This window comes from Rattus norvegicus, chromosome X (assembly GCF_021556685.1).
Source record: "Rattus norvegicus strain SHRSP/BbbUtx chromosome X, alternate assembly SHRSP_T2T, whole genome shotgun sequence".
In the NCBI taxonomy this organism is placed as follows: domain Eukaryota; kingdom Metazoa; phylum Chordata; class Mammalia; order Rodentia; family Muridae; genus Rattus; species Rattus norvegicus.
In genome coordinates this window covers 148,292,811-148,536,603 of record NC_141554.1, presented here as the reverse complement: position 1 = coordinate 148,536,603, position 243,793 = coordinate 148,292,811, and the positions used below count along the sequence as shown (strand labels likewise).

The 243,793-nt window shown below is 38.9% G+C and overlaps 1 protein-coding gene, 1 non-coding gene and 5 pseudogenes across 14 annotated transcripts; 2 read left to right on the top strand and 5 right to left on the bottom strand.

Moving 5' to 3' along the window:
- Positions 1 to 18,107: 18,107 nt before the first annotated feature.
- Positions 18,108 to 191,953, bottom strand: Magec2l1 (MAGE family member C2 like 1). Of its 13 annotated transcripts, none has more exons than XM_087601045.1 (9): positions 191,915 to 191,953; positions 190,118 to 190,151; positions 189,681 to 189,785; positions 188,991 to 189,073; positions 186,265 to 186,411; positions 173,453 to 173,528; positions 109,839 to 109,934; positions 19,906 to 19,979; positions 18,108 to 19,828 (listed from the first exon to the last, which is right to left on the bottom strand). In XM_087601045.1, the coding sequence occupies exon 9, from the start codon at positions 19,765 to 19,767 to the stop codon at positions 18,508 to 18,510; it is 1,260 nt and encodes a 419-aa protein (XP_087457171.1). In that variant the 5' UTR covers positions 19,768 to 19,828; positions 19,906 to 19,979; positions 109,839 to 109,934; positions 173,453 to 173,528; positions 186,265 to 186,411; positions 188,991 to 189,073; positions 189,681 to 189,785; positions 190,118 to 190,151; positions 191,915 to 191,953; the 3' UTR covers positions 18,108 to 18,507. The 13 variants fall into 13 exon arrangements, 3 of the variants coding, with proteins under 3 accessions (XP_087457171.1, XP_087457169.1, XP_087457170.1); XM_087601043.1 differs by having other exon boundaries at positions 186,265 to 186,362; XM_087601044.1 differs by lacking the exon at positions 186,265 to 186,411.
- Dtx2-ps1 (deltex homolog 2 (Drosophila), pseudogene 1) lies at positions 40,942 to 41,995 on the bottom strand (annotated as a pseudogene).
- Vdac1-ps9 (voltage-dependent anion channel 1, pseudogene 9) lies at positions 50,141 to 51,040 on the top strand (annotated as a pseudogene).
- Positions 58,012 to 58,113, bottom strand: LOC120099423 (U6 spliceosomal RNA). Its single transcript, XR_015647141.1, has one exon. It is a non-coding gene; the product is annotated as a U6 spliceosomal RNA (small nuclear RNA).
- Positions 64,514 to 65,408, bottom strand: LOC134484222 (ribosome biogenesis protein NSA2 homolog; annotated as a pseudogene).
- On the top strand, positions 127,438 to 130,276 carry LOC134484221 (uncharacterized; annotated as a pseudogene).
- A 19,271-nt stretch (positions 191,954 to 211,224) lies between the features above and the next one.
- Esrrb-ps1 (estrogen-related receptor beta, pseudogene 1) lies at positions 211,225 to 212,350 on the bottom strand (annotated as a pseudogene).
- Positions 212,351 to 243,793: the final 31,443 nt, after the last annotated feature.

The following is a 243,793-nucleotide window of genomic DNA, read 5'->3' as shown; positions in this document are numbered from 1 at the left end:
AATATTTTTTTTAAAAAAGAACAGGGGCAGAAAAATCTTTTGAGTCAGGTAAATGTGCATTAGTATAAAGTGAAAGTCTGCCATCTGTGGGACAGAGGCAGGAAATGTCTACTTTCCACAGATAAAAGACCATGTCTGGCTACTGGGGCAGAAGTAGAAAAACTGAAGAGTCCATGTGTCTCTAAGAACCAGATACATGTTCTGAATGAAACTAAGGTTAGAACAAAGAAACAAGACTGCTGCCCCAAGATTAGCACTGAGCAGAGAACCATAGAATCCACCACTGCAAAGGGCATGCTTGCTGAGACTATTGAAATGTGCAGGAATCTCCAGGAACATTGCGAATGACCCTCAAGCTGCAGAGGTTATGAACAGCATAGTTTATGAACCTGTGAATGAAAAACTGAATCTGACAGCAACAACATATTTCGAAGATATCTAAAGTACTGCATGAATTGACAACATCCTCCACAGTAGCAGCTCAACCAAAGAAACGGACCAATTTCAAAGTTCTTTTTAACTCAAGTCTTTACACTTCTACAAAAGCTATCTCTCATTCAATTTAAAAACTCAGAAAATGCAATAAACACATAGCCAGGAAGAAAAGCAAAGGAACAAAATTGACTTAGAGAAGACTGATATTCTATTATATTTGAAACTTTTAAACAGTTATGACTGATATATTGAATAGCCAAGAGGAAATGTGAATCATATACACAATAAGATGATTAATCTTAGCGGAGAGATAAACAGTAAGAAGGAAAATATTAGAATTTTAAAAATCTACCATGAGAAGAAAATTCATGTCAATCATTATATCAAAACACTTGAGATTGCAGAATAAAACAGAATGAAGCAGAGATAAATCAATAGAAGTTACTTTAAATGAAATATTAATATAAATAAAATGTACAAAGTAGAGCATCCAAACTGAAAAGGCAAGCTGGGAGATGGATTAGTCAATAAAATGCTTGCCACAGAACCCTAAGGACCTCAGTTTGTCAACATCTGGCTTGTACATGCATGCACACAAAGCATACACACCTATACATATGTGAATGCATATACATGAACATGCACACATATATAACATACACATATCAAAAACAAAAAAACTGGGGAAACATCCAAATATTTCATTTAGTATTATGGAAGCTCAAAACACAGATTATAGAAATATATGTATTGTATATAAATATGGAAATATAAAAGAAGGGACAAGATACAACTGAGGAAATAATGTAAAAAGAATTTTAGAAAAGTAATGGAAGACAAAAAATTTAAAAAATTTTTTAACAATATTGATATAACTAGTTATGAGACACCAAGTTGGATAAACACAAAAGAGGCCCATTAATACATTTACACTGAGATGAATATCTAATTTTTTTTATAAAGAAGCTAGAAATACACACTGGAAAAAAGACAGCATCTTTAAAAGTGGTGCTGGTCAAATTGATAGTCTGTGTGCAGAAGAATGCAAATAGGTTCATATTAATCATCCTGTGCAAAACTCAACTGCAAGTGGATTAAAGACTTCAACTTAAGGCCAGATGCACAGAATCTGATAGAAAAGAAAATGAAGAATAACCTTGAAATCCCTGGCCTAAGAAAAGACTCTAAACAGAACACTGATAGTACAGGCAATAAGAAAAACAATTAAATGAGTCCTCATGAAACTAAAAAGCTTCAGTACATCAAAGAACACCATAAGTTAGATAAAACAGCGGGCTACAGAATGGGAAAACATTTTTATTAACTACATATCCAAAAGAGGGCTGATATCCAAAATATATAAAGAATAAAAAATAACCTGAACATCAAGAAAATTCAGTTTAAAAATGGGGTACTGATCTAAGCAAAGGATTCTGGGGTTATCTCTCTCTCTCTCTCTCTCTCTCTCTCTCTCTCTCTCTCTCTCTCTCTCTCTCTCTCTGTCTGTCTGTCTATTTATGTTACATCCCAATTGCTGCTTCCTCTTGGTCCCCGTCTCACATGGTCCCTCCCCCCATTCATCTTCCCCTTCTTTGAGCAGACTCCCACCTGCTCCTCACCTTGGCACTTTTAAGTCTCTGCAAGACTATGCACATCCTCTCCCATTGAGGTCAGAAAAGACAGCCCAGTTAGGGGAATGTATCCAACATACAGGTAAGAGCTTTAGAGAGCTTCTGCTCCACTTGTTGGGGAACTCACATGAAGGTCAAGCTGCACATCTGCTATATATGTGCGGGGAGGCCTAGGGCCAGCCCATGTATGCTCTTTAGTTAGTGATTTAATCTCTTAGAGCCCCCAGGGGTACAGGTTAGTTGACTCGGTTGGTCTTCCTGTGGAGTATTAACCCCTTTGGGGGCCTGCAATCCTCCCACCAACTCTCAAGTTGGACCAGTTATTGGTTGACCATTCTCTCAGTTTTGTGAGCAGAGGAATGTAGAGGAGACTCAAATTGCTGATAAACACTTAATGTTCAACATCTGTGTCATCAAGGCACTGCAAATTAAAACAACCTTGAGATTTCATCTTATAACAAGCAGAATGGCTAAGGTCAATAACACAAGTGACAGCTCAAACTGGCAAGGATGTGGAACAATGGAGGCACTTTTCCATTGCTGGGGAGAATATCAACTTATACAGAACTAAGTATCCATTAATGGATGAATGGATAAAAAAAATGAGGTGCATTTATACAATGGAATATTGCACAGTCATTAAAAATGAAATTCTCAGGTAAATGGATGAAACGAGGGGGGAAAAGGCATCCCTAGTGAGGTAGGAAAGACAAATATGGTATGTATGCACTTAATCTGTAGATGTTAGCTGTTGAGTTGTTGGTAAGTAATACAATCGCTAGGACCACAGAGGGTAGGTAGAGAGTAAGAAACTAGGGTAAAGGAATGGATCTTCAAGATTGTTGGGAGCGATGCCCTTAAAACCCTCCATTATTGATATTATTATTATGATTAGTGTTAAGTGCGACTGGGTTCATGGAAAATCCCCAGCCAGCTGCAGAAGACTAATACAAATGTGGTGATCAAGATGAATAGTCATATGATAACATCTGATGTTAAGATACCCAATGTGATGAGCTGTAACCTTTCTGAAAAACCAACATACTGCTGGCTAATAGATATGACAAACCTGTGACCTTTCTGACATTCTGTCAACATCAGCCGATTCCCTGACCACACGAATATTGTGTCCTTGGCCTGCATAAATGTTTCTTACTTCCCCCCTCCCTCTGTTATCCATGTTATGGTATAAATTCAGTCTTGGGGAAAAATAAAATTGTTGCCTTGATCAGACTCTTGTCTTGGCATCCTTCTTCGTGTCTCTTGTCCCCCATTCTCTTCCAGGTACCCTCAGCACCCATCGTTGACAAATGGTGCCCAGCATGCGGCTGTTTGGAGGTCTCCTGGAGGAGAACGTCGTCCTCCGTGAATAGACAGGCCTGTCTTCCTTCTTGGTCAGAGCCTTTGCTCCCCCTCGGAGCCTTTGCTCCCCTTCGGAACCTCTGCTCCCCTGCTTCTGCCAACCATGGACTGCCCGACCTTGGTTCAGAGGCTTGGTGTGTGTTTCTCCCCAGAGGACACAGATCTCAGTGGTGAGTGATGGGACAAGCATTCTACAGTCACCTTTTGTGACAGGACTCAGGAAGTCACTCAGGACGTGAAGAATGGGGTTAAGAAAAAAATTTAAATAAATTCTTAGATTTTGTAGGAAATATTTGTCCATATTTCCCCCAGGAGGGAACAATTGACACAAAAGATAGTGCAGAATTGGTGATTGTTTAATGGATCGGCTAACCTTGTTGCTGAAATCTGCCCTCTGTAATGAATAAAAGTTGTGTGCTTTTTGGGTTTGAAGTTGCCTTTCCCTGCATGGATGAGCAACCCCACGTACGTGGATTAAAAACCTTATACCCTCATGCTATTGCAGCAGTCACTTTGTCAATCTGTGCTCTGTGGGTGGCGCTCCTGAGGTAAGGCCACTATGGGGTCTTACAACATTTTGGTTCATCAGCCGGGAACTATGCTCCCCTAGACCACAATTGGCAAGGAGATCGGAGTTAAGCTCTCGAGCAAAACTGTTTTGTGTTCTATGTTACTTTCTGTTTTGTCTCTGTGTCATGTTGTCTCATCTTTGTTTCATGTTGTCTTGTGTTGTCTGTGTCTGCTGTCTGAAGGGTTCAAGTTCCTTCAGAGGGGGTTTCGAGTCCCCCTCAGAGAGGGGTTAGTCCCCTCCATAGTCACTTGTGTCCCATGAGGGGCTTACAGCTGTGACAGGCAGACATGTTAGTTGTCACAGGCCACAGGTCCTAGAGGATGCTCTAGGAGGAGAAAGGAATCTAGAGGACACTATAGAATCCCATTGAGAGGTGGGATCAGATGGTCTGCCTCATCCCAGAAGCAGCTAAGGTTAAGCTGCAGTTTGGGCCAGGTACTGTAGGTATCAGACATCTGTTAGGACGCCTTGTTTGTCTAGTTTGTTTTCTGTGATATTGTCATGTCTTTGTGGCTTTTGTTTCATTTTTGGGCTTGGACTGACGACTGTGTTTGAAATCATGGAACTGTTTGTTTTGTTTCTCAAGGAATTTTACTTGGTCTTCTTGGTGCTTAACTTGGAAATAATTTCCTTGAGAGAAATTGTTTTCTCCCCCAGGAGTTTGTCTTTCTCTCTTGAGCCTCCTCCCCAAGGAGAGATGCCCCTCCTTTTGATCCCCTTGTCCAGTCTGGCAGCTGTTAACAGTTCATCACACATGTATATGAAGGACTCCAGGTTAGTGAGTGACCCTGTCTGAAGCAGGCATTAACAAGAACCTGAAAGCTTTGCCTTGAATCCTGAAGAAAGGATCTCCCTGTTGTTTAGACAGTCACAGCTTCTAAAGAAGAGACAGCACAGAGTAGAAAAGTATGGGGCTGAGGGTGGCAAGCATGCAGGCCTGCTAGGAAGCAAGCTGCAGGCTGTGCGTGGGCAGCAGTACAGTTCAGGCCAAGTCAGCATAAGAGAAGTTACAAGGTGATGAGGCCGTCTGGGGCTGACGCTTTAACAGCAAAAAGATAGTGGAGAGTTAGTGATTATTTTAAAGACTATTATGAGACTTTTGGCTCTGAAAAAATTTCCAGTCACTGCCTTCAGTGGCCAGACCTTCAACACTTGCTCACCAAAGGAGAGCGTTCATTAAGAGAAGTTCTTTAAGGGAGCTTGCCTTATCTGCTGGCCCTATTCCAAGAGAGGAGTTGATCTCCAGCATTAAGTAACCTTACCCATTAGTCATCATTGATAGAGAGTGCCTCTGACCCTATCCCTGCAACAGTCAGTTCCTGCCCCTGTGGTCAAAATGCCCCAGGTTGAGGGGCAGGGAGCCCCTAAAGTAGTTTCAGAAAGAGTCTACAGCAGAAGGTGAGTAACTTTGTTTTGTCAGACAGAATCTGGAACAGGCTTTGGCTATGTAGACGCCAGGATGATGAGAGGAGAAAGTCTTGGCACCGGCTCTTCACCTTACTCCAACTGGAGGCTGTGGCCAAAGTCAGGATCAGTGTTTTCTTCTCCATGGCCCTCTAACCCAGTGAGACAGGTTGGTGAAGGGTTACTACTGCAGTCCTGGGAAGGCTATATTTCTATTAAAGATCAGTACTCCGGTGTTAGCAATCTCTTTATTGGATGTAAGAGGCAAGAAGACCAACTCAATTGTGACTCCTGCCTCAGGAATGGCAGTGGAAAGAGTCCTTATAACCAGTTATCTCTAACTATAACTTACTCTCTGATATCCAAGGCTTCAATCGGATCACATTCCCCCCTGGGCAAGCCTAACTTCAACACTCTAGAGGCTCAAATGCTTTTCTCCCCTGGTCTCTTGGCTCAAGGTCGCCAGGTGTGTCTGACAGCCTGGAAGAAACTCCCCCCCACACACACTTTAAAGCAGACGAGCCATACAATTCTTTGTCAGCCACTTGGCATCTAGCACCCAGGTTCTAACCATCTCTCCATCCTTTTGTTATTAGTTCTTACTGGAAGCCTAGTGTCCTTTGGAGGCTGGGTCTCTTGAGAGGCAGAGCCACCGAGCTGACACTGAAGGGAAGTACTCCTTAAAGGAGAATCTAAGTCCAGAGAGACAGCCAGTAACAGACTCCAGCTGCCCCTCTGCTAACATTTCTGTTTCACAAACACAAAGCTTGCGCTCATGTTTTGCACTGACCTTTTTTGTCCCAGGAAAGCTTCCTTATTTAGCTGTGTGACTGAATGCTACTTGTTCCACCAGCTCTCACCAGGCCACCCCCTAGCTTTCTTGCCTGGCCCCTTTTTCCCTGTTCTTAAGAATTTTATCACCTAATACACTGTGTTCTTTGATTTATAATATCTCCCGTCCTGCTAATATACATGTCCCAGATTCCCATTGTGAAGGTTCTAATTCTAAAACAAGGGGATGGTGCATCCTTTGAAACCAGGATTGGACACATGGATATACTTGGGGTCTTAGAATGTTTCAATCAGGTGCTGATACAAGGATAATATTTACCTTAAAATTTTTAGAAGAGCCTGTACATTCCTACTTCCCGGCTTCTGGGCACTCATCCAAAGAAGGATCCCAGGGAGGTACTGAACACAGCGCAGGGCACATGTGACTTCATCTACAGCCTGCTGTCCACTGAGAGGAGCTGCTTGCTCAAAGAACTGCACCGCTTCAAGTTCATTGCCATCGCACAAAAAGAATTGGAAGCTCTACCACTCACTCCAGGACAGCTGAGATATGTATTCTTCCACAGTGCGATACCTTTAGTAGGATCTGGCATTTTGGATAATGCAATTATGAGTGTTGCAGGAACCCAAATTGAATTGTCTGTTGGGATTATTTTGGGAATTTCAACAATAGCAGTTAACATGTTATCTTTTCCTTCTATGTATCAACATATTATTTAACTTTCAGTCATTAATACTGTACTGAGTTGGCGTTTGCTTATTTCTTACATAACATGCACAGGATACCTATTTATGTCTTTATTCTTTTTTTTTCCTGATGGCTATAATTCAATGCTGAGGTTTCTCCAAATTATTTGAGATGTTTGATATCAGTTAAAATTGTAATTCCCTGCCTGGTGGCATCCCTTCTGTGATATTTCATGGTAAACATTTATAATCATATAAATTCATTCAATTTTTAAACTTCCACATCTATCCAAAATGGAGCAGTGTTTTAAGTATATCTGACTATTTTAATTTTGACCTGCATTGTTTTTAAGAGTCAGAGGTTAATCAGAAAGAACAATAATTGTCTGGCACATCTTTTACATAAACCATACATGCTAACAAGTGTATTTATTTCTTTTTTTTTTTTTTTTTTTTTTTGGAGCTGGGGACCGAACCCAGGGCCTTGCGCTTCCTAGGTAAGCGCTCTACCACTGAGCTAAATCCCCAGCCCCTTAGTGTATTTATTTCTGATTGGCTTTTTACCTTTAATTTCTCAACTTTGAGCAATCACAGTGAATTCTAGCTTGTAAGAGAAAGGCAGTGTTTGGATACTTCCTGTGTCTTAGAATATGGTTAAAGAGAGCATGAAAAAAGTCAGAGAAGGCTTGGAAAAGAGAAAACAAGAAAGAGAAAAAGCTAAGAACTGGTATCAAAACTGGTTCTCCACCTCCCCTTGGTTGTCCACCCTGCTTCCCTCCCTGTTGGACCCCCTAGTATGCCTTCTTTTGCTTATATCTTTTGGTCCTTGGGCATTTAATCATTTAACCTGCTTTATTAAACAACAGGTAGATAATATAGCAGCAAAACCTATTCAGGTATATTATCATAGGCTAGTTATGGAGGATGCTTTGATGATGGCCAAGCTCACCTACACATCTCCTCCCAGCCCAGGCAAGGACAATTTTGTCCTTCAGCCAAATGAGGCCAACATTCTTTTCTGCCTGCTGTCCTGATGCCTTTGCTGAAACATCAACAAATCGTCACCCCTGCGTGCTGAGCTGGACAGTCAATGATGGGTAAGAGAGTGATATATTCATGAATAAAGGGCCTAAGACAGGAGGGCCGCCATTAGCTGCTGCCTTATCCCATGACAGACCCTGGCCACAAGATTCTCTTGGCCATGTGACAAATATCACTCCAACCTAAGACAGACGCAGTTCTCAAGGGGTTCATTCCAGGACAGCATGGCCATTTGGCCACCTTTTCATCTGACTATATGGAAGGGGGAGATGTTGGGAGCGATGCCCTTGAAGCCCTTCATTATTGATATTATTATTATGGTTAGCGTTAAATATGACTGAGTTCATGGAAAATCCCCAGCCAGCTGCAGAAGACTAATACAAATGTGGTGACCAAGATGAATAGTCATATGATAACATCTGATGTCAAGATACCCAGTGTGATGACCTGTAACCTTTCTGAAAAACCAACATACTGCTAACTAATAGGTATGACAAACCTGTGACCTTTCTGACATCCTGTCAACATCCGCCGATTCCCTGACCACACGAATATTGTGTCCTTGGCTTGCATAAATGTTTCTTACTTCCCCCCTCCCTCTGTTACCCATGTTATGGTATAAATTAAACCTTGGGGAAAAATAAAATTGTCGCCTTGATCAGACTCTTGTCTTGGCTTCTTTCTTCGTGTCTCTTGTCCCCCATTCTCTTCCAGGTACCCTCAGCACCCCTCCTTGACACAAGATAGTTAAGAGTGGATATGGGGAGGGGTAGAAATTGAACAGGATGATCAAATGGGGAAGGAAGTGGAATAAGGGAGCAAAAAGAAAATATGGCAAGGGTCAGCAAAAACTAACGGTACATGCTTCCTAACATATATACATATGTAAGAGCAATTTAAATGAAATCACCGAATAAAAGGGAAACAAAAGCCTCAACTGAACATCTCTCATCACCATGAAGTTTCCAAGACTAGGAAAGGGTAACATCTAATTTGAGTTGCACAAAGGTTGTTCCCAAACAACCCAGGATACTGCCAAAGCTATTGGTTGCTCTCCACAAACTTGTGGTACTCAACTTATTGAACACAGCAAAATCAACTTGCTTTCTACCTAAAGCCTTCACCCATATAGACTAGTATTTATGATATTTGAACGTATTCTGCAAGCTACCAAAGGAAAAAGGTAAACACCAACCCAGGTACAAACACTCAATCTAGAAGAGTGACATGCTTGCCAAGATATGCTGGTACTACGGTGGGGAGAGGGAACTTGTAGAGTCCATCCACAATAGAAAGACGGGGTGGGGTACTCAAGTAGAGGGGTGGGGTTGCCATACCACATTCAGAATTCTGACCCATAATTGTTCCTGTCTGAAAGAACTGCAGGGATGGGAATGGAGAAGAACCTGAGGAAAAGGAGGTCCAGGGACAGGACCAAAGTGAGGTACAGCTCAAGGGGAGTCCCCAAGGCCTAACACCATTACTGAGGCTCTGGAGCCATCACAGAAAGGGACCTATCTTGACTGGCCTCCAAAAGACCCAAAAAGCAGCTGAAAGAGACGGATGCAGATATGTGCACCAAACCAATGGACAGAAGCTGCTGATGCCTCTGGTTGAATTAGGGAAAAGCTGGAGGAAATTGAGAAGGAGGACAACCTTGGAGGAGGACCAGCAGTCTCAACCTAGACCCCTGAGATCTCTCACTGAGCCACCAACCAGGCAGCATACACCAGCAGATATGAGGCCTCCAACACATATACAGCAGAGGACTCCTGGGTCTGTGTTCAGTGAGAGAAGATGCACCTAACCCTCAAGAGACTGGAGGTCCCAGGGAGTTTAGAGGTCTGGGGTGTGGGTAGGGTGGGGACATCCTCCTTGTGGAGACAGGGGGAAGAGAGGAGGTGTGGGATGTGGAGTCGTCGGAGGGTGGACCAGAAGAGGAATAAAATCTGGAATGTAAAAATATAAATAAATAAATAAATAAATAAATAAATAAATAAATAAATAAGACTCCTAATGACATTCTGCTCTACTCGGAGATAAGTAGCATGCACGGTCATCATCAGAGAAGCTTGCTGCTGCAGCAGATGGGAATAAATATAGAGCTACACAGCCAGGCAATATGCAGAGAATGAATAAACTTGAAATACCTAGCTCTAAATGGGTTCTCCCTATCAAATTCCTCCCCTGAGGGCTCAGGGAAATCAGTGGAAAGGGATGAAGAAGGACTCAAATGGGTGAAGGACACCAAGGAATCAAGGTCTTCTAAACAACAACAGGGCTGGTACACATATGAACTTACACAGACTGAGGCAGCATGCACAGGGATGCAGGAGACTGCACCAGATGGAGTGCTAGAATTGAAAGAAGTAGACACATGGCCCAATCCCTCACTCAGCAACCTTCTCCAATTCATAGGCACGTTTAAATGAATTTTTTCTTCAAGGGAGTCTCACTGTGAAACCACTCTTTTCACCCTTGCAGTCCTGGCTGTCCTAGAACTCACTCTGTAGATCAGATTACACTTGAACTCAAGAACTCTACTTGCTTCTGCCTTTCAAGTGTTGGGATTAAAGACTTGAACCACCACTACCTGACTGAAACAAACCAATCTTAAGGGCAGTTCCCATGTCCAGAAGTAGATGACCAACACAAATGAACCCAATGAGATCTTTGGAGGCTCTCTATCTTATAGTGTTAAGCCACATGACCTTTGCATATATTTATGGTATTTGGGGAATTTTATTGGATTCCTGTATGAACTGTGTCTCTGAGTCTATATGAATTTCATGTGCTTTTATTTTTTTACTCTTTTTCTTGATTGCTTGTATTGTCATATCTCAATTTGTTTGTGTTTATCTTCTTTTACTAGTATTCCTTAGATGGCTTTTGTTTTCTAATAAGAGATAGAAAGGATATGGACCCAGATGGGAGGCGGGGAGGAAATGGGAAGTAGCGGAAGAGAAAACTGTAATCAGGATATATTAGAAGAAAAAAGACTATTTCCAATTTTAAAAAATAAGAACAAATATACAGAGAATATATACATGGGTAACATTATACAGATTGTTCAGATTTTATTTATGTATTTAGGAATATTATATACAATAAAATTGAAGAAAAGAGTCACGAAGTTGAGAGACAGCAAGGGGTGCATGAGAGAAATTAAAGGCAGGAGTAGGAAATGGTGTCATGATACATTAAGAAACTAGCTTTAAAGGAGGTTGATGGTAACAATAAGAAAACAAAATATTGCATCAATGCCAAAATAAGCAACTCTCATAAAAAACATAAAAGCTAAAAACTTAGAGATACATCTTCAAACTGTTGTGGAGAGGCACAGAAGAACTCCCAGGCTGAGAGAAACTATTGCCGGCAGGCCTGCGAGGAAGCTTAGCATGCAGATGGAATGGAACAGATGGAAATGTGGATCTACATAAAGAAACGAAGAGCAACAGAAATGGCAAAACCGGAGTAAATAGAAAAGGCATTTTGTCTTTGTAAAAGACAACTTCAAAGATGATAGAATATCAAAAGCATAGATTGGCAAACTTGCCTGCAAGCAACATCCAGACTGGGACATGTTTATGCATGCTTGTGAGCAAAGATATTTTTAAAGAATTGGAAAGAATGCAAGAGATACCATAGGTACTGTAAAGCCTGAAATACATATTCTGTGGTCTTCTATGGGGATACCTTCAGTCTACAGCAAAATTGCAAACAATGCACTAAGAAATTTATAACATATGTGGATGTAAAATATGGACAACACTAATAGCTTATCCGTGTGACAATCTCACATTGTCCCTAAAATGACATCTTTTGCAATATAGACTGTAACACATAAGGTACTGTAAAAATTAGAACTGTCAATATAAGACAGATACAGTGTATAACTGATAGTTTGGATAAGATAGAATCATGAAAATCATAGTTTGACAGAAATATGACTGGAAAAGTCTGTACAGTGGGGCAAACCAAAAACAACTAGAGTCCGGTGTGCTTGAAGCCAAGCATACTAATAATTACATTAACGACATAGTCTAGGGTAAGAAGAAGTAAGCCCAATCTACTTTGTCTCTCTCCAAATCACAAGCAATGATGAACCCTAGAAAGAAAACACAGAGCAGCTGAGGACTTGAGAATTTAAATGTGATATTCATACTTACATATACTGCTCAGTAGCTGAGAGGTTCTAGAAGAAATGATATCCCAGTAGCACTGAACAGCACACCCAGCATATCATTCATTTTTCATTAAAAAGAACCAAGAAAACTTTGGCACATGTCTCATTCTAAAAATGGATCAAGAAATACAGGGGAACTTGCTCCAGAAATTACATTCATAAAATCAAAGGACTTGCAGACATGGTGGTACATTCAGAAGTTTCCTTTGTATTTGTGGGAGTGGCCACCCAATATCTAGTCTAAGCAGAAGCTCACACCACAAGAGGGAGCCCATGCACTGCACTGCCTGGATGACAGGGAACCAGAGACTGGATAGCCCAGAGACCTAAAGTAAAACCAAACATGGCTGGTTTAAAATATGGGGGTTGGGGATTTAGCTCAGTGGTAGAGTGCTTGCCTAGCAAGCGCAAGGCCCTGGGTTCAGTCCTTACCTCCAAAAGAAGAAAAAAAGGATTTTAAAATATATACACAGATATATATGTGAAATCATCCCTAATGATATTATACTATATACACAGATCTGTGCCCTGTCCAGTAATCATCACAGAAGTTTCCTCCAGCATCAGATAGGAGCAGACACAGAGCACAGACAATGTGTGAAGAGAACGTCTATAAATTGGAAGTCTCCATTTGGTTCCCTCCCTCAGAGATGAGGTACACCACGGAAGAGAAAGGATGGAATGAATCAGAGGGATTGAGGACTCCAAGAGAACATGGCACATTGAATCTTCTTAGTGGACCTCCTATACGTGCATAGAGACTGAAATGGCATGCAAGCCTGCACCAGGTCCTCTGTGTATATGCTATGGCTGTCAGCTTAGTGTTCTTGTGAGACTCCTAACATTGGGAGTGTGCATATTGCTGACTTTTGTCTGCTCTTGGGACTATTTTCCTCCTATTGGGTTGCCTTGTCCAGGCCTCAATTTGAGGCCTTTTGCCTTGTCCTGCATCTTGTTTTGCTCTGCTTGGCTATTGTCGCTCAGAGGCCTGTAATTTTCTGAAGAGGAAACAGAGTAGTGGATCACAGGGAGGTGATGTTAGTAGTGGAGCGGGGGAAACTGTTGTTGGGATATGTTGTTTGAGGAAAAAAAAACTATTTTCTTTATTTTTTTCTTGTTGCCATAGAAAATAGTATGTTTCATGACAGCATTTTCATTTTTTATTTTTTACTGATTATTTTATTTACATGTCAAATATTATCCCATCCCGGTTTTCCCTCCTCAATCCTCCTTTCTCACCCCTTCCCCCCTGCTTCTATGAGGGTGCCCCCCATCCACACCCACATTTTTAGGAAAAGTGTAAGTGTGTGTGTGTGTGTATGTGTGTGTATGTGTGTGTGTGTGAAATATGTCATACATACAAGGCCTACCTCATTAAAATACCACCATAATTTCACAACATCTTTACCATAAATCAAAGAGAGTGAGATAGGTGAAATGCCAGTAAGAGAAGTCAGAGTATTACATTTAAAAAGGAAGCCATCATATACAGAAATCAATTAAGGACATAAACAATAACGTTAACCAAGTGGATGAACTGAAAGAGAAATTCAAACACATGGAGGAAAAGTTTAATGAAGAAGTAAGGTTGAGAGAAACTTAAATTAAAATGCTAGAAATGAAAGAATAAATCAAATAAATAAAAACAACATGGAGGTGGGGGTGGGCTGGAAAGAAGGAACAATAGTTAAGAGCACTGGCTGCTCTTCCATAGGACCCATGTTCAGTTCCCATCATTCTCATGAGGGTTTACAACCATCTGTAACTCCAGTTCCAGGAGACCCAATACTCTGTAGTAAACCTCCATGTGCATCAGATACGCATATGGCACACATACATACATGCAGGCAAAACACTCATACCCATATAATGAAGTAAATATGTAAAAAATTAAATCCTCGAGGCAAAGGAGAAAGTGATAAAAAGTAGAATTATAGATTTGCACAAAGAATGAAAAACAACAAAAATTTTATCTGCACTGATTATATGAATATATATGATGCTCTTCTCATTATGGAAATTACATTAGAGATAACACAAAGAATGCAGTAAAAAGAAACAAAAATAGAGCCAAGGTAATACCATATACAGAAGTAAAACACATATCTCTGCATTAGAGAGATACTGAGAAAAAGCCAAGTGAAAGTTAAAGCAAGACTTTTCTATATCTATCATAAGAAGAACCAGGTTGTTTTCTTTATAAGATATAAGGCCTTGTTATACTGATGAACAGATGAGCCCATGCACACACACATGCACACTCAGTCACACACACGCATGCATGCACATGCAAAACAAAGAAGAAAGAAAAAAGAAAGAAGGAGAGAGGGAGGGAGGGAGGGAGGGAGGGAGGGAGGGAGGGAGGGAGGGAGGGAGGGAGGGAGGGAGGGAGGGAGGAAGGGATATAGGCCTAGAGCAGACTCACTAGAAAAGCAATTACCTGGGTATTGATGTGTGTGAGCTTCATCTTGGACAACATTGATCTCATGAATAGAGCCTTAAAATTAACCTGCACAGCAGATATGAGAGTGAAAGTGTGTGTGTGTGTGTGTGTGTGTGTGTGTGTGTGTGTGTGTGTGTGTACAAATCTATATACAAAGTTAAGACTATCAAGTAAAGAAAACAAAGATAAATGTGAAAAATACATGTCAGGTAGTGAGTAGGGAGAAAACATGGGGAGAGACACAGATGATATTAGGGAAATTTTACGAAATAATGGGGTGCATACGCATTCCAAATTCTAAATTAAAAAAGGAAGAAGAAAGCCTAAATCATGCTGGCACGCTCTTTGTCTACTTTCTGGTCCTCAAGACTGAGGCCAATTCTTGTTGCCACAGCTCTAAGCCTCACTGCAGCCCAGCCTTCCCTGCCCTGGCGACTCCACCCTAGTCTTAAGCCACCACACATTTATCCTCTCTTAAATTGCTTTTGATCAGGTATTTGGTCACAGAAACAAGGAAAATAGCAATATACCAAGAGGTTCCTATTTTACACTGCTGTTTATAATCTATAACCCCCAATCAGTCACTGTCTCTGCCTCTCCCTCTCTCATACACACACACACACACACACACACACACACACACACACACACACACACAATTAAAGTTCCCAACTTGATTTGAAAAATATTAAAACTTTATTCTTAAGGCTGAAAAAAACTGCAACTAGTATTTGTCTAGTGTCACTTAAAAACTTTTTTTTTTCATTTTGTATTTTTACTAGTATAGCCTCCTTCACTGGAATCAGAGGAAATCCATGTTACAGGAGCCTACTTCTCTGAGTTTTCCCATTTAACTTTTTTTCCCGTTTTTTTTTTCTTTATTAACTTGAGTATTTCTTATTTACATTTCGAATGCTATTCCCTTTCCCGGTTTCCGGGCCAACATCCCCCTAACCCCTCCCCCTCCCCTTCTATATAGGTGTTCCCCTCTCCATCCTCCCCCCATTACCACCCTCCCCCATTATCTTTTTAATTGGTTAGTTTATTTATTTACATTGCAAATATTACCCTCCTTCCCGATTTCTCCTCTGAAAATCCCTACCCTATGCCCCTCCCCCTGCTTCTATAACCTAGCTCCCCTACCCACCTACCCATTCCCTCCCACCTCCCTGCCCTGGCATTCTCCTACACTGGGGCATCAAGCTTTAACAAGACCAAGGGCCTCCCTCCCATTGATATCAGATAGGGCTATCCTCTGCTACATGTGCAGCTGGAGCCATGGGTCCCTCCATGTGTACTCTTTGGTTGGTGGTTTAGTCCCTGGGAGCTCTGGAGGTTCTGCTTGATTGATACTGTTATTCTTCCTATGTGGTTGCAAACCCCCTCAGCTTCTTCAGTCCTTCCCCTAACTCATCCATTGAGTCCCTGGGCTGAGTTCGATAGTTGGCTGCAAGCATCCGCATCTGTGTTGGTCAGGATCTGGTAGAGCCTCTCAGGAGACAGCTATATCAGGCTCCTGTCAGCAAACAGTTAAAATAAATTTCTTGAATTAGCACCTGTTACCCCAGGACTCAGGATACAGAAGCAGAATAGTATAACAGACAAGCTAAGGCTATGTAGAGAGATCCTGCCTCAAAATGCCAAAGCCACATCAATTTGATCAAGAATAACATGGTAAGTATCCTTCGATTAAAAGAAACTTAGGGGAAAGGCAAGAAAAGAAAAAGATAAAAACCCAAGTTATTGAATATGATCCACAATTTGTTATGTAGTATGTTTTACCAAGCTCTTGACTAATTTGACACTACCTCCTTGTCATCTAGGATATTTGGGAATGGAGACGGAAGGGCCAGTAACATAGCTCAGAGAGTAGAGAGCTTTCCTGCAGTGTCCCAGGTCCTGGGTTTAATCCCTCAAAATGCATAAACCACCAAGGTAGCATACACCTGAAATTTCATCTCTTGGGTATTGGAGGCAGGTGGATATGAAACTCAGTCATCCTTAGGTACACAGTAATTTTGAGGACAGCCTTTCTACATCAGACCTTATATTTATAAAAAAAAAAAAATAATAAGAGAGCGCCAGCGTAGAAACATGAGAACAATGTGGACGCAAAATGAACTCCTGTCCAGCACTGCCACTTACCAGCCATGTGATCCCATGATCTTGTATGCAATTTCCAAGCACTGAAGCGTATATTAGCTCTTTGTGGAGCAGGCTTTAACAATCATGCCATATAGGACTGTTGGAATATATAGGCTATGAGTCATCTGGCACAGTGTCTAAAGATAATTGTGTTGATAATGAATGTCAGTTGAGTTTGAATATTAATTTGACCACATACCTATCCACGTAGGGGAAAATGTGCTCTACAGGAGAATCAATATCAAATCAACCCAAAAACACAGCTTTCCAAATAAGTCAAGATACTGTCTCTCTAAAAAGTAAACTATTTGGGATGTGAATAACTCTTACCAAACTGAAGAAACTTGAAGACCTGAGATTTAAAAAAAACAAAAAAAAAAACAAAAAAAAAACAAAAAAAAAACAAAACATTGCCTCCTCTCAGCTACTTACCTTCTGATATACTAATTATATTGCCACCAGATCCTAGAGACTGGTTAAATTTGGCCAAACTAGAATCCCTTGGTTCTGGCTCTCCCAGGCAAAAAGAATGGTGGTAGTCTGGAGATCTTGAAGCAGCACCCAAGGATTCTTACCCTGTTGTCTGGAAAACCCATATAGAAATCTGTTCGGCCTTGTGGGCCAGTGTATAAAGCTCAATATAACAGTGTAAGGCCATAATCTCAGCACTTTGGGAGTGAAAGCAGGAAGATTAGTTCAAAGCCAGCCTAATCTACATGAGATCCTATTTTAAAAATCCAAGACAAATAAACAAAAAATTTCTTAGTGCAGACAATAAGTTTAAGCACACCAGGGAAAAATCTAAGGATGCCTAACTTTCAAACTTCACTCAGGGATTCTTCCCTAGTTCAGCTGGAATTTCAAGGGAACAAATTAATTATTTCGAATCTAGGATTTTCTCTGGGGCATCATTGGCTCGAAGTATGTGCACTTGAGTGATAAATGCCATTTCACTTCTCAGCTTGACCCTTCCTTTTGCTTATATATTGTCTTCTCCGTGTTCCTAATAAAACAGCTGTACCTTTACTCTATCCATCTTTAGAAAGGGGATGTGGTCATTTATCCTCACAGGCCTCCCAATAAACACACATATTCCAAACAAACAAACAAACAAACAAACAAACAAATCCAACTTTGAGCTAGAAATAACTCAGGTCTTAAGAGCATTTGCTGCTCCTGCAAAGGACTTAGGTTATCAGCATCCATACCGTGGTTCACAGACAGCTGAAACTACAGTTCCAAGGCAATTGGTGCCATCTTCTAACTTCTGTGGGCCCCAGGCACACATGTGTTAAACATAAAGTCATTCAGGCAAAAACACTCATACACATAGAAAATGAAATAAACACAACTTGAAAAATATATCCAACTAATGTTTGGCAAATAAATCAGTGAGCAGAGATCATAAGATTTATTACATTTTTCCTATTTTATTAAACAAATCACTTTAGGTACACATTTTAGAGTTGACTAGAAGGATTAAAGGAACCCAAAGATTAACCATTGAATAGTTCCTCTTTATTTCCACAAAACCAGATAAGACAATAAAGAAATTATAAGCACTCACAAACTCACATTGCAAAGATGATGTAACACACATTAACTACAATTGGAGAAAGTACCCATAAAGGAAAAATAAAGAAACAACTATCATTTTGAACCAAAACACGAAGTTGCCCCACACTGTGTTCTACACATACCCACATTAAACATGATCCTCCTTTACTGAAAATTGTGCTTGTCCTCTTTCAAACCAGATATTAGGCTGCCTCATGTTGTTATCAACATGGTACTAAGCTGAGGGGCCGTTTCAAATTCCGGCTCTGCCTTCCTCATCTCTGAATGCCTCACTATATAAGGATGAGAAATGAGTTGGGGCCCTACTTGTAAGCTTGGCCAAAAACTCAAGAACTTTCATCTTGGTGGTTTCAGAGTAGGCTCTTGGACCCCATAAGAACTGATAGCGTGGAGGATAACTCTTGGGCACCTGCTGATACTTCAGGTAATTTTGGTGCACTAAATCTATAGTGAGGAACTCCCTGGGCTCCCCATAAATGAAGTGCTCCTTCCCATCATATATTCCCATCATATTCAGGAATTCCCACATGCTTTCTTCAGAGGCACAGTTTCCCTCTATGAATATCACACCCAGAATAACTATCAGGAAGCCATTTCTGGGCAGTCGCTGGTTGTCAGTCATCGTGTCTTCATATGTGAGGCCAAGTGTGTTGGTCAGAACATAAGAACTGCTTACAGCATCATTTTCCTTTATATCAATGCCAAAAATCATCTCCAAGCACTTAGAAGCTTCCTCAAAGATAATGGGGAATTGATTCTCATAGTCTTCTGTGACAACTGTGAGCATTTCCACCTTTTTGATGGGTTCCTTCTTTCTATATTTGAGGATCAGGAGATTCACCAGTTCAGTCACCTTTTGGTTTTGGCGTTTTCTCCATGAGAAAGTATTTAAACTCTCTTCTTCCTGGCTGCTGTATTCTTCATCCAAGTTGCTACATGACGTGAAGGTGTACAAGCTCTGATGACTTTGGGAAATATTCATCATCCAGGCAACAGACTCTTCCATCCCATTGGGATTGCCCCAGATCAGAGGATGAGATGAGAAGGTGGAAGGTGGGGAAGGACAGGAAGGTAAAGAGATCTTTAAAGTGGCAGATAATGTGAAAGACACCGTGTCACCATCAATGGTCTCCCATTCCTCCTCCTCAATATCTTCTTCATACTCTTCCTGTTCAACTTCTTCTTCCTCTTCCACTTCCTCTACATCTCCTTCTATTTCCTCCTCTTCCAATTCTTCTTCCACTTCCTCCACTTCTATTTCCTCCTCCTCTCCTGTTCCTTCCTCTTCCTCTTCATCATCATAGTCTTCTTCCTCCCCCTCTTCCTCTTCCTCCTCTTCCTCTTCCTCCATTTCTTCCTCCTCCTCTTCTATTTCTTCCCCCTCCTCTTCCATTTCTTCCTCATCATCTTCCTGTTCCTCATCAGGCAATATATATATTTCAAAAGCATCCTGAAAAACCTTCTCAAGGCTGAAGTATGGATAGTATGGCATAATGGATCAAACTTGTTTATGGCAGTATATACAGGAGTGTGGGTGAATGAATCCCACTGACCTGGGGGAGAGAAAGGTAGTGTGAGTGGCTTCAGTTCAGAATTTCCTTCCCGATGGTTCTAACAAAAGCATACTCACAGGACTCCTTTGTACGTTGATGTCCCCGACGTCTGCGAGGCTGTCGCTTTCTTTGTTGATTTTCCTATTGGAACCTAAAGATGGATATGAGAAAGGTCCTCAGTATTTAGGTCACAGGAAGATCCTATATCTAAGGCCTATAGTAAGACATGTCTCTAGGTACCTGGGACCCTTTGGTTCTGGGCTTTGTGTAGCGTACTTGGTGCATATTCAGGATATGCTTCTCACCTTGGCTACTTTACTTCCTGAACTTTTCCTAGTCTGTGATTTGAGGGAATATAACTCACATCAAGGCCTTCACCACCATTTCTCATAGCTCTTTAAAATGAGCTGAGAGGACCTCCCCCACTGCAGGCTTCAAGAACAACCCTAAACTGCCCACTGCAGCTAGGTTGGACATTACTCTGAAATTACCAGAAGTCCAGGTATATGGTCCCCTTTGAGTTTACCTTTACTCTGGCAAATCTTAGATCCTACTCACCTTCTGCCACTGAGAAAACCCCTAAAGATAACAGCTTACACTCCTGAGACAAAGAAAATAAAGCATGGGAATCCCATCCCCAAGCACACCTGTCAAGGAACTCCCTGAGATGACAGTTAAGAAATGACCAAACTCTGGGTTCTATCTCCTAAATGAGAGATATATTCATTTCTCAATCTGAACCTGTCAGAGCCTGGAGCTGTATCATCTACTGACCACGGTTTGCTCCTCTGGGCAATGCTTTGAGATTACCAAGATAGAGAAGACTATGTACCACATCTAATCACGCCCCTCAGGGCATCCAATAAACTGACAGTCAGCATGGGAAAGGTAGGAGCAGATAGACTTTCAGTCCTAGAAAGGGGCACAGTACCCTCAGATCTCAGAATCCTTAACCCCTGGCAGTCGGGAACTTGACTCCTCACTTTACTGACCTGATGGGTCATCTAATTATACTATTGACTCTTCAGACCAACTTCCTTAGGTCTCTGAGAATGCAAGAAGACACAGAAAAGATACTAAACACTCTGCTAAGACCACAGACTTATACAAAGGCTTTCCTTCACCTCCCTGGAAGACTTCATACAAACCTAAAATGGCACTGACACCTGTCCAGGATCTGTTAGGTTAAGGGCAACAGTCCTACTTGTGAGGGAGTTGCCTGTGTCCTTTAGCAGGACCTGCCGTAGTCTCTTTTGACCTGAAGAGTGTCTGTTTACCAAAAGCTCACCGTCTGGAAACACTACAGCCCCCTGGCTCTTTGCAGAGCTTGTAGGAGAAGACAGAGTCCATTCCATTAGATCACCACAAACTATATCCTCTTCCCTAGGCTGGACATTAGGTGAAGAAGTAAAGAAGGGGAAAGGGGAGTAAGGGAGGGAGGAGTAAAACTTCTATCCTCACAGGGGGACCTTTAATTTGATGCCAAGCAAGTCAAGGGCTTGTCTCTACACTCTAACCCTCACAGAATTTTACTTCCTCAGGATCAAAGCCCTTTTCCTTGACACATCACCCAGAAATAAAAAGTGTCACATCTGACAGATCTTGCTTGCAATATCCTAAGGTTTACACCTGTTGAGTGTGGGGCCACCTCACTCTCAGATTATTATCACCATGAACTTTTTCTTCCAATACTGATTTCAAGAGTGGGTTTCAACCCTGAGATTCCACCTAACACCAGTCAGAATGGCTAAGATCAAAAACTCAGGTGACAGCAGATGCTGGTGAGGATGTGGAGAAAGAGGAACACTCCTGCATTGTTGGAGGGATTGCAAATTGGTACAACCATTCTGGAAATCAGTCCGGAGGTTCCTCATTAAATTGGACATTCCACTACCTGAGAACCCAGCTATACCTCTCTTGGGCATATACCCAAAAGATGCCCCAACATATAACAAAGACACATGCTCCACTATGTTCATAGCAGCCTTATTTATAATAGCCAGAAGCTGGAAAGAACCCAGATGCCCTTCAACAGAGGAATGGATACAGAAAATGTGGTACATCTACACAGTGGAGTACTGCTCAGCTATCAAAAAACAATGACTTTATGAAATTCGTAGGCAAATGTATAGAACTAGAAAATATCATCCTGAGTGAGGTAACCAAATCAAAAAACAAAACAAAAACAAAAAATAAAAAAAACATGGTATGCACTCACTGATAAGTGGATATTAGCCCAAAAGCTAGAAATACCAAAGATAAAGTCCACAGACCACATGAAACTCAAGAAGAAAGATGACAAAAGTGTGAATGCTTCAGCTCTCTTTAAAAGGGGGAACAAAATATTCATAGGAGATGATATGGATACAAAGTTTTGAGCAGAGACTGAAGGAATGACCATTCAGAGCCTGTCCCAACTGGGTATACAGCCCATTTATATACAGCCACCAAAACTAGATAATAGTGATGAAGCCAAGAAACGCATGCTGACAGGAGCATGATAATAGCTATCTCCTGAGAGACTCAGCCAGAGCATGTCAAATACAGAGGGGAATGCTAGCAGCAAACCATTGAACTAAGAATGGAGTCCCTGTTGGAGGAATTAGAGAAAGAAGTGAAGGAGCTGAAGGGACTTGAAACCCCATAAGAACTAAAGTACCAACCAACCAGGGACTAAACCCAGGGACTAAACACTACCCAAAGACTACACATGGACAAACCCATGGCTCCAGCTGCATGTGTAGCAGAGGATGACCTTGTTGGGTACCAGTGGAAGGAGAAGCCCTTGGTCCTGCCAAGGCTGGACCCCACCCCAGTGCAGAGGAATGTCAGGGGGGTAAGAAGGGAGGTGGTTGGGGATGGGGAATACCCTCATAGAAGAAAGGGAGGGGGATAGGATAAAGGGCTTATGGCCAGGGAACCAGGAAAGGGAATGACATTTGAAATGTAAATAAAAATATCCAATAAAAAAAGAGGGTTTCTCCACAGCCCCTACCCCCAACTCACAACCAAGCATTGTAGCTAAATTGGCCCTAATAGGATCTTGGAACTTCTTTGAAAAGGTGCCCTGGCCATCTTTGAAAAATCTTTATGTCTCTGAAAAGCTAGTCAAATGTAAAATGTGGCCATATCTCATACCTCTGTCCAGGGTCTCTTAGGGTTGATGGCTGTTAATGTACCCCTTGGTTTTACTAGGAAGAGAGGTAAAATCCTCTGATAACCCTCAGGCTATTTACTTTGCTTTCTCTGCAAGACAAACTTCAATTCCCTGCTGAAGTGACAAAGCACATCTAGAGCTGTTGTCCATATCTTGAATGCATGGTAGAGTTTTTATGAGGCCTCTCTGTCTACAATAGAGCTGTAATTTGTCCTCAAGGGATTTATATTTACTCCTAACAAGCCATGTGCAGCTTCTATTCTGTTCATGTGAGGGTGTCTTTCTCCATTCAAGGGTCCCATCTCTTTCACATACCAGAAAAAGAAAGAGAGAGGGAGGGAGGGAGGGAGGGAGGGAGGGAGGGAGGGAGAGAGAGAAAGGAGAACCCAGTCTCTGAACCTGGGATTTCTCCAGACCAAACATTATAGGTTAGTTTCTCTGAGGCTTGCACTATCTGTTGTTGTGTGTGCACCCCTCAGTCTCGTCTCAAAGTACTCTCCATCATGAAGACTAACTGGCCTCCTGCAGTAAGCCTGGCCTCCTCCAGAACAAACACTGATTCCTTCTACGTTCAAAGTCTAAATACCATAGCCCAGAAGCCAGACTCTGAGCCTGCAGTGTAACAGCAAAGGGAAAACAGGGCTGAGGCTAAGGGCTGAGGCTCTCTATAGCTACAATCAGAAGCCTTCTCACTCCTCAACCAGGTTTTCATTTTAATGCCTGGCAGGGTCAGCCCACCTTCCTCTGCTGAGTGGAGGTAAGGTCCTTGGGGCTCCTCCATATCCAATAACTCTCTACCGTGTAATTCTCAGAACTAACAGTCAGGGCCTTTCAACACCCCTAGGAAGTTCTATTCCTCCTCTACCAGGGTGTGTCCTGATCATATAAGACCCAGTACTTAACCTTCCCTTTCCTGATGCCAGTAGATGAAACCCCTGAAATGGCAAGGCCCACAGGCCTGTCCCTTCCTAAAGCATCCTAGGGGCAAGGCATGAACAGATGATACCACCATCCCAACATCTATAGGGGAGAGGAAGGTTTTCAGTACCCCATGCCCTGCAGTTTCCCCATCAAGTCCAGGACTTCTCTACTTATCTGAGTCTAGCTAACTCAAAATGCCTCACCTCCCTTGGACTCTCAACATAGGATTTGGGAATGATTCTAAGCCATGACCCAACATGGAGCCCCTAATAAAAAGTGGAGCTAAGCTTTCTATATCTCCCACTTCTGGGAGTAAGATGGAATCCTCAGAAACGATACTATCTTAACAGGGCCTGGAACTGCTTGTGGACATCTGTCCGTGATACCTCTGCGCAGATACCTTTGCATGAAACTAGGACTCCTGTAACCTGTGCACAGTCTACTTCCAAAAGCCTCACTTCCCTTAAGACACTCACACATGCAACTTGGAAATGATTATTACATGACCCAGCCTAGAGCCGCTAAGAAAAATAAGATAAAACATCATATTCCTGGTTAGCAGGGAGTGGGGAGGTTTTCTAACCATTCCTTGGAGTCCTCCATATCCTCTGTCCTGTGACATTCATTTCTCAAGACTGACCTAAGTCCAGTCTCCTTCGAAACAGCCTCACTTCCTCTGAAGAGCACAACTCCCATAGAAAGCTGTAAACTATACACACCAAATACAACCAGGCTGGAGCCACCCAACGACTCGATACAAATAGAATTAATTCTCCCTATTTCTCTCAACGACAAGTCTCTCATTCTTACATCAGTCTTCTAGCACAAGAGTGGGCCCCCTCTCCCTGTTGATAGAAATTCCAAAGTCCTCCCAAAAAAGTTTGCCTCTCTTGAATTTCCAACATTGGGGGAGGGGGACAGCTTTAAAGTGAAGAGCTTCTATGCAGCAGAAAGCCTCCTGCAGAATAACTACTGGGAAGGCAATACTAGCACAGGCAACATGTTTGGGAGAGGAAAAGGTTCCAAGCCCACCCCCAGGGGCTACCCTTTAATATGCCCAAGGCTAGGACTCCCTCCTTGCCGACCGGAGTCCAGCTTTCACAACAAAAACTTACCTCTCTCCCCACAAGAAATAAATCAGGAGCTCGAGGCGGTTTTCCCTCAAACTATGGAAGAGCAGCTGACTAGAAGAGCCACCGTGGGCGGGACTTCCAGTCAATTTCCTGTTTTCCCTTAAATGATTGGCCAGGTCTAAGACCCCTCCTTCTGCAGCTGTGAAGTCATGGGCTTCAGAATCTCCAGAGAGAATTCTGGAAACAGTACATCCGGGCACCAGGGAGCCAGAATTGTGTACCCATGGGCATCGGAAATGGATGATTGACAGCCAGGCGGGACAAATGTTTTATCTTAAGGGAGAAGACCCCTATAGATTCCTCACGTGATAACCTAGCAAGGCTCAGAATGCCATCCTCTGCTACCCTAGCAAACCTAAATGACTTTGTTAGATGAAACATACTTTATTCATTCAGATTTCCAACATGGAAGTTACAGTATGAGCACCACACGATAGTATGATTACTGCAGGAGGGAATGGCTAGAAAGTCTGCTATATGTAGACTCTCGAGCTCAGCCCTGGCTTGGGAGACCTGGCTTTGCACTAGTCTACAATGCCATTTTTCTCTCATCCGGACCTGAGGTCTCTGGAATTTAAGCAACCTGTCCATTCGGGAAAGCCAGCAAGGGACAAGTAAGGAAACAATCAGTTTTTAAGCCCCAGGGCTTCCCAGAGCTTATAAATTAGATAGAGTGAGGTTGAGGACAGTGTTCAGCCAGAGAAAGTAGGAATAACTATAGTCTTTCCCACATTGTTTGTAGTTAAACCTGACAAGGCATAAATCCTATTCTTTTTGCTGACTGCATGATCAGTCCTTCAGACCAACGTCCTCATTTTCCTGAAGATTTCCAGGTAGGAAAATAAAAGCGTGGGTACTTCTGGCAGATTTTTCTACCTAGACCTCCTCTGGCCAACATTCCCCAGGGTCTCTCAGAGCTCAAGCTCCCAAAAAGGGCAGATGGGCCGGGCTGACTGTTGGGCAATGGGAAGTCTCCTAAGACCCCCAATTGTAGGATTTAACAACTGCCAAAGCCTGCACTCCTTTCTCTGCTGAAGTATGCTTCTTGTTTCCAAACTATGGCCTTTACCTCCTTGGAAGGTCCTTCCTTACAAAACGAGAACTGAAGAGGCCTGCTCGTCATTAATCTTCCTCTGAAGTGTTCCAGGACTTGTGTCAGCAACAGAGTGACATTCTGAGGGATATTCTCTGCTCAGAGTGAACTAACAGGTTGATCTCTTAGTCCTCGTTCTTGGAGGTCCTTATAATGCATCCCTCCCTACCATCTCTGAACGTTTGCTTATCCCAAAAACTTAACATAGAATTGTTTTGAGTTCTGGGCTAGATCCTAGAAGGTGGAGAAGCCACATACATGACAGCACAGAACACCTCCCCTCGGGCCCCAACAACACACACACATGCACGCACGCACACATGCACACAGTCTCTTCCCCAGTGAAGGCCTTGGACTTTGGAAACATTTTCACCTGAAACCTTTTTAAAAAGGTGATTGAGAATAATTCAGTTTATAGTTTTTAGAGATACTTAGATGTTAGTAATTAAGTCATGGAAGGAAGGAATGAGAAACATGGAAATGAGGGAATAAAGTATGAATGAAAGAGAAAGTACATCGGTTAACTTATGAGAGGCAACATAGCAAATAAAGTAAGCATAGAAAAGGATAATGAAGTCAGAAGAGCCTAGTCAGATGAGACAAGAGCTAAAACAAAACTACCAAGCCAATGAAGTTCAAGAGTGTAAATATAAATAAACAAACAAACAAATAAATAAATGTATTGAAATAGGAACTATAGATTCAGTCAATATTTCTTCCCTTTTTGTTCTGAAGGTATCTTTCTAATACTTTGATTGTTTTCTGTCTAAGGCTGGGCAGGTGTGGAGAGGGCTGATATGCTTAATAATTCAAGTTAAGTCTATATGTTCATCCTGCTAAGAATGTCTTCTGTGGAGTCCTCTATGTTCTGTAGGAATTCCCTGAGACCCCCCACCCACCACCTTGCTTGCAATTACAACCAAACCTAATCTCTGATATGCTGAAGGATCTTATTTTTTTAACCTGGGGTTTTCTGTGACTCCAAGCTCTGTTATGGTATAAAAGGCCCACCCATGTTTGTGTTCACTTTTGAGCCTGGATGCTCTTGTTCTAGACAGTTTTTCTTCCCCTCACTACTGCATGGTTTTTGCCTCAGGCTATTCCTACTCATTGGTGTAAACTGTTCACAACTCAGCGCACTTCTTATGTCCCTCTATTGCCAGATGCCAAGCCAGTGGTAGGGAAATGGCCTTCTCAGCCTGTTCATTCTCAGAATTTCTACTTCATGGTCCCTTCTGCCTCAATTTCTACAGCCAGTGGTGCTGTCCTACTCTCAAGCCATGATATACGCAGCCCCTCTTATGTCTCCACAACCAGGTCAGTCTCTCTCCAGGTTGCCATTTATACAGTACATACATCTAGAAGTGGATCCTACCTCCATGACAGCTACCACTGCCCGAGACCCAATACAAGTAGCACAGGTAATTCAGAGAGAAATATGTAGATCTCAGCTTGAGTTATTTCTTTTATTCTTCACTTCTTTCTCTCATTGAAGTAGAATCTGGTTTTTGTTTTATGTGGTTTGGTTATTTAGTCGTTTGCTTATCCTGTTTTCTACCATACAGAAGCAGTTTCTTATCCACCCTCTTACTTAGAACACATTTTTGATATTTGACCAAACATTTAAAAAATCAAGTAATATTATTTCTCTTAAAACTATGTTATTAACCTACAATGAGTTGGCAATGTGTCTGCTATAAAACAAGCTAACAAATAGAAAAGGCCAGTGTTGGGAATGGCTTATTTCTTTGGGAATAGTTGACCAGTGAGATTCCACAGACCCCAAAACTGTATAGATTGTTGCTAATTCTGTGGGTTATACTTTAAACTTGATGGTAAGAACAGATTGCTGAAGATATCAGAACATGAATGGTAGGAAAGCTAGAATGAGTTGGAAACTACATCCCCACTGGCTAGTTTCATAGTTCTTGGAGGTAGTATGCATGCTAATAGAAGGGAAAGTAATCATCAGTCTTATCCAGCTGCAAACCAGAGCTACAGTAATAATTGGTCTGGAAAGACATGTTCACTGGCATAATAGTGGCACAAACAATATGGGAGTATTCAAGTACTTCCTGATTGGAGATAAGTCCCATTTCAAAAGCTGAAACCCATAGCTGGTACCATTATTAGACTAAGAAGCTGTGGCTACAGTGAACAAAGGCCCTAGATGATTAATATACTGATATTTCTCCGCCAAAGTGACATAATATTAAGCAGACTCCTCCTAATGATTTATTGTTATGCCCGTAGATTAGTGCATCAGTAAGCTTTCATCAGAACAGCTTCCTTTTGTAATAGATGGCAAATAACACACACACCAAATTAATCAAGGTTCAGACAATAGGAAATTAAGGAATACTCAAACGTAGTTGTGGCATTTGTGTCACAAACCCTCCTCCCAAGACAAGAATCATTGCAGAACAGGGGTAGAAAGAGTGTAAAAGTCAGATGTAGTAGATGACTCTACAGAAATGTTTCTGGGTCCACCATAGTAATGTCTAAACACACAGCAATTATGACAGCCTAACAAGACCTATGAAAGCTTAAGCCAGATCAAATCCCAAAATGCAGAGTAGAGCTGAGTACAAAGTCCCACACCTAGCCTAGGAATAATAACTCCTAATCAATAGCTGCTAGGAAAGGAAATTTTCAGTTTTCTTTACAAGGATACCTCCTGGCAAATCAATCATGTTCCAGTAGAGGACTACTGGATTATATGAGAAGCACAAATGGGACTTGAATTAGTTTTTAAAAATGAAGAGAAAGAGAGAGAGAGAGAGAGAGAGAGAGAGAGAGAGAGAGAGAGAGGAGTTCAAAGTTGGGGGGGGTAAGAAAAGTGGGTGGAGTGGAAGGGGAAGCCCTCGGTCCTGCTAAGACTGAACCCCCAGTGAACGTGATTGTTGGGGGGAGGGCGGTAATGGGGGGAGGATGGGGAGGGGAACACCCATAAAGAAGGGGAGGGGGAGAGGTTAGGGGAATGTTGGCCCGGGAACCGGGAAAGGGAATAACATTCGAAATGTAAATAAGAAATACTCAAGTTAATTAAAAAAAAAGTGGGTGGATTTTGGAGAAGTTAGAAGGTACACATGATGAAAGCACCCTGCAAAAAATTCTCAATAGGCTAAGAAAAGCAAAAACAAACAAGTTAACATGTAAATCTAAAAGTACTGAGAATTCAAAGATCTAGATATAACATTAAAAGATTAAACTATATAAAAATATTTTTTAAAAATTAAATAGTGTAAGCTTCCACACTCAGTCTATAAAATAAACATTACCCCAACACAAAAACTGGACAAAAGCACAACTCCTACCAGAAACAAAACAAAAATAAAACTATAAGTCAATATTTCCCATGAATAGAGAGCCCCTGGGCAGCACCCCATGAGCGAACCTGAGCCTCGGGACCACAGGTAAGACCAAATTTTCTGCTGCAAGAAAGCTGCCTGGTGAACTCAAGACACAGGCCCACAGGAACAGCTGAAGACCTGTAGAGAGGAAAAACTACACGCCCGAAAGCAGAACACTCTGTCCCCATAACTGACTGAAAGAGAGGAAAACAGGTCTACAGCACTCCTGACACACAGGCTTATAGAACAGTCTAGCCACTGTCAGAAATAGCAGAACAAAGTAACACTAGAGATAATCTGATGGCGAGAGGCAAGCGCAGCAACCCAAGCAACAGAAACCAAGACTACATGCCATCATCGGAGCCCAATTCTCCCACCAAAACAAACATGGAATATCCAAACACACCAGAAAAGCAAGATCTAGTTTCAAAATCATATTTGATCATGATGCTGGAGGACTTCAAGAAAGACATGAACACACTTAGGGAAACACAGGAAAACATTAATAAACAAGTAGAAGCCTACAGAGAGGAATCGCAAAAATCCCTGAAAGAATTCCAGGAAAACACAATCAAACAGTTGAAGGAATTAAAAATGAAAATAGAAGCAATCAAGAAAGAACACATGGAAACAACCCTGGATATAGAAAACCAAAAGAAGAGACAAGGAGCTGTAGATACAAGCTTCACCAACAGAATACAAGAGATGGAAGAGAGAATCTCAGGAGCAGAAGATTCCATAGAAATCATTGACTCAACTGTCAAAGATAATGTAAAGCGGAAAAAGCTACTGGTCCAAAACATACTGGAAATCCAGGACTCAATGAGAAGATCAAACCTAAGGATAATAGGTATAGAAGAGAGTGAAGACTCCCAGCTCAAAGGACCAGTAAATATCTTCAACAAAATCATAGAAGAAAACTTCCCTAACCTAAAAAAAGAGATACCCATAGACATACAAGAAGCCTACAGAACTCCAAATAGATTGGACCAGAAAAGAAACACCTCCCGTCACATAATTGTCAAAACACCAAAGGCACAAAATAAAGAAAGAATATTAAAAGCAGTAAGGGAAAAAGGTCAAGTAACATATAAAGGGAGACCTATCAGAATCACACCAGACTTCTTGCCAGAAACTATGAAGGCCAGAAGATCCTGGACTGATGTCATACAGACCCTAAGAGAACACAAATGCCAGCCCAGGTTACTGTATCCAGCAAAACTCTCAATTAACATTGATGGAGAAACCAAGATATTCCATGACAAAACCAAATTTACACAATATCTTTCTACAAATCCAGCACTACAAAGGATAATAAATGGTAAAGCCCAACATAAGGAGGCAAGCTATACCCTAGAAGAAGCAAGAAACTAATCGTCTTGGCAACAAAACAAAGAGAATGAAAGCACACAAACATAACCTCACATCCAAATATGAATATAAAGGGAAACAATAATCACTATTCCTTAATATCTCTCAATATCAATGGCCTCAACTCCCCAATAAAAAGACATAGATTAACAAACTGGATACGCAACGAGGACCCTGCATTCTGCTGCCTACAGGAAACACACCTCAGAGACAAAGACAGACACTACCTCAGAGTGAAAGGCTGGAAAACAACTTTCCAAGCATATGGTCAGAAGAAGCAAGCTGGAGTAGCCATTCTAATATCAAATAAAATCAATTTCCAACTAAAAGTCATCAAAAAAGATAAGGAAGGACACTTCATATTCATCAAAGGAAAAATACACCAAGATGAACTCTCAATCCTAAATATCTATGCCCCAAATACAAGGGCACCTACATACGTAAAAGAAACCTTACTAAAGCTCAAAACACACATTGCACCTCACACAATAATAGTGGGAGATTTCAACACACCACTCTCATCAATGGACAGATCATGGAAACAGAAATTAAACAGTGATGTCGACAGACTAAGAGAAGTCATGAGCCAAATGGACTTAACGGATATTTATAGAACATTCTATCCTAAAGCAAAAGGATATACCTTCTTCTCAGCTCCTCATGGTACTTTCTCCAAAATTGACCATATAATTGGTCAAAAAACGGGCCTCAACAGGTACAGAAAGATAGAAATAATCCCATGCGTGCTATCGGACCACCACGGCCTAAAACTGGTCTTCAATAACAATAAGGGAAGAATGCCCACATATACGTGGAAATTGAACAATGCTCTACTCAATGATAACCTGGTCAAGGAAGAAATAAAGAAAGAAATTAAAAACTTTTTAGAATTTAATGAAAATGAAGATACAACATACTCAAACTTATGGGACACAATGAAAGCTGTGCTAAGAGGAAAACTCATAGCGCTGAGTGCCTGCAGAAAGAAACAGGAAAGAGCATGTGTCAGCAGCTTGACAGCACACCTAAAAGCTCTAGAACGAAAAAGAAGCAAATACACCCAGGAGGAGTAGAAGGCAGGAAATAATCAAACTCAGAGCTGAAATCAACCAAGTAGAAACAAAAAGGACCATAGAAAGAATCAACAGAACCAAAAGTTGGTTCTTTGAGAAAATCAACAAGATAGATAAACCCTTAGCCAGACTAACGAGAGGACACAGAGAGTGCGTCCAAATTAACAAAATCAGAAATGAAAAGGGAGACATAACTACAGATTCAGAGGAAATTCAAAAAATCATCAGATCTTACTATAAAAACCTATATTCAACAAAATTTGAAAATCTTCAGGAAATGGACAATTTCCTAGACAGATACCAGGTATCGAAGTTAAATCAGGAACAGATAAACCAGTTAAACAACCCCATAACTCCTAAGGAAATAGAAGCAGTCATTAAAGGTCTCCCAACCAAAAAGAGCCCAGGTCCAGACGGGTTTAGTGCAGAATTCTATCAAACCTTCATAGAAGACCTCATACCAATATTATCCAAACTATTCCACAAAATTGAAACAGATGGAGCCCTACCGAACTCCTTCTACGAAGCCACAATTACTCTTATACCTAAACCACACAAAGACACAACAAAGAAAGAGAACTTCAGACCAATTTCCCGTATGAATATCGACGCAAAAATACTCAATAAAATTCTGGCAAACCGAATTCAAGAGCACATCAAAACAATCATCCACCATGATCAAGTAGGCTTCATCCCAGGCATACAGGGATGGTTTAATATATGGAAAACCATCAACGTGATCCATTATATAAACAAACTGAAAGAACAGAACCACATGATCATTTCATTAGATGCTGAGAAAGCATTTGACAAAATTCAACACCCCTTCATGATAAAAGTCCTGGAAAGAATAGGAATTCAAGGCCCATACCTAAACATAGTAAAAGCCATATACAGCAAACCAGTTGCTAACATTAAACTAAATGGAGAGAAACTTGAAGCAATCCCACTAAAATCAGGGACTAGACAGGGCTGCCCACTCTCTCCCTACTTATTCAATATAGTTCTTGAAGTTCTAGCCAGAGCAATCAGACAACAAAAGGAGATCAAAGGGATACAGATCGGAAAAGAAGAGGTCAAAATATCACTATTTGCAGATGACATGATAGTATATTTAAGTGATCCCAAAAGTTCCACCAGAGAACTACTAAAGCTGATAAACAACTTCAGCAAAGTGGCTGGGTATAAAATTAACTCAAATAAATCAGTTGCCTTCCACTATACAAAAGAGAAACAAGCCGAGAAAGAAATTAGGGAAACGATACCCTTCATAATAGACCCAAATAATATAAAGTACCTCGGTGTGACTTTAACCAAGCAAGTAAAAGATCTGTACAATAAGAACTTCAAGACACTGAGGAAAGAAATTGAAGAAGACCTCAGAAGATGGAAAGATCTCCCATGCTCATGGATTGGCAGAATTAATATAGTAAAAATGGCCATTTTACCAAAAGCAATCTACAGATTCAATGCAATCCCCATCAAAATACCAATCCAATTCTTCAAAGAGTTAGACAGAACAATTTGCAAATTCATCTGGAATAACAAAAAACCCAGGATAGCTAAAGCTATCCTCAACAATAAAAGGACTTCAGGGGGAATCACTATCCCTGAACTCAAGCAGTATTACAGAGCAATAGTGATAAAAACTGCATGGTATTGGTACAGAGACAGACAGATAGACCAATGGAATAGAATTGAAGACCCAGAAATGAACTCACACACCTATGGTCACTTGATTTTTGACAAAGGAGCCAAAACCATCCAATGGAAAAAAGATAGCATTTTCAGCAAATGGTGCTGGTTCAACTGGAGGGCAACATGTAGAAGAATGCAGACAGATCCATGCTTATCACCCTGTACAAAGCTTAAGTCCAAGTGGATCAAGGACCTCCACATCAAACCAGACACACTCAAACTAATAGAAGAAAAACTAGGGAAGCATCTGGAACACATGGGCACTGGAAAAAATTTCCTGAACAAAACACCAATGGCTTATGCTATAAGATCAAGATTCGACAAATGGGATCTCATAAAACTGCAAAGCTTCTGTAAGGCAAAGGACACTGTGGTTAGGACAAAACGGCAACCAACAGATTGGGAAAAGATCTTTACCAATTCTACAACAGATAGAGGCCTTATATCCAAAATATACAAAGAACTCAAGAAGTTAGACCGCAGGGAAACAAATAACCCTATTAAAAATGGGGTTCAGAGCTAAACAAAGAATTCACAGCTGAGGAATGCCGAATGGCTGAGAAACACCTAAAGAAATGTTCAACATCTTTAGTCATAAGGGAAATGCAAATCAAAACAACCCTGAGATTTTACCTCACACCAGTGCGGTTGGCTAAGATCAAAAACTCAGGTGACAGCAGATGCTGGCGAGGATGTGGAGAAAGAGGAACACTCCTCCATTGTTGGTGGGATTGCAGACTGGTAAAACCATTCTGGAAATCAGTCTGGAGGTTCCTCAGAAAATTGGACATTGAACTGCCTGAGGATCCAGCTATACCTCTCTTGGGCATATACCCAAAAGATGCCTCAACATATAAAAGAGACACGTGCTCCACTATGTTCATCGCAGCCTTATTTATAATAGCCAGAAAATGGAAAGAACCCAGATGCCCTTCAACAGAGGAATGGATACAGAAAATGTGGTACATCTACACAATGGAATATTACTCAGCTATCAAAAACAACGAGTTTATGAAATTTGTAGGCAAATGGTTGGGACTGGAAAATATCATCCTGAGTGAGCTAACCCAATCACAGAAAGACATACATGGTATGCACTCATTGATAAGTGGCTATTAGCCCAAATGCTTGAATTACCCTAGATCCCTAGAACAAACGAAACTCAAGACGGATGATCAAAATGTGAATGCTTCACTCCTTCTTTAAATGAGGAAAAAGAATACCCTTGGCAGGGAAGGGAGAGGCAAAGATTAAAACAGAGACTGAAGGAACACCCATTCAGAGCCTGCCCCACATGTGGCCCATGCATATACAGCCATCCAATTAGACAAGATGGATGAAGCAAAGAAGTGCAGACCGACATGAGCCGGATGTAGATCGCTCCTGAGAGACACAGCCAGAATACAGCAAATACAGAGGCGAATGCCAGCAGCAAACCACTGAACTGAGAATAGGTCCCCTATTGAAGGAATCAGAGAAAGAACTGGAAGAGCTTGAAGGGGCTCGAGACCCCAAAAGTACAACAATGCCAAGGAACCAGAGCTTCCAGGGACTAAGCCACTACCTAAAGACTATACATGGACTGACCCTGGACTCTGACCCCATAGGTAGCAATGAATATCCTAGTAAGAGCACCAGTGGAAGGGGAAGCCCTGGGTCCTGCTAAGACTGAACCCCCAGTGAACTAGTCTATGGGGGGAGGGCGGCAATGGGGGGAGGTTTGGGAGGGGAACACCCATAAGGAAGGGGAGGGGGGAGGGGGATGTTTGCCCGGAAACCTGGAAAGGGAATAACACTCGAAATGTATATAAGAAATACTCAAGTTAATAAAAAAAATTAAAAAAAATATTTCCCATGAATATAAATGGGAAAATTTATAAAATTCTAGTATGCTGATACTGAAAGTGTATAAATAAGGTTATTCATCATGATCAGAGATTGTCCACATATAGAAATCAATATCACCACTAGCCAGAATGAGGACAGATATCATATAATTATGTCAATGCATACAGAAAAACATGCAATAGACTTGAACAGCCCTTCATGATTTCAAAAAAAATCCCTGAGTATTTTAATTGCTGAAAGGCCATACTACAGCATAATGAAATATGTATTGAAAAAACTCACATTTGACATACTAAAAGAGGAAAATCCAAAATCACTTCCTTTAAAATTTGGAATGTCTTATCACTCAACTCTTGTACTACTGGAGAAACTGCATATATGGAAGGGAATCAAACATCCCTGTGTGTAGATAAAATGATGCTACATACATACAAATCTAAATTTCACCAAAGGTGACTTAGATATGATAAGGAAACTCAGTGATATTGTAAGATACAAAATCAACAGGCAATACTCAAGATTGTGTTTTCTACAAGAACAGTGAACTTGCTTTTAAATAAATCTGTAAGTTTTATTCTATTCACAAAAGCTAGAAAAGATAAAAGCTTAGCAATAACTTAGAAGGAAATAAAATAATAAATAAATACACATACCATTAATGAAAGAAATTGAAATTATATACATAAAAAAGTTGGACTATTTCTAAAATTTCATATTTGATCATGTTTAATATAGGTTTTAAGGAAATTAATATTTTCCTCTGATTTTAGTTTCAAATATTATTTTCCTTATTGTATTCCTTCTAAATTGTGTGCTGAACTATTTACCTCTGGTGCCTCAAAGTTTGATTCTAATTGGAGTCAAGGTCTTTAAAGATATATGCAAGATAAAATGAGCTCATATGAACAAGTCCTAATCTAATAACATGACTGGTAGAAGAAAAGAATACAATACAGAAAAACAAAGAAGAAAAGCTGTGTGGATACAAAGGGAGGAGGCATCCGTCTAAAGCCAGGGCAGGAGACACAGGAAAAACATATTCCCTTATGACTATAACAAAATAAATGTATATTGTTTCACTTAACTGGTCTGTGGTACTTTGTTATGAAACCCCAGTAAAGTACTTTACTAACAGAGGTGATTGTAGTGAAAACTATTTCCTAAAGTTAAATAACTCCTCAGATTGGTTCACTCATTTGTTTCATTTGCATTTTATATAAAGATTTTCTATATAGTCCAGACTACTTGAATATGCTATGCAGTCAGCCAGGCCTTTAGTACATGCTTCTCCTGCCTCAGCCACAGATCTTTCTGAGCCACTCCTCTTTCCCTAAAAAAAAAAAAATGATTCATTTACCATTCCAAGTGGCATGGCAGTCACAAGTTTTCTTTTATTATTTTTGGAAATTCAGAAATATATACCTCTTTAAAAGATTGGATTGATGATCCAAATAGACCTGGCACTCAGCACTGATGATCATCAATACATGTGGTTAGTGTGCCTCTTGACAAATCCCACTCCCTGCTCTGGAGTAATATGAAGCAAACAGGAACAGCAAGTACCTTCACCTCTTAGTACTATAATGTGCATTCTTAATACCCAGTCTCATGAAATATGAACTTAGAATATTTATTAACCCTACAAGGATTATATCATTGATTGAAATGTTCACTTTTCATATTTACATGATGGGTTTACAATTTTAAAAACATTTTCTTTACATTGCTATTCAAATACATTCTATATACTGTAAGTGTAGAATAAGCTTAAGCATATATAACTGCTGGTGATACAAATGTTTATTCCACAAATATAAAAAAATGTATCATTAGACATGAGTTAGTATGACTGACTACATGAAAAAGTCAAAGGCTGTCTAAAATGTATGAACAATGGTAAATAATTGACAGGATGGAATTTACTGCAGAAAATTAGCCATGCAAGTGATGGAGAAGCACAATGAGGAGACTGGGGAAAGTGGGCACCTGTCTACATAAGGGACTCACTCTCTCCCTCTAAACTGGAAACATAAAGGCACGAAATGGTGTTGCTGGAGCCTAGGTGCTGCATTGCACAAGATGGGAAGCCAATTCATGACAAAATCAATTTTGGGCTTACAAGGCTCTCACGTCAGGTATGTGGCAGCAGAACTTCATAAAGGGTGATTACAAAGGAGAGTAATGAATGCTTACAGGCCTTTCTCTGTGCTCTCCCTCTCGACATACTGCCCATTGCTGAGCTGGGATTAAGACTTTATGTGTTCATCTACTCTACTGAGCTATGATCTCTGTGGATGCAAAGACCATGCTCTTTCTCCCATGGTAGTCACAATGTCTGCATACTACTCGCAACACAGCACACACTGTATACTATCAATATTTGGTCATTAAATCACTTGACTGTTTATTGTCTTTGAACTGTTAAAAAATTATGTAATTATTTTAACTATGCTTTTCTGAAGTTGAAAATCACAATAAAAGGATATGATTCCAGTGATATAAACACAGAAACTGAATATGTATCCAGATCATTTTTTAACCATAAGTAATTAGCCTCAAGCATTATATGACCCAGGAATCCCATTAATTGCCATATTTACATTACAGTATTTGTGGTGGGGAAAGATCATTAGAAAGATTTCAAAGTGAAGGATTTATCAGAGGAATATGGTGGTAATTTTAGTGAAAGAATATTCAACAGTCAATTTTGGCATTTCCCATAAATTATTTAGTAATAGGATTTTCTCAAAACTTATGAGTATGAGACAGACCTATTGGTCACAAAGATTTGTAGAGTATATCTCTTTCAGAATTTAATACAAACATGACCACCTAGCCTAGATGTCAGCATGATTTATGTATTGCATGGCTGTCTAGCTGAAAACCAATTCTTTGATTCTGTACCATTCCCAACATTTGATTGCACAAACTAAGGTCTACAGCATGGGGAAGGACACGGAGAAGCATCTATTCTTGTTACCTCTCCCACCTTATACATGCTACATGTTAGGAAAATTTTCTATGAACTGAAACCCTATGAAACTATTCATTAGTTCCATTTCTACTCTATGAAATCACAGTGATTTTAATGAGACAACCATTTGGCAACCCTTGATGTTTGGGAATATAGAACATATCATCTGCAACGCCTTTGTTCACCTCCATTAAAATTTACAACAGAGCTAATTCAACATACTAACTATAATATTATGCCAGTAATGCTATCAATAGAAAACTTCACACTTTTGTGGATGGTTCATTGGGTAAGAGCACTTCATTGCTCAAGTATAAGAAAGTAATTTCAACACCCATCACCCATGTAAAAAGCCAGAGACAACCACACACATATCTATAATGCCAGAACTGGAGGAGGGGTTGGAAAGCCAATGCAGAAGGAACACTGGGGCTTATTAGTTACTGAACGGTTTGGCTCGAGGAGAGATTCTTATCTCCTATCTCAAGTGATAAGCCAGAGAGTGATAGAACATGAGACCCACTTTGTCACTAGCCGCCTTGCACCATGTATGCACATACACATATATCATATGCAAATACACAAAAAATTAATAAATAAAAACCCCACATTCAGAAAACCCACATATATTTTTGTTTGTAAGACATTTTCTATATAACTCATGACTCTGACATGCTAGGATTACAGATATATGTCAATGTACTCTGCTTTCTAAAAAAATTAAAATAAAATCAACATTATTTACCCAAACCCACAAGATCCAAGTAAGGAAAAATTATATATTATATAATAATCTAGATATCTGTATTTTTGTCTTAGAGGTATTTTTGTATCTGAGAGTCTTCACTTCTAGACTGTTTGCTCTAGAATTAAATGCACAATTTGACAAAGTCAGTATTCAAGGGTGGAAATGAATAAAGATGAGAGTACGCAAACTGCTTTCAGGATAAGAACACTATTTTTCTCCTTAGCATACACATCATTGTGTGAGGAGGCTGCATGGTAGTGACTTAGGGATTGACTGCCTGATGAGAAGTGTGTACTCATGAAAACTGGTTCACAAACACATCCTAGCTTTGTTTGAACATTAATTGGCATTTTTTTGAGAAATACGTATGTTATTAAAAGTTGAACCATTGATTATTACAATTTTTTAAAATTCCCCATTTCTATTTCTCCATCTATACTAAAATGTCACATTTCATATTTCCCTTGGAGCATCTTCTTTTTTCAAAAAATATCTTTTTCTCCTCTGAGCTCCATTTTTCCAATACTTTTAAATAATTATACTTGATGCATTTCACTTGAATTTCTTCCTTCTATTCTTATTTATTTGTGATATTTTATGGAAAACTGCTTAAGTGATGAAACACTATTGCCAAGGATATCTGCAGGCAAAAGAGGAAAGGGTGAATTTACAGTGTGTAAACACCACATTATGAATATATCCCCCCAAGAACTGATGTTTATAACAAGCAGGCAATTTTTGCCATACTCAGAAGGAGTCATAAAATTTTCTATAATCTATAACATATCACATGGACAACAGAATGGAACTCTAGACAGCTATTTCCTTGTGGCAAAGGGACAAAATAACAAACTCAAACCTTGCTGGGATATTAAGTATTTACAGCGAGACAGGATACTAATTTCAGATACAGTTTTAATGTTCTAACTGTCAGAAGACTAGAAAAATTCTTGAGGTAAAGAATTACCCTGTAGACCAAAGTACTTTTCGTCTTCTGTGTTATATCAAATGCTTGTAAATAACCTTTTAAAATGTGTTCGCTATACAAAATATGAAAAAAAATGTGTAAAGAAAACTGCAATAAACCACTGGTGAGAGATACGAGAAAAACCAGAACCAAAGTGCATTTCCGACACTCCCATAGCTCCCTCAGCAATTAATTCTCTCCATCAGAATGGTTGGGGCTCTCTTCCAACTATCCCCACTTCTTTAGGGGACACCAGCTAATTATCCTGCAATTCAACTCAGTTCTAACAAAATAAAATGGGAGAGAGCCTCAAATCTCACAGGTTAAAGGTTCATTCCACTCTCACAAGACAGCCAGACACTTCAAATGCCCATCACCAGCCCCTAGCTATGGTCTGTGCTTCTAACCAACAAACTTTATCTGTCAGATCCCATATGGTTTTATTTTGACCTATGCAGGGAATAGTACAAAGGATAAAGGTAGTGAAAGTGAAGAGCAAAGTATACAAGAACGAGTAGGAATGGGTCAAGAAAGGCAATGCCTCTTAGGTAGCCAGCCTCAATTAAATACGCTGCAGAAAGACCCAAGTGTTTTGATATACAAGCCAGTTTACACCTAGTTTTTTATGTTTAAAAATCATTATATAGAAATGACTGATGATTACTTCAGTCTATTGGTGATTGCTTCAATCTCAGCACCCTCTCTCCTACAAGACAAGGGTGAAGGTGAGAGCTTCAATCTTTTAATCATGCTTTTATCTTTCTGATACCCCCCACCCCCGACTTTTTTTGTTGTTGTTGTTGGCTATAGAGTCTTTATTGCAAATAAAATCTGAGGTACGAGAAGCTGACCAGAAGCTGGGAGTGTGGTAGTCCCTGCTGATCCCTTCCAGGTCACCAGGCCGGGCCCACCTGTGCACTGAGGTAGCTCCAGTCCAAGCTCCCACAAGTACAAACTGAGGGCGCCCCTTTTCCAGGCAGACCCCAGCTCAGACAGGATGGTGGCAAAGAGACAAGAAGAAGCCCAAACTTTAGGGAGGTGCAACCCCAGTGGGCTACACAAACCCAACAAACACTCTTGCCTCTCAACAAAGGCGCACCTTCCTGCCCAGCCGCCAGGGGCTTTGGAGTGGTCCACAGAGGCAGGCCTGAAGTGTCACTGCTGCTCCCGGCAGTCTTCGGTCACTCCCTGGGCAGCAAGCTCAGCCAGCACGTTCTGCAGGTAGTTGGGGTCTGGATAGCCGTGGCCTGTCACGTTTCGGTCTATCTCAGTCTTGTGGTGGATCTCGTTCCACACTACGGTTTCCATCTCACCTGTGGTGCTGGAAGTCCCCACAGTAAAGATGAGCCGTCTCTTCCAGGCCACCTTCAGGAGCTCCAGGACCTTGCGGCCCTGAGGGCTATCTGGCAGGTAGCACTGCCGGGGAAAGCCTCGGGCAGTGAATGGTTTCCCAGGGCTGGGGTGCTCCGGTCCCTGGATGCCATGAGGGATGTTGTAAACAATGAGTATAGTCCCACAGTCTTCGTGGCCTGGCAGGGACATGTGGAACCTGAACACCTCCATCTTCCCCCACGGCTGCGTTCCAGTCTTCTCCCCATAGATGGTTTTGCAGGACGGACACTGCAGACTCCCGTCCTTGTTCCCATTGCAATACATGGCCAGCAGGCACAGCAGGTGGAAGGCATGGCTGCACTTGGTGAAGCGGCCCACGACCATGGGCCCAAGGGCCTTGCTGTCAGTCACGTCACTGTACCCAGAGGCCACAGACAGTTTCTCCATACAGATGATGCAGTCTTCTTCGGGGGCCACTTAAAACTTAAAACTCTATAACCTCACATCCTCAAGTTATCTCATTAGTACATATAAAAGGTACAATCCCGGGGTTGGTGATTTAGCTCAGTGGTAGAGTGCTTGCCTAGGAAGCACAAGGCCCTGGGTTCGGTCCCCAGCTCCGAAAAAAAGAACCAAAAAAAAAAAAAAAAAAAAGGTACAATCCCAGCACAAAGTCAGGCCAATGAATATTTTGTCAAGGAGGAGAGAATGACTCACAACTCCCCACACCTAACTGAGGAGCTGTTGACAGACAGTTGTTAATTTCTAGGTAAGGAAGAGTCCGTTTTCTTTAACAGTTTGGCCCCTGATGGGTGGATCAAGCTCCTATGGATGGCCTCACAGCCATGAGTAAATAGGTAATACGAATTGGATTATGAAAAAACAAGAGATATGATGTTGGGTGTGTGGGAGGTGAAGAGTAGATCTGGGAGGAATTAGGAGGAGGGGTGGGTAATGAATATGACCAAAATGAAATGTTTTTAAAGATTCCCTCTCTCTCTCTCTCTCTCTCTCTCTCTCTCTCTCTCTCTCTCTCTCTCTCTCTCTCTCTCTCTGTGTGTGTGTGTGTGTGTGTGTGTGTGTGTGAGAGAGAGAGAGAGAGAGAGAGAGAGAGAGAGAGAGAGAGAGAGAGAGAGAGAGAGCAATCTTGTTACAAAGGTTTTAAGCACTTTAAGGTTTTATTGCAAGGAAGTGGAATGAGGATCAAACGTATGCTTCACATATTGCCAAAATCTGCAGGTAAGAGTTATTAAAGCATCAGTATATTAGCTTTTAACTTTTTCCTATTGCTGATGCAAAACTCATATCCCTCATCTTAAAGGGAATAAGAGAAAGTTCACACTGAGGCCATTTTAAGTGACCATGGTCCATGAACACAGATTTGTTACTCTAAACTCCATGTTCCAACATGGAAGCAGTTTTATGAAGTTTTTTTTAATTCTACAGAGCAGAGAAAATCAAAAATCATGGCAAGTTTAAAATACATTGGCAGGCACATAAGAAAGGTAGGTACAGTAGATGGAGGAAGCTTTCCTGTAGGCTCAAGATGCTAGGTGATGGCAACCTTAGCATGTGGATTGGTAGAACCTAGTTGCCTGCTAAATCATTAGATTCTTAAACATCTTTATTCTATTGAACAATATGTTAGTAACATATGAGTGACAAGGAGTGTTATTCCGAGTGTCAGAAATTAGCCCAAGATATGGTAATTAGGCTCTGAACCTGCCACATTCACATCCCTCCAATATACTGAAATTCTAATCAGCCAATCCGTCTCTGCAGACACAGATTCCCTTCAGGAGTTTTTTTTGTGTGTGTGCACAGCCAGCAGAAGCTTCTTTTCAGAGGTTCACACCCTGCAAATATAGAATATCACTTACTTAGTGCAATCCAGGCATGCTCAAATACCTTTAATCTCAGCACTCAATAGCAGGATCAGGTGGTTCTCTGTAAATTCAAGGCTAGTGTGATCTACATAGTTCTAGGACAGTCAGTGCTATATTGAGAGACCCTCTTGCAAATGAAAAGAAAGTACAAAAGTGAGTTAATATAGGGATCAAAGATTATATTGCATAATTTATTAGAGCAAAATATTTGGATATTTCTTCCTACTGGCAACCACATTTCCAACAGATATCACTAACTCCCCTGTAATTCAATTTTGATACTATCAGTATGAAGATAGCCAAATACTAGCTCTTCCAACACCTAACTAGCATCTGCCTTTATCATGATGGCATTCCTGAGTAGACCCATTAAAGCACAAAGCATCTGTGATGGTTTTAATTGGAATGACCCCGGTAGACTCCTGTGTTTGAATGCTTGGCCCAGAAGGAGGAGCACTACTAGGAGGTGTGGCCCACGTTGGAGTAGGTCTGGCCAGGTTGGAGGAGGTATATGAGTAAGTGGCGAGCTTTGAGATATCAGAAGGTCAAGCAAGTTCATTGCCTGCTGCCTGTGGATCAAGATGTAAAACTCTCAGTTCCTTCTCCAATGCCATGTACTTCTGCACAATGACATGCTTCCCATCATGACAAGAATGGACTGAACCTCTGAAATTGTAAGCCAGCCTCAATTAAATATGTGCTTTTATAAGAGCTGTCTTGGTCATGGAATCTCCTCACGGTGAATCCAAAACTATTTGAGAAAGTGTTCAAAATCTTGAGATAAAACTGCTTTGAGATTCTATGTCATTCCAATCAGAATAGCTAACATCAAGTAAACAGTGAGCAATAAATACTGGTAAGAATATAATGGAAAGGGCTGGAGAGATGGCTCAGCGGTTAAGAGCACCCGACTGCTCTTCCAGAGGTCATGAGTTCAAATCCCAGCAACCACATGGTGGCTCACAACCATCTGTAAAGAGATCTGATGCCCTCTTCTGGTGTATCTGAAGACAGCTACAGTGTACTTATATATAATAAATGAATAAATCTTTTTAAAAAAAGAATATGATGGAAAAGATGAACCTTTACAAACTGCTGTGGCTATGAAACTTTGTCGCACCTATGACTTTGGAAGTCAGGGTGGAGGTTCTTCAGAAAAAAAGTCAAAGTAGAACTTTACTATAACTAACATATACCTCCCCTTGGTTTACAATCTTCAAGTTAACATACTACAGATTTCTCTGTTCACAGTAGCTACCAACAGCCTAAATGTTGACCGACAGATGAATGGAAGTGTGCAACATATACAAATTGGATTTTATTCAGCCATAAGAAAGAATGAAATCATAAAATTTGAAATGCCAAATTGATGAACCTGAAAAGTATATTAAGCAAGATGACATAAACTGAGGAAGTCCAATATACCAGATATTCTATCATATGTGAACTGTACACTTAAATATATACACGGTTAAATATTTATTGGTTATGAAATAAATAGGGAACCATGTAAGGGAAGAAGTATCAAGAGAGGTGAAAATGTAACAGATACCATATGGCATGTAAACAGAATGGTAGGGCTATTAAGGGAGAGAGGAACTAACAAGAGAGGACAGAGAGAACAAGGGACATCAGAAAGAAAAAATTCGATGAATAAGAAAAAAAGATATTGACATGTATGTATGAAAATGCAACAAAGAAACGCATTTGCTTGTATACAATTGAAAACAATTTATTAAAAGAATCCTTAGTGGGTTGCGGAGATGGCTAAGTGGGTAAAAACCACTTGGGTAGCTTTCCTGTAATTCAATAGCTCAGGCAAAAGAGAAAAAAGAGCCCAGGCTTAAGCAAGCTCTGGGTTCAATTGAGAAAGACCCTGCCTCAGTGTACAAATGGAGTGTGATTGAAGAATATATCCAGTCAGTCTCTGGCCTCAATATTCATGCACACATGCAAACCCATACACATGAAAACATATATGTACATTGCATGCACACACACACACACACACACACACACACACACACACACACTACATAACAGAAATGTGTTTTGTTTAAAGATCCCTTTATGTACTTGAAATAAAATTCATCATTAGGTGTGCATTTTAGAAATATTTTCTCTTGCTTAGTCTGTGGCTTGCCTTTTCACTTTCTTGCTGGTGCCTCTCAGCAAGCAAACAGCTTTCCATTATAATGTAGTTTAGCTAGCTAGTCTCTCAGTTCCTCCAGGAATCATGCCTCTGGTACCATAGCCAAAAGAACAATTACCAAATTCACATTCATCCAGAATTCCTTATTTTCTTGGGCTCTTATATTTTGAATTTTGCACACAAATTTGTGAATTGTTTCAAACCCTGTAGATGCCCCTCTGTTCCATATCATGTTTTTTTTTGAAACAGGAAATTATTTCCATCATATTGTCCTTGCTTCCTTGACAAAGAGAAGTTCACAGTATTTATGTCAGTCTTTTAGTGGGCTTTCTACTTGCTCACAATACTATACTGTCTTAATTATAGTGATTTTACAGTATTATATTAGACAGCATTATTCCTTTGAATATGGTCTTCTTCAATATTTTACCACATATTCTACATCTTTCATGTTCTAATATAACCTATGGGATGAGGTTGTCCGTATCCACAAAATGAAGTGAGGATTTTGATCAAGATCAGATTAAATCTATAGACAGTTTAGGAAGAGCTAAATTTTGACAGTATTAAGCATTCTTTTTTGTTTAATCCATCCATCCACATTGATATATCTATTCATTTCAGTCTATTTTTGTATTTTTCATCAGGGTTTTGAAGTTTCTCTGTAGTTTTAAAAAAATCTATCAAAGGGTACATTCATTTATTCTTTGATAAAAATCTATAATTTTCTCCTCCAAAAATGCCCAATAATAAGAGTTCTGCTGATCTGTCTCGTAAAATACTCTCATAAAAATAAACATAATTTCAGGCAACATCTTATCTGAATTATAGTAACAACAGTAAAATTTAAAATCCCTTTAATTTTCATAATTTCTTGTCCATCCCTTAGATTTTAGCACTTTTTAGAGGTTTTCCTTTATTGGGTCTTTTCAATGCTTTTTATTCTTTTTATTAATTTCTTACATTCATTTATTTATTTGTGGGAGCAAGATGTTGTCACCATGTAGAGGTCAGAGTTCAATTTACAAGGTGAATTCTCTTCTTCCACCATGTGGACCTTGTGACTGAACTCAGGTCAGCAGGCCAGGAGCAAATGCCTTTACATGGTGTGTATCTCACCAGCTCAGACTCTTTCTTTTTATAGTTATGTTTGTCTGATTCCACATTTAATTAAAATGTTTGCTATCAAATTTAAGTGGAATTTTAAAAGAATACCTGTAGATAACAATGGTTTTCTGATAACATTCAGCTCAACAACAGAGGAAATTTATATAGGCACACAGAGATACATACCTAACTGATAGAGTTAAATATAGGTAGTGTCTTATAAAATTCCATGTGTCAAAGACCTGGTACTTATTGTGCTACTCAGTCTTCTTAAAAGCCCACCACATCTTTTGAAGCTGGATCCTTATGTGATACCCTTATATCTTTGATGACATATTCTTGCAGGGATTTGGGATAGCATGATCTCTTCTTCCTTTGCTTATCCTGGTACATAAGTCGTTTTTTTTTCTGGCATGAGCTTCCACCATAATGTGCCATGCACACCATACACCAGTCAATTTTGGACACAAGCTTCAAAAATTATGCATCAAAATTCTGGGCCAAATTTTTCAAGTATTTGGTTGTTATTATCAAAAGATGACTGATACGCTACTAGCCCAGAGCTTTCCATACCCTGAAAATATTACATGCTTCATAGAACACCAAAAGGCATTCGAATGTCAATTATCAGAATTGTTATTGAACATCTTAAGTTTGAAACTGATTAAATTCAGTATGATTTAGTAAGTAAGATAACCAAATGACATTTTACATAGAAAAAATAAGAATACCCTTATGGTTGAATCTTCTGTCATTTTTGTTGCAGCTGTCTTGAGTCTTACTCTGTGCCTCAGGCTGGCTTGAAACTTATGGTGGTCTCCTCTGCCTCAGCTTCCTCAGTGGTGAGATTATAGGTGTGAACCAGCACACCTGATTTGATTCATAGAAATGATTGATGCATAGAAAAACTCACAAAGCTAAATATAATAAAAATCACTTTTAATCACTATACAGCTGCTATTACAGTAAGGTGGTTTTATGTAATTTTAAAGGTTTGTGGAGAAGGATAGACAAAGTGTGTCTTTGCATTTAATCTTTAATTATTAAGTAGATTATGCATGGGGACTTTTAGAGTGGCTTTGTGCAGAGAACCCAGCACATAAAGTAAAGCACTGTAAAGGTAAACAAGATGGCTGGTTATCCATTATCCATCTACCTCCAACCAGAAACAACAGTGACCCACTTAGGACAGAGGTGACAAATGTAGCACAGGACCAGTCTGTTAAAAAAAAAAAAGATTCTTTACAAAGGTGTAGATATCAATGAACACAACAGAGAATGCAGAAGGTACTCACAAATAACTAAGGTGTTAGCTGGTAGACTGCAAGGCCTAGAAAAGAGCTCCTTACAGAGCCTTTGCATATACATTGTGCTTTCTGGTTTTGTTTTATGGGGTTCCTATTTGTGCAAATGTGTGCCTCTGCATCTATATGTGTTTCTTGTGTTTTATTGTTGGCTTTTCCTTCTGTTTATTTGTTTTGTCTTATTTTTTGTAAATGCCTATTTTTATTCTAGTTAAAGAAAGAGTGTAGATTTGGGGTTGTGGGGAAATGAGGAGGATCCAGTAAGAGCATCTGCAATCCAAAGAAGAACCGCCAAGAATAGGTTTAAGATAACTCTATGAAACAGTCAAAAGAACACTCCTCTTGCTCTCTCTCCCTCACTCTGTCTCTCTAACCTTATTCTCTTCATAATTCTTAGTGCTTCCCTATTATCTGAGCCCTGATGGATGTTGAGGAGAAGCTATTGATGGACCATATAACATTGGTAGACTCCCCAAACTAAATCCAGTGTGCGTCAGGGGAGGGAATAAACTGAAGTGGGAGAGGAAGCATCTCTTTAGCATTCCCATTCCATTTAACTCCAAACTCCTTCCCTGCACAAAGAGAGAGTAGATTCTTCCTATCTATATACCCTAGGATACATACATGCCATATTGATTATTCTTTAGTCTGTCAATTTTATTGAGTTAGTTGTTAAATATTTAGGATATCTATACAAATTACATGCAAAAATTAAATTCCTTAGTCATTTTTTTACTTTTAATTCATGTGTACCGGTATTTTTGCCTGCATGTATGTCTAAGCACCAGATATGTGAATTCCTTTGGAGGTCACCAAGTATCCTCTGGAACTGGAGTTAACAAGCAGTCACATAGGTACCAAACTGTAGCAAGTTCTTTGCAAGAACAATAGATGCTCATAACCACTGAGCCATTTCTCCAGGCCCTGCTTAGTCTCCTTAAAGATTATTTTGACTGTATGACTTACTTTGGACAATGAAAATATGATTTTACAATGTATCATTCAAGTCATTGCACTTTTTTTCCATTGGTGAAGAGATCAATGAAACATGGGATAAGATGAAGAATTTTATCTGTTGGGGACAGCAAGTGACCCAGAGAATCTTCCAGATAATCTGAGCCACTAAAATTTAGAAGGTTTTGTGAAGGTATTATAATCTAGTTTGTCTGAATTATACATTCTGTATGGCTTAAAACTTTGAATACATATTATTCTATTTGTCATTCAGCAATGCTTTGGTTGATAATTTAGATATTTTTACAATGGTTATAGATTTAAATGTAATTCATTTAATATATGAATATGCCTAATTTAACTATTGTTTCACTACTAGATCTCTTGGGATACTTTAAAGTGTTTTGCTATTACTAATATGAACATCCCGGTACATATATTCTATGCCAAAGTACAAGATCTTTCCTAGGGAATAGGAGCAATGAGTAAGGTTCTTAGTTTTTTCAAAGAAAGTAGCAGGTCAAGAGGAGACTTTGATCATTGTGAACTATAGTTTCTAATAGAAAGGTTTTCAGAACTCTTTGCTCCTTGGGAGTGCTATTAATCTTTCTCTCAGAATGCTAAGACATGATATTCATAAAAATGTATTTTAAATTGGCCTGACTCTGACCTTGAGTAGTCCAAAAACATCCTTAAAAATTAAAGAAACCCACTTTAGACAGCAAACAAAAATAATGCCAATTATCTTGTTAAAAAATCTGCCAGGAGCCTTGGAGTTGGCTCAGCACTTAAGAGCACTTCTTGCTCTTGCAGAGGATCTGGGTTCAATCCCCAATGCACACCTATTTGCTCACAACCACTCATAACTCCAGTTCCAGAGCATCTGATGCTCTCTTCTGAATGCCAAGGAATACATTCGTAGGTAAAAGCAAAACACACACACACACACACACACACACACACACACACACACACAATTCTATAAAAATCTAAAAAAGAAAATAACATATTACTTCCCCTCAGAAAAAAATATCCCTGGAAAGAGGACAAATGAAATAAAGCAGTTTAATCGGTAGTAGTTTTGTGAAAAATTCCCTTTTCATTATATGATAAACAAGGCTGCATAATCAATAACACTAACAGATTCAAGTATAGAAACAATTTATGAATAAATATTGACTGCCAACCACCCAGTCATGAGACGAAAGCATAAAAATTATTCTATTCCACTAAATTTCCTCCACAAGGCCTCAACCCCTGCTATAGTTGCCGATGCTCCCGCCATCACTGCCTCTGAGAACATGGCTGTGCCTCCCACACATGCTGATCTTGGCAAGTCTGCCAGGGATGTCTTCACCAAGAGCTACAGCTTTGGCTTAATAAAACTTGATTTGAAAACAAAGTCAGAGAATGGATTAGAATTTACCAGCTCAGACTCTGCCAACATGGAGAGCACCAAAGCAAACGGCTGTCTGGAAACCAGGTACAGACGGACTGAGTATGGGCTGACGTTTACAGAGAAGTGGAACACAGACAACACCCTAGGCACTGAGATCACCGTGGAAGACCAGCTTGCTCGTGGACTGAAGCTGACCTTTGATTCATCTTTCTCGCCTAACACTGGGGGAAAATGCTAAAATCAAGACAGGGTACAAGAGGGAGCATATCAACCTGGGCTGTGATGTGGACTTTGACATTGCTAAGCTCTCAATCTGGGGTGATCTGTTGCTTGGCTATGAGGGTTGGCTGGCTGGCTATCAGATTAATTTTGAGAACTCGAAGCCCAGAGCAAACCAGAGCAACTTCGCAGTTGGCTACAAAATAGTATGAATCCCAGCTTCCTACTAATGTGGACAGTTTTGTGGCTCCATTTACCAGAAGGTGACAAGAAGTTAGAGACTGCTGTAAGTCACGCATAAACTGCAGGAAACAGTAACACACCTTTGGGAATTAACAGCAAGTATCAGTTCGACCCTGATGCCTGCTTTTCAGCCAAAGTGAACAATTCCACCTTGACTGGCTTACGGTACACTCAGACTCTAACACCAGGTATCAGACTGATGCTGTCAGCCCTGCTGAATGGCAAGAATGTCAATGCAGGTGGCCAAAAGCTTAGTTTACGACTGGAATGTCAAGCATAAAAGAATATTGTACAATCGTTAATTTTAAACTATTTTGCAGCATAGCTGCGTTCAAAATTTAGCATACCTTTTAATGTTATGTGTTGGGGATTCTAGAGTTGACCTCCAGGGTAAGGATGACTCAGCTTTAAGGTGTTTACAATTTCAGAGATACAGCATAACCCCCATTCCAGGAAGGGTCAATTTTAGCTCTAGGCATGGGTTAGGGAGGAGCCACTTTAGAGATGCCAGGCTGCAAGTGGAAGGTGAGAACTTGTGGACCCTTTGTAAATCTGTATCCAGTTCCCAGATGAAATTGTGACTTCCCGAGCATCGAACCCTGCTGAACTTCCTGATCCTGCTTGAAAGCATGCACTCACCTATGTGAAAGGGACATTTTTAGACAGATCTTCATGCCCTGTTCCCATCATGCCCTGTTCCCATCCTAGCCCATCAGTTACCTGTTTTACACCAAAAGCAGTCTTTAGGGTGTGATTAACTATTTCTTTTGGGCCATTTTAGGGTGGAGAGGGTGGGCATGATGGGATTTAATTTTTCCTTCTGTTGTGTTGTGGTTTTCTTTCTTTCTTCTATTTTTTAATTAATTTTTTCACCATTGCACCATAGTATGAAATAGCTTCTGGGTTCTCCGGCTCAGAGCTGGGTGGGTGATTGTGGTCACACCCTGACAACACCAGGGATCTCAACTGACTCCTCTCGTGGCCTCACCACTATTTTTAGCAGTTTAGTGGGTACATTATAGAGTCTTCCATTTTGTGTGGAATTAGCTCCTCCCCTTCAAATGCTGTAATTAACATCACTTAAAATAACACTTGAATAAAATACTGAAACCTCAGAAAATTTCTCCTCTGAGTTTTCAGTTTACATTGCTAATATAAAATAATCAGCATATAAATGAGAAATAGAATAATGTGGGTGAGTCCCTTCCCCCAAAGGTGCTGAGAAACAGAAAGGTATTTTAGAGATATTCACTAACAAAGGAAAAATCCATGCAAGGTGTGGAAGCACAGGCCTTTAATCTCAGCATGAGGGAGACAGGGGCAGACATATTTCTAGGAGTTTAAGGCCAGCCTGGTCTACATAGTGAGTTCCAAGACAACAAAGACTACATAGTGTAAGAGGAAGAGAGATGGGAGAGAGAGAGAGAAAGAGAGAGAGAGAGAGAGAGAGAGAGAGAGAGAGAGAGAGAGAGAGAGAGAGAGAGAGAATGAAGGAAGGGAGAGAGGGAAGGAAGGAAGGAAAGAAGTAAGGAAGGAAAATGCCACACAATATGTTGCATATATTTCTTTGGGACCTATGATAGGGGCATATCATATAACTATCAATTTTTCCAGATTAAAATATAGGAATGTAGGTAAAGCCCAAATCCTTATAGTACTCAATACACTAAAATACTATAGTAGATAACAATGGCATATTAAAATGAAAGAGGAAGATACTGAGTATAAGTTACTATAAGTACATGGTAAGATATTTTTTCAGGATATTGAAACAATCTGGAAATCATATGCTAAAAATTTGAGTTTTCTTCAAGCAGGTGTGTGTAACTTTTGCCTTTTATAAAATACATTATGTTTTCTTAAATATTAACTATACATTCGAAGACACAGTAAAATTGTTTACAAAGGAAATTTAACAGGCCACCCCCATGCCTTCACCAAACTTTTTTGCCTAGCTTCAGATGCACAGGTCCCTCAGACGTTGCTGGGTCCCTCTGACCCTCACCCACCTTGTCATCTCCACACTGGAAAGACTTGTTCAGGACTCAGACTGTGAATTGATTTTACCTTGTAAGTTCCACTGACCCTAACCCATCACTGCACCATACCCACACTTCCAGTGACTGGTCATGTACCAGCTAGAGTGAGGGGACATTGACTGGGATGGAAGGGAGGAAGGAGAGATAAATAACACTAAGCATATCTGGAAAATCCATAGAAATCATGTTACTATATGTTACTTAAAGTTGCATATATTTACATGCATTTCTATACAGGTACAGCAAAAGGTGAAATACCAGCTCTTATCTTCTAGGGGTAGCTAACAGCCATGTAATTGGACTTAAGGACCACTCAATAGACAGGAATTCATGCCTGGTACTGTAGGCCTAGACAACCTTAGAAGAAAATAGATACTACTTCCTAAACCAGTATAATTTCTAACTGTGTTTTAAATTCAAATTAACTACAACTCTCTTCCCTCATCAAATAAGTTTTTTTTTAACAGATGAAATCTACAACTGGTCACAATATAGAAAACATGTGACCATGGGGCGTTCTGTCCCAGTTGATACATTTATGATACAATCCTTGCAACTAAGACTCAAAGAATGTTCTCAGAGATGAGCAGAAAGACTGTAAGAGCAAAAGGACCAGAACATCTGCTGTTAGATTATATTTTCTAGACATGACAGGAGAGCTATGTCCATTAAATCTCAAAAAAATGTTGCCTAAATAAGACCTGAAGAAATGATATCAGAATGGGTGGAAGGAAGCACTCCATCCCTAGATGAAGACAGGTATTTAACAACTACCGAAAGAAAGATGACTTTGTCTTCTCTAAGGACATACCATCCAATAGGTTTTCCACTCCCAAGTGGCCAGCCCTAAAAACATACACATGATCAGCAACATTCAAAGAACTAAGTTGGTTTAATCATATGTAGAACAGAAGGCCATGAGAAGGACTAGGGTTGGAGATACAACAAAGGGAGAATTAGAGGAAAGGAGGAAATGATATCAACCCAAAATTCATAAATGAAATTCTCAACTAATAAACATTTATGAAAGAAAGTGGGCTAATGATGGGAGAGAAACTACTATTTGATTTGCCTCCACATTAGTGGTAGCCCTGGCTCTCAGCTACACTCTTCTTCCTTATGTTTATGAAGCTACTGGACATGCTTCCCTTCAGCGGCCACTGTGGTCAGGAAAAGCCATGGCAAAGGAGAACTATATGTTTTCGCATTCACATGCCCAGTTGTTGCTTTGTCTGTTACTTTTTAGGACTTTCTGAAGCTGAGAATACCAAAGGGGGCTTAGAAAAAGAGGACAACCTGTAAAAGGAAGTTGGGAAACTCAAATTACAGAATAAGAATGCCTACTATCCAACCTCTAAGTTCCTGCCACACACACACACACACACACACACACACACACACACACACACACACACACACACACACCTCAGCCCTTTATCTCATACAAACAATTCTACATTCCGAATGTTTCCTTCATTTTTGTTTTAAGACACTGTAGCCCATGCTGGTATGAAGTAACTGTATAGTTCAGTCTCTTTCAAACTCACAACTCTCCTGACTTAGCCTAATGAGTACCAGAAATATAGGTGTGGACTACCACACCTAACTTCCATTCTGTCTTTTACAAGCAAGTGCCCACAGTTTGAAGATGGAGAGGTTCCCAAAGATGCAAACTATGCTATCCAAGATTACCTGGCAGGGAATTCAAAAGTTGATTCCAGGCCCATAAAAGGTTTCTAAAATATTAAGAAAACCTGGCTCTGGAATAGATTAGAAACAGGTTCATGTCCTACCATGCCATTCAAAAAACCTTTGCTTGGTTAGCAGTAAATGAAGCAATCTTATATTATTGAGAAGAAAGTAGATGAGATAATAGAACTAAATGCTTTAGTGTACACTGTTAGCCACACATTATGCCTGAAACAAATACAAGTTATTTTAGCATTAGCAAGACCATTGTGACATAATTTCTTTGCTTTTTTACACCAACTTCCTCTAGACTCACATTTTCAGAAGTAAGTTCACGTATTAGAAGTTTTCTGGTCACTCTGACCACATGAAATACCACTCATTAACCTTAAGCACCTTATGCAGGACCTGTTACTTCGCAGTTGACACATGGACACTTATTCTAATATCAGCTGTGTCACATCTACTGCCGCTCTTCCCTTTAAAAGTCTTTCCTGTGTGGCCACTTGAGTACATTGTGACACGCTGTGATTTTTAAAGTCAAATAAATAATTGCTCAATTTCCTCCTGAGCTTTAAGGAAATGTCAAAATCATTGTAGAAATTGCCAAGGATTGTGCTAGGGCCTTGTTACTAGCCCAGTGCATCACCATTACCTTCATCCCTAATCAAGCCTTGGTGATTTCAGGAGCAGATTCAGACCACAATTCAGATTTAATCATAATAGTTAAAGCACATCATTTTGAAGCACTTGTTTCCTTTTCTTCCAGTTAGTTTAGATCATTTTGCCAGTACTAATTAGGGCAACAGGCATATGGAAAGAAAAATAGCAACAGTTAAGGAAAAAAACTATTTTATACACCATTTTCTCTGAAACAACTTTTACAGAATGACTAAAAACATTGCACTTGAAAATTAAAATCAGTCAGGCCCTCTCACTTTTGATTAAGATTCTAACTCATAAGCAGGGTGTGTAGATCAGTGGTAGAAAACATGCTTGGTTTGCAAAAGTCTTATGGGTTCAATTCCCAGCATGGAAAAAAATTGAGTTCTAGTAAAAAGTGAGTGACAGCAAAAAGGAAATGAACAAGCCAAGAGAGACTTTGGACAATCCACAGTCTGACAAATTAAACATTGGCTGAATTGAAGTAAATTCCCAAGTCGTGCATCAGTCTGGGCATGTGCCATATACTAACTACCCTTGCTGTTATAATAAAGGAGAAAATACAGTTTTCAAAGGCACAGGTGCAAGCAGCTGTAGAAAATCAATAATGCCACTTCCAGAGGAATTATGTGGTTTTATAATGTCAGATCCCTTCTGTAATGAGAACTGGATGCACTGCCTAGAACTTACGAATCTTTGGTAGTGCTCATATTTTAAAAAATCAGCCATAACAAAAAGAGCCTTGGGAGGAAGAAATCTGAAGAGTTTTGTGATAAATCTGACTCTATCCACCAAGTCACCTTTGGAAAAATCACTGTGCCTTTAAAAATCTCAGTTTTTGGCATGTAAAAATGGGCATAACATGTATGCAAGTATTCTTTTTGAAATGTATGAAGTTCAATACAAATGTAAGTGATAATGTACACTAATAAATGTTCTAGATGTTATTTTTATATACAATGCACTGGGACAGATGAAGGAAAAGCGCTAAAGTTGATCTCTTCTGTGACGTAGGGATGCATGACTATTAGTAGCTGGAGTCTTAAAAATTAAAGCAAACAATCCCAGAAGTCTTTATGGAGGAGACAATCCTGAAACCTCAGACTTTAGGATGCTGAAATGCTATGAGACAAAAGTCCTCTCTAATTACCTAGTGGTCTGAGCACACACAAGAGACCCACTAGAATTTCATGTGGTCCCATTCTAATTCATTCCTACCCCAACTCACAATCATTGCACCATGGTTCCACCTTAATAAGGGAGAGGTTTCTTGGGTATATCAAGGCAGAAAAACATCAAAGCACCTAATCATAGCCCAACTCCATTTCTCCGTCTCCATCACACATTCACCCTTCCTGTATCAAATAAATTTAGCTCCCTTTTCCTATAAGCCTGCACATTTTCCAAAAGCAAAACAACATTACTTCATTGACAAAAATATAATATAAAAACAAATAAGTACTCATGATAGACACTCCTGAGAAATTATTTATGCAATATTAAGTCAATAAGGACAAGTGATTAATTTTTTTCAAATAGCCTACAATTCTGAAAACTCCACAATATCTCTTTGTGGATTGATAATAAGCTGACTGGACACTGAAAGCCTGTTAGCATCACTGCAAACATCTCAATGACAGCAAATTCTACAGCTACATCATTACACAGAGTGCTTCTCTTTTCAGTGCAACACCAAAGGCTGTTGCTTTGCTTCTAGGGCCAGGAACAGAGATGTTTGACAAGAAAGATGTGCATGCGTTCATTTCTGAAGCCCAATAGATCACAGTCAGCAGCTCTAATACCACCCATCTAAATTTGCAGAGGCTTGGGATAAAGCACCATGTGAGACAGCGTTGATTTCAGAGGTCTGTGGAACCCTTGGGCCCTTTTAAAGGTGTGGACGCTGGGGTGTGGCATTTAATGTTAGAAACGCTTTCTAAACTATGTTAAACTATAGTAAAAAATATGTTCACTCAAATGTGGCACATTTAAGTACAACGGAACTAGAGACCTGTTTTTATATTTCCCTTGTTATGAAGAACAGAGCAGATTTGGGAGAAAACCATAAAATAAAGCTGCTCCTGCAGATCTGCTATGATTTGCGTTCTGGGAACTATGTCCCTGATTAGAGAAATTATAAGCTTTCACTTTCCCTTTTATTTCAAGTCTGTGTAGATCTATTCATCTGATAGTATGCAAATGAAAAGAGGGTCACAGAATGCATGCACAAAGTACACTAAAATACAAGGCTAGACTGTCTTAGTGTATGGATTTGCTACTGCAAAGGAGTGTGTAACACACTGAACTGGGAAAGCACAAGCAAAACAGACAATATTGCAGTGGGATCAGGAACAGATCGTGTGTTAGAGATGCAAACTGAAAATAAATGTGTACTCTCATCTTCTCGAATGCTTCAGCACCAATAGGTAGCAATTTGCAAGTAATTTAATTAAAAACAGGTTACCATTTGTAATTACCCCATTTTTCAGAAGCCATTTGGGTTTTTCTTAGAATTAGGCATTCAAAATAAATTGGATAGTGAGGGGCTGGAGAGGCAGCAGTGAAAACCTAAGAGGGTCCGTAACATCAGTTCCAGGGGATCTGATGCCCTCTTCTGGCTTCTGGTGAGCACTGCATACACATGGTACATAGCCATATATGCAGGCAGAGCACCCATACACATAAAATAAAAACAAATCTCAAAAAAAGTTTGAAAAAGTGGACACTGAGTCTGTTGGATAACTTCCACTTCTATCCAGAAAACTGATGTAGAGGTTCTATGTCCGCTATTTTCATTGTTCTTACTGTCTGAAATTATATCAGATTCTTTGACACTGCAATTATAAAATATTTATATTATTTTTGCATGGAATGTTTCATGGACTTGTGTGTTATCTTTGTTCAGGAGGTATGTTATCTTCTCTGTATCAGTCCAATTTTAATATAGTCACTGTCAAAGTAAGTAGTGCTTATTATAGTTTATGTTTTCTATAACTTGGTGAATAAATTTTTCGTTTGAAAACAAACAGTTCTGTTTTAGAAAGAATAGAAACAAGGGCAAAAGTAGAAACAGAAGGAAGAGAAGAGAGGAGGGAGTGACATGGAAAACGAGTGAAGGGAGAATCGGGAAAGAAGGAGCAGATATTTTAAAAATCTGACCAATTTGTCAAAATATAACATAATATATAATGGTGACCTGACAAACAAAAGGTATGGCTTCTTGTGATTATCTCATGAACAGGCTGTGGAGGTCTGCCCAGTTCCAGGAACATCCAGGCCTGCATGACAGCAGGGATAACCAGGTTAGACTCCAGCCTCCTATCCCCTTCCTGACAGCTCCATGTGCTGCACGACCAGCAGAGGTAAGTTGTGCTTTGTTCTCTAAGCTCCATCATCACGCCCATGGCTCTACCTCCCTCCCCATGGAGGCCTGAGAAAGCCCAGGAACATTTAGTTCCTCCTGGGGCACACCCAGCAGTGGATATGCAGAAAGGGAGAGAGGGAGAAATGGAGAAGAGAGAGGGGGGAGATTAAGACTGACCAACTGCAATAACCAGGTTAAATTACCCTGGTACTAATCCCACCTCTCTTTCAAGAGTATTGTGGTGGTAAAAAGTAAACTAAGGGAATACTAACCAATATATTTTGAGCAGACAGACATATTTCCAACTGTGCATGTTCCTACTGTTAACATTTAATTATTGTATTGCCAGTTATCGGTCTTGTATCCTCAAGATACAAGATGTATCTTGTATGTATCTTGTGTATGATTGGAAACAAGAGATTGTCCAAATTTCATTTCCATTTTGTAATAAATAACCTGACAAAACACAACCTGGGGAGAAAAGGCTTCTTTTTAAGCTCCCGCTTCTGGGTTACAGTCCATCATAGCAGGGAAGTCACAATGGTAGGAGCTTGAAGTAACTAGTCATGTCACATCCACAATGACAGAAAGAGAGAAAGAAAAGCATACACAGCAGTGCTTAGGTGGCCTTATCTACTCTTATATAGTTGGGAGTCCCAAACTAGTGGATGACACTGCTCATTTCAGGATGGGTCTTTCCCCATCATGTAAGAGAATCAAGACAATCCCCTACAGACATGTACACAAAGCAACCTGATCTAGACAATCTCTCCTTGAGATTCTTTTCCCAAGTGATTTTTGGTTGTAGAAAGTTGACGGACCAGGAATCATCTTCCTTAGTTCCCCACCTAAGGTTTTATCTTTATCTCCCCCTAGTTTCCCTTTGTTTCATTTGCAGTACTTAATCACCTTCTCGATTTCTATTTTTTATTTAGTCTCTTTCTTGCTCATTATCTCTCTTCCCTCACTGGACTGTAATGTGCATGGAGGCAGAAACCTATCTGCTTTTATTTTTTCCTGCACCCCCACCATCCACATTAGCATCTGGGAGAGAAGGGATGCTTGATGTGTATTTGACAATGGAATAAGTAGACAAAAGTCAGAAACTATACAGTTAAAAGACACAACCATTGTGTCATTTCAGCTAGACCTCATGAGGTTGTCCTTAGAGATGGAAAAGTATGTTTGACCCTCTGGCAATTCCAACTGTGCTCACTTCATAAATAAATTTGCCTTTTAGACAGAACCAAAGTCTCACAGAAGCAAACATAGATTAGAAGTAAGTTGTATATTATAGATTTAGGTATTAAAAATAAAATATAAAATGCTGTCTAACTCTTTGGCTCATCAATACATGAAGACACAGTGTCCAGGGAGTTCCAAAAATATTATGTGAGTCCACTGTGTGGTTTGAAAGGTGAATGGTTTTTAATGGAATAACTTTCAGTGAAATATTTTGCTTTTTAAAGCACCATCATTTTATATTCATCCTCTGCAACACTGCTGAAAGAGAAGTCTCCCCTGAATTTAGATGAGCTAAGAAAACTCTGCTCTTGATTCTGGCCAGATGTGTGAGGTGTGGATTTCTCCTCAGTGAGTCTTAGAATGTAGAAAGCTATTGACTCCACTGCCAGAAATGGAAACTGGGTCTGAAGAATTTCGATCTTACTAATACTGATGGTTAATGGCAGGCTTGCCATATAGTTCAGGGACAGGAAATAAAGCTTACATGTCTTTAGGGCATCCTTTGATCTCTCTATCTGAGTATGTATCATTTCAAATAGTGGTTTTGTTTATTAAGTTTTATGTTACAATATAATAATGGCACTGAAATACGTTTTTAAGCATGGAGAAGTGTGCAGTGCCTTTGTCTCCATGTGTCTGGGTGATGAGTTGTCGTATACTGTATCTCTTAATGTCTTCATTGGTTTCACTTATCTGATGGAATAGCAACATTGATTTAACACTATAGGTGCCTTACAAGCAGTTATAAAATTTACAAAAGCACTATACTCATATAATTAATGGCTTATTTTTCTCTCTGCCCTACTGGTACTTATATTTTTTTGTCTCCTGGCATTAAAATAGACAGAATTGTCTACCCATCTACCTTTGCTGGCAGTATATTAATAAACAGGCAATCAGGTGATCAAGGATTAATATAGCAGCTGATTGCAATTATTTTTCCTCATTATGTAGAATCATTACATCAGACAATCTTCTACCCAAATCATGAATAGCTACATGAGTCAGAAAATGCTTCCCTACTGCCATAGATCTGGCTACATACGTCTCAGTACACTAATTGACTAGCATGGAATTCGAGATTAGAATACATGTTAATGTTGACTAGGGAAGGGGCATTAAGAAGGGAGAAAAGCCATATATCTTTAACCTGGGTTTCCTTCGTCCATTAACATTTGGATAACTACATTCATTCCCTTCCCAAAGCACTACAGGACTCCCAACACAGTGATAGAAGCTAGACAGCACAAAGGAGACTATGATTGAAGTTTATACTCACTGGGGATAGTCCTTTTCTTCTACTTGGAATTCAAGTATTTTATACTTCTTGGGAAACAAAAGAACCATAGCCCACCCATAACCAAGACAAAAATAGCTTTGGACGTTACTACTGAAATATAGTATATGTAATATGACTAAAATAATATACATAAGCACATTATTTATAAAATTTTATATAAACAACATTCTTTTGGTATTCATCAATACTATTAGTATGCAGCAATCCTTGAGTGTTAATTTTTAATCCTGAGAGGTTTTAATTGTCCTACCTGTGATATGTGCTTCAGTATCTAGCAAGGTGCAACCTTAGCCTATTTTATGTCTCATTTTGTCTCTTTCCCAGTAAGTACTAAGTGGTTAGGTGTGGAAATTCACTTCCAACCACTGAAGACTCCAGTTTGCTGCATGAACAGATTATTATTCCATACATAAAGCATGATTTCCCTCAATTTTTCTCTTAGAACCTCAGAAAATGGCCAGCCGATTAAAGGGAATATTTTTAAAATAATATTTTAATTATTCTTTGAGATTTTCATAAAACCTATCTTGATCATATCCACTCTCACATCAACCTTCTCTTTGTCCTTGTCCCAATGTGTGCGTTTCTGACTTAGGAGAGACTACCTCACAGCATCTGTTGACGCCCTCTGGCTCTTACAATCCTTGGGCCCCATTTTTCTTGATTTCGTACCCTGAGCCTTAGGTTTGAAATTTTTAAGCATAGCTACTAATCATAACACCAATCAGAAGGGTCTGCTACAGTATCCCAAATTTACATGGATGCTCCCTCCCTCCCTGGTACCATTCTGATATTCATTATAGGCCCAATATTTCTTACCTTTTCTAGATATTAGTTTCTGCATTATTGTTCTTCAAAGGTTAATTGATTCATCTCCTACCTCAGCATCTACTTCTCTTTTCTTGTTTTATTCATTGTGTATCATAAAAATCCTATTGTCCTTGGTCTGCTCCAGTCAACCAACATCAAAAGGAAAAGACTCCTTATCCCATCTTGGTTCCCAGGATTGATTAGATGAACTCCTCCATAACACCAGGGTTTACTTTTCACTTTTTGCTCAGCAATAGTCATTTCAGGTGAGGTTTCAGGTTAACAAACACGAAATAGCCATAGTGATCTATTGTCAGTGAGCAGTTTACCCTCAAAACGAACTAGGGAAGGTCAAAAGAATTTGAATATTAAGACCTCTAAAAGCATTCTTGCCCTTCTTCTCAAATATAAAAGTAAGCATTCTTGATATTATGGATATACATTCTAATTAATCAGTCAAAATTGCATCATATTGTATAGGAATAGCAGTACTTTGTACCTTAGAAAAAGTATGGGTGGGTGGTAGTGTACAAATAATAATTATATTCTCATTTTCTGTAATTAGAAAAATAGTTTGAATAGAACAGATGAATGGTTTTCCACAGCTGAATAGAAATCAAAATAATTAGCATAGTATAATAAAAGTTTGCTTTGGAGACAAGCTATTTTAAGGACTCTATCCTTGCAAATATTCTAAAGGATTTGAAAGAAAGAAAGAGAGAGAGAGGGGGGGGGAAGAAAGAAAGAAAGAAAGAAAGAAAGAAAAAAAGAAAGAAAGAAAGAAAGAAAGAAAGAAAGAAAGAAAGAAAGAAGGAAAGAAAGAAGGAAAGAAAGAGAATGCTGCCATAAACAGCTCTAACTGCTTGCTCTGAATAACCATGAAATATGCTTGGACTTGGAAAAACAAGATAAGAAATATAACGACATGTCACTTGAGCTCCTGTCTACACACACACACAAACACACACACACACCACACACACACACACACACACACACACACACACACACACACACTTTAGCAAATACCATAAACTAGCAAGGCCATGTCTTAAAAATCAGGGACTCTGTAAGGTAAGATCATCATTGGGTCCTGGCTAATTGAAAACAATACAGGGATTTCTATACAACAACTTGAAGAGAACTAAGTAAAATCTCCTGTCGCAGAAAGGATAGAGTTCATTAATTTTCCATCCCCTGAAGGCAAAAGTCAATCGACTAGAAACAGGATCGTTAAGTTTAAAGATGTATTATTTACCTATTGCTTCTAAATACCTCAGCATCATTAACCAGAGTAACAAGGCACAAATTCAGAATTAAATTAGTCATGTAAACAGCACTTCTAGTATTGACTACAATGAATATACATCATTCCCCAAACAAGGGCATAATCCTAAATCAGTCAATAATTTTTTAAAGAAAAAAATTAATTAACAGCAGACAACAAGAAATTAGAATGAAAAACATGAATGGAGCAACTCAAATGATGGAAATTATTTTGAACTCATTGCATAGTTCAAATTTCTTTGGTAACTGCATCAGTGGCAAACAGCTTTGTAAATAATAGTTACAGTATTGCTGCTGTGGGTGTTTTGGATTATGCAGACACAGCTAAAATGGATGACCAGAAGTTCTTACTCTAATACCTGACCTTCTGTGCTTTGTATGTATTTTCATTTTCCTCTTACCCCATTTTCTCTTTTCTTTTCTCTTTCCTTTTTCCTTTTGACACAACTGGATATGTAGCCCTGACCAGACTTAAAATAATTTTGCCTATCATTGCGGCCTCAGATTTACAGAGATTTGCCTGCTTCTGCTTCCCAAGTGCTAGGATTAAAGACGTGTGACACCATTCCCAGCTCCTCTATGAACTTTCAACTGAATATGAATAAATTGGATTTACCTGCTTTTCTATCCCTTTCTAAATCCAAAGATATGTGCCACCATGCCTGTTGCTGAAATATTCCTGGATGTGTAACCTTCTACTGGAATATGGTTGGCTTACCAGTTGTTATACTCTTAGAAAAAACTGACTCTCCCTCTCCCAGTAGTAACAATGACCAGTAGCTCCTCAGGCAGGGGTGGAACTTCATACTCCATTCCCCTCTCCATGCTGGAATTTGCTCTCAGCCAAGTCTTTAATTTCTGACTAAGATCCCAAATTGCAGCCATGAAACGGTCATAATTATCATGGTCTATAAGCACAGCTACTAGAGATGGAAATTTTGTTTCCTAGCTGAGTGAGTTCACAAATTTGCTAAGGTTGCACTTAGTAGAGAATATCTAGTCAAATTAAATTTAATTCTCAGTCACTGAAAGTTATTAGTTATTCATTAGAAACTCAAACTTTAACTGCTGACCTTGCATTTTTATTTTGTAGATCTGATAACCCCAAATGCTGGTAAAGAATAAACATTAGTAAAGAATAAAAATTAGTATGTAAACACCAACAAAAACACTTTAATAATGATAATTTGTTTTAAGGATGCATTTTGTTATTGTGATCCTTTTTGTATTTATTTATGATATAATTATTTGGAACACTTCACACAAATTAGAGATTCTGAAATTATAATTTGAATGTGTGTTTAATTATCAGTAAACTATCAAAAGCATTAAAGATATTTTGGGGTTTTTTTTAATTTTTTTAAAAGTGTTTCATTTTCTTTTGCAATTCAATAAATACTTCTTGGTGACTGCACATGGGGTAAGACTGCTTGGTAGTTCAGAAAGATCACAAGCGTTGGTGTTTACACTGTCAAACCAGCAAGACCGCATTTATGCACTCATCGTTTTCAGGATTGTTGGTAACTTGAGCATACTTTCCCCAAATCACCTTGCCTCCTTGTGTCCCAAGGCCCAGCTCTCTCACATTCACTTCAGTGACTATCCCTTTGGTGATCATACCCAGGGTTGTATATAATGGGGATGAGGAATTCTTTTTCACACTGAGCATAGGCAGGCAAAAGGTAGCTTTCAGTTTGGGGTGTGTGATATGGGCTTTTTTGAAACGTAGACCCATTGGCCTAATGAATCTTTCATATTTAGGTGATTTTCTTGTAAAACCATCACCAGCAAAGCAGACTTCTGTAACCATTCTCTTCCATGTCTCTTTTTTCTTTTTCCTGTTCGAATAACTTCCAATACTTCTGTTTCTCCTTGGGCATGAACTTTGCATAGAGGGACCTCCCATTTTCCCGCCTTTTCTTTTCGTTTCTGCTTAATCATGTTGGAAAGTAATTTTGCCTGGACGGTCCCTCTCTGTCCAGCAGATAGGCAAGCATTGCACTCTCTAGAGTCTTCTCGTCATCCTTCTGCTTGGTGTTTCTATTTTCGTGCATTTTAATACTCTTTTTATTTGTATTTTCTCGGCATGGCGCTGTTTATGGTAGAGGTTAGACTTTGGGCCAATCTTTTTTCTCCCCTTCTTTGAATGTTCATGGGCCTCCCAACCTTCTTTCTTTCTCTTTTTCTTATGGTACTCCAAACAATATCCATATCGTTTGCAGTACAATTTAATATATTCATTTTGTGGCAATTATGACAGCCACAGAGCAGCTGTCGGTGACCTGCTGGGTTCCAAAAACCTCTTAATTTCTGGGTGGCACTGGCCCATGAGTCTCCCTTGCTCAGGCCAGAACAGGAAAGCGATATTTTGGTTTTTTTATATACAAGTTTTAAATACATATCAGAATGTGACTTATGACCATTATACTTTTGATTAATTAGATTTACACGAACTATTATAGGTCTTAAAAATATTTTAATTCTCTTGCCAGGTGCAACACTCATGCAGGCAGGCCCTGAACCTTACCTGGGTAGCACAGTTGAGCTAGCAATGATGGTGACGACATGGATGAACCAGCCCAGAAAGTGTGAGAGCAAGAGATCTGGCCCCATCCCTCACTGACTGCAGCACTCGGGAGAGTGGGTCCTATTGTCACTGCTATTGTTCATAGGCTGATGAATCTTCGAATCTTGTGCTGCTTCCATTTATATTAACAAATATTTAGGTCATTCTTTCTTGCTTTGTATGAGAAGCAATCAGAGAAGCTAAAGTGCACCTGCAGCGCTTTCCTAGAAAACAGATTTAGTCAACTTTTCAATTTTACTGGCTGCAAGTTCAACCTTCCACAAAACCCCAGAATATAAACAAGATCAGTCAAAGCCTTTGACTGTCATAAATGAGAATATTCTTTACTCAGGTTCCCAGTATAATTTCTTACTTCTGTTATCTCATCAGAATTAATTTAGCCACATTTCCATAAATATATTGTTCAACTCATAGCTTCCTCCCTACTGGCTAATATTCACAGTTCCAGAAGATTCTATGATACATACTTGGGAGAAAAATTCAACAGTCTTCCACAGCTGTAGAAACTGTGTGCTACAATATTAGTCTATGAAGGAAGATGTGCCTACTGGTGCAATAGAGGTATGACTGGTCGGGACAAACAATTATCTTCTGGTTGGATTTGATGCTGCTCCGTAGGAGGTAATAAATGCATGGTGGTTTAAACCTGTCCAAACGCCTGTGGCTGCAAAAATGAAAGACCATCAGGGATGTGTTAAACCCACTATTGTTTTCTTACTAAGTGAAAATGTAGTAAAACTCTTTTCTGGGTATTTATGTTTATACTCATAGGCTAGTGCTGCTCTCACATATAGTGAAAGAACCTTCTTTTTTATTACCTTTATTTATTGGGGCAGGGCATATGTGTGCCATAGCATGCACACATATGGATGTCAGAAAACAACTTGTAGGAATTGTTAGGTCCTGGGCTTGGTAACAAACAACTTTATCTGCTGAAGTATCTCCAAAGTCCTATAAAATGCCCATCTGAAAGACGGCAGTTGTCAATTCAAAGATTTATAACTGAAAGTACTGTGAATATCTGATTTACAGTACTTACAGTTCGGGCAGAAGACATGGGATCAGTTCCCAGCACACACACATAGGGTCACACCACCAGGTGATCCAGTGTCCTCTTCTGGCCTCCCTCTTCTCTGCATATCAGGCACATATGCAAGGCACAGACATACATGCATGCAAAACATTCATACATAGAAATTATAAATAAATGTATCTAGAATATAAAAATAAAATGTTGATAATAAGTGACTGCTGGATGCTCAGCTTTCAATGAGACATCTATATCACCTCAAAAAAATGGAGAAAACATAACAAAAGATATAGAAATAGTGCATGCGGCACTTCCGGTGTTTACCAGGAATCCCAAACCCGCGGATTCCGGCCCGCAGCAGCCCTCTGCTCCCAAACCCCGTGGGAGAGAGACCTCACCGCCTGGTCTGGTGGGCACTTCTGAGGCTGCAGAGCAGAAGAGACCACCAACACTGCCTACCCCTGCCCACATCCCTGGCCCAAGAGGAAACTGTATACGGCCTCTGGGTTGCCGTAGAGGAGGGCCCAGGAGCAGCAGGTCAGCTGCGTCTGAGACACCACCAGAACCTGAAGGGACCGACCAGATAAATAGTTCTCTGCACCCAAATCCCGTGGGAGGGAGAGCTAAACCTTCAGAGAGGCAGACGCGTTTCCAGAAATAGGCCCGCAGGAACAGCTGAAGACCTGTAGATAGGAAAAACTACATGCCCGAAAGCAGAATACTCTGTCCCCATAACTGGCTGAAAGAAAACAGGAAAACAGGTCTACAGCACTCTGGAAACACAGGCTTATAGGACAGTCTAACCACTGTCAGAAATAGCAGAACAAAGTAACACTAGAGATAATCTGATGGCGAGAGGCAAGCACAGGAACCCAAGCAACAGAAACCAAGACTACATGGCATCATCGGAGCCCAATTCTCCCACCAAAGCAAACACGGAATATCCAAACACACCAGAAAAGCAAGATCTAGTTTCAAAATCATATTGGATCATGATGCTGGAGGACTTCAAGAAAGACGTGAAGAACTCCCTTAGAGAACAAGTAGAAGCCTACAGAGAGTAATCGCAAAAATGTCTGAAAGAATTCCAGGAAAACATAAACAAGTAGAAGCCCATAGAGAGGAGACACAAAAATCCCTGAAAGAATTCCAGGAAAACACAATCAAACAGTTGAAGGAATTAAAAATGGAAATAGAAGCAATCAAGAAAGAACACATGGAAACAACCCTGGATATAGAAAACCAAAAGAAGAGACAAGGAGCTGTAGATACGAGCTTCACCAACAGAATACAAGAGATGGAAGAGAGAATCTCAGGAGCAGAAGATTCCATAGAAATCATTGACTCAACTGTCAAAGATAATGTAAAGCAGAAAAAGGTACTGGTCCAAAACATACAGGAAATCCAGGACTCAATGAGAAGATGAAACTTAGGGATAATAGGTATAGAAGAGACTGAAGACTCCCAGCTCAAAGGACCAGTAAATATCTTCAACAAAATCATAGAAGAAAACTTTCCTAACCTAAAAAAAGAGATACCCATAGGCATACAAGAAGCCTACAGAATTCCAAATAGATTGGACCAGAAAAGAAACACCTCCCGTCACATAACAGTCAAAACACCAAACGCACAAAATAAAGAAAGAATATTAAAAGCAGTAAGGGAAAAAGATCAAGTAGCATATAAAGGCAGACCTATCAGAATCACACCAGACTTTTCGCCAGAAACTATGAAAGCCAGAAGATCCTGGACAGATGTCATACAGACCCTAAGAGAACATAAATGCCATCCCAGGTTACTGTATCCTGCAAAACTCTCAATTAATATAGATGGAGAAACCAAGCTATTCCATGACAAAATCAAATTTACACAATATCTTTCTACAAATCCAGCACTACAAAGGATAATAAATGGTAAAGCCCAACATAAGGAGGCAAGCGATACCCTAGAAGAAGCAAGAAACTAATCGACTTGGCAACAAAACAAAGAGAAGATAAGCACACAAACATAACCTCACATCCAAATATGAATATAACAGGAAGCAATAATCACTATTCCTTAATATCTCTCAACATCAATGGCCTCAACTCCCCAATAAAAAGACATAGATTAACAAACTGGATATGCAACGAGGACCCTGCACTCTGCTGCCTACAGGAAACACACCTCAGAGGAAAGACAGACACTACCTCAGAGTGAAAGCCTGGAAAACAAGTTTCCAAGCAAATGGTTGGAAGAAACAAGCTGGAGTAGCCATTCTAATATCAAATAAAATCAATTTTCAACTAAAAGTCATCAAAAAAGAAAAGGAAGGACACTTCATATTCATCAAAGGAAAAATTCACCAAGATGAACTCTCAATCCTAAATATCTATGCCCCAAATACAAGGCCACCTACATACATAAAAGAAACCTTACTAAAGCTCAAAACACACATTGCACCTCACACAATAATAGTTGGAGATTTCAATACCCCACTCTCATCAATGAACAGATCATGGAAACAGAAATTAAACAGAGACGTAGACAGACTAAGAGAAGTCATGAGCCAAATGGACTTAACAGATATTTATAGAACATTCTATCGTAAAGCAAAAGGATATAACTTCTTCTCAGCTCCTCATGGTACTTTCTCCAAAATTGACCATATAATTGGTCAAAAAAAGGGCCTCAACAGGTACAGAAAGATAGAAATAATACCATGCGTGCTATCAGACCACCACACCCTAAATCTGGTCTTCAATAACAATAAGGGAAGAATGCCCACATATACACATATACGTGGAAATTGAACAATGCTCTACTCAATGATAACCTGGTCAAGGAAGAAATAAAGAAAGAAATTAAAGACTTTTTAGAATTTAATGAAAATGAAGGTACAACATACCCAAACTTATGGGACACAATGAAAGCTGTGCTAAGAGGAAAACTCATAGCGGTGAGTACCTGCAGAAAGAAACAGGAAAGAGCATATGTCAGCAGCTTGACAGCACACCTAAAAGCTCTAGAACAAAAAGAAGCAAATACACCCAGGAGGAGTAGAAGGCAGGGAATAATCAAACTGAGAGCTGAAATCAACCAAGTAGAAACAAAAAAGACCATAGAAAGAATCAACAGAACCAAAAGTTGGTTCTTTGAGAAAATCAACAAGATAGATAAACCCTTAGCCAGACTAACGAGAGGACACAGAGAGTGTGTCCAAATTAACAAAATCAGAAATGAAAAGGGAGACATAACTACAGATTCAGAGGAAATTCAAAAAATCATCAGATCCTACTATAAAAGTCTATATTCCACAAAACTTGAAAATCTGCAGGAAATGGAAAATTTCCTAGACAGATACCAGGTACCGAAGTTAAATCAGGAACAGATAAACCAGTTAAACAACCCCAAAACTCCTAAGGAAATAGAAGCAGTCATTAAAGGTCTCCCAACCAAAAAGAGCCCAGGTCCAGACGGGTTTAGTGCAGAATTCTATCAGACCTTCATAGAAGACCTCATACCAATATTATCCAAACTATTCCACAAAATTGAAACACATGGAGCACTACCGAATTCCTTCTATGAAGCAACAATTACTCTTATACCTAAAACACACAAAGACCCAACAAAGAAAGAGAACTTCAGACCAATTTCCCTTATGAATATCGACGCAAAAATACTCAATAAATTCTGGCAAACCGAATTCAAGAGCACATCAAAACAATCATCCACCATGATCAAGTAGGCTTCATCCCAGTCATGCAGGTATGGTTTAATATACGGAAAACCATCAATGTGATCCATTATATAAACAAACTGAAAGAACAAAACCACATGATCATTTCATTAGATGCTGAGAAAGCATTTGACAAAATTCAACACCCCTTCATGGTAAAAGTCCTGGAAAGAATAGGAATTCAAGGTCCATCCCTAAACATAGTAAAAGCCATATACAGCAAACCAGTTGCTAACATTAAACTAAATGGAGAGAAACTTGAAGCAATCCCACTAAAATCAGGGACTAGACAAGGCTGCCTACTCTCTCAATACTTATTCAATATAGTTCTTGAAGTTCTAGCCAGAGCAATCAGACAACAAAAGGAGGTCACAGGGATACAGATTGGTAAAGAAGAAGTCAAAATATCACTATTTGAAGATGATATGATAGTATATTTAAGTGATCCCAAAAGTTCCACCAGAGAACTACTAAAGCTGATAAACAACTTCAGCAAAGTGGCTGGGTATAAAATTAACTCAAATAAATCAGTAGCCTTCCTCTACACAAAAGAGAAACAGGCCGAGAAAGAAATTAGGGAAACGACACCCTTCATAATAGATCCAAATAATATAAAGTACCTCGGTGTGACTTTAACCAAGCAAGTAAAAGATCTGTACAATAAGAACTTCAAGACTCTGAAGAAAGAAATTGAAGAAGACCTCAGAAGATTGAAAGATCTCCCATGCTCATGGATTGGCAGGATTAATATAGTAAAAATGGCCATTTTACCAAAAGCGATCTACAGATTCAATGCAATCCCCATCAAAATACCAATCCAATTCTTCAAAGAGTTAGACAGAACAATTTGAAAATTCATCTGGAATAACAAAAAACCCAGGATAGCTCAAACTATCCTCAACAATAAAAGGACTTCTGGGGAAATCACTCTCCCTGAACTCAAGCAGTATTACAGAGCAATAGTGATAAAAACTGCATGGTATTGGTACAGGGACAGACAGATAGACCAATGGAACAGAATTGAAGACCCAGAAATGAACCCACACACCTATGGGCACTTGATTTTTGACAAAGGAGCCAAAACCATCAAATGGAAAACAGATAGCACTTTCAGCAAATGGTGCTGGTTCAACTGGAGGTCAGCATGTAGAAGAATGCAGATCGATCCATGCTTATCACCCTGTACAAAGCTTAAGTCCAAGTGGATAAAGGACCTCCACATCAAACCAGATACACTCAAACTAATAGAAGAAAAACTAGGGAAGCATCTGGAACACATGGGCACTGGAGAAAATTTCCTGAACAAAACACCAATGGCTTATGCTCTAAAATCAAGAATCGACAAATGGGATCTCATAAAACCAATGGCTTATGCTCTAAAATCAAGAATCGACAAATGGGATCTCATAAAACTGCAAAGCTTCTGTAAGGCAAAGGACACTGTGGTTAGGACCAAACGGCAACCAACAGATTGGGAAAAGATCTTTACCAATCCTACAACAGATAGAGGCCTTATATCCAAAATATACAAAGAACTCAAGAAGTTAGACCACAGGGAGTCAAATAACCCTATTAAAATAATGGGGTTCAGAGCTAAACAAAGAATTCACAGCTGAGGAATGCCAAATGGCTGAGAAACACCTAAAGAAATGTTCAACATCTTTAGTCATAAGGGAAATGCAAATCAAAACAACCCTGAGATTTCATCTCACACCAGTGAGAATGTCTAAGATCAAAAACTCAGATGACAGCAGATGCTGGCGAGGATACGGAGAAAGAGGAACACTCCTCCATTGTTGGTGGGATTTCGGACTGGTACAACCATTCTGGAAATCAGTCTGGAGGTTCCTCAGAAAATTGGACATTGAACTGCCTGAGGATCCAGCTATACCTCTCTTGGGCATATACCCACAAGATGCCCCAACATATAAAAAAGACACATGCTCCACCATGTTCATCGCAGCCTTATTTATAATAGCCAGAAGCTGGAAAGAACCCAGATGCCCTTCAACAGAGGAATGGATACAGAAAATGTGGTACATCTACACAATGGAATATTACTCAGCTATCAAAAACAACGAGTTTATGAAATTCGTAGGCAAATGGTTGGAACTGGAAAATATCATCCTGACTGAGGTAACCCAATCACAGAAAAACACACATGGTATGCACTCATTGATAAGTGGCTATTAGCCCAAATGCTTGAATTACCTTAGATGCCTAGAACAAATGAAACTCAAAACGGATGATCAAAATGTGAATGCTTCACTCCTTCTTTAAAAGGGGAACAAGAATACCCTTGGCAGGGAAGGGAGAGGCAAAGATTAAAACAGACACAGAAGGAACACCCATTCAGAGCCTGCCCCACATGTGGTCCATACATATACAGTCATCCAATTAGACAAGATGGATGAAGCAAAGAAGTGCAGGCCCACAGGAGCCGGATGTAGATCTCTCCCGAGAGACACAGCCAGAATACAGCAAATACAGAGGCGTATGCCAGCACCAAACCACTGAATTGAGAATAAGACCCCCGTGAAGGAATCAGAGAAAGAACTGGAAGAACTTGCAGGGGCTCGAGACCCCATAGGTACAACAATGCCAAGCAATCAGAGCTTCCAGGGACTAAGCCACTACCTAAAGACTAAACATGGACTGACCCTGGTCTCTGACCTCATAGGTAGCAATGAATATCCTAGTAAGAGCACCAGTGGAAGGGGAAGCCCTGGGTCCTGCTAAGACTGAACCCCCAGTGAGCTAGATTGTTGGGGGGAGGGCAGCAATGGGGGGGAGGATGGGGAGGGGAACACCCATCAAGAAGGGGAGGGGGGAGGGGAGTGTTTGCCCGGAAACCGGGAAAGGGAATAGCACTCGAAATGTATATAAGAAATACTCAATTTAATAATAATAATAAAAGAAAGAAAAAAATAGTAGTGCCAAATTTACAAACAAAAAAAAAGAAAAAAGAAATAGTGCATGCAAGAGCCCGAGGGTAAGAAGTAAACACTGTATTCTCAGTGGGACAGGACTACTGTCATCATAAACTTACTGCAGCGGTATTTACCTGCCCTACAGTGGGCTCTTGTACACATGGTAGAGGTTCAAGAGACCCTAGCAATTCCCGAGGAGTTATTGACAACAAAAGGTTTTAGGGAAAAGGAATGCCATTTTCTTCAATGTTGTAGTCACTGATAACTTTCTCAGAATCTAGAAAAAAAAAAGCAAAACACCTACGCATGCTCATACAAGCGAATTGAATTAAACTCAATCAGTTTCAAAACAACATATAAATATGGGAAAAGGCTAGTTGGGATAAAGGAGATAAGGTAGACTTCAAGGAGAATAAAAGAGGTTAATAGGGGGTAGATTTGATGACGATATAATAGATTCATGAATGAAATTGTGATAAAAACAAAACTGTATGTTTTAAGGCAGAATTTTGTTCATGATTACCTGGGTATTTTTAAGACATTGAGGTATATATGTATGTGTGTATATGTATATGAAGTTTATTTCCTTCCTGATCCCTCAATAGAACTGTTCTTCATAATTCATGGACATGTCAGATTGTCTTACCCGGCTTCTTTAAATTTATTTAGCTTATAATTAACTGTAAATTCTAAACCCACCTTCATCTCATCAAATATACATGCAGTAGTATAATTCATTCCCTATTGCCAATATCAAATCAAACTTCTTTATATAGATTCTCTAGATTCTGTTAATAACATCTTTAATATCTTTCTAGCCTTCCTATGCCTTTTTGGGTCTATAACTCTACTCTAAATACAGTTCTTCATGCACTATCTGCCACTCTCTTCTGATCAGTGTATCTCTACAATAGTAATCAAATATCGTAGCAATTCAGACTCCATATTAACATTATGGAATTAGAAGTTCTGTAGATACATACTTAAATTCTGCATTTTACATCTTTATAGCTGATTATTTGGTTTAATAACATCCCTGAATATTTTCCCTAGGCTGAAACAGCTTCCAAAAGACTGACACTTCATTCTCCTGTGAGTTGTTTCCAGTTCTCCATTCCTGTTGCTTTGTCTGTAATAAACACTCAATAAAAGTGTTAAATTTTAATTTAATGTGGTCACAGGGGGATTGTAGAACAGAAGACACAGCTGCAAATCTCAGGAGTTTTATAACACTTTCTACAACTTAGTTTTCAGTAGGTTTTATTTTAAAGAAATGTACTCAGTGGTTTTAAATATATCAGAATCTGTCACTCTTTCTTCTCTCACACTTATGATCCACTACTGAGATTTTAGAATACACATAATAAAATGTTCGACATTCACTGCACTAGAAAAAATCTTATTTCTTAATCACCATGAGAACCATGTTCTTGCTCTTCACCCCTGTAGCTTTCAATATCGTACACTACATTTAATGATCTGGACCCCCTAATTTTCTGCCATTTAAATGATCTTAAATTATATTCCCTGGAGCACTATTCCAAATAAGGAATTTTTAAAAGATAACAGAGGGTCTTATTAGTTACAAATTATGCCATTGGCTGTCATGTGCAGTTTCTACACGTTCCTGATAAAACTTATCCTACTTAAGGAATTTTATTTTAAGTTTACCAATGCCTGTATAATTTATGTAACTATAAGGATTTTTATATTTCATCAATAAAGTGTTTCATAAAAAATAAGATTCTTTCTCATTTCAATGCTAATAAGTTTCAACATTGGAAACATGTATAGTGGTTTTCAAATTCTACTGTACTTCTACTGTGTTTCACTTTGTTTTATCCTTAACACATTAGATCTACCAGTGAGAATAATAGGGATACTATTGTACAGACTGATAGATAAAACAAGTAACTTGTAAATAAGTCTAAGTCATATAATTTTACCCAAAACATACTACCACTGAGTGCTGTGATGCCATATAGCAATGTCATGCTACTATACTAAAGTCTGCTAAAGTTTTAGCTGGTTACAATTATGACACATATTCTTATGATCTTACTACCCACCTGTCCCCAACATATGATATTGCTGATCATATGCTTACTAACCATATGCTAACAAACTGATCATGCAACTTTTTCTAAGTTCTTTTCTAAGACAATGAATTGCCATTGTCCATATGGGACCTATTTTACACACACAAAGCCAGACCAGCCTAGCCTTCTTACCAGAAAAGAATGGCAGAGTACAGCTTCTATTAGACAAATGCAAAGTCCATATTGGTTTATCCATATTTCTATAAGCCTAAACTTGGTTAGTTATTTAACAAGTTCACTAAAGAAATCTACTTGGGGAAAGGACATGAAAGTAAAGGGGGACTATTAGGCATGTGGAAAAGAAAGAAGTAATGAGAATAAGAAATAATAGATCAAGTTAATATGACCAAAGTATACTGTGTATAGAAATGCCATCATGAGAGCCATCATTTTGTACAGTTATCATATGCTAATAAAATTTACTTCAGTTTACATAGTCCCTTAAAACTCTAGGATTTGAGATCTCATTAAGATTTTTTGTATTGGTTATAAAAAAAAAGCACCCACTATACTCTTTATTATTCTAAGCATACTGAGTTATATCAGAGAAACCCAGTCAGGAAGTTTTATGGAAACTACCTGGAGGTTTTTATCACATAACTTCTATGGAGTTTAGATAACAGAATCAGAAAAATGTCACCCAATACAATACTAACCTTATAAGGTACTACCTGTGCCTCCCCATTCATTACATGGGGAGTATTACAGAAATACAAGAAGCATCATTACCAGGTACAGGTATAGGAAGCCAAGAGCTAACAGAAATGAAGATAAGATAGGATCTGGGGCTTTGGTGGTTGTTTTGGTTTGTTGCCCCACTTCTCATTCAGGAACGGAAACCTTACTGCCTGTCCTCTAAGTGTTGTTAGTGGACAACCTTCAGCTCCCATCTACTACACATCATCATCCATTGCTATACGAATTGCCTATGACAATTAGCTTGTAAACTGAGGTTTCTTTTGGATTCTGGTTCTGAAGATTCCAGTCTATAATTGAGTGGACTTGTAATGAGATAGTATATCCTGGTAGGAATGTGAAGTGGAGCAAAGCCACTAAGAGCATAAGTGGAGGGCAAAGAAAAGGAAAAGGTTATGTTCCCATAATACACATCAAGGACATTATTTCAATGGCTTCACACAAATTTTCAGTCATCTAGCTTTGAGAATCATATGTTTAATACATGGGCCTTATAGCTATACAGGATCCAAGTTCTTATGGCAATTACCTCAGGTGAAAAAAAGAAAGCCAAATGGTCCAACTTTGAATCCCTGTTAAAAATGTGACATTCATCCAATGGCTTATCAGTGCAGGATATAAAGACTTGGCTTCTGAATTCAACTGCGAATCTCTCCAAAGAGCCATCATAAATTCAGAGCTTTCCAAGTATTGGTCAAGACTTGCAACTCACCTTTCCCAGATCAATTCTGTATCTTTACATTTCTTCCTATGCACATATACCATATGCCAACCCTCATCTCAAATTCTACTTCTTGCCATTATAATAGTTTTATCTTCTTTCCTAGATGCCTCTATGTGAGGGGTCAATTCCACAGCTAAAGGGGGTAAGGAAAGCTTTACACTAAAATAAGCATTCGTTTTGATTTTTATATGTCTAAGGGTCTTTTATTAATTTATTTAATTTTCATTGCAATCAAACATTTCCTTCCCTCCACTCCTCCCAGTCCCTCCCTCTCACCTCAACTCCCTCACATACATCACCCTTCTTTTCCTCAGAAAGGGGGAGGCCTCCCAAGGATATCAACCCACTTTGGCATATCACTTTGCAGTGAGACTAGGAACATCTTACCCTATTGGGGCTAGACAAGGCTGCCCAGTTCGGAGAAAAGGCTCCAAAGTCATGCAACAGATTACAGACAACCCCTTCTGCATTTAGGAGTCCCATATGACAACCAAACTACACAATTGTTACATATGTGCTTGCTCTTTGGTTGGTAGTTCTTTCTCTGTGAGCTCCTATTGGTCCAGGCTAGTTGATTTAGTAGGGCTTCTTGCGGTGCCCTTGATCCCTCCAACTCCCTCAATACTACTGCCCACACTTCCACAAGACTCACTGAGCTGCGGGTCTTCGTCAGCTGCTGAGTGAAGCCTCACTGATGATAGTTATGGTAGGCTCCTGTCTGCAAGTATAGTGAACTACTGTTTACAGTCAAGAGTGGACTCGCTCTCATGGCATGGGTCTCAAGCTGGGCCAGTCACTGGTTGGCCATCACTCAATCTCTGCTCCATCTTTACCCCAGTACATCTTGCAAGCGGGGAAAATTGTAAATTGAAGGTTTTGTGACTGGTCTTGCCTGGTTACAGGAGGTTGTTGTTTCAGGTTCCATATTCTCCATTGCCAGGAGTCTTAGCTAAGGTCACCCTCATAGATTCCCTGGGGCTTTCCACTGCCGTAAGTTTCTAGCTCATCACAGAGATTGCCTACACCACCCCACCCCACCCCTGGCCTGATTTCAATTGTTTCTCCTAGTACTTTTGGTTCCTCCTGCTCCCCTCCCCAACTACTCTCCCACCCATCCCCCCTCAATCCACCCCTAAAATCTATTCTATTTATTCTTTTCTACTTCTCTATTTCAATGAGAGTAAAGCATTGCCCTTGGGTTCTCCTTGTTGTTTAACTTCTTTGGGTCTGTGGACTGTAGCATGGTTATGCTGTACTTTATAACTAATATCTACTGATAAGTGAGTACTTACTATGTTTGTCTTTCTGGGTCTGGGTTAGCTCACTCAGCATGACTTAAATACACTGGTCACAGATTTTCATTTGACACCATAAGCAACTGACAAAGCTAAGGAGTCTGCTTGGCATTCTGTCATGAGCAAAAAAGGAGCTCTTATGGAATGAGCTGGAAAGTCACTATTGTGAAAAATTAAAGTGTTTTCCTGATTTTACCCTACTGTGTCCTGCCTGGTCGATAAACTAGTTACAGAGGTCACACTATGGTTTTCCTGGCATCTGAAAGTCACTCTTCTCTGAAATTCAATTTTGAAGATGATTGCTGTTGCCTTCAATTCATCTTTGTAGGAAGTCATGCAGTGATTTCTGTGCTGCTGTCAGAACTGAAGACATGTTTGTCCCTCCTTTGAATGAACCTGCAGAGGGGATCCCTCGTTGGTTCATTGTTTCTCAATGGTGGCAGCACTTTTTCATTTTTGAAATATTTTAAAGTGACTCAACCAAATCTGCTGAATTGACTAATGAGTCTCAGTTGAATATGAATTTGAAAATAAATAATAATGTGCTCAGTTCAACATGCATTTTAAAGTAGAGTTATGAAGAAAACATCATTTGGTTAGATAACTGTCTCTACAAGCAAGAAGGATTTTGAACATATTCTGAGTAACAGCAGGTACTTAGGATGAGATGGATATTCTTATCTGGATATGCAAGTTATATGCATTTGAAAGTAAATAATAATGTATGTCACCTAAGCACTATCTTGAATTGTAAATTACACTAGTATTCAATGATAACTGAAGGATGCTACTATGATGAGAGGTGATCCCCTGGTGCAGCATACTGACAATCAAGCCAGAGAAGAACTGCAAAATACTTTCAGCATGAAAATAGCTGCATGTGAGCTCTTTATCTGCTAGCGTCTGTTCATTATCAAGTTGCAAAAAAATAGACATTTTAAAATTGTCATATTTGTGCTATACGAAACCAGAGAATATTAATCTTATATTCATATCTAGCATATTATAAAATACAAAAAACTTTTGGAAGGCATGACATATGTTTCAGAATGCTACAAGTGGAATTTGGCTATAGAAGCATTTTTACCCATGCAACCTAAAGTAGTGTTCAAGCCCTCGCCGAATGAGAGGCTTGAACACTGTGAACCACAATGAGTTTAAACACAAAATGAGTTGAAACTGATTGCCCTCATTTGTTCCCACAGAGAACCTGAAAGAACTTAGCATCACCACCTTCCTACTGCTCTTCATCTCAGCATGATACACAGAGGAGTTAAAAGATAAGAATATATAAAGAGTATATATAGCCATGACTCTATCCCGTGTACAGAGTTTTCAATGGCATAGAACTGATAGCTGAAGTTAAAGGTATGTACCTAGTAGGAAAATATAAGAATAGGGAAAATGATAAATTCCTCGATCTTAATATGGATCTTGTGATTTAACAAATCTATCATTGAAATCTGAATGTTCTTTGCAAGCTGTCAAGAGAGAGAATCAATCAATAGTCCTGCTCATCTCTAAAGCCTCCAAATCACAACAATGACCAGCACAGCAAGATATTTGCAATGGTGCAATCATGACATTTATATCTTGAGGGTAGTGAACAGCCATTTAATTGACCTTCTCAATAGAGAGAATTTATGCCTTGTACTTGGGTAGTAAGGTCATGGACCCTAGAGGAGAACCTACTATTGCTACTTTCCTAAGTCGGTATAATTTCTAACTGCCTTATAAATCCTCATCTTCATATACACAGAATGACCTGTCATCAAAGATGTTTCTTTTTGCAGCAGATGAAAAACATTACAGAAAAACACAGTTGGTGAAAATGCTGAGAAAAGCTGTTTGTCACATATCTAGCCCAGTTGATGTACTTATAACACGACCCTTACATCTAAGGCTCATGGGACATTGCAGAAGAAGGAGTAGAAATACAAGAGCCAGAGGGCCAGAATATCTGCCTAAAGACTATGTCTTTTATATAGAACATTGAAGCTACACCCATGAAATCTCAATAATATGGCTGCCTAAACAAGACCCAAACAATGACAGTAACAATTGACATGTTCGTGTGGTTAGAGGAAATCTCAGAATATCCCACCTCTACATGAAGCACTACAGACAATGATTGCTGAAAACGAAATAATCAGTCTGCCTAAGGAATAAGCCCCAATAATTAGTTATCCAATACCAATGGTCATCCCTAAATACATATACAGGCAATACTAAATAGATTCAGTAGGAGACAATGGCGGTTACACAGGAGAAGTTGGAGGAGGGAGGGGTAGAGAAGGTGTAAATACAATATTCAAGTATGAAATTCTCTTTACCTAAAAAACAAACGGCTTTAAAAAGCAACTACACTGAGCACAGTACTGAGTTGAGTTTAACCTCGCAGGAAATGAAGAAATGAATGAGACATGCACAGTGTTCTCTGGCTGTGAAGGGATACTGTGACCATGGCAACTCTTATAAAAGAAAGTGTTTAGTTGGAGCTTACATAAAGTTTCAGAGGTTTGATTCATTATCAGTATGGTAGGAAGCAGGGTAGCACACAGGCTGACATGGTACTAGAGAGAAGTAGCTGAGAGTTCTACATTCAGATCTGGGGCTGCATTTGGGCTTTTGAAACTTCAAAGACCATCCGTGGTGACATACTTCCTCCAACAAGTCTACACCTACCTCATCAAGGCCATACCTCCTAATCCTTCTCAAGTAGTGCCACTCCCAGAGTAAGCATCCAAATATATGAGCCTATGGAGGCTAGTCTTATTCAAATCACCACATGGACTGGGCCTTCAAAGCATTTACACTTTAAGGAGAAAGGTAGATATAAGTACCAAAACACTGTGTCATACACTTTGATGCCCCTGCAATAGTAGTTATCACAAGCATAATTAGTAAACAGTAGGTATGGCAGTATTGAAGATGCAATATCGACATCATCACTTAATAGTCACTAATGTTCTATCTTATATCTCACAATCCTTATTTTTTTTTGTTTTTTTTTTATTAACTTGAGTATTTCTTATATACATTTCAAGTGTTATTCCCTTTCCCGGTTTCCGGGCAAATCCCCCTCCCCCCTCCCCTTCCTTATGGGTGTTCCCCTCCCAACCCTCCCCCTATTGCCGCCCTCCCCCCATAGTCTAGTTCACTGGGGGTTCAGTCTTAGCAGGACCCAGGGCTTCCCCTTCCACTGGTGCTCTTACTAGGATATTCATTGCTACCTATGGGGTCAGAGTCCAGGGTCAGTCCATATATAGTCTTTAGGTAGTGGCTTAGTCCCTGGAAGCTCTGGTTGCTTGACATTGTTGTACTTTTGGGGTCTCGAGCCCCTTCAAGCTCTTCCAGTTCTTTCTCTGATTCCTTCAACGGGGGACCTATTCTCAGCTCAGTGGTTTGCTGCTGGCATTCGCCTCTGTATTTGCTGTATTCTGGCTGTGTCTCTCAGGAGCGATCTACATCCGGCTCCTGTCGGTCTGCACTTCTTTGCTTCATCCATCTTGTCCAATTGGGTGGCTGTATATGTATGGGCCACCTGTGGGGCAGGCTCTGAATGGGTGTTCCTTCAGTCTCTGTTTTAAACTTTGCCTCTCCCTTCCCAGCCAAGGGTATTCTTTTTCCTCATTTAAAGAAGGAGTGGGTGTTTACCGGAAGTCCCCCACCCGCGGATCCCGGCCCGCAGCAGCTCTCTGCTCCCAGACCCGGTGAGAGAGAAACCCAACCGCCTGGTCAGGTGGGCACTCCTGAGGCTGCAGAGCGGAAGAGACCACCAACACTGCTCACCCCTGCCCACATCCCTGGCCCAAGAGGAAACTGTATAAGGCCTCTGGGCTCCCGTGGGGGAGGGCCCAGGAGCGGCAGGACCCCGCCGGACCCTGAAGGAAACAGACCGGATAAACAGTTCTCTGCACCCAAATCCCTTGGGAGGGAGAGCTAAACCTTCAGAGAGGCGGACAAGCCTGGGAAACCAGAAGAGACTGCTCCCTGCACACACATCTCGGACGCCAGAGGAAAAAGCCAAAGACCATCTGGAACCCTGGTGCACTGAAGCTCCCGGAAGGGGCGGCACAGGTCTTCCTGGTTGCTGCCCCTGCAGAGAGCCCCTGGGCAGCACCCCACGAGCAAACCTGAGCCTCGGGACCACAGGTAAGACCAAATTTTCTGCTGCAAGAAAGCTGCCTGGTGACCTCAAGACACAGGCCCACAGGAACAGCTGAAGACCTGTAGAGAGGAAAAACTACACGCCCGAAAGCAGAACACTCTGTCCCCATAACTGACTGAAAGAAAGGAAAACAGGTCTACAGCACTCCTGACACACAGGCTTATAGGACAGTCTAGCCACTGTCAGAAACAGCAGAACAAAGTAACACTAGAGATAATCTGATGGCGAGAGGCAAGCGCAGGAACCCAAGCAACAGAAACCAAGACTACATGCCATCATCGGAGCCCAATTCTCCCACCAAAACAAACATGGAATATCCAAACACACCAGAAAAGCAAGATCTAGTTTCAAAATCATATTTGATCATGATGCTGGAGGACTTCAAGAAAGACATGAACACACTTAGGGAAGCACAGGAAAACATTAATAAACAAGTAAAAGCCTACAGAGAGGAATCACAAAAATCCCTGAAAGAATTCCAGGAAAACACAATCAAACAGTTGAAGGAATTAAAAATGGAAATAGAAGCAATCAAGAAAGAACACATGGAAACAACCCTGGATATAGAAAACCAAAAGAAGAGACAAGGAGCTGTAGATACAAGCTTCACCAACAGAATACAAGAGATGGAAGAGAGAATCTCAGGAGCAGAAGATTCCATAGAAATCATTGACTCAACTGTCAAAGATAATGTAAAGCGGAAAAAGCTACTGGTCCAAAACATACAGGAAATCCAGGACTCAATGAGAAGATCAAACCTAAGGATAATAGGTATAGAAGAGAGTGAAGACTCCCAGCTCAAAGGACCAGTAAATATCTTCAACCAAATCATAGAAGAAAACTTCCCTAACCTAAAAAAAGAGATACCCATAGACATACAAGAAGCCTACAGAACTCCAAATAGATTGGACCAGAAAAGAAACACCTCCCGTCACATAATTGTCAAAACACCAAACGCACAAAATAAAGAAAGAATATTAAAAGCAGTAAGGGAAAAAGGTCAAGTAACATATAAAGGGAGACCTATCAGAATCACACCAGACTTCTCGCCAGAAACTATGAAGGCCAGAAGATCCTGGACTGATGTCATACAGACACTAAGAGAACACAAATGCCAGCCCAGGTTACTGTATCCAGCAAAACTCTCAATTAACATTGATGGAGAAACCAAGATATTCCATGACAAAACCAAATTTACACAATATCTTTCTACAAATCCAGCACTACAAAGGATAATAAATGGTAAAGCCCAACATAAGGAGGCAAGCTATACCCTAGAAGAAGCAAGAAACTAATCGTCTTGGCAACAAAACAAAGAGAATGAAAGCACACAAACATAACCTCACATCCAAATATGAATATAACGGGAAGCAATAATCACTATTCCTTAATATCTCTCAATATCAATGGCCTCAACTCCCCAATAAAAAGACATAGATTAACAAACTGGATACGCAACGAGGACCCTGCATTCTGCTGCCTACAGGAAACACACCTCAGAGACAAAGACAGACACTACCTCAGAGTGAAAGGCTGGAAAACAACTTTCCAAGCAAATGGTCAGAAGAAGCAAGCTGGAGTAGCCATTCTAATATCAAATAAAATCAATTTCCAACTAAAAGTCATCAAAAAAGATAAGGAAGGACACTTCATATTCATCAAAGGAAAAATCCACCAAGATGAACTCTCAATCCTAAATATCTATGCCCCAAATACAAGGGCACCTACATACGTAAAAGAAACCTTACTAAAGCTCAAAACACACATTGCACCTCACACAATAATAGTGGGAGATTTCAACACCCCACTCTCATCAATGGACAGATCATGGAAACAGAAATTAAACAGTGATGTAGACAGACTAAGAGAAGTCATGAGCCAAATGGACTTAACGGATATTTATAGAACATTCTATCCTAAAGCAAAAGGATATACCTTCTTCTCAGCTCCTCATGGTACTTTCTCCAAAATTGACCATATAATTGGTCAAAAAACGGGCCTCAACAGGTACAGAAAGATAGAAATAATCCCATGCGTGCTATCGGACCACCACGGCCTAAAACTGGTCTTCAATATTAATAAGGGAAGAATGCCCACATATACGTGGAAATTGAACAATGCTCTACTCAATGATAACCTGGTCAAGGAAGAAATAAAGAAAGAAATTAAAAACTTTTTAGAATTTAATGAAAATGAAGATACAACATACTCAAACTTATGGGACACAATGAAAGCTGTGCTAAGAGGAAAACTCATAGCGCTGAGTGCCTGCAGAAAGAAACAGGAAAGAGCATATGTCAGCAGCTTGACAGCACACCTAAAAGCTCTAGAACAAAAAGAAGCAAATACACCCAGGAGGAGTAGAAGGCAGGAAATAATCAAACTGAGAGCTGAAATCAACCAAGTAGAAACAAAAAGGACCATAGAAAGAATCAACAGAACCAAAAGTTGGTTCTTTGAGAAAATCAACAAGATAGATAAACCCTTAGCCAGACTAACGAGAGGACACAGAGAGTGTGTCCAAATTAACAAAATCAGAAATGAAAAGGGAGACATAACTACAGATTCGGAGGAAATTCAAAAAATCATCAGATCTTACTATAAAAACCTATATTCAACAAAATTTGAAAATCTTCAGGAAATGGACAATTTCCTAGACAGATACCAGGTATCGAAGTTAAATCAGGAACAGATAAACCAGTTAAACAACCCCATAACTCCTAAGGAAATAGAAGCAGTCATTAAAGGTCTCCCAACCAAAAAGAGCCCAGGTCCAGACGGGTTTAGTGCAGAATTCTATCAAACCTTCATAGAAGACCTCATACCAATATTATCCAAACTATTCCACAAAATTGAAACAGATGGAGCCCTACCGAATTCCTTCTACGAAGCCACAATTACTCTTATACCTAAACCACACAAAGACACAACAAAGAAAGAGAACTTCAGACCAATCTCCCTTATGAATATCGACGCAAAAATACTCAATAAAATTCTGGCAAACCGAATTCAAGAGCACATCAAAACAATCATCCATCATGATCAAGTAGGCTTCATCCCAGGCATGCAGGGATGGTTTAATATACGGAAAACCATCAACGTGATCCATTATATAAACAAACTGAAAGAACAGAACCACATGATCATTTCATTAGATGCTGAGAAAGCATTTGACAAAATTCAACACCCCTTCATGATAAAAGTCCTAGAAAGAATAGGAATTCAAGGCCCATACCTAAACATAGTAAAAGCCATATACAGCAAACCAGTTGCTAACATTAAACTAAATGGAGAGAAACTTGAAGCAATCCCACTAAAATCAGGGACTAGACAAGGCTGCCCACTCTCTCCCTACTTATTCAATATAGTTCTTGAAGTTCTAGCCAGAGCAATCAGACAACAAAAGGAGATCAAAGGGATACAGATCGGAAAAGAAGGTCAAAATATCACTATTTGCAGATGACATGATAGTATATTTAAGTGATCCCAAAAGTTCCACCAGAGAACTACTAAAGCTGATAAACAACTTCAGCAAAGTGGCTGGGTATAAAATTAACTCAAATAAATCAGTTGCCTTCCTCTATACAAAAGAGAAACAAGCCGAGAAAGAAATTAGGGAAACGACACCCTTCATAATAGACCCAAATAATATAAAGTACCTCGGTGTGACTTTAACCAAGCAAGTAAAAGATCTGTACAATAAGAACTTCAAGACACTGAGGAAAGAAATTGAAGAAGACCTCAGAAGATGGAAAGATCTCCCATGCTCATGGATTGGCAGGATTAATATAGTAAAAATGGCCATTTTACCAAAAGCAATCTACAGATTCAATGCAATCCCCATCAAAATACCAATCCAATTCTTCAAAGAGTTAGACAGAACAATTTGCAAATTCATCTGGAATAACAAAAAACCCAGGATAGCTAAAGCTATCCTCAACAATAAAAGGACTTCAGGGGGAATCACTATCCCTGAACTCAAGCAGTATTACAGAGCAATAGTGATAAAAACTGCATGGTATTGGTACAGAGACAGACAGATAGACCAATGGAATAGAATTGAAGACCCAGAAATGAACCCACACACCTATGGTCACTTGATTTTTGACAAAGGATCCAAAACCATCAAATGGAAAAAAGATAGCATTTTCAGCAAATGGTGCTGGTTCAACTGGAGGGCAACATGTAGAAGAATGCAGATCGATCCATGCTTATCACCCTGTACAAAGCTTAAGTCCAAGTGGATCAAGGACCTCCACATCAAACCAGACACACTCAAACTAATAGAAGAAAAACTAGGGAAGCATCTGGAACACATGGGCACTGGAAAAAATTTCCTGAACAAAACACCAATGGCTTATGCTCTAAGATCAAGAATCGACAAATGGGATCTCATAAAACTGCAAAGCTTCTGTAAGGCAAAGGACACTGTGGTTAGGACAAAACGGCAACCAACAGATTGGGAAAAGATCTTTACCAATCCTACAACAGATAGAGGCCTTATATCCAAAATATACAAAGAACTCAAGAAGTTAGACCGCAGGGAAACAAATAACCCTATTAAAAAATGGGGTTCAGAGCTAAACAAAGAATTCACAGCTGAGGAATGCCGAATGGCGGAGAAACACCTAAAGAAATGTTCAACATCTTTAGTCATAAGGGAAATGCAAATCAAAACAACCCTGAGATTTCACCTCACACCAGTGAGAATGGCTAAGATCAAAAACTCAGGTGACAGCAGATGCTGGCGAGGATGTGGAGAAAGAGGAACACTCCTCCATTGTTGGTGGGATTGCAGACTGGTAAAACCATTCTGGAAATCAGTCTGGAGGTTCCTCAGAGAATTGGACATTGAACTGCCTGAGGATCCAGCTATACCTCTCTTGGGCATATACCCAAAAGATGCCTCAACATATAAAAGAGACACGTGCTCCACTATGTTCATCGCAGCCTTATTTATAATAGCCAGAAAATGGAAAGAACCCAGATGCCCTTCAACAGAGGAATGGATACAGAAAATGTGGTACATCTACACAATGGAATATTACTCAGCTATCAAAAACAACGAGTTTATGAAATTCGTAGGCAAATGGTTGGAACTGGAAAATATCATCCTGAGTGAGCTAACCCAATCACAGAAAGACATACATGGTATGCACTCATTGATAAGTGGCTATTAGCCCAAATGCTTGAATTACCCTAGATCCCTAGAACAAACGAAACTCAAGACGGATGATCAAAATGTGAATGCTTCACTCCTTCTTTAAATGAGGAAAAAGAATACCCTTGGCAGGGAAGGGAGAGGCAAAGATTAAAACAGAGACTGAACGAACACCCATTCAGAGCCTGCCCCACATGTGGCCCATACATATACAGCCACCCAATTAGACAAGATGGATGAAGCAAAGAAGTGCAGACCGACAGGAGCCGGATGTAGATCGCTCCTGAGAGACACAGCCAGAATACAGCAAATATAGAGGCGAATGCCAGCAGCAAACCACTGAACTGAGAATAGGTCCCCTATTGAAGGAATCAGAGAAAGAACTGGAAGAGCTTGAAGGGACTCGAGACCCCAAAAGTACAACAATGCCAAGCAACCAGAGCTTCCGGGGACTAAGCCACTACCTAAAGACTATACATGGACTGACCCTGGACTCTGACCCCATAGGTAGCAATGAATATCCTAGTAAGAGCACCAGTGGAAGGGGAAGCTCTGGGTCCTGCTAAGACTGAACCCCCAGTGAACTAGACTATGGGGGGAGGGCGGCAATGGGGGGAGGGTTGGGAGGGGAACACCCATAAGGAAGGGGAGGGGGGAGGGGAATGTTTGCCCGGAAACCGGGAAAGGGAATAACACTCGAAATGTATATAAGAAATACTCAAGTTAATAAAAAAAAAAAAAAAAAAACAATGACCTTATGAAATTCGTAGGCAAATGGTTGGAACTGGAAAATATCAACCTGAGTGAGGTAACCCAATCACAGAAAAACACACATGGTATGCACTCATTGATAAGTGGCTATTAGCCCAAATGCTTGAATTACCCTAGATGCCTAGAACAAATGAAACTCAAGACGGATGATCAAAATGTGAATGCTTCACTCCTTCTTTAAAAGAGGAAACAAGAATACCCTTGGCAGAGAATAGAGAGGCAAAGATTAAAACAGAGACTGAAGGAACACCCATTCAGAGCCTTTCCCACATGTGGCCCACACATATGCAGCCATCCAATTAGACAAGATAGATGAAGCAAAGAAGTGCAGGCCGACAGGAGCCGGAAGTAGATCTCTCCTGAGAGACACAGCCAGAATACAGCAAATACAGAGGCGAATGCCAGCAGCAAACCACTGAACTGAGAATAGGACCCCCGTTGAAGGAATCAGAGAAAGAACTGGAAGAGCTTGAAGGGGCTCGAGACCCCATATGTACAACAATGCCAAGCAACCAGAGCTTCCAGGCACTAAGCCACTACCTAAAGACTATACATGGACTGACCCTGGACTCTGACCTCATAGGTAGCAATGAATATTCTAGTAAGATCACCAGTGGAAGGGTAAGCCCTGGGTCCTGCTAAGACTGAACCCCCAGTGAACTAGACTGTTGGGGGGAGGGCGGCAATGGGGGGAGGGTTGGGAGGGGAACACCCATAGGGAAGGGGAGGAGGAGGGGGATGTTTGCCCGGAAACCGCGAAAGGGAATAACACTCGAAATGTATATAAGAAATACTCAAGTTAATAAAAAAAAGAAGAAGAAATACTCAAGTTAATAAAAAAAAAAAAAGATCAGTTCCCATCAGAGGCTACAGAGGCTAGGTCCCAAATAGAAACCAGAGTTGCTAAATTGGATGCCAAAGCTTGAGTTGTATAGGAATGGAGGAATCCATTTTGCCATGATCTGTCAAAGGCTATATCCCCTTTTCAGGGACACAGATGTTACAAGCTTCTAAAGCAGCACCAGGCCCATTGTCTGATGCCAGTATTCTCTACATTGTTGTCTTTCCCCATGGCAGTGTCAGTGGTGAGCTCTGCACTATGATTTGTCCCTGTTTCCTGGTGTTGCTGCCCCCAAAACCTGCTTCTCTGCCCCAAAGAGAAACTTCAATTCATATAATAAAGTTTTTACTTTGAAAAAAAAAAAAAAAGAAGGAGTGAAGCATTCACATTTTGATCATCCGTCTTGAGTTTCGTTTGTTCTAGGGATCTAGGGTAATTCAAGCATTTGGGCTAATAGCCACTTATCAATGAGTGCATACCATGTATGTCTTTCTGTGATTGGGTTAGCTCACTCAGGATGATATTTTCCAGTTCCAACCATTTGCCTACGAATTTCATAGACTCCTTGTTTTTGATAGCTGAGTAATATTCCATTGTGTAGATGTACCACATTTTCTGTATCCATTCCTCTGTTGAAGGGCATCTCGGTTCTTTCCATTTTCTGGCTATTATAAATAAGGCTGCGATGAACATAGTGGAGCACGTGTCTCTTTTATATGTTGAGGCATCTTTTGGGTATATGCCCAAGAGAGGTATAGCTGGATCCTCAGGCAGTTCAATGTCCAATTTTCTGAGGAACCTCCAGACTGATTTCCAGAATGGTTTTACCAGTCTGCAATCCCACCAACAATGGAGGAGTGTTCCTCTTTCTCCACATCCTCGCCAGCATCTGTTGTCACCTGAGTTTTTGATCTTAGCCATTCTCACTGGTGTGAGGTGAAATCTCAGGGTTGTTTTGATTTGCATTTCCCTTATGACTAAAGATGTTGAACATTTCTTTAGGTGTTTCTCAGCCATTCGGCATTCCTCAGCTGTGAATTCTTTGTTTAGCTCTGAACCCCATTTTTTAATAGGGTTATTTGTTTCCCTGCGGTCTAACTTCTTGAGTTCTTTGTATATTTTGGATATAAGGCCTCTATCTGTTGTAGGATTGGTAAAGATCTTTTCCCAATCTGTTGGTTGCCGTTTTGTCCTAACCACCGTGTCCTTTGCCTTACAGAAGCTTTGCAGTTTTATTTTATAACACTCCTATAGATGAACCACTCCTAGCTTTTTAAAGTGTTTCCATTTCATCAGAAGACTATCATTTTTCAAAGCAAAATATAATGTGTTTTAAATCTCCATTCTGTATGTAAAGAGAGCTCAAAGATGATCTCATATTAACTAGATACAGAAACATGAAAAAGAAATCAAAATGGAAAAAAATGGTCTTCAACGAGGAAATAATTGAAGAGACAGACATGTTTGTTCCTAAGAAAAGTGTGACACTTTACTTCGAACCAGCTAGTCTCCTTGGAATTCTAAAAAGCAAGCAAAGTGTCAGAATACACTATTACTTATTACTATTTCTGTCTCAAAGAAACGAATTCAGCATTTCAATTATATTCTTCACTGTAGGGAAGCATGGCTGATACATTACTAATTTAAAAGCAAGTAAAATGAAATGTTACCATTTTCTTAATTTTGTCTTACATTTTATCAATGAATTTATTTAAATTACAGAAAGTGAAGCGCATATAGGTCTCAACCACTTACCCTTTTCGGCACTAACTTTTGAACAAGATGACCCTTTGAAAAGATGCTTTAAATAATTATTTCATTTTATTGCCCCATTCTGAAAGAAATTTTCACTTTTAATCAAAGAGTCATTTCTGACCCTCTGAATAGTAATTCCGACTGAGTAATTCAAGAAGGAATTATGAGAGGATATCCCAAACAATCCTATAAGTAATGTTGTATTAAGCTCAAGTGAATGATTGTGTACATGTGTGTATATGTGCCTGAGTGCATGTGTGTGTGTTTCTGTGCGTGTCTGTGCACTTGCCTTTATTGGTTAATGTAGCAGAAGTAATTGAGAAAATTGTATCATATGCTGTGGGAGGAGAATGACTACTTGTATGTGCTATCCTCCCAGCCAGAGATGGTCTGTAACTTTTTTCCTGGTTGCTGGTCAACAGAGCTTATGACACTTTGGCGCTTTACTCCCAAAGGGAAGAAAGGATGGTAAGATGAAGCCGAAGACCCTTTTCTCTGCCGTGAAAAGTCACCTGTGGTCCGAGCATGCGCCTACCCTTTTCTCATGTTTACACATTTAGACAAGAGACAGAAGTTAAAGACAGCAAAGTTACTGTTTGCTCAGCCACCACTGTCCAACTTCATGAACAAGAAAGGTATCTCAATTTCTTTTTAAGCTGGCTTCTGATTCCCACTGGGACACCTTTCTTTTTCTTCCACCAGTGTCCTCACTTTCCTTAGTGTCTGAACTGAGTCATTATTAAGTAAGAGCACTGTTCCTTGCCAATGAGGAACACAGAAGAATCAGCTGATATGAGTGAGGAATGAGATGGGCTATGAGTTAGTGACATTAACAGAAGCCCTGTAAAGTGTCAATGAAAGCTATTCCTTGAAAACTGAACGTAATGAATCATTTATATAACATGAAATGACAACCAAAGTTACAACTTTAATTTTTGAGCTTTGGCAAGGGTAAGACTATAAAGAAGGACCCTTCTCACACAATTCTAAATCCCAGCCTTGGAAAGATGCCAACTTCCATGCCTCCCTGGCAGTCTAACTGCTTCCAACACTGTCATAAAAACTACATAGAAGCTTTTTTCTAAAAAGTATCATGTTTAAGCAATTCATGTTCTACCCAACTGTAGGGAAGTTTGGCTTAAACAGAAATGATGAAGGTGTACAATTCCTTCAAGAATTTTATAGAACATGTGTTGATTATAGCTGCTATTTAGCCACTATGCATAGCTCCTTTATGAAATCATGTTACTGCGCAATTAGACCATCCTCATCCCACTCATAATATCAGAACACCCTAGCTGTAATTCACAGTCCGGTGTAGCCCTGTATTGGCAATCTATTCTTTTTCATCACAACTTTGGCTATTGTGACTTAGTATGGTATTTAAAATATCACCCCACATAAAACTTGATCTTACTTTGGGTGATTAAGATATAATTATATCACTTCTCCCTTCCCTTTCCTCTATCCAGACCCTCCACATTTTGTTATTGTAAAACTATATTGTACTTAGACTTGAGAATCCCGGAATAACGAACTCCATCTTAGCAAACATTACTCGCTGAGGCTGTACTATAAGCAAGAGACTGGGGCAAGACAAGAAAATCATGCATATCCATGTAACATGAAAACAAAATGTGTGTGTACATCATTCATAGATTCATTTTGTGTTAAAGTATGGCTTTATGTAACAGAGGCTTTTTGAGAAAGAAATTTTTATTCCTTGATATAGCAAGCTAAATCAGGCTGAACAAAAACCAATGTGGTTCACCTACTTTACTGAGTCCTAACATTTAGTGAGAAAGTAACTAAAGGATAATAGAATAAGCTCTGTTGAAAGTGAAGTGAGTTGACTAATTGATCAAGACAAAATGAAGAAGCTCAGATCTGACTTCTTTCTGGCTTCTACTTTCTGCTCTTACAGTGCAGGGAATCCACCCTGGCTTAGTGCTGTGGTTGAGTGGGGGACACTGTCTACTTTAGACATTCTGTATTAGGAATCTCAGTTCATTAACAGAACCAAGGCCACACACATTTTCCAAAGTAGATTCCTAAGGTAATAAAGGTGACTTTTTTTGTTTACTTCATATGCCATATAATTTATTCTCTCCATTTTTCCTGAAGTAAATAGGAGAGTGTCCCTTTCGAAAACTTAGTAAACACCTTTGTATATGGCTACATAACAGCATGGATTTGCTTCACTTTATTGATATATATGTCCAGATAATTAACAGATTTATTGGTCCCTGAGATGTTAGAAAACTATTGAGAAACTTCTGAAAAGGACTTCTTAATCCTTTAAAGTGGCTTAAAGAGAAAATGCTCCCAGGCTTTGTGTGGTGTCTTGGGAATATACTATTTTTACAGCCACAGTGAAGGAATAGCATGAGACTGAAGATGGTCAAACAGATATATGGAAAGTATTAAAATATTAGCCAGTATACTAAATGCTACCATAACCAATTCCTTAGCCACCAATCTCCTGGATTTTCTGAAATATGTAGTAATAAATCACTTTAAGTCAATTGGGATTGGACCTTCTGTTACTAGAATTGTAAATTTCAAAAAAAATATCAGTGAACACAGTTACTGATTATATTTTCATGAGGAGCAATGATAGTAAACATGCATACACATATATTGCATACTTTTGGACATCAATGCACACACACACACACACACACACACACACACACACTGAAGAGGGCAAAGAGACACATTGAAAGGTTGCTTTACTTACAGTGGTTTGGGGAGGATTCACTGAGGGGGAAGTGCTGTTTGACATACATATAGAAGACAACGAATGAATAATTCAGACAGAAATAACATCAAGTAAAAAGACTGCAATGGGAGAATTGTTCAAAAAGAGAAACTAATGTGTCTGGAGCAGAGTGAAGGTGGGGGAGAGTAGGACATAATGTGAGGAAATTAGAGAGCAGAAATTCTTACTTAAGGAGAAGCATAGATGCTACCCTTCCTGATGATGGGAATAGTTTCCAAGGTCTTAAGCATTAGTTTGATTAAAAAAAATTCTAAAGCATTGTGGTGGAATATATATATATATAATCTTGCAAAGAGCTGCTCAAATATTTGCTGACAGGTAATCTCTGCGTGTCCCTTTCAGAGTGGTTCCCAAAGAGAATGGGTTTTGAATTGAAGACAGTAAATCATATGGCTGGTTATCACTGAATTCATTCAGAGCCAGAATGTAACAAGAAGGATGACTTTCCTTTCTTCTCGATCTGCGACATCTGTCCTCCTTCTTCCTTGGACATTAGAGCTCTCACTTCTCAAATCTTATGGACCTGGACTCAAAATTACTGTGAGTTCGTCGGCTTGTTTTTCTTGTGGGCCATTTTAGCTACTGGCTTTCCCAGTTCTTGGATTTGGAAAATGTTAGCTTATGAGACTTGTTGGAAGCCAGTTCTCTTGGAGTGTGTTTATGTGCGTGCGTGCGTGCGTGCGTGCGTGCGTGCGTGCGTGCGTGCGTGCGTGCGTGCATGCTTTGTCTCCTGCTAGATAGATTTGTTCCTCTGGAGAACCCTCATAGATAAATAGTCCAGTGCAGCACTCTCTATAGCGTTAGTCAATAATAAAACTCACTGTCTAGTTCATAAGTTCCATCCTCATCGCTGCCATTTCCAAGTACCTCATCCGTAGCACCTATATAGTCTTCTGAACTCTTCCATCAATCATGAATCAGCATTTATGTTTTTAACTTATAAACATTTTCTATCTACAAAAGGATGATACAACCTTAACATTTAAACATATTGCATACCTCTTATGTACCTATCTAGATGAAGGGCATAAGTATATGTTTCTGATTATGTCAATAGATATACTATTAGGAAAATAATGTATGGATAAGTGTTAACCTAATTTCTTTTGGTTCACTTTATAGTCAAGTAATAGCCACATTTGGTTATATTTAAAAATATTTGCATGAAATACCAGAATTAAAACATACAATATTTTACATAGAAGCAAATACTAGAAGCAAAACAACAGAATGTAGATTCTGTGTGTGAACTGTGAAAATGATTGATTAAAGAAAACTGCACAAGTTGTCATGGAAATTGCTCTAATTCAAGACTTTCTGGGTACACCAATATTTTATTTCTGAACTTATCACGTCTCCTGAAATCCAAGACATACTGCCTCATAGCAACTACCAATTTTGTTACACAAAGTAATAAATTTGGTCTGGATATTTCTAATGAATAGAAAAAGAGAAAGAAAGCATAAACTGTACTGCATCTCTTTTCCTTTACAGTTATAATATAAATGTGCAAATAGATTTCATGTCCAATAAGTGAAAATATAGTAAATGGTAAGAAAACAAAACAACAACAACAACAAAAAAAAACAAAAAGCAAACAAACAAAACCCTTTTATCTTCTGTGTACTGGTCATTCTTAAAATGTCATATAAGTTAACTGGAGGATATTGAAGCTCAGGGATACACATGTACTCCATCCCTTTATCTGCCCATGCTATCTACGTATAAAAAGGAAAGTACTAAATACATAAAAAAATAAAATAAAAACCTTTACAGTATTTGATGACTAAGAGAGAGGTCATGATGAAAAATAGGCCTCTTTTCTACTATTGATGATTCTAAGTTGCAAAGGTCTGAAAGTTGGGAAAAAAGAAAAGCATATTGTCATCAAGATGCATGACATAATTTTAAAATGAAAATGCAAGAAATTAGCCATGCTAAGCCATAAACTTTTGAGAGCAACCTCGAAAGAGGAATGCTGTGAAAATCCACTTCCTGACAGTAGGTGCTGCCAGTGTTTGAACATGGACCATGGGAAGGTTTCAGTCCTGAATTTCAGCCTTTTTTAAACCTAAGGAATGTAACTTTTTTTTATAAATGTCAAATTTCAGAAACCTTTGTTAAGAAAATAGTTTAGGATAACAGATAAAACAAGGTCTCTGGAGCCACACTCCTGCTACTGAATACCGATTCTTTCACTTTTTAGTTATGTGCCTTTGCGCAACTTACCTGGTATTCCTGCACCTAAGTATTGTATCTTGAAAATGAGGATATTGGGGGATGGAGAGATGACTCAGTGGGTAAATTACTTGCCCAAAGTTGTGACTACAGGAATTAAGTTCCCTCAACCCATGTACAAGTCAAACACACATGGTCGTTGCTATAATCCTATCATTCAAGAGGCAGAGAGGTAGGAAATTCTCATAACAAGCTAGTTGGACAAGCCAGGTTCAATCAGTAAGCCTTCTCTCAATAAGTAAAGTGGAGAAGTTTTAAAGAGGATATCTGATATCAATTTTTTGACAGGCCCACATACACATACACACACACACACACACACACACACTCACACTACAATATACAAATATATTGGTGTGTGCATATGTGTATAGAGAGAAACACATACATAATTAACATCTATAAGTTTGCATCAGTGGGACAAAATATATGACATAAAACATTTAAAATAAGAAAAGTATTATTTGACTGACAATTCAAAGATTTCATTCTGTGACCATTAGTTCTGTTGTTTCTGACAATCATAAAATTATCATGGCAGGTAGCCAATGGCAAAAAGAGCTGCTCACATTATGAAAGCCAGGAAGCAGAGGAAGACTGATAAGACAGAGCCAACATAATCCATATTCTTCAAACTCCAAGTGACCTGTTCCCTCCAACCAGGCTCCAATATCTAATGGTCTCTTAAGAATTCATTATTTATCAACTGAATGTTTAATACATGAAATTGTAAGCGCACATTTTAGACTCAAAACAGAATCATAAATTGTATACAAGATATTTTAGGGTGTCTTTCCTACGTGTGTGTGTGTGTGTGTGTGTGTGTGTGTGTGTGTTATTTATGAAATTTTTAAAGTACTGTCAAGCATATAGCATTCTACATGACTACTAAGAAAGAATGTGGGCTTTCCTAGGTGTATAATGGCAGTCTCTGATGTTGTGTGCCTTTAAAAGAGAAAAGAACAAAGACTTTTAAATTCTTTTATAATCTATCCAGTAAAAAAATGTTTTGCCCAGCAGTAGACCTGGGGCCATATGAGAGAAATCCTTTAAAGGGCTGTGGTCTACTCGAAAAATGTCACAAATGAAGAGACTAATGATCATGGCAGATAAACGGTTTCCTCAAGATACAGTTGTTCTTGGGCATATACCCAAAAGATGCCCCAACATATAACAAAGACACATGCTCCACTATGTTCATAGCAGCCTTATTTATAATAGCCAGAAGCTGGAAAGAACCCAGATGCCCTTCAACAGAGGAATGGATACAGAAAATGTGGTACATCTATACAATGGAATATTACTCAGCTATCAAAAACAATGCCTTTATGAAATTCATAGACAAATGGTTTGAACTGGAAAATATCATCCTGACTGAGGTAACCCAATCACAGAAGAACACACATGGTATGCACTCATTGATAAGTGGCTATTAGCCCAAATGCTCGAAATACTCTAGATGCACAGAATAGGTGAAACTCAAGAAGGATGGCCAAAATGCAAATGCTTCACTCCTTCTTTAAAAGGGGAACAAGAATACCCTTGGCAGGGAATAGGGAGGCAAAGATTAAAACAGAGACAGAAGGAACACCCATTCAGAGCCTGCCCCACATGTAACCCATACATATTCAGCTACCAAACTAGATAAGATGGATGAAGCAAAGAAGTGCAAGCTGACTGGAACTGGATGTAGATCTGTCCTGAAAGACAAAACCAGAATATGGCAAACACAGAGGCGAATGCCATCATTAAACCATTGAACTGAGAACAGGACCCCCGTTGAAGGAATCAGAGAAAGGATTGAAAGAGCTTGAAGGGACCTGAGACCCCATATGAACAACAATGCCAACCAACCAGAGCTTCCAGGGACTAAGCCACTAACCAAAGACTATACATGGACTGACCCTGGGCTCCAACCTCATAGGTAGCAATAAATAGCTTAGTAAGAGCACCAGTGGAAGGGGAAGCCCTTGGTCCTGCCAAGACTGAATCCCCAGTGAACATGATTGTTGGGGGGAGGGCAGTAACAGGGAGAAGATGGGGAGGGGAACACCCATGTAGAAGGGGAGGGGGAAGGTTTAGGGGGATGTTGGCCCAGAAACCAGGAAAGGGAATAACAATCGAAATGTAAATAAGAAATACCCAAGTTAACAAAGATGAAAAAAAAAACATTCACTCATTTAATAAGTACACTTAAAAAAAAAGATACAGTTGTTCTTAACTGGAAAACACCCAGATATCCCACAACAAAAGAATGGACACATAAAATGTGGTTCATTTATACAAGGGAATACTACTCAGCTATTAAGAATGAGGACATCCTGAGTTTTGCAGGCAAATGGATGGAATTAGAAAACATCATCTTGAGTGAGGTAAGTCAGACCCAAAAGGACATGTGCAGTATGTACTAAGTGGATATTAGCCAAAAATTTACAGAATACCCAGGATACAATCCACAGAACTCAAAAAGTTTAACAAGATGAAGGGTCCATGTGAGGACCCCTCAGTCCCACTTGGGAGGGATAAGAAAACAATCACAGAAAAGGGGAGGAAGAAAGAAACCTGGGTGGAAAAAGGTGCAGGGAGGGGAAGAGGGGAACATGATCGGGTATTGGGTTGAGGGAACAAGAGAGAAGCCCCAATGGGCAGCAGAATGAATGGAAACAGGCAACCTCAGGGTGTGGGAGGTGGGAGAACCTTCTAGAATGTACCAGAGACCCAGGAGGTGAGGGATTGTCAGGACTCAATGGGAGGGACCTTAGATGAAATGCCCTACAGTGGGGTGAGGGAACTTGTGTAGTCCACCTCCAATAGAAAGACAAGCCTCAAGTGGAGGGATGAGGTTGCCATCCCATTGTCAAAAACTCTGACCCAGAATTGTTCCTGTCTAAAAGAACCGCAGGGACAAAGATAGAAAAGAGGCTGAGGGAAAAGAGGTCCAGTGACCTGCCCAACTTGGGATCCACCTCAAGGAAAGCTCCAAAGCCTGACACTATTACTGATACTATGGTGTGCTTTCATACAGGAACCTAGCATGGCTATCCTCTGAGAGGCCCAACAAGCAGCTGACTAAGTCAGAAACAGATACTTATACCCAACCAATGGACAAAAGCAGGGGATCCCTATGGTTGAATTAGGGAAAAGCTGAGGAAGAGGGCAATCCCCTGGGAAGACCAGCAGTCTCAACTGACCTGGACCCAATATCCCTCAGACACTGATTTAGAAACCAGGCAGCATACGCCAGATGATAGGAGGCCCCCAACACATATACAGCAGAGAACTGCCAGGCCTGGGTTGAGTCAGAGAAGGTGCACCTATCCCTCAAAAGACTGGAGGCAGCAGGGAGTGTGGAGATTTGGTGGGTTTGGGGTGGGGGTGGAGACATCCTCTTGGAGACAAAGCGGTGTGCAGGGTGGGGGAGGTAGGAGGAATTGGATGAGAAACTTTCTGAGGGCAGACCTGGAGTGGGGATAATGACTGAACTGTATAAAAAGATTAAAGAATTTTAAAATGTCTAGAAATCCAATTTGTTCTCTCTCTCTCTCTCTCTCTCTCTCTCTCTCTCTCTCTCTCTCTCTCTCTCACACACACACACACACACACACATTAAGTCATAAGAATAATACCTGTTATACATTAAAATGCCATATCTTTAGTTGTCAAATAAGCTCTAACTATTGAAGAACAACCTTAAGGCAATTTTAGTTTTGCACTAACACTTTAAAAGATCTTTCTCTAATAGCTGACTCAAATGATATAATTGTTATTTCCCATATCGGGAAGTCTGCCTCCTTTTAGCTTTATACTTCAAATATTAAATTATTATGAATTTATCAAGCACACAAATTACACATGGAAACCAGCTTTTAGTCAATGAAGTGTAAAACTAGAAATTGCTTCTTAATTCATTTGTCAATTAAAGAAAAATAAAAATAAGTGAAGAGCATAGCCTTGACATTTTAAAGATATTTCTGAAAATAGGGGTTGCAGATCAATATGCTGAGCTCCGTACATACAGAGAGGACTTAGAACATTCATCTACTCAAATAAAATAGAAATTGTGAATATTTCTTTTAAAACTACCACTAAGATAAAGTGAGTCGATATTTTCACAGATGAAATATTCAAGAGCAAATGCATCAGATCAAGTTGTAAGTCCATCTTATCGTATGACTATCTGCTTGCAATAAAGCAACCATCGGTGCTTCCCAGAAAAACACAATTGAGCAAATAATACATTTCCTCTTATGGTTTTACTTAATCTAAATATTTGACACTACAGTAGTGAATAATTATAATTCAAGAGATAGCAATAAGACAGTACAAATAAATGTTAGCATTCTCAAGAATTAACCAGAAAAACCAGTTAATGTATCACAACACATGATGTAACTCTAAGATTCTATCAGAACTAAAATGCCCTCAGACTATGTAGTTAAAGTCCCATAGCTCAAAAGCAAAGAAAGAGCAGCTTACATCTATGAGCTAAGTGTTACAAAAAATGAGTTTCCTAGATCCTTGGCAGTTGTTCATTTGCCTTTGAGCTTCATCAAAAATATTATCACAAAAATTTGGTTAATTCCAATATTTTTCTTAAGCAAGGCATAATCTAAAGTAGATTTCACTGAGAAAAAGTTCTATTCATGAATATTAACATTTGATTGTGAATTTATACTAGCTATTCATCCATTACACATATATATTTGGAAGAAAAGTAATCTGGGAGAACTGCCATATTACAGGAATTTTCAACTATTTATAAACAGTCTTTTTTATATCTTCTTACATTTAAAGCCACCCCCCGTGTGTGTGTGTGTGTGTGTGTGTGTGTGTGTGTGTGTGTGTGTGTGTGTGTGTTTTGAGATAGGGTTTCTCTGTGTAGCCTTGGCTGTCCTGAAATTCTGTAGACAAGGCTGACCTCAAATTCATAGAAGTCCCCTGCCTTTGCCTTCTGAGTGCTGGGACTAAAGGTGTGTGCCACCACTGCCCAGCTTCCCCTGTCTGCTAAAGGTAATTATACCAACTTAATTTATCCTAGTAAAACTAAGACACTACTTGGTGAAATCAAGAAAATTACTCTTAAAATGTAATTGCCTAGCAATGCCAAGGACACAGAACTTTTCCATGACTTCAGTGATTGCCACTATAAAAGCTTTCTAAATTTTACAGATCAGGTAATACAAGCATACAGTGACAACTCAAGCAGTTTTCTCCTGGATTTAGCAGCAATTCTGGCACAGTGATTTCCTTGAAGTCCACCTCAGCCTTCTTTAATCCTTCATTAAAATGTTTGCATGGCGCTCAGTACACTGAGACCAAACACTTCACATACATCAGCAGGGCCTTATCAAGGAAACCTGCCACTCACTGCTACTTCTCTGCTTCAGTTGCTTGTTTGTTCAAATAAGCAGACTCATTTGCCTGTTCTGTAGATTGTATCTAGGAGGAATGGTGTAGAGGAGGACTGCTCTACATTGGTTCCATTAGGGGTATAAAGCAGCTTAGCCATGATGTTTATCCACACTAATAGAGCCTGTTATCCTGCCCTGCTTGTTTGGATATCCTGAAGGATAAGCAGACTGTGGCTCATACTACATTGATCTTCCTTTTGCTACTCATGCAATACATTGTCATGGCAATGCATTATAATAAAAATATCACCTACAGTCTAAGAGACTGGAACATTTGCCAGACCTCACAGCAAGACAGTGTTAATAATATACCCCAGGTTTCACTTAAAACTTAAGACTGTTATCCTCCGTTGTACTCAACCTATCTTTCAGAGAACAATGTAACAGCCAACCTTCCTTGTTTTGAATTTCCCATGTGATCAATTTTTACAACCTAAGCTAAAATATAGCTGTAATCTTCCACCGCTTCCCGGACCCAAGAGTACCACAAGTGTGATTGCATGTTTGCTATGACCACCATTTGCTAGAAGCTTGAACTAGTCTGAAGGCAGCCTTATAAACACTAGAAGTGTCATTCAGGAGCTGCCAGAGAATGTGTGTTTCTTATGTGGTTCAGCTAGGGTCAAAGGAAGTCAGTATCTTACCCCTTATAAAAGTCTGTTAAAGATTTCTATAAAATACCTATCTAGGTAGGGTTTCCATTGCTGAGAAGAGCCACCATAACCAAGGCTCTTATAGGGGACAACATTTAATTGGGGCTGGCTTACAATTCAGAAGTTCAGTCCATTATCAGCATTGCAGGAAGCATGGCAGCATCCAGGCAGACAAGGTGCTGAAGGAGCCGAGAGTTCTATACCTTGATCCAGTCAGGAGAAGATTGTCTCATCGGAAACTGGGAGGAGGGTCTCTTCCACTATTGGCTGAGCATAGGACCTCAAAGCCCTCCTACATAGTGATGCATTTCCTCCAGTAAGCCCACACTCATATTCAAGGCCACAGCTCCTAATACTGCCATTTCCCATGAGCTAAGCATTTTCAAACCACCACAGCACCCCTCATTCCATCCCTATAGATGCTTTCTTAGCTGCTCAATAAAGAGACAACAAAGCTCTTTGTTATGGACACATACACACATGAACAGATACGCAATGACCCATAGGCTCACTCATAAGATTGCATTCAGGCAGGCACAAATTCAGACTCAAACAAGGACAATGGAAAACAACAAGCAAAGTAGAGAATTCAAATCTGGGCTGGCTCTTGGAAAAATGACACCGATGTATAATGCTGCTATTCCTTTCCTTAATGCAGCATTGCTGCAGTATTGGTGACTTGAGGTTTATTAGTAATCCATGCAAAGTGACAAATAGTGTCTGGACCTCTCTTTGCTTTAGTTTCTTTGGTTTAATTTTACCAAGCTAATCTGTCAGGTTACTTGAGATAAAAAATTACTGGTAAACATGTCAACCTCCAGAACCAAACAACCTGAGTTTATAATCCATTTGCTATGGTTTTAAACTTTGTTCCCTCCAAAACACATGATTGAAGCTAGCAGCACTGTGTCAGCATTGAGGGGAGAGAAGAACACAAGGGTTGTTATCAAAGGGGGAGGTCAGGTTCCTTTCTTGCCCCTTTGCCCTTTGTTATTCATTAGCTATCTGAGCTCTTTTGTCTCTACCAAGACAGAAGTCACAGGTAGTGAACCTCTTCAGAATGCCTGTGCGCTCAGCACTTGGCAGAAGGGAGCAAAGAAAGCAGGCTCTTTCAGAGCAGTAGTAGGTGGGACTCTATAGCATTACAATATTATAGTACTTGTGTGGGCTTCAAAGTGAGACCCCTAGATATATTTGTTTCAGTTATACTTGTCTAGAAGTAAGCCCGCTATTATTATCTAGGCATAGGAAGTAGGAACTCTTTAGTCCTTAGCAGTAAACAATCATGGGTCCTAGGCCTGTGTTTTCAGTGACTCTTATTCCTAAAGAATTGACAGTCCCTTGAAGCTATCCCAGCAGCCATGACCTGTTGTTCTATTTCTCTAGTTCTTTATATTGTCTATCCTTATATGTTAGTAGACCACCAGAGGGCTCTCCCTCTGTCCTAGCTGGAAATGAATACACGGTTATCATATGTCACCAAGACATATGATTAAGACAACATCAACACAAACTGTTTGAAGAACTTATAGCTGAAGCTTCAACTTCAGGAGCTGAAGTGATCAGTTGTATTTATTGGGTAGTTTTTTCAAAGAGCCTGTGGCACCTTCAAAATTGGCAGTGTTGTCATTATGTTAGTTTTGCTGGCTATCTAGCTGACATTCTTTTCACTTCACTATAGCAGCAAAGGAGACTAACAGCTGCCAATTATGAAGACAAACTGCTCTATCCCCTAATGTTTTTCTTACTTATAGGAAAATGAACATCAGAATAAATAAAATACAGTCGTAAAGTACTAGCCACTAACATTGATATCACATTTTATCAATGCTTTAACAATGCACAAATACCTACCCTGTGCCTCAGGTTGAGGTGGGACACCCTCATGTATTTCAATTTCATCTTGTACTTTATAGTGATTCAGCAAGAAGGCCTTTGCCTGATGCCAGCACCTTGATCTAAGACATCTTATTTTCCAGAACTGTGATATAATAAGTTTCTATTGACCATAAACCACTCTTCAAAAATGTAAGATATTCCAGAGTACCACACAAGACAGATTAAGACACTAACTTACAAGCTGTGTGATTTGGATCAAAGTATGTATAAACATTCTAAATATTGATTTCTTCATATTTCTAATATTGACTAAGCTTCCATGAACACTAAGACAGTGCTTGCTTAATCAAAAAGCAATCCAATCAATGTCACGAGATTAACTACACATATTTGTTGGCTATTGTACATCAGAAAATATAGATAATACAAAGATTTTAAACAATGAAAACTTTCCCATTAAATTACCTAGCTGGAAATAGTCTACTGCAGGAGATGTGTTCAAAGAATCATATGCTTTTCAGTGATTAATTTAATGTGTACTCAGAATGTGGATATAACTTACATATCTTCTTCATTTAATCTGCAATGTCACCGCAGAACAATAGCTTTTTTGCTATCTCAGAAACACATCTACTATCCCATATGTAAAAAAAAAAGAAAAAGTTATTTTACTACCCATAATATTGTAATGGCATATAATTCCAGAAGTGAACTAACTCTCCCTTATTTAAAGAAGAAATCAACAACGTCAGATAGCAATAGTATCATGGCAATCATAATTACAAAACATAGTTTGCAAGTCTTGTGGTTTCCACTTAAGGTGGTGCGTGTGAGATATGTGTGAGGTGTGTATGAAGAGTGTGTGCGAGAATGAAAGGGTAATGAACAGAGGTGTACATGAGTGTGGGCGTTCGAGAAAAGAAAAGTGCTAAGGAGAAAAGCAGAGTGCACAGAAGAATGCAGAGTGTGTGCAGCCTCAAGCTGCAGGCAAGCAAGCAAGAGAGAAAGAAAGAAGAGAGGAAGGAGAGAGAGGGGGAGGGAAGGAGGGAGGGAGAGAGGGAGAGAGAGAAGAGAGAGTAACTTTAAGCCTTGAAATTGCCCGTCACTTTATACCCAAAGAGTAGTCTGTGTGTATTTGTTATGCACCTTCCAGATATCCCTGCTTCCAGTTGAGAACTCAGATTCTGTGTCAACGCTGGACCCCAGCAAAGAAATATGCTCTTAGCCCAGATCTGGGGCTGTTCCACAGCCCTAGGACACAAAACTTGCCTGCAGAGAGCTGATATGCCAGGAGCACTCTCACTCCTAAGCCCACAGCCCACAGGTGGGACCTCACTTTCTCTCCATTGACTGTCTAAGAAAAGACATGCCAAGAGAGCACAGGGTGCTTCAGGGAGGCCTAGGTCTCCATCTGTGCTCAGACCTGGGGATGTCCCACAGCTCTCATATTCAAAACATGCCCTGAGAGCGCTGGTCTCCCAGGAGCCCTCTCACAGCTAAGATCACAGGCTCACAGGCCTACAGGAGGGACAAGCTCTAGTCAGAGACAGCAAGATAACTATCATTAGAGATAACCAGATGGTGAGAGACAAGCACAAGAACCTAAGCAACAGAAACCAGGACTACTTGGCATCATCAGAGCTCAGTTCTCCCACCACGGCAAATACTGGATATACCAACATACATGAAAATGAAGATTCAGATTTCAAATCACATCTCATGATGATGAGAAAGGACTTTAATAAGGACATAAATAACTCCCTTAAAGAAATAAAGGAGAGCATAGGTAAAATATGCTCTCTTTAAAAAAATTAAACAATATATAAAAGATTTTCAAAAACTATTCTAGCTTGGGATAAAATACCATGACCAAAAGCAACTTGGAGAAGAAAGTGTTTATTTGGCTTACATAGTTCAACCATAGTCAGTCCTTGAGGGAAGCCAACATGAGAACTCAGGGAAGAACCTGAAGGCAGACACAGAAGCACAGGCCATGAAGAAACACTGTTTAATGGCTTGCTTCCCTTGGCTTTCAGCTTGCTTTTTAATGCAACACAGTACCATGTTACCCGCAGTAGCACCACCCACAGTGGGCTGATCCCTCTCATATTAATCATAAATTTAGAAAATGCCACACAGATAGATTATTTCTTCTTCTTCTTCTTCTTCTTCTTCTTCTTCTTCTTCTTCTTCTTCTTCTTCTTCTTCTTCTTCTTCTTCTTCTTCTTCTTCTTCTTCTTCCTACTTCCTTCTTCTTTCTTCCTTCTACTCCTCCTTCTCCTCTTCTCCTTCTTCTTCCTCCTCTTCTATTCTCCTTCTTCTTCTTCTCCTCCCTCTCCCTCTCCTTCTCCTCCTCCTCCTTCTCCTTCTTCTCCTCCTCCTCTTCTTGTTTGTCTTTTCCTCCTCCTCCTCTTCCTCCTCCTTCTCCTCTTCATCCTTCCTTCTTTCCTTCTCTTCCTCTTCTCCTCTGCCTTCTTTTTCTAAGATGACTCTAGCTTATGTAATCATGCTACATGCCATAGACCCTCCCCCCCAAAAAAAACTGAGAAACAAGGAGAGTCCAAGGAAGGATGCTTGAATCTCATTCAGAAAGGCAAATAAAGCAGCTATCCAAGGTGGGATGGAGGGAAGTGTGTGGGAGAGGGGTAGGGAGGGGAAAAAGAGTAGGTATTAGGTGTGAGGAGGGGAAGAAGGTGGAGAGACAAAATGGAAATCAATGGGGGAATCTCTGGTACAAACTTGAGACCTAGTATTGAGGAGGCTCCCAGGAGTCTATGGGGGTGACCCTATATCAGACTCCTAGAAACTGGGGATATGGAGACTAAAGTGGCCACCTCCTGTAGCCAAGTAGGACTTACAGTGGAAGGAGAGGGACACCAACCCACCCACAAAACTTTCAACCCAAAATTTGTCCTACCGACAAGATGTGCAGTAATAAAGATGGAGCAGAGATTGGGGGAATGACCAAGCAATGGCTGGTCCAAATTATGATTCATCCTCATGAGAGAGCCAACCCTTGACAGTATTAATGATACTCTGCTATGTTTACAGACAGGAGCCTAATATAACTGTTATCTGAGAGGTTTGATCCAGCAGTGGATAGAAACAGATGCAGAGACCACAGGCAAATAATAGGAAGAGCTCAGGGAATCTTGTGGAAGAGTTGGCAGAAGTATTGAGGTAGCCAGAGTGGTCAAGGACACTACCAGAAGACCTATATGCCCAACTAACCTGGACCCATCAGGGTTCACAGAGATGGAACCATAGGCTCCCTACACATCTGTAGATGTGCAACTTGGTCTTCATGTGAGTCCTCTAACAATTAGAAAGGGGACTGTCTCTGAGATCCCTTCACCCTAGCTGTGCTGCTTTGTCTGGCCTCAGTGGGAAAGGATGTGCTTAGATGGGACTTGATGTGGCAGACTGGATTGGTACCCATGTAGAGCTTCCCCTTCTCTAATGAGAGTAATGGGAGGAAGTTGTGAGGCGGGACTTGGAGGATAGGAGGGAGTGGCCTGTGATCAGGATGTAAAGCAAATAAATAAATTAATGGAAAAAAAGCAAAGTAAAAATAGTGCAAAAACTTTAACTATATAACCAAGACTACCTTTAAGATTTGGGCCTCTCAGCTGGAAAAATGGCTCAGTGATTAAGAGCATTGGCTTCCTGAGTTCAATTCCCAGCAACTACATGGTGATTCACAGCCATCTATCCTGGGATCTGATGCCCTCTTCTGGTATGAAGGTATATATGCAGATAAAGCATATGTATATATATATGATTTGGGCCTTTAATCCCAGCATTCATGAGGAAGAAGCAGATGGCATAATATAATTTCAAATAGACTTTAATTTATTCCCAACCATAAGTAATGCTATATTGACATTTATTAATATCAAATAAAAATAGATACACCTTTCATCAAACTTATAAAGCATATTTGAATATAGGTGGCATGGAATGCAGGAGATTTGCCTTGTGGTTAAGATAGGAAACACTTGCAAAGCACACTCCATAGAAGCTGCAGCTGAGATCAAACAGTATGCCTATACAGCTGCTAGTTGGGAAAGCTCAATAATATCCATAAAAAATGCCATGGACGAAAGAAAAACCAAGCAGTACTTCCACAGCGGGCCCCTTTTCAAGCTCACAAGGTCAGACACCACAAATTGCAAAAGCAATGCCTTTCTATTTCATTTCTTTCTGTAATAATGTGGTATTGTGCAATAACAGTATAAATAATATTTAAGTTTAGGTCATTGGCAATTGACTTCAGTGAAGCAAAAGTAGTAACCTGGAAAATATCACCTATCACCTGAAGGCAACAATCAACATGAAAAGCAACACAAAACTCGACAGAAGAACAAACCCCAAAGGATAAATGCATAATCAGAAGACTCAAGAGAATACTTTTTCCATAAAAGAATAAAATGAGTAACCATGAGAAAAGATGTAATTGCCAACATAACAGTTTATAGATAGGATAAGACATAATACAATTATAAATATAGTTGCTATGTTATAAAATGTTTCCTCTGAAGAATATCTAAGTAGCAAAAGAAACACAGTTGGAAAGCAAAATAGAGTGTAGACAATGATATTGAAGCATACCTTTGGAATGATTTGAAGAAAATGAGAAGATTTCTAAAGTATTTTAGTGAAGTATAGCAAATTATTAGTAGTCAATATCTGCTTAATACAAACTGTCCATAATGAAAATCAAAAAGGAGAGCTAAGAAAATGGAATTAAACGAACAAAATCAAATGTGCTCCTCTTCTTATAGACAATTGCTCTGAAGCAAAATGCTGAAAAAACACATTAGCATATGTCGCTTATAAGAAGGCTATAAGTGTTCCCCCAGACTAAGCAGCCCATAGAAAGTAGAATCCATTTCACTACTTTTTGTATCAGAATGTGGGTACAAGTAAAATGGTGCCAGTTCCAAGAGATTCCTCAAGAGACTTTACATGCTTCTATGATTACTTAAAATCCTATGACTTAAAGAAGCATTGGTTAGTCTGGTGGGTTCAAATTCATGGAGAACATCAGAAACCATCACACTGGAGCCCCTCCTATTACCCCACAGATCAACCAGGTGATTATCAACACATGAATGACCTCAGGCTAAACCAAAATAGCTAGCTGAACTCACACATTTGAAGAAGTCATAGGAGCTATCTACATGGATATACAATGAAATGGAATGTTTAATGGGAAAAGATCAGTATTTGTAAATGCCTTGGGGTAAGAGCCTTCAGTTTCTGAGGAACAATAAGAACAGTTTGGATAGAGAGAGAATTCGTGGAAGAAATGTTGAGAAAGTCTGTAGTGAACTGTGAAGATGGCCACTCATCCTTCCTCTTTTTGCATATCTAAATTTATAACGATATTCCAGAGTCTCCCATCAAGGATGCTGTATTTCTGCACTCCATACACATGAGTCGCTGAGAAACATGACATACTTTGGTCAACTGGTACTGGAAAATGTGTTTTCTTAGCTGAACATGACAGTATATATCTTCAATTCCATCATTCACGAAGCAAAACCAAGGAAATTTCTATGAGTTGTAGGCAATTCTGGTATACCTGCAGAGTTCTGGCCAGCCAGGGCTATATATTAAGACTGTCTCAAAAAGATGAGGTACAGGCAGAATCATGAAAAACACTGGTAAACCAAGGTTTACTCTCATGATTATTTATCAGAAGCATGCTATGTCAAAAATATACACAAGTGTTTTTCTTTCCACAATTTCAGAATTTATTAACAATAAATTCACAAGGTTTAGCAGTTTTGATGACATTTCCCCCACCTTGTTACCCTGGCTAAGGCAAATGAAAGTCATTTCTTATAAACTTAATTACTAATAATAATTCTCATATCTATATACATATATTTGTATTAGTTACTTTTCTATTGCTACGATGAGACACCATGACTAAGAAATGTATAGATTCTATAACGAAGAAAGAAGATCTTACTTGAAATTTACAGTTTCAGAGGGCTAGGAGGAGTCCATGATCACTATGGTGAGGATCCTGGCACGAATGGTATTGGAGCAGCTGAGACCTCACATCCTGGTTCACAAACAGAAAGCAGAATAGGCATTAGAAATGACAGGAGGCTTCTGAATCCTCAAAGCCCACATCCATGACGCACTCCCTCCAACAAGGCCAAACTCCCGAATCCTTCCCAAACAGTTCTATAAACTGGGAAAGGAAGCATTCAAACATATGAGCCTCTGGCAGTCCTTCTCATCTAAACGTATGTCTGAAGCAAGACTATAACCCAGCAAATAAACATTAAGTCCTGTAGTTCTATGTCCAGTGTCAAGGGGCTTAGAAGGCTTTGCCCTCCAGCTTTGCATCCTGAAACACATCTTTCTTTTGAGTTGGTTTCACTCTCGGCCTGCAGATCTTCTTGGAAATTGTCTCACGGTTCTAGTATCTCCAACATCTTGTAGTTTCCATTGCAACCAAGGCTTCACCTACATAGCTTTACATAATGGCCTCTCAGGCCTCTTGACCCTTTAGTTTTTTCATTTGGGGATTCCCACGCCACGAGCTTCCTGGTCTCAACAGCTCTCTGCAACTACAAAGGAAAAGCCCACAGCTCCCTAATGTTTGTATTCTTTGTGCCCCTAAAGTCATCACCACAAAGATGATACTGCTAGCTTGTGATAGACTCTTGCCGTCTTGAACCACATCAGAAGCAGCTTTGGTTTGCAATTGCCTAGGAGTAGAAAAGTCTTTATGGCCTTTTTGCACAAGTTGAGAGCTTAGCTATTATGTGAGGATATAGAACATCACCAGTAATTCAGAGATTTTACTCGAAAACATCCTCAAATCAAAATGTATGAATTAATATTATACAGTTGTATTAGTTGTCAGGACTTCTATAACAAAATACTACCAATTATATATCTGAAGCAATAACATTTTACTTTCTCACAATTATAGAGAGTAGATGTCTATGTCTCATGTCAGAAGATTTGGGTTGTTTTAAGATTTCTGTCTTTTGCTCATCTGAATTCTTGCTTCTTTCTTTCTTTTTTTATTCAGGCCCTTGCTGTGCCGAAACTTTCATTCATCTTGCTTCCTGCCTCATCTTCCTAATGTGGATATTGCAGGTGAACATCACTACACTTGAGTTAGGATGCCCCTTTTCCCTGTGTCTTCAGTGGTCTATTTATATGCATGAACACCCTTAGCATCCCTCTGTGCATCCTTATTGCTTCTTTTAAGGATGCTAGTCACATTGGGTATAGACCCATCTAATGGTATCATTTTAACTTAATTACATATTTAAAGTCCTGGTTTCAAAGTAAAGCAACCTTCAGAGATAGTGCAATTAAGGCTTCAGAATATGAATTGGAGGAACACAATTTATTACATAGCAATATTCTCCTTAAGTGATGATACGATGCTCATGTATAAAAGGAAGGTAATTTGGGAATACTTAAGCATCTCATGTCTTACACAATTCTCCCCAGTATGGACAATAGTAATAGTAACTGTATTCCTACAAAAAAAAAAGACTCTAAAGCCAATAGATGAATGTGCTACTCTTCTTAAATTATCTTTAGTTAGTAAGGTTGTCTTCATATATAAATTAATTGTGAGCATAACTGATTGAATATATATAATCGTGACTCAAATGTGTCCCACAAAAGTTCATTTTTCTGGAGGCTTGATGGATTCCCAATGTAGTGTGGTATTGAATGGTGCAGCCTTTATGCAGTAGGGCCTAATGAAGATAATTAAGTCATTGGGACCTCTCTTTTCATGAATGCATTAATGTTAGACTCCCAGAAACAGATGAATATTTCAGAGATGATTTAGTTTCCATGAGAACAGGTTATTATAAAAAGAATTAGGTCATATCCCTACCTGGTTTCTTGTTTCTTGTCCTGCCATGTGATCTCTCCTCATGCATGATGTTGCAAAATGTTCAGAAAACCCTCACTAAAGCCAAGTAAATATTGTCAGTATCCCTTCGGACCTAGGGATTTGTGAGTTAAATCCAGTAGTGTCCAGTTTCAAGCTATTTTGATACAATGACAGAAAATAGACTAAAATATTTAATCTTACTGTGTAGGTGGTGTACATGGGTGCATCATATGTCTTTCCACCAATTCTTACACATGAGATTCTGAATTGATATTAGAACTACTGTTTCTGGACTACTAAAACATACCACAATCCTATTAAATTTGGAAAGAAGTTAGAAAAATTAAAGAACAAATGGTGATCTGAGATATAAACTATGTAGAAATTCAGTAATCCATGGCATGAGATTGTTCCATCATTCTGGAATTTTCTTCAGAAGGAGAAGGTACGTAATCATGGACTTAACCAGCTGCTCCCTTAGAAGGAATCAATTGGTTCCAGATAATAAAGTGTTCATAAGATTTGGTAGATAGAAAAGGTGAGAGTGTAGCAAGGCAAGATTTAAATTGAAAGTGAAAAATCTAATTTTATGTTTTTAGAAGATCTGAGAATATTATTCTTCAGTGTACGAATCAGTTGCTTTGCAGCAGCAATCTGAAGAAGACCTATACACATGGAGTACAGCGATTTGTACAAATAATAAGCGAACACTGTGTTCTGTATGTAAAGAATTCAGAATAAGATGTTTTCTAGGAAATGAAGATGATTTCTATATGGGAAAATAGTTATCTTGAAACAATTCAGATAAAGTATTAAATAGCCAACTACTGTGTCTCAGACATAATTTTTTAACACTAAGGCTCCCAAGGTGGTTAACAGTTGTTTCAAAAAAAAAATCAGTTGAGATGCCCAGAATTTTTTTCAGACTTTCACTTTATGGCTAGAAGTATTTGGGGATTTACCACTTTACCTTTGTGTTCTGTTAAAATGCTGGCTTGATGTTCTGGCATCTATGGGAACTTACATGTGCACAAAGTAACGATGTGGCAGGAACACGCTGAAAAGCACTCTGCCTTTCTCTAAATAAAAATGCTTTTTAAGAAACCTAAATGTTAAAAGCAGTTTCTGATTTGGGAAAATTTCCCAACAGGTACTTTGAATGGGCTTTTATACAAAGGTATTTGTGAGGAAAGGCAATCAAAAATAGATGAGAAGGTCAGCTAATAGCAGGTAAATTACAGCTGAAAGCTTCCTCTCTCCCATATATAATGGTGCATATCGAAAATAGCAGGGAGAGAGACATTCAGGTGAAAATGAGAAACTTCACAGAAAATCAAGGGCTGGAAAGACAGTTGCCAAGTAAAGCAACAGTGGAAGGCACATTGAAATTGGGGCCAAAGCCCGACCTACTCCAGGGGACTGTGGCAGTGGAGAGGAGTCATTCTAAATGGAAAGTTAAGAACAAATTACTGACCTTGTCCATGCCCTAGCACTAAGACCAAATCCTGACAAGCCTGTCTGAATTTTCAGTAAAATCATACACAGTTGTGCTTTGTGAATTTTCGTGACTGCTTTGCTGGCCCCTGTGAATGTACATGTCTTGAAATGTGACTTTCAGTTCCTCCCAACAGAAAGTAACTTTTGATTCTTCAACCTTAAATAAGAATTGGCCCTGTGAATTGTTTTAGTCACTAGTATGTGAACAATGATAGTGTTCCAATCCTATCTGTAGGCATAATGAGAATTTGGCCATTTTTACACCCTCTTTTGGGTATCCTGAGAGTAAGCCTAGGCTAGTAGGGAAAATGTGGAACAAAAATTAGTTTTTCCCAGTGTAAATAGCTGAAGTCAACCTAGAGACAGCTAACCTTTCTCTCTCCCTCTCCCTCTCCTCTCCCTCCCTCCCTATCTTCCTTTCCTCCCTGTGTGTGTGTGTGTGTGTGTGTGTGTGTGTGTGTGTGTGTGTGTGATATAGTTATAGATATATGATATGTATAAGAGGTACTCCTGATCCACAGGGTAGAGGCATCAGTTCAGCCAGCTAAGATCACAAACTTTTCCCTAACAAGCTCCATACCTGCATGCAGCAATAAATGGCAATTTAATGACAGTAAGTTCTGGGATGATTGAATAACAACTGATAACTGAACAGAGTTTGGTAATTTTATTATTGCAGCCAAACAAAAATGTGAATTATGTGACAATGAACTGTTGCATAGAAAAGTTTAATTCTGAAGATTCTTTGTAAAAATATAGTATGGATGTTGGATTTACTTGCTGTAAAGGTGTATTAAGTCACCCACTGCAATTGTTCTAAATTCATGTCACACTTTACATCCAACGTTTATTTCATAAAGTTATATATTCTAATATCAATTATTTATAACTGTCATATTTTCCAGTTGGATTTAGCCATTGAAAATTATGTAACAACGTTGTCTCTTTTTAGAGTTTTTGTCTCTTAATCTGTCTGATTTAAAAAGAGTTACTTCAGCTCAGTTTTGATGTCTGCTTGCATAAGTATCATTTTGTATCCATTTCTCTTTTTCTGTCCACATGTGTCTTTACTACTGATGTAAGGTTTTTTGTTTTGGTTTGGTTTGGTTTGGCTTTGGGTTTTTTTGTTGTTGTTTGTTTGTTTGTTTGTTTTGTTTTGTTTTGCAGGCCATGAAGAATTAGCCATTTCATCCACAGAAAAAAATAATTAAACCAACTGGAGAACATTATACTAAGTGAGCTAATCCACACAAAAATGCAGCTTTCATATTCTTTTCTTGTAGGTGGGACTTAAAGTGATGACTAGAGTTTCAAAATTTATTGGGATGTAAATGAAGACTAGGACTGACTGGTAGACACTGCATGCATGTATTGAAATATACTAAACTCCATTAATATGTACATTTAATCCATACTAATCAATGGTAAAAATACTATAAAGCATTATCTCTGGGGCATGACAGCAGATAGTGACTAGAAAGCTAATACCAAGGTCTAAAATGTGGTGGTAAAAATGCTATTATGGATGTATCAACCCCTAGTTCAGCACACTAAAATGACTAGAGGAGCTGCCGTTTGGGGCAGTTTGGAAGATGGAAACTTTTTCTAATGGAATTCTCACTTTGCTTCAGGAGATCTTCATGCAGCACTTTGCAAATTTGCTTGGATGCTCCTAGCTGTGTAAGATAAAGTACAGCAAGTTGAATATGAGCTGGAAAACAACAGGCCAGTTCACAAGCAAAATTTGGAGATGCTATAAAAGATCTAAAGCATAGTAGGCTAAAAAGTAAGGAGCAAGAGAAATGGCTCATCAGTTAATAGCATTGACTGCTTTTGCAGAATACCCAGGTTTAATCCTCAGAACTCACAGGGTAGCTCACACAATTACAGAAGATCTGACACCCTCTTCCAACTTCCTTGGACACTAGGCATGCATGTGGTACACAGACATATGTGCAGACAAAGCACTATAAGACATTTCAATACCTCAAGAAAATTAAGGTAGTAGCAGATAGACAAAAGAGTTTCCACGAATCTTAATGGTGCTGGCTCAAAGTCAATTGAAATGGCCTACATGGACATAATAACTGCAAAGCTTTAAGATACTTGTGATTAAAGCTTCTGTTGAATGACGATTCATATTCATTAAGGCCATAAAAATTGAGTGACTATATTGGTAAAAACATTACCTAGACACTAGACTTAGACTAAGTCCAAACTACCACTGGGTTCTCAACTTTCCATAAGCTGAATGCAAAGCTAGGAAACACTCAGCATCTGCTTTAGAAATGGGCAAAGACAAGAGACAAGACAATATCTTTGATGTTATCAGAGGGCAGAACCAAGGTTCAAGAAGAGCAATGAGCAGTGGTATCTCTTATAGTCATTAGAACTATGCTGTAATCAAGGGACTTCTCTGTTCCCACTATCTTCATTTTGAATTATTTATGCCAGTGACTGTTATCTGATTTACATTCTTCTTTCTAGATGTTAAATGTTTATTGTGGTTGTTTTATTTTTTTCCATTTCATTCTTGGGAAGGGAACAGGGCACTCTGCATATGGAACAGACAGACAAGGTCAACTGGAAAAGGAAGGAAAACTGTGGTGAATTAATTGGGAAGTCAGCCACCCTTTATGGATTCTCTCTGTTTATTCCTGTTGCAATGTGACCTTGTAGGCCTTCCACTTCTATGCTACTGACCTTAAGAAGTCATATACCTGCCAACTTTCCCTGTTAGAAGTCTGCCAACCCTGGAGAACAAACCTAGGTAAGCATGAGTAAGAAAAAAAAGGAATGATGAGTATCATTCAAGCAAGCTCCTAGACATGCAAAACTTGGGAAAGCCTAGAGCTTATCACCAGAACCCCCTAAAATGGTCTATAGCTAAATTCTGATATATAATGAAGCTAGCCAAGAAGTGTGTCCAGGTAACTCACAGGCTTTTGAAAGATAAAAGGTTTATCGAAACATGAAGTGTTTGCTATAGTACAAGGATAGATAATAAAGGTTCTAGAAATCACATAGTCTAAAATTAAGGGACTGTATTTTCTGGACACCCCGTTAAGTTACTCCTCACCTCAAAATTTGATTTGTGCAGATACTAAATAGTAATCAAAAAATGGATTACATCTTTATGGGATTATTTGGGGTTTTTGTCTCATTCTGATGTTCATAAAGAACCATGTATGGAACTGATGAGACATCGCAGTGGTTAGGAGTGTTCACAGCTCTTGCAGAGAACCTGGATTCAGCTACTCTGGCTTCAGGGATCTTACACCCTTTTCTGGCCTCCTACATGTATGAGCACAAACTCACACACAGATAATTTTAAAATATTAACTAAATGAAATCTGAAAACACACGCCCAGACACACCACCATCTGCATAGGTGGTGGACCACAAACTGCATTGGTAGTGGCAGTACAAGAAGAAAGAAGAGTTGCAGAATGAATTCCTTTGTTCATCATCCACGCATAGACATTTAATCATCAATGTGATTACTAGAAAGTATGGCTTTGGCCATGTGACTAGGTCATGAAAACAGATCTCTCCATGTTCTTATTAGTGAGGACCTTCAGATCCACCTTGCCTTTTCCACGGAATGAGGTACAGTCATTACCATCTTATAAACAGATAGCAGACCATCACCGTACACCGTACACACACTCTATCTTTGGACTTTCCCAACATCCATTATTTATTGTAACATGCTATGTTGTTACAATAGACAATATGAATTAAAACAGTAAGTATGTTTTCAGAATAAAGCCCCTCTTGAAATATGATTATCTAAAACTCATTATTTAGGATTTGGTAGTTATGTCAAACAAGTGACTGTGAATCATACAAGTATATACAAGTCTCCCTCCTTCCTCCTTATAGTGTAGTCAAGTCTTATCATAGAACACAGGTTGGACTCAAAATCATCCAGCCACTACCTCTCAACAGTCAGGCTTGGAGGTATAAGCCACCACCCCTAGCCAAAATCATTCTTACATTGTTGCATTAAAAACAATGTCTGACAATTACAGTATTAATTTGGCTACATTTTTTAATTATCAATTGCAAAATGTGAACTGGTATGACACTGGATAAAAGTATCTGCATTTTTGTAAATTAAGAAATTGGAGTTAAATGTTGAAACTATTTTCATGAGATTAAAACAGTAGTAGCTCCCTTTCAATGAAATACATAGAATTTTCATAATGTATATATTCTTTTGATGTACCTATGTCCTGTGTTTTTTTAAAAAGTTTTATTTTATGTGTGTCTCTTTAGGTATATATCACACATATGGAGGTACCCAGGAAAGACACAAAAGAGTGTCAGGTCTCCCAGAGTTGGAATTACAGGGAGTTGTGAAGTCCCCATGCCTAATGAAAATCTTCATATAAGCTCTGTAACAGGCCAGTGACAGTTGGACATTAAATGAAGACATACCTCCTCATCAAATGGCAAACTGGAACACAGATAGCACATCGAAACTTTAGCACTACCTCATCTTTCACGATACTGGTGAAGATAGGACCTGAGATGGGTCAAGATGGAGGGATGTACATTGAGTATATTCTTTTAGAATGATAGCAGATCCACATAGTTGAGTGACAGTGCAACTGTGAGTTGAAATGTGTCTGAACTACATTCTGTTGGAACACTGGCAACTACATTCCCCCCAGGACCTTAGGCACCAAGAGAAGTTTTGCTGAGACAGAAAGAAAAAAGTTGCGCTGTTCTTTAGGGGGAAAAATGGGTATGACGTATCACTAAAAATGGAAAACCCATGTTAGGAAAACAATGGAGTAATAACAGTGCTAACTAGGAAAATACATTGTATAAATAATATATCATAATGTGTCTACTAAGTTAAGAAAACTATCAAGCAGAAGTCCTAAAATAGACAGAAAAGGCCTCCTATAAATCATTTTAATATGTAGAGAAGGAGAATTCAGCTTTGTTTCTGAGAGCACTACTTGGAAGTCTACCTACCACTCCCATGCTGTAGCAGATAACAGTAGGGGAAGTACAAGCCGAAATATGCTAGAGAATTTGTTTTATAGGAGTAATGGCAAGATAAAAATTCACAGTATTTTTCAGAAAAATATTTTTCTTTTGAAGGCCGTGAATTCTTGGCTTCATTCCATGACAAGGTGAATGACATGAACTGAAATCAGAACAGAGGTTCTGTTCATGACATTCAGAAAGGAACTGAATACCGGCATGACCGAGCCACCTCTATTGGAAATGAAGGATGGAGTTTCTCATGCTGTGGAGCATAGCAGAGTAGAGAAACTGAGAAAAGGTGACAATGGAAGAAAAGAAAGTCAGCACTGTTACTCAGAGTGAAATGAAGCCTTTAGGCTGAAGGGCTCCTTTAAGATATGGTCAAAATGTCTCTTTTTCGATATACATCAAATGCTTCAGTGTTTTCAGAGCAAAAAATTATATCCCTTCCAATCATTTTTGTGATCTCCATATTCCAGCTCTCCTGAAAACTTTGTCCACTTTTAGGAAACTAATAAGCAGGAATAAAAACAGAAATCCATTAAGAGCACACACACACACACACACACACACACACACACACACACACACATACACACATACACACACACACACATACACACGCACGCACGCATGCACACATTTCCACATACTCAGACCCACAGTCATATGCACACTCACACACACAATACACATACATACACACAGACTCTCTCTCACACACATGCACAAAAACATAGCAGCCTCAGAAAAAGTAGAGAACAATTGAATTAAATAGAGCAAGGAAGAAATGCTGATGTTTGAGGGAGAAAGAAGCCGAGGCTCCTGGCATAGACGACCCATGGCCTAGAACAGATGTGGGTATACAAAAAGGGTTATAGAAAACCTGGATGTTGGGATTTCATTAGAAAACTTGTACTTTAAGCTCTTTATCCTTATGGAGATTAATCTTGCAGTAATAAACAGAATACACAGTAGTGAGGGATCAAGATATTGGTGAAAGGATCTAAATTTTTCATGAGGGCTGATGGGATGACTCAGTGGGTAAAGGCACTTATCTCAAAGTCTGATGACCTGAGTTCAAGCCTCAAAACCCTCAAAACTCACATAGTGGAAGGTAGTAAACAAAGTCCCCCAAGTTGTCCTCTGATTTCCACCCTACCTGTGCAGTAAATAATTGTAAACTAAAATTTGTGTAATGAAAGCCCACAAAAGGAATCAAAAAAACAACACTAGACACATTTAAAAGAAGATAGTTTTATTATAAACATTTTTACCTTGAAAATTATAATACTAAAGTATATAAATATATACACATATCAATATAATCACATTACAATAAAAATGATACTTCAAACTTGTAAATAACTATAGGTAAAAGAAATCCAGTGCCAAATGGTCAGCCCTAAAAACTCATATAAAAGTAAAATTATATAGACTGAAGATGTTGTATTTAGGAATATATATTATATATATTCATATATATAACATATATATTATATATATATATGTTATATATATGAAAAAAGAGACCATAAATTTGAAGAAGTGTGAGAGAGTTTGGCAGAAAAAAAGAAAAGGAAGTAATTTTGTAATTATAACTTCAAAGATAAAAGGTGTCATATACTTTGACAAATGTAGAAAGGAAAACATAACAAAATTCCAAAATAAATTATAAGCAAGTAGTATCAAGTATAATTAATGTGAACTTACAAACTATGAAACCACTAATAAACATTCTCAGAAGAAATAAAATATCAAATTTTTCCTTTTTACCCCAATACTAACAATTTTGATTACAAATTTTTACGATGTGGACTATCAAGAGACCTGTTACTTCTAAGTCATACCTGTTATGAATTTGTGTTAATTATCTTAATAAAAGCTTAATCTGTTACAAGTTGAAAATATTATAGTATGTCTTATTTGAAAAGAGGACTCATAAAAGACAAAATTTTGACAAAATAATGAAATAGAAGAGTTTAAATTTATTTTATTTTAAATCAAGCAAACAAAAATAGAAAACTGAACAAATAATGTGTTTGATTTACTATAGAACAATATAAAATAGTACCTCGGCAAAAATAAAATACATGCATAGCTTATGGGGTGTTTATTTTAAATTTTATTATATATGCGGTACAAAGAAATTATCCATAATATATATATATTATATCATAGACAATTGAGATACTTTCTTCATATATGAAATAGCATGAGTAGAAATTAAAGAAATAAAAAAAGAAGAAAACAAAACCCCAACTGAAGGCTAACTGTGATAAAATAGCTATTTTTCTAAAATAATTCAGGGGAATGAGTGTGTGACTCAAGAAGCAGAACACTGAGCATGTGGAAGCCCTGGGCTCCATTCCAGCACTGCATAGCACAAACACGGTGACATACAGATGGTGCGGTGAAAGGCAGGGTATGAAACAAGTGCATATAGATGGGCTGTATATATACTGGGATCTTAGCTCCAAAGGTAGCAATACAATGCCGGGGAGACCAGTTCTCTCATCCCTGCACAATCTTCTCTCCCCAATGTGTTATGGCTTAGAAAAGGGAAAGAGGTGCTTTCTATAAGCAGCTGGTCATGTAGAATTTTATCTTTTAAATGAAACAGAAACAGACCAAAGTACCACTACCAAGTAAGAATTTTAGTCCTAGAATGCTAAAATAGATCAGTTAATTATGAAAATTACATGAATAAGTTAAAGAGAATAACTATAGTTCCTCTTGATAATCATTTTCAAAGACACCAGAAAGAAATTGATAACATTCTATACATATTCCTGATAAATCAAAGGAATGTAAGGATATTTATATAACTTTGAAAGATGAATATATTGGAATCAATGGAAATTATTTCTGGAAAAAAACAAAATTATTTACGTAAATGAAACACAAATTTCATTAAGGCAAAAATAAAATAAAAGACAATAACTATCCTTTATTCAACAATATAAGTATGCACTATTCTGAGTCATAAAATCTTTACTAATGTTGTAATAGGGAAATATCATATTAAAAATATCACAGAGAAAAGGCAAATGTTTCATTGTTAAAATGAACATGACAGTGTACATCAAAATTTAAAATACTCAACTGAAGAAACACAATATTAGAAGTAGAAATGGCTAAGTGTGATGACTGAATATAAGATAAATGTTAAGAATCAGTAGTTTTTCTATGCACTATTAACAAAAAAAATGTAAATGTGATTGCAATACTACCAACAGCAGTCACACAGAATCAATCAGTATGTTCAAAAGTAAGCATACACAGAACAGAAACATGCCCAAAACAGGGAGAACCACTGGAGAAAGATGGTGCTAATAATTATCCTGACTTGATCATTATAAATTATATACATGCATAAAACTATTATGTATATAGTAAAACATGTAGTATCATTCATTAGAGTAACAGTTACATATTAAAAAAAAAACAAAGAAAGGGCCTATAGTTGTTTAGTGACTACAACAAAATTAGGCAAACTAAGAAAGAAAATATGTACATTACTGTAAATATGCCAATTTGTGTCATAACTCAAAAGTTCTCAGGCGTTTTATGAGGATGCTTCAATGGAAGTTGATGCTAAAATTCATCTAAAATCACAGATACACAAAAAAGTGTAAAATGGAAGAAAAGATGGATAAGGAAGGAAAAACAGTGCTGTCATACTTTAAACGATCAGGCGTCTGCAAAAAAATCAATGAGGTGCTAACCTCAATAAGAATACTTTCCACAGAACAGAAAAAAACTCACCTATATATTTTATGATAGAATTCCAGTTCAATATGGAAATGATGACATTTGGAGATCTGGTTATCTTTTCTGAAAAGAAAACTTAACTTCCTATTTCTCAGCAAACCTAGACAGCAAATTCTAAAGAGTCTATAGCATAAGGCAAGAAGAGTATACCACTATTAGAAGGAAATATGAGAGAATAATTTTATAATCATATAGTATAATTGTCTACTAAAATATAAGACAAAACCAAAAAAAATAGAAAACAATAAAATATTTGTCTCTTTTATATAATTAAATTTACCTTTCTGAAAACTAGCACCATGAATAAATATAGCAAATGATAGGTATCTGCAATTGCAATGTGCACCAGAGGAGAGGAAATCAGCTCTACTATCAAGAGATCGCTTTTCAATTAAACTTTACAATGACAAATGACAGAACAAAAGTGTGAGATGTGAAAATTTTCCAGCAGAAGAAAAATAGATACATGAAAAAATGATGAACTTTATTAGTTAATACAGGAAATTATTTCTAGCTATTATTTCCATCAAAATCGTTGATAGGAACTAAATAAGATGATTGTAGCCTGCATGCGAGACAGGCAATTGAATTCAAACACTTTGATGTAGACCTTGCATTTCTAAGTTACTAGCTCATAAAAAAAACTTGTAAAAGTAGACAAGATAGATTCAACATAATATTCTTTGTAGTATTATCTCTAAATACGACAGAACAGTATAAGCCTGAAGACACACCATGTGAAAAGAATGGATTAAAAACACAATCTGTACTAAGCAATGCACTATAGGTGTTTAAAAATGGATTTCAGGCTGGCAAGATAGCTCAGCAGGTAAAGGTTCCCACTGCCAAGCCTGAAAACCTGAGCTCAATCCCCTCATGATCTGTGGAGAAAACAGTCTTCTTTTATACACATAAACACACACACACACACACACGCGCGCGCATACCTATTGATACTAATACTAACAATTAATTCAATATAAAATGACATTCTATTTATACAATATGTAACAATAATAATAATCCTATCTGTAAAGAACTTAACAATAGATGGACATTAACAGACAAAGCATTAAAAATAGTCAAATAATTATAGTTATTTCTGTGCAGTGATATTAGGAAATGATGTTTTCAATTATTAATAAATATACTACTAGCATTGTTAACCATTTACCATAAGCATGTATTTGTATGTGAGGGTGCATATATGTTTATGTGAATATGTGCACATGTGCAGATACACACACACATGTGCAGACTTGCATTTCAAGCATCCTTTATGATCAGGTTATATGTTACTTTTTAAATCAGCATCTTTAAGACAAGGTCTCTTAATGAGCTCATAGAATCTGCTAGACTGATTGGCTAGTAAACCCCAAGATCTGTCTATGTCTACCACCCTCCCTCAACAGATGGACACTGCCATGTTTATGTCGGGTGTTGGGCATCTAAAGTCAAGGCACAATGCTTGTATGAGCAGGTACTTTATGTATAAATAGAAGCCTGGCTTGGCCTTTTGGAAATTTTTCTGCTAAAATTTTAGAGTGTACTGGGTTCCTTTTCCAAAGATATATATGCCATTCCCCAACTACAAGGCATGAATATTATATATACTTTTGTGTGACTGCTCCTTTTACTGTCAACAACTTATGAACATTTAGTAAATGTTCTTCCTGGTATAAACTGGCACCACTAGAAAGTATCATACACTGTACCAGGAATATTTTTAACCATCTCAAATGTTTGGAATCTATATTCCTGGTAATTTTTCTGTGATAAAGACTGATGAAGCTAACAACATTAGACTCAGTAACTTCTCATTTTAGCTACTTATTTTAAATAATACATAAGAAATTTTTCAATGAAGTATAAACTTGACTCAATATAATATACAGTTCGGGTACCACACAAGTTGTGCTGGACATATGTTTATTATAGCTTGTTTCAATAATACTAAAATGTTTTACAGAACTTAATATATACCAAATTGAGACAAAATAAGTATATCATATATTAAAGTCATAAAATAAATGCACAGCTTATTGTTGTGGAAATCTACAACTATTTAAGTGAAAAAATAGATTGCATAGTGGTCAAATCATTCCACTCAGGAAAAAATATATAAACACTGAAAATTCTTTAAGAATATACACCAAAATCTTTATAATGATTTTCTGTGAGACTTTAGATAACTTGAGAATATACTTTTTTTAACTTTTTTCTTTATATTTTGAAAATTTGTATTAATACATATATATATCTTTAAGAGTTAAATGAATAGTAAACTTTATATACAACTGTTTACATGATTTTCTTCAATATAAAATATTTTACATGATAAGAACTTAGGGAGAAAACAGTAAAAATATAAAGAAAAGAATCATACATTTCCTTCTTATCCTATGATAACCAGGTCACATTTTCTAACGGTCATTTGTCTCTGATTATATATTTAAGAAGAGCTACAGCCACATTTTACAATATTAAGCTGATTTTAAAACTAGAATTACATAATGCACAATGAATATTTTAATGACAAATATTAAATATAATTAATATATTTACTTATTCTTTTCCCTCAAAGCTAGAGCCAGTGACTGGGGAGATAACCCAGCCAGTATGCACATGTCTTACAACCATGGTTATATTTTTAAAGGGCTAGATCTAGTGGTGTGCCCGTAAAATTCCAATATTGGGAAGACAGAGACATATGGACATGTAATGGAAAAACTCTAGACCAATGAGGGATGTTGGATCAAAACAAAGAAACAAAATTAAAGCAGATGGCTTCTGAAGAATGACACAAAATTATCTCTGGTTTTCACAGGTATACACATGTGCATGTGCACTCACAAACAATGGTGTAACTGCACACATGTGCACACACACAGACACAATCCAGTGAGTTTTTCTCATTTTTATTATAGCCATTACGTATGAAGAACATCATTATGTATGAATTATCTACTTTTTTTCATAGTCTAATGCATTAACTAACCACCTGGTCATCACTGCCTTATTAAATTTAGTTGCCTTTTCTTGACACAAGATCTTCTTTGGTAAGCCAACCTGGCCTGAAATTCTTAATCTGCCTGATTTAGACCATAGAATGCTGAGATTACAGGTATGCGTTTCCACTCACAGTTTGCATTATCCCCATTTAACACAATTTGGATAAATGCTTTGAATAAATGTTAAAAAGCGGGGTTGGGGATTTAGCTCAGTGGTAGAGTGCTTGCCTAGCAAGCGCAAGGCCCTGGGTTTGGTCCCCAGCTCCGAAAAAAAGAAAAAATAATGTTAAAAGGTACAAATTTTCTATGTTCCCGATTAAGGCAGAATAAGATAGTGAAGGAAAAAGAAGCTCAAACAATACCTCAAAGCCATAGCCATTACTCTAATTATGTATAACTTTTATAAAAGTTATCTAAATCATAAGCTTATTGTAACAACCAAATAAAAATTCTTCAGTATCACCATGAGCTTTACTTTTATAGGAATGCTCTTTCTGACTTTGAAAACTCTCACAGCATCTTAAGTTAATTTTGTCTATATACCCTTAGCACAACTGATAATTACCTGTACTTTATATGAAACCCAAAATAATTTTAAGCTCCATTAAAAATGCCTGGCACAAATGTGGTGCTCAATAAATATTTATTGAATGAATGGATGGATGGATAAATGAACTGATAGCACTTTGTCAACTCAAATTCAAAAGGTATTGCTATTTCAGTTGTTATTGTTTTATTGTTATTTTTATTATGACACAAATGACTGCAAATATTCCGATATTAATTTTCTAATTATAACTTTATTATATGGCTTTTATGTTTTTCATACCAGCCAGAGGCTTAAGCAGCCACATTGCTAGAACTGCGTGAGGAGAACTGAGACTTATAAAACCAAAAAAAAGAACTCTCTAGCTCAGCATCCTGGGATTTACGTTGTAGTTACCATTAGGTGGGTACAAGGCAGTGGTCAGGAACCCAGGGAGTCTGTAATGTTTGAAGCAGGAAGATCCTGGAGGTCAAAATAAAGTGATCTAATAGTAAGTGATCTATATAATATGGTTGAGACTGGAGAATGGTGGTTGACAAGCTATTAAAGTGGAAGGGAAAGTTAAATTTCCAAGCATTAAAATTCAAAGCATGATTCTTAAATAAGGTGTATTTGAACTCAGTATTTCATAGTATTCTTTCTCTCAAGTCTAATATCAGGAATATTTGAACCTATTTTCATATACACAAACAATGTATGGTATAATAGCTTGTTGAAGGATGAATCTAATAAAATAAGGTTCTGACAGTGACAGATTAAAGTATGAGTGTGCGTGTACAGGAGATTTTTGAAAAATATTTTATACACCATATGGAAACCGTCAAACTTTAGTTCCTCTCACACTCATCTTGATTTTCACTGTCAGATACAATAAAGAACAGAGTGGTAGATTGGTGGATTCTGGGAATGGGAAAGCTCTTTTATTTACTAGTTGTGTCATTTGGACAAGTTACTTCACCATTACATATCAGTTTCTTCGTCTGTAAAACATAGCTAACAAAAACTCCTAATCAATGTATTGTAAAGATTAAATGAATTGATGCATATAGTGATCTTAGAATGCTGCCTGGACAAAGCAAATGCTATGCATCATTGTTATCATTATTATCATTATTATAATTATCACATAAGGACAAATATTATTAAAAGAGACAAAGTAGGAAAATAGATACTGTTATATTTACCTATATTATAAAGACATAGTGTCCAACTATGAAATTTTCTCATTAAAAGAAAATTTTCATTTGTGCTTAAGCATAGTTGACTATCAAAACTATATTCATTGCCAAAATTGTAAAATTACTACATCAATTTTATAGTCTTTCTTAATAAAATCCTTAAATTTTATAAAGTATATACACTTCTCAATATCAAAAGAAAATCACAACTACTACTACTGTTGGCCCACAAAACTTGGTCTGTAAGAGGTAATATGCTATTAAATATTTTGAAACTAATTCTACTAAAAGCAGAAATAGTTGACTTGAAAGGTTAGTCTTAAAGTATCTGCACTCAGAAAGGTATAGATGGAAAAGATTAGATTTGAAAAATCCCCAAACTAGGGAAATACTAGGAAAAAATAAACTATGAAACAACTTTCAATACCTGGATACGGCAGACACCAGAAAACCTGAATGTCAGAAAACCGATACACTGGAGACACTGGGCAGTTGTAGGAAGACCTGAAGATGTTGGAAGACATAAAGATGCTGGAAGATGTGGAGATGTTGGAAGACAGGCAGATGCTGGAAGCCCTGGAGATGCTGGAAGACCTGGAGGTGAAGGAAGACACATGTACTCCTTGGAAGACATGGATTTTTCTGAAGACATGAATTTTAGGAAGATGTGGATTTTCAGGAAGGAGTGGATTTTCAGGAAGACATGGATTTTCAGGAAGACGTGGATTTTTTGGAAGACGTGGATTTTCACGAAGACTTAGATTTTCTGGAAGAAGTAGATTTTCGGAAGATATGGATTTTCAGGAAGACTTGGATTTTCTGGAAGACTTGGATTTTCTGGAAGACTTGGATTTTCTGGAAGACTTGGATTTTCTGGAAGACGTAGATTTTTCGGAAGACTTGGATTTTCGGGAAGACTTGGATTTCCAGGAAGACATGGATTTTTCTGGAACACTTGGATTTTTGGAAGACGTGGATTTTATAGAAGACCTGGATTTTTTGGAAGACTTGGATTTTCTGGAAGTCTTGGATTTCTGGGAAGACCTGGATTTTCAGGAAGACTTGGATTTTCCGGAAGACATGGATTTTTGGGAAGACTTGGATTTTGGGAAGACCTTGGATTTTCAGGAAGACTTGGATTTTCAGGAAGACATGGATTTTCTGGAAGACATGGATTTTCAGGAAGACATGGATTTTCAGGAAGACGTGGATTTTCGGGAAGACTTGGATTTTCGGGAAGACTTGGATTTTCAGGAAGACTTGGATTTTCAGGAAGACTTGGATTTTTGGGAAGACATGGATTTTCGGGAAGTCTTGGATTTTCGGGAAGACATGGATTTTCGGGAAGTCTTGGATTTTTGGGAAGACTTGGATTTTCAGGAAGACTTGGATTTTTGGGAAGACATGGATTTTCGGGAAGTCTTGGATTTTTGGGAAGACTTGGATTTTCGGGAAGTCTTGGATTTTCAGGAAGACTTGGATTTTCAGGAAGACTTGGATTTTCAGGAAGACTTGGATTTCCTGGAAGACTTGGATTTTCGGGAAGACTTGGATTTTGGGAAGACGTGGATTTTTGGGAAGACATGGATTTTCTGGAAGATTTGGATTTTCTGGAAGACTTGGATTTTGGGAAGACATGGATTTTCTGGAAGTCTTGGATTTTCGGGAAGACTTGGATTTTCCAGAAGACATGGATTTTAGGAAGACGTGGATTTTCGGGAAGACTTGGATTTTCAGGAAGACATGGATTTTCAGGAAGACCTGGATTTTCAGGAAGACTTGGATTTTTGGGAAGACATGGATTTTTGGGAAGACATGGATTTTCTGGAAGACCTGGATTTTCCAGAAGACTTGGATTTTCCAGAAGACATGGATTTTAGGAAGACGTGGATTTTCAGGAAGACTTGGATTTTTGGGAAGACATGGATTTTCTGGAAGACTTGGATTTTCGGGAAGACTTGGATTTTCTGGAAGACTTGGATTTTCTGGAAGACTTGGATTTTCAGGAAGACATGGATTTTCAGGAAGACTTGGATTTTTGGGTAGACATGGATTTTTGGGAAGACATGGATTTTCTGGAAGACTTGGATTTTCAGGAAGACTTGGATTTTGGGAAGACATGGATTTTTGGGAAGACATGGATTTTCTGGAAGTCTTGGATTTTCGGGAAGACTTGGATTTTCCAGAAGACATGGATTTTAGGAAGACGTGGATTTTCAGGAAGACTTGAATTTTCAGGAAGACATGGATTTTCAGGAAGACTTGGATTTCTGGGAAGACATGGATTTTTGGGAAGACCTGGATTTTTTGGAAGACTTGGATTTTCGGGAAGACTTGGATTTTTGGGAAGACTTGGATTTTCGGGAAGACTTGGATTTTCGGGAAGACTTGGATATTTGGGAAGACTTAGATTTTCGGGAAGACTTGGATTTTTCAGGAAGACTTGATTTCTTCAGGAAGACTTGGATTTTCGGGAAGACATGGATTTTCGGGAAGACATGGATTTTTCGGGAAGACTTGGATTTTTCAGGAAGACTTGGATTTTTCAGGAAGACTTGGATTTTTGGGAAGACATGGATTTTGAGGAAGACATGGATTTTTGGGAAGACTTGTATTTTCGGGAAGACTTGGATTTCTGGGAAGACATGGATTTTCAGGAAGCCATGGATTTTTGGGAAGACATGGATTTTCGGGAAGGCCTGGATTTTCTGGAAGACTTGGATTTTTAGGAAGACTTGAATTTTTCAGGAAGACTTGAATTCTTCAGGAAGACTTGGATTTTTGGGAAGACATGGATTTTTGGGAAGCCATGGATTTTTGGGAAGACTTGGATTCTCAGGAAGACATGGATTTTCTGGAAGACTTAGATTTTTCAGGAAGACTTGAATTCTTCAGGAAGACTTGGATTCTTCAGGAAGACTTGGATTTTCAGGAAGACTTGGATTTTTGGGAAGACTTGGATTTTTAGGAAGATGTGGATTTTTGGGAAGAAGTGAATTTTTCAGGAAGACATGGATCTTTGGGAAGACATGGATTTTCAGGAAGACATGGATTTTTCGGAAGACTTGGATTTTCAGGAAGACTTGGATTTTCCGGAAGATGTGGATTTCTTGGAAGACATAGATTTGATGGAAGACAAAGATTTTCTGGAAGATGTGGATATGATGGAAGACTAGGTGATCACTGGAAGACATAGATATTGGGAAGACCTGAATTATCTGGAAGACGAGGATTGTTTGGAAGACAATGATATGTGGAAGACGTAGACTGATTCTGGAAGACATGAATTTTCTGGAAGACATCAATCTTCAGGAAGACATCAATCTTCAGGAAGACATCAATCTTCAGGAAGACATTGATCTTCAGGAAGACATATCTTGGCTGGAAGACCTCGAGGTTATTGGAAGACGTGAATTTTCAGGAAGACGTGGATCTACTGGAAGACCTGCATTTAGTGGAAGACATGAGTTTCTGGAAGACTTGAACTGGTGGAAGACACAGATGATCTGGAAGACCTAGATTTTTCTGGAAGACATGGATTGGTTGGAAGACCTGGATATTTTTCTGGAAGACACTGATTTTCAGGAAGAACTGGATTTTGTGGAAGACGCAGGCTTTTCTGGAAGACGTAGACTGTAATGGAAGACATGGATTTTTGTGGAAGACATGGATTTTCCCCGGAAGACATGAATTTTTCTGGAAGACGTAGATTTTCCTGGAAGACATGAATCCTTTGGAAGACAAAGATTTTCCTGGAAGACACAGATTTTCCTGGAAGATCTATATACCATGAAAGATCTAGTTACCATGGAAGACTCAATTTACTGGAAGACTTGGAGGTTGTTGGAAGACATGTGTCATCTGGAAGACATATTTTCTGGAAGATCAGGATTATCTGGAAGACCTTGACAGTGTTGGAAGACTTGCAGTTACTGGAAGACCTGGAGATGTTGGAAGACCTTGGTACTGGCACCACTGGAAACCCCTAGATATTGGAAACATCATAAGCACAGGATTTTTGGAGACATTGGACGGCTTGGATTTTGAAAACATTGGTTAATCTGGACATTAAAGATTTTGGAGGCCCTAAATGTTGAAATACTTGACACTAAAAACCATATACTAGAAGTATTTGACATTAGATATTGCAAATCTTGTATTTTCAAACCCCTAAACAATGTTATCTATGGATAACAAAGGACCTAGGCATATTTATAAATTACAAATTAAAAAATGTACCTATTGAGAGACAATAAAAAGCCTGAATATTGCCATAGTCCTGTCAAAAACCAAATAATTTATAAGAATTATACATAAATCATATTGGAAACCATAGATATTAAGAGATCTAGATGCTAAAAGATGAAGTCATTCATATGTTCAGGGTAACAGAACATTTGGCTATGGGAAAAGAGAGTTCTTGAGGGAGTTTAATGACTTGGGTCAGGGAAGAACTGATAATACAAAGGCATTATAGAAGCTAAATGAATGTTAAAACTGAGTGATAGAGAAAAGGCCAATGCAATGCTATATTATAAACTCACAGAAAATGCAGCTACCTTTACTGAGCCCATTATAGACTGGGCTTGTCAATCACAGATGAGCAAAAGACTAATGAGTTCCTGTCCTTCCTGGGGGAATTAATGTCTATTTATTGATATTAGGAGGAGAATCACTGTCTTCAGACAACACCATTGTGAACCTCTCATACTTCAAATAATAGCTCTACATGCATAGTCACATGAATGGCTCTGGTTAAACTCAGTAGGTCACAAAATAAAACGTTATGAATGTAGGGAAAGGACTTATAGTGAGGATGAATGTTGACAGGGATAAGAAGGAGATTAAAAAGGATAGAGATTAGAGTAATCATAACGATTATATATACATGTATGAAACAGTTAAATGATAACTTTGATTTTAAAAAGCACTGTGAAAATCAAGATCTAGAAGACATTTATAGATAACTGAAAAAATACAGTATAAGAGACTGGAAAAGCTACAGCTGACTGTCATGAAATAAGGGACTCTAGAAGCCCTGCATGTAGGAAATACTGAATGATTGGGACTACAAAAGATCTGAAATTTGTAACTCTAGACTGCAAAAGACAAGGTATGACTTTAAGTAGTGATGAAAATACTGGAAGATTTAAGACTTTTAGTAGCTACAGCATACTGGATAGATTTGAAAACACAAGCACTAGAGATAATTCATGCCAGAGACTAGAAAATAAGGTAAAATCTAGTCATTCCAGATATTGTCATTTGTGGAACCTAGAAAAGTTAGAGATACTGAAAAACTGAAAGGCCTCATCTTAGAAATTAGAAGGCCACATTTAGAAAAATAGGTAATATTGCAACACTTATACACTATGGTGGGTTTTATATTTAAATATAATGAAACCATAGCATAGACTTTTATGACCTTAGTACCTCTTCTACTAAAAAGCAAGAGGAAGTGCATTTAAAGTAAATAACAAAGAGGAAACAGGAAGTTTAAATAAAAAAGATGTAATTTGGATGTGTTAGAACCTATCTTCACAGCCTCAATGAACTGACTGGTTTTAATACTTATGGGCTGGCAAAGTGAAATTATTAAAGAATATGTAGTACCTTCATTAGAAACATTACTTGGTTCTAGATCAGGTTTCAGCCAAGATGTTCTGTAAAGGATTAGGTTGTTAATATTTAATGGTCTCTATTGAAACTAATCAATCACACTATTATTGTAGACATAGATAAGGAAAATAACAACCATGGCTGTATTTCAGTGAAACTTTATTTTAAATAAAGTATGAGTGTGTGGATTTATCCCAAAGGGTATAGTTTGCAAAGCCCAGCTCTAGATACTAAATCTAAAATATAATACATCTAAGTGCATCCAATATTAGCAGTCCCATGAGGAGTACAGATACAACATTTTGAAGTGTAGTGGCAAAAAAGATATTGTATAAAATGCTGTTATGTAGGAGTTGAGGCTATCAATTATTCAGGTTCCCATATATTGAGGGACAAAATAAAATGGGATGGACCCTAAGTGCCTGTAAAGGAGGATAATGGTCAGATGCTAGAGTCTTACACATGCAAAAAAATAGAGATGGAATCTACCCCTGTAGTCTGAACATACATGGAGACAGGTAAAATGGAGATTATAATTTGGTAGGACCATTTCATAAATAAAATTATGTATGTAAAGTTTTGGCCTCACTCACAAGAACTTAAGTAACAGCCATAAGAGATGAGAACTCAGTTATAGTCTGAAGTTTCTTATCACTTAAATAAGGCTCAGGAGAACAAGAATTGGCACATGTATTTAAATACAAGAGAGTTCAACAATCAAAACTAGTAAAGGCACACTGGGAATGGTCAGAGAGTTAAAAATCAAACAGTTGACAATGGAGAGCCATTGTGGGTCTTCTGACAAGGAAATGTGTGACTCCATATCAAAGATGATGATAGTTGTGTAGAGATGTTCTAAATATCAAAGCATACTAAGCATATACAGCTACACATACACTAAACATAATTATCCTAAACATTCTGAGTTAAAACAAATTGCAGTAGCCAGTGCAATAATACTGGTAGTCAGTGTTGTAAACCTGAACTAATGAATGAAAGATGTGTAGCTTGAAAAACGTAGTATCAGCATCTTATCGATACCCGATTTTCTGAGTATCACTTGTTAAAAATTCCTGAATGCCATAATAAATGTATAAAATGCCAAAGAGTTCAGAAGTCAGTTGGGAAAAATCTTCCTTGCCTAGTAAGAACACTTTAACTAGCACAGTTCTTTGAAAGTGAACTTTGCTAAAATGTTGGTGGTCAAGAGTACATTTTATACAGATTTATCATACTTCCCTATATCAGAATCTATATCAGAATGCCTTAATTATCTTTAAGCTTGAATTAGGTAGATTGATGATATTAAAAAAAAGAAAGAAAGAAATACATTCCCGTCAAAAATTCACTACCTCTAATCACCAGGCAAGTAAACATCTTGCAATAGCAATCATATTAAAATTCCAGTGTAAAAGAATCACTACAGGAAAAATGGATGTGGTTCTGGTGTCCCTTATAAGCAAATGAGGAAAAATATTAAAATATGTTTTTAATTTTTTTCTTTTAAAACCATCATGTATACCATACTTTGAAGGAAAATAAGTATTAAAATTTTTCTAAGTATAAATTATTATGTTATAATACACAAAAATTTTATAATAATAATAACAATAATAATAACAATGATTTATTGAGCACTTACTATATGCCAGGCACTGTACAAAGCATCTTGTGTAATCTTCACCCCCATTTTACAGATTAGAAAATGAAGTCCAGAACAGGTAACAGACATGCCCACAGTCATACAGCTAGTTAACTGGCATGAGAAAATGTGAAAATGGGTCTGTCTAATTCTAAGGATCTGTGTTGACTATTCCCACCCTAAAAGATGAAAAATTATCCTGCCAGGGCTAAGCAGCTCTAACCCAAAGACAGAGTATCCCTGATCTAAAGCAGACAAAATGTCAATGTCAAAATTTCTAAAGCCTTAGCTGAAATCACTTATATTTCTCATTATGATCCACATCATGTCACCATGAAGTAGCCAAGCACCAACTCTGGGTACTTTTAATGAAGAGCTAACTAGTGATGCAAGACAAAATCCATTGTCTCAGAAACGCTTGATTTTGGCATATATGTTACTCATGCTAAAGAAATATTCCTCAATCTCTTTGTTTGATTTACATTTCATTAAAAGATTTTGTTTCTATTCACAACATGGTCTTTTGCAATACTGACACCAAAGAGCATTAAAGGATAAGAATCCTACATAAAGTTGAGTGATCAGTGCATTTCACATCAAAAGCATTATTCACACATTTGCAAAAATAGAAAACAGGACATTTATTAACTATAAGGTGGTGTCAGATGCATTAACTAAATGATCTAAATAGGTAAATTAAATAACTTTCTTCATGGTTTCAACTTTCAAAGACAGAAAATGAAATAATCTTTTAAAACCAACCACTAGCTTTTTAATCTTGTCTCTATTTCAGCAGCTGGGCTACCCCATTCTCTCCATCTTCCTTTTCCTTTTTCCTTTTCCTCAGTGACTAAGACTGCCTATCAAGAAGGAAATTTCTGTCTATGTGCTTGTTTATACTGAGCTTAAGAACTTACCCAACCTGTTTGATGATAGACACTCTCCAAAACCAACTAAATGATAAGATGGAGGATGGCACAGTGGAGACGAGTGCTTGTTCTACATGCATGAGCACCTGAGATTGATTCACCAGAACCCTCATTTAATAAAATAAGCCGACTGTAACCCAGGAGTAGGGAGATGATGTAGAAATAGGTGAATTGGTAGTGTTTCCTGGCTGCAGTTTAGCTTCAGGCTCAGTGAGAGACCCTATCTCAAAGGAATAAGCTGGAAAGTGACAGAGCAAGACACCCAATGTCCTGCTGTGGTCTCTATGTCCACACACTGGTGTATAAACCCATACACACCCACATATACAACACACACACACACACACACACACACACACAGCATACAGTAACAGATATTCATTCACACAACAAAAAATAGAACTTAAATAGACAGAAATGTTTTAATTTGGGAGAGAATATTCATAATTTAAAGAAAAATAAGTATATTTATTTTCTTGACAATGTTGTCATTAAATTCTACTTCTATCACTTAGTCTATAGGAAACTACTACATTTTCCTATAAAATTTACTTACTTTTGAATAGAACCAGATTAAAGTGTTTTAACGTAAAGCACACTAAAATCTATCATGTATCCTCACCAGTGATACTTCTGAGATTTTTAACTGAATGTCCTAAATAGAAATTAGATTTATCTCAGCATTTTAATTCAAACAATCAGAGCACTAGTCAATTTATTCTATCATCCAAAATCTATATAATCCTACACAATTAAAATATGTTTAATTTTTCACTTTATTACGTTGACTTCCTTGTTGATGTAATTCAATTTAAAAACTGGTTTCTTTAAGTCTGATCAAATTAAGAAGAACAATAGCCAAGGTGATAATATCAATGCATGGGAAAGTTATCAGAAAATTTCATTCTTCAAGGTCATATATAACCATTGATTATACTGGCAAAGATGGTGAAAGACTTCAAAATCCTTATCCATGGCCATGACTAAGAAGAAACTATTGATGGAAACTTAAGACATTGACCATACAGATGTTTGCATTTATATCTATCAAAATGATAGGTATAAATTGTTTAAAATGGAAGGAAAGTGCTTTGAGTTATTTTTCCAAAATTCTAATACATGTAATAGAATACATATACATACACATCACATACACATACACATATGTGTGTATATTTGTATATATATATACATATATATGTACACACACATTTATGCAAGGTGTTTTCTCATTAAAAAGTTGACCTCATATTTGCTCTTTATTCTATGCCACCTAACACCAAACATTCTTTCCTGGCAGGATGTAAAATATATAATGCTTGACTCACAAGCACATTTCTATAATGCTGGGAAGGGAACCCAGAGCCTCTAACTTTCCCAGCAAGGGCTCTACAACTGAGCTACATCCATAGTCCAAACACACTTACTTTTCAAATAACATGAATAAAATTTAATACGATTATTTACCATGGCCTCTGCATACAGGCTAAGGTACTCACAAAGACAAGCAATAAGGCTGATGTGATTTTATATGTGACAATATAAAAGTTGTGACAATAGCAAAGTTGGAGATGAAGATACTATACTCTCATTTGGAAACTAGGAAAAGTCTACAGTGACCTGAGTAGGGCTGCTCATTGAACTAGTGGCAGAACAAATGCTGAATTGATCATGTTTGCCTTGTTACCTGAGCCCAAAACTAGTTCTCTTCTATTTTTCTATCTTAATTTTGTATCACCTCAAAGCAGAAGTTTTCATCTAGAGCTGTAGATAGACCCATTGAGTTGTTTTCCAAATACATAGGTGGCACTGCCGCTACTTCTGGGAACACATTCCAGAAATGCCACATTTGCAGAGCTCTCCTCCCTGACTCCAAAATCCAGTCAATGCTAAGAACACCTGTGGATTAGAGGAAAAGTGAGTGTTTGCTCAGAATTGAAACATTACTCAGTCCACACTGACAGTGGACTCTAAACCTACATCTGCTTCTTCTGAGCCTTGAGAATGTGAGCCATCACATGTAATACTGTGTAGACAAGGCCTTTTATTAACACTATGGCTCGAAAGCATCATTCACTTCATTACTGAACACTCTGCTTTCATTCCAGGATGCCTGTGTGCAATTTAGGCTACATTACATCCTCCTTTTCCCAACTTCATATCAAGATTTGCTCTTCTTCCTGTCTCTCTTCAGGCAGTTCCATGTCATTATCCTATGCAATTAGGGTGCCCCTCCTACAGTGTTGGCACAGTAGCAGTTAGGGCAAAAAGAGCAAGCAATGCTAGTCAGACTTCCCTTCTGTTCCCAGAAAAAGTAACCAACTGAGTCCAAAATAGACAGCAGGTGAAGACATGTGTAAGTACTAACAAACCATGTAGGCTCATCATACGCCAGAAAGAAATCATTTCTGAGTGTCTTACCTCAGCTCTGTCATTTCCTTCCTTTGTTAAATCTACATAGAAAATTTCAAACATTCAAAATTTACTTTAACAACCTCTTAGTCAAATAATGAGATGATGAAAGTTAATTAAATGCTCAAACTCAAACTAGAAATGAATTCTGCAGCGCCTTTTGGAAACAGGAAATATTAGCATTACCTTTTCTGGAGGATGTTCAGCATCTCAGAAACACTTGGGTGAGGCAAACATGAGACTAAGAGAGAACTATGGAAATTGGCTATACTAACTCTTCCTTCTTGATTAGGTACCAATGCAAATCAAGGAATTTATGATAAGTGCATTGCTACCGAGAACCAGGCAACACATAACTTAGATGACTGCACATAATGAATGACCTTATGCCAAACTAATTAATCAGAATTAAACATCAGGATGAAAATGATAAAGCACAGATAGCAGACCTCTCCCATTTGCACGGTTCTAGAATGTGTGCCAGAAACCCTCACACTATGTATGTTAGAGGATGTAAGGATTTTTGTGGTAAAGCGCGAGACACAGGAGTACTGTAGAAGTCCAAGACAACTGGTTTGTTCACAGAAATAAAATAGCAAAGTGCATCTCAATTATATTTCTCAAAGTTTCACCTCAGCAGTTGTGGTTACTTGGCAACTACTTCCCATTTTTGTCTGACCTCATGGCAAGGATGACAATGCACCTATGAAAAGGCTGCTCATGGCAACAGTGGTAAGGAAAGAACAGAGAACATCAGAGTGTGCTGCAGAGAAATAGTCTTGCTCTTCTCCACTTTCTTCTTCCAGAGCATGGGTCACCAAGCTTATTGTCAGAAGTGCCAGAGGAGGGTCTGAATCCAAAGTTTCAACTATGGGTGAGGGGTGCTGTTTGGAAGACTGGGTGGATGGTCCACGTTCCTTCTCCCCTGTCAAGAGTAGAGAGAACAGACTTATTGACCTTGCTTGATTACAGATTCATAAGGTTGTGTGTTATAACATAAGCTTCTCTGAACTGCAAGATCTCTTCCTGACCTATTATTTGATATGCAGAACATACACCTTATTATTCTGTGAGTTTTTGAATGCTAACTTAAGATGGCTTATTTTTATCAACATTTGAGGTAATCCTATCTGTAAAAAAATTTTCAAATATATTCTCAGGTTAGGAGTCAAAAAATTGGCAAAATCACTTAACTCCTTCTTTTCAATCCCTCTATGACCACAAAATATCCTGCCCTATGGTATGTTTTCAATTTCTTCCATGACTTGAAGAAGACACTCAGAACCAATAACAACTTCAGTGTAAGATTTCTGCTAGATTCCACTAGGGGTTGAGATTTTTATTTCTCTCACTTATTCTCCTACTATTGTTAGGAAAAGTGAAGAGAATTCTCTGAGTTATTTTCTCAGAGCTGAATTCAGTGCATCATGAATATCATGAATACTCCAAGGTTCTGTGTAGGAGCTGAAGGAGAAGAGCTGTTCTCAGAAAAAGGGAGATGACCTGCACAAGAGGACCAGCACTCCCTATCACTTTTTCAGTTGTGACATTGTCCCAAATCAGCTGTCCTTTCAAGCCAGTATCATTTTCATGTATTGATTAACCACAGTAGAAAACCCACTGGATAGCAGTTCACAAAGAGTTTCTCAGCTTTAATTGATAGTTTTCATGCATGTAGACATAAAATAGTGTCTGGTACTCTCCTTTAAAGGAACAAGGATTCTGGAATTTTGAGGTGACCAGACTTTAACAGGGACAAGACGAGAAATACTGGAACAAGGCAGAACTTTGACAATATCTTTTTCAGGCATTGGGGCACTGTTTTTTGTTTGTTTGTTTGTTTTTGTTTTTGTTTTTGTTTTTGTTTTGCCTTCAAAGTAGACATTCAACTTCGCATGCACTTATGGGAGAACAGGATCACTTCATCTGCATTGTTCAGGCAAACTGCCATCTCTTATAGCCATCTTGTCACTTCCTGACCTGCATCCTCTGCCTGCTACTTTTTTTCCATGCAGCCTGTACTGCCCATAATGCTTATTTAACCTCCAATCCTTTGTAATAATAGTCTTAAATTTCACCTCGCTACAAAGGGAAATTTGAATTTGGGGATGTTCATTGACAGTTTGTGCAAATGGGCAGAGAGGCCTGTTCAATCACTGTTTTAGAAACTACAAATACAAATCAATTCCTAATTTCTGTATTTCACATTTTATGTTATGTGTGATTTTTCTAGTGGTTCCAGTCTGTCCCTCTCTGCACTAGCCATTATAGTACTCATTTCTCTTTACTTTGCAAATTGGATTTTCAGAAACAGCAAATATTACCACAGAGATTTTTTTTTTACTTTTACCATTATCAAACATTTCAAAGCACCCATTTTGGTTGCTCTCACCATTACCTTTCTTTCCCTATTTAATTTTCATGGTTTCTATCACCCATCTTTGCTGGGGTTTTGCTCAGAAGTAATTCTCACCCTAACTGAAGACAAATTTACGGTGATCGGAAGTTTCATTATCACTGAGTAGTAAGTGATACTAGTTTGTAATACTTAATAGCCAAGTGATAAAATTAACAACACAGGTAAAGAAGGCTAAAACCTTTTTATATACAACACAAGCACATGAGCAATGGCTGAGGAGAAAAGAGGCGGAAGTGCAGAGGGCTGAAGCAAGTAACTCAAATGCTGATTTATTTTTGCACATGCACAATCAGCTAGGCAACTCAGCAACGATGACTTGAACTTGCATATTGTTCTAAAGATCACAAAGGTGCAGCAGACAAGGTATAAGCCAAAATGTTGCATGAGAATGACTTGCAGTTGTATAGGGACCACAGAATTCAGGAGTCAAGGTCATGCTACCAGTTTGAGGTGGGAATGACAAATACCACCATCTAGAAGAAAGCAGACACAGAAATAGGAAAGTGCGTCAGAATGGGGTAGTTGGAATGAGTAGATTATGAGGTAATGAGAATGAGAGCTATTTGGAAGAATAATATTTGCTAGATCACGTTTGCAAAAGTTGAAGCAACTGCACACTCACCGGCAGTGGATTTGCGTGTCTTTCTTCAGTGTGCTGACCAACAGGACATGTTACTGACCTTTGGGATTTGTACCAAACAGATGAATAAGAAGACATTTCACTTTTTTCTTAATTTTCATTGGTTTTATCATCTGTCCTTGTGCCGAGAGTCTCTGGTTATGTAGAGCACAGCGTAAGTGATCTAGCTCCATTTTATTCCACCCTAGTTTTATTTTTCTTTGAGGAAAAGATGAGTGTTGACCAGAAATCCCTCTTCGAGTAGGCTAGCTGTAAATGGTGAGATGTAAGATGACTGCCTGAATGACCACTAGACAACTTTGAACTTCACCAATCATACCATAGGAATATTTAGACTGGAAAGGTAGCTGAATTGGAGAAGAAAATGAATGTCCATCATTCAAAAAGCCCTGGGTTCAATTCCCAGCACTGCATAAAACCTAGGCATGATAGTACATGCCTGTATTTTCAGCACTCAAGAGAATGAAACAGGATTAGAAGTCCAAGATTATCCTAGGCTACATTGCAAGTTCCAGATCATCCTAGGTAACATGAGACCAAGATGCTTGAAAGAAAGAAAGAAAAAAAGAGAAAGAGAAAGAAAGAAAGAGAGAGAGAGTAAGAAAGAAAGAAAGAAAGAAAGAAAGAAAGAAAGAAAGAAAGAAAGGGAGGAAGGAAGGAAGGAAGGAAGAAAGCAAAGGAGAAAAAGAAAGAAAAGAAAGAGGAACCATAAAAGAAAACCATGGATGGAGGAGGGAGGAAGAGGGGCTGGGACAGAGAGGGGAGGAATCACATATGCCTGCTTAGTAATATCCCATACCCTGTGTGTCATAACTATTGACAACAGCTATAATGATGATGACTTGAAAGAATCATAAAAGGCCTAAAAAGAATTTTGAGAAATTTTTGTCATTCCCATAACAGATATATATCCTCCCTTATATAACCATTATTTCTCTATTTTTATGTTAGGAGTTTACTTGAACACACATGGAGCCTAGAGACTGACATCTGATATCTTCTTCTGTATTCTACTTAGTGTTTTCAGATAGCATTTCTTACCTTCAATCACTACTCATTCACCTTGTTTATGAGACATGATCTTCATAAATTGTTATCATTCTCCATCTATTTTTTGGCACCAAAATTTTCAGTGAACCTGGGATTCACTGATTCGACTAGAGTCACTGGTCAGCAAGCCCCAGGATTCCTGCCTTCAACTCTCTGTTCATAGCGTTACAGGCACACATCACCATACCTGCCTTTATTTGAATGTTGTATATCCACACTCTGGTTCTCATACTGCACCTCCTCCTCTACCCTCAGATATTTCTGTGATGTGAAGCTTCTCTTCTGAACATCCTTAGGAGGATTCCTATAGTTTTATGCTTCAAAGCAGCCAGGATAGGAAAACTAAGACAACTACAGTTTACCCTTCAGTTTCTCAAAGAGCTAGGAGAACTTGAGTGAAGAAGTATAAGTAATTATTACACAAGTTGTTGGTTTAACTATTATCCCTTTGCTAGTCTACTATCTCTTGATGGAGGTTTCAGTAAAAGGTAATAAATAATAGTAATGGTTTGGAAAAAATCGAAGCCATCTTGACAGGAATTGGCTGTTTGACATCATTATTTAAACACCTCTGACTCCATTGGGTATAATAGTGAAATTGTGAGAACATCGACTAACAGCCATTGCTTGGAAGCATACTGAAAAAGCATGTATACAAGTTCAGTAATTTATTCTATGAAAAACTGTTAATTTTGAAATTCATGTGGTTGGTAGTTAGCTATTCACTACCCTAGTACATTACTTTCTAGGTTTGAAAATTCTCATTAATATGTCTGTACGGAGTAACAATTTCATGTTTCTTGGTTATATTTGTGGCAATTGTATGTATCAGGGGCTTATGGGGTTAAATGCAAAATAAAAACATTACAACCAAAGAACTAATCATTGGAAGAAAATAACTATAAAATATTCACTAAGTAATTAGATGACTAATACTAGAAGAATCACTAGCCTGAACTGACAGTGTAGCTCAATAGTAGAAAACTCACTCATTTAGATTGTGTACATACCTGGGTTCTATCTCCAACACACACACACACACACACACACACACACACACACACACAAAGAAAGAGAGGGGGTGGGCAAGCATACTGTCAAGTGCAAAAGACTCAATGTCCAAGCCTTTAGTCAGAAGCCAGATTATCTGAACACTGGAAGAGTTCAGCTTCACAATAGTAAAAACTGTTCCCCATTCCATATAGCAAATACTTATAAAAAACCATAACCAGGATATGTGGAATAAATGACAACTATATTTTAAACTCTACCACTGGATAAGACTCCATTCAACCAATTTACAAATGCCGGAGTCTAAGAGACACAGCCAGAATATAGCAAATACAGAGGCGAATGCCAGCAGCAAACCACTGAACTGAGAATAGGACCCCCGTTGAAGGAATCAGAGAAAGGACTGGAAGAGCTTGAAGGGGCTCGAGACCCCATATGTACAACAATGTCAAGCAACCAGAGCTTCCAGGGACTAAGCCACTACCTAAAGACTATACATGGACTGACCCTGGACTCTGACCTCATAGGTAGCAATGAATATCCTAGTAAGAGCACCAGTGGAAGGGGAAGCCCTGGGTCCTGCTAAGACTGAACCCCCAGTGAACTAGACTATGGGGGGAGGGCGGCAATGGGGGGAGGATGGGGAGGGGAAGCCCACATAGAAGGGGAGGGGTAAGGGTTGGGGGGATGTTGGCCTGGAAACCGGGAAAGGGAATAACACTTGAAATGTAAATAAGAAATACCCAATTTAATAAAGATGGAGAACAAAAACAAATGTCGGAATCTACTTTTATTAAAAAAAAAAAAAGACCCACTTTCCATTGGAGTTTCATCTCTGTCCTTGCAATGTAAATGTCAGTATTATAGTAGGATCCTGGATCTGGCAGCATGAAGGCTAAGTGCTTTGAAATAAACTTCACATGTTCCCATGTTTCTTTAATACACTCCAAAGAGCCTCTCCACTACAAAGAGCCTCCAAGTTGTTAGGATGCTAAGAAATAATGGTGTAATCAAGCACACTTGTTCTCAAGGCATTTTCCCTGGAGCACATTCAAATCTGCAAGAGTGAAAGCTTTAGGGCCTTCTTGTGAGAACAGGAACCCTGGTGCCCTCAGGAAGGAGAAAGCTTGACTGGCTAATTTCTTCTGCCAGGAGTTAGAGCTGAGAAGGACAAGAAAATAACATGATGTGTTTTTTTTCTCTAGGCACTTCAAGAAAGAACAAGGACTACTCTTTAAATGCCACACCCCACCATGGGAGGATTTGCATGAACAAATAGAACCAAGTTAATTGCAGCCTGTGTACTGAAAGGACGTTAGCTTTTAAATTATTTGCTTTTCTCTAACTACTCAGCCCTCACATTCCTTTTCAAAAATTTTAAAACCCAACAAACATTTAATTTATAGCTTTAAAAACTATAGGCCCTCATGAAGTTTTTCACATACCCAGAAGTACTGACAATGAGGTTTCTATAATGAATCTTATTTTTCTCAAAAAATTAATGATACATCTATGGTGTGTATGTTATTACTAATAAAGATGCCATTTGGCTGAGTTTTGAAACCATAGCAACCTTCCTAAGATGAGGTTCAAATCCCAGACCTCTTTTTCTGAGTCCCTATGTCCTAGTGGGCCTTTTCCCAACACTTCCTGTATAATGGTTCCTACCCATTTTCCAGATTCATCCACCAACTCTTCCCTTTTACTTTTGTCAACATTTCAGTCAGCAAAAAAATGAGATTTCAGCCACCCACCCTCCCTTAACTTTTAGCACTTATTTCAAGTACAATCCTCATCCAGAAAACTGGATTTAAACAGAAATAATCTGAAAAAAAGTAAGTGGATTGCTTTAGAAAAAATGTAAAAACTGCAGAATCTGATAAGAAGCATACATCAAGAAGTAACAGCAGACTGCATGTTTTGGTGCTCTCTGGTTTTCCAAACCTATCAGGTGCCATCTTACTTCCTGTTCATTCTTCGCTATTTCACAAGTCAATGGCACTACAGTGTTGAAAGATAATACTTTTCCTTCTCAAAAAGACTTCCCTGATTGCTTTCCATGAAACTCACAGGAACACCCTTCAGCCTTTACTCTGTCTTTCCTCAAAATGGTTATCCATACCATTTAATAACTTTTTTCCTAGTCATAAGGGATATGAGTCCCCTCCATCCTCATACCTAGAATTAGACATAGAAACACCTAACTTAGATATAGAAAGGTGGTAGCATATTCATATTACTTAACAGCTATTTATTCTAGGAAAGAACCATAGAACCCAAGCAACAGTTCCCATTGTCACATTAAACTACTCTAGGGAAGCTTGCTTCTAACACCTAGCAGTCTTTAAAAAGGCTGAGGAGGAAGAAGGATATTGATAATGATGACAATGACAACGATGACCATGGTAATAATGGTGGAGGAGGAGGGAGGAAGAGGAGAAGGAGGAGCAGCAGCAGGGACGGCTGTAAGCACATTCCACAGCAAGTGCCTGTTCTTGTTGTTGCTTCAGAGAGTTCAGCTTACATTACTTCAACAATACCATCTCTACAAAAGCTGCTCAACCCATGGCACATGACCACTGCCCAACAAATACTGATCCCAAATTCAACAGGCATGAGCATCATACAACCACAGAGGCCATTCCTAAACTATCTATTGAGGGAGAAGTTTCCAGGACACCACTATCTGTGAAACTATATTTAGACTGGGCTTTTGAGTTAAGCAAAGGAATAACATTCGAGAAAGAAAGATGCATATGTCCAAAGTATGGGCACATTTCCTTCTAAAGTCTTCTTCTAATGCTACTGCCTCAAAGAGAAGACAGGTAGGGCAGGGAGAGTTTGCATTCCAAATTAGGAAGAGCACACTAAATAACAAGAGCTAATACAAAATGGACAGGGATACCTCCTGTAGTTTCAAGATCCCTAACTGTAAAAGGGTCAGATGTCACAAATGTACTCTAAGAGATTCCCTTTCAATCCTGGCATGGTGGTACATGTATGTAATCCCTGCACTCAGGAGGCAAAGGCAGGAGGATAGTTGAGTTTGAATAAAACTTGAATTACATGGATTGTACCAGAAGCCCATCTCAGGAACTAAAGTGAAAGAAAAGAAAAAAAGGTTATGCCCTGAAAGCTGTGAAATGACAAATGTCCTTGTGTTTCTGAGTATCTGTATTCATGCATTCCTTTCCTAGTATGCCAGGGAAAGCTCTTACCAAAGTCTTCCTAGTCTCCCCTTAGTCACATGTCACTCACCTCTCTTCTTGCTGTAGCTTCATGGAAAGGCTCAACTTCAACACCATGCCATTTTTAAATTTCCCCAGTGAATTTTGCTATGTCTAAGGCTAAGGCCATAGCTACCAGCTTACTATTCTACCAGCCAATATTGGCATTAATATTTTCTCACTTAGAAAGCTCTTCAGACCTACAGGACATCTTATAAACTTACTGGCATAACATGACTTTCCGTGACCTTTTCTGAACATCTTTCTTGTATTAGTGGGCTTACATTGTATCTGCAAAACAGGTTATGTAATATAGTGTGATTGCAAATGCCTGTATTCAGAGTACTCAGGATGTGGAGGAGAAGGAACCTAATTAGGATAGTAAAACCCTGTTATGAACAATAATGCCAAGCAACCAGAGCTTCCAGGGACTAAGCCACTACCTAAAGACTATACATGGACTGACCCTGGACTCTGACCTCATAGGTAGCAATGAATATCCTAGTAAGAGCACCAGTGGAAGGGGAAGCCCTGGGTCCTGCCAAGACTGAACCCCCAGTGAACTAGACTATGGGGGGAGGGCGGCAATGGGGGGAGGATGGGGAGGGGAACACCCATAAGGAAGGGGAGGGGGAGGGGGATGTTTGCCCGGAAACTGGGAAAGGGAATAACAATCGAAATGTAAATAAGAAATACCCAAGTTAATAAAGATGGAGAAAAAAAACATGTTTTTTTTTTTAAATAAAGCTCTCTAGGAATATTTATCTCACTAGCCCCTAATCAACATTTACAACTTTGCTCAAAGTGTTTCCTTAGGCTGCAATAACATTTTATATAATCACATCTTATAGTTATCATCATCATCCCCATTTCATATATAAGGAAACACTCACAGAGGTTAAGTCATCTAGTCATGGTCACACACTCACTTAAGTGACCCTCTAATATCTACTTGAATACTTATCCTTACCGTAGTGCCAAGAATAGAAGCCAAGGCCTGTCATATGCTCAGCCAAGTGTTCTTTCACCAAGCTACGATTCCAGCCCTAAAGTCCAATATTTACATCTATGAAATCATAATCCAAACCCTAAAATTAACCACTAGTATATATGAAACTAATGTCTTTCAGGTCTTTTCTTATACTTCTCTTTCTTTTGAGGGGGTGGAGGAATGTGGAGTCAGGGTTCTAGGTAGGTCAGACTGTCTCTTTCTCCAAAGTACTGGGATTACAGGCTTGTAGGCTGGCATACCCAGCAAGATCTTATAACTCTTAACTGCTATAAAACCATCCTAAAACACTAAGCTCTTGGTTAAATTTTAAAAGAATGTTCAGGTCTGGAGATATGGCTCAGTGGTTAGGAGCAGATACTGTTCTGACAGAAGATCCAATTTCACATATCAGCACCCATGGTTGGTGGGTCACAGCTGCCTATAGCTCCAGCATCAGGGTGAGTTGATGTCTCTGTCTTCTGTGCACATGTGCACACACTACACACATAGCCATAATTAAAATAAAATAAATTATACAAAAATGAAACAAACCTAAAGGAGCCTATACTCTTAGCAAACATTGAGCACAGTTAGGCATACTCAGTCCCAGCACTAGGGAGGAAGACTCAGGGGTTGGGAGTTCAAGGTCATCTTCAGCTACACAGGAACTTTGAGACCAGCCCAAGATATATGAGACGCGGTGGGAAGAAAATGAAATGAAATGAAACAGATGTATACTCCCAATATTATAGCAACTGACGTCATACCAAATACAACATGCATAATAAATCCCTGGTTCCAATGCAAACTGAGTCTAAGTGTAGTTTAAACCATGTAGTTTATGAAAACTGTAATAAGTCATTAGTATCAATTTAACATTCCACTAAATCTTCACATATTAGCTAAAAATAGTAAGCAGATTTCAATGTAACCCTGTTCAGAATCCTATGCACTGCCTGCTATTTTATTTAAAGTATTGTATTATAAATATTTCACATTTTCACTTCTTAAACCACAGTGCATTTAGAGTAATCCCTTACTGGAGGTGTCGGAATAGCATCCTTAGTTGTAAACTAGAAAAATCGCATAACTTTTTACAATCTATTTTCATTTTTCCAAATAATAATAGAAATTTACAACTTAACTTTAAAGTTTAAATGTCATCATTATAGGCAAACTCCTATTTTATATTTGAAATAAGCTAGAAGTTTAATGATAATGTTGATTCACAGTAATCCCCACATTGCTTGATTGTTCTATTTTAAAATTTGATAATAAAGTCAGTTAAAAACATCTTTGTGACTATACATGGACAGACCCATGGCTCCAGCTGCATATGTAGCAGAGGATGGACTTGTTGGACACCAGTGGAAGGGGAAGCCTTGGTCCTGCCAAGACTGGACCCCTCCCCACCCCAGTATAGGGATATATCAGGGTGGGGAGGCGGGAAGGGCAGGGTGGTTGGGTAGGGGAACACCCTCATAGAAGAAGGGGAGGGGGGATGTGATAGGGGGTTTATGGACAGGAAACCGGGAAAGGGGATATCATTTGAAATGTAAATTTAAAATTTCCAATAAAAAATAAAATGTATGTGGCTATTTAATTTAAGAAACAAAAACAAAAAGTCTTGTTCTATGGCTCAATGGATCACTGACCAAACAGACACCTTTAAGTTGTTAATAATAATTTACTTAGTGGCTGGAGAGATGGCTCAGTAGTTAAGAGCACTGACTGCTCTTCTGGAGGTCCCGAGTTCAATTCCCAGCAACCACATGGTGGCTCATAACCAGCTGTAATGGAATCTAATTTCCTCTTCTGATGTGTCTGAAGGGTACTCACATACATAAAATAAAAAATATATATTTAAAAAAATAATAATTTACTTACTAAATTAAAATGTCATGGAAAGTCATTTTTATTTCTTACTGGATCGGCTACATTTTTCTATCTCTGAAAATTTTTTTCAAATAAAAATTGTCTATGTAGTAACAGTGCCCTCTGCTGGCCAAAGTATAGAATTGGCAAACTTGGCCCCATAAAAGCAGAAGCTGCCAGCCCTAGAAATCCCACAGCAAATTCTCTCACCAACTTACTTCCCCTTTAGCCTAAGTAGAATATTTACTTAAAACTTCCTCCAGAAAAGGAAGGCAGAGTCTTCTTAGCAGGTGGAAAATGGGGTAAGTGATCTTGAAAGTTTCATTCTCTTCTTTTTGGAGGTTTGGCCACACCCAAGTTTCAAAAAAATTGAGTTCAACACCTTTTCTATGTCCAGTTCCTAGTTCTATTACCTTTTTCTGATGACCCAAGACGAAAGGCACTGGCAACCCATAGCCCACTTGAAATGCCACCATGCTGTAGAATAATCATGTCTCCCTTCATGACAAAGAGGACAAGAATTGTATAAAATGGCTCTTCTGGTTAGTAAGAATTAAAAACCTTTTTTCACAGCTCCTAACATAATGTCTCACCTCGTGCTGGGAGTATTAAATGCAGTATGGATAAAATGAAGTGTAGATTACTATCATATCAGAAGGTACTTTGATAATTGCAAACTGACATTGTATTAGCATGTAACCAAATGCTTATATGGTGGACTACAAAAGTACAATATATCCTAAAAACAGAGGTAGGCTATTTTCCCAAAATATTTTTCCTTTTTTCTTTTTTTTATTCTTTTTTCTTTATTTTTCTTATTCCTTTTTTATTCTTTTTTAAAGATTTATTTATTTTATTTATTAGTACACTATTGCTGTCTTCCTACACACCAAGTAGTTGTGAGCCACCATGTGGTTGCTGGGAATTGAACTCAGGACCTCTAGAAGAGCAGTCAGTGCTCTTAGCCACTGAGCCATCTCTCCAACACTCTTCCCAAAAATTCTAAAGTTATCTTCTGCTACTTTTGGTCCCTTTAAAGCAGTAGTTCTCAACCTTCCTAATACTGTGACCTCTTAATGCAATTCTTTCTGCTGTGGTGACCCCAACCATAAAATTATTTCATTGCTGCTTCATAACTCTAATTTTGCTACTGTTATGAACTGTTACATGGTGTGGAGGATATCTGATATTGGACCCCTGTGAAAGGGTTGTGACTCACAGGTTGAGAACCACTGCTTGAAAGCTTCTATATTCTATCCAAAGGTGGAATGATTCCCTAAGCCCAATGCCCCCACTTACACCTTGCTTCTTTGAGATGTTCAAAGTGGCAAAGCCAAGCATTGGTTGTAGAAGCTCCTGTGATCTCCATATTGTCCCCTGCTCACCCCCAAAAAGCAAAGCAGTATTTGGAGCATAAAGTAAGTGTCAGTTCCTACTTCTTATCCTTCAGTCTTGAGGGAAACACACCATGAAAACCAGACTCAGCAAAGACATGTCTACGGAGATCCAGAACAGAGCACATACAGGTTGTTCTTCTTTTTGGAGTTGTGTCACAAAACCCAAAATTAAGGTACGGCAGTGATACCAGACAAAAGGGGAGGATCCCCACTCTGTCCATAGTACCTCATGGAATTTCTGGCATTGGCTTTGGATATTATAGAAATGATATGGAGAAATCTTTATCCTGATTACTTAATGCTTTCCTGTCTCCTTCAAATCTGTGCCTAAAATGTGTACCTCTCTGTATTTGTCCCAGTCCAGGCTCTCTGGAGATTTAAATGAAAGAATGAGGTTCAAGATTTTGCAACAACAGATAGACCTCCACAGACACGGAAGCCAGGTGGCCAGGCCAGTTCTGGATACAGAGGAAGTTGAAAATGTAGCTGAAAATGTAGCTCCATGAGCCTACCCAGAAACCAGTCGACAAAGAGAACTGTCTTAAAGATGTCTGCTTCCTCTGTCAGGCTGTTGCCACAGTGTCTTCTTTAACCACCCTGGGAAAGATCTGCTCCCCTCTGGGAGGATTCTGCTCTCTGCTTCTGGAACGAACCACCCTCCTGCTTGGCACTCCCGCCCCCAACCCCACCCCTGCCTGACCTCCTGCCTGCCTGCTGTGGCTCCTCTCACTTTCCTCTGTGCTAGTCAAGCTGGACCAACTCAACTCCTGGAAAGGTCAAAGGAGTACCGCATGCTGTCAAGACCCACTTCCATTCCGTTTTGGTGTATGCCCAGACATTTCTTCAGTTTCACCACTACATCACCAATACCTCCACCCCCTCAGTCCCAGAGAGCCCCAGGAATACTAATTCTGGATTTACCTTATCAAGACAGGTGATAGGGGACAACAACCATGAGGGTTTGTTGTTGTTTTTTTTTTTTTTGTTTGGGGGTTTTTTGTTTGTTTTTTAATGATGTTTGCTGTAGGGAAATGGCAAGAAATTTTGCAGCAGGAAGGAATGTTATCAGGTTAAAATAGGATTAAGCGTGCATTCAATGCCTTTAGTGAAATCACCTAGTAGTTTAAATAGGGGTTAATACTTGGTGCCAGTGGTGAATCCTATTAGGCACACATATAAAGAAACCTGCTAACTTGGATAGGGCCAGTCACAGTTGTAACCTCCATTATGAAAGGAGTTTAGAGAAAGATACATTTTTTTAAGGGAAGCGACCTGAGCATGCTCCCCTATGCAGCACTGCTTGGGTGGCAGGGGTGGGGTTTGTCTCGATTTGCTGTCTCCATCCAATCACCTTATAAGACCTCCAATTTCTCTTAAGTTTTTTACAAGAGAAAATGCTTGCCATGGGCAATTTTGAGTTTATTACACAGTGTTTAATAAGGCTTGTCCAACTGAACATTACAACCCATAATACTCATCCATAGAAAATAGATCTGAAACACCAATGTTTATGTGACACATGTTAAAGTGCACAGAGAGTACTAGAGGATGGAGTTCGATGGGGGATTTTTCTCAGTGTGTAAATGTCCAAAGCACTGTGTGCCATCTCCAATGAATGGTGTGCAATCACTCCATATTCTCAAACCATAGTTTGCATCAGGAGTCTGCCTTTAGACCTTTTGATATTTAATAAATGAGGATTAGGTAAAACCCATAAGCACAAGAACAAATGTCAGATTTAGCAAATAAAAATTTATGTCACCCAGTTAAAACTGCATCTCAGATAAACAGCCAATAGTTTAAAAATTACACTAGTTCTCTCCTAATCTGCAGGATTTTAGTTACCAACAAGAACCACAGCTTGACATTATTAAATGGAAAATTCCAGAAATAAGCAAGCCGTGAGTTTTAAAATGCTGTGCTGTTCCTAATAACTTGGTGAAGCCCTGTGTCCTCCTGCTCCAATCCATACAGAACATGGAAGAGCCTTTCTCTCTGTTAGGTCATCCTGTTACTACACTGTGTCCCAATGTAGCAGAACTAGTGTGCAAATAAAAAATTATGATGATGATAATTATAATAAATGCTGAGTTTCTTTAATAATGTGCCCAAAGCAACACTTCGGACATTCCAAAGATAAGGCATTAAAAAGTAACTTTAAAAGTAAATGTGAAAGTTCTAAACTAAGTATGGATATAAAAATGTGTATGTTGAGGTTGCTAGTATTTCTAGTAAGAACAAATTCATAAATTACATTTTTAAATCAAAAGCAGTTCATTCATGCTGCTTGTTGGGAAATGGATGAAACTGACCGTGGTGGCTTTAAGAGAAATGAACCAGTTCCACAGAGCCCAACTTCACCTGCTTCCTCTCATCTGTGGCCTCTAGAGGAGATGGGAAGGGCATGAGACTGAACAAGGGTTACTAGGGCTGTGAAGGGGGGAAAATACAGGGAAATAGAAGGGGTGACCACAATCAAAATTAACAAGAGCATATGTGGAAAGGCATAAGGAAACTGTGTATCTCAAAATGTAAATACAAAGAAAAAAAGAACTCTTTGCTAGTTTTGCTGTCAAGTCACAAAGTGTAAAAAGTACAGCTACCATGTATAGCAAGTACTTGGATAAGGTGGAGAGGCATTAGTTTTATATCAGTCCGGGAAAATCTCACAGGGTGGCTCACTGCTATTTATGGCTTCCTGTATTAAAGGAAGAACTCTTAGATCACATCCCCTAAGGTGAGGACAGACTCGTGGATAAAAATGTTCTATCCAAGCTTTGGGACACATTTAAACTAAATTATTGTTCCCATTTAACAGAAAATCTAATTTTAATTAGAAATATTAGTTGATAGTTGCTTCTATCAACTCCATAAACTACAAAGATTATTTGAATTTTTTCTATAAACTTGAAATAGGCAGTAGTAGAGATAGACAAAATGCCAACTGGAATTTAATAATTTATTTGTGAAAAATATGTCTTTGTACTGATGCAATATATATATATATAATATATATATATATAATATATATATATATATTGCCTGCCAATTGGATAGCTAAAACATTAATCAAACAATCCTGGATATATTTTTGTGATCTTTTTCTAATAACAATTTTACATTTTAATGTGGCCGTTTTTTAATAAGAATATTCTGTGACTAGTGAAATTATGTAAGATTTGAAATTTGGTGTCCTTAAGTACAAAGTGATACCTCAACCATGCACATTTTCTTATTGCCTCTGACTGAGGGTGGGCGTGGACAGGGGCCTCCAGCTGCAAAGCTGGATTTTTTAAACGGAGGCTGTGTGACTTCCCAAGCTACATATACTTACTGCCTAGCCCTTAACAACAGTACTTTGCCAACCCCAGATATTGATGAAGCATTTCCCATGAAACAGTGTTACAAACAATTCTTAAACGTGTGTGTCAGCTTTTCTTATGTGTGGACTACCTTTTGTCTTTATTTGAAGAAAGTATTTACTTGACTCAGTCACAATCAGACGAAAGAGCTGTCTGTGCTCTCAGCGATACAGAATTTTGGCCAATTGCAAATCAGTGGTGTTTGAATAAGGTTTGTTTTTAAAATTACCATCTGTCTTTGCTTCCTCCTTTCCATGATTTCATGATTTCACAAATCAGAATATTGCTGTGGTCTTTAGATCCCATGCATACCCAGTCTGCATTTTACTAAGGGGCTCACCTGCCATCTAGTGGAGAGAGTAAGTAATTTTACTTATTCTGACAAACTAGACAATAGCTAGCCAGAATCTAAGACCTTCGACAATGCTGCTCACAGTGACAGCTTATGCTTAAGTAGCACTTTGTAATCAAAAGCATTTCACAAGCCACAGTGTTTTGTTGGCAACACAGTGCTACAATCCAAGCAAATCATTCCCATATATTTCAGAGGACACTGGTCAAGGTTAGACTCTAACCCAAGTGTTACAGCTATATCCCCTCTGAGATTATATATTCTCATATTTCTTCACATCTGATTCTATGTTATGAAGAATTCTGAAAATATCTCTTTGCCACAAATACATCCCCTCTAGGAAATCTTCATTTTTAGGTAAATACTCCCTCCTCAGGGAAAACTATCTAAAAAGGCAAACACAGTTTTTACTAGGTAAGAAATTAATGCTAACCCAAACAAGGTTATGTCAATCAGTCTTCTGTATGTATAAACTGAGCAAATAATACTCAAGGCTCAGCTCTTGGAGGGCTTTCTGACTACATGCAGAAACTGTTATTTTCAATTCTTTTTCTTATGACCTTGAATAATAATTCTTCCAAAGCAATATGATTCTGTACTTTGTACATCTTTTTTAAAAAATGTGTGTACTGAGCTTTGAGAGAGGGAGGACAAGAAATTCATTTTCATTGCTTAGTGTGTCCGAAAGTTCCTGTGACTTGTAGTGAATCTGCAAATGGAGCACAGAGCATACTGTGCTGTAAAGTCATTTGAGAAGGGATGCTTGAGGCTTATCCTTTAGTTCCTGTGGCGCCTTTACATCAGAACTGAGTTCATGTGCCTAGGAATGAAGAAGGGCCAGATTCAATGAACCAAAGGTTAGGGCACTTAAGAGAAAGATGTGCATTAGTGGTGTTATCCATTTGCTGGTTCCACACTTTAGCATACTATGTGTACCAAAGCAAAGGACAGCTGCTACATGTAGTCGTGTTTGAGTTTGTCCAAAAACACAGAGGGTCAGATCAACAAAAGGTTTCAGGGATCATTGTTCCCAGATCACTCCTGTTTCTTGTCAACACGTTCCCTGTATGAACACTGCAGAATTGCTTGCAAACAGATTTGATTTCACATGAAAATGTCAACTTTGGGACTGGAGAGACAACTCAAGGGGTAAAAAGTGCTTCCTAAATACACCTAACAGCCTGAGCTAGATCCTTAATCTCACACTTTAAATACTAAATAGATAAATAAATAAAATGAATGCAGCACCATACATCTGGAATCCTAGCAGCCCTATGACAAGATGGGGGTAGATAAAAACAGAATTTCCCAGAAGCTGATGGGGCAGCTACCCTGGAAACAGGAGAGGCCTTGCCTAAAATACAACATAAAACAGAATTGACTACTAATTAACAGATACAAACACAGAGGGAGGGAAGGAGGGGAAAGGGAATATATTTACACACAGGGACCAACATAAAAAAAGTAAACATAAACTAAAATACAAATAAACATTGTATACCAATTTGAGAGTGAGGGTAGGCATCACTGTGGAATTGTTTAATCCTTAACTTTATGCACAGTCTTAATTTAAACACAGAAGGAACCTACTATTCATAAAGGGCATTGATGACATAATTTATATCATGTGTGGAGCATGTCCCTGGTATTCTCGAGCTTGGACTTGACCCTGGGCCAATTTTATTGATTGTCCCCACCCCATGTCTAGGCTGCAAATATGCTAGATGAGCCCTTTCACGGTGTTTGTTGCATGTTCAACTCTGGTGCACCTAAACACTTTTGCAGAAGATAGTATTACTTGTTTTTATTGGCTCGTTCTTTGTTTTCTATCCGGTTATCCCAAGTGTGTGCCTACAGGTTCACAACATGGGAATTTCTTTAAGCTTCAGTCACTTATACAAACACCAGTCCTATTATTACTAATAACAAACTTATAGAAACACCAGTCCTATTACTACTAATAACCACTAGCTGCAATTAGAAAATGCTCTCGCTAGGCACCATACTAAGGCATTGGTATATGTAGACTAAGCTTGGCCCCACTGCTCTTATCTGTAGGCCACACTTATTGTCACCCACCATGTGTCAAAGAGCCTGAGACTTTCTCAAGTTCTTAAAGTTAATATACAGTGGAACAGCATACTTACCTGGTAATCTACCTCTAGAACAATGGCCTTTAAATACTTTTGCCTCAAGCAGAAGACAGCAGCAGAAAAAGAAAAGAGAAACCATTCTACATGGTCTCTGGTCTGGTAATGTCCAGTCACCAATCATGGTGTTTATACTTCTTTTATCACATCTTTTGTAGCCTGAGTCATTACCAAATCAATTCCATTCTAGTTTCTCCATAGCACTCATCAGTTACATGAAAAGTTTCCATTAAATACAAGTTCCTTCTGTTTTACTCCTTCTACTCAACCGAATAACAAGGCCCACCTCCAACACAGTCTCTTCTCTAGGAACTCTGTACCTGAGACTCCAGCTGGTAATAGATACTTTCCCACATAGCCATCTGTATGAATTTCTCTTAGGGGACATTGCATACTTCATCTATTCTAATAATTCTTTATGTACATTATACTCATAGTCTCTCAACTCTGCTTCAACAATGACTCCTATCTAGGTTACCCCCAAAATAGTAATCCCTAGGCCCTCAACACTTATCCCAGTTATGTGCAACACTTAAAGTTAATATTGTGGGGCGGTACCTTCTGTTATGAAGTGAACACCCTTAAGCCGTTGTGTCTCTGTATCTTCAGCCTAGCATAGTCTTTCACTCATATGCTTAGTGAATGAATGAATGAATGAATGAATGAATGAACGAACTGACAAGTAAAGTATTTCCTGAATGCCTCCTAGTAGAAGTAATCCTTTTCTGGGAAAGCCAAGAGCAATGTGGTCTTTGTTTTTCAACACGTGTTAATGATCTATAGACAAGTCTTAGATCCCTTATCAGATTACTAGCTCTATAGCCTTGCCATCTGCCAGCAGTCAAGGCTCACAGGAGAGTTCCATAAATATTTTGTAAATGAGAGATTTGTCACAATGAATGTGGCTTCTTACTGGTGGGCTAAGGGGAGCTCTGTGTGAGAAAGGATGCAGGCTGCAAGGCCTGCTGTTTTCTCCTATACTGAGAAGCAGTCAGCACTTATCACTGTCACTTGTGACATGACAGACAGTTCACCAGCTTTTGGCGTTGTTTTGTGTGTGTGTATGTGTGTGTGTGTGTGTGTGTGTGTGTGTGTGTGTGTGTGTGTGTGTGTGTGTTTGGCTTTACCACAGGAGAAAATTAGCAGAACAAACTTCAACTTCGGACACATTAGGACAGTGATAAGAATCTACAGCAAAAAAAAAAAACTGTTTTCATGCAAAATGTCAGTTTCACATAATAGCTGCATGTATTCTAGAAAAATAAACCATATTAATTTGCTAGCATGACTGTACCCCAACTGTACTGGCTGATCTGTGTGTCAACTTGACACAAGCTGGAGTTATCACAGAGAAAGAAGCCTCCCTTAAGGAAATGCCTCCATGAGATGCAGCTGTAAGGCATTTTCTCAATTAGAGATCAAGGGTGGCAGGGCCCACTGTGGGTGGTGCCATACCTGGGCTGGTAGTCTTGGGTTCTATAAGAAAGCAAGCTGAGAAAGCCAGGGAAAGCAAGGCAGTAAGTAACATCCCTCCATGGCCTCTGCATCAGCTCCTGCTTCCGGACCTGCTTGAGTTCCAGTCCTGACTTCCGTTGGTGATGGACAGCAATGTGGAAGTGTGAGCTGAATAAATCCCTTTACTCCCCAACTTGCTTCTTGGTCATGATGTTTGTGCAGGAATACGAACTCTGACTAAGACACCAACCACATCATTTCTTCCACAACATGTTTAAATGATTAAAGATAATTACTTATCTTAACACCTGGTTTTATAATAAAGAGGAATAAATTAAAATGTGTGTGTAGAATGATAGAAAAGTTAAAGAACATAAAAAACTGTATGAGCCTACCAATTAATTATGGATTCTTCCTGTTTCATCAACTGATAAATAATATAAAATTTCTCAGGAAGAAGAAATTTTCAACACTGATTACTTTACAGAACACACAGTTTGCAGGAAGCAACAGGACATTTCTACATCTACTTCATGTCAGACTCTGTCCTGACCCTAAGAAAGCATGCAAATAGAGGTTACAAGGCTAATAAACAGCTGAGTTCAAATTTGAGTTTACCTCTCTCATGCCTGTTAAAAACAATCTATTGTAAGTATACTACGTCCTAGAAATCCTCCTCACTACTCTTTCACTTTATCCTTCTTCCCCACAAACATTCTAGCTTCTATCTGGGCCAGTTCTGGGGATTGCAAACCCTCGTTAAACACAACATCCTTCCAACTGGTGTATCTGTGCAACTAGGCTACTCCCCTGTTAATTATCCTGTGCATTTCACTTCACCTTACAGTCCAAACTTGTTAAGCTATACAAATCAGCCTTTGGATGTTTTTCATCTCTCCACAAATGCACAATGTTAATAGCCTGGTGGCAGAAATGCAGTAGTGACAATCCAAATTGGAGTAGATTCCCCTGGATCAATACCTCACTTGGTGGCCTGCTGCCAAGTCCTGAATCACCATCAGAAAATATGGAGCTCAATTCTTCTCTTGTTCTCAGTGATTAATTGGCCTTGTCATCACATTGTCAGAAATGCTATTTCTTGGCAATGGTGATAATCCCTTCTAAAGAACCAGCTATGACAGCGAGTGTGCAACCAGCATGCATGTACACAAGGAGTCACTGCAAACATCTGAAGGCATTTGCAGACTTGGGAGAGCTTGTTCATCTACATGAAATATTTAAGTAAAAGAGTATTCAATATCACTTTTAAAAACACTAAGCACTGTCAAAACGGCAAAGTTAATTCTTTTAGATTAAAGGAAAATGAAGGACCAATAATGAGGCATGCAATTATCCCTTTAAAATGTTTTTAAAATTTGTAATTAGAGTTAATTGCTATAAAATACCATGTTGATTTGGAAAGCTGTTATACTAAAATAGAAAAGAAAGCAATGGAATTATGAATGTGTTTCCTATGCTAGCCAGGCACGTGGTTTAGGGGAAAGCCCCACTTGATTTAGTGACCCAACCCACACATGCTCAGACAGCTGTGTGTCAGCCTCCCGTACTCTCTTGCACCTGTTTTTCTTTTGCACATTGTCTTTACACATGTTAGAAGTCCTATTATTCCCAGTGCCCCCCATTTCATAGAGCTCCTATGATGGAGATGCCTAAAGAAAACTATTCATGGGATTAAAAATCAATGCAATGAAGCTGTGGAGGTGATCCGGCTCTCTAATTGGAATTCCATTGACACATGCCGCTGGGAATCACTCTACACTTGACCTAACTTCAAAGGATGTCACTTTTATTCACCACAGGCACAACTACATCTAAATACAAGAGCTTGCCAATTTTGTTGTCTCTAGAACTTCATTGAAATGTGCTGGTGTAGGTTATGACTATTGTATGATAGTAGCTTTCAGAATATCAGTCCTGAGTATAAAGGGATGATACCGTTTTGAAACTTCACATTACAAAAAAAGAAAGAAAGAAAGAAAGAAAGAAAGAAAGAAAGAAAGAAAGAAACAAAGAAAGAGCCTCAATTACTGTCTTATAGTTATACCTTAAAGGAGAGTTAGCTTGTCATTAACATATATTTTATTTGGCAGGAGGGGTTATATAAGCTGTTCAGAAAATAAGTTTTCTCCAAGTATTCAAATGTATATGCATTTGATTAATTAATGCATCATTAACATATGATAGATTGCCACCCTAGCATATATTTCACCATTCAATGCTCATTTCAATTATATTTAATATAAATATATATTGGTCATTTTTGAGGTTTGAGTACAATCTGATCTTGTAAAATGTCTCCATAATATAAAGTATGTACCATGAGCAGAATAAGACTCAATGGCAATTGGTATAATTTCTCTCGCTCTATTTCTCCTCACATATATGAAAAGGCCAAGAAACTAGAGATATAAAGCATCTAATAATTTGATATGGGAAATTAGGCATTGACAATAACCTTCTAGACTAAAAGCAGATGCTTTTGGACAGATCTGAAATGAGGGTACCACTGAAAGCTTGTACTTGCCTCAGCAGAATTAAAGTATTTCCTCATTTATTCATTCCACCTTTTTTCGGCTGCAACTGTTAGTACTTCACTGCAAGGTGTGGGAAATATGTAACTCACAAAATCTTCACTATCATAATATGATATCAGTATGTAACTGATACTATTATTATTCCTATTTTACCAGGGGACCTCAAAAAATTATTGCCTAATGTCACATAGCAAGAAACAGCAGAGGCCTTTCCAAAATAATTTAGATAGCATATACCCTTTAGCTAATTTTAGCTAAGGGAAGAAGAATTTAATCATAATTCTTAGGCAAAGGTAAGTCAGGGTACTGAAGACACATAGGGTTAATTACTAGAACTTGAATTTGACATGCCATCACTACTGGAGTAAGTTACACTACCTTTCTACATTCATAATTATTGTTGTTTGACACCTTTTCTTCAAGAACCTATAGAGACAGAAAGTTGTAGGATGATCAGAATTTTAAGACATATTTTTAAGTCAGATTTTTGGCATCCCAGATATTTTAGTTATTTTTAATATTAATTCTAAATTCATCACCAGGACTCAAACCTTATTTATCCACACCACCTCACTAGACAGCACAGCTCAGAGTATTATCAGAAAGAGCCACAGCTCCTGCCTTGGCATGAGCTCTTGGAGATGGCCCAACCTCAAGAAACTGAGGTCCCCTGAGTAAAAAGGGATGGCAGATCTCAGAGAGGGTGACCTTTGGAGGGGAGGGCAAGTCTGGAAAATAAACCATGGAACTGATGCTGCTTGCTTTGTTTCTTAAATCAGTTCACTTCTGAAGAAACTGTACTTTCTGTCTTCACCTCCTTAATTCTCTTATGGGTTCAGAAAGCCCTCCATTAAAAAAAACAGTCAGGAAAATCTGATGAATACAGTCCCCTTAACTGTGAAGATGGTAACAATTTTTGAGCCCAATTTCCTTCCTGAAAACATTAAGAAGTGCCATCTATCTCTCTGGCAATCCAGATGAGATACTTTAAACTTATCATCAGACATTCAAACAAGAAATGGCAGCTAAGACAGAATTGATTCAAGTCTACTATATGCTTGACTTAAAAAAAAATCAAGAGCTAAGCACAAGGCCTTTGCTCTTGAGATGTGACTAAGATCAAGGTTAGCTCAATACTGTGTTTCCCACTCATTCAGGAGCTATGTAACTTAGGCTTATAAGCACCTGTTGCATTCATGTAACACAATGTCATTTCTTTAATATAACACAATTAGGGCCTTATGAAGAAATTAATTCATTGGAAGAATGCTTAAAGAAAATGTGATGTGTGTGCACAATGAAGTTTCATTTAGCCATAAAGAAAAGTAACATTGTGTTATTTATAGGAAAATGGATGAATTGGAAATCATTATGTTTGCCAGACTCAGAAAGCCATATGTGCAATCTAGACCTAAATGTAGTATACATACATGCAGGACATTTTTACATATTCTTTATCACATCTTCTATACTGGAGAACATGTCCTTATTGACTACCCCTATGAAATGGCATTGCCTACAGTGATAAAAATAAAAAATGTTTCAGAGTTACAGAGTTCCAATGGCATTTAACCAACTCCCTTACCTCTTTACAAGATGGCTGAGGCCCTAGGGTGGAAGACTTATCCAGGACTAGATTTATTACTAGTGACAGCACAAAGACTCTGGAATATCAGGTCTCGAAATCCTGAAAGGGACTGGTAGTTGAAAAGGTGCCATCTCTCCTAAACTTTCTCTTCTCTTGATTAGTGAAAATTATTTCCCCAATGAGGAATAAAACAAAGAAACTGACTTACTGTTTAACAAAAAAAAAAATGTCAGTAGCAATATCATTCAGTCAAATCTATCAGAGCAGCTTTTCATTTTTTGTGGGAATAGCTAATTTTCAATTTTCATTCTGTGTGTGTGTGTGTGTGTGTGTGTGTGTGTGTGTGTGAGAGAGAGAGAGAGAGAGAGAGAGAGAGAGAGAGAGAGAGAGAGAGAGAGAGAATATACTGGGCTTTAGACAAATTATTTGATGCCTCTTCAGCCATTAATTTCAGCACACAAAGAATGGGATGCTAAAGGGGCGAATTAACTCAGTGGGTTTCTAGTTGAATGGAGTGAATGATTTCTGGAACAATCCACACATCTGCTAGGAACAATACGATGCCTCATTAACAGCCTTATATTAAACAAAAGAGTATCTGGGGTGTTACAGACCACTGGTTGGTTATACAACCTCTTTAGTCTATCATCTGTTTTCAGATAAAAGAGTCAGTAAAGGTCACTTAAATACAAATAGCCACCTGCCTGATACTCAGGAATGCATGGTAACTAAAAAGTCTTTATTTAAATGACTCTTAGTAACTATCAACATGTGCTTCCCTAACATGGAGTTGTATGTATTAAAGAGAGCTTTGGGTCAATGTGCTTGAGTCCTTTTTAGTTTCTTCAATTATTCTTAGTCATTTGCTGGTGATGACCTGGAGATAATTCTGTTTCAATCAGTATTGGTTTATCTATTGCTTGTCATTGTTCTACCACATAACTGAGCAAACAGCCAACACATAGATACCTACCAACAAATATAAACATACACACACAAACACACAATTTCATGTATTCATCAACTGATAAGTCAGTCCCACACAAGTCACTGTGCTAAGACCCTCCAAGAAGGTACAGCTTCTACTCTAAAAATACTTAGATGCTTTTGAAAGAGAACGCATACATCACTGAAAGAAAAAAATCAAACTTTAGTTTTCAAAGGTATATTTTACCTAATATTACAGAAAACTACACATCTCACTATTGATTTGTATCTGTATAATTAATTTCTAGAACACTACAGTTTGAATTGGGGCAGAAATGGACATACAGGCTACAGAGGAAATCCAACAGTTCTGATATACTTCAATGTTTAGAATCAGGAAGTAAGGGCCTGATCTGGTTTTGAGAAAAGACCTCATTCTGTATCCCAGACTCACTTGGAACTCACTATAAACCTCTAACCTATCTTCAAACTCACAAAAAGCCTCCTGAATCAGCCTTCTGAGTGCTGAGGTTGTATGTATGAGTTACCATATCTAGCAAAGGATTTTAACTTCTATTTTTTTAAAAAGAATTTTTAATTCTACTTTAATTTCTCAGAAGTTCAAGAAATCCCCAACTACCCAAAATAGTGATGCATTTGGCTTATTAAACTATATACTAACCAGTATGATTTGCTGTGATTTTCTGCAAAAGAAAAAATGAAAAACATCCTTCTGAATATATGATATGCTTAGAAATGTTTAAATATTTGACATATCAATAAAAGGATCTTTATCAAGGAGATTTCCAAGAGCCCAGAAAACCTTGCACTATACATATTCCATATAATGAAGGTAACAAGCAAATGTTTGAACATAGCAGTAGAACCAACAGGCACAGCCAAAGGTTATTCATGGCAGTGATGCGAAGTCATTTCCTAATATAAGCTTAGGGGCTTCATTCCCTCCCTCTCTTCCTTTTGACTTTGGAACTGACAGCCATTTGAGGTATTGCTATTGATCATGATGAGCTGAAACAGAAGAGATTACTAAAGATTTGGTTTCTTGTTTATAGTGGATAGGTAACAGGTATCTTAGTTAGGGGTTTACTGCTGTGAACACACACCATGACCATGACAACTCTTGTAAGCACAACATTTAATTGGGGCTAACTTACAGGTTCAGAGGTTTATTCCATTAACAAGGTGGGAGTATGGCAGCATGCCACCAGACATAGTGCAGAAGCAGCTAAGAGTTCTACATCTTTATCTGAAGGCGGCTAGGAGGAGACTTACTTCCAGGCAGCTAGGGTGAGGGTCTTAAAGCCGAAGCCCACAGTGACACACCTGCTCCAACAAGGGCACACTTCTTAATAGTGTGACTTCCTGGGCCAAGCATATACAAAACATCTCATTCTATTCTCTGCCCCTCATGTTGGCCCTCATGTTGAAATACATAAGTCTATGGGGGTCATACCTAGCCATAGCACAATAAAGAAAATACATTGATTCCAATTTCCAAAGTCTCCATAGTCTATAGCAGTCTCAACAATGTTAAAAGTTAAGTCTTTTCTGAGATTCATACAATCATTAAACTGTAACCAGTAAATCAAGAGAGGAAACCACTTGGGCAAACTCCAAACTCTGCATCTCCATGTCTGACGTCAAAGTGGCCTTTTGACCTTCAACTCCTTTTTCATCTTTGTTGATTATAAAAAAACTTCTTTCTCCTGGACTAGTTCCACTTCCTGTTATCAGCTTTCCTCGGCAGGTATTCTATGGTTCTGGCATTTTTAACATCTTAGATTCTCCAAGTCAACTTCAACTTCACAGCATTTTGTTTCAATGTGTGTGATCCACACATCATCTTTTGGGCTCCTCCAAAGGCCTTGTGTCCCATCTCCAGCTCTGCCCTCTGCAGCACTCTAGGCTCTGGTTGACTCCACTGCACTGCACTGGTGTTCTTGGTAATAATCCCACGGTACTGGCATCTCCAATAAACTAGGGTCTTCAACTACAACTAGGCTTTACCAATATTCTCTCATAGGCTCTCTTCATGATGCCAAGCCTCAACTTCTTTGCATGACTCCTTCAGTCTTGAGCTGTCAACTGCAACTGAGGCTGCACCTTCACCAATGGCTTTCCATGACCTCTCACAGTACCAAGCCTCAGTTGCTCTCCATGTCCTCTTCTTACCTTCAAAACCATTACCACCTGGGTAATTCTTAGATACTACCAAGTTCAGCTGCAGCACTCAGTACAACCTTGGCTATCTCTGAAACACAGCACGTTTGTGTTCTCAGAAAACACTTCCCAGATGATTTCACCTTAATGATGCTGGCCTCTTCTTAACCACAACTAATTTCTTAGCTCCAGCCAACCACCATCAATTGTCCAGTAGCCACTTCTATTCTTGACTCTAAAGCCAGAGCCACACAGCTAAAGCTACCAAGTTCTGCTGCTTGCTGAGGCTGGGACATGTCCCCCCTTATTCTATTAACCAGTTTTCTGTTTCCTCACTGCTTAATCTTGGCTGTCCTGGAACTTTCTCTGTAGATTGACATTGAACTCAGAGATCTGCATGGCTCTGTCTCCTGGAATTAAAGGTGTATGGCACCATGCTCAGATTTAAGCTTTCTTCACTTAGAACTTGTTCTGCCCAAGGCTGGCCTTGAACTCAAGAGATTGGATGTGCTTTGCCTTCTGGACTTAAATTTAGTTAGATAGGATCTTGCCCCAAGGTCACCAGTCCCTTAATTTAATTTAACATCCTTGAACACAGGATTGAGCTCCATTTCACTTCCTGGTGCCCCTTTAATACTTGAACCACAGATTATATATTTTTCCTTTCTAAGCTTGCTATGCTTATTCAAACCACTCTTTAGGAGACTTAACCAGAGAACAAAGTCTCTCCTGGGGATTTTTTCAGACTTCTTTTGTCAATGCAATTAATACAAATCTCTTGTAAGGACAACATTTAATTGGGACTGGCTTACAGGTTAAGAGGTCCATAATCATCAAGGGAAGAGCATGGCAGCAGTTCATGCAGTTATGATGCAGGTAGAGCTAAGCATTCTACAACTTCATCTATGAGAAGACTAACTTCCAGGCAGCTAGGGGGAGAGTCTTAAAGGCCACGCCCACAGTAACACACTTCCTCTAACAAGACCATACCTCCTAATAGTTCCACTCCCTTGGCCAAGCGTATAGAAACCATCACAAGAGGAGAGAAGAATTTGAGGTGAGTCTTGATGAAAGGGATATATTTTGAACCACCGAAGCAATGAAAAAGAGCACAGTGGACGAAGACAGCAGTACATGGAGTGGGAGAAAACTCTACAGAGTGGAGAGGAACCCAAGCAACAGGACACAGTTCCAGGATCCCTGGAAGGTCCGGGAGAGGACCTGGTGAGAGTTCTCATTAGGAGTTTTTTTAAGTGCCCCTCTCTCTAATCATCATCAAGGGATTCAGGAAAGGAGATAGAGAGGGTAAGGTACAAAGGCGAAGGAACATCTGCAAACATCGCACTTCCTGTTGGCCAATGCTGTTTCACCTCCCTTTTGTCTTACTAACACCCTAGCCGCTGCCAGGGCTCCCAGTGTGGGCAGATATGTAGGCAGCTTACTGAGTTCCCACAGAGAAGCAGATCACAGTAAGGCACTCTAAAAGTTCTTAATCCCTACAGTTGTGTTAGGAGTCACAAGCACAGGTTTCAGTGAAAAACCTGAAAAGGCAAAATTGTCAGCAACATTAATTAAACGCATTAGCAGACTGCAATACGTTTAGACTTAATCTTCTTTTAGGAAGCTCTTAATACCCTGCATTAAATGCACAGCTAATCTTCTTATATACTCTGGAATTCCACCTCAGCAGACAGTTCATCCAGCCCTAAAAAGATACCGAAGCACCTTCAAATGTATTTTTACTGGCAAACCAGGAAGTTGTCAGGTCTCATACCACAGAATAAATATTCTTCAATCACGTAATTTAAAGGTGTTTTAAACTGAAGAAAATATTAAAGGTATTTATTCTCTATAACATGACATCTTGAAAATGTATGCACTGTGGAATGACAGTCATAACAATTTAACAGACATGCTTATCAATTTTAACATAAAATAATTAAAATGTAGTCTCCTAGCAATATACAATGTATTATTAACTGTAGTTGTATAAAAGCTCTCCAGAGTTTATACTTATAAGCCAAAGATTTTGCCCTTTGACCTTCTGCTCCCACCCCAGCCTTTGGTAAACACCATTTTACTCAATATGCCTTTGAGTTCAATGTTTTTAGATTCTACTTGTGAGATTATGTAATTTTGTGTCAGTTAATGCTACTAACTCCTTTTTGTTACAAATTATAGGGTTTACTTCCTTTTAAAGGAGAGAAAGGGAGAGGGAGAGGGAGAGGGAGAGGGAGAGGGAGAGGGAGAGGGAGAGGGAGAGGGAGAATATATGAATATGCGTGCCTGCAAGTGCTTGTGCACATACATATATGTGGAACCAAAGGACAATTTGTAAAGAATCAATTTTCTCCTACCATGTGGTTTCCAGGAATTGAACTGAGCTTATCTCCACTGAGCCAACATGCCTGCCCTAGGACATGGTTTTAAAGCAGCAAAACCTAAAATATCCTTCAAATAGTTAAAAATATCATCTCTCATTTGCTTCTATCATTCTCTTTCTCTTTTGCCTTCTTTCTGTAATTTATAAAGGAATTGTGATGAATAATTCTACTTCTTCAGCAAGAAGGAAGCTCTTAGTGAAGCTGACTGAGAACAACCATCCTATGCCACAACCAATCAAGACAGAACACACAGCAAATCTATTATCTCTTACTTTCCATGCTCACAAGAACTGTGCATGAAAAGAAAGGCCAGGGTGTTGGGGATTTAGCTCAGTGGTAGAGCGCTTGCAGCAAGCGCAAGGCCCTGGGTTCAGTCCCCAGCTCCGGGAAAAAAGAAAAAAAAAAAAAGAATGAAAAGAAAGGCCAGGATTGGATGTAAGCAGGAAGTATAGTGAATAAGAAAAATAAATTTAAATTTAAAAAATTTAGAAAAAGGAAAGAAAAATTATTATATGTGAAATGTAAATAAGTAAAATAACCAATAAAAATATAAAAAAGAAAAGTTGTTATGGTCATTTAAAGAACAGTTATATTAAGTATAAACTACTCTCCAAAACCAGAATCTCCTCACATCTGTAGCTATATATAAGTTTAAGACATAAGGGGGAAAAAGACACAGCCTCATGTAACCTAAGGAAACATAAAAATAATGAGAACAAAATTTTATATTTTTAAATACCGACTACCAAACTGAGGACTTCCCACATGCTGGACAGTCACTACATCTGGGAGCCATATTTATACTCTGCATTTTACATTTGTTTCTGAGTCAGTGTCTTAGTAAATTTCCCAAGCTAACTTTGAACTTACTTTATATATTAGGAGAGCTTTGAGTTCATGATCATTGCACATCAGTGCTGACTAGCCGGCATTACAAAAATGCAGCATCATACCCAGTAACAAAATTAGTCTTTTATCCACCCTAAAACGTTTTGCCTCAATACATTAAATATTTTATTTTCTTCTTTAAAAACATGATTAAAAATCTAGAAAAAAACAACCAAACAAAAACACTGTATTTGGGAGATGTTTCCCTCTGCTTTTCAGCTTGTAATGTTTCCTTCTAATATTATAGTAATGGGGGAGACATAAAAGAGGTTGCATTGTCAAAACAAGTGACATGTAGTAGAAAATCAGAGACTAAGACTCTCAAAAAGACCACTTGAGAATATCACCCTGAGTGATGTAATGCAAACACAGGAAGAGATATCAGGTATGTATTCACTGATAAGTGGTCATAATTAACCATAAAATGAAAGACAGCCCAAACAAACTAGGTAATAAGGAGGTCCCAAGGGAGGACGTGCGAATCTCAGAAGGAGAAACTAAATAGTCATCGAGGTGGACTGAGGGAGGGAAATGGTGGGAGAGAAGGTGAGGAAGGAAATGGGGATGGCAATCAGGTGGGGGGGTGAGAGAGGGCTGGTTGGGGGTGAGAATAGAAATTGGTGGGGGGGGGCAACTCTGCTGACTAACTGGAAGTCTGGGATGGGAAAGGATATGGATAGTCTATGGGGGTGACCCTAGCCTAGATGCCTCTCAGAGGAGGATATAGGGTCTGAAGTGGCTACATCCTGTGGCCAGGCAGGACTTCCACAGGATCGAAGAGGACATCAATCCACCCACAAAACCCTCAACCCAAATTTTCTTTTGCCTAAAAATATGCAAGGATAAAGATGGAGCAGAGACTAAGGGAACCAACAACCAATGACTGCCCAACCTTGAGATCTATCTCATGGGAAAGAACCACCTCCTGACACTATATTGATGCTCTGCTATGCTTGTAGACATGAAGCTAGAGCATAGCTGTCTCCTGAGAGGCTTCATCCAGCAGCGGATGGAGGCAGATGCAGAGACCCACAGCCAAACATTCAGGCAGAACCTGGGAAGTCTTGTGGAAGAGTCAGGGATAGAAGTCAACAAGTCAGAGGGGTCAAGGACACCACAAGAAGACGGACAGAGTCAAGTAACCTGGTACCATTGGGCTCATAGATCCTGGGCAACTGCTCAGGAATCATGCAGGAGCTGGACCTGGATCTCCTACAGATTTGTAGCAATGTGCAGCTTGGTCTTTTTGTGGATCCCCTAAGAAGGGGAGCAGGGGCAGTCTCTGTCTCTGTTTCCTGCCATCGAATCCCTCCCACCCCTACTTAGAATGCATGGATGGGCCTCAGTGGGAGAGGGACCCTATAGAATCCTTACAGTTATACTTTATATTAATCAAACTAAGTGCCATACATATTAAAATGTGTAATTGGTGGCATTTAAATATTCAACAAAGAATTTTTTCATGAGTTTTGTTAAGTATTTTAAATCACAACACATACACACACATGTACATGCGTGCACACACACACACACACACACACACACACACACACACACACACTTTTTCCACTAAACTTTCATAGAGCACAGTTCCACTTGGAAAGTCTTCTGAATAAAGCCTTACCAAGAGAATTCAGGAATTTCCCATTGATATGAAGGTATAGAAAAGTGCAATTAGGGGTTGGGGATTTAGCTCAGCGGTAGAGCACTTGCCTAGCAAGCGCAAGGCCCTGGGTTCGGTCCCCAGCTCCGGAAAAAAAAAAAAAGAAAAGAAAAGTGCAATTAAGTTAAATCCCAAGCCTAATCAGCACTAAGGAGCAGAGAGCAATGCAGTGAACCTTTGGTCAGCAAAACAGAAGATACAGTGTGAGAATCAGTAAACAGTTGATTACTTTCTCCCATATCTCCCATCAGAAACATAAAACAGTGCCAAGATGACCTAGAAATAATCTACAAGTGTTTAGAAGAACCCCGTGCTACATATATAGGCTGTGTGTGGTCAGCTGTTATCTCCTGGACTTCTCAAGGTCTCCTGTATATACTTTTCTCATTTCCACCCAGGAATGTGAGCTTGCACATTTTATGGAAAAGGTTTTCCTCTGAATGCCCTTTGGCGCCACGAGGAAATGTATGTATGTGTCCAATGGATGACACCCTTGGTATTCTCCCTCCAAGCCTAGTGCTTAAGACTATGACCTAGGTGTTCCCAGTATGTTTCCAGGATGTATTTCCTCTCCTCTGCTTTTCAGTCAACTTTCTTCATGCCTGGATTCAAACCTTTTAACAACAGTAATGTGGCCTGCTTGGGCTTTCAAATTTTAAAATTGATTATCTAGCTCTAAGGAGTTTAGGATACCAGTTCTACTGTCATGAGCCATGTTGTCTTCAATGCTGAGACTAAGGAGGCCTCCAGGACCCAGGCAGATGGCTAGTACCTCCATTCCATGTTTTTGAAGGGACTGGATAATTTTACATATGCATCAACCTTTCCAGATCTCAAAGTACTTCCACAGAAATTTCAACTTGAGTCAACTATTACTTTTACATGGTATCAAGGAAGCTAAGTGTAATACAATTGATATTTTATGGAAGACAAAATAAAGATACAGAAGATACCCCTCATGGTGTCAAAAATACAATGGAAAGGCGATATAAAGTACTGTTGAACAGCATAACCATTCTTCTTTAATGCTCAAAATGCAGTAAAGAATGTCAGAAAAGTGAAGCTTCATTTTAGTTGAGCAACTTCAGTTAATTATTTAGTGACAAGTATCTTCTTCGGAATAGCAACTGCTATATAATTTGTGAGGCATGGTACAGCATACAAATATGGAACCATTTGTTCAAAACACATCAAGAATTTCAAAAGTAACAGCAGAGCAGTAAACCGAGCATAAAGACCATCTGCACGTATGAAAGAACAGCCCATAAGATTTACCACCAAAAAATCCTTAAGTTTCAGACCCAAGGCCCAGAGGCCTTTGAACTGGAATTGCCTTGAAGGCCTTCTCCTTGAGAACTAGCTCTCATGGTAATAGAAGGCACCAGGCAAGCTTCCAAAGGAAGGAAACACCTAATATTCCTACACAGCTCTGATCTCTATGAAACACATCAATGACCAGTATGGCGCAGGACGTCCGAAGGTTTTCCAGCTGTCACCAATATTAATCACAGTTTTCACTCGAGCGCAATAAACCTAATAAACAGCAGTATCTATCATTAGTGGATTCTTCTAACTGTAATTGGATGTTCTTCAGCACTAAAAATTGTTTATGCTGGAAAACATGTATATGCAGAAAAAGTTTTTTTTCAGTTAAATTAGTTAAAAAAAAAACCTTTTCTGATTATATTGTATGATATCTTTTCCAATTAAAATCAATTCTCATTTCATCTTAAAAATACCTCATTATCTACGTTACATTATAAATTTAAAATGCTAACTCGTTTTAAGAAGAGATACACTTCCATATAACAAAATATAGTTGAAAAGTTTAATTCCATAGTCAAAAAAGTTTATGAATTAAAGAAACACTATGTACAATCAACAATTCCTATAAACTCAGTAGCAATGTTTTAAACACAAATGCATATATATTTACCAAAGGAAACTATACATGAGATCAGACTCACTGATTCATCTCTCATAATCTCAGTTATATATTACATGGTTTAATTTAAAATTGTGTACCAGAACTAAAATAATTTTTAAATGGATAAAATATGTCACTCTTATCTTAATTTGATATCTATCATTAAGTATTCCTTAATTAATTTCTCTGTTGTCTTGATAACTATTCTAAAATATATATTAATACTTTTATTAAAAATTAAGTCTGATATTCTTAAAAGTAATTCTGATTTTGTTATTTATCGTGACCTGAACTATGCCTTTTCCAATCAAGTTATAATGGAATACTTTGTATAAAATTGATTTGAATCTATAGTTTCAAGTTTTTATATTTAAAGTATATAATAATTTCAAAGCAGTTTATTAAAATTATTGCTTTGGGAAGCACATATTGATCTATGCATTTTGATTCTCCTAATCTATTGTAAGCATAGGGAGAAAAAATAAAAATTAAATGCTCCCCAAATAAAAGTATAATGAATCTCGTAGTCATTTGGTAAATACTGGCAGAGACAGTTTCCTAGAAATTGAAAAAGAATCAGCTGCCTCAGTACAAGCCTTTGTAAATCGCAGGACTTCTTGTTTTCATGAAATTAGAGATGCTATTATCTATTTAAAATGTACTAATTTTTAAAAATCATTGAAAAATATTTTCAGTTCAAGAAGTTTTTTGGTTCTTTTTTCTATTTTATCTATTTTTCATTAGTATAAACACAATGCATTTTATGAATACATAAATGTAATGTGTCTTTACCATATTTACCCATTGTCCTCTCACCCTGTCACTTCCTCTTCTCAAGTTGTCCTCTGTATAGATTCACGTCTGAAAAGTCGTTTTATGAGACAGGGTCTCACTACATAGCTGGCATTATCCTGAAACTTAAAATTCCTGCTTCCTCTTCCTCTTCCTCTAAAATATTCCAATTCCAAGTACTGAGACTACAGGAGCACACCAGCACTTCATACTAAGAACTGGCTTGGGTAATAAATAAATCACTGTGCAGTTTTTTACTTGTGACTTAGATCCTCATCCCATTCCTTTTAAATCATTTACATGAACAAAGTTACCTGAGTTCTCATATCTGTAAAAATTAAAAATAAGGACCAGGAATATAGCTCAGTAGCACGGCAACTTTCTAGCAAGGCCAAAGGTTCAATCCCCAGTAGAATAAAGAAAGGGTGGGGAGATTAGAAATAATAGTCATCCTCAGAGCAGTGAACTAATCAGGAGAAAATACACTCATGTTCACTTAAGAGAGGCACAGACAATTCTACTTTCACTTCTACTCATTATATACCAACACGTAATATTCTATTCTCTTCAGACCAAACGTTCAGTACAAATAATTTAATAATAAAAATCATAATATTTAGAGGCGTAAACTCACAAGAAAGTTTATTTCAATTCCCATATATTTTCAGTAGTTGTGTGGTAGAGTCACCAATAAAAGGCATTTAAACATAAATTATATTACATTATAATGAATTGTGTGAAGGAAGTACAGTGAATTGGTTATTTCAAGGAGACAGAAAATCGGGGGAATTTTCTGTCTGCCAAAAGACCTTTTTGTCATTTTTTTCTTTTAAATAAACAAGTTAGAACAGTGTTTTACTTTGATTATTTTTTAAAGTGACTAATTTGCTTTTGAGTATAACTATCGACATATTTACAATATAGTAATGACAGCTTTGTGCATGTTTAAATTTATGATAAATTTCAGATGCTAGTTTGAAGACAACTGTGAAGTATTTTCTAACTGTTTCAAAGTGCTATTAAGTGACAAATTATTAGTAGGTATAAAGACAACTGGTAGAGAATAGTCTCAGGAAAATCCAGAAAGAATGAAATAGGGACTATTTTTGTGTGAAAAGGTACAATTTTATTGGATTACTATTTGCATGTCAGGATATAGCAGAAAGCACTATAATGTAATGTCTGCTAACAACACATATAGCTTTTCACAAGGTTAAATAGTGGAACCAGCTGAGGTGATGCATAAATACTGTACTTACTCAATGTGGTCACTAGGTGGCAAATGCACACCGTGCACGAAGCCCTCTTTCCGTCTTGCACTGCGGCTACTTCAATCTCAGGTCCCATAGGGAAAAAAAATAGAAAAATAAATCATCTTGAGTGAGGTAACTCGGATCCAGAAAGACAAACAAGGTACTCACATATAAGTGAATATTGGCTAGAAGTAAGGATTACCATGCTACAATCCACAGACCCAGAGAGGCTAAGTAACAAGGAGGGCTCAAGAGGGGGGATACATGAATCCTCTTGGGAAGGGAAGATAGAAACCGAGGACAATAGAAACACCCAGGAATCTACAATGTTGATCCTAAGATTACTACCAATCAGGATATGGAGGCTGAACTAACCATCTCCTGTAACCAGGCAAGACCTCTAGTGAAAGAATTGGGACAACACAGCCACTAAAGTTTCAACCTACAATTAGTTTTGTCTGCAAAATGGGCTGGGGTAAAATTGGTGGCACAGAAATTGTAGGAGTGGCCAACCAATGACTGGTCCAAATTGAGACCCAGGCCACAGGAAGGAACCCATGCCTGATATTGTCTGTAGGGCCTGGAACCAGAGACCGGATATCCTAGGATACCCTAGGCTACAGACCTAGGATAAAATCAAACATGACCAGAAAAAAAGTCAATGAAATGATTCCTAATGATAGTCTGCTATACTTGTAGACAGGAGCCTATCATCACCATCACCATCACCATCACCATCACCATCACCATCACCATCACCATCACCATCACCATCGCCATCGCCATCACCATCACTATCATCATCATCACCATCACCATCACCATCGCCATCACCATACTATCATCATCATCACCATCACCATCACCATCACTATCATCATCACCATCATCGAGGATGATGGAAACAGAAGCAGAGAACCACAGCCAAACACTAGGTGCAGCTCAGGAAATCTTCTAGAAAAGAGGGAAGAAGGATTATAAGAGCCAGAGGGATCAGGGACACCCCAAGAAAACCCACAGAATTAACTAAGCAGGGAATCATAGGGGCTCACAGAGACTGAAGTGACAACCAGGGAGCCAGCATGAGTCTGACCTTGGTACTCCTAGGTCTTCTGAATATATGTTTTGGTTGTGTAAATTTGGTTCTTATTGGACTCCTAGCAGTGAAAGCTGGGGCTGACTGACTCTTTCACCTGCTTTTAAAGGAGAAACACTTTTTTCTCCTACTGGGTTGCCTTGCCCAGTCTTGGTATGAGGGAATGTGCCTACTCTTATTGCAAAATGATAAGCCATGTTTGATTGATATCCCTGGGAGGCCTGCCCTTCTCTGAAGAGAAATGGAGGAGGAGTGGATCTGGGAGAGATGGGAGGTAGAGGGGGGACTGGGAAGAGAGGATGGAGGGGAAACTGTGGTCAGGATGTAATGTATGAGAGAAGAATAAAAAAAAAGAATACTCACAGATGGACATTAAAGATTCACCAATGTAGTTTAATTGTAAAAACAATAATGATAATGATAATGATAATGATAATAATAATAATAAACAGTAATACCAATAGCAGCAATGCCAGAAAACATAAATTTGGAGCCTTTTTGCCAAGGATAGAAGCAAATTCTTACAATATCTGAGAACTTAGGAAATGACTTTGTTTGTGATCATACTCTATTTTTATTAACAGATTAATCTTTATTGGTTCATTTATAAATACAAAATAATATATCTGTCATCCAATGCAAAATAGTTGGAAAAAATCTAATCCTATGTAGCTAAACAATTTGTCTCAAACACACATACACACACAACCAGCAGCAATGCCATCTCCCTGCACAATCTTCCAAGCACAAGGCTAGCCATTCCATTACACAAACTCTCCAGGAATTCTGAAAGGGCTACGGGTACTCCTATGTCTCAGGGAAGAAGGTAGAAAAATGGCCTCACATCACTGAGCCAGTAGTACTAGAACTTAGATGAAGATGAGAATTAATTTGGTATTAAATTTCAAAAGCTAACATTTAAATATTGAAGTACAGTATTTTAGTGGCGGGTAGGTATAGTTATGTGTGTATTCTTCTTTATTTGGCTATACATGTTTATTTATTTTTATGCTTCCATATGAATTATATCTATGACTGTAAATATTTAAGTGTGTGTGCACATTCATCTGCCTTAAAGATGTCTTAGAGATATTTCTGGTAATTTCCACACCTACATTTGTATGGTATAATCAGCTAAGTGGGATTGATTACTTGTTGCTCCTAAGAAGCTAATAACACAAAGGCGCATTAAAACGCATTAGTTTGTTTCAAAAGTTTGTATATCTATTTATGGGTTTTCACAATGTAAATCCACATGTGTCTGTGTATATTCAGGTCTGCTTCTATTTGTAGCATGAAGTACTATATGCATCTATACACTCATTTTGGCATATGTATATCTATGTGTGCACTGATCTATTTGACGTATGCTTAGAATTTGCATACCATTAAAAGCTTAGGAGACCATATGTAGAGCACTGTGATAGGGTATGTGTATATGCAGCAACATGTGCAAATGTTAACATGTAAGGAGGTATCTGTACACACTTGTGCAGTTACAAATCTGCACATAGCTGCAAATGTATTTTATATATTTTGTTACTTTTAAATATATGTATATCTCTTCTGTGTTGACAATGTGGTCAGCATGAGAATGTATGGTATTTCTGCATATTTGCACTTTTAATTTTGTCAGTATAAATAAGTGCATTTTATAAAGTACCATGTGCACACATTTATAAGATTCTCGGTGTATCTCCATCCAAGCTGGTACAAAAGCCTGTAGAACTGCATCTGTGTTACTGACATCTATCGCTGCATGTATCTATCCATATAATGTAGGGTAGGATTTGTTATCTGTGTGGACATGCTTTGCTGACTACCTGTGTTCATATATGTGAACCTCCCTGTGTTTATGTATCTGTGTATACATAGAATATGCTTGCATAAGTGTACTTTTACTTTCTTGCCAGTAGTTCTCTTAACTTATGTTTAATAACTGTTATATGTATGCTCTAGTATTTTAATATTTGTGTACATATGTGTCCATGTGAATATCTGAATGCCTATGTAGACATATCTTCATGCAAATTAGTGCATTTATATAGTACAGACTGAATCCGTGCATATATATGTCAATATTTACGTCTCTAGATAGGTATCTGAGATGTGAGAATGTAGTATGTATGGAGTTGTGGATGCCTACAGAATAAATATCTTGGTCTGTGGATTTATTTTGTGTCTGCCTCTATGGTATAAATGGCTATCAATGTTTGCATTACACATATGACTATGCACAAAAGTGATCAAGTGTATATCTTTGAAGGCATTCTGTATACTTTCAATATGGTTGCACATTTTCTATGTCTGTGAACAGAAACTTAATAGATGCATATGCTTCTGAGTGTATCTGTATATTTCGGTGCTTGTATATGTATACACTTATGGACCACTGTGTGTTTGTAAATTGGTTCACCATATTCCTTACGTTTAAGGGTGTTTATATATCTCTGCCTCTGTACACAATTTTGTGTCATCACCGTATATGGATATGGGTGTGTACAACTCTGGCTCTCTATTCATGACTGGGTTTCAGTGAATCTGTTTCTAGATATCATATACCTTAGCAATTCGTATTAATCTGAATGAGTTGCTATAAAAATATGTTAGTTTGCATCAATTTTAAACATTCTTGTATCTGTGTCTGCATATCTGTCTGCATACTTACATTTTCATAGATATGTGTATCCATATCTATATATCTTTGACCAATGTAGCTGTATATACAGCTCTCTATAAATAAATTACTATACATATATAAATCTATTCATTAGTCCATTTTTGTCTTATTGATGTATGCATCTCTGAATGCATACTCACATGTCAGGATTTGTGTTTGTTTTTATGTGCGCATGTATATTTAAATGTTTTAATGATGAACAGAACTTTTTATATATGAAACATGAGCATGTTTATCACATGTATTTAATCACAAATGTGCCTCTGTGTTTGTGTGAGTTGAAGCATATGAATACCAACATATATAAGTTAGACACTGTTAGAGTTTCAGTGTAGTATGAATAGTTTCGTCTCATGAATTGAATCTGAGCATGTCAAATGTGGAGCAAGTACTGTAGGATGCTAAACGGATGCTGTGGATTACATATCTCTATATGTAGTCCTTTTCTCCATCAGGCTATGTGTCTATGCATGGTCTCAGAAGACCATGGAGCTAGCCTGCACATGGAGGGATTAATTTCTGTACTTACCAGTGCATCTCTATGTATGGTTAGGCAAGTCTGATAAGGTGAAGTGGGTCTGCGTGTGGTAAAAAAAATTCCTGTTGAAAAGGCAGTCCCTGTGTACTTTAGAGTTTACGGTAACACATATCCATGTTATGGGGTGTCTTCCTGATAGAAAGATGGTGCTAAATGTTCTAAATAATAATGCTGTTACTTGAAAAGCTAGTTAAGTTGTAGACCCCCCGAGGGAATTTGTGGTGCTAGTCTGTATGTGTATAAAGTATGTGTGTAAAGTGTGAAGTTACTTAAAAGGAGCAAGTGCAGCCAGCTGAAGTAACACAATAGATTGCAGGCTGGCTCTGTTACATGTGGATTCTGAGTGTTGTGCAGCTGTCCTGAGATCAATCTATTTTGAATGGAGCCATAGGTTTCATGACTATAATTTTCTAGATGTGCTCAAGTTATTTGTAGTAATGTTCATTTGAAGTTTATACATTGACTCCAAATTCTGTTAGAACAAGCTAAGCTTTGCACTTTAGAATATGTTTGCTTTACGTAAAACTCTCCTTTACTAGAGATGAAGTACCTCAACCGTGGGTTTCTTCCTGCACATAGTATGTCACTTCTAATGGCTGTGGCTCATTCCAGTTCTGTGCACCATGAGACAAGTCCGCAATATATAGATTAATTACAGATATGTATGAGCTTTGTTAGGGTTCTAAAGAATTTGGCTGAATACGTGTAAATTTGGGGTGTGATAGATCCTTACTGTGTATTGTAAGTTGAAATAAAGACTTTTTTGTGTTGTGAGGCATGTCATTATGTTGAATGTGTCATGAATTGTGAGCCTTTTTGTTAGGTGGTTACTGATTGAGTTTGTATGGTTTGATATGTCTGTCAATTACAGTGTCTATGTCTTCCTACTTGTATATTAGGATCCTTACATATATGTTTACATGCAGATCTTGTGCACTTCAGATCACACACTGACTGATATGGCATGATGTAAAGCTGTAAGCAAATTCTGCATTTTCGAGTATGACTGTTGTGGAAGTCTGTGTTTTCAGTCTGATATGGGCTGTGACTTGGTCCTGGGCATTTCAGAGTAAGTGTAGATACAGTGGAAGTCCTACAAATATGACAACTGTTATTGTTGGGTGCATTCATGAAATTTGAAAGTATTTTGTACATTGGGAAATGTATCTTTTGTTTGGAAAGTTTGTCATGGTAGTGATAGGAGGTAGCATGTACACTACAGCATCTGCCCAGATGAAGCAATAGTGTTTTGTAGGGTAAAACTGTGCTATAAAGGGCATGATTGATGAGTCATTTGTAAAACATGCTGTAAGCATTTATTCTGTGAGCCAATTCCAAGACTGTAGCAGTTCTGTGTGGATAAACATACATTTTCCTTATAAAGCATTTATATTGCAGAGTAATTGCATGTATTTTGAGGAAACTCTGTACATGTAAATTCAGTTTTGTTTATCAGAAAGTTTTTCTGTCATAGGCTATGTCTGGTTATCATATCCTCTATCTATATATTATGGAGCTAGTCTATACATTGTGAGATATCTCTGCCTTGTGTGGTAAGACAAATTGTAGTGATGTGTGTATTGGGCTATTCTTTCCCAAGTAGGGTAATTGTATGTCGTAGAGTGCATTTGTTTGTTATAGAGAGATTTTATAGTGTATTAACTTACCTGTGATTTATAGGTAATGTTTTGGTGTTAAGGAATGAGTTTAGATAGACATCATAGGTTCCCTGCAGACCATATAAGATGTTTTTATAGTACTCTGAATCAAGATTTTCTTTTAAGGCAAATCTACCTGTTAAGATAATATCAGGTGCATTCTACTTCAAATCTATACACTTTGAGGAAGGACTATTTTTAATTTATTTTTGAGAATTATTTTATACATACATACAATGAAATATAATCATATATAACCTGTATTTCTTCTCTCCAACTCCCCCAAAGAGGTTCCCAGCATGCTTCTCTCCCAACTTCATGCCGTCTTCTTGAGATAAGGTTGTATATTAATTATGATGGAACTATATGCTGGTAGTGTAATAAAGCTTGTATGTGGGATATTACGTTGGTATTGTTACTGGATATTAGGGCAGTAGTTCTGAAATAATTTATGCATTACAACACTCATACATTCAGGCAATACAGAATGCTGTACAGTGTTTCTTGGTGCTGTGGAGAGTGTCTATGTGTCTGATGCTCTAATGGCTGTGGTACATAAGGAAGTAGGTACCTGCTTTGTGGCAAATTTCCACATTGTAGTATAGAGATGAAGCACCATACTTGCAGAATGAATTTGAAATTTGGATAAACTCTACACATTGTGAGGCAAGACTGGTTTTTTGTTTTGTTTTGTTCTAGGGATTATTTGCTTTATTTTTACATTCTTCAGTTCTGTTTGGAGTTTGCTATTGTTATGGCTTGGTTTGAAAGTATTTGTGAAGAAACTTAGAAATTTGTATATCCAACTCACTAGAAGTGCTGTACCACTGAGCTACATGCCCATCTAGCCAAATGGGTTTTGTGTAAAATATCTTAGAAGTGCTGGCCAAAAAGTAGGCAGGGGGAAGCAAATCTGTGTATTTGAAAACAGGAATACATTTTGTGTGTCTGCCTATTATAGTGTATGTTTTGAGAAGTGTTTCTAAGGTGTTATGATGTGCTGTATGATTTTGAGGAATCTGTATTTTCGAGACTATATATTATAAGACATAAACAGAACATTTAGAAACTGTATACTACAGATTGTGTACAGTTTGAGGAGGTGTGTCACATTTCTCTATTTTGTAGGGAAAATTCTGTAGCATTGCAAGATTCTCAGTTATTTAAATATTGCTTGAATTAGTGTACTATATGGGTATGTCTGGATGTTGTAGAATAAGTGTGACCTATGAATTAGTATGAAAGGAAGGGAAATCCACTTGGGTTTATAATGGGTTACATTTATGTTTTCTGGGTACGGGTGTTCAGTATTAATTTTGGAACCATGTGATAAGAGAATGATAAGAGACTCTTTATTGGGTGTAAAAGACCTATGGCTTGCTGTTTATGAATGTATTTTACAGTGAGAGTCTATGGGGGCTAGTCCATGCTGTGTAGAGTGGATATATATTCTAAGTGTGTCCATGTGTTGTGATATATGGGTATATCTTTATGTTGTGAGGCCATGGTAAGTGGTTTCAAAGATATGTGTGTTATCAAAGGCTAGTGTGGATCTTATACAGAAAGTTTGGGCATTGTCAGGCTTATCTATGTCTTATATTTCACTGCCAGGTATCCAGAATCTCTCCACTTTCTTGGGACAAGTGTTAAGTGTCATATAAAATCTGAGTTGTGGAGCATGTCCCGTGTTGCAGCATGCATCTTATTAATGCTTCTACGTTTTGATTCATTTCTGTATATGGAACAATGCTGTTGGATAAATCAGAATGTCACTATATATGTCTGGATAGTGTGAGGTAATTCTAGGTTTCATGGATAATGTCTGCTATGTGGCTTCTGCGTGTTGCTCACCATCTGTGTCTTAAAATATGTGCTTTGGTGTAGTGAAGGTAAGAGCTCTGTGTTGAGGGCATACCATCATGTGGCATCCATGTTTGAGTGCCCCAGGTTTAGTCTTTCTTTGAACCATTTATTTATTTTAGTGGAAGGGGGTACAAACATGTCACAGTGTATATGTGGAGCTCAGAGGACAATTTATGGGAGTCTGTTCTTTCTGCTCACTGTGTAGGTTCTAGAGACCAACCTCACGTCCTTAGGCTCTACACTAATGGCTGCCCACTGATCTCTCACCCTCAGTAGCTCTGCATTTTTGTCATTAGGACTTAGAGTGAGTACAGATTCTTGCCTAAAGTCTGGATGACTTTAGAATCTGCATAATTTGCCACAAGTCTGCCGATAAGCTTTCCAGTAGGGAAGCATAAGTGTGCAGTTTCTATGTAGGATTCTTTTGTATGCATCAGTATTTATGCATTGTGGTAGTCATCTGGAGGTTGTATTGATCCGAATATTTCATAGTGAATATATATGTTTTGAAGATATTCTGGATCTTTAAGTCATATAAATGTGTTGTTGCTATGTCTATATATTGTGGGACCAGCATGGATCATGCTGTGTGATTTTCTGTAATGCGGAGTACTGGTGACTAGATTCAAGTAAGATTCTTCTGTTTGGTTTCAAGCCTTTCTGCTCATTATGAGGTGAACTTTTTTTGTTAAAATGTCAAATTTTTCTTTACATGATAACTGTCTGCATTTGGAATAACATCTGTTAGATGAGGACATTTCTATCTTAGGAAGGGGTGGTATGCATGCCCCATTGCAAGACTAGAATGAACAATGAATGCCTGGCTTATGGGGACAGTTTGAGTTTTGCTGGCTTATATTCCATGTGCAAGATATCTTAGTTAATAGGAGATAAGTCTGGGTATCCATGGGAAAATTTCATGTCGGGGTAAATTATCCATATCTCTGTATATGTTTAAGTCTTACAGAAAGAATGGCAATATTGCACAATGTATGTACATTGAAGTTAATTGAAGGCCATTTTGGTATGTTGTCCAAGATTTTTATGCAATCAAGGAGAATGCTTATATAGTAAATGTAAGACTTTTCCACAGCTGAGGTTTTTGGTCAGTTTGCAAGCTGTGAATAGTGTTTAGGCTCTGAGCAATTACCTCATTCTGTGAGACAAGTCTAGGTTGCTAGATGTGGATGAACCTAGATTATGTAAAGGAAGGCAAGCAAGTCGAGTTAGTTGGGAGTATTTGACTAATATCTGATATTTCTGACTATGCATGGCAAGTGTGTTATAGTGCAGATCTGAATCTCCTGTCAGTTCACTAAAATGAGCATTGAGGAGGTAATGTCTATGCATAGTAGCACTTTATGTGTATTTTTTCCAGTACTTTTCTGTTGCTGTCAATGTTGTGACTCATTGTTTAATTGGTTTGGTTTGATTATCAGCCAGGTTCTCACACACTCCAGGTTGGGTTTGAACTTGCTATGTAGCTAGGGACAACTTTGAACGTCTAGTCCTCCTCTGTCCATCTCTGGAGTGCTGTGGTTACAGATAAAACCATACCCAGTTTTATTCAGTGTTGGGAGAAAGCCCAGGGCCTCTTGAATTCTCCACTGCTCAGCTCTTTCTTGGTACTTTTGTATCATGAGTCTATGTTTAGGACTAGTGGATGCTGTCTGGAGATTATGCATATTATGTGGCAAATTCAGGACATTTGAGGAAAGTCTCGTTTTCCTGAGGTGAGTTTTATTCTCATGGGATGATTCTATTTGCACAGAAGCATGGAAGCATGTATTAAGTGTGTCACAGCAGTTCAGTATTGTGAAGTACTCCTGTTTGTGTCTATGAATTAGACATACTTTCTATGTACCTGAAAGTGTTTACTCTGTGAAGAAGATAGTTTCAGAGGCCAGCCTTTATTTTTAATTAAAGGCTATGTCTGCACATTCCTACCAAGGTTTTCTGGAGTGAGCCTACTGAGTATGGACGATAGTGGGCCATGCTGAGGATGATAGGTCAGTCATTGTGTTTCACATGAGTCTGGGGTATGATAGGTCAGTCATTGTGTTTCACATGAGTTTGGGTGTTAGCCATTAGTATTCTTCTGTCCTTTGTTCTGTTTCTATGTGTTGTGGGGATATTTTCTGGTTGAAGTAGAGTGTTCTGTGCCTTGTTGGTTTTTTGCTTATTCTTTGGTGGGAACCTAGATTTTGTAGAGGTTAGGAAGCATTTCATGGAGGTAGCCTATGTGGTGATAGTAAAATCCTATGTGTGCACATTTGTATAATGTGAGTATTTGGTCGTTCTCGCGTATGCTTTGATCGTCTGTATTACACCTAAGTACTATAGAGCATAGCTGTGCATTGTGTCTTTTGTAGACTGTGTGTGCTTCTGTTATAGTAACAAAAAAGTTATTCTGTGTTGCTAATCTGTATGCTGTAATGAGATAATCTGTATGCTGTAATGGGACTGACTATTCCATGTTGGGTAGCACATCTGGCAGCGAAGAGTCAATTTACATAGTATGTGCAATGTCTGGGTGAGGTGAAATAGTTCTCTGTATGGATGGCTACATGAGCACTGTAAGTATTTAATGTGTGTTGTCCAATATATTGATGTTTATGATGCCTTTTATTGTAGAGATAAGCCAGTGTTTTACTAAAATCAATATAGTTGGACACTAGGAAGAATCTGTGTGTTGTAGTGAGAGCTTTAATTCTGTGACTTATGAAACTAGTCTGTTCATTGTATTTTGGAGAAATCTATACGGGATGGATTCTTTTCAGGAGTTTAAGCTGAGTTATTTGAGTTGTAGAGCCAATGTGGTATTCTGTGCTGCACATATGTACATCTATAGTGGGACATGTGTATGAGCATTTAATGAAAACAAGATGAATTTTTACATTGATGAACTTCTATATTTTTGCACTGCTGTGTGCGTACTACTCTGTGTGTCTAAGTGGTAGGTGGTTAAGTGTGGATGTTATGTAGACACTATGTGATAGGTAAGTATAGTTAATACAGATGTAGTGGTCAAAGTATAGTATAAGTTGTGATAAGATTGTGTGCTTTATGGATCTCTCTCTCTCTCTCTCTCTCTCTCTCTCCCCATGTGTGTATTTGTGTGTGTGTGTGCGTGTGTGTGTGTGTGTGTGTGTGTGTGTGTGTGTGTGTGTGTAGGAGGAGGAGGAGGAGGAGGAGGAGGAGGATGTTTTGTTGTTTTAGGTTGAATTTTACCATTGTTGTCCAGTATGTGCATAGTAATAATATCAGTAACAGTGTCAATGACATGAATGACAGCAATTCTTTGCCAGGTACTATTATAAAGGCTTTATAACCATTAACTCATTGTTTCTCTTAAGACCTTTATGACTCAGGAATCATTATTATCCTAAATTTGTAGCTTAGAAAATACAGGAAGGTCAAAACCAACTTTCTTATGTCATAAAAATAATATTGATAGGGATTCTAGCCTAAGCAACTGGAGTTCTAAGTTCAAGCTTTGTACTACAGAGTGGGTCTAAATGTTAGGCATCAAGTTTTGTGTTCTCAGTGTTGAGCTTATGTGAGTGGAGGCTTGTCTTCTTTTGTACCACATTGGCACAATGGGATGAGCTTTTATACTGTAAGCATGTCTTTCCTTTCTGTGAGTTTAGGTGTTTAAATCCAAACCTAAAGATTGTGACTCTGCGTAGATGTCGTCATGTCATACAATTGTAGTGTATTTAAGAGCACCAGTGCTCACGATAGCTCTGTTTGATAGGACATTTGTAGGCCTTAAAAAGCTAACCTGGGGGGGGGGGGTGCAGGGTTGAGAAAAGGTTTGGTGATTAAGAGAGCTTGCTAGTCTTGCAGAGGACTTATGTGATTCCCAGCACCTGAAGAATAGCTAACGAATGTCTTTAACTCAGAACCTTAATTAGATCTCTGTGGGTAATTCCATCAGGCTTCTGTGGGTACCAGGTATATACATGGTACACAGATATACACACAGGCAGAATGCTCATATACACACAATTTTAATGATAGTTAATAGTTTTAATCTATGTGATATATGATATATGATCCTGTATGTGGGAATACATTAAGGTAAATCAGATTTGTGTGCAAATAATAAGGTGTGAAGCATACAGTTGTTTATGAATTGTGCATAAAATACGAGTTTTTATAAGGGGCTCTGCATTAAAACGTAGTGCTCTAAATTTTGGAGTGTGAATTTAGACAAACATTTGTGAACAGCAAGGAAGTCCACACACTTTGGAATTGGTATCTGTATATAATATGATCTTTGTCATACAGTACATTATTATAGTTCATGGTATGTAGATGTATGCTGAATTGCAGATCTCTGCTATATGGGGTAAAGCTGGGTACTATATAGGCTGTGTTTTTTAAGTGGATGTGTACATATGAAGTAATCATATGCATTACTGGCTATGTTTCTTTTTTGTATAGAATAAAGTTTATTTAGGGCATGGGAAGGGGAGTTGAGAAGGGAGGAGAGAGAGAGTGAAAGAGAGAGAAAGAGAGAGAAAGAGAGAGAGAGAGAGAGAGAGAGAGAGAGAGAGAGAGAGAGAGAGCGCACTGGCTATGTTTCTTAATTCCACTGTAAATTTCTGTGTTGTGAGTGGCCTCTAGTTTAGTGTGCTGTCTGTATCTTACAGGGCATAGGGTATTGTACAGTATTGTCCATATGCAGAAGAGTATTTTTGTGTGTTGTGGGGCTAGTCTCTGCGTTGTCAGGTGAATCTCTATTGTCAGATGATTTTAGATACTTAAAAGAAGCATTTTTGCTTCAGTAACAATGGTGGGGTTGTAGATGACTGTAATGAAAATTAACAAATGTAACAGTTTCCAGGTAGCAGGCACTGTACTATCCTAAACATAACTAGACTTTTCTTATTTTATTCATGTAATCCTCCAAAGTAACTACTATTGTCGTCCTTGTTTTACAGATGAGTAAACTAAAGAACAAAGAAAAATACTTACCTGTGGTGGGACAGTTAGTAAAGAACGGGATCAGGAGGAAGCCCAGGAAGCCTGGGTCCAGAGGCCTTGCTCTTAATGGGTACCAGGCTGTGTCTCTGCTGTAGGCCAGAATTGTAGCTCAATGATATGATAAAGCATGTCTGTCCTCTATGATGCAAAGTACAGTTAATATATGCACTATAGATCTGCACGATAGGAGGTGGTTATTTGTATTACAAATAAGTGTTATAAGGTAACTACACAACGTAGAGCAAATCTATGCACTCTTGGGTCTATCTATAAATTTTAGGACACATATGCTGTGACTGAGTATATTATAGGGGAAGTCTTGACCTGAGCAGCTTGGGAGTGTCTTCTGTACTTTAAGCTTAATCCGTGAAACAGTGCATGTCACTGTGTAGGAATAGTTGTGTGAGTTATGTTGGAAGTATGTGTACTAATAGGAGACTCTGCATTCTGATAAAGGTCTATACATGGCTGGGCATATCTTATTTTATAAACAACAGTGAAACTTCCTGTGTGCTTTGTGATAAATATGAGAGTCACTTAAACACTGAATTCAAATGTGTTTGGGAGCATGTGTCTAGACTTGAACCATGGCAAGAAGTGTTCCTTTTTTAAGATAATGATGTATAGGAAATACATTGCTACTACAGAATTGTGAGCATTCCTGGCCGTGGAATGCTGTGTTCTGAAGTGTGTTCACATGTAGTTTATATCTGTATTGTGGGATGAGCATGAATATTGTAGATTGCCTTTGTGATGGGGGTAGGAGGGGGCTTTGAGTACCTTACTGAGTAGTAACTCTGCAAATCTGGAAGGAGATTTGGGTGACGTGAGCAAATGACTGCCTATGTGTCAAGTGTTTGCACTGTAGTTTTACACTGTATGTTCATGGCGAGATGAACTGGTGTGCTGTAGGATATGTGCATGTATTAAGTTAAAATCCTGTTTAACAAGGCATGACCTGTGTGCTTCGGGTTATACTTCTATATTGCTATGTGGTACAGTGAGCAGAGCCCAGACCATTGATGGTGTCTTCTGTACCATAAACTTAATCTGCGTTGCAAGGCATAAATGTGCACAGTAGAAGTGTGGAGGGTGAAATAAGCCTCTGTCCTATTGGAATGATGTTTGTCGGGCAGGAGAATTTGTGTTTTGGGGAGTTTGCCTGTCTCGGCAAAGGATCTGAGCTAGATTGGGTGTCTCTGTTCAAGGAAGAAGTCTGCATTCTGTGGAGTGATGCTGTGCTGTGGATAGTCTCTCCTGTGCTGAAGGTCCCATGATGTGTGTTGTGTGATGTGTGTTGTGGGTAAGGCTGCATGTTCTTGCAAAGGTTAGTGTGACGTGAGGGAAATCTGTTTTACTTCGTCTGCCAGGTCTCCCTTGGTGGGAGCACACATGAGGAGTAGTATTTATCTTAACAGGACTGTTGTGCTGTGGAGAGAGGCTTGCTGTGAAGAGTACTTACGTGCTCTGAGAAGAAGCTGTATGCTTTTGGAAGAATCTGTGTTGTATGAATTAAGTCTGTATACTTCATGTGCTCTGGATAGGGTCTGTGTGATGTGAAGATGAGCTATAGTGTTGAGATTTTGTCTGTGTTACAGGCACTGTCTTCACAGTAAGGTAAGACTCACTATATGGTACTAATCAGTGTCCTTTAGCTTGGTCTCTGTGTTGAAGAGAACATATGTGCAGTCTAAAAGACCCTAATATTATGGAAGGTGTCCATGTGATAAGAGGCAAATCTTTTTGCTGCAGTCTACAGTAATAAACCTCAGGATAGTGTAACACTCTGCTGTAGGTCATCTGTGGGATATGTGAGGTGTCTGCATTCTGGAGGGTAAACACCTATATGTATAATTTGCTCAGCATGGGCATTAGGATGAGTTCATTGTACAGTGCATGCACCACTCTGTGCCAGACATGTTTTGACATCAGCAAATAACAATAAAGAATACTTTTTAATGGTTATTATGTAACACTTTTCTAAATGTGCTGTTATTATTCCTATTTTACAGCTAAGGAAGCTGAGGCACGGGATGACTAAGGAATTTCATACAACTGTCAAGAAAGAGATGGAGGTTTGAAATCAGACCATCTGTTTCCTGTAGCCACACTATAAGGATCCCTTTGGGCCCTAAGGATATTTGGGACCATAATAATTGGAAAAACGTCATGATCACTGCTGAAACTATTGACTGTGGCTGTGCTAGGAGGGAAAACAAGGGAGAAATCTTCTGAGGATTAAAAAAATGCAATGCTTATGTGCAGTAACAATCTCAGTTTAAGGAGAGAAAAACTGACGTCTGTGGAATTCCTCTTCCAGTCACTGCGGAGGTGGAGGAGAAGAGCCCTCCCAAGGCCTCACAGCCGCATTCTGCATTCTGCCACTGCAGATGAGCCAATGCGCATGCTCTGGTGAGCTCCTGTTGCCAGGGAAACCAGACTCCAGTCATAAACAAATCACAGCCTAATATGGCAAGTCAGGAAATGACTGGAGCTGTGTCTATGAGCCAAAGAGTCCCTTGCAATAACAGTAGGCAAAGAAAGCAGCCTGATACTCACCCTCTTTTTCTGTCCCAAATTAGAAAAGGCCAGGGGCTGTGGTAAGAAGTTAATAGGCAGGGGGTGGGGATAGGGGGAGCTCAGAAGGAGTAAGGGGTGAAACTGAGAACAGCAGGTGATTTTTAACTGTCAAATACTTCTGTTACTGTTTAACTTACCTCCTACTAAAAGCCTCTATGTTTCCTGTCTTGACCTTTCCACTTGCAGTAAATAGAGATGGACCACAGCGATGTTTTCACGTCTTGAAGATATAATGACAGTGGTAGCATATATTGAGACTTACCCTCCATCCTTTAGATCCCGATCGATCGTATTACTGCCAGCAACATTATTGAAAACATTTCTGCATCTCATGCATTTCTTACATTTCCCTCTTATCTCCCTCTAGAGAATTCCAGGAACCAAATCCACACAGCTTTAACTCTCAGAATACTTGAGGAACAGGAAAATTTGCATTAACCTTCCTTTTTAAACACACAACTGAAATGTTAAAAGCATCCAAAAACAGTTAACACCTGAAACAGTGTTCCATGTCATTGGATTCCCCAACTTCTAATTTGTAAAAATAAATAGAAAGATAAATAAACAAATATTTATAAATATCTTAAATATATACATATATGTATATGTCTGAGTTCTATATATTTAAGTTTTATTTAAGATATTTTTGCTTAAGAAATATATATATATATTCTGTTTGAGATTCACTGTACTAAACTGTATGCAGCTAAGACTCTTGAAAGGCAAAATGTATAAACACATTGGCTTATCAGGCTGTGGGATGTGGCAAGAAGGTAAAAGTACTATTGTGGAATGTAACCATCTTGAATAGAAAGAAAATGGCCGACCTGTGGAAAGCTACGCCCTATCTAGTGGGAGAGCAGCTGTTGACATTTCACGGCAGTGGAAGAAGGTTGTATTATTCAATACGCAATGCTGAAACAATTGGTGACCTATTTGGAAAAAACACAAAATTAGATCCTATTTTATACCATACATTTTAAATTAATTCTATACAAATTGCAGGGTTAATTATAAAAATAAATAAATAAATTTCTAGAAAAAATACAGGTGAATGTATATGTGGAGGAATACCCTAAAAAAGAAAACACAAAAATCAACTGACAGATGTAGATATTTTAAAATATAAAGCAGTAAAATGCTCCCAAAATCAGTATAATAAGTGACAAAACTAAATAGTCAAATAATGACTTGAAAATGATGTTTTTATCACATATGATCAACAAATTAAGCAAGAAGGGAGATACTTGAAACTGATTCATACCATTTAATCCACAAATTCCACGTCTCAATTTTTCCTAGGAGGAAAAGAACAGAAGGGCACACAAAGATTTATATGGAAACAGATTTCTCAAATCATTTATAATAGCAAAAAAAGCACATTTATACCTTCATTATTTGGAGTTTAGTAATACTCCCATGTGATAAAACTATGCATCTCCTAAACACATTCCTGTGAGATATCTTAAAAGATGAGAAATTGTTTCCAATACATACTTAATGAACAAAGCAGAATAAAAACTCATGTGATCTTTAGATTGTATGAAATATACATTTCTCTGCATATCTTTGTACCTATGCAGAGACAAGAGACTGACAGCAATTATGCTAAGGTAATGGCGTTGAACATAATCTTTGCAGTCACCTTTAAATTTTCCCAAATTCTGTACAATACTGTGTTTTGATCATAAAGGGAGAACTAACATTTTAATGAGATATTTTAATAAACATATGAAAAGCTCTGAGAATGCAGAGAAAGAAAGTCTAAGAACAAAGACAATAAAAAGCAAAAATTAAATAGCAATGCCAGATTACACATGATTAACTTCATCCACCACAGCATGACTACAGCATTCTTTGCATGTTTAGATGTACAGAATTTCTTATACAAGATGGAGTCCTGGAAATTTTTCTTCACTACACCACAGAACAGTCACATGTCCCTGGATGCGTCACTCTTTGCCGCAGTGCCTTGCTGATGCCACCCCCCCCCTCTTAACATGCTGTTCCCTTTCCCTGCAAAACATACCCCAGCAGACATGTTCAACTTGAGGAATGGCTTATCTTCAACGATTTTGTAATAAGCCTTTTCATGCTCATATTCCTCTATAATCTAGGTTTTGTCATCTAACTCAAAAGCCAATCTGCCTATCATTTTATTATTATTATTTTTTCCTTTCAGGTCAGTTGTCAAAACCAAGGTGAACTCCAAAGAAATTTAAAAATATTTGACTTCATTTCTTTTTCTGTTTTCTTACAGGAACCAGCATAAAAGAGCACACACAATTTCAGGGATATTGAGAAGCAAACAGAAATGCTGCATCTATAGGAATCTCTGCTACATGCTCACATTCCTTTTCAAAAAGCAAAGAAAAGCATCCAGAAGATTCTATCGATTGTACAACATGACATGCAAAAAGCAAATGGATTTTACAAGTGAAGGCACAGTCAAAATATTTGTTACTTCTTTTTCATGATTTTTCATCCTACAACCAAATTTTAATCTCCCCAATTCAATACACATTCATCTTTCCTACAAAGCAACCAGTCTTAATATTATTCCAGTCTGCCTTTTTCATTCCTTTCCTATGCAGACATGTCACGGCACCATCTTCTTAATTAAAAGCAAATGGAATACACTATCCTATCCTCCACTGCAAAATATTTTCTGCATGTCCACCACACACCAAGATAACAAACCAGATCTGAGAACCCCCTGAATACTGAATCATAGCTATCATTTCATTACGTAGAATTCAAACATCATACAGCTGAGATATCATTTAATATCTTCAATAAATCTTTTTTTGATATGTATCTTATCAGATTCACAATTTACGTGTGTTCTATATTTCTTTCTATCAAGTCATTCATCATTTAGGAAGCGAGCCTTAAATTAGGAACGTGAGCGTGGAATAAGAATATATTCAATTTTCTTGGTGCTATGGACTAGACAAATTCTTACACAGGTCTATGATATTCTATCCCATGAAAATGCATCATTTGCTTTAGAAAACAGAGCCTTAGCAACTATTTTATGAGAGCTTTCTCAGCTACTTACCAGTTGCGTGCTTTCTGTCTCTCCATCAGCTCTGAAGCTGTCGCACTGAAGGAGTGGGAGGGAAAAGCAGCAGCGCAACAGCCTCTTGAAAATAAACTGTGCTGTGAAGAAGGGATTAGCCCAAAGGCAAGAAATGAAATGCTTCGAGATTCTCCTCCCAAATCCTCACAAACATTAGATCATACTAAACACTGCATGCTACAATTCATATGCTCATCAACGGACAGAGTTTAATGGTTCAACTTCTGGTACAGAACATACTTAAATTACCTTAATTTCCAGTGGAACCCCTACAACATCATGGGCTTTTGGCTCTCCCGTCTCCTAGCAACATTCTCGCATTAATACACTTTTACTGCAGTAGTCCTATTAGACATTAGAGAACACTGACAAGGTCTAGTTTCTGCTGAGAATCACTATTATTCTGTTGCTTAATATGCATTCTCCCCTGGGTAAATAGTGTGGAAAGTGTGTGAAGAATTCAGTAAGCCCTTTACAGAAAAAAAAAATGACACAAATTGCATTCCACGGTAAAAATCAGATCGACTCACCCTGACTCAAGACAGTATGGGAACAGAAACTTTAAAAATAAATAGAATATAATTCACTTTTCTTCCAAAGCTTTCTAATATAATAATCCACATAGGCTATAAAATAGGTATTTTGTTTTAACTTTTGTAGAATCGTTTAAGTAACATTTATAACCAAATCTGTCTTAAGATTTCAGCTCCAATTATAGGTTACCAATAGGTGGAAAAATAAAGAAAGAAGTTAAATAGTACATTTAACTTTTTAACATAAAGATTAAAAAATGTACACCTCTCAGTAACATACCCTTACCTTTATAATTAGCTTTTGTTTTTCACTTTTGTTTTAAAAATTTAGGAATGCCTATTTAAAATACTACACAAAGGGCTTCTATATTTTGCCAGGTAAGAAATTTCTGACAATCCAGTTTAATATTTTTTACTACTTTTCAGTTATTGATTTCTAAATAGTGTTCATCACAAACCAGTTTATTGGAGAAATAGCTGATTCTACATTTGGTACGAGGAAAGTACACAGCTTGCTTATATCCAAAAGTAGAAAATCATTCAAACTATGATGGACACACCCCAATAAGGTCCAAGATAAAGAAAGGGTTAAGGCATTTTACTGACCAAATATATTGTTTCCAGTGGAGCAGAAAGTAAGACAAAGTCTCATTATGTAATCCAGACTGGGATGAACCCCACTTTCTCTTGGCTCCACCTCCTGAGTGTTAGAATGACAACTACATGCTACCACACTGGGCAGTTTATTTCAGATCATCGCAAAGAACAATAATGAGAGTAGTAAGTTATGAAATATTGAATAAGAGAATCCTTGTAATCACCGTAATTTGTAATGCCTGCAGAAGGACAGGCAAATCGTCTCTTTATAGGAGACGAATAAGGGATGACACAATCAGTATATAAACGCCCTCTCAGTAAACACCAGTGTAACCACCGGCTCAGACAGACAGCATCAGCGTATAACACAGTGCTGGGTGAAATACTGAAAAGAGAAAACTCACTGAACTGCGCAGTATCACAGAAGATCTGATTAAATATGAAACATGAAGACATTATCGATGGAGAGATGTGATATACATCAACTTAGTTAATTAAACTTCATACCAATAATCATGTAAGTTGAGGTATGCCTCCACCAATGGGGTGGAATTGGAAGCACACAGCCCCTAGATGTGCCCTTACCAACACTGTAATCATGTACTTGAACATGAAGGTGCAATTAGAGAAGTGTGCATTGTGGGACATTCTAGGTTACAACTAATGTAAAACTTGCCAAATATCATCGTTAAATGTTAAACAGGGTGGGTAGAGAAGCTGTTCTAAATTAACATGTAAAGAGACATGATCATTGAAATGATGCATGAGTTTAGAAAATCAAATAGCTCTAACTGATATTCTGTAGACAGTATCAGACAGACATAGTCTGGAGCTAATTTTGCATTTATGTAAAAATTCTTTAGTAGGACAATACATGATGTAAGACTTGATCTTATAAGACATATGATGAAGTACTGGGAGATAAAAAACTAATATATATAGATTGCTCCATGGTGTTTTAGAAAAAAGCCATGAAGACAGTAGACAGTTAAATCTGTCAGGTGTTACCCTTTCAGCCTGTCTGTGACCTTGAAATATTTTAAAAGAAAAAGCAGATGAATCTTACAAACACAGAAGAAAAGTATTTCATAAAATAACTGTGAAATAATTATGAAGTTAGACTTTATACTCCTAATGGAATTAATGAGTTAGTGAACCATAAGAGAAAGCTTTTCATGCTGACCATCATATGATGAATATTTATAATGCACCATCTAGTGATAAAATTCTATTTCAGTGACCGAAAGATTTGAAAGAAATGCTAAATTTGACAAATGACCCATTAAATATAATGACCCATTAAACACAATTCTTTTGTTTGGTGTGGAAACAAGCAATTTAATTTTTTAGTATTCTATTAACATATTAATCAGACAAATGAATTTCTTTCATATGGCATTTCCATAATACATATATAGTTATACCTACCTTCTTGGCTACCCTCAAAATTCCCATCTTCCTTTCCTTCCTTCAAGTGGCCCCTTTCTTAATCTATTAGGCCCTCTTCTAATTTCAGGAGAGAAAACATGACAAGGTCTTTCTACATAGCATACTTTGTACAATACGATGCCCTTGAAGCCCTTTCATTCCCTTGAAAAAGATAGCATTTCATTCTTCTATATTGCTGACTAGTACTGCAATATATATATGTATATATATATATGTATTATTTTCCATATATCCCTCATTCATTTTTCTCCTAGTTGGCAGGTAGGTTGACTCCCTGTATCAATTATTGAGAGTAGTACTACAGAAAAAGCTATGGTGGCATGTCTTTTGTGTTTTGATAGTAGAGAAAGCTTCTATACTTGTAAGTAACACAGCTCTCTTTAAAGCTGTTTTTTGTTTGATCTTTGTTTGTTTTTGAAAACCCATGCAAATTTTGTTTTATCTCAAAGGACAATTGTTAATTTCAGAAAATAGAGCTTTGCTAGAAATATATTTATTCTGCTTCATAAGGGGAAACCACCACTATAATTCCAGAGCTGAGGAGGCAGAACCCAGGGTATTCTTATAAATGCAAGGTCATCGTGGTCTACATCATGAGTCACAGGTCAGCCTGAACTATATATACAGCAAGTCTGTATCACCAAAAAGTAAAACAGGAAATCAAATTGATAAAATATAACATTTAATTTGTTTTACTCTTACTTTCTTCCTTGACCCTGGATTTCTGACGTCTAATGAAAATTCAGACATTTCTTCAAGTTCTCAAGCCAGAAAATAGCTCTCCAATGTGTATTAAACAAGAACAAGAAACAAACAAACTACAAAAATTATAAATCATATTAATAATGAAAAACATTCTATGTGAGCCAGCGATATGTTTCAGCAGCTAATAGCACTAACAATCAGAGTTTGTTTCCTGAAACCCACAGTGTAACGAGAGATTCAACTCCCAAAGGTTGTCATCTGGCCTTCACATGCATGCTGTGATACCCACGGGCAAGCGTACACACATGCATGTGCACTTGCACACACATCAAATAAAAACAAATTTTTAATTGAAAAATATTAATACAAATAGTCCAATAATGTAAAAGATTTAGTGTGAATAGCCCATCATAATTTTCGAAGTACAATTATTCTACTTAAAACTGGAATATAAAACATTAGTTTTACTTACATTTAGCATTATGCATATTTTAGACTTCTTGATAAGACCAAGTTATGTTTTCATTTCTCTAAATCTTTGTTTTCATTTTTAATATTTATTTATTATGCATAGAGTGTTCGGTCGGATCTCTGGAAGAGCAGCTAGCAGAAGGCCTTTAGCCTCTGAGGCATCTTTCAGCCCCTCTAAATCTACCTTTAGCCTGTCTCCACCCTCCATTCCATGAACTGGCATAGCCTTTTAGATAGTATCTTCACCACTAAGCATTCCTAAAGGTTCTTGGAACATCCAAGAAGTTAAAGGTATTAAGAGACAAGGTGGGTACCCATATCCATTGGCAAGAGCAATATGCTATGTGAGTCTAGCAGGCATCAACATAGCCACCATGATCCTACCGAGAACCTTTGTGAAATTTAGTGAAAAGGATACTTTCTAGGCACATTGAAGGAAAATACCTCTTTGGTTTAACCAAATACTCCATATTATGGGACACATTAGAAATGAGAATTATCTGTGGGCTTAAATGGTCGTTAGGCTCATGGCACACAAAAAAGAGAATGCAGCCCGAAGAGAATCCAGGACTGGTGCCTACTCTTATGCACCAGGTCCCTTTCAGAATTGGAATCCCCAATTTGAATATGTAATAGCAGTGCTAAGCTGGGCACATGGCACACATTATCAAAGCATTCAGAAGGCAGGGGGATAATCACTTTGATGGTAGACTAAGGTAACTACATAGCAAATTGCAGGCCAGTATAGGCTATGTAGTAAGTCACTATCTTAAAGATAGATGATAGATAGATAGATAGATAGATAGATAGATAGATAGATAGATAGATGATAGTAGATAGATAGATGATAGTCAATAGATAGATAGATAGATAGATGATAGTAGATAGATAGATAGATAGATAGATGATAGTCGATAGATAGATAGATAGATAGATAGATAGATAGATAGATAGATAGATAGATATAGATAGACAGACAGATAAACATACAAATGTAAGTATGTAAGTTCAACCACTGTGGCAGATTTTTTTTTCGGTCTTGTTTTCTTTCCTGGAGGCCAGCAAAACCATTGTTCTTAGGTTTTATGAGCCTAAAACATACTGCCAAGGTTTTAGCCCTCTCTGACCCTTCTTCCCTTTTAAAGTGCCCATTAGACAAGTGCTCTGAAGAAGTCACTGCTCACTATTCATCTTCACCCATCATAAAACCATGACCTTACTCCTCTTTCTAACACTTGCATAAGAATTTTGCATCACCCACTTGCATCAAAATCTTTGTTGTACACAAGTGTCTGGCCCAGAGTTAGAGTTGTGGGAAGAATATCAGAAGTTTAGAGTTGTGACTCTTAAAATATTAACGTGTTTCTGGATTGCCTGATTAGATCAGACTCAAAACATGAAGTTTCTCCTTGTGTGTCTTATAAGCATTCCCACCTCCAAGTCGCTATGATTTGTAGGTGGCGGCATTCAGTGTAGGCTTAGTCATAGAGACAAAATTGCAGCTGTTTGTGTCATCAGATTCAAAGCTCCCCCAAAGTTCTAATTGCCTTTTATAGACATTGGATCTCAAGCATAAGAAAAAAATGTTTATCTCATGTATAATAAGAAACGTATAAATTAAAAGTATGCCAAAATACTGATTCTTGGCAATATTGAAAATGATAAAAAAAATTTGCATGGTCAGGAAATGACTCAGTGGATAAAAGTCCTTGCCACACAGTGAAGATTTCATATTCCAGAACCCATGTAAAGCCAGACATGTAGCATGAATGTCTGTAATCCAAGTGCTACCATGGAAAGATGAAAGACCTAGACAGGAGACTTCCCAGAAGCTCATGGACCAGCTAGTCAACAAAAACAAACAAACAAACGAGGTACCTTAATGTGGATGGCAAGGAACAACACGCAATGTTTCCCTGGGAATGTGTGGTTTGACGTATGCACACCTGCATATTCTCTCTCTCTCTCTCTCTCTCTCTCTCTCTCTCTCTCTCTCTCTCTCTCTCTCTCTCATACACACACATATACACATATGCAAACACTTTCACAATTTGATATAGCTAATGTGTTATTTGTACTAATAATGAATTTGCCATTAATAGAGGTATGCTGTCAGCATGTATGAGAAAAATACATGTATTACTTTTGACATGGCAAATTTTAGAATTTTTTTTACTTTAACACAATACTGTTACATTTCTCTAGTCTAGGTACTCTTCTCCTTCTAGAAAATTATCCTATCTTTTCTCTTCTCAAGTACCTAATTTCCCACAGCTTCACTCTTGGGTGATGGTCTTGTTTCAATTTCCACTGAGAAAATACAGGAGAGCAAAAGCAAATTTCTACAGCTTCTACTACTGCATCCCACTGGGACTTACATCTGAACTCGCATCTTTCCCATGTGTCAACTAACCCCCACCCTGGCTCCAATTTCTTTCTTCTTAGTCTATCTACTTTTGCACAGAAGAATTCTGCCTGCCAACACTGATCCATGGACCTGCACCATTCATTCCATTGCCTACATAACTTTGCTCTTACTACTTGGCTTCCAACTGCACACAACATCCTTTTCTCTCAGCCTCTCTGGTTCTTTTGCTATTTATAGTAAATGTCTTATCGCCTTATAGTAAAGATCCTCAAAAAAAAGCTGCTATAATTTGCTGTCTTCATTCCTTTCCTTACCTTCTCTCACTAAGACGGCTCACGAAAGATCCACCAAAAACTTTCCTTGGCCACATCTCCCAATATTCTCCCCATAGCCAACTCACAGTCAGTTCTCAGCCTGGCCCTACCTGAACCATGCTTGGTTGCTTGTGGCATTATTATATGTTATGTGTATGGGTATTTTGCTTTTCTATTTCTCTGTACATCATGTGTATGCAGAGGTCAGAAGAGGGTCAGATTGCCTAGGATTGGAGTTAGAGATGGCAGTGAGCACCATGTGGGTGTGAGGAACTGAATCCATGTCCTTTGGAAGAACAGCCAGTGCTCTTAACTGCTGAGCATCTCTCCAGTCCCAGATTGTGGGGTTTTTATTGTAATATTATAAATTAAATTATTCAAATATACTAAAACCTCAAAAGGACTGTAATGTTGAACCCACTTATCACCTCAATAATGGAATATTTTCTGCACTCACTTTATGAGCCCGTGTTAGTTTTCCCATGCCCTTCTATCAAGACCATACACCTCTGAGCCCTTTTTTAAATTTCTATTTGCTAAAGCTATCTCCACTGGTATCAGTGAAGGGGCAGAAAGATAAACAAAGGAAGGTCAACCTAAACTGTTAAGTGGAAGGAATGAAAGGAAAATAGTTAAGTAGCTTCTTGCTCTCTTGATCAATTCATACCAACTATAATGGTGGTTTAGTTTTTAATTCTGGGCACGAGAAAGAAATATTAACTCATAGGCTAAAACCCAGAGATTTGGTAATAGATCACATGCTATAAGCTAAACACTAGGTAAAATGTGATTTATTTAGAAAAAGACACAAAGTGGGGGTGGAGTGGGAACTTAGAGGTAGATCTGGGGACATTTAGAGAAGCTGGGGTGACTATGATACAAATTCATTGTATGGATATGAAATTCTCAAATAATTCATTAAGATATTATAGTTTATAAAGAATGGGGATTTAGCTGAGTGGTGGTGGTATACACCCTTTAATCCCAGCACTCAAGTGTCAGAGGCAGGTGATCTCTGAGTTCAAGGCCAGCTTGGTCTACACAGTAAGTTCCAGGACAGCTAAGGCTACACAGAGAAACCTTGCCTTAAGAGAAAAAAAAGTATGTGGATTTATAAATTTCAATCCAGAATTACCCTACTATTTCTCTTTTAGTAGCACAGAAATTGAGACAATGAATGCGCCTTCATTCATGAATCACAATTCTGTTTGCTAAATACATTGCTAGCATGCTCATGCTGAGTTGAGAATTCAAATTCCCTGCACTGTAGGGGAGAGGACCTTTGACTTCAAGCAGAAGACAAATGACATTAAAAAGAAATGCCCCGTGGGAATTTAATTTGTATTTGCTTATATAATGCTGCAAAATCTATTTTCAGTTCTCCTCTAATTAGTTGAAATTGTTTTTCTAATTTCATTAACTATGTCTGATTTCCTTTCTATCCCCCTATGGGAACAGCAAAGTAATGAATGAATATGTTACAGACAGGCAGATTTAAAATTATAATAACTTTTATTTTCATTTAAGCAGTGATTCTGCATAGAGGAGGTCTTCCTTAAGAAGAATGTATACAGCTAGTCATCTCATTTTCCTGACAGATGAAAGATGTTTTCTGCAGGACATACATATATAGTAAACACCATACACTATAGCAAATAAGCATTAATTAGGATGTTGTGTACTGCCAATGAACAATAATCCTGATGATGGTAACTACAATATTTTATACTCAAATATATCTGCTAATTATTATTTGAAAATATATAATACGCTATTGCTGGGGTTCTTGATATCTTTTTTTAAACATGTATCAAAAGCTGGGGAAGCATAGCTCACTAAGTAGCACGCTTTTCCCACAAGCATGAGGACCATAGTATGATTCCCAATGCCTAATAAAACCCGAGGCCTGGAATCACACTTGTAACACTCCTACTGGGGATGTGGAATTAGGAAGATCCCTATTGCTGAATGCTTAGCCATCTTCTCTCAATCACTGAACTCCAGACCAAGGAGAAACTGTCTCAGAAACCAAGGCGAGCAACTCCTGAAGAACAATACTGTAGATTGTCTTCTAGCCTCCACACTCAGGTGAAAACATGTGCAACATGCACACACAAATGATCCAAATAAAATACAATTTATTACAGCAGAAAACATAGTTCATTCCATGTAATTAATGTTTTCTTAGACATTTTATGATGCATATACACATAGACAAACGTAAATACAAATAAATATACTGAGTTATAAAAGTTACTTGGTTCAAAACTGTTAAAAACCGCTCTTGCCACATACTGACCTTTTTCCTACCTCTCCACCTGAAATGTAGAACCATGAAGCAAACATGAGTCTCTAGCTGAAATTTTAATCGTTGAGAGAATAGTGAAGCCGTGGTGGCTTTCTGTCAGAAGCAGCTGTGGAACCTTTGAGGGCATTCTGTCAAACATTCTATCCAGCTTGTGGGCAGGCTTGTTTCAGTCAAGGTGTATTATTAAGTTGAACAGTTTTAGACAAAGTGTGTCTTGATGGAGAACACCAGAAGCAGGAAGCCTGGGTAGAACAGAAGCCATATATGAGCAATACACTCCAGCAGTCAAAATTTTTTGAGGAACACATTTATTTCTTATGCTAGAACTCCATAGGTAAAATTAGTCATTGATGCAAGCTGGCATTAAAACCAACCAAAGTACCAAAGTAAGCGTTGCACATGGAGATACTTCAGGACCACCTTAAAGTAAATAAGTGTGCATGGGAAAGAAAACAAAAGGAATCTTGTTACTGAGAAAACATTGCTAAAATGTTTATTTCTAGATTATCTATACATGTGGGTTACCTGGATACCCCTGATTATATTTACTCAAAGATTCATTTTTTATGTACTTAGTACTCTAAACATCAAGTTAAGGATAAGATTACTAAAAAGCAATCTAAATTTTGATTAGATGGGAGCTGGAATGTTGGCTTCATGGTTAATAGCGTTTGATCTATCAGAGGGCCCAGGTTTGATTTCCAGCACCCACATGATAGTTCACAACCAAGGACATGCAGGCAAAAACTGAACACATGGAAATAAAATAAATAACCCTAGACTTTAATTTCAATAAGTAAATTGTAATAAAAATCTTAAAAATAAAATTTAAATGCAGTATTACCTGATCACTCGATACTTAAGTAGATGAGCTAATGTAACCTCTCTCATGACTTTCCCATTTGGCCTACCCCTTCTCTTTTATTACTAGTCTTTAATCTTTTTAATAGACCAGTCAGCATCTTCCTCTGGGTCTGCCCTTAGACAGTTTCTCATCCTATTCTTTCCCCCCAACACCCTCCCCACACCAAGAAAATGTTCCCACCCCCACCTCACCAGACCTCCCCATTCCCTGGGGTCTCAAGTCTTTCCAGGGTTAGGTACATCTTCTCTCACTGAGGTCAGACCAGGCAGTCCTCTGCTGTATATGTGTCAGGGCCTCAGATCAGCTGCTGTATGCTGCCTCAGTGTCTGAGAGATCTTGAGGATCCAGGTTAGTTGAGACTGATGGTGTTCCAATGGGGTCACCCTCCTCCTCAGTTTCTTCCAGCTTTTCCCTAATTCAACCACAGAGGCCCTGGCTTCTGTCCAATGGTTGGGTGTAAGTATCTGCATCTGACTCTCTGAGCTGCTTCTTGGGCCTCTCAGAGGGCACCCATGCTAGGCACACATAGCATCAGTAATAGTGTGAGGCCTTAGAGCATCCCCTTGAGCTGGATCCCAATTTGGGCCTGTCACTGAACCCCCTTTCCCTCTGTCCCTTCTCCATTTTTGTCTCTGTAGTTCTTTTAGACAGGAACAATCTTGGATCAGAATTTTTGACTGTGGGATGGCGGCCCCATTCCTCCACTTGATGCCCTCCCTGTCTTTCTCCTGGAGATGAACTCTACAAGTTCCCTCTCCCCAGTATTGGGCATTTCATCTAAGGTCCCTCCCTTTGAGCCCTGAGTGTCTCTCACCTCCCAGGTCTCTGGTACATTCTAAAGGGTTCCCCCAACTAATACCTCCAGAAATTGCCCGTGTCCATTCTTCCTGTTGGTCCTCAGGGCTTAACTCCTGTTTTCCCCTAATACCTGATCATGTTCCCCTTTTCCCCTCCCTGCCCCTTTTCCACCCAGGTCCCTCCCTTCCTCTGCCCCTAAACCCACATCCAATAGAAGGCTAATATCCAAAATACATAAAGAACTCAAGAAACCAACCTCCAAAAAACCAAACAATCCAATCAAAAATGGGGTAGAGGGCTAAACAGAAAATTCACAACAGAAGAATCTCAAATGACTTGTTGACACAGAAATTCGAGGAGTGACTGTAATTTTTTCCTTCTTCTCCCAGGAATTTTCACTCATAAGAGACTCACACAATAATTCCTGTCTAGTGAAAAAAAAACCTGTTCCATAAATAAGATATAATGGTTCACAGTTAAAATTTATTCCTACACTTGTCCACATCTATATATAGATATATAGTCATATAGCTGATAGAATACTCTTAGTGAAGTTTTCAACTCTTCCAAAGTGTTAAATTTCTATTATTAGCAGCAGAAGAAAATAGGAGGACAAGGATGTGTCTATAGAAACTGAGCGAACAGAAATATACTTTCATATAAGCAATCCACTAGTTAAGAGTAGCAGATATAAAGTTAGATGAGAGCTAAATGTAAACTAATAAAAACAAAGGTAACAACAAATAATATTTAAAGTCATGCCTATGGAAGAAGGTACACTTCACCAAGGTAAAGCATAGGATAAACTGTTTCTTTAGCTGTTTGCCTCCTTTGTAACCTCTGCTTAAAAGACTGTTCTGAAAATAAACTAATTGTTTTAGACAAAACCCTCCTAGTACCTATCCACATTAATATGTTCTTCCTGACAAGAAATCACAAACAGTAGCTTTTCCTAACTGTGTCAACTGCCTCCATCTGATATACAAACTTGAGCTAACATTACTTAGGTATATCCATGTACCCCAACAGGCCTCGAGGAGCTTAGACAAAACATTTCACTCTAGTTAAAAAAATTATATATATATATATATATATATATATATATATATATATATATCATATGGCTATCATGCAAGTATTCTGCTGATAAAAGTAAAACATTTAGTCCAATAAACCTCGTCTTGTAAAAACATTCTTGACTTTTAGAAACTATATTTCAGAAAATATAAAGTAAAACATTTATATAGAAGAGCACATTTCTGAGACACATTAAACATACATTGGTTACCTTTTTGACAATTCAAGGCATATAGGGAAAACTTATACAAAAGTATAGATAAAGGACCCCAGAGACAAAAATAAATGATTTCTATAATATATAGTCCTTGTACTACCCCATGGGAAATATTTTAAGCATCATTTTTAGAAAATTGTTAAGTATTATTCTTCACCCCTCATCAAGGAAACTTCTCTTGGGGACCATTCCAAAAACTACAACCAATCAGCATTCAGAGTTGTGGAGCCCAGTCCCAGAAGTTATATCCACACAACAATTCCCACACCCATGGCTTTGGGAACACCGCAGAAGAGAAGATGGGAAGATTGTAAGACCCAGAGCATTAGTGAGGATCTAGTATCATCCCAGAAAATGTTAGGAGCTATACTATACCTAAAAAGTCTTACCAGCACATGAGCTAAACAAGGCTGATACCAGTGACCTTGTCAAACTGGAAGGGAAAAGCTCCCTAGGCCTCAGCCCTACACAAAGAACTATAGGCAACTGAAGAAAACTGGGTAAGGAAGAGGTGGTCCTCTCCAGAAAAGGTCACAGCAAATACTTATCTGGTGTCAAATGGTCATCCCTAAAAGCATACATACAAGTAACATTATATGGACTCGACAGACTATATATGTATATAAAAATCCATACAATTGTGAAATACCAATTGATTTAAAAAGAGGCTATAGATTTGAACAATCATGAAGATTATGTGGGAGTGTTTGGAGGCAGGGAAAGGGAGGAAGGTTGATTAAACTACTATCTGAAAAACAATTACGAAGTTGAAAATGAATAAAAGTCTTCTTGTGTGTCCACTCCTATCTCGGCACCGACGTTTGAAGACTTACATTATTAACAGCTTAGCAGGTAGCAAGCAGCCTGAGAAATACAGTATCAACAGCAGACGACTGCTGGGTCTGACATCAGTAAAAGAAGATGTGCCTAACTCCCAAGAGACTAGAGGCCCCAGGGAGTGGGAAGGTCTGGTGGAGTGTGGGAGTAGGGGGTGGAGGGTGGGGACATCCTCATGCAAATGGGAGATAGGGGGGTGAGATATGGGATGTGGAACAGTCGGAAGGTAGACCAGGAGGGGAATAAAATCTGGAGTGTAAAATAAAAGATTAAATAAATTTTTTAAAAGAAAAGAAATACAGTGTTAGGATGGGAATTCGGGACTAGCTCACTATCCAGTGTGGGAAGAGGTTAGCATCCTGGTTATTAGCTGGAACACAGCCTCTGGCACAAGGCCAAGGCTCAGCAGCTGGGGATTTCCTTAGTACTAACATGGGGAATGTCTTTGCATAGAAGTGTCCTGTTGCCACTGAGCTGGTTTAAGTATTTGTAAAACAGGTGTGATAATGGAAGAAGAGAAGGAGAGTTGGCTGTTATTGACAAGTTATTTTGATACCCCAAAAAGAGATAAACAATGACTGTGAACCTCTAACTAGAAATTAACGGATAGGCGTGAGAACGAAATTGGTGGTAGTTTACAGGTATTTACCTCCTGCAGTGGGTACTAAACACAAAGATCATTTTCTGAGACCTGGTGCTGTGTACAGTGGAGCTCTGGTGGCAATGTGTATAGTAGAGCTCTCTTTAGCCTGCTCCTGCCCTGACTCACCACAGTTTGCTCTTGCTGAGGAACAAGTCAGCCAGGAAGCTGTACTTCAGCCTTAGCTTTTAAAGATACTGGAAAGATGCCCTTGGTACCCGTTGTGGCGATTCACCGAATTCAGTCTCACCAGCCACAACATGAAGTCACTGGAGAAAATGTGTGCTGACTTGATCAGAGGTGCAAATACAAACAATCTGAAAGTGAAAGGATCCCTGTGCTTGCTTACAAGACATGGAGAATCCTTATGGAAAAAACATCTCATGGTGAAGCTCTAAGATATGGGATTGTTTCCAAATGAGAAATTACAAGTGACTCATTGATTAGCATAGTCCTTCTGAGATTGTTACAGATTTTTTTCCATCAGTATTGAGCCCAGAGTGAATGTTAAAGTGACCAATGCAGATGCCTAAGTCAACTATTTAAATAAGTTGACTTAATCAGTTTTTTTTTTTAAAGTACGAAAAATTTGCTATGTGAATACAGAGTTCTTGTGAGGGAAACATAAGACCTTGAGCTATGTGAAGACCATGCCTGAATGTCCCCAAAGATGTTGACTCTAAAGCACCCATCAACCTCAAACACTGCTTGCACAGTTGGACCAGCCTGCCCTAGCAGTAAAAGTGCTTCTGCTGTACTCACAGGGTGTTGTACAAGCTTCTCCCTTATAAGAAAGCACTTGCTACTCACAGGGTGTTGTACAAGCTTCTCCCTTATAAGAAGGCACTTGCCCCACCAAGGGGTTACTTTCCTCTTCTCTACCTACTACCAATAACTTAGGTTTACTTCCAACATAGGTCTGACGAGTTTAAAGAAAAAGACAACCAACTGAAATAATTTACCAAAAGTGTACTGGAAAGCTCCAAGGGACCTCATGACTGCTATCAGGGATTAGGTTTTGAGACTATATATTATAGTGAAATAGATGGTAAAGTAAGGCTGTATAATCAAGAATTCTTTGATAAGTGAATACATTCTGAAGAAATCAGATTAATACCTGATGCATAGGATGCATGTAAAACAAGTGTATTCACTGTTAGGGTCTTAGAAACCCAGAAGAACAAATGGAAAACATTCTGTAAGGAAGAAATATTTTAGTTGTCTCATTGAATAGAAGAGGAAAGAATAAAAGAACTCCCTGGGGGAGTCGAAATGTGAAAGTATCTGATAGAGCAGGAAGCTAAGAAAATCTCCTCCATGGGACAGTGGTGAAGCTGCATGGAATTGCCCAAAACAACTGGATTGGGCTGCATGTTAATTCCCCAGAGGTACACTCCAGAATGACAAGCATACACACACACACACACACACACACACACACACACACACACACACACAAATATATATATACTGGACATTGATGAGGGCATTGGCAGGTTTTGAAACTGATCTCTCTACACCCTCACCTGGCTCTTATCACAGTGACTGTAACAAAGCAGGACAAAGCTAAACCAGCATCAGCTGGAAAGAACCAAGATGCCCTTCAAGAGAGGAATGGATTCAAAAAAATGTGGTACAACTATACAACGGAGTACTACTCAGCTATCAAAAACAATGACTTCATGAAATTCATAGGCAAATGGAATGAACTAGAAAATATCAACCTGAGTGAGGTAACCCAATCACAAAAAAACACACTTGGTATGCACTCATTGATAGGTGGATATTAGCCCAGAAGCTCGAATTACCCAAAATGCGATCCACAGGAAGCTCAAGAAGAAGGATGACCAAAACGCAGATGTTCCCACTCCTTCTTAAAAGGAGAAAAAATATTCATAGGAGGGAATATGAAAGCAAAGTTTAGAGCAGCGACTGAAGGAATGGCCATTCAGAGCCTGCCCCACATGTGGCATGCACACACACACACACACACACACACACACACACACACACACACACACACAGAGTCACCAAAACTAGAGAAGATGGATGAAGCTAAAAAAGTGCATGCTGAAAGGAACCGGATATAGATCTCTCCTTAGAGACACATCCAGAGCATGTCCAATACAGAAGTCAATGCTAGCAGCAAACCACCAAACTGAGAACAGGACCCCCTTGGGGTTAATTAGAGGAAGTATTGAAAGAGTTAAAAGAGCTTGTAAGCCCATAAAAACAATAATGCCAACCAACCAGAGCTTCCAGGGACTAAACCACTACCCAAAGACTATACATGGACTGACCCTGGGCTCTAACTGCATAGGTAGCAGAGAATAACCTTGTTGGGACACCAGTGGAAGGGGAAGCCCTTGGTCCTTTAAAGGTTGGACCCCCAGTGGAGGGGAATGTCGGGGGAAGGGGATGGATGAGGGGAATCTTGTATACTAAGAAAAATATAGAAAAATAAATATTTCTTCAACGGAAAAAAAAAACAAGCATCAGCTCTGCTATGGGTGGGAATGGATGTGAGATACATTGTGAAAAGGTCCTAACCCCCCAAAACAACATGAAAACCAGCAGCAGTTTTTAGTGTCATACCTAAGTGGCCAATAGCATAGCTGTTTGAGGCTACAATGATACTGGAGTTGGCAATACATCAGCTTAAATTTGACAGGGAAACCATTGTGAGACATGATAAGCTATCAGACATCTTTGGTATTCTAGAAAACTATGCACATGTGCAAGGCTGATTTTACTCAAAAAACTGGAGACTAAGGAGATACCAATAAGCCCAATTACATGAGGAACTTCAGCACTCTTCCAGCTTCAGCATGCACACACAAGGGCACTTGTACAGTGAAACACACACACACACACACACACACACACACACACACACACACACACACACTTTTTCTTAAATATTTTATTAATTTGAGATTCTCATACGCATTCTGATCATATTCTTTCTTCTTCCAACTCTCTCAGATCCACCTAACATCTCCCCATCCACCCAACTTCATGCTCTTCCCCCTCCCCTACTAGTCTCTCTCCTTCCACTGTCTCTGTCCTCCCCATCTCTCACACCCTATCTCTCTCATAAAGTCCACTTTGTGTTGCCTAACTACTCTTGACTTGCCCTGGAACATCGTGAACCTACCAGAGACCACACAGTAAAAGAAAGCCGACTCTGCCTCTCCAAGCTGCTCCCAAATGTCAATATTTCCTTGGCTAAGAATGGACATTAACCTAGAAAATAAAAGTAGGCCAGTAGTCCTGTCTAGAGGAGAAATCCACAGTTCTTGGAGGCTTTAAATCCAATCAGGGAATTTTCTGTGTGTTGTTGTTGTTGTTGTTGTTGTTGTTGTTGTTGTTGTTGTTGTTGTTGGGGTTTTTTATTGTTGTTTTGTTTTTTTGGATTCAGCAGGTCTTTATTATTATATTTATAAGATTTCAGATACATGGGACGGAATGAAATAGTCCCAGGGCACGTGATTTACACGGGGCCTGTGGAAGAGAGATCATAAAGGTACAAGAAGGTGAAGCAACACGAAGAGCTGCCACTTAATAAACATAGACATCTTAAGTCATTCCAGCCATAATATCATTATCAGAAAATAAAGCAATCTCTCCACATAGTGCTTCTCTTTGGTGCTGTTCCATGGGCTTGGACTCTGGGCCCTCCTGTCTCCTTGTCACAAGTCTGTCATCCTTGCCTGCCACCTGTTTCCCATGGATAGTCAAGTCTGGAGGAAAGGGACAAGCACAGACAGTATATAGACTTTGACCCTGCTATCCCCAAACGAGAGCCTCTTATTTCTCAAGCTGTGTCCCTGGGATGTCATCTGTTTATGTACACAAAAACTGGGAGGCATGCCAACACCATCCAGAGTCTTCAGAAAGATTAGGGAACACAGGAAAGAAATCTCAGCCAGCATCTCCTTCTACAAGGTTGACTATGTTTTATTTCTGGGTTCAAATAACCTTTATCTGAATACACAATTGCAAAGAGAGTTCCCCTTTCCAAGGGTTCCAGAAATGGAGATGGAAGGTAGCCTGGGTTTTTGCTCTCATTGGGGGGGGGGGGGTGAATGAATGGTAGAGGGAGGTCTCTCACTTTCCCATTTTGAGCACCTTAGCCTCACAGATGTCCCTCATCTGGCTAGTTTTTGAACAAGTGGACTCTACCCTCTGACTCCAGGGGCCCAGAAGACCCAGCTTTCCCACAGGGCCGTCACTCAACTGGTCCATTCTCTTCGCTTGTTAAAGGAAAATGGTTTCTATCTAGGGACAGCAGGGGAGCAGCCACCTTTGGTGACAAGCATCCCATACTGGAATGCTTGCATTAGTAGACCATAGATCCAAGGCTGCCCACTTAACTGCTGCTGCTTCAAAGCAGTGTCCACTCAGGCAGCTGTGAGCATTTGTCTGACCCTTGCTGGTGTGGTCCAGAGGCCCAGAAGAAGTGCTGAGAACTAGGGGGAATTTTAGGTGACACCCCCTTTCCATAATTCTAGGTACACAAACAGTGTGGCTGGGGGTAATTTTCAGAGGCCAGAATTGCTAAACCTAGACTCTAAGAGTTAACCCAGCTTAATACAAAAGTGGTATCTACCTTGGATCAGGGACAAGGAGAACTCACACAGAGGCATGAACGCCTTTCCACTCACCCAGTGGCTCTGAGATGCAATTCCTTGTGGGCAAAAGAGCAGGGAAGGGGTTGGGGATTTAGCTCAGTGGTAGAGCGCTTGCTTAGGAAGCGCAAAGCCCTGGGTTCGGTCCCCAGCTCCGAAAATAAGAACCAAAAAAAAAAAAAAGAGCAGGGAAATGCTCTTCAGGAAAGCTTAGTAGCAGTGACAGGTGCTGGAAAGCCTGAAAGAGGGGGACCATTGTACTCCAGGAAGAGATCAGAGTAGGTAAAGCCTGGAGGATTTCTGAGAAAAGTGTGTCCATTTTCTAGAATGAACCTCTTCATCTTTAGGACATTCTCTCAACCCATAAACACCATCATGAGCTTGGAAATGCCTCTTGAGTGGACAAAACAGAGGAAAGTCATGTTAGTGTGCCTAGGGCTGAGGGGTTTATTGATACTGGGATGGGTTGACGGAACACTCTATAAGACAAGCAGGCTGCAGGGGGCCTGGTAGGAATTGACCCAGGGGGCCACATCAAACAGTTCTGGTGCAAATGCCAAGATACTGCCCTCCTTTGGCACAAAGCCTTGCCTTTAATGAGGTAAGGGAAGGGCCAAGGGGGACCTTTAGAGCTCCTTCCTTTCCAAGGTGCAATGACACTTTCCTCTACAGCTGGGTCTTCTCTCTATCTATCCTACACCCCAACGTAGGCTGCTGATCTTGAGTAAGAGTACCCAAGTGCCATCTGATGGGGCCAGGTCTGGAATTCTTCATTGATTTCTAGACTGGCCATGCCTAAGAGAAGGAGAAACAGGCAAGGAGCACTAGGTACAGAACCCAACATTTTTCTGAGCCATTGAGTTCCCACATGTCCTGGAGTTACCTTTTCTTGAGCAGGAAGCAGGGAAGGGGATTCTTGTGAATGAGGATGTGGTTACTCTAGCAGGATTATCTACTGATGTACTAGGACAAAAAAGGAAAGGAGAAGGGGAGGGTGCCAGCTAGACTGAGGATGTACAGAGCCTCAGGAGAGACCAGAGAGACCTCCTGCCCCAAGGATCTGCCCTCAGTGACACCAACACCTTCAGGAACACCCAATCAAGTTTCTTGGATCCTGGGTACTAAGCACTGCTCATCCAGGTACCTCCAGATCCTAAATAGAGGGTGGTCAATAAATGGATTCCTTGCAAGAAGGAATGCTTCATCGGGTGGTCTCTAGCACTAAGGGAAGTCAGCCCTGGCCTAAGCCTTAGCACTGCCCATGGAAAAGGAAAAAACTAGCAGAGAATATGCAGATGACAGATGAGCCCCACTGCTCTAACCCTCCCATCTCCATCTCCCCATTTGCTGCCCCCAGAAGTCTGCACATGGCCTTCTTCTAGGACAGCTCGGAGCCCCAATGCAGGTGTGAAAAAGTCGAGGCTGATGGCTGTGGAAGTCTCCACATGGATCGTGTCCATCTGTCTATGTGCTGGGCCATCACACCTCAGCCTCCAGCATCTCCAGGAAGAGTTTGTGCATAGGCATTTGGCCCTGCAGTTTCACACTATAGAAGTGCTGTGTGGCTATGGCTGCTGTCTGCCACAGCAGGGGACCTCCATGGCTCCTCATGGTACTAGCTCAGCTCACAGTCCTATAATGCCTTATGCAGAAGGTCCTGAAGCTTCTGCACAGCCTCCAGGTCCTCAATGTACACTGAATCTGATTTGGCAAGGGTCAGGGCCTTGAACATCACAAGCTCTTCCTCTTCTACCTTGAGCTTCTTGTACCTATGTACCAGCTGAAGGGTGGCTCAGCAAAGCTCCAGCATCCCCACCAGTGGAGAATGCTCCTCATCCATCATATAGTCCTCTGCATATGCCTGTTTGTCATTGTAGGGCAGTGAGTGGTTCACGGTGCCCAGGATGAGACTCCCCATCCCGGCACTCTGCAGCAGGCTCATCTGGTCCCCAAGTGACAGACTGGAGAAGTCTACGATGTTCTTGGCTCAGCTAATGAGGACCACAAGCTCCTGAGCTGCCAAGTCACAGAGTAATGGGCAGGGCCTTGATATCTCCCTCAGGTATATCACCTGGAGGCATAGCCTACACTTGTCAAGCTCAGCCACCAGTAAATAGGAGACAATCTTAGTCAATGACTTTTTAGCAGGTAGGGAAATCTGTAAGCTCAGGTAGGGACTCTTCTCCAAATCTAGCTGTCCCTTGTACTTCTGGCCGCCTCCAAGCACCTGGTCAGCATGCACACTTTTCTTCAGCATCCCACTTTGAGGCATTTCCTGAATTGGCAGACCTGACAAAACTTTTACCTCTGTTTGGTGATCTCACACTTGTTGGTGGCTGGGCAGCTGTATTTGATGTTTCCTTGAATGGTTCTCTTGAAGAACGTCTTGCAAGCCTTGTAGGAGGCCACTCTGTAATGGTAGCCAGAGGCAATGTCCTGGCACATGATGTACAGGGGCTTGTGGATGGTGTTTAGCATGTACTAGCCCTTGACGGCCGAGTGCTCTATGATACCAATTGCTCTGGTGGCAAGGGTTGCTTCCCAGCCCTGCACCTGCAAACATAGTCAACACATCCAGACCATTGGCACAGGTGCCCAGTGCCATGCCAAAGTCACCACTGGCATCCAGCGAGCCTCTGGGGCTGTGGTGGCTGGGGGTATCAATGCCCGAGGACAGGCTAGATGGCTGTGTCTTGATGAAGGAGCTGCAGCTAGAGTCCAGGTGCCTGACTTCAGATGAGCCGTCAGAAATTTGCTTTTAAGGTGACTAAAAGCTAAAAGAACCAAAGAAGGGGATCATTATAGACATCCCCAACCATTCAGAGGCCAAACTCCATTAGAAGAGCTGGTAGCTGTCGTCATGGCTTATTGTTTGGCAGGAGAACACTGGGCTCTGCCAGAGTCTTGTTCCAATGACAGTCTAGGTAGATAGCACATAGCCCCTCCAGTGTTTAGCAGCTTCAGCAGTTACCATGGCCAGAAGCTTGAAACCTGCCCTGTCTTGCCTGGAGAGTGGGGAGAAGGAGCCTTGAAGATTTCATCACTAACCCACCATTTCAGAATCAGAAATAACACTGTAAAATCCAAATCTATTCTGTGTACCAAGAGCTAAGAAAAATCCTGGCCAGCACCCTTACCTCCATTGTGATCTTGGGGCAGTCTTTTCCCCAACTCCTCAGGCTATGACACATATATCAAGGTCCCATTTTCATCTGAGCCACTGCATCAGGAGCTGGGAGAATGAACATTGCAACCCTGATGCTCCAGGGCTACAGCTGAGTTCCACAGCTCCAGAATACAGCTGCAAAACCTACTGATACCCACACTCTGTTACCCTGATCAAGGGGAGGTTTCCTCCTGACTCTGCAGCCACCAGTGGTGAAACAGAGCCTAAAGTTCCCCAGTTTCAACAATGAATGTGCATGGGCATGTGGGAAGGTTGTTACCTAAGCCATGAAGTGTAACAGATATAAGAACTGATCCACCTAATATCTCCCTACCCACCTAACTTCATGTTCTTCCCCCATCTCTCCCCTCTCCCTGTCTCTGTCTTCCCCTGTCTCTCTCCCACACCTCTCCAATAAAATCCAGTTTGTGTTTCCCAACTGCTCTTGGCCTGCCCTGGAACATGGTCAACATACCAAAGATCACACGTTAAAAGGCCAGCAGCCCCTATTCACTCCTGCACTGGCTGGAGAAGTGTAAGATGATATCTTGAAACTGGCGCAGAATGTCTCCGCATCACTCATTTGTCCTTGGGGATGGGCAAAGGGCTCATATAGTCTTTAGGTTCAGTACTCCATTTCTTAAACCTAGAAAAATTTCACAGCAAAAGCACAGGCATACAAGGAACAGGACACCTACAAAGAACAGTAATTCTTCCAAAAGAGGCAGGAGTTTGAAGGAAATCTAAAAATGCTCAGAACAGACTTTAAAATGGTGTTTCCAAGGAAACTCAGAGAGATACAAAGCAGATAAAGACAACACAGATAAAGAATACAAAGGTGAGAAAAACAACTCAGCATATGAATGAGTAATTCACCCAAAAGATGAAAATTCATTGAAAAGAACCAATCAAGCATCTTAGAATCTTGAATACATGAAATAAAAAAAAATACAATAGCTTCCTTTACTAAATAGAACACTTGGGCATGAACAGGAAAGAATTTCAGAATTTGAGGACCATCTCAAATTAAGCAACTTACGCAATGATGATGGAGGAGGAAAAGAAAAATAAAATTTAAGAATAAAATCTTTTTACTTATGAGAGAACTGCAGAATGTAAAGAAGGGATGAAGATATTAAAAATCTATTTTATTGTGGCTTCCCAAATTTTCAAAGTGATACTGACATACAGTTCCAAGAAGCCCAAAGACCCTAACAAAATTCTATTTAAAAACTTCAAGGCAGGTTGTGGTCAAAATATTATAAGGACTGGAAAAGAATGGGCATGTAAAATATTTGGTAAAATATTTGACTACCATTCATGTCTAGAGTTAGATCTAGTGTGGTGGCATTTCTCTGTGGTATCAGCACTTAAAAGGTGGAAGCAAGAAAACAAAAATTCAAGGTCACTGGACCAGTTGGATGACTAGGCAGGTCAAGAAGAGTAACCAGAGTTCAATCCCAAGAACCCACAGGGTAGAAAAAGAGCCAACACTCACAAACTGTCCCTTGCTATCCATATGCATACTGCCCACACATGTGCAGCACACACCATAATAAAATGTAAAGAAAAGTTGAAGGTTAGCTAGAGAAAAGCTTTAGGTTGCACGCAAGAAAATTCTTAGCAGAAAACTTACAGACCAAAAGGCAACAGGAAGATTATTCAAATTACTGAAAGAAAATAACATTTCCAAACAGGAATTTAATATCCAGCATAACTATCTTTCAAAAATGAGGGAGAGGGTGCTTGGCAAGATGGTTTATGGGTTAAAGCACTTAACAGTATGCCTAATGACCGGAGTTCAATCCCCGGACCCATATGTTAGCAAGTCTCTGCCACAAGCTGTTCATTGTTCCCCATATGAATATGTGAATAGGCACGCATGTGCACACGCGCACGCGCATGCACATGAGCACACACACATACTTGAACACAATGAAAAAAGGAATGAATGAATAAATGGAATGGAAAAACTCAAAAATAAGTTGAAGTAAATGCCTTTCCAAAGGAGCAGAAAAATAAGAGAACTCATCATGACCAAACTATACTGACTAGGAATACTTCAGGGGCACTACCACCAAAACAGATAATAATTACTGTCATTCTTTGTTATGGACAGTACCTGCCTGACTATTTCTGTGTCATCCTTTAAAGTTAATCTAAACATTCTGCCCTCTTCTGCCCTCTGCAGATACTGCACACATGTGACCAGACACTCATGCAGGCAAAATACTCATACATATTTATTTTTTATTGGACATTTTGTATTTACATTTCAAATGTTATTCCCTTTCGTGGTTTTCCATCCATAAGCCCCCGTCCCCCTCCCCCTCCCCCTTCTTCTATAAGGGTGCTCCTCCTTTCTCAATCACCCCCTTCTTACCTTTCCACCATGACATTTCCCTACACTGGGGGGTCCAACTGTTGCAGGACAAAGGGCTTCACCTCCCATTGGTGCCCAATAAGGCCATCTTCTGCTACATATGCAGCTGGAGCCATGGGTCTGTCCATGTGCATTCTTTAGGTATTGGTTTAGTCCCTGGAAAATCTGGTTGGCTGGTATTGTTGTTCTTATGTGGTTGCAAGCCCCTCCAGATTCTTCAATCCTTTCTCTAACTTCTCCAACAGGGGCCCTGATCTCACTTCAGTGGTTAACTGTGAGCATTCGCCTCTGTATTTCTCTTACTCTGGCTGAGCCACTCAGGAGACAGCTATATCAGAATTCTGGCAGCATGCTCTTCTTAGCTTCATCAAAATTGTCTAGGTTTGATGGTGCTCTCTCTCTGTCTCTCTGTCTCTGTCTCTGTCTCTGTCTCTGTCTCTCTGTCTTTGTCTCTCACTCTCTATATATATATATATATGTGTATATATATATATATATATATATATATATAATATTTTCTGTATCTATTCCTCTAATGAAGGGCATGTGGGTTCTTTCCAGCTTCTGGCTATTATAAATAAGGCTGCGATGAACATAGTGGAGCACGTGTCTCTTTTATATGTTGGGGCATCTTTTGGGTATATGCCCAAGAGAGGTATAGCTGGGTCCTCAGGTAGTTCAATGTCCAATTTTCTGAGGAACCTCCAGACTGATTTCCAGAATGGTTGTACCAGTCTGCAATCCCACCAACAATGGAGGAGTGTTCCTCTTTCTCCACATCCTCGCCAGCATCTGCTGTCCCCTGAGTTTTTGATCTTAGCCATTCTCACTGGTGTGAGGTGAAATCTCAGGGTTGTTTTGATTTGCATTTCCCTTATGACTAAAGATGTTGAACATTTCTTTAGGTGTTTCTCAGCCATTCGGCATTCCTCAGCTGTGAATTCTTTGTTTAGCTCTGTACCCCATTTTTTAAAATTGATTCTTTATTTTATTTTATTTTGTTTTCTTCCATCTTTATTAACTTGAGTATTTCTTGTTTACATTTCGATTGTTATTTCCCTTCCCAGTTTCCAGGCCAACATCCCCTGTACTCCATTTTTAATAGGGTTATTTGGCTCTCTGGAGTCTAACTTCTTGAGTTCTTTGTATATTTTGGATATAAGCCCTCTATCAGATGTAGGATGAGTAAAGATTTTTTCCAAATCTGTTGGTTGCTATTTTATCCTAAAGACAGTGTTCTTTGCATTACAGAAGCTTTGTGGTTTTATGAGGTCCTATTTGTCCATTCCTGATCTTAGAGCATAAGCCATTGGTGTTTTGTACAGGAAATTTTCCCCAGTGCCAATGTGTTCAAGGCCTTTCCCTACTTTTTCTTCTATTAGTTTGAGTGTATCTGGTTTTATGTGGAGGTCCTTGGTCCACTTGTACTTAAGCTTTGTACAGGGTGATAAGCATGGATCGATCTGCATTGTTCTACATGCTAACCTCCAGTTGAACCAGCACCATTTGTTGAAAATGCTATCTTTTTTCCACTAGATCGTTTTAGATCCTTTGTCAAATATCAAGTGACCATAGGTGTGTGGGTTCATTTCTGGGTCTTCAATTCTATTCCACTGGTCTATCTGTCTGTCTCTGTACCAATACCATGCAGTTTTTATCACTATTGCTCTATAATACAGCTTGCGGTCAGGGATGGTGATTCCCTCAGAAGTTCTTTTATTCTTGAGAAAAATTTTTGCTATCCTGGGTATTTGCTTTTCCAAATGGGTTTGCAAATTGCTATTTCAATTTCTATGAATAATTGAGTTGGAATTTTGATGGGGACTGCGTTGAATCTGTAGATTGTTTTCAGCAAGATGGCCATTTTTATTGTATTAATCCTGCCAACCATGAGCATGGGAGATCTTTCCATCTTCTGAGATCTTCTTCAATTTCTTTCTTCAGAGGCTTGAAGTTCTTATCATACAGATCTTTCACTTGCTTGGTTAAAGTCACACCGAGGTATTTTATATTATTTGGGACTATTATAAAGGGTGTCGTTTCCCTAATTTCTTTCTCGGCTTGTTTCTCTTTTGTGTAGAGGAAGGCTACTGATTTATTTGAGTTAATTTTATACCCAGCCACTTTGCTGAAGGTGTTTATCAGCTTTAGTAGTTCTCTGGTGGAACTTTTGGAGTCACTTAAGTATACTATCATATCATCTGTTAAGAGTGATATTTTAACTTCTTTTCCAATCTGTACCCCTTTGGTCTCCTTTTGTTGTCTGATTGCTTTGCCTAGAACTTCAGGAACTATATTGAATACGGAGGGAGAGAGTAGGAAGCCTTGTCTAGTTCCTGATTTTAGTGGGATTGCTTCAAGTTTCTCTCCATTTAGTTTAATGTTAGCTACTGGTTTGCTGCATATGGCTTTTACTATATTTAGGTATAGGCCTTGAATTCCTATTCTTTCCAGGACTTTTATCATGAAGGGGTGTTAAATTTTGTCAAATGCTTTCTCAGCATCTAATGTAATGATCATGTGCTTTTTATCTTTCAGTTTGCTTATATAGTGGATTACATTGATGGTTTTCCATATATTAAACCATCCCTGCATGCCTGGGATGAAGCCTACTTGATCATGATTTGTTTTGATGTGCCCTTGGATTCGGTTTGCCAGAATTTTATTGGGTATCTTTGTGTCGATATTTATAAGGGAAATTGGTCTGAAGTTCTCTTTCTTTGTTGGGTCTTTGTGTGGTTTAGGTATAAGAGTAATTGTGGCTTCGTAGAAGGAATTCGGTAGTGCTCCATCTGTTTCAATTTTATGGAATAGTTTGGATAGTATTGGTATGAGGTCTTCTATGAAGGTCTGATAGAATTCTGCACTGAACCCATCTGGACCTGGGCTCTTTTTGGTTGGGAGACCTTTAATGACTGCTTCTATTTCGTTAGGAGTTATGGGGATGTTTAAATGGTTGATCTGTTCGTGATTTTACATAGGTACCTGGTATCTGTCTACGAAAATGTCCATTTCCTCCAGATTTTCAAGTTTTGTTGAATATAGGCTTTTGTAGTAGGATCTGATGATTTTTTTGAATTTCCTCTGATTATGTAGTTATGTCTCCCTTTTCGTTTCTGATTTTGTTAATTTGGACACACTCTCTGTGTCCTCTCATTAGTCTGGCTAAGGGTTTATCTATCTTGTTGATTTTCTCAAAGAACCAAGATTTGTTTCTGTTGATTCTTTGCATAGTCCTTTTTCTTTCTACTTGGTTGATTTCAGCTCTGAGTTTGATTATTTCCTGCCTTCTACTCCTCCTGGGTGTATTTGCTTCTTTTTGTTCTAGAGATTTTAGGTGTGCTGTCAAGCTGCTGACATATGCTCTTTCCTGTTTCTTTCTGCAGGCACTCAGAGCTATAATTTTTCCTCTTAGCACAGCTTTCATTGTGTCCCATAAGTTTGGGTATGTTGTACCTTCATTTTCATTAAATTCTAAAAAGTCTTTAATTTCTTTCTTTATTTCTTCCTTGACCAGGTTATCATTGAGTAGAGCCTTGTTCAATTTCCACGTATATGTGGGCATTCTTCCCTTATTGTGCTTGAAGACCAGCTTTAGCCCGTGGTGGTCTGATAGGACACATGGGATTATTTCTACCTTTCTGTATCTATTGAGGTCTGTTTTATGACCAATTATATGGTCGATTTTGGAGAAAGTACCATGAGGTGGTGAGAAGAAGGTATATCCTTCTGTTTTAGGATAGAATGTTCTATAAATATCTGTTAAGTCCATTTGGTTCATGACTTCTCTTAGTCTGTCTATATCTCTGTTTAATTTCTGTTTCCATGATCTGTCCATTGATGAGAGTGGGGTGTTGAAATCTCCTACTATTATTGTGTTAGGTGCAATGTGTGCTTTGAGCTTTAGTAAGGTTTCTTTTATGTAGGTAGGTGCCCTTGTATTTGGAGCATAGATATTTAGGATTGAGAGTTCATCTTGGTGGATTTTTTCTTTGATGAATATGAAGTGTCCTTCCTTATCTTTTTTGATGACTTTTGGTTGAAAATCGATTTTATTCGATATTAGAGTGGCTACTCCAGCTTGCTTCTTAAGACTCTTTGCTTGGAAAGTATTTTTCCAGCCTTTCACTCTGAGGTAGTGTCTGTCTTTTTCTCTGATGTGTGTTTCCTGTAGGGAGCAGACTGCACGGTCCTCATTGCATATCCAGTTTGTTAATCTATGTCCTTTTATTGGGGAGTTGAGACCATTGATGTTGAGAGATATTAAGGAATAGTGATTGTTGCTTCCTGTTCTCTTCGTATTTGGAGGTGAGATTATGTTTTTTGTGCTAGTCTTCTCTTTGTTTTGTTGCCAAGACGATTAGTTTCTTGCTTTTTCTAGGGTGTAGCTTGCTTCCTTATGTTGGACTTTACCATTTATTATCCTTTGTAGGGCTGGATTTGTAGAAAGATATTGTGTAAATTTGTTTTTGTAATGGAATATCTTGGTTTCTCCATCTATGTTAATTGAGAGTTTTGCAGGATACAGTAACCTGGGCTGGCATTTGTGTTCTCTTAGCGTCTGTATGACATCTGTCCAGGATCTTCTGACTTTCATAGTCTCTGGTGAGAAGTCTGGTGTGATTCTGGGAGGTCTGCCTTCATACGTTACTTGACCTTTTTCCCTTACTGCTTTTAATATTCTTTCTTTGTTTTGCACATTTTGTTACTTGACTATTATGTGACAGGAGGAATTTCTTTTCTGATTCAATCTGTTTTGAGTTCTATAGGCTTCTTGTATGTTTATGGGCATCTCTTTTTTTAGGTTAGCGAAGTTTTCTTCTACGATTTTGTTGAAGATATTTCCTGGTCCTTTGAGCTGGGAGTCTTCACTCTCTTCTATACCTATTATCCTTAGGTTTGATTTTCTCATTTAGTCCTGGATTTCCTATATGTTTTGGACCAGTAGCTTTTTCTGTTTTACATTATCTTTGATAGTTGTATCGATGATTTCTATGGAATCTTCTGCTCCTGAGATTCTCTCTTCCATCTCTTGTATTCTGTTGGTGAAGCTCGTATCTACAGCTCCTTGTCTCTTCTTTTGGTTTTCTATATCCAGGGTTATCTCCCTTTGTGCTTTCTTTATTGCTTCTATTTCCGTTTTTAATTCCCTCACCTGTTTGATTGTGTTTTCCTGGAATTCTTTCACGGACTTTTGTGATTCCTCTCTATGGGCTTCTACTTGTTTATTCATATTTTCCTGCGTTTCTCTAAGGGAATTCTTTATATCTTTCTTAAAGTCCTCCATCATCATGATCGAATGTGATTTTAAATCTAGATCTTGCTTTCCTGGTGTGTTTGGATATTCAGTGTTTGCTTTGGTGGGAGAATTGGGCTCCGATGATGCCATGTAGTCTTGGTTTCTGTTGCTTGGGTTCCTGTGCTTGCCTCTTGCCATCTGGTTGTCTCTGGTGTTACCTCCTTCTTCTATTTCTGACAGTGGCTAGACCGTCCTATAGGCCTGAGTGTCAGGAGTGCTGTAGACCTGTTTTCCTGTTTTCTTTCAGCCAGTTATGGGAACAGAGTGTTCTGCTTTCAGGTGTGTAGTCTTTCGTGTCTACTGGTCTTCAGCTGTTCCTGTGGACGTGTGTCCTGAGTCCACCAGGCAGGTCGCTTGGAGCAGAAAAGTTGGTCTTACCTCTGGTCCCACAGCTGAAGTTGCTCCTGGAGGGGCTCCTTTTGAGCTCTCCATGAGGGCGGCAACCAGGAGGGCCTGGGCCGCCTTCCCAGGGCCCTGGTGCACCACGGTCCCATATGGCGTTTGGTGTATCCTCTGGAGTCAGAAATGTGGGCAGAGTGTAGTCTCTTCTGGCCTCCCAGGCGTGTCTGCCCCTCTGAAGGTTTAGCTCTCCCTCCCATGGGATTTGGGTGCAGGGAGCTGTTGATAGGGTCCCTTCAGGTCCAGGTGGTGTCTGGACCGCAGGGGACCTGCTGCTTGAGTCACTTCCTTTTGTTCTAGAGCTTGTAGGTGTGTTGTCAAGTTGCTAATATATGCTCTCCCCTATTTCTTTTTGGAGGCACTCAGAACTATGAGTTTTCCTCTTAGTATGGCTTTCATTGTGCCCCATATGTTTTGGATATGTTGTGCTGTCATTTTCATTAAATTCTAAAAAGTCTTTAATTTCTTTCTCTATTTCTTCCCTGATCAAATTATCATTAAGTAGAACACTGTTCAAATTCCATGTATGTGTGGGCTTTCTGTCTTTTTTGTTGTTATTGAAGACCAGCCTTAGTCCGTATCTCGGTTTCTCCATCTACTTTAATTGAGAGTTTTGCTAGATATAATTGCCTGGGCTGGCATTCGTGTTCTCTATGACATCTGCCCAGGAACTTCTGGCTTTCATAGTCTCTGGTGAGAAATCTGGTATAATTCTGATAGGTCTGCCTTTATAGGTCTCTTGACCTTTATCCCTTACTGCTTTTAATATTCCTTCTTTGTTTTGTGCATTTGGTTTCTTCACTATTATGTATGTGGCAGGAGGAAATTCTTTTCTGGTTCAATCTATATGGAATACTGTAGGCTTCTTGTATGTTTATGGGCATCTCTTTCTTTAGGTTAGGGAAGTTTTCTATAATTTTGTTGAAGATATTTACTGGCCCTGTACGTTGGGAGTCTTCACTCTCTTCTATGCCTAATATTCTTAGTTTTGATCTTCTCATTGTGTCCTGGATTTCCTGGGTGTTTTGGGCTAGTATCTTTTTGTGTTTTACATTATCTTTGACATTTGAGTAAATGTTTTCTATGGTATCTTCTGTGCCTGAGATGCTCTCTTCTATCTCTTGTATTCTGTTGATAATACTTGCATCTATGACTCCTGATCTCTTCCCTAGGTTTTCTACCTTCAGGGTTGTCTCCCACTGTGATTTTTTTTTATTTATTTCTATTTCAATTTTTACTTTTTCTCATTTGAGAGGTTTATTTGGAAGGGGAAACAGAGGAGGCAGCTTCTGGGAAAGGGAGAAGAGAAGAGAGAAGGCAGGGAGAATGAGGTTTTTCTCAGGCCCATGATGCATGCCCAAAGGGACATGGAACAGAGGCCATGGTGCCTATACAAAGGGACAGAAACAGGAGTGACATGGCTGCCTCTTGGTCCACTAGAGATAATGAGTCTCGTCACTCCCTCGAGGGTTGGCTATTAAGATGCCTGATTGTCATGAAGTTACTTCTAGATGTCAGTGGGATGAATCGCAAGCTGGCCAGTCTCTGGATCTTTGTGGTTTTACACCTCTGAAAAGTGGTATTCTATCATGTTGATATAATAAGGTATAATTGTTTCACCATCAATATATCCCTCTCTGTTTGACTCATTTAACATTTCGTCACTCTCTGAATCATGACTACTGCTCAACTGTCTTATTTCCTGAAAACTAAAATGAGGGGTTTGTGACTGTTTTAAATAGGTTCCTGTTATTTAGAGATAGGCATTTAGGATTCACTCATTCCTTTGTGTGGCTCTATAGCTCATTTCTTCATAACTCTGAAAAATATATAAATATACCAGAGTTTGTTTACTCATTTTCATGTTAAAGACAGCTTGGACACATTCATCTTTGGTGGTTATGAATAAAGTTTCTCTGAACGTTCATGCATGGTGTTTGTGTGAACTTGCTTTCAAACAAGTTTGGATGAATGAGGCATAGATTGAGAACACAGCTGCTGAAATATCTGCTGAGAATGTGTCTTTGTTAGAAACTGACAAATTCTCTTTCTGTTGCTTCACATTGTCACTAACATTCAGTAACATCTGGTGTGCTGGATTTGAGATAATTCAATGAATTTGTCCTGACATCTGATTGTTGTTTTAGTTACAGCTCTCTACAGAAAAGTAAGGACAACCATCTCTTCACTGTCGTTCCCCAACCCCCATCCATCTAGCATGCTATCATTTTTAAATCCTGGATGGTTTTGTTCAATTTCTTCACCATTTTAGTTGTGTATTCCTATAATTCTTTAAGGGATTTTTGTGTTTCCTTTTTAAGGGCTTCTACTTGTTTACCTGTGTTCTCCTGTATTTCTTTAAGGGAGCTATTTATGTACTTCTTTAAGTCCTCAATCATCAACATGAAATGTGATTTTTAAATCCAAATCTTGCTTTCCTGGTGTGTTGGGATATTCAGTATTTGCTGTGGTGGGAGAACTGGGCTCTAATGATGCCAAGTATTCTTGGTTTCTGTTGCTTAGGTTCTTACACTTGCCTCTTGCCCTCAGGATGTCTCTGGTGTTAGTTTGTCTTGCTGTCTCTGACAGTGGCTGACCATCCTTGTAAGCCTGTGTGTCAGCACGCCTGTAGACCTGTTTTCTTTCAGCAGGATCTGGGAACAGACTGCTGCTCCTGGGTTTGTGTGTCCTGAAGCCTCCAGGCGGGTTCCTTGGAGCAGAAGAGTTGATCCTACCTCTGCTCTCAGGTGTGCAGGTGCCCCTGGCAACTGGCTTTCAGCTCCTGGTGCAGGCAGAAACCCAAAGAGTCCTGCCCCTGACTGGTCCCAGGTCCCTGTGCCCTGAGAGTAGAGAGGGCAGTAGGCAGGTTCTTCTTGGGTCAGGAATGTGAGCAGAAACAGTTGTCTCCTCTGAGCTCTCAGGATTGTCTGCACTTCTGAGAGTCCAACTCTCTCTCCCACAGGATTTGGGTATAGAGATCTGTGTGACCATTTTAGTTCCTGATGCAGGCAGATACCACATATTTGTTTAAAAGGCAAAAAAGGGAGGAAGAACACATGTAAGTTTCTAAACAATAAATATTTTAAAATGTTGATCTATCGCCAGAAAAATGATCTAATTAGTAATTTTAAATCCCACAAAGAAAAGTTCAGGGCCATGTCAAGAGGTAAGAAACAACCCTTGTCTGAGGGATGGGGCCACCCACCCATCTCAAAAATTTTAACCAAGAATTGCTTCTGTCTAAAGGATATACAGGGAGAAATACAGAGACAAAGAGTGGAGCAGGGACAGAAGGAAAGGCCATCCAGTTTCTGCCCCACCTCGGGATCCATCCCATCTGCAGCCACCAAACCCAGTCACTATTGCTGATTCCAAGAAATGCTTGCTGACAAGAGCCTGATATGGATGTTTCCTGAGACATACTACCAGAATCTGGCAAACAGGTGAATGCTCGCAGACAACCATCTGACTGGCATGGGGACACCAATGGAGAAGTTAGGGGAAGGACTGAAGGAGCTGAAGGGGTTTGCAACCCCATAAGAAGAACCATAGTATCAAACAACCAGACTGACCCCCACCCCAGAGCTCCCAGGGATTATACCACCAACCACGGAGGGACTCATGTCTCCAACTACATATGCAGCAGAGACTGGCCTTATCTGGCATCATGGGAGGGGAGACCCTTGGTCCTGTGAAGGCCCGATGTCCCAGCATAGGAGAATGCTAGGGTGGTGAGGCAGAAGTGGATGGTTAAGTGGGGGAGCACACTCATAGAAACAGGTGGGAAGAGAGATGGTACAGGGGGTTTTGAAGGGGAAACTGGGAAGGGTGATAATATTTTTAATGTAAATAAATAAAATAACCAATAAAAAATAAAATAAATAAAAGTTCAGGGCCAGATTAGTTTGAAACGTTTTTAGAATTAGAAGATCTGCACTGTCGATGCCCACACCGACAAGGCACCGAGAACCGGGCGTAAGCCTGTGGGATTAAAAAACACACACATGCAGGTTATTCATGTTAAGAAAGAATGCCCACTCTGTGACTTTATTTTCTGAATATATACCCCAAGTTGACCAAGTGGAAAAATCTGGGAAGCACAGTGGGAAACACTGGCTTAAGGCTTCTGTAACCAAAGACCGAATATGTACCCCCAGTTTTCTGGGGAGAAATCCAGGAAGACCAGCCTAAATCTCAAAAACTGGGAAAACAAAAGGCAGGAACAAATTGACCATCGCTCAGGTGTGTAGTTACCAGGCCAGACTGTTCCTTTGTTAGGAATAAAAGGCTTCCACATGCATCAGCAGGGCTCAGCAGGGGTCAAACCCTGCAAGGGACCCAGAAGGGTCTGACAAGGGGGTAAAACACTGCAGGGGACCCAGGAGACTGTGACAAGTCCCCTTATTTTATTTTTTTTTATTAAGCAAGTTCCCCTATATTCTATTTTAAGCAGCGCCTGTCTTAGGACACTTTAAGTTATCAGACCTCTTTCCTGTCTCTGGAAAATTCTGCCAGTCTCAGAATTTCCTGTCTTAAGGGAGGACTGGTCCCAAAGAGTTGCCCATCCTTAGCTAACTGCTTCTGGTGAAGGCTGAGCCCAATTTGGGCAGAGGGATTGTCTCCTACCAAGGAGAACAACACCTGCTTAGTTACTGCCCAGGACTAGGAGTGCTGTTTGCACATGTGATAAGAAACACAAAGCAGACTACTGCAGTGCCCTAGGGCCAAAACTTGGAGGGTCATAACACTGAGGGCCATAGTCAAGCCATTTCTGTATTAAAATTTAGAATTTCCAATCGTCAGCAACTACTCCGGTAAGTTTACCCACTGTGCTTGCCTAACAATAGATTGGGGGAGGGTAACTCCAGACACTGCACACTCAGTGGCTGCAGCAGCAATGGCTGCTACAATAGCAGTGAAAATGCCAAAGTCTTTCCCAAGACAGTTCAGGATCAGCCATCCTTTTCTGGAACAACCAGCAGGCAATGGAACCATGACTAAGATCCTTACAGCCAGGGCAGAGTTCCCTGGTCTTCAGCAGCTTCATGCAGATGGCATTCCTGTGAAGCTACAGACTGCAAAATGGCAACACCAGTCACAGCAGCAACAGCCACCAGGGGAATGAGGAGGGGCAGGGGTAACGGTTGGAGTCCGTTTTTCTCCTCCCACTTGCAACAGTGCACAAAGCGTTGAAGTGCAGGCCATGGTGGGACAGGTCATGCAGCAGCGATAACAATGACTGCAGCAATGCCAAAATCTCAGTGACGACAAAAGATGAGGGGGAATCCTCCATCTTCCTCTAAGGGCACAGGAATGACTCCAGGGACCTGAACCACGGGAGCTGAATCTTCATGCTCCCAGGATCAGCATGTCTCACCAGCCACTCTGGCAACTGGCACACTCCTGCAGCATCCTGTAGGAAAAACACAAACATGCCCTCTTCCCTGTATAAAATACCTAAACAGGATCATGCCATATGCCAATATGTGGAGCCTCCCATTACACCTAAGCAGAAGTATGCCTAGTTGTATGGTATCATAAACACTCAGAGAGTTCCTTGACATCCAAATTTTAAAATTGTAATAAAAAGAGCATTATTTAAATAATTGTATAGCATACAAGGATATAACTCCCCCTTTTATTTATTAAGATATTGTTAAGATATTATTTAAGATAAGTCCTCAAGGATTAGCTCTATTATGTGATACAGGAAGAAATTGAGGACACTGAGGACTTGTATTTATAATTTGACTTGTATACCAAATTATTGTCTCCAGCATTATTGTTTTGGTGATATAAAGAATGAGATTGTTTGACTAACTGTTCCTATGTAAGGTCTATAATCTGCCTGGTATCATTGCCCTCCCTCGCTAAGGCCTTGGTCTAGGCAATCCAGTTTGAGTTCTTAAATGGCCTACAAAGGAACAGTACTTAGTGCTCTTAACCACTAAGCCATCTCTCTAGCCCCTCACAAACTTTATTTACATAAACATAAGCATTAATTAGAAATGTCAAATCATGTAAATATTGTCCAGATTCAGCCTCACTTAGAAATCCCTGGGCTGGCAGGGCGAGGCTGGGAGTTGAGAGTAAGCAAATAGAGTCTTCCTCTTTTTGTGAGGGTGTGCTATCAACTCCATTACCATTTCCACAGAACTAGATATGAGTCTATGATTTTATTTAGTTGTCTGAGTCAGAGCACTGAAAGGACAGCGAGTTGTCAGACATTCACACTGAAATCATCACTCACTGATTTCATATAGAAAACTTGCCTCAATAAAACGTAAGTAATTGTAAAATTTGAGGGTAGCAGTATCTAAAAAAGGAAAAATTTTTTAATCAATTGCCAACCACAAGTCACACATTGACTATCAGTATACAAATTGAAAGCTTGATTTTTTAACATTTAAAAAACAGTGGCTACAGCATGTAATTCAATAATCTGTGCTGAAGCAAAGGGAAACTCAAGAGAATAAACATGTGATTTAATTATATATGTTGTCTTTTCATTAGATGAACCATCTATAAATACAGTAAGTGTATTTTATATGGGCTGCATGCACAAATTTACCAGAAATATAAAAGCATGCATAGAGTAAAATTATCAATTTTGCCTGAAAAGTTTGTATATGTAATAGGCCAAATGTCAGTATTTTGTAATAATCAATTAATTGTTGTTTGGAATAAGGTATATTTCACCAGGTTTCTTTTTAAAATACTTCCATGACTCTAGCCTACAACAAAATATTTATCTCCAATGAGGATATCAAACAAAGGCTTAAGTCCTTTGGTAAGGTGAGATACTTAGCCAATTAACATATCCTTAGAAGCTTAAAATTAGTTTCAAATATTAAAAAGGAATATTGAATCTTTTCTGGAGCAATAGTTACTCTCCAAATATTAAAGGTCACTGTGAGAGTAAAGGTTTGTAGTAAAATTTCCATATACACTGAAAGATGTAAAGTCCTAACTTCTTACATTGAAGCAGCGACAAAATTACATAATATAGGGCTATTAACCATTCTCTTGTAAAATTTTTTAATGACATCACTTCATGTGCTCTCTAAAATTATACGCAAGCTCACTAAATGAAAACTCACAATCACCAGGACGTAAACAAACTGCATAAAAACAATCCTCTAAATCTATCTTGAAATGCCAGTTGAAGTAAGCAAACAGTCTGTAATGCTCTCACAAGTTCTAAAAGCTCATCAATCCTTTGTAAATCCTGTAACAATCTCTACCTGTTTGATTTTTTTTAATAAACAAATAAGTTTGAGTTAGTCAATGTAACACTGGCAATTCTTTTTTTTTTTTATTAACTTGAGTATTTCTTATATACATTTCGAGTGTTATTCCCTTTCCCGGTTTCCGGGTAAACATCCCCCTCCCCCCTCCCCTTCCTTATGGGTGTTCCCCTCCCAACCCTCCCCCCATTGCCGCCCTCCCCCCATAGACTAGTTCACTGGGGGTTCAGTCTTAGCAGGACCCAGGGCTTCCCCTTCCACTGGTGCTCTTACTAGGATATTCATTGCTACCTATGAGGTCAGAGTCCAGGGTCAGTCCATGTATAGTCTTTAGGTAGTGGCTTAGTCCCTGGAAGCTCTGGTTGCTTGGCATTGTTGTACTTTTGGGGTCTCGAGCCCCTTCAAGCTCTTCCAGTTCTTTCTCTGATTCCTTCAATAGGGGACCTATTCTCAGTTCAGTGGTTTGCTGCTGGCATTCGCCTCTGTATTTGCTGTATTCTGGCTGTGTCTCTCAGGAGCGATCTACATCCGGCTCCTGTCGGTCTGCACTTCTTTGCTTCATCCATCTTGTCTAATTGGGTGGCTGTATATGTATGGGCCACATGTGGGGCAGGCTCTGAATGGGTGTTCCTTCAGTCTCTGTTTTAATCTTTGCCTCTCCCTTCCCTGCCAGGGGTATTATTTTTCCTCATTTAAAGAAGGAGTGAAGCATTCACATTTTGATCATCCGTCTTGAGTTTTGTTTGTTCTAGGGATCTAGGGTAATTCAAGCATTTGGGCTAATAGCCACTTATCAATGAGTGCATACCATGTATGTCTTTCTGTGATTGGGTTAGCTCACTCAGGATGATATTTTCCAGTTCCAACCAGATGCTGGCGAGGATGTGGAGAAAGAGGAACACTCCTCCATTGTTGGTGGGATTGCAGACTGGTAAAACCATTCTGGAAATCAGTCTGGAGGTTCCTCAACACTGGCAATTCTTAACCACAATCTTTAAGTTCTCCTTGTAACCCGAGAACACAACCACAACTTTGGAAAGCAAAACTCAACCTCCAACAAATAATCTAGTCTCCAAAATCAAGTCTGTCCAAAACACTGAGTCTATCCTTCATGCTACAAATTTTGATTGCCAATTCCTACATATGAAAGCACGATGGTGCGGTCTCCAATACCTCAACAAAGACAGTGCCCTAAAATCTTTTAGAAGCCTGGTTTCTAGGATAAGAATTCCATAAAAATATTATCCCAATTTAGACTTGTTTCCCTAGGTTGGCAGATGCCACATGTTGTCTAAAATGACTCCATCCAAATTACCAGTTTCAAGTCAACTTTCTGTTACTAATGTTACAAATTTTTAACCATATACAATAACTTAAAAGCCAATAGTCCATAACCAAGGCATGTAGAGTATATTTATACATTTAAAACCAATCAGAAACAAAATGAAGTAGCTACACATATCTTTAATATTTATACCTAACACCATTTTTACTTATTCTAGCTGTAATTTTAAGAGAAGCACCTTGTCACCTCCTAAGTTTAATAAAAAGTCATGGATTTTTCTAAGAGAAACAGCCATCAGCTCCCTTACCATAGAAGCTGAGGAGCTGCTGGCATCTTTAAGATCAGCTCGTGCAGATGCTCAGCCCCTGGGCAGCTTCTCCAGCTGACCTAGGCTCCTAGCTACAAGTGTAGGGCTCCAAAGGCCAATTGAAACTGCTTTTTATTCATTTGTTCCTTTTTTGAAATGAGTTAAAACCAAATCAAGATGTGAACGACCAGCAGATAAAGTTTTTACCATTTTTTCTTTTGAACATGAAACATAAAACATTTAAAAAACAAGAAACAAAAACCACAGACATAAACTGACAGACATGGACAGCTTGGTGCACCAAGGACAGACAATAGACATAGAGGGAAAAAACTAGATGGTGTCCCACCAAAAGGAACCAGATATCCTATTATGGAACCCAGAACCAGCAATAAGCATTTTTCCAATAGGAGCCAGCCTAGAGGTAGGACGTCTCCTGCCTTCCTTCTGTTCCTAGGAGAGCTCTGAAAAAGTTTCCTTCTTTTTCTCCAAAGCATCCGTGGAGAGTCCGGGAGGACTGTTTTCCCAAACCCATTTCTCTCATGTCTAGGGTGTAAACTATCTCTAGTCAGGATCCAAAGACTAAAACATAAATCTAAAAGAACACAAACACAAAAACACTTTACCATTACCTTTTCCCTTTTTTATTACAAGTTTTATTCATGCTAGCCCAAATCACCAAGGCCTTTTCTAGCCCACTTTACCCCAATACGTCCCTCCTTCTTTGCTGGCCAGCTTCCCAGGACATCCCGTCAGGAGACCTTCTCTTTCCCGATCTCGGCGGGACCTCGATTTGCCGATGCCGACACCGACACAGCACCCAGAACCGGGGATTAAACTGTGGGATTAAAAAAAAAAAAACGCACACACACAGGTGTTATTTTAAGAAAGAATGCCAACTCTGTGGCTTTATTTTCTGGGTATATACCCCAAGTTGACCAGGTGGAAAATTCTGGAAAACACAGTGGGAAACACCAGCTTAAGGCTTCTGTAACAAAAGACCAAATGCGTGCCTCCAGTTTTCTGGGGAGAAATCCAGGAAGACCAGCCTAAATCTCAAAAACAAAAGACTGGGAAGACAAAAGGCAGGAACAAATTGACCATCACCTAGGTATGTCACTACTGGGTCAGGCTGTTCCTTTGTTAGGAACAAAAGGCTTCCACATGCATCAGTAGGGCTCAGCAGAGTTTAAACCCTGCAAGGGACCCAGAAGGGTCTGACAAGGGAGTGAAACACTGCAGGGGACCCAGGAGGCTGTGACACTGCACAGCTTCCGGTATCCATCTGCACCCAGTACTGGGGCTTTTCCACAGTCCTGGGACACAAAACCTGCCTGCAGAAGGCTGGTCTGCCAGGAGCAGTCTCCCTCTTAAGCCAACAGCTCACAGGTGGGACCCCACTTTCTTTCCATTGACTATCCAAGGAGAAACAGGACTACTGGAGCACACAGGGCTCAGGAGTTGCAGGGTGGCCTAAGGCAAAATCCCTCCAATCTCCATCTGCACCCAGAGCTGGGGATGTCCCACAGCTCTCAGACCCAAAACCTGCCCTGAGAGAGCTGGTCTGATGGGAGCGTTCTCACTTCGAAGATCACAGGCTCACAGGCTTACAACCCCACTGGAGGGACAAGGTCCAGTCAATGAGAACAAGATCAACTAACTTCAGAGATAACCAGATGGTGAAAGGCAAGCATAAGAACCTAAGCCACAGAAACTAAGACTACTTGGAATCATCAGACCTCAGTTCTCGAACCACAGCAAATACTGGATATCTAAACACACCAAAGCAAGATTTGGATTTAAAATCACATCTCATGATGGAGATTGAGGACTTTAAAAAGGACATAATAACTCCATTAAAGATATACAAGAGAACACAGGTAAACAAGCAGAAGCCCTTAAAGAAAAAAACACAAAAATCTCTTAAAGAATTACAGGAAAACACAACCAAACAGGTGAAGGAATTGAACAAAAACATCCAGGATTTAAAAATGAAAATAGAAAAAAATAAAGAAATCGCAATGGAAGACAACCCTGGAGATACAAAACCTAGAAGAGAGATCAGGAGTCATAGATGTAAGCATCACCAAAAGAATACAAGAAATTGAAGAGAGATTGTGGCAGAAAACTCCATAGAAAACATTGACAACAATAGTCAAAGAAAATGCAAGAAGCAAAAAGTTCCTAAGCCAAAACATCCAGGAAATCAAGGACACAATAAGAAGATCAAATGTAAGAATAATAGGTATAGAAGAGAATGAAGATTCCCAACTTAAAGTGCCAGTAAGTATCTTCAACAAGATTATAGAAGAAAACTTCCCTAACCTAAAGAAGGAGATGTCCATGGACATACAAGAAGCCTATAGAACTCAAAACAGATTGAATCAGAAAAGAAATTCCTCCTGTCACATAATAGTCAAGTAACAAAATGTGCAAAACAAAGAAAGAATATTAAGAGCAGTAAGGGAAATGGTCAAGTAACATATAAAGGCAGACCTATCAGAATTACACCAGACTTCTCACCAGAGACTGTGAAAGCCAGAAGATCCTGGATAGATGTCATACAGAACCTAAGAGAACACAAATGCAAGCCCAGGCTACTATATCTAGTAAAACTCTCAATTAACATAGATGGAGAAACCAAGATATCCCATGACAAAACCAAATTTACATAATATCTTTCTACAAATCCAGCTGTACAGAGGATAATAGATGAGAAACTCCAACACAATGAGCTTACATCCTAGAAAAAGCAAAAAAGTAATCTTCTTGCAACAAACCCAAAAAAAGATAGCCACACAAATATAATTCCACCTCTAACAACAAAAATAACAGGATACAATCACTATTCCTTAATATCTCTTCACATCAATGGACTCAACCCCCCAATGAAAATACATAGTCTAACAGACTCTATATCTAAAGAGGACCTAACATTTTGCTGCATACAGGAAATGCACCTAAGGGACAGACACTACCTAAAAGTAAAAGACTGGGAAAAGTTTTTCCAAGCAAATGGTCCCAAAAATCAAGCTGGAGTAGCCATTCTAAATATCAAATAATGACTTTCAACAAAAAGTTGTCAAAAAGGTAAGGAAAGAGACCTCATACACAAAGGAAAAAAATCTACCAATATGAACTCTGAATTCTCAACATTCATGCTCCAAATGCAAGGACACCCACATTGATAAAAGAAACTTCACTAAAGCTCAAAGCATACATTGCACCACACACAATAATAGTAGGAGACTTTAACACACCACTCTCATCAATGGACAGATAATGCAAACAGAAAATAAAAAGAGACACGGTGAAAAATAACAGATGTTATGAACCAGATGGATTTAACAGACATCTATAAAACATTTCATCCTAAAACAAACAAACAAAAAAAAAATACCTTCTTCTCAGCACCTCATGGTACCTTCTCAAAAACTGACCATATAATTGGTCATAAAACAGGCCTCAACAGATACAAACAATAATCCCATGCATCCTGTCAGATTACCACAGAATAAGGCTGGTCTTCAATAATAACAAAAACAACAGAAAGCCCACATATACATGGAATCTGAACAACGCTCTACTCAATGACAACTTAGTCAAGGAAGAAATAAAGGAATTAAAGACTTTTTAGAATTTAATGGAAATGAAGGCACACCATACCCAAACTTATGGGATACAAGGAAAGCAGTAAGAGGAAAATTCATAGCACTGAGTGCCTCCAAAAAGAAACTGGAGACAGCATACACTGGCAGCTTGACAGCACACTTAAAGACTCTAGAACAAAAAGAAGCAAAAACACTCAAGAGGAGTAGATATCAGGAAATAATCAAACTCAGTGTTGAAATCAACCAAGTAGAAACAAAAGGAACTACAAAAAGAATCAGTGAAAACAGGAGCTGGTTCTTTGAGAAAATCAACAAGATAGATAAACTCTTAGCCAGCCTAGCCAGAGGGCACAGAGACAGTATCCAAATTAGCAAAATCAAAAATGAAAAGAGAGATATAACAACAGAAACTGAGGAAATTCAAAAAATTATCAGATGGTACTACAAAAGCCTATATTCAACAAAACTGGAAAATCTGGAGGAAATGGACAATTTTCTAGACAGATACCAAGTACCAAAGTTAAATCGGGATCAGATAAACCATCTAAACAGTTCCCAAACACCTAAAGAAACAGAAGTAGTCATTAAAAGTCTCACAACTAAAAAAAAAAAAAATTCCCAGGACCAGTTGGGTTTAGTTCAGAACTCTATCAGACTTTCAAAGAAGACCTAATACCAATATTCTTCAAACTGTTCCACAAAATAGAAACAGGAGGAACACTACCCAATTTGTTCCACAATTATGCTTATACCTAAATTATACAAAGACCCGACAAAGAAAGAGAACTTCAGACCAATTTCTCCCATGAATATCTGTGCAAAAATATTCAGTAAAATTCTCACAAACTGAATCCAAGAACACATCAAAACAATCATCCACTGTGATCAAGTAGGCTTCATCCCAGGGATGCAGGGTTAGTTCAATATATGGAAATCCATCAACATAATCCACGATGTAAACAAACTCAAAGAAAAAATCCACATGATCTCATTAGATGTTGAGAAAGTATTTGACAAAATTCAACACCCTTTCAGGTTAAAAATCTTGGAAAAATTAAGAAGTCAAGTCTCATATCTAAACATAGTAAAAGCAATATACAGCAAACCAGTAGCCAACATCAAACTGAATCGAGAGAAACTTGAAGCAATCCCACTAAAATCAGGGACTAGACAAGGCTTCCCACCCTCTTCCTCTTTATTCAATATAGTACTCAAGGTCCTAGCCAGAGCAATCAGACAATGAAAAGAGTTCAAAAAGATACAAATGGGAAAGGAAAAAGTCAAAATTTCACTATTTGCAGATGATATGATAGTATATGTAAGTGACCCCAAAATTTCCACCAGAGAACACCTAAACCTGATAGATGACTCCAGCAAAGTGGCTAAGTATAAAATTAACTCAAACAAATCAGTAGCCTTCCTCTACTCAAAGAATAAACAGGCTGAGAATGAAATTAGGGAAATGACACCCTTCACAATAGTCCGAAATAACATAAAATACCTCAGTGTGACTCTAACCAAGCAAGTGAAAGATCTGTATGACAACTTCAAGTCTCTGAAGAAAGAAATTAAAGAAGTTTTCAGAAGATGGAAAGATCTCCCATGCTTGTGAATTGGCAGGATTAATATAGTAAAAATGGCCAACTTGCCGAAAGCAATCTACAGATTCAATGCAATTCCCATCAAAATTCCAACTCAATTCTACATAGAGTTTGAAAGAGCCACTTGCAAATCCATTTGGAAAAGCAAAATACCCAGGATAGCAAAAACCATTCTCAACAATAGAACTTCTGCGGAAATCACCATCCCTGACTGCAAGCTGTATTACAGAGCAATAGTGATTTAAAAAAAAAAAACCAAACCTGCATGGTATTGGTACAAAGACAATCAGATAGAACAGTGGAATAGAATTGAAGACCCAGAAGTGAACCCACACACCTTTGGTCACTTGATCTTTGACAAAGGGGCTAAAACTATCCAATGGAAAAAAGGGCAACATTTTCAACAAATGGTGTTGGTTCAATTGGAGGTCAGCAATTAGAAGAATGCAAATTGACCCATTCTTATCTCCTTGTACAAATTTCAAGCCCAAGTGGATCAAAAACCTCCACATAAAAACAGATACACTCAAACTAATAGAAGAAAGAGTAGGGCAGCATCTCGAACACACGGGCACTGGAAAAAATTTCCTGAACAAAACACCAATGGCTTATGCTCTAAGATCAAGAATCGACAAATGGGATCTCATGAAACCACAAAGCTTCTGTAAGGCAAAGGACACTGTGGTTAGGACAAAACGGCAACCAACAGATTGGGAAAAGATCTTTACCAATCCTATAACAGATAGAGGCCTTATATCCAAAATATACAAAGAACTCAAGAAGTTAGACCTCAGGGAGACAAATAACCCTATTAAAAAATGGGGTTCAGAGCTAAACAAAGAATTCACAGCTGAGGAATGCCGAATGGCTGAGAAACACCTAAAGAAATGTTCAACATCTTTAGTCATAAGGGAAATGCAAATCAAAACAACCCTGAGATTTCACCTCACACCAGTGAGAATGGCTAAGATCAAAAACTCCAGCGACAGCAGATGCTGGTGAGGATGTGGAGAAAGAGGAAGACTCCTCCATTGTTGGTGGGATTGCAGACTGGTAAAACCATTCTGGAAATCAGTCTGGAGGTTCCTCAGAAAATTGGACATTGAACTGCCTGAGGATCCAGCTATACCTCTCTTGGGCATATACCCAAAAGATGCCTCAACATATAAAAGAGACACGTGCTCCACTATGTTCATCGCAGCCTTATTTATAATAGCCAGAAGCTGGAAAGAACCCAGATGCCCTTCAACAGAGGAATGGATACAGAAAATGTGGTACATTTACACAATGGAGTACTACTCAGCTATTAAAAACAATGACTTCATGAAATCCTTAGGCAAAAGGATGGAACTAGAAAATATCATCCTGAATGAGGTAATCCAGTCACAAAAGAACATACATGGTATGCACTCACTGATAAGTGCATATTAGCCCAAAAGCTTGGAATACCGAAGAAAAAATTCACAGATCATATGAAGCTCAAGAGGAAGGAAGACCAAAATGTGGACACTTCCTTCTTAGAATGGAGAACAAAATACCCACAGAAGGAAATACAGGGACAAAGAGTGGAGCAGAGACTGAAGGAAAAACAATCCAGAGACTACCCCACCTGGGGATCCATTCCACACACAGCCACCAAACCCCATCACTATTGCTGATGCCAAGAAGTGCTTGTTGACAGGAGCCAGATGTGGGTGTCTCTCAAGAGGCTCTGCCAGAGCCCTACTGATACAGATGAGGATGCTTACAGCTAACCATTGGACTGAACAAGGGGACCCCAATGGAGGAGTTAGGAAAAAGACTGAAGGAGCTGAAAGGGTTTGCATCCCCATAGGAAGAACAACAATATTAAACAACCAGCCAGACCCCACCAGAGCTCCCAGGGACTAAACCACCAACCAATGAGTACACCTGGAGGGAACATGACTCCAGCCACATAAGTAGCAGAGGATGGCATTGTCCAACATTAATAGGAGGAAAAGCCCTTTGTCCTGTGAAGGCTCATTTCCCCAGTGTAGGGTAAGGCCAAAGCATTGTGGTGGGAGTGGGTGGTTGGGAATGGGAGCATCCTCATAGAAGCAGGGGGAGGGAGTATGGGAGAGGAGGGGAAGGGGATAACATTTATAATGTAAATACAGAAAATATCCAAGAGAAATAAAATAAGAAAGAAGTTCTTCACCTTTTTGTGTTTGTAACCCATAATAATGGACATAATAATTCTGAATGCAATAAAAACAAATTTTTATGAAAAGAATTTCTGTACAAACTCTTTTAAAAATAGATAAAATATATTCTAATATCCTGATACACTCTATGAGACCAGTATTACTCTTACATCAAAGACAAAATCATTTTAGAATAATATTGATTAACATGATGCAAAAGTCCTCAGTTAAACATTCTCAAACAGAAGCCTTTAACAGAACCATATACTACAACCATCAGAGTTTGTTCCAGAAATGTACATGCATTCTATATGAAAAAATCACTCAATGTACTAATGCCCTATGTTAACTCTATAAAGAAATACTAGCATAATCTCAGTAGACGCAAGAAAATCTTGAAAACTCTGATATGTTTTCATTATTATAAAAATCACTTGTGATATAAACATGTATATAAATTCAAAACATAAAGCTTAAAACCACAAAGCAATACTGAGACAAAGTGTAGATTTAAGTCAATGTTCTATGCCCATATTCAGCAGAAATTATCCTCAGACTGACTGATTAATAGAATCCTAAGTTCTCAGCAGACTTATATTTTTCTGGCAGAATTTGAAAAGCTGACTCTAAAATTTAGGTAAAAATTTAGTAGATACCCAAACTAATCCCAAAAAGGAACAACAAAATTGGGCAACATGCTTATAAAATGTAGTGTGGAGGCATATTTAGCAAGTAGAAAATACAACCTGCACAGTTGATAAGGGTTATCCAATGGCAATGACCAGAACAGAACTGTCAAAATGGATTCATAGCTAGAATGCTCATATTAACCAAGACAGCTTCTGCCAATGGCCCCTGCAGCATGAATTCATACCAACCAATGCCAAAATCCTTTCCTTCTGCAGTGTCCTTTTATTTGGCCTGCTTTCAGAGATTCTGGCCACATTAGGGTTTGTCTGCCTTAATATATCATGACAATCAGTACATACACACAGCCATACACAGAGGCATTCCACAGCATAATGGGACATATCGAACTCATCACCAAGGCTCTCTTCCCAGATGATTCTAGGTTGTATCAAGTTGACAGATGCGGCACAACCCTGATATACAGTTTTGAGTACTTCACGTTGGTGTGTCCTGAGCTCCCTTGTCCCATTGTAACTGTGAATGAGGAAGTACAGCCATGCTTCACTGGGAAGGAATGCATGTTTATGTGATCACAGAGCCCTGTGAAGGATATAAAGTGAATTTTGACTAGATAGTCAGACCCAAGAAGAAAGAATATGAGGCTTTATACCTCCAAACCAATTAGATGAGTAAAGGTGTAGGGCGTTCCACGTCTCTTCCTCTTCTACATTCTTATTTATATAATACATACATACACACACACACACACCATATATATATACATATATATGTATATATATATACATATATATATATATACTGTCCTCAGACACACCAGAAGAGGGCATCAGATCCCATTACAGATGGTTGTGAGCCACCATGTGGTTGCTGGGATTTGAACTCAGGACCTCTGGAAGAGCAGTCAGTGCTCTTAACCACTGAGCCATCTCTCCATCCCAGAAGATGAAAGCATAGAGCTGGCTAGATGGCTCAGCAGGTACCAGTACGTGCTGTGCAAGTTTGATGACTTGAATTAGATCTCCAGGACCCACGTAAATGACAGGGGAGAAAAGACTACAAAGTATATTACCATTGCAAGTGTGTGCACTGTTACAAACACATACTAAATATACCCAGCATTAATAACAGTAAGCAAAATGAATAATTCATTTTAAAGTACTTGGATACTGCCAAGAGCAGCTGCTCCGGAACCTGTGTAGAAAATCAATCTGTAAAAACGTTGTAGTGATCCTAAGAATGTACCTCTCTTGAAAGACAAACACACACACACACACACACACACACACACACACACACACACACACACACACACACCTTTTTAATGAAACAAAAAGTATGAGGTGAAAAGAGCTAGGACCATGGCTGAGAACGTACTGTTCTTGTAGAGAAGTAGAGTCCAGTTACCAGCAGCAGAGAGCAACCACCTATAACTTCAGGTCCGGGGCTCTGACACCCCTCTTCTGAATTCCAATGGCAGCTGTACTCGCATGTACACATACTCACATACACAAATAAACACACACACACATTTAAAAAGATAAGATAGAATATACTCTCAGATTTTCATCGCAAAGTGAAAGTGACCACTGACTTCAGCTTATTTTTTTTAAATCCATCAGTATAGATTCACTCCCCGAAGCAGAATGCCCAAATATAACAGGTCTTAGAAGTTGGCCAACATTAGGAGCATCCAGAAAGCAGCCAGCAGGCAATGCCCTCGTAATCCTCAACCACTACCAGTCTCTCTCTCTCTCTCTCTCTCTCTCTCTCTCTCTCTCTCTCTCTCTCTCTCTCTCTCTCACACACACACACACACACACACACACACACACACACACATGCACACAATGATTTAAATGCTTATAAATTACCTAAAATTTTGTGTGGATGATTCTCTAGAATTTAAAATTGTGACAATTTTTTTTTTAGTTTTCCCAATAAATCCAAATTTCTAGAAATGATCTCAGGACACACCAAAAAGAATTGCTCAGATATAAAGAGATCCCAGCTAGGTTGCTAAGCATCTGTGTGAACTTTAGCAGGGCCTGTTTTCTATCTGGGCCTCACTTTCATCATATGTAAAACCAGGCAGCTGCATTGTGTTACCCATAACATAACAATTTGAATCTGTGCACAATTCCTATACTTTCTAGTCTGATGGAATTATAGAGCACATACCCCAGAATGACCACCAGGTGGCAGAATGCGTTCATCTAACTCATGCTTCACGATTAGAAAATTCTACTTCTTTTACCTTAGACCAAAAGACTCAATTTCACATTTCACATTTCACATATTTCCAGAACCACCATGATAGATAGCCCTATCAAAACAGTAAGGCTTATACTATCAGAAAAATTTATCAGAATATATATGTAACTACTCTGCCCATAATTAACCCTTACATTCCTCAGCACTACATTTTGATTTACATTCCTTAAGACTTCCCTTGTGTCATATTTGTTCATTAAATCCAAATTTTATCCATCATTCAAGAGCTAGTTAAACTCTTTCACAATAACAATGCCAGAAATATCACATGGTACCCCATTGTGTTAATCAGCCTTCCCTCTCTATATAAATGCCAGAGACAGTGAATGTGCACTGTTTGAAGGTTTCAGTCGATGGTCAATTGGCCTTGAATTTTTTTGCAACTGTGATGAAGCAGGACATCATGGAGCAGCATGTGGTGGAGCAGGCACTTACTTTGTGGCCAGAATCTAAAAGCAGAGAAAGTTCAAGGGCCAGGTCCCACTCCCTCCTTCAAAGGCATTCCTCCAGTAACCAAAAGACCTCCTACCAGGATCGAGCTTTTATAGACTCCTTGCCCTCGCCATAGCTCAAAGCTGTGCACCAAGCTTTTAACACATGGGCCTTGGAGATTACTCCAGACTCAAACACTAATATACACAATCAACATGTTAACAAAACACAAAGTTTTTAAAATAATAGTCTCTAGAAAGAAACCTAAAAGAAAATGCATAGGACTTGGCTGTAACTGTATTACCATACAGAAAGATACAACTGGTATTACGGATAAATGGAAGACTAGACCGTGTTTTGGAAAAGTTAGTTTCTATACCTTCATCTTAACCTAATATGATTTCCTTTCTAAAACTGGAAAATATCAATCTAATTATTTACTAGTGGAAGTAGGTTCATCTTTAGAAAAATATTAAGAAAAGATAGCAACACTCATGCCCTATAAAAGTATCAAAACATTTTTAATTTCAGTCATTAGAACAGGGAAGACACAGTGTGAAGCATCAAAGTAGCCACCATGACTGTCTTTTAATATGTGTCCTAGGATTCCAAACTCAAGATGCTCATGCAAGCAGTTGAATGGCTAAATCATATTCCCAGATCTTGAATGGTACTTTCAAATGTAAAAATTCTATGATAATTATGAAAAACACTTTTCTTCCATGTGCCCTATATATACTTTAGTTTCCTTTTTCTAAAGAAGAAATGATCATACCTTTCTTGTTGCCCTCTACAAATGGTTGATGATGATTAACTTAATTTCTGAATGCTTTTAACTATATTTGAAGATCATATGGTGTCAGTGGTGTCCTGTGTTCTCTGGAGGTCGGGTTGATGTGTGTGCCCTGTGCTGGCCACAGAAAGCTATTGATAGTGTCTGAGACCCATGCTGTAGTAGAGGGCTGTGCTGATGTCTGTGGTCTGTCCTGCCACCAGAGAACATGCTGAGCTCCATGGCATGTACAGACACCAAGGCCTTGTGGTCCATGGTCCATGCTCCCACTCTCTATAAAGGACAAGGAAGCTACTTTCACAGAAGTATCCATGACTGCAGACTCACAGTGGAAAATGAGAGACAAAGAAGGCTTCTGGGATAACCTCTCTCCATTACTCTACCCCACCCCAAAATTAAATAGCCTTTGCAGGGGTCATTGAAAAGAACTCTTAAAAATTATGATAAGGATGCTGAAGTGCAGTTCTCCACAGTTGATGGCTTCTGGTGGGGCTGGGGAGTGGGTAAGGACTAGGTTTTCTTGAAGATGTTGGCCATTGGAAGTTTGACCATATATGGAATTGGTATGATTTCTCCATTTCCTCATTTTTGGAGGGAGGTCATAAGAGTGGGGGGAGAGTGGACCCGAAAGGACTAGCAAGTGAGTGTGATCAGGGTGAATTATGTGAAATTCCCAAGTAATCAATTAAAATATTGCATTGAAAGAATAGTGTAATGGAATCTCAATAACTGTTTAAAAACTTATTAGACTAAGAAAACATAAACCTGGAAAAATTCACTTTTCTCCCCCAAATCATGCAGTATATACTGGACCCAGATTTTAACTGAGCCGTCATTAGAAGCTAAGGCATCTGAGACCCTGTCTCCACTGTCTCAGTGGAGGTAAATGTATGGTCACAGGAGAAGGAAAAAAAGAAACACAAGAAAGACATTGGCTGGACGTTGGCAGGGCAGAGGTTGGAAGGTGGATAGGGAAGGCCGAGGATGCTGGTAAATGTGTTTGGCACCTTGTTTGACCTTGGACTCATTAAAGGGTTTAATGATTTCCTGGAGCCTTTTAATCTGCAGTTCTGGATATATTGACTCCTGTCATATGGCTTTGGTGGAATCACTGTATCATACCCATGACATAAGGGAATAACTGTTGTCTCTACTTTACACATGCAGAAAGCAAGGTATCTGTCCAGGTTAAAGGGAAAACAGGAAAATGAGCTCCGCCTGTCCTTAGTCGGTGATAGGACTATGTTCAAGTAGCTAAGAAAAAGGGCAAAATGTCTTTTTTCTTTCTTTTTTTTTTATTTTCTGAGACAGGTTTTCTCTGTGTACTCCTGGAGGTCCTGAAATGCACGCTGTAGATGTGGCTGGCCTTGAACTCAGGGATCCACTTATCTCTGCCTCCTGAATGCTGGGATTAAAGGCATGCATAACTCCATCCATCAAGATCCAAGTTTCTTGCCTAATGCCTTGGCAAGTAGAACTGCAGGGATGCCAAGATGAGAGAATTTACCCTAGAGTGGTCCTGACTTTTTGTCATCTTGACTTATAATTGCTTCTGGGGTTCATAGATAGAGGAGCACCGAAGGGGTTCTGTGGTTCCCTGGGTCTCTCCAGTTAGTTTCCCATTCACCCAACTGCTCTATCCCTGGTACTGCTCATATAGTTTAAAAGTCTGTTTCAACCCTTATTCTTACATCTTAATTTTACTCCAATGTCTTTCTCAGCATAAAATGATCCCAACAAAAATATTAATATAAATTTCCAGGATCTTTGAAATTTTGTAACAAAAGATTTTTTTCATCACAACAAAATAGTGTGAAAATTCCTCACACCAGTTGGGAGATTTACCTGTGAAAGATTAGCCTCTTGAGATCTTGGATGAGACAGGCATAGCCTCTCGTTACTGCCTACGTACACTTCCTACCCTAGTTGGTATCTCATCACTTCTGTTGCTCAAAAACGATGGTCAAGACTGTGGACACCATTCACCTGCTAGAATGCTTGCCTAGGAAGCATGGGGCTTTGTGTTCTACCCCCAGCACTATATAAAACATAGTAGGCTGTTGTATACCCAAAGATAATCCTAGCAATTGGGAAGTGGAGGTAGTATCAGAAGTTCAAAGTCATCCTCACCTGTGAGTTCCATCTACCCTGAGCTACAGGTGACCCTGCCTCAGAAAAAAAAAAAAAAAAAAAAAAAAAAAAAAAAAAAAAAAAAAAAAAAACTTCGGCAGATTATGGCAGACTTCTAAACAATTGTGTCTCCAGTAAAACCACTATTTCCTTTTAAAGCAGACAGCAGAGGTCAGCAAAGCCCATTTCACTTTTTCTCCCCTGGAGGACTCACGGGCTCTGACTTTCATGTTGGCAATTTCAGGCCCTTTGCAGTCCATCCTTCCTCTCAAGGCTCTACATGATAATTGAAAGATGGGCTCTCCTGG

Bases quoted from the DNA above. Each gene is read 5' to 3' on its own strand.
- Magec2l1 (XM_087601045.1), bottom strand. From the start codon at position 19,767: ATGCCATACTATCCATACTTCAGCCTTGAGAAGGTTTTTCAGGATGCT.